Below are 283,941 nucleotides of genomic sequence, written 5' to 3'. Positions count from 1 at the left end.
ACAACAGTGGTGTGATGTCACAGAGGTTTCATGTTGAGTCAGAAAGAAATGATGAGTCGTGATTTCAGGCTACTCTGATGGAACCATGTTGTTTGTCTCTCTTTTGAAGGGTATGAATATCACGATATGAACATCACGATATGAACCTCACGATATCAACATCACGATATGAGCCTCACAATATGAACATCGCGATATGAACATCACGATACGAACCACATGATATGAACCTCATGATATGAACATCATGAACATCACAATATGAACATCATGAACATCATGATGTGAACATCATGAACATCACGATATGAACATCATGAACATCACGATATGAACATAATGAACATCACGATATGAACATCGCAATATGAACATCACGATATGAACATCACAGCCTTCAGACCGATCATACAACCCTCCTCCTCTTCCTCCTCCTCCTGCGGCATGCAGCTCTGTCCTCCACCACCAGCAGGGGTCCTCTCCCCTCTCCTGTCTTCTTCTGAATCCAGATCAGGATGCTTCTCATTACTGAGATCTGCGCTCTCTGCTCATGTTTCAGGCGAATCACAGATCAATCAGGTGCTGATGCTGATCAACAGACAGAACCTGGAGTATTGAAGGTTACAGCTTCTCAACAGGAGCAGTCTCCGAACTTTTGACCTCCTCAAATTCAATTCCTCGAGATGTGCTCGCGTCGTTACATCTGTTCTTACGGGTTCTTCTACTCCTACCGCTGGCATCTCACTGCATCCCGGGAAAGCGTGAGATAGCCACGTTTTGGGCTATCTAGGCGTGAAAGTTACACGTTTTGTAAGCGTGAAACTTACAAACACATAAATGTCAGTTGACTAAGGTACAGAGGTATTAAGGGACATTTTTCATGGCCCTCAGCATGCAGTAAGTTTAATTTTCATTCTCAAACAGGAAAACGTGTAACTTTCAGGCCTAGTCAGCCCAAAGCGTGGCTATCTCACGTTTTGCTGTAGTGGTCGTGCGTGTCTATTTCACACTTTATCATGACACCGGGTAGACTGACAATGCTGCTGGAAACATTTCGATACTCGACCTCAACGTCATCACATGTAGCCATGCCCACGTGTCTCTGATTGGTCTGCCTTCAGAGTGGTTGATTGAACCTTAATGTGAACACATTTTCCAGACAGTAATCCAGAGAAGACTGAAGCTGTGAGCGATGGTGGAGTCGCGACAGAGACACAGACTTGTGGTTAAGTTAAATATTTTTATACACTCTGTCTTCCTTTATTTGTCTTAAATCATCAGTTCAACATCAAGTCTGCTTAAATTTATCCCAGAAAATCCATCACACCTGAACATGTTTTCATCTCTCCTTTTTGTTTTGTTTTTTAAAAGTTAAAGTTAATATTCTGAAACTAAATATATTTTCTTTCTTGATACAGTATCTCAGTGAGAACGTCTCCAGTCTCTGTGGTCTCCACTGAGATGAAGCTCATGATGGTATCATGTTACGTTCCATCCAGTCGAGTTCAGCTGCTGCTCAGCAGGACATGTTGTGTGTGTTATGTGGAGGTTCTGGTTCTCCAGTTACTCACTGTGTGAAAGTGTTACGTCTCACCTCTGGACTCTGAGTGGGGTCCTCATCGTTTGTGTGTTGGAGGACAGATGACTGTCAGTGTGGGTGTAACTGTAAGATATGGTGGTCACCGGCCCACTTCCCATCTCCCTGATGAAGCCTGACCTGGATGACCTGTACATTCTGGGAACACACGCTACCTACACTGTTTATATTGTGTGTGTGTGTGTGTGTGTGTGTGTGTGTGTGTGTGTGTGTGTGTGTGTGTGTGTGTGTGTGTGTGTGTGTGTGTGTGTGTGTGTGTGTGTGTGTGTGTGTGTGTGTGTGTGTGTGTGTGTGTGTGTGTGTGTGTGCTTTTGTTCTCACTTCATACAGTATCTGTATCCAGCAAACTTTATGGAGAATTCAGTGAGTGAAGGCAGCAGATTAAATCACTCTTATTATCTTCATTTCAATTTCCAGTCTAATAATAGTTCTGTTTTCTTTTTTTATGTTTTCTGTATATTTTGTCAGAACATAAATATATATGCTTCGATTTTTAATACAGAAACAAACATGATTTGTATCTTATGCAGCAAGTAGTTTTGATCCAGAGATATAATTGGTCGACTGAACATTTGGAACAAATCATCATGACATCACGTCTGTCATGTCTATTAAATTCAACCCATTTGGTGAAGTCAGGTCTCTTTTGGTCCTTTTTGGTCGCTCCAAGCACCCGTCACACACTTACAATCCTAGCGGCGGCTAGCCGGACCGGTTTGGTTTGAACATGACACGGTGCTAAAATGTTGAAAACACATGAGTTCATGGATATCTTTGTTCATCCGATATCTTTTTTCCAACCAGACTGAGCTAGCTGAGCAGTTTAATGTTTCTATGTTATGTATTTATTCAGTTTGAGACTAGAAATCCTCTCTGTTGCTAGGTGGTTGCTAAGGGTCGGACTACAGCCCGGAGTAATAAACATTGCATACATTACATCAGAGTCTACTGTTTTCCAGTTGTTAGTCATATCCCCTGTGTTGCCATGGAAACGAGTTCACACTAATAAATAGTTTTATATTTTGAGATTGAATTGCTCCACAATATGAACACATTATGATTACATGTTTTATTTAGATCGTTACTTGTTGTATAATCTCAGTGTTACACTGGAGGGTGTTTTAACGTCATTATCGGTACGACAATGATGCTTACGGAGAAAGTGAGGCTTAAACATGTTCTCTGTGTGGAGTTTCTCCGGCTTCCTCTGACTTTACAAACACACAAGTCAGGGTCATTCTAAACGGATCGCCGGTGTGAATGTGAGGATGAGAAGTTACCTCTTTCTCTGTGTTGGACCTCTGATGGACCACCTTTGTCATTGGTCAGCTGGGACACACTCCAGTCCTGACCCGTCCATGTGGGACAGACTCCAGTCCTCACCCGGCCCCTCTGACGTGTTCAGAGTTGCAGCAGGACCGGTTCTCCATGTTAGTGTTAGTCTGACATCTTTCTCCCCTCTGCTGACAGCAGTTCTCTAAATGCCTGCTGTGATTATTCCACTGACACTCCTCCGTTACAGTCAAAGCTGAGCTCCAGTTACCTCACCCACATTTCACTTGATGTGTTTCTTCTTCTCGTTCACGATTATGTGAATCTTTAAGCATTTAAAACTTTTTCTTTTATAGGTTTACTGTTGTACTTTTTTCAAATCTAAAGAATTCCTTAAAGATGCTCTCTATGATTTCTCATTACACCAAATCACTCTTTCTTTAAAACAGCACACATCATGGTTTAGTTTGATGATAATGGGACGAAGTGAAGGTACTTTATACTGAGATCAGTTCATGATGAAGTTTGTCTTTTAAAGAACACACAGACTCTTATGGTTATCCAACCATCAACCATCAGTGACGTCATCTGTTGGTTTGTGAACGTTATGAAGCCTCCAGTTCAGATTCTGTCCGTCACCATCTGTCTAGTTTGACGATACTACGTCCCGCCCGCCGATAGCTGTAACCTGACTGCACCACAGGCCTGTCAATCAAACAGACACACCCCCAAAAACAGGTCTTTTTGAATCTTCTTTTCTAATGAATGAGGGATTATTTTCAGATGGACCTCCAGAAAACTAATAAGAAGGAGTGACTTTAGCTAACAACACCGAGATAACTGATGGAGAATGATAATTCTATGGTCTAATTGCAGTTTGAATTTGACTTCCTAAAAGATTCTTTCACATCCATCCGGGGGAAACACCAGTGGACTTTTCCTGAGTTTAACTGTCAGTGTTTCTTATGGATGGTGAGTTCAGTCCAGGGTTTTTGGAGGCAGCTCCCTGATGGATGAAGATGTTACACGGACTGGTGGAAAAGCCTCAGAGACTTCGATGTGTTTCCAGAGACTCTGTGTTAATAGTACAGGAGGGATCTACACACCGGCTCACAGCATGATGATGATCTCTCAGTAGAAATGTCATCTAATGAAGATACTTCTTTCACTGCAACATTTAGGTAAATCATGTAAATGTGAGGACAAATCAATGTAGAAAAAAACACTTAATATCTTCCATCAGCTGTCTGTCACCATCGGGGTCGCCACCCTTCACCTCCTCTCAGAGCTCAGTGTGATGAGTCAGCAGTCTCTGCAGTCTATTTGAATGAGGGTGGGGAATGTGAGTGGAAACACATCTGCACTCAGAGACCTCGGCCCGTCTCTGCTGGAGCGGATCCAGGGAACAACAGGAAGCACTTCCTCCAGTCGCTGGTGCTGCAGCAAGAGCTCCTCTCCACACCGGGGTCTGGAAAACACAGTCAATAAATATGTTAGCATACAGAGATTCTAGTTAAATGTATACATACTTAATGTATGATATCGGAAATAGAAGGAAACACAAAACATCACGGAAGTCTAAGTCTAAGTTTAAAGTCTTAAAAGGTTTATAGTTTTTCAGGTCTGTCTGAAGTGGAAGTGGTGAGGACCAAAATTCATAATTTGTTCGGTGTAAAAAATATATTTCTAAGATTTGGTGGCAATAAAATGAGGCTTTAACAGTCTGTTTGTTCAGTATAGTTCTTTCTCTCAGCCTTCACAGGACTTTTCTGACGTTTCCTCCTGTTCCCTCCTGTTTCCTCCTGTTCCCTCCTGTTTCCTCCTGTTTCATCGTGTTCCCACCGGTTTCCTCCTGTTCCCTCCTGTTTCCTCCTGTTTCATCATGTTTCCTCCTGTTTCCTCCTGTTCCCTCCTGTTTCATCGTGTTCCCACCGGTTTCCTCCTGTTCCCTCCTGTTTCATCATGTTCCCACCAGTTTCCTCCTGTTCCCTCCTGTTTCCTCCTGTTTCATCGTGTTCCCACCGGTTTCCTCCTGTTTCCTCCTGTTTCGTCCTGTTCACTCCTGTTTCCTCCAGTTCACTGACTTTTATGATGTTCCTACATCATGACAGACACCATCGGTACCAGAAGGTGAGCCATGAAAGAGGAGCGTCCTGTCATCTATAGTACAGACAGGAGAGCAGTGGAAACCTGTCTTATTATAAATCATGATAATCTACCAGTTATTCTCAACCCATCATGTTTTAGTACCCGTGAACACCACCTCTTCAGATGAACTCATACGTGTTTTAAAAGCGCCTATGCAAATCAAAATATTCCTCTCCTTTAATCAAATGAAGAAATGATATCAAAAGGCAGAGCAGAAATGGAACTGCGATAAACAACAATTTAATTTCCTGTTGTTTGATGTCCAATCACGGATCTGTTATTGTGTTCTCTGGGGAGGAGTCAGCAGCTCTAAACACACAGAGAGCCCAATGGAGACACCTGTTCATCTTCAAACTGACCTCTCTTCATCCTGGAACACAGAACCGCTCTCCGGACCGCTGATCGTGTTCAAGCCTGGCTCCACTGAGGCCTCACTATGTCATGCTTTACTAAAGATAACGACACCTTCTACCCTCCAGACTGAACTCTCCCACGGAGTCTGATTCATGTAATAATGATAATTCAATAAGGAGAGATGATGAGGAGGAACAACAGTGTGTTTGAGGACCACACTCTGTTGATAAGACTCGCAGTGAGAGGTCACTAATGGAGACGTCCCAGCTGGGTGTCGGTGACGGGACGGGACCCCCGGAGGCTCCACGCAGGAGGGGGCGGGGGTTACACATGTATATTCATGTCGTAACATATAACAACATGAGACATGTGAGGGAGCTGAGCACAGGAACCAAACATTCAACAGCAGGAGGGAAGAACTGGAACCAGTTGCTTTAGTACTGGGAGGAAGTCCTCTGATCATTTTGGTTAAATTAAAGGTCCCATATTGTATAAATTTAGATTGTTGTGTTGTTTGACAATGAAGCAGGTCTGCTGCTGCATAAAACTTTCAGTCCATGAAGAAATTAACACAGCCTGTCTTTAGCAGCTGTGCCGTTTTGGACTTCCTTAAGTGTGTGATGTCACAAACTCACTTAGATGTCATATATTTAACCTTTTAAATGGAAGAAAACAGCGAGAAGAAAAAAGGAAAACTCGATCGGTGTCGTGAAGCGAGCAAGCAACAAAGAAAAGATGTGCTCGTCACTCAAGAGGAGTCAACCAATCAGAAGAGAGGGTCGTTGATGTGATGCACATTAAAGACACAGACAGAAAACAGCCTGTTCTTGGTAGAGGCTTTTACTAAAAACAAAAAAATATCTGGTTATGGATATCAAGGCTGCAAATAAAACTAAAAAAAAAGTGTAAAATATGGGACCTTTAAGTTCATCATGGTTACCTGACGTACATTAATGATGTCAGGTGGTACCTGGAGGCGGAGCTTCCCCCATAGTACCAACTAAAACATGTCACACTACATCCTGTAATATGATTTGTAATAAAAAGTAACACACAGGAACAACATGGAGGTCACGCATACAGCCTACACACACACATCATACAGTCTACACACACACACACACACACACACACACACACACACACACACACACACACACACACACACACACACACACACACACACACACACACATCACACACATCACACACACAAACATCACACACACACACACACGCATACATCACACACACCCACACACACACACACACACACACACACACACACACACACACACACACACACACACACACACACACACAGCTTACACACACACACACACACACACACACACACACACCATACAGTCTCCACACACACACACACACACACACACATATCATACAGCCTACACACACACATCATACAGTCTACACACACACACATCATACAGCCTACACACACACACACACCATACAGTCTACACACACACACATCCCGCAGCCTACACACACACATCCCGCAGCCTACACACACACAAACATCACACACATCACACACACGCATACATCACACACATTATACAGTCCACACACACACACATACACACACACACACACACACACACACACACACACACACACACACACACACACACACACACACACACACACACACACACACACACACACACACACACACACAGCCTACACAGCACACACACAAACATACATCACACACATCATACAGTCCACACACACACACACAAACATCACACACATTATACAGCCTACACACACACACACACACACACACACACACACACATCACACACATCATACAGCCTACACACACACAAACATCACACATCACACAGCAGAGGATCCTGGCTGTGCTTTAGAGAAGCAGCAGGAACAAACACACGTCTGTTCTCTACTTTCAAAGACCATTTTAACATCAGAAACAGAGACAGAACCTCCTGAACCTGAAGCCCACTCTGTCAGAACAGACGATGGAAGGACTTCACGTCTCATCTGACAACACGTCTCTGGGTGTCTTTGAGGACAAAAACGTCCCTCTACTTATTCAACCAGCTCATCAGGTACGCTACAGCAGCAGTGGTCTATCATTCATCACCAACAGCATCCATGTGGTCAGTATCATTCATCACCGACAGCATCCATGTGGTCAGTCCACGAACGAGCTGACTCAGCGTTGTTAAAGAGTCACGGCAGGCCACGAACAGAGAGCTGGAAGATCCTCATGTAAAACCACTGGAGACTGAACAGGAGGGTGTGTGTGTGTGTGTGTGTGTGTGTGTGTGTGTGTGTGTGTGTGTGTGTGTGTGTGTGTGTGTGTGTGTGTGTGTGTGTGTGTGTGTGTGTGTGTGTGTGTGTGTGTGTGTGTGTGTGTGTGTTTTCTGTCGAGTCAGTGCTGTTGTCGAGCATGCAATTGATTGTGCTGCGGCTTTGCAGCCAAAAGCAGTTAAAAATACAGAGCCGACCAAATGAGGTGCAATTTGTTTGTTTCTCTTCAGGCCTGTAAAGTGGAACCATGTGAACAGAGACTTATATCTCCTGGAGCCGGTTCTTTCTTGTCTTCTTTGAAAATAATTGGAAATCTCGATATTCTAGTTACCACATTTCAAACATAATTACAAGCTGTGGGCATTGTTTTCTTGTCTGATGTGGTCCCATGGAGTTTTTTTCTCGGGTATAAAAAGGCTAAACAAGCATGAAGGTTCTTTTTTCTGTCTTTGTCCTAATTTGTTTCCAAACTGCCCTTTTATTAAAGTGGTGAAGGCCAGGAAACGCTGTAGAGAGCCACAGACTGCAGCATGTTTCACGGGCCTGATACCAGACTAAGACTCTTCTTCTGGGGTCCGTGTGCATCTGTCGGGGGGGCAACAAACACAGAAGCAGAGGTGATGAGAGTTGGTCTGAGGACGGATGGTGGATGCCGCCCCGCCCATCCCGGCGTGGTGAGGTGGAGCAGATGGAGCCCTGCAGGAACTATTGAAAACTATAATCATCAAAAACAGTAATCACAGGCTGAGGTTTGGAGCGAGGTGTCCTCTCTGCTCCACCAGTGGTCTCACCACAGGGACAAACAGGAGACAGACATGCTTAAATTTTTAGCTCCTGCACAGAGGTCACGGTATCAGGTCAAAGGTCACATGGATGTTATACGTAGAGTCTGTACAGCATTATTTTAAACAGCAGCAAAATAAAACTTATTGTGTTTCTTGGTGTGTACACAGTATTGACCTTTCACCTACTTGGAGTTTTACATTTCGATTGAGATGAATATATATCTCAAAACTGGACATAAAAACTGAGATATTTCGCAAAGGTCCCTTTAAATAATCTAAAGACGAGGTAATAACACAAACCTGCACGAACAGAAGAGGAAACATCATCTTTGGATATATTTTTAAGATCAAAACGACCACTGTTACCAGAGTCGTTTCATTTCTGTGGTTCGGATGAGAAGAAGATTCCCAGCTCTTCATAAAAGGTTTGCGGTTCGGTCCCTTTAGTTCTGTTCTCACGTCGATGGGTCCTCGGGGAAGACGCCAAACCTAATGTTGCGCCTTGCACGGCAGCTCTGCACGCTGGTGTGTGAAATTGTTCCCGAGGACGGGAACCTTAAATGTTTAGTCTCCCAAAATCATTCAGTGGTTTTGTTGATAAAAGAATGCTTCATTTTTGTGGTCTGAAACTTGGTATCCAATCCTGAGTATTCAGGAAAAAATGATACCAGAACGGTTACCACGGCGACCTGGAGATGATCTGGAAGAGAGAGCGGAGGAGATGATTAGATGATGGGATGCAGGTGCCCTGATGGGGAACCTGAAGCTGATGAGAGGCACTACAACACACACACACACACACACACACACACACACACACACACACACACACACACACACACACACACACACACACACACACACACACACACACACACACACACACAGAAACAGAAACAGAAACACAGACAGACGCACAAACACCCGAAACAGGTGAACAGCACAAACATGTAACAAATAATGGTGAAATATTCACATACCCAGTTTATATATATATATATATATATATAAAAGTGCGGTGATATTTAATAAATTTGTTTTCTGTTAGCTTCCTTCTGGATATCTGCAGACTGCATTCGTATTCACCGTGTACAGAGATGTCACAACTCTAAATGTTCTATCAGCCTCGAGTTCACAAGTTGTGACATGTTTGCTGACGTTTACAGAAAGGTCAGAGGTCGTGAAAGTTCATGTTTGGTTGGATGTTCAGATAATTTGTAATTTCAGTCACGTAGAGTTTGTCTTCATAACTTAGATAATATTCTACGTCTGAGGAAAATGTTGATCTTCCTAACGGCCTCATCTTTTACCTAAAACCTGTTAACCTCGGTGGCTTCTAGATGCCCTCCACCTTGCTGTTGCCTCGCAACGGTGTTTTTATTATTTAACCACTTGAAGACCAAGCATGCGGTTCACACTCCAGGGAGGAAGGTCGTTGGTGTTAACTGATTACTCTCTCTTCCTTAATATCAGCAGTAGCATGCTCAGACTCACTCAGACTCACCAACTCTGAAGACGCTGCCGAACGGACGGGAAGTGAGCAGACAGAGGTTTTGTACCGGCGCCCTGGACGTACCCAGCTGCTGAGCGCACAACGTTATAATTTTGGTTATTTTTGAGTGTGGAATCCAGAAAAGCACAAAGTGTTGGAGTTGTCCTGCAGTGTGTCGTCCTCTGTCTTCTTACAACAGCTACGGTCATGAAATGAACGTTGAATTTCACAGAGAACGACGTTCCTGCAGTTGGCCTGGCAGCTCTCTCTAGAATATTCGGTTTTCAGATGTCACAGGTTCAATACTACGTGCAATACTTCAGTTTGCTGTTTGTGTGCTCACCAACACAGAGTTTAACAAATGTGTGAACACAGTTTGAAACTTTTAAGTCAATAAAAGAAGACTCAAATCTTTTACTTTTAATTAATGAAAGATGGGAGTGAAGCAACAGTGTTGTTATATTTTAGTTGAGCATAGATTCAGAGAATATCTGAACACGTTGTTTCCCAGTCTGGGAGGCAGCTCACTGTAACTTCTTCCACCAGCTCGGTGACGGTAGCTGGAGTCCTTTTTAAAACTCAAAGCTCTTAAAGCATCAGCAGCTAGAATCAGTAGCAGTGGTATCAGGAGAAGTAGTAACAGTCCAAAACACACACACTTCACTAACGTAGATGTGTGTACTCTGAAGAGGTTAAAGGTCATCGGAGCGAGTCTGGGACCGTGTGCTCTGAAGAGGTTATTTATTTGGTCACATCGTTATCGTGTTCCGGGCTCTTTAATGCCGTGTGAAATTCTTCGGGGTTTCCAGGCAGTGCAGTCAGCATGAAGCAGAAACAATGAAATTATCCCTTTTAAAGGTAAGTGCTTTTGGCTGCTGACTGTGTCCCTCCCCACGGAACACACGCACACGCACACGCACACGCACACACACACACAGATCCTGTTTCCATCACTTCAAGTGGACACTCCGTTGACTTGCATTAATTTCCTCTCAGAGCTGACCACATTATAAATGTAATATTACCTCCATCTGATTGGACAGAGCCGACCGTCTTAGAGAGACAGAGGGAGGCAGCCATTGATCCGTGTTCTGTTTATTAGTGCACTTAAAAAGTGTCACATATAGATGACCAACAATAAGATGCAGCCACGTTCAGTTTGGAAACCTACCATCGAGGTTTTAGACACGTTTAGATCTAATTTGAATTTGACGATGTAATCTACATTTTTTTCAGAGTTGACCTTCCTCCTCCTCTCACGCTGCTCTAAGATGTGTTGAATGAGCTTCAGCAGCACTGCAACAACTCCTCCAATCCTATTAACAGACTGCAGCGTACACCATCGGCTGCTGCTTATGATTTATGTTCATAGGATTTAGGTTCAGAGGATTGTAGGAGAAATGGTTATTAATATGACACAATTATTATCACAAGTTTTCTTGTGAGTGAGTCATGAGAGGAGGATTGTTTGATTTTTGTGCTGCGTGTTTCTGAGGATGTTGAGTAGCAGGTGTCAGCTGATGGTCGACCGTGCTGGGCTGTAAGATGTGATCATTGCTGTATACTGTATGTTGCACATCAACCATCAGTGACATCATCGCTGGTTTGTGAACGTTATGAATCCTCCAGTTCAGATTCTGTCCGTCACCATCTTACTAGTTCAGAGCTGTTTGGAGCAGGAAGTGACCATATTTGGACGAGCTGGGGGAGGAGCCAGCGGTGGAGCTGACCGATCTCATTGGAAACCCAACAATACTACATTCCGCCCACCGATAGCTGTAACCTGACTGCACCGCAGGCCTGTCAATCAAACAGACACGCCCCCCAAAAAACCCTACCAGAAAACTAATAAGAAGGAGCGACTTTAGCTAACAACACTGAGATAACTGCTGGACACATTTTATTGACTTTGTATTTGATGAGAGAAGTTGAATGGGAGTCTATGGAGCTGGAGGCTTTTTGGAGCCGACCTCTGGTGGCACACGGTGGTATTGCAGTTTAAGACACTTCTGCATCGGCCTCATTTTTCAGACCTGGAACTACGAACACTTTTATATATAGACTGTGGTTGAGCCTTGACGAACAAAAAAAGAGCTTAAAGTAGCTTTTACTACTGACCAAATTTTTTTTTTGGTCTAAATAAGTGTTGCTGCCATATTAGATTAAACTTTATTGTCATTGCACAGAGAATAAAGTCTGAGACAGATGCAGACAAATGCAGTTTAGCATCTAACCAGAAGTGCAAAAGAAGCAGTAATGTGGAGTGTAACATACATATGTACAATATATAAACAGAATAAACAGTATGGGTAGGTTTTAATACAAAGATATAGACACAGTGTAAACAGTAACTGGATGTGAAAATTGTTTTAATTATTTATATAAATGGGATTAAATACAAAGAACATACACTAAACCTGTCTGAGGGTCTGTTCATGTGTGCTGTGCTCACAGCCCTCTACTATGTGTTCAGTTATGTTAATATATGATGATGATGATAACTGTCTGGGTTGAACTCTCCATCCAGCTGTGTGCACTCCATGTACATCTCATGTCTGCGTGCATTTCTTCTGCCTTGCCCGGAGCCAGCTGCAGCCCCCCCCACACCCTCTACTCCCTCGCCCTACCCCCAACCCCAAACCCGCAAAAAATAAATAGATGGAGTTTTTTGTTACTATATCATAATATTATATCATAGTCATACTGAACTACTAATTATATTTGAATGTTTGAAAGTTAAATTTGATGGTTGTAATGAATGTGTAAATGACTGTCAGCGCAGGGCATGACTCTGACAGGCAAACATCACACACACATGTGAAGCTAACAGCTCCAATAAATGGAAACGTCTGTGGTGCTCTCTGCCAGTGCTGCTGCATTAATTGCTTGCAGGGCTGTTGGTTGCATACAGAACTCTGAGGTCATGTCCTCATTCCTTCAGGGTGGAGCTGGAGGGGCAGGGGGAGGGGGAGAGGACTTTTAGTAGCCTGAGGTGCAGGTTACTGTTACTCATGTCAGACCGTGTTACACAGCGGCAGAACATGCAAAGTCAAACTTCTAATTCTTTATGTCCTAACCTTAAATTATTTGCTGGTATGTTGCTTTAGGAAGATAAAGGTTTAAACATTGTCTGTATATAAAAGTGTTTGTAGCTTCTAGGTCTGAAAAATGGTTCCGATACAGAGGTGCCTTAAACTGCAATACCACCGAGTGCCACCAGAGGTCGGCTCCAAAAAGCCTCCAGCTCCATAGACTCTCATTCAACTTCTCTCATCAAATACAAAGTCAATCAAATGTGTCCAGCAGTTATCTTGGTGTTGTTAGCTAAAGTCACTCCTTCTTATTCGTTTTCTGGAGGTCCATCTGAAAATAATCCCTCATTCATTAGATAAGAAGATTCAAAAAGACCTGTTTTTGGGGGGGTGTCTGTTTGATTAACAGCAATGATCACATCAGCTGACACCTGTAACTTAACATACTCAGAAACAAGCAGCACAAAAATCAAACAATCCCCCTCTCATGACTCAGTCACAAGAAATCCTGTTAATAGGATTGGAGGAGTTGTTGCAGTGCTGCTGAAGCTCACAGCTATCGGTGGGCGGGACGTAGTATCATCAGGTGTCTAATCAGATCAGTCAGATCCACCGCTTGCTCCTCCCACAGCTCGTCCAAATATGGTCACTTCCTGCTCCAAACTGCTCCGAACTAGCAAAGATGGTGGTGGACAGAATTTGAACTGAAAGCTTCATAATGTTCAAAAACAAACGGGTGACGTCACTGCTCGTTGCCACTTTGGTTTAAATAAATCATAGCATAGCATGAAATAGCTACGTGTGAAAGTTACACGTTTTGAAAGTGTTGAAACGTACACACATAAAAATGTCAACTGATGTGGGATCATGTGACAAGTCCCTAACAGAGCCAATAAAGGACATTTTAGTCACTATTATGAGCCAGGAGGGGCAGCTTAAATAGTCATGGACTGTCATGTAGGATGATGAGGTTTCGAATCCAGGAGGCGACAGCGTTTTTGTTGATTTGGCTTTTGTTTCCTAACCCCAACCATGTTTGTATTTTTTCCGTAACCTCAACAATGTTCTTTCTTCTAACCCCAACCACAAGTTTTAGCTTTACGTGTTATTTCCCTGTAAATCACGTGGCTCTACGCATGCAGTGGGTTTCATTTTTGTCCACTGCAGGAAAACGTGTAACTGTCACACCTGGACAGCACAAAGCATGGCTATCTCACTTGTTGCTGTCGTGGATCGGCGTGTCTATTTCATGTTTTTGCAACCGGGTTGTGGTATTACCAGACTGGACAAACACTGAGGAGGACGACAGCAGACAGTGTTGCAGTGGGCTTCAGTCTCATTCTGCTGACATCATGTCTTTTACGTTTTTCTTCCAAATATGATGTCCCACATCGTTCTTGTAGCTTTGACGATGTTGACGACACCTTTTTTACTTACTTCACTGTCTCAATCTGGAGTCTGAGTGGAATAGTTATCCGGTCTGGTTATATCCTGGTGCTGTTCCGGGTTTTAAATAATGACTGAGGGTCTTAATGCTGTGTGACACATGTGCAGCACGTTCTGCAAATCAGACTAGAATATCACTGTTTCTGCTGCTGTTTCCAGCTCCAGACCGTCTCCCGAAGAGGACGGACTCTATGAGCCTGCGTGGATGACATTCAGCTCACAAACGGGTTCCTGGGATTGTGTGCGGGTCAGTGTGTGCTGACGGCAGCTAAAAACCACACACACAATGTGTTGGACAGAGCAGAGAGAAGTCCAAGCACGACTCCACACCAAAATTATACTGTGCTGTCTGATCTGCATAAACACAACCTCAGGAACGGCACACCGCCCAGTCTGGCCCAAGTAGGCGTTTATTTGGAGCCAGGAAATAAAAAGTTAACCAGAAGAGAACGACACAAAGGATGTGTTGGTGATTCCATGGAAGTGTCGGGGACAGTAACTGAGGAGACAGTATGCATGGGGCCTCCGGGCCTCCTGCTGCCCTCCGCTCTGTGTGTGATGGATGTTGGAGCCTCTTGCTGAGTGGAACTCTGTATTTCATGAGTTGAAGGCAGGTTGGCTTTATTGAAGCAGCAGCACTTTCTAATTTAAACCCACATAAATATTTCAGCAGAGACTTAATAAAGTTCAAAACACAAGACATGGTGGAGGTCTCTGACATTTACATCTCTACTCTTAGACACACAAACACACACACACACTGCTCCTCACACCCATACATTGAAGTTTGGATTTAAAGTAATGTTGGAGGCTCCAGCTGCTGCTGAAAATGTTTTTCTCAGTTCAGTGACCTGAAGTCGATGTTCAGTCATTTCAGACCACAGACTGGATATAAAAGTGTTCGTAGTTTCCAGGTCTGAAAATTGAGGCTGATGCAGAAGTGTCCTAAGCTGCAATACCACCGAGTGCCACAGAGGTCGGCTCCAAAAAGCCTCCGGCTCCATAGACTCCTATTCAACTTCTCTCATCAAATACAAAGTCAATAAAATGTGTCCAGCAGTTATCTCAGTGTTTTTAGCTAAAGTCACTCCTTCTTATTAGTTTTCTGGTAGGGTTTTTTTGGGGGCGTGTCTGTTTGATTGACAGGCCTGTGGTGCAGTCAGGTTACAGCTATCGCTGGGCGGGACGTAGTATCGTCAGGTTTCCAATCAGATCAGTCAGATCCACCGCTGGCTCCTCCCCCAGCTGGTCCAAATATGGTCACTTCCTGCTCCAAACGGCTCCGAACTAGCAAGATGGTGATGGACAGAATCTGAACTGGAGGCTTCATAACGTTCACAAACCAACGATGACCTCACTGATGGTTAATGGATGCTTCAGACATCTACACTGAGAGATCCCAATGAAACTCACTCATCAAACAGAAAGTACTGATGGCTGTTTCGATCATCGGATCAGTTTTATGTACAGGACATGACATGAAGCTTCAACAGTGACATTTAAAGATTGTTGCCTGGTGTAAGAATCAATCTGCATAAGATCAAAAGATTTAAAAAAACAGCGAACATAACTGAAAGGTGTTTTGTGATGTAACAGAAGTCTGAAGAGCGGTCCTAAATAAGTTTAATTCAAACTTCCTTAATCTAGAATCCAGGACAGGAAACGTAGTTGTGCAGCAGAAGGACCATTTCTCAGAGAAAACAGAGCCTCCATCCTCGGCGAGAACACGTTCACTGAGAGCCAGGAAAATAAAAAGGCTCAGGAGCAAAGAAATAACCAGCCAGGTTTGGGCCTTGAAGCCATGTTGTTGGTTTTTCCATTATTCAGCTGACCTGTTCTTCCGTCAAGAGTCCATCAGCTCCTAGAAGTCGAAGCACCTTGTTTTCTTTTCTGCAGCTCAGCAACTTTTTCCACATGTACATCAATGAGATCTTCTGGCCTCGAAGATTAAAACCTGTCCTGGAAAACTAACTGTTGATTTACAGGAGCAGGGCTGAAGAACTAACCGGGGCATTTCCACCAGCAGAACCAGTTTGCTTCTCTGGTTTTAAAACCTAATTCAAAACCATTGTGAGCTTTTCCACCACATATGAATGAATATGGAAAATTTGGTTCTCGCTGGGAACCAGAAAATACAGGGACGTGAGATTGGAGCTTAAATGAGATTCTCTCATCAACCTCAACATCTCCTCATGTATGTAATCGACCCACTGTGACATTCAGATCACATACCTGGCTTTGGTTGTTGTGTTGTCATATTTCATGTGCTGTGGTTCTGCTTCTATAGGATCATAATAGGCTCATATAGGTACATTAATCACAGAGCGGTTCTCATCCATTCAAACCCTCCTACGCCAAAGGAAATGCTGCTCTGAACTAAACCTCTAACCAGCTGCTGCATCATGGTGACAATGCATTTATGCAATCAATATCGATGACTGTATGTGTAACAGATGTCTTTGCGTGTTTTTACCAACAAAAACCTTGAAAAATCAAATTGTGTTTAAGAGTCACCAGAAACAACTTTATTCGTTATTTTATTTTTATTTTATACACTTTATTAATCCCCGAGGGGAAATTTCTTCACTACAGCAGGGGGGCTCTCAGGGGGGAGATGCTGCAGCAGGCTGTCACTAGGCGGCGCCAGGTAACCTGACCTGAGGTGCATGTTTTTGGATGATGGGAGGAAGCCGGAGAACCCGGAGAGAACCCACGCAAGCACAGGGAGAACATGCAAACTCCGCACAGAAAGGCCCAGGACCAGATTCGAACCCGGAACCTTTTTTTGCTGTGAGGTGACAGTGCTAACCACTGCACCACCGTGCCCCCCTGATTGTTGTGAACTGACAGCAAACGATTAAATTCGTTGACTGTAACCAACCATCAACCATCAGTGATGTCATCAACCATCAGTGAGGTCATCGTTGGTTTATGAACGTTATGAAGCCTCCAGTTCAGATTCTGTCCGTCACCATCTTCTTAGTTCGGAGCGGTTTGGAGCAGGAAGTGACCATATTTGGACGAGCTGGGGGAGGAGCCAGCAGTGGATGTGATTGATCTAATTGAAAAGCTGACGATACTACGTCCTGCCCACCGATAGCTGTAACCTGACTGCACCACAGGCCTGTCAATCAAACAGACACGCCCCCAAAAACAGGTATTTTTGAATCTTCTTTTCTAATGAATGAGGGATTATTTTCAGATGGACCTCCAGAAAACTAATAAGAAGGAGTGACTTTAGCTAATAACACCGAGATAGCTGATGGACACATTTTATTCACTTTGTATTTGATGAGAGAAGTTGAATGGGAGTCTATGGAACCGGAGGCTTTTTGGAGCCGACCTCTAGTGGCACTTCTGTATCGGCATAATTTTTCAGACCTGGAAGCTACGAACACTTTTGTATAGTCAATTTAACAATGTTTGACACAATTAAAAGAATGTTAAATCCATGTCAAATGAATTTGTACACAACAGTATGTGATTTGACATGTTTAATTATACAGCGTGAAACGCTGAATCAACACTGTGTGTCTGGCTTTAGTCTTTGTCCCAGTGAGACATCACTGCCAACATGAAGAAAAGCAGGAAATTATAATACAGCTCTCTATAATTTTGATCCACCAGACTGTTGATTGTGTTGTAGGTAAATGTTATTTTAGTCAGGCAGTCAGATGTCCAGCAGCGGGGTCCTTGAGTGCAGACAGGGCATTTGGCAGAGTGCTGTGATTGTAGTTTGGAGTTTAGTTTAATGAATATTCTGGACTGTGAATCAATTTTTGAAGGCTTGACTTCATTACAGACTGTTTAATAAATGGCCGCTCCTATGTCAGACCGCTGACTCTGCTGTACAGGAGACTGTTAAAGACCATGTCTGAGGAGTACTAGGGAGGTGAGTACTTAAACTCATGAATCACAGAGGTTGTAATATGATTCTGTGTTTTAATCAGTCCTGGTGTCTCCGTTAACTGTGACGGCTCCAGTTTTACTCACAGAGAACTCCCACACTCATAAATCATAAAGTCCAGCCAGTAAAACGTTCATGATTGTCCATGTATATAATGAGTTGAACTGTCAGGTGGTTTGCAGTATTTTTTTTAAAGGTACACAGTCACCATGGAACAGTTGTGTTGTTTGTGTGACCCTGAAACCTGCTGCAGAACCTCCAACCGGTTTCCATCTGCCTGTTTCCATTTTCATCTCCTCTACAAGTGGTCTTGTGTTTGGACTTAAATGTTATAATCATGTGGTTTAGCCTCTTAATGCACTTTAAGCCATTTTCCTACACAGTATATCGACACACAGGCACACACACACAAGTATGCGTACTTACAACCAGCATGTTGTTCATAAAGGGCCAGTCGCTGCAGGTTGGACAGCCTAGAGGTGATGAGGACGGACCGATCACCTGACTCAGCAAATGGAAACTCAGCGAGAGGAAAATAACTCAGAATTAAAAGTATTTCAGGATTTAGGATTATTGCAGCGGAACATACGAAGAGTTGGGACGCTGTGTAAAATGAAAATAAAGACAGAAACAGAAATTAGTTCTGCAAAACCACGACAGGCTCTGACTGAATTATTCTTTCTAATTTTAAGGACATACACAATGTTCTCATATGAACCTCCACAAACAACCGTCTCATGCTGGACCTCTTTCCCTCCTCTGGCTACAGGATCAAAATATAATTTGACTTATTATATTATCCAACTCCTTTTTTATTTCCCATCAACATACTGTATTTAATGTATAAAATAGTGGGCAAAAACTATTACATCATAGTTTCATGAGAAATATTTGGATTTGTTCTTGTCAGGTGGAGTCCCATCTGTGGCCGGAGTTTATGTTTCAGAATAAAAATCATCTCTGATGATGAGAGACGTCACAAAGGCTCCACTGAGCTGCCGGTCTGTCTGTCGTTTGGTGTGCGTGTCCTGCAGGTCAGAAACTGGAACCGGGTTCAGTCCAGAACCTGACCGATGACCTGCCGTGTTGGTAAATTCAGTGCTGCTCTGTTTTCTTATTAGATCTGAATGGATGAACGGGACATGGTTACATGGTTTACACTCGTGGTGTGACTCCACATCAGCTGGATGGTGGCCGAGTCCGGGTGGTTGGTGAGGAGAGACCGACCGGAACAGCAAGTACGTCTGCAGAGGCGAAGAGAGATGAAACGCGAAGGACAGACAAGGACACATGAAGACACATGATAGGAGACCCGAGATGTCCTCTAGTGACAAAGTCAGCTACTGTGTACCTTCAAGTTTGTGAAACAGCAGTTTATTTGTTTTAGAGCGATTGTACCACTTTATTGGTCATGAGTCACTCTTTCCACAGTTTCTGCTCCCACTACAAACACTCTGTTATGGGACGCTCTAATTTAAGTCCCCTCGTTTACTGTTATTGCTGAGACACTCAGACCTGCACTGCTTTCACTTCATAGTTCCTTCTGTCTTTGCTTTAAATGACGTAAAATGTGCATGTTTTTTAGGTTGTTAAGCAGATATGAAGGTTCTCGGATACAAAATATAAAAAAACACAACATTTAAAATTATTTTCTGTCATAATTAGTGTTGAGTTACTTAGTTGTAACTTTGGTGTTGTTGTTTCCAGAATTACCAGTTTATTAGGAACACCTTTGGGTGTAATGTAGTCCGAAATATCACCACTTTTATACTGTAGTCAGTGTCATGGCGCAAAGCTGCCAATATTTATTTGTCAACCACAATAAAAGGCCGATGCCTGACAAGCTCCACCCACAGCATCACTCTCACTGACCAGGTGGGAGTGGTCTCCAGGAGTCGTCCGCTCTGCACTCAGATCAGCATTGGTTTCAGTTGATGTAAGTTAACGAACAGACTGAAACTAAATGAAACACGACAGGGATGAGAGTTATCATCCGTTGTCTCCTTAAAACACTCAGCAGCATGCCACCGTCAACGTTTGATTATTCTGATGCAGAAATAACAGCTGAAAGAGGAAGAAACCATTTTAAAAGGGACAGCAGCAAAATGATTGGCTCAGAGACACTGGGAGGCAACATCTGATTGGACGAACTGTGTAGTACTTGAATTTTAACAGAGTAGACAGGAAATGACCTAATCATATGTAACCACATCACCCTCCAACACATCTGCAGCTTTAATTATTCCCTGTGTTCATTCATTCACTCACTTACAAGTACATACTTTGTAAGGGAATCTGCAGTCCGTACTAAAAGTAAAAATAAATAGTATGTGATTCGGAACGCAGGCTTTGTGTTCAGGAACAGCTGCAGCTTCCTCAGACACCTTAATTTGAAAATCCGTTACGTCGGGGCGCCCCTTCCTCCACGGAGCCAAGACACCGGAAAGTGTCCCATTTCACACTTCTTTTTTGAGTGCATCATTCTGGTACTTGTTACTGCATGTTTCTGTGCTGACAGTGTGAACACACTGATGCACTCAGATAAGCAGTAAAAAGCAATAATGCAGTCGAAGTGGAGAATTACAATCATAATGGTTCTAAGAAATAATTAACCATTTTTACATATAAATCTTTGTAATGGTTTTACTAAAAAAAATTGTTGAAATCTTATTTATCTGATGCTGGTTTTGCTTTGTTTATATGTTTGTATTTTGTTTTAATTTTAAGGGTGAGAGTTAGTATACAAGTACAACATCTGGAACACAAGTATAACATCTGGAACACAAGTACAACATCTGGAACACAAGCATAACATCTGGAACACAAGTACAACATCTGGAACACAAGTACAACATCTGGAACACAAGTACAACATCTGGAACACAGCAACAGAGGCAGACAGACAGACAGTTCCGTCAGAGGTTTCTTCCTTCCAACTCTTCCTGAATTGAATTGAATTCAATTAAATTGAATTGAACTCATTTTAATTAAATCAAATTAAATTAGATTCAATAAAATTCAAATTAAATGATTTGACTGAAATAAATTTAAATAAATTAATTTTAAATGAAATGTAATGAATTAAATTAAATTAAATTAAATTAAATTAAATTAAATTAAATTAAATTAAATTAAATTAAATTAAATTAAATTAAAGTGAATTGGAGGGGGATTCACCTTCACTGGGGGAGATAAATTACTTCAGTGGTGACTGTGGTTAATGATTGATGCAGGTCTCTGAGGAGCGCTGCTATAAGATGTTGTTCCTTATGAACTCTTTCTCAACAACAGCACACACAGAGGTCTTTGTATGCTCAGTGTGTATCAAAGTGTACATGCAGTGACTATTGTAGCTGTGTGTTTGTCAGACATGCAGAAATGTAACCTATCACAGGGTGGAGGAGATAAAGAGCTGATCTGACTGCAAGTAAACATCAGCTTTCATTCTGAAGGACTGATACATGATGATATGTAGGATCTGGGAGAGAGACACACGCACACACACACACACACACACACACACACACACACACACACACACACACACACACACACACACACACACACACACAGACACACACAGACACACAGGTTCACTAGCAGATCATGTTTGACCTGTTTAGATTAGGATGTGATCCTGGTTAATTCCTGGTCAGAACCTCGGTGTACAGATGGACAGTCAGATAAATAGACGATGATGACGATGAAGATGAAGAGTAAGATGAAGATGATGACGAAGATGAGTGGGACCGAGGAGCTGCTGGGGACACAACATTTTCTAACAATGTTTGACTTAAATGTTTTAATTCATATTTTAGAGTTTAAGTTAAGAATATTTCAGAAGATGAGTGTCCTCGCTGACTGAGACTGGTGGACAGGGACAGGAGACGTCCCCCCGTCAGCTGCAGGCTGCTCACTATTCTGTGTTTATGGAAATCGTAGTGAAAAACTCATTAATGAAAGTTCAGTCCCCCTCTCCCCCCCAACACACACACACACACACACACACACACACACACACACACACACACACACACCCTCGCCCCCCCCCCCACACACACACACACCCTCACCACCCCCCAACTCCCACCCCACGAACCCCCCGCTCCTCTGCCGCTCTCCGTCGGAGCCACATGTGGTCGTCAGGCTGCAGCTCTCTGCACATGTGGTTTGATTTACTGCTGTGGAAAGATTAAATAGGAAACTTGGAGAAGCTAAAAAGGGCTGCGTACTTTCTTATTATGGAATTCACTGAGTCTCTCTCTTAATCAAAGGTACAATACTTCAGGACTGAATACCTCTCATGGATCTGGATCAGGACTGGTGTTACGTGGTGTTCACAGGATGCTGCCAGCTTCAAACCAGTTTTCCTGTTTTTTTTAGCACATGATGCAATCCTCCTCCGAAGTTACAACAGTCAGTCGGAAACACTCTACGTAAAATAAAAATATGTTAGTTTGTTGGATCTGTCCGTCCAGGTAGAGCTCTGCTCTGCTGTGTGTCCAGATCATCGGGACTCAACACTCAGACGTCACACATGTATGTTTTATGAATGTAAAATACACGGTGCTCCAGTTTAATGTTATAGAGACGAAGTGAAGCTCATGGTGACGGAGGAACCAGCTGACACGGTGACAGCATGTTGGTGCTGCAGACTGAAGCAGCGACCTGAGGAGATGAAATGTATTAGAGCAGGTTTAACTGAGCATAGGAGCTGCATCAGATCATACATGTGATCTGGCAGAGCTTTTCCTTTCTCACCTCAGTCAACAGGCTCTTATACAAAAAGCTGCCTGCTGAAACGTTAATGCTCAGTGTTTTATATATATACGGAGGCCTGGAGGGGCCATAGAGAGAGAAAAAAATTAAAACGTGCCCACGAGATGCTACATCGAGATAGCCTTTCATGCACAGGTGATAAGTTTATATATAGAGAGAATAAGACAGCACAACACAACAGGTTTTCTCCTCTCAGCATGAAGTCCAGTGCACCTGCTTCAAGTGTCAGTTAACCAATAATGTGGATAGCATCCTCAAAGTTAGCATATTGACTAGGATATAATCCACAAACTCTCAATATCATATAATCCTGTCACATAATCCTTTGCATCCTTTACATTTCAGCTGTCCTTAGTTAACACAGTGGTTCTAAGCCTTGATGTTAGCCATATGGTGTTAGCCTTGATGTTAGCCTTGTTGTTAGCCTAGCCACCACAGCCAGTCTGATTAATTGATGACATATTTAGAGTCACCAAAAAGGCTAAAAGCTATTTGTATTATTTTTGGCAGATTGGATTTATTAGTGAACACGATCACACATTACATCATATAAAAGTCCAGTTTGCAGAGCATTAGCCATCATATTTATCATTTACGATGAATACATTGAGTGAGTACAGGATGGCCATGGCGATTTAGTATCTCATTGCCATAATTTAGTATCTCGTTGCCACGGTTTATTTAGTATGTCGTTGCCACGATTTAGTATCTCGTTGCCATAATTTAGTATCTCGTTGCCACGGTTTAGTATGCCATTGCCACGATTTAGTATCTCGTTACCACGATTTAGTATGTCATTGCTGCAATTTACTATCTCGTTGCTACAATTTACTATCTCGTTGCCACAATTTATTATCTCGTTGCCACGGTTTAGTATCTCGTTGCCACAATTTTGTATCTCGTTGCCACGGTTTAGTATCTCGTTGCCACAATTTAGTATCTCATTACCACGATTTAGCGATTTTGTGTCTGTGTCTTATTGTGTTCAGCTGGAAGAATTAATGTTGTTTTATAGTCAGCTATCAATCACATCACTTTGACCTGACATGTTCACTCATGAAGAACATTACCACGATTTAGCGATTTTGTGTCTGTGTCTTATTGTGTTCAGCTGGAAGAATTAATGTTGTTTTATAGTCAGCTATCAATTACATCACTTTGACCTGACATGTTCACTCATGAAGAACACTGTGACCTTTGACCTGCTCATCTCTAACTAAACCAGGAAGTAGAGCTGGGTTTGTTACACACACTGCAGCTGTGTGTCTGAATTATTAGTCAGCTGTTTTTATCTAACCCGACAATAGACAGAATAATACCTGCAACCTGAACGATCAGAAGTAATAAACATTTATAAAGATAAAAAGGCCTAATGATGACCGACAAGGTAAAATAAGACTTCCTCTCTGACGCCAATGAAACACAGCAGTTAGTACTTAAGAAAGAAAAATATTTATTGGTTAAAATAGCTTTTCACATACAATGAAAGAGTCTTTCTTTTGCTATCATGCACTTACACTGTGCAGCAGTGGATCCTCATGGATGAGCACTGTGAGTGACTGCAACACATGACTGTCAGTGGAAGACATATCTCACAGAACCAGAACCACATGGTCCGATGTTATAAAATAAATTAGTAACATGTCTATCAGAAAACTCTTTCCACTTAGTGTGCATCATATTACATCTCTATTACCAAGATCTCAGTGCAAAGGCCGTTGTCACTGAAAGATCCAGGACAAATGTAAGTACCGACGAAATGATGAGCAACATTTACGTTAAAAATAAGAAGTCCAAATTGAGATTCTCCTAGTGTTTGGTAGGTGTGGAGCTACATTGGCATACATTTAATATAAGTGACTAAATATTAGTCCAGATCTATTAGCAGTCTTCTAAAAACTCACATTTCTATGACGACACAGTTAGCTTGATTTACAGTACTAATATCTATTGTCAAGCAGCAACGGTTACAAAGAGTCTGAAAAAACAAAACCTACAGAACCAAAAGATCATTCACTCAAAAAGTAAAACAGAAAATCACTCTACTGTCTGTGTATACCGCTCCCCGGAGGTTCTACTGTCTGTGTATACCGCTCCCCGGAGGTTCTGCTGTCTGTGCATACCGCTCACCAGAGATGGAACATAAAACACACTTCATTCGATGGAGGACAGGAATAAAGCCTTTCTTTATACGAGCAGTTCAGAGTTAGATCGGAACCATCAGAACCGAACCGTCGGATCAGAAATGTAGGATTTGAAATATCTGATCTGAACCGTTGGATCGGAACCGCTGGATCTGAACTGTCCGATCCTAAATGTCCGTCCGATCCGAACCGTCCGATCTGAACTGTCGCCACGCTCACAAAAACACAAAACATGAAAACACATAAATTCAAAGTTTCTCAGGAAGTAACAGTCCGTGCTGACTGACAAAGTTACAATACCAAAAAAGAAAAAGAGTTTTACTGTCAATAAATATACAGTTTGTGGGGAGCTGAAGATGTTTGGAGATGCTCATAGTAGTCAATTCTTCCTCTTAGTGGTACAGATGTCAGGTAATAAATATGAACCTACATGTGTTGGAAAACCTGCAGAGACCAGGAGCATATACTCGGTCTCTGTGGGGACTGAACTGGGACTGAGAGCTGAGAGCCGGATGAGAGGACAGGAAGGCAAAATAAAGGAAGAATAAAGTGTATCAATAATAATGATGGACACACAATTATAAAAAACAAACTGTAAGAATGACTGAATTCAGGTAGAACAGAGTCCGTCAGAACATTAGATCTCCTGCTGGTTCTGCTCATGTGTTAATCACCAGCTTCATATCAGAGAGCACAAAGTCCCCACGTGAGTCTGACACAGGTTTAAATTACAGCACGCGCCCACTGAACCGCTTTAATGACCCACAGTGTGTTCCCGTAACGAGCTCAGCTGGAGGTCCTGGTACCGAAACCTCTGATGGTGACTTCAAGACAAAACTGGAGATCTGTCTCTAACAGGGTTTTAGTGACGCTAATCTTCCATGGGCTGTTTATAGGACAGAGTAATAACGGGGTCCTGAACTGTGAGTGTTCAACATCAGATCCCTCTTTATATTTTAAATCTAGATGGTTTAGGTCGATTGGCTGAATTATTGAATTTGGACGAGCTGGTTAATTTAACAGGAACAAAGGTCACTGATCATTTGTTGATCAGTTAAACAGAAGAAGGCAGCATGCTGTAAATGTGTCGTCACGTGACGGAACAGCAGAAACTATAAAAACATGATGGCAGATTAAAACCCAGTCGGTCGGACTGAGCGCTGTGACCTCTGACCTCTGCTCTACTCTCTGAAAGCTGGGTGAACCCCGCTAAGACGTTATAGTAGGAGAATATCTATACCTTTGACAGTGTTACAAACAGGTTTAATGTCTCTAGGACTGACCGAGTCTCTAAGCTGAAGACAATGATGAGGTTAGTCCCGCCTCCTCCATCGACCCATGTGATCAAGTGTCTCCTGATTCTCTGGCTGCAGCTCGGCAGAGGTGGAGGGAGGAGAGGCCCAGGTTAAACGTCCAGGTCGTCGGGCCGGGCCCGGCTGCTGATGCGGCTGCTGGCCCGGCTGCAGGGCCGGGGATCCATCAGGGCCAGCGGCTGCAGCTCGTGTCCCGCGGACGAGGACAGTTTCTTGTGCTCGTGGGTGTCGTCGGGGAAGTCAAAGGCCTGCGCATGGGAGTTTGAAATAGTGCTGCCTCCAGCGTTCTGGCCCAGCCGGTTCTGCTCCGTGGAGTAGTTGGCCCAGTTCTGCTCGTTGGCCTGCTTATTATAGTTCCTGCAGGAGCCGGTGCCCCGCTCCCCCGTGGCCAGCTTGTAGCCCGGGGGGGACAAGGGTGAGAGAGGGGCAGTGGGCGAGGAGCAGCCGTTGTAGTAGGCATACTTGGTGGTGGACATGTCCTTGGGTGTGGGGCTCAGCGTGCCGCCGCTCGGGTACATAATAGCCGGCTGCTTGCCCTTCACCCGGTCCTTGATCCTCTTGAAGAAGACGTAGAAGAGCTCGATGACGTTGAGCAGCAGAGATACCAGCGACACCACCAGCATGAAGATGATGAAGACTGTCTTCTCCGTGGGACGCGACAGGAAGCAGTCCACCCGGTGGGGGCAGGGCGAGCGCTCACAGGTGTACACGGCAGACAGGCTGAAGCCGTATATGTACCACTGGATCACCAGGAAGCCCACCTCGAACATGGACTTGAAGAAGATGCTGACGATGTAGGTGCGGAGCAGGGCCCCCTTCATCTTCACCTTGCCGGTCTCCTCAAGGCCATACTTTAACTTTTTCATCGCGATCTTGTTCAGCGGGATGTCGACGTCTGCCCCGTCGCTCTGCACTGCCTTCAGCACCTCCTCCTTCCTGTTCAGCTTCTGCTCCTTCCTGTTCAGGTAGAAGACGTGCGCCAGGTAGAGCAGCGTGGGCGTGGACACAAAGATGATCTGCAGCACCCAGAAGCGGACGTGGGAAATGGGGAAGGACTTGTCGTAGCAGACGTTCTCACAGCCGGGCTGCTGGGTGTTGCACTTGAAGGCCGACTGCTCGTCTCCCCAGGCCGACTCCACGGCCGTACCCAGCACCAGGATCCTGAAGATGAACAGCACTGACAGCCACACCTTTCCGCCCGCCGTGGAGTAGGCCTGGACCTTGTCCAGCAGACGACCCAGAGCGCTCCAGTCCCCCATTCTCAGGGATGGTTAGCTGGAGGAGAGACGGAAGAGTTGAGGAATCAGCTACTGAACAGTTTCAAAGTTACACAGACAGTAAAACATGTTCCAGACGGTTCTGGTTCATGTTCAGAACATTTATGTTTCTCAGCTTTACGTGATGAAACAGCAGCGTTATTGGAGGAGACAAAACTCAATGTTTCATGACGCACAACAAGCTAATCCAATTACTGCGAGCACAAAACACAGTTCAGGCGTTTGTGCAGCGCGGCCGGTGAGTCTGGACGTACGGATCAAATCTGACACATCCAGAAAATGACCATTTAAAAAAATTTCAGTGTTTATCAGAATTAAAAAGTTCTTTAGTTGAAGTCTTATTAACTTTCTCGCATCAGCAGTACGATCAGATCCTGGACCTGTAACATGTCTGTGTTCAACCTCTGACAAACACGTACAAAATATGGCTGTGGAGATCAAATCATGATCTGTTAATACTCACATCCATGTGTGTAACACTGAACATCTTAGAATAACACAAACTGCTGCCACGCAGACAGTTTCATCAGCCAGCTCCATTAGAAAAACATCTTTCAGCCTCATGAGAGAATTTAATCTACACTCAGTTTATGACGCACCTCTGAACCTGTGAAAATACATTTTTACACCGACAACCTAAAAGAGTTGGGACGCTGTGTAAAATGTAAATAAGAACAGAATGCACTGATTTACAAATCCCATAAACCTATATTTAAATGAAAATAGACCAAAGTTGTGCAAAGATTAAAAAAAAAAAACACCTGGTGGAACATCTGACAACTAATTAAGTTACTATGGCAACAGATCATTAACATGATTGGATATAAAAAGATCATTTCAGAGAGGCAGAGTCTCAGCAGTGAAGATGGGGAGAGGTTCACCACTCTGTGAAAGACTGTGTGGGAAAATAGTGCAACAATCTAAGAATAATGTTCCTCAACATAAAACTACAAAGAATTTGTGGATTTCATCGGCTCCGCTTCATAAAATCATTAAAAGATTCAGAGAATCTGGAGAAATCTCTGAACACAAGGGACAAGGCTGAAAACCAATATTGGATGGTGGTGATCTTCGGGCCCTCAGGCAGCACTGTATTAAAAACAGACACTATTCTAGAGTGGAAATCACTGCATGGGCTCAGGAACACTTGTGAAAACCATCGTCTGTGAGCACAGTTCATCGCTGCGTCCACAAATGCAGGTTAAAACTCTACAAAGAAGAAACCAGATAAAAACATGATCCAGAAACACCGCCGCCTTCTCTGGACCGAGATCATTGACGATGGACTGAGGTGAAGTAGAAAACTGTCCTGAGGTCTGTTGAATCACAATCTGAGATTTTGTTTGGAAATCATGGACGCTACATCCTCCGGGTTAAAGAGGAGAGGGACCATCCAGCTTGTTATCAGGGCTCAGTTCAAAAGCCAGCATCTGTGATGGTACAGGGATGCAATAGTGCACATGGCATGGGTAGCTTGAACATCTAGAAGGAAGCATTAATGCTGGATGATATATTCAGGTTTTGGAGCAACATATGCTGCCATCCAGACAACGTCTCTTTCAGGGAAGGTCTTGTTTATTTCAGCAGAACAACGCCCAATCATATTCTGCATGTATTCCAACAGCATGGCTCCATAGTAGAAGAGTCCACTGATAAACTGGCCTCCTGCAGTCCAGACCTGTCAATCATTGAAAACATCTGGAGCATCATGACATAAAAAATACAACAAAGGAGACCCTGAACTGTTGAGCAGCTGAAATCCTTTATCAATGGGATCACATTTCACTTTCAAAACTCCAGAAACTGGTCTCCTCAGTTCCCAAACATTTACAGTGTTGTTAAAAGAAGAGGTGATGAACAGTGGTAAACATGATCCTGTCCCAACTTTATAGAGACGTGTTACTGCCATCTAATTAAAAATGAGCAGATATTTTTCATCAAACGATACAATTTCTCAGTTTCAAAATTTAATATGTTGTCTTTGGTCTATTTTTAATTAAATATGAGTGTATGTGATTTACAAATCATTGGATTCTGTTTTTATTTACATTTTACACAGCGTCCCAATTTTTGGGGAATTGGGGTTGTACTTCAATGCAGTTTGTTAACTTCTATAAACACACACATTTAGTGTTTTCTTCAATCTGCTTCTACACACTCTGCTTCGACACTCTTCTTCTACACACTCTGCTTCACACTGAAGAACACAATGAAGAACACACACTGAAAAAACACTGAAGAACACACTAAAAAACACACTGAAGAACACACACTAAAAAACACTGAAGAGCACACCCTCCTCGGTTCTCACAGAGGAACCCTGCTCGTTCTCTCGGTTCCTGCTCGTTCTCTCGGTTCGTTCGCTCACAGAGCTTCACAGATATGAGTCCAGCTTCCTGTCTCCTCCATCCCATATGAAGTATTATCAGAGATCAGGTGGACCCCCCACCCCCTCACACACACACACACACACACACACACACCACCACCACCACCCACCCCCTCGACCCCACACTCCCCACTCTGGGACAGACAGAAACTCTCCTCAAACGACACACGGACATTTTGAATCGGCGGTGAGGACAACGCTGCCGGCTGGGCCTTCACCGGCTCATTGAGATAAGTAGGAAGCTCCAGTCTGATGCTGCCAAACTAACTGCATGTGCTCTGAGTGTGTGCAGAGAGCAGCTCCATCCTCCATGAGGAGGGTCTCCAGGAGCCCCAGAGAGGAGAACAATGGGAGGACATGAGAGGAACATGCAGGGTTCTGTTGGACAGAGGAGAGCGCGCCACTTTCTACATGACTGAGTTTGTCTGGTGGAGATGACAAAGCAGAACAATAGATCACTGCACAATGAGCCAGTGAGCAGCCTCAGAGGGTCTCAGACAAAACTGGAAGAAGTATTTTAATTTTCAGTTTCCTGGTGTCACAGATCTTTAATATAAAACTCTCCTGAAGGTGAAGGTGCAGGTCAGTGGCCCCCACACTTATACATTACTACAACAGGAGGATTTAAAGGAGTCCAGAACAGGAGGAAAAGTCTTCACAGTGTCTCTCTCTCCTGTAGATTGGAGACGAGCTGCTTATGGCACGTCCAAGATTTTTGTCAGAAAAAAAAATAATGAAAGCAGACAAAACGAGTTGTTCCTCAAACCCCGCAGAGACTCTCCAGGTTTCTGAGCCTGAAGTTTGGAGAGTTTCTAACGGACTCTGAAAAACTTCTGTTCAAAAGAAAAAAAAACTCACCTGGAAAGTTGGAGACAAAAACGGCAGCAATGTCCTTTACAGGAGACTCTCTGGACAAGTGGAAATCCAAGTTCGGGACCAGGAGGGAAAATGAGTCCAACTTGTCAAACTTCCTTTATACGAGTCCCGTCAGAGAAGTTCCAGTCACCTGATCTCTACGTCAAGACCGAAGCCCCTGAGGGGGAGGACGGAGAGGAGGGACCAGGGCGGACCGGGACGGACCGGGACAAGGTGAGGAGTCCGCCTCCTACATGCAGCATTAACCCCGACCCGAACCCCGACCCGAACCCCAGAATGAACTCCGACCCGAATCCCAGCTGATGTTTAAAGTTACAAACTTTACACCCTCACTACGTGTCGACGTCACGCGAGTTAGTGGACGTAACTCAGTGCCGCTCCTCCACTGCATTCATCTAGATCACACAAAGTAATCAGATTACACAAAGTAATCAGGTTACACAAGACTCCATCACAGGGAAGAGGAGGACTTCTCCCTCTGACACTCAGGACACTGATGATACTTTAATTAATTTAATAATGGAGGACTTTACATGATCGTGTTGATAGTGTTACTTGAATAAAAGTTGTGGATGTTTTGTTTTTATGAGTCTTTAAAACAGATTCATCCTGGTTGGCTAAAGGGAAAATGTTTTCTCTTTGTTTATTCATCACAAATCCTGGAAGAAAACCCCAAAACAAGTCTGTAATGTGCAGGAAAATAAATCTCCATAGCTTCATGTTAAAGAAAACTTCTTATATAAATGTTAAATGTTCCATTAAATGAGCTGCTGTCGATATTAACAATGAATCCACAATGTGATAATAATATGATTATAATGTGTTACACTGCCACATCACTTCTCCTATAAAGGTTTAAACTCTTGTTTTACTGATGATGTCAGTCCACTGGGAGTTTTTAATTTTGGAGCTATTTTACTTTACGAAATAAATCTGTGTTTTTATAAACTCTGACAAATATTTGAACATCCGTGTGATGATATGATCATTATGAATCTCCTCTGACTCCTGACTCCTCTGAAGTCAAACTTAAAACCTGTTGATTGTGAATGTTGTAACTTTCCATTCACCTCCAGGAGTCCGTGCTGCACCGCACTGGTGCACAGCGCCACCCAGCGACGGAAATATTACGATGCAGGTACGTAATATCAGCAAATCCAGATTAGTTCATGTTCTCCTGTCTGATAGTCATGTATCTGCTCCTCCGGTAGGAGGACCAATAACTTCATTATAAAGCTGACATAAAGTTATAGGATACTTGGAACAGGAGGAGAACAGGAGGAGACCAGAGGACAACAGGAGGAGAACAGGAGGAGACCAGGAGAACAGGAGGACAACTGGAGAACAGGAGGAGACCAGCAGGAGACCAGAGGACAACAGGAAGATAACAGGAGGAGAACAGGAGGAGAACAGAGGAGAACAGGAAGATAACAGGAGGAGAACAGGAGGAGACCAGAGGAGAACAGGAGGAGAACAGGAGAACAGGAGGAGACCGGGAGGAGAATGGGAGGAGAACAGGAGGAGAACAGGAGGAGAACAGAAGAAAACAGGAGGAGAACAGGAGGAGAACAGAAGAGAACAGGAGGAGAACATGAGGAGAACAGAGGAGAACAGGAGGAGAACATGAGGAGACCGGGAGCAGGAGGAGAACAGGAGGAGACTAGGAGGAGACCAGAAGATGACATTTTGGAGGACATGAGGTTTTTCTTGCCGCTGCTCCGCTGATCTCCTTCTGGCAGGATTTCTACCTCGGTCCTGCACTTCATCTTGGTCAGTACGTTCTGTCAGCTCACCTGGTACCATGCTGCTGTAGCTCGCTGTAAGTTCCTCATTTGGTTCTGATCTGTGTCTGTTCTCCTCCTGACTCAGTCTATCCAGACCACCCTGCCGGTCCTCCAGACGCCTCCGCTCTCCGCGAACACACACACACACACACACACACACACACACACACACACACACACCATTCTCCCCGGACTGCAACAACTTCACTATTTCTATACTATGATATTTCATTGGACAACATGTATATAGTATGACATTTTTGACGACATACTCAATGTAGTTACCATGGTTACGCCCTTGCAGCTGCTGATTTATAAATGACCGTTTCCCATATTAATTTACTACTTATTGAGAAAGATTAATTATGTATAAACATTTATTCCAGCACAATGAAACTCATATTTCCAAAGAACATAGCATTCATTACAAATATGCTTCACTTCAATAACAGACCGAGTCATTCATCTCGTCTGACAGAGGGGCTGGTTTTAATGGTACCTGGAATCCTGATTATCAGGATGAACAGAACATTTTACAGTTCAGTTAAGACCCTCTCACAGAATCCGTCTACTGACCACATGAAGAAACAGTTGGTATTCCAGAGTGACTGAAGCAACAGAATCTTCAGATCAACCCTCCACAGGTGAGCTGAGTCCTTCAGGTGTCCTTCTGTTTACTGATGGAGTCCCCGTGTGGTCCATCAGGCGGAGCAGGCGGAGGCCACACTGGGAGCTCTCGGTGCTGGCTGCTTTCGACCCGCCACGCTGTGATGGATGGGGGGTGCAGTGCGGTGAGCTCCTGCTGCTGAGCTCCAACCTGCTTCCTGGCTTCTCTCCTCCGGTTACAGAGCAGGTATATCATCTCCACTATGTTCAGGAGCACCGAAATCCCCGAAACCACCAGCATGAAGATGACGAAGATGGTCTTCTCGGTGGGGCGGGAAACGTAGCACTGGGCCCCGCTGAAGTGGGCGCAGGGTGGAGACATGGTGCAGTGGAAGAAGGAGACCATGAAGACGGAGCCGAAGATGTAAAACTGTGCCACGCTGAAGCCCACCTCCAGGACCACCTTTAAGAGCAGCTGGGTCATGTAGGTGCAGAAGAGGAGGCCCTTGATCTTCACCTTCCCCCGCTCGTCTGTGTACCGGGGCCTCTTCAGGACCGCTGCGCCCTGCAGCCGCTCCATCATCCTCTTCTCTCTGTGGACGATGTGCACCGCGTGGCCCAGGTAGAGCAGCGTGGGCGTCGACACAAAGGTGATCTGCAGCACCCAATAGTGGACGTAGGAGATGGGGAACTTCCAGTTGTAGCAGGCGTGTTCACATCCGGGCTCCAGAGAGTCGCAGTAGAATTCGGACACCTCGTCCCCCCACACTTTGTCCGCGGCGGAGCCCAGGACAAAGATCCTGAAGAGGAAGAGGACGCTCATCCAGATCTTCCCCACCACGGTGGAGTGAGACTGGACCTTGTCCAGCAGAGAGGACAGGTAGGACCAGTCCCCCATGGCCGCAGACTGAGACACAGAAACATCCAACGTTAACGACACGTTGTGTTTATTAATGTGTTTATTAATGTTTCTGCAGTACAGACTCAGAGGGGATTAAATGTGTCTCAACAAGGAAAACATGTTTCATATTGGTGAGACTACAGCTGTTTACTCATTAAAAACATGTTCTCAGACCTTCTCTGGACAAACCTTTCATGTTTACAGACACAAAGAAAAGTCCAGGAGGAAGTCTGCTGGTAGTAAAGGAGGGATATATTTATATATAAAATCTAGCTACATAAAAAGAGATGGAAAGAGACTGAAAACAGAATTCACAGAAACATTCATGTTAATAATTGTCACAAAAAGGATGTTGACGGTTGAAGCTGCTCCGCGATGTGACTCCTCCAACCTCGTAGTCACACTGATTCACAGTGGACTACAGAAACCCCAAATATTTCTAAATAAAATTTCCACCTCAGTTTCTGGGACATGTCTATGGAAAAAAACACAATTATGTCAAATAAAGACAGGAAATAGACACTCTCTATTTCACCGTATCGTTCTCCCTCGTTATTTTCCCACAGATGAAATATAGTCCCCACCGTGCAGCTACGAGTCTGCAGAGGAACACTAGCTTCAGGGGCTGAACAGTAACTGAGGCCACAGATCTATATCCATTATACACATTTAATTTCTCTTCATATCACTGTTTACTATTTTTGTAATCGTGTTGGTGAAGCTTGAATGGAAAAGATAGTTATCAACTTGGTAAATAAAGTGCTAAAGTTGATCTTATTGACGTCAGGGTGACACATCACAGGTCGTTTGCTGCCCTCTTGTGGCCACCACTAAAATAGTAAAAGTAGACAGAATTGCACGTAACATGTCTACAAGCATGAAGAAGCAGTGACACCTGTGTGATACTGACAGTTCATAATGAGCAGTAATAGAAACCCACAGCAGGGGGCAGCAGAGCTACAGAGTACGTCCGGTTTGTAGGATTTAAGGGTCTGTTGGCAGAAAGGACATATTGTATTGTTTTAGTTTATAATCATATAACTATAATCATAATGTTTTCAGGATCTTTGAATGAGCCCTTCATGGATGCCAGATCCTCTTTCACAAAGTGCAACATGTTGCGCCGCCATGTTTCTACAGGAGCCCGGAGGAGACGAACGAAACGCGGACTCTACTCTTTCCTCAGCTTCACTGTAGATTATCGGACACAGTTGGAGTACAATAAGTACAAATAGTTTGTACTTAAATTCTAGCACAAACAAATTAAATGAAGTTTATAAATTAACTAAATTCATTTTTATTTATGTTGCTCCAAATCATAACATATTCAGGTTCAGATTTTACAGTATTACAGGAAGAAATCCCAACAGTTTCTACATAAACAAGCAGGTTGAGACTGTCAGCCTCCACCGGAGCAGAGATGAGATGATGGCTGAAATAAAGTGTTTTCACTGGCTTCATAAATACAGAATCATTTACAGGCGTAAAATCCCCACCTCGGCGTGTTACAGCTGATCTGTGACCTGCTGCGACACAACAACCTTTTCAAAGCTTTAACTTGGTAGAAGGTGAAATGTACTCGCCGGTCAGGCTTCAGATGTCGGGAAGATTTTTCCGTGAGTCCATCCCGGAGGAAGCGGAGGTCAGGCGCCAGCAGACGACGCTTAAATAGTGCCGAGGTCGAGGGTTTGGTCCGCCTGACTCCACTGCTTCTCCTTTCACTCACCCTTGTGACCACGAGTCTGTTGACAGGATTTCATCACCTCCAGGTTCTGTAAAGGGAGCCACGTATTCCTGTCATCAACTCACTATATTAATCATACTCCTCCCATATGTCCCCAGCGTTGATTCACTCGGTGTGCATTTATTTCAGAGACACACGCCCAGTTCATGTGAAATAATATTGGGAGATGTGTGTTAATCTAAAGGGGATGATATGAAATTACAACATGCTGCTGTGTAACTTGTGATAAAAGGACATCTGGTCTCCGTGTCCTCTTCTGTTGAGGTGAATAATATTGGACTTATAATTGATACGATTTTTATTCTCTTTTAGAAAAGCTCACATCAGAGTGTCTTCATGGAAAAGCTGTGATTGATGCAGCCACACGGCGACCAATCACAGCAATGCTCCCGTAGGATGAACGGAAACCGTGTTTCTTATTATTGAACAGAAATATTTGGTCATTTCTGAGCTCCTTTTCTCTCTTTGTAAAACACTCCTCTACAGGTCGTACGTGTCTCCTCTACAGGTCGTACGTGTCTCCTCTATAGGTCCTCTACAGGTCTTACGTGTCTCCTCTACAGGTCCTCTACAGGTCTTACGTGTCTCCTCTACAGGTCTTACGTGTCTCCTCTACAGGCCGTACGTGTCTCCTCTACAGGTCTTACGTGTCTCCTCTACAGGCCGTACGTGTCTCCTCTACAGGCCGTACGTGTCTCCTCTACAGGTCTTACGTGTCTCCTCTACAGGCCGTACGTGTCTCCTCTGGTTTTGTTTGCTGAGCTGACCGTTTCTGTATCTACATGAGAGTAAAAGTTCTCCGTCCTCACTTCCTGTGTTTTGATCCACAATCTGGGGCAAAGGTCGTCCAACTGTGCAAATGTGAAATGGTTTGTAGTCCGTGCCTGGAGGTCAGCGGTCACTTCATGGCTTAGTCTAATAAATGTTGTAAAATATTATTTTAATCAAACAGTTTACGTTAAAATGACACAGAGAGTCTGTCACTATGACAAGATGATGATAAATTATTGATTTGATGAGGAATTACTTATAACTGCATTACAGAAACAGAAAAAGACTGCACCAAGTACAGATGTTTTCTTATTATCACTATTGCAGTGTAAAACCATCTCACTGCATCTCATCCTGTCTGTCTGTGGTTATTTTATCAAACATTATTTTAGCAATATTACAGGAGAGGTTGTGTTTTAACGTCATTATTGGCTCCGTAAGCATCACTGTCGTACCGATAATGATGTTAAAACACCCTCCAGTGTAACACTGAGATTATACAAGTGACCAACTAAATAAAACATGAATTCATAATGTTTTCATACTGTGGAGCAATTCGCTCTCAAAATATACAACTATTTGTTGGTGTGATCTCCATTTCCATGGCAATACATGGGGTTTGCATAAAAACTGGCAAACAATCAGTAGACTCTGATATAACTTGTGCAATGTTTACTACTCCAGGAAGCAGTCCGACCCTTAGCAACGTACACATATGACATGAAATTCTATTCTAAGTCTATATTCCCATTGAGGAGGAGGAGTGATATTTCCAGTAATGAGCAGGGTGTGATGTCATGATGATTTGTCCCAAATGTTCAGTCGACCAACCAGATCTCTGGATCAGAACTACTGGTTGTATAATTCAGAATTAAAGCGCAGTTTTAACAGAGGAGCCTTTTCCTCCATCAGGCGATAAAGACGGATCCACACTAAGGTCACATCGTGTTTTACAGTTTTTCATGATCGCTACGTCACAACTGTGAGCACAAAACCCGATCTTCAGATTACATTCACCAAACCTCTGACAAACAAAAAAACAAACAATCTCCTCAAAACAGTCCCATCTGTCCTCAAAACCAAACTATGTCATTAGATCATATACGCCAATAAAAAAAAGATAAAACTACTGAACAGCCATCATACCGCATCAGAAAATAGAAAACACAACAATCAGGACAGGAAGCTCCAGATTTTTTGTTTGTTTACAATACAGTAATTTTGAATAAAAATAAATGAATAAACATTTCAGAACAGATTCAGCATTTTAAAAACTAAAGTTGTGGAAAAGGACAAAGACAAAATGGAAATGTTGGAAGTCAGTGATGGAAAGCTTTTCAACATGTCACTCTGCTGTTCTTCACTCAGTCTGATGGTGTTGTTTTGAAGGACCACAACATTGAACAGAACCATTAAATGAACTCGGCACAGCGTTTGAAGAGGTTCCCGGATCGGTGCCCGTTCGACCGAGCCGAGCCTCTCAGTGTGGATGACTAACCACCACTCCTATAAGAGGAGCCGTCATATCTGAGGCGTGTTGATTTCAACATAAGGACATCGGTTACGTTGTCAGGGAGTGTGAGTCGGTCAGCCAGAGTGGGAGGAATCTGATGATCTGGCAAAATCAGCCTCAAATATAAAGAGGAAGTGAAGGAACCTCACAACACAGGACTGACTGAACCGAGCAGAGTCATTACTGAGGTAGGAACACTTACTACTGTCAATACAAGTGCAATATGAACTATTAATCAGTCAAATGTGAATACAGGAATATGATTATGTCACAGTTATGAATTTTAATTCAACAAAAATCTATGGGGACAAACTGTATAAACTCAAAGTGTTTATGAAAGATATGCATGTTTAACTGAAGGTATTAAAGTCAACATGGGATTTATCATAGAAATTAATCTTTGGTTCAAAGATCCGACAGAAACAATCAGATAATATTAGTATAGAACTTGTAGAATTTAAAATACACTTGAAAGCAAATTCATATAATTAATAAAAATCATATTTATATTCAGATAAAATCTAGTGACAGATTTCTTCCAAAAAGTAAAAGTTAAACTGGATACTGAATGTTTGTTTGAGTCTGTGACTTGTGACCTGTCTGGAAAATTGGAGGTGTGTTATTAACACACTTCATTTATATTCACATTGTCTGTTTATGAGGTGACGTGACGTGAAGCGACGTGACGTGACGTGATGTGAAGCGACGTGAGTGACTTGAAATAATGTGAAGGGATTTTGATGTGAAGTGAAGTGAAGTTACGTGACATCAAGTGAAGTGAAGTGATGAGTGATGTGAAATAATGTGAAGTGATTTTGATGTGATGTGATTTAACGTGACGTGACATGACGTGGAGTGATGGAAGTGATGTGAGTGATGTGAAATAATGTGAAGTGATTTTAATGTAAAGCGATGCGAAGTGAAGTGAAGTGAAGTGACGTGGTGTGACGTGATGCGAAGTGAAGTGACGTCAAGTGAAGTGATGTGATGTGAAGTGAAGTGAGTGATGTGAAATAACGTGACGTGATTTTGATGTGATGTAAAGTGGAGCGATGTGAAATAACGTGAAGTGATTTTGATGTGAAGCGATGTGAAGTGATGTGAAGTGTGACGTGAAGTGTGACCTGACGTCAAGTGAAGTGATGTGATGTGAAGTGAGTGGTGTGAAATAATGTGAAGTGATTTTGATGTGAAGTGATGTGATGTGAAGTGAAGTGACATGACGTGTAGTAATGTGAAGGGATTTTGATGTGAAGCGATGCAAAGTGAAGTGAAGTGACGTGGCGTGACGTGTGACTTCACGTGTGACGTGACGTCAAGTGAAGTGATCTGAAGTGAGTTATGTGAAATAATGTGAAGGGATTTTGATGTGAAGCAACGTGACGTGAAGCGGCGTGACGTGATGTGAAATAATGTGAAGTGATTTTGATGTGAAGCGATGCAAAGTGACGTGGCGCGAAGTGAAGTGACGTGACGTCAAGTGAAGGGATGTGAAGTGAGTGATGTGAAATAATGTGATGTGATTTTGATGTGAAGTGACGTGAGTGATGTGAAATAATGTGAAGTGATTTTGATTTGAAGCGACGTGACGTGGTGTGACGTGATGTGACGCGACGTGAAGTGTTGTGATGTGATGTGAAGTGATGCCTCTTCCATGAAAAGTCCTTCAGTTGTAGATGTTTGAAGGTTCTGATTTATGTTCTGTGTGGTTCTGAATTCTCACCAGTGTTTTCTGGTGGCTCTGCTGGAAGTCGGAGTCATGGGGGACTGGTCCTTCCTGTCTGGTCTGCTGGACAAGGTCCAGTCTCACTCCACGGTGGTAGGGAAGGTCTGGATGAGCGTCCTCTTCCTCTTCAGGATCTTCATCCTGGCTGCTGGTGTGGATACAATCTGGGGAGATGAACAAGCCAACATGAACTGTAACACCAAAAGCCCCGGATGTAAGAACAGCTGCTACGATCTGTCCTTCCCTCTGTCCCACACACGCTTCTGGGTCCTTCAGATCCTCATCGTCTCCACTCCGACGCTCGTCTATCTGGGCCACGTCCTTCTGGTGATCCGCAGAGAGAACAAGTTGAGGAGACACCTGGAGCAGAAGCTCGGGAAGAACGGGCAGATTAAAGCTCCAAAGTATTCAGATGAACACGGTAAAGTGCAGCTGAAAGGCGTTCTGCTGGTCAGCTACATCATGCAGCTGGTGTTCAAGATAATGCTTGAAGCGGCCTTCGTCGTGGGCCAGTACTTCCTGTACGGATACATCATGATGCCCAGTAAGATCTCATGTCCCAAGTACCCCTGCACGACTCCGGTGGACTGCTTCATCAGTCGGCCCACGGAGAAAACCATCTTCATCGTCTTCATGTTGGCCATGGCCGTCCTCTCTGTGCTCCTCAACATCGTGGAGATTTTCCACCTGATGATCTCGAAAATGATGGAGAGGAAGAGGAGGAGGAGCGGCTTTCTTCCTCCAGAGGTGTACTGCCCCAACAGACCCGCCCACATGTCACCTGACAGAGTGACGTTCTGCTGATGGACTGATTCAGACTGGACTTAGTATGACTATGAGTGGATCTGTGTGAACTCTGACTTTTAGTTTTATCATCACATTGTTTCATCGTTGTTTGTTGTGGTGCAGTTCATTGAAATGTTTTTCCTTTCAAGTCTAAAATGGTCTAAAATTCTTGATCACGAATTAAATAAAAATCTGTGAATTGGTGTGAAAGGTGGATCGTGTTCTTTACCTTTGAAACAGAGGGCAGCGTGGACGCAGCAGGAGCTGATCCCCACATCCACTACTCACACGGCTGTCTGCAGGATGAGCATCACTGAATGATGACGAGTCAGACTGAAACACTGAATGATGAAGAGTCAGACTGAAACACTGAATGAAGAGTCAGACTGAAACACCGAATGAAGAGTCAGACTGAAACACCGAATGAAGAGTCAGACTGAAACACTGAATGATGAAGAGTCAGACTGAAACACTGAATGATGACTCAGACTGAAACACTGAATGTTGATCAATCTACTTTCAGGGTGACCAGACGCTTCCTGCTCTGAGAGCCGTTTATCCTCAATGACGGAGTGATGAAGTACTTAATAGTGTCTTGTTGAGTCATCACGTCTCATTTCTCCTCCTGCAGGTCGTCAGCATCACATTCACGTTTCCGTCAGCTTCTCTGTTAAAACCTTCAGGTGTCAGAGAATAAAAGTGTCTCGTGTAGAAGCCACCGCGGAGATTACAGCTCCATGTTACACACTGATTATGTCTGAGAGGACAGAAACTCAGCGAACAGATGAGATTAATAATATTTATCATCACGTCAGCTGAGTGTCTCCTGAACAGTCCAACTGTTTTCAACAGTCAGCAGCACAAATATACGTTTCTAAACACTGATTTAAATGAGAGTCTGTGGTTTTATAAAATAAAATAAATCAGTGTTTCTGTTGTCTGTCACGTCACTGCGGTGTCCTGATCCTAAAGTGTTTCAACAGTGTTGGACTGACTTCAGACTTCACTGTGCTCCGACTTCTAAAATCAGAGCAGCTACCCCCTTCTCATCGTGGTTCATAAAATGATGAGAATCAAACCATCGCAGTATGATAACCAGACTGTTGGTTTCATTTCCACCATTCAGTGGAAACATGACTTCCTGACAGATTAGCCTGGCGTGTCGAAAGCTCAAAAAAGATGAACCAGCAGAAAAAAAAGGAACTGTCTGTTTAGTTTAAACTTGAAACCAAACTTCTTAAAAAAAAAAATGCCAGTAAAAATATATTTCATTTTAATATTATCCTCAGAACCAAAGGAAGCGTTCATACAACAGATGAACTGTGCTGAAAACAACCAATCACAGGGGGTAATCAGTGTCACCTCGATGACATCAAAGCACTGAGGGTATGAGTTATGCGAGTTAGGGCCTTAAATAACAACACTGATGAAAATAGTAAAAAGTATATTTTAATGCTTTGAATGACCAAAATATCCAAAATAATTCAGTTGTTCACTGAGAGCACTTGTGTTTTCATGATGGGGGTCAGGTGACTCAGTGTCCCCAATCAGAGTGTCCCTGATCAGAGGGTCCCCGATCAGAGTGTCCCCAATCAGAGGGTCATCCTGCTGACGGTCGACGGGACACGCTGAATGTCTGACAGGAAGTTCAGAGTTACTGAGAGAATGACTGACAGATTTCACACAGTCGATCACATCTGAAATCACTGAGGTCATAAAGTCTCAGACAATAAACAAACACATGAATGTTTCTCTTCTCAAAGAAGCTGCTGTTAGACAGACAGACAGAGAGACAGAGAGAGAGACAGACAGACAGACAGACAGACAGGAGATGAAGAGTTCACAACAGAGAAACTCAGACAGGTGATTTTCTTATTGATCATCGCTCCACACGACCCATCCTCAGTGGAAGGGCAACAGTAAAGACAACACAGGGGGACAAAGACATGGTGGACGGATGCTGTCCCGTAGCCGGTGCATGAAAAAGGTCTCACTGGTTGCTAAGCGATGTGGAAGATGAGACAAAAACAAAACTGTGAGGAAATGAAAGTCTGCGTCCAGAGCTCAGGGAGACATCGTGGGACGAGACCTCGAGGTTTCAGTGTCCACGGTGTTCACACTCTGGGCCTCTTGGACACCTCTTGGTCCCAGTCGGTGTCCAGAACATCGTTACTGAGCTCAGTGGAGGCGAACAGAGACCGTCCTGAGGACAGAGCCGTGGAGATGCTGTCAGTCCCAGACAGAGGGCCCAGTTCAAAACACTTCCTCTTCCTCAGACCGACGGAACCGTGCTGGTGAATAAAACCAGCGTCCGTCTTCTCTGTGTCTGTCCCGCCTCTGGACACTGCTGGAGACTCTGTCCCTAGTTCAGGACGCTGTCCTACTGTGGGCTCGGAGGCTGGGGGGGGTTTGCTCCTCGTCCTCAGCGGGCTGTCTGCCATCCTGTCTCTCAGGTGTCTCCATTCTGGACTCGGTTCTGCCTTCGTGGACTCAGCTGTGCAGGTGAAGGAGAACCTGGAGAGTTTAGCCAGAGTGGAGGAGGCCACTGTGGACCTGAAGGCTGCTGGGCTCCTGATGGGTCCTGGTTCTGCAGGTGGTTCTGCAGGTGGTTCTGGAGTGTCATCAGTGTTGATGCTGGCTCTCTGCTGGTCTTCTGTAGAACCACCTCCAGTTTCTTTGTCCTCTCTGGAGGAGAACACCTCGTGGTCCGGTTCTGGTCCATCCCCTGCTGATGGACTGTGGAGCTGGTTCTGGTTTGGGATTGGTCGAACTGGGTCCTCCTGTGTGTTCAGTCTCATCCTCCTTGGCCTGAACATGAAGCCTGACAGATGTGCGTTCAGGTCTGTGTGTCTTCCAGCTGCCATCTTCTCTTTGAGGACAGAACTCATGATCCGAGAGACGGTCCCGTCCCTCCCGTCGTCCTCCTCACGTCTTCTCTCTGGGTCAGAGGACCGTCTGTCCTCATCTCGGACGTATGAGGGACAGTGTTTATCTGCAGACGCCACCCTGTCTCCATGTCCCCCTCCGTCCTGCTCACTTTGCTGACTCGGCTGTCTGAGTCTTCTGTGTCTCAGGTTCTTCTGAATCGGACCTCCTGATGACTCTGGACCGGTTCCACCTCTCCGTCTCTCAGACTGCAGGATCTCCTCCTGGTTTACATGTTTCCTGATAGTTTCTGGAGGATCTGGATCGACACAGCGTCTCAGCGTTGACCCGGTGGTGCTGAGGACGTCCTCCTCAGTTGGACAGCCGGACTGTTCGGACCCCGTCGACACATCTGACCAGCTGGAGGTTGGATTTCTGTTCAGGTTCTGTTGAGTGGATGTGATTATGGGCGGGGCCATCTCCTCTGGTGACAGTGATGGAAAGATGGAGCCACTCCCTACTGTGATATCACTCCTCAGGCTCCTTCTGATGTCCCGGCCCTGTGATTGGCTGATGTCCCGGCCCTGTGATTGGCTGACGTTCCGGCCCTGTGATTGGCTGATGGAGTGTGTGTCGCTGTGATCAGTCGGAGGGTTGAATATGGAGCTCCTGCTCTTCAGCCTGGTAAACAGAGGAAACACCTGAAGTAAACTCACCTGTGTTCACTTCTGTAGCACAAATCTCTCTGTGGGTGCTGATCAACATCACTGATCACAGTCCATTGGATCAATTATTGGATTACGTAACATCGGATTTTGGGACCGAACTTTCACTTCAGGGATTTTGTTTCTCATTTAAATGATCACCTACATCCAACATCATCAGATCATCCAACATCATCAGATCATCCAACATCATCAAATCATCCAACATCATCAGATCATCCAACATCATTAGATCGTCCAACATCCTCAGTATAACTGAGACTCACCTGTCCAGTCGGTCCATCTCCCTCTGCAGGAGGTGTGGCAGGTTCAGTCCCTGCAGCAGAGTCTGACACTGTGTCTGATACTGCTGATGCGGGTCATCGGGGAACGAGGTGAGTAACGCATTTACGTTTCCCAGCAGAGCTCCGCCCTGAAAGAGGAACTCCTTTTAAATGTTGGTCCATCGTGGATAAATACGTCACTGACACAGCTGCAAATTTTAAACTACCAAAGATCAACTTATACTGCCGAGCACTATTGAGGTTTGGTTGGTCCACACCTGCATGGAGCACTCCATGACAGAGACAGCGACAACAGCGTCCTCTGTGGTGACGGTCTCTCTGTACATGAGCCGGGCGTGAGCTGCAACGTAAAAACAACTCTGTGTCACCGCAACCGCTTAATGCCGTCAGCTATTCAGACACCTTTCAACTTATTTACATTTTCTGTGCAGGATCATGTTTTCTATCTACAACCCTGTTTCCAGAGAGGTTAGCACCCTGTGGGAAATAAATAATACCAGAATGTCATGATTTGTACATCATGTAAACTAATATATTCAATATAAAATAGACCAAAGACAACATATCAAATGTTGAATCTGTTGTTTTATAAAAAGATCTGCTCATTTTGAATTTGATGGCTGCAACACATCCCTATAAAGTTGGGACAGGATCATGTTCACCACTGTGTTGCATCACCTCTTCTTTTAACAACACTCTGTAAACGTTTGGGAACTGAGGAGGCCAGTTTCTGGAGTTTTGAAGGTGAAATGTGGTCCCATTCTTGCCTGATAAAGGATTTGAGCAGGGTCTCCTTTGTTGTATTTTTCATGTCCTGATGCTCCAGATGTTTTCAATGATTGACAGGTCTGGACTGCAGGAGGCCAGTTTATCAGCGGACTCTTCTACTACGGAGCCATGCTGCTGGAATACGTCCAGAATGTGGTTGGACGTTGTTCTGCTGAAATAAACAAGACCTTCCCTGAAAGAGACGTTGTCTGGATGGCAGCATATGTTGCTCCAAAACCTGAATATATCATTCAGCATTAATGCTTCCTTCCAGATGTTCAAGCTACCCATGCCATGTGCACTAATGCATCCCTGTACCATCACAGATGCTGGCTTTTGAACTGAGTGCTGATAACAAGCTGGATGGTCCCTCTCCTCTTTAACCTGGAGGATGCAGCGTCCATGATTTCCAAACAAAATCTCAGATTGTGATTCATCAGACCACAGGACAGTTTTCCACTTCACATCAGTCCATCTTCAATGATCTCGGGTCCAGAGAAGGCAGCGGTGTTTATGGATCATGTTTCTATCTGGTTTCTTCTTTGGAGAGTTTTAACCTGCATTTGTGGACGCATATTATGAACCGTAGATGATGAAACCCATTAATTCTTTGTAGTTTTACGTTGAGGAACATTATTCTTAGATTGTTGCACTATTTTCACACAGTCTTTCACAGAGTGGTGAACCTCTCCCCATCTTCACTGCTGAGACTCTGCCTCTCTGAAATGTTTTTTTTTTTTTTGTATTACACCACGTCTTTTGTTGAACCTGTCACAAGTTTTTTAGATGTGTTACAGCCAGAAGTGACCAAAACCCCTGAATCAGAGGTCAGATGGAGGTCAGCTGACTGTAGATCCATGCCTCTGTAAAGGACTGAACAGACCTGAGGTCCAGAGGTTTCTCACCTTCAGCCAGCCGGCTCAGACTCTCCAGCATGCGGATGGTGGTGCGGGCAGCGTTGCGGCCGTCGCTCTGCCTCTGCAGCTGGTAGTAACGTGTCAGGATGCAGTCGGCCTCCTCGGACAGCTGCGGCTGCAGCCGTCGGATCACGCTGAAGTACGCCTTCATTTTGTCCATCGGCCAGAGAGAGGACGACTCTGCAGGAAGGCCTGACTCAACAGACGGAGACTGCAGGTTTATCACCTCATTATTCATGTCACAATATTACAATAAATGTTTTAAAATCATATTTAACCAAAGATTACAATAATAATTAATAATGTTAGTGTTCGGATGAAACAATAGTTTGAAATGTATCAGTAACTTTATGTTCAGAGTATTCAAGACATATTTTACACTGTAGTTATTAATTATAACATCACAATACACTCGTGAAAATATTCAGACTTTATTCTTTTTTAGCAGCTCAGTTCCAAATTTAAAATCACTTCCTGTACCTCTGTCCTCCAGAATAAAAGAGGAGATGATGCGGTCCCACTCTGGGTTTCTGGTGTCCAGCAGAACCAGAACCAGATCGAAACGACTGAGCAGAGGACTGGCCAGAGCCACGTTCACTGACAGAGGCTCGTTGGGATCGTACTGGCCTTTAGGGTTGGTGGCTGCCAGGATGGTGGTCCGGGTGTTCAGCTTACACACTATCCTGGGGAGAGGAGGGGAGGAGAGGAGAAGAGAGGGGAGGAGAGGAGAAGAGAGGGGAGGAGAGAGGGGAGGAGAGGAGAGGAAAAGAGAGGAGAGGAGAGGGGAGGAGAGGAGAGGAGAGGAGAGGAGAGGAGAGGAGAGGAGAGGAGAGGAGAGGAGAGAGGAGAGGAGAGGAGAGGAGAGGAGAGGAGAGGAGAGGAGAGGAGAGGAGAGGAGAGGAGGGGAAAAACCTCAATACGTGCAAAAGGCAAATAAAGTGTGTGTGTGTGTGTGTGTGTGTGTGTGTGTGTGTGTGTGTGTGTGTGTGTGTGTGTGTGTGTGTGTGTGTGTGTGTGTGTGTGTGTGTGTGTGTGCGTGCGTGCGTGCGTGCGTGCGTGTGTCGTACCCTGCCTTGGCCACACTAATGGACTGCTGCTCCATGGCTTCGTGGATGCTGATGCGGTCGTGTTCCTTGATGCTGTTGAACTCATCGATGCAGCACAGACCTCCATCGGACAGAACCAGAGCCCCCGCCTCCAGGTGCCAGTCCCCCCCGTCCTTCACCGCGGCCACCGTCAGCCCTTCAGAGGACACGTTCACTCATGTCAACTGATTATGGTTATTTATGTACGGTCAGAATGAAGAAGCGCATCCAGCTGTGACTCCGGACACATGATGAACAGAGGAACAGCTGACGGCGAGGACCCACCTGCACTTGTTGATCCGATTCCAGCTGTGAGGACAGAGCGGGTCATGATCTTCGCTGCGTACTTCAGGAACTGAGACTTCCCCGTGCCGGGGTCTCCAACCAGCAGCATGTGACACTCACCTGGAGAGGAGGGAGGAGAGACACTGAGGACCAGACACAGAAACCAGGACACAGAGACCCGGTATGGGAGGTCCGGTACAGTCACCGGTCTGCAGGACACCGGAGAGATTCGAGGAGGACTGGAGGGGAACACACAGTGTTTAAACTTCAGCAATTAAAGCACTTCACTGTCTTCTGTCTCTCATTCACCTGTTTTCAGTGAAGGACGATGATCCCTGAAGTCTGTCTCGGTTCAACTGTTAAATTATAAACTGAAACTGACTCCGAGTTCACAGACGTACCTCTGATCTTGGTGCCAGAGGAGTCGGTCCTCTGCACCCCTCCGGCCAGCACCATGGCAACGGCCAGTTTGATGACATACATGCCAAACACCTGCGGACAGAGGCTGGACAGGATGTGGTTCCTCCCTGCAGACGGAGAGCCAAGCGTTTTAAATAACAGGAAATAAAAGATGAAGGTGAAGCAGAGTCCTGAGGACAGTTAATGTACCAGCGATGGGATCGTGTATGTAGCTCCTCCAGAACTCTTCAAACTCTTTCTGAGCATCCTTCACCAGCAGAGCGTCGGCCACCTGCTGGTTGTTCACCTCTATGTTGTTGGCTCGGAGGACCAGCTCCACGTCGCAGCGGGCGCCGTCGTACATCGGCTTCCAGCGCAGACACATCACGCCATAAACGGTGACGTCATCTCCTGGAAGCAGAGGTCAGAGTGACCAACAGCGGCAGCACGACACCATCGGAAAGCACAAACAGGTTTCTGAGGTCATACAGACAGTGAGAATGTTTCTACTTGAACTATGAAATACTGTAAACAGATAAATTTATCAGCTGTGATGTTTACTAAACCTGACAGTAGAAACAGGAGAAGTGATCGTGTGTATTTTAGTACGACTGAAGGTATTAATCAGATGAACATCAGGAGAGACGGCTGCTCTTATTGTGAAGGAGACGCAGGAAACCAAAGAATACGTAGAGAATGTTTTACACCTGTTAAACATTTCTGATGTCAGAGGCAGAAATTATTCAGACAGATCGTCTGTCCAGAGATGATATTTTAGAGTTATTGAATTAACTGAATGCTGATCGACAGCCAACAGCGTTCTGTAGGTATCACTGCTAGGATATCCCAGTCCAGTTCTTCTGGGGAGCTGTCCCAGATCCTGAATGTGTATCCGTCCCAGGTCCTGAATGTGTCTCCATCCCAGGTCCTGAATGTGTCCCCGTCCTATGTCCTGACTGATTTTCTGTCCCAGGTCCCGAATGTGTCGCCGTCCCAGGTCCCGAATGTGTCATCGTCCCAGGTCCCGAATGTGTCACCGTCCCGGGTCCCGAATGTGTCACCGTCCCAGGTACCGAATGTGTCCCGTCCCACGTCCTGAATGTGTCACCGTCCCGGGTCCTGAATGTGTCCCGTCCCGGGTCCTGAATGTGTCCCTCAGAGTTCACAGGTTGCGTCATAAGGTTCACTGAACGAAATCAAGTCAGCTGCTCATCACAGAACGATCTCACCATCTTCTCCTAATTTAATCTATTGATCTTTTTGTTTTTCCCACATTGACTTCCTCACTGATTTCTTTATTTCAATGGGATCAGATTTTCTTTTCCTTCTGCGGTCGTTGTTTTTTTCATGGCTGGAATCACTTTAACACACAAACACCTCCTTCAAATAGAGTGATTTTTACCTCATATTAATTATTCTAAAAACAAACCTCAGTATAAATCACAGCTTTGCTGTTCATGTGTTTGGCGGTTCCGTGTGACTTTGAACTTGAATTTCAGCCCCATTGGAGCGGTTTGATGAACTGTCTTCATCTCATCAAACCTTCGTATCTACAGTTCTCACCAGATTTACAGCCGTCCACCAGGTCATCCTCCAGAACCACCACCAGTGACCGCGGGACACTGCCCACGGACAGACGCTGCACCTGAGGACACCACAACAAATGAATGAAACCGTACAAGACTTGAAGGCCCTGGTGCTCCGGTAGCGTACCTGCTCCTGGATCTTGATCTCCTGATAGTCCCTGCAGGCAGCCGGCTCTCCTCCTGCAGACAGACAGCTGAACCTGAAGGAGTTACAGGCAGCAGGGTTCGGACAGGAAGGAGGAGGAACTAAGGAGGAGAACTGGTCAAAGTCCGCCTGAACTGAGAACACGTGACGACACTTTGTACACATGTAGTCACGCTCATACTCCAGAACCTGGAGGAGGAGCAGGAGGAGGAGGAGGAAGAGGAAGAAGAGGAGGAGATTGAGGAAGAAGAGGAAGAGGAGGAGGATGAGGAGGAGGGAGGAAGAAAGAGGAGGAAGAGGAGGAGGAGGGGGAGGAGGAGAAGATAAAAATGGAAGAAAGAGGATGAAGAGGAGGAGGAGGGAGGAAGAGGAGAAAGAAGAGGAGGAGGGGGAGGAGGAGATAAAAATGGTGTCACACGCAGCATTCATGTCCCGGTCAGCTATAAACTGTTCAGGTGAGATGCTGTTACCTTGGCAACGCTGGTCCTGATGACAGTACCCGTCACAGACAGGAAGTGTCCTACATCTCTGGAGCGGGGGATGGTGTCTCTGGTCAGCTCTGGACACACCGGCAGACCTGGACATGAAGATCAGAGTCACTTGAACAGGAGAATCAGCAGGAAACACTTTTCATATCTGGACGTGAATATTAATAAACAAACACCAGTCTGAACATCATCTGTGATCTCCGAGGCTGGAAGAGCTGAGAGCATCAGCGCAGGAGGACCAGCACCCCTGGATCAGGTAATACAACCCTGAACATCATCATCTACTGCTGCAGGTCCTTCATGGTGTTTCAGCTGGAGATTCAATACGCTGCTTCTATTTTATGTTGGAGTCCAGTCAAGGAAACGTTCAGACTCTGGAGCAGCTACAGTCCTGCCTGTGTGACATACAGCAGCAACAGCAGTAATAATAATAACAGTAATAATAATGATGATAATTACAGTAATAATAATAATAACTGGAATAATAATAATGATGATAATTATAATAGTAATAATAATAATAATAATAACCGGAATAATGATGATGATAATTACAGTTGTAATAATAATAATAACTGGAATAATAGTAATAATAACAGCAATAATAATATCTGTAAACATGTAACCAACAGCTGTATGTCTGATCATGTAAACATGTGACCAACAGCTGTATGCCTGACCATTGAAACATGTGACCAGCAGCTGTATGTCTGACCATGTAAACATGTGACCAACATCTGTATGTCTGACATGTAAACATGTGACCAACATCTGTATGTCTGACATGTAAACATGTGACCAACAGCTGGATGTATGACCATGGAAATATGTGATCAACAGCTGTATGTCTGACATGGAAACATGTGACCAACAGCTGGATGTCTGACCTTTGGAGCATGTGAACAACAGCTGGATGTCTGACATGTAAACATGTAGCCAACAGCTGTATGTCTGACATGTAAATGTGACCAACAGCTGGATGTCTGACCTCTGGAGCATGTGACAACAACTGGATGTCTGACCATGTAAACATGTGACCAACAGCTGGATGTCTGACCATGTAAACATGTGACCAACAGCTGGAAGTCTGACCTCTGGAGCATGTGAACAACAGCTGGATGTCTGACCTGTGACCTCCAGCCAGATGTCTGACCTTTGACCCCCAGCCAGATGTCTGACCTGTGATGCGGGCGTGGAGAGTGCGACTTCCTGTCCTCTCCGTCCATTTCTGTCCTCCGTCATCCTCTGAGAGCTCCGCTGCTTTTCTTCGGAGCACTTTGTCGAACACAGCCAGGACGTCACGCGGGAAGGCGTTGAAGAAGTCCCCGACCTGTGACATCATCAGCATGAGACCAGTGTTGGTGCAGAGGAAAGAATCACATCTGTGAAAAATAACACGAGAACTACATGTACACATGATATCACCTCCATGTTGGCTTCGAACAGAGTCATGGCGTTGACCACGACGGGGCGATGGGTCTCTCCGTCTCCATCGGTGTCTGCAGAGAGCTGGATGATGTCGCCGTGGTGATGCTCTGTCAGGTAGGTTTCGAACACGCGGCTGATCAGAGCCTCCTGCTCTGGACTCATCGACATGCCGCAGCCACGGGAACCTGTGAGGAGCAGAGAAGAGGAGGAGTCACACGAACGGAGGACAACAACAGCACCATGTTCAGAAATAAAACACCTTGTCCTGTTCACGGTGTCAGCTGTGAAGAAAAGACGCTGACATGTGACCCAGCAGCATGTGACACCAGGATCACATGTTCACACAACATGTGTTTATGATAAAGAGTGAAGAGCAGACAGCTGGGATTCACCAGGAGCCAATCAGATGGTCAGTAGATGTCAGAGTTCACGTATCAGTCAGTCTTTACACTAATATAAATAAAAATTTAATCATTATGTTAATGATGAACACAGTGCTGAGGTGTTACGTCTATTGTCGCATGTCATTCAGAAAGTTTATCCACAGGACGTCACGTGACGATAAATAAATAAAATAATAATCAGGTGATGACGTGCCGACCTGAGCTGTCAGCTGCTGCAGTGACTCCTCCTCCTCCTCCTCCAGGTGTTTGTTTGAATGAAGACTTCAGTCAACACGCTGCGACGTCATGACGTCATTAACATATTTATAGTGAGGAAACATGAAGGAAGCAGCAAACGTCCGGACTTGTGGTCCAAATACACCGGAGGACAGAGGACACCGTGCTTGACCGGGACAAACCTCTCTATCATGTAAACAAGTCGAGCTGCGCGGGCTGCTGTTTCTTCTTCTTCTTCCGGTTCCTCTTCCGGTCTGTGACGTGCACTGCTGCTCCCTGCTGGTGCGGAGTGAAGCGGAGCTGAATCTGTGTGATAAGGCTGCAGTCTTTCTCAATTCATTTCATCCTTCATCTGATGTCTTTCTGGATCATATTTAATATGATAAATGTGTGGACGTATGTTTTCTCCTCCTGGCAGCGCTCACATCGACCAGCTGGACAGTTTCCTGTTGAAGTCAGTGTGAAGTTGAGATCTTTCTTTCACCGTCCTGGAAACAACAGGTGGACTCAGGATTAACTTCTTTCTTTAAAGTGAGACAGTGATAGTGATGCCTTTTAATACCAATCAAATATATATATATATATTGTGGATCTAAAATAAACAGTTTTCAAAATGTGATTTTCCAAATAAAAGTGATCCCCAAGTTAAAGCCACAAACTGTGCTGCTGACTGTTGAAGTAAAACTAAACATTTGCAATAAAGCTGCTTCAAAGTAAAATAAATTCAGTCTGTTTACAGAAGATGGGTTTTAGTCTCAAATTTAAAAATGTCATCATTTTGGTGACACAAAGTAAGAATGAAGTGTAGAATTAATGCTTTAATAATAATAAACTGGCTCATCTTCCCCATGTGTCATCTAGCAGTTTACAGTTAGCATCATGCGAACAGGATAGCCTCTTATTACTGAGGCACGAACACACCAGATGTCTTTAAACTTGTCTGTTATTGTTCAGAAAACACAATCATGACTCTTTAAATATAAAAAAACAACACTTTGAAAAGTAAAAAACTGTTTTTAGGATTGAAATGTATCCATTTATGTTTCATTCAGAACTGTTCCTCTGATCTCTGGTTTAAAGGTTAAATATCTTCAGTCTGAACTTGGAGGATAAATCCTCAAAAACATCATAATTAGCAGATAATAAAATCCATTAAAATGAACTAAATTTACTAGAATATGAATTTACTGACACGTTCTTTATAAAAAAAATAGTTTTATTTTCCATCTGAACAGACCAGATCAAACACTGCTGTTTAGAAACATACGTCCGGTATTCATAGATTTAGGCGGTAAAAGTAGAAGAATGAGAAGAATAATGTTAATAATAAAGTTTCATCCAGAGAGAGGAGCCGTCCAGCAGCAGGAGGTCCGAACACAGACCGAACACCAGAGGAGACCTGAGGTTACGGAGCAGGTTGTCATGACGACAGAAGTTATTCATCTATGAAGTGGATGAGTGCGGTGAGAGCTCACATCTTCAAACATCGTCAGGGATGAATCGGTGTGAAGAACATTCCTATGACACCCGGAGAGAACCGAGCCGTAGCTGGTCCATCCTCAACTTTAAACTTTATGGATGAAACAGATGTAAACGTGTGATGTCACTCTCTCTTCACCACACAGCTGATCTGTTACTCGGTTACCTGGAGTTTAATACACAGGCCTGTGTCACCACCTCACCTCCAGGCGCGCACACACACACACACACACACACACACACACACACACACACACACACACACACACACACACACACACACACACACACACACACACAGCTTGAACATTTGGGGTTATAAAGGTGTAATCTGTTTGATAATCTGTTAATATTCATGTATTACTTAATGTGGTCATCTGTGAAGTGTTAAAACGGGGGTAAGATCACAGACTGAATAAAAAAAAGAATGCAGCGTTAAAGTGTAATACCACTGAGGACCACTAGGGGCTGTCTCCAACAGACTCCCATTGAAAAAACATCCAAGTTCTCTCCTGAAATAAAAGTCAGTAAATGTTTTCCACCATGGCATCTTTAGATAAATTCCCTCCTTCTGAAAATAACTTCTGACTCCTAAAACCAGAAATGGTGACTTCAGACCGGCAGCTTGCAAACCAACGGTAACACCATGGTGACATCACGGTGTGACCAGTGTGTCCAGGTGTGGAGGACGCCAGTGTCACTGGGAGACACAGCTGTCCCCCATGTACTGAGCGTAGCGGTCCGACATGCTCCTCCTCAGCTCGTCAATGTCCCTCCTTAGCTGGCCGACCTCCAGCAGCCTGAACTGGAGCTCCTCCTCCACCACCAGGCCGGAGTCGCTCTTCTCTGCTGAGACGCTCAGCGCTGGACACACAGGAAGGACAACAAGTTATCACCCAGCGAGGACATTCACAGAGACAACAGCGTACATGAAGCTGTCGGAAGATGCTCCATAATTAAAGGTCCTGTGTTATATCAATAAAGCAGGTTGATGTGAGTCCAAACCATCAGAGCCTGTGTTCAGTTTGTTTTCTCTGTATTACTATAAAAAGCTTTGCTTGTTTACATTAGTATGTAACATCTGTGTGAATATTTTCTTACAAAACATTAATAAATGTTCACAAACCAAACGTCACTCCCTGTAGGAGTCCAGTTAGTGTGATGAGCTAAATTTTGTTTGTTTTAAAAAAAAAAAAAAAAAAAAAAAAAAAACTTTTTGTGGAAAAATATACTTTTTTGTGAAAAAAAAAAAACCTACCTTTTTTGTGGCTAAATAAACGTTTTGTGCCTAAATAAACCTTTTTTTGTGCATAAAGTTGGAACGGAAGTTTTCACTCTGAACAAGGTTTGGATCCTACACTCCCTGTGCTGCTCTGATGAAGTTTAAAAGTGCAGGTGTGTGTTGTCCACCTACACTTCATGCCCAGCAGCAGAGACAGGTTGGGCTCCTTGCCCTGCGCTCTCTGAGCCAGGATGCTGCAGAGACCCTGGAGGTCCAGCAGACACAGGGACATCTCCTTCAGTAGCCGGCCCAGCTCCGGCATCTCCACGTGGGGTAAAGGATGCACCAATGACCCTTCGTCCTCCAGCCGCTGCTTCTGAAAAGGAAAACAGAGGCACATATTTCAGTTCAGGTAAATCCAGCAGAGAATCACTGGTGTCATCCTGCAGAAAACCCGACTCATCAGAGATCATCTCCTGTGATCCGTCTGATACCAGAGATCTGTTAGCTTCTCTCCTGGAGGGGGAACTGCTCTGTGTAGGTATGAAGGACTGTTCTAAGGTCAGTAAACACAACAACTGGACACTAATGAAAACATCTTTATATACATAAACATCATTATCATCATAAGCCTTTTTTTTATGTCTCCATGACAACGACAGCCATCAGGGCGCTTCATGTTCTCAGGTCGTCTGTCCATCAAGTTCTCATCCTGATGTAGTCTCAACTACGACTCGATGGAAGATGTTCAAACTCAGTTCACATGTTACTTTGGACTCAACAGTGAACTGATTAGAGGCTGGGGTCAAAGTTCACTGTGACCTCAGAAAACACTTCATACCTGAAGTATTCATATTGTAACTATGACATCACTGATACCTGTGGGGGGCCTGTGGGCGGGGGGCCCACGCTCTCCTCCTTCTCCGGTAGATGGGACGGCTGTCCATGAGGAAGGCCTCTCTTCTTCTGCAGTCGTGTACTGGTGGCCTGAGAGGAGGATGATGATGATGACAATGATGATGATGATGCAGAAGTGTTTAAATAACCTAAAAGAAATGCTTTCAACTGCTGGAAACCAAGAAAATGAACACAAGCTAAATGCTTACTTTTGGTTTCTAATATGAACATCTAGTATCTACCGGAGAACATCTAGTATCTACTGGAGAACATCTGTTATCTACCAGAGAACATTTGGTATCAACCATAGAACATCTGTTATCTACCATAGAACATCTAGTATCTACCATAGAACATCTGTTATCTACCATAGAACATGAAGGATGTTGATCAGTTTACCATCAGCTGGGAGGTCAGTCTCTCAATCTGTTCCTTCTGATACTCAAACAGCTGGTGGAGAACAGAGAACATGGTCAGGGCTTCTTCAGTTTGTCTAAATGTGTGTTGTATACGTGTGTGTTGTGTGTTGTGTGTGTGTGTGTGTGTGCGTGTGCGTGTGTGTGTGTGTGTGTGTGTGTGTGTGTTGTGTGTTGTGTGTTGTGTGTGTTACCCTGCTGCTGTGGTCCTGCTGCTCCAGAAGCTCCGTGTTCTCCACCACCAGTCGTTTCAGGTCCTGCATGGGCAGCCGGACTCCATCATCCAGACACTGCTGCACCTTCTGCTGCAGGCTGCATGCACACGCACACGCACATACACACACGTGTCAGGAAGACAGACACAGAGACACACACAGGCACACACAGGTGATGATCTACCTGTGTACAGATGCCATCAGCTCCTCCTCCCTCTCAGCCTGCAGCTCCAGCTTGAAGTCTTTCTCCTTCATCAGACAACCTCCTTCCTCCAGACTCCTCTGTAACCAACACACTCTCTTCTCCAGATCATCAGCCTTCTGCTGGACCTCCTCCTGCTGGACACACACACACACACACACACACACACACACACACACACACACACACACACACACACACACACACACACACACACACACACACACACACACACTGGTGTCATTAGCACAGAGCATGTATTATATTATATCTAGTTTCTTCTTTGGAGAGTTTTAACCTGCATTTGTGGACGCAGCGATGGTTTTCACAAGTGTTCCTGAGCCCATGCAGTGATTTCCACTCCAGAATAGTGTGTTTTTAATGCAGTGCTGCCCGAGGGCCCGAAGATCACCACCATTTCTCCAGATTCTCTGAATCTTTTAATGATATTATGAACCGTAGACGATGAAATCCACTAATTCTTTGTAGTTTTACATTGAGGAACATTATTCTTAGATTGTTGCACTATTTTCCCACAGTCTTTTACAGAGTGGTGAACCTCTCCCCATCGTCACTGCTGAGTGAGTCTGCCCCTCTGAAATCATCTTTTTATACCCAATCATGTTGCTGATCTGTTGCCATGGTAACCTAACTAGTTGTGAGATGTTCCACCAGCTGTTTTTATTTTGTTACACAACTTTTTCAGTCTTTTGTTGACTCTGTCACAACTTTTTAGAGCCATGTTGCTGCCATCAAATTCAAAATGAGCAGATATTCTTATAAAACAATAAAATGTATCAGTTTCAACATTTGATATGTTGTCTTTGGTCTATTTTTTTTTAATTAAATATGGTTTTACGTGATTTGTAAATCATTGCATTCTGTTATGTACCTTTTACACAGCGTCCCAACTTTTTTGGAAACTGAATTGTATATGTGTATATGTGTGTCTCTGTGTATTTACCTGTATACTGTATATACAGTAGCAGTCACAAGTTTGGACACATCTTCTCATTCAATGGCTTTTCTTTATTTTTATTTTTTTCTACATTGCAGATTAATATTGAAGACATCAAAACTATGAAGGAACACATATGGAAGCATTTCTGTGGGCTCTAATCTGAGGTTCTGTTAAGTTGCAGTTTCTGAGGCTGGTAACTCTAATGAATGTATCCTCTGCAGCAGAGGTAACTCTTGGTCTTCCTGTCCTGGGGCGGTCCTCATGAGAGCCAGTTTCATCAGAGCATTTGATGGTTTTCGCAACTGCACTTGAGGATACATTCAAAGTTCTTGAAATTTTCCAGATTGACTGACCTTCCTGTCTTAAAGTAATGATGGACTGTCATTTCTCTTTACTTAGTTGAGTGGTTCTTGCCATAACATGGATTAGAACTGTAGTCAAATAGGCCTATTCACTGTACAGAACAGTGCACCAATCCTGCCTCTGCACAACACAACTGATGCTCTCAAACACATTAAGAAGGCAAGAAATTCCATAAATTAACTCTTGACAAGGCTCACCTGTTAACTCAAAACCATTCCAGGTGACGACCTCATGAAGCTGATTGAAAGAATGCCAAGTGTGTGCAAAGCTGTCATCAAAGCAAAAGGTGGCTACTTTGAAGAATCTAAAATATAAAACATATTTTGGTTTGTTTAAAACTTTTTTTTGTTTACCACATAATTCCATGTGTCTTCCTTCATAGTTTTGATGTCTTCAATATTAATCTTCAATGTAGAAAAAAATGAAAATAAAGAAAAACCATTGAATAAGAAGGTGTGTCCAAACTTTTGACTGCTACTGCTACTGTACATGTGTATATGTGTGTCTCTGTGTATGTACACGTGTATATGTGTGTGTACCTGTTTGGCCTGTTCCTGCACCTCGTCCAGGGTGGGTAGGTCCGACAGATATCTCTCCAGAGTCTCGATGCGTTGCTGTTTCTCCTGGTTCTGGTCACTCTCTCTCTGAAACTTCTTCTTCAGACTGCTGATGTAACGATCCCTCGTCCTGATCTGTTAACACAGACATCCGTCATCATGTCAAGATACATGAAATCATTCTTCATCTCGGTGCCTCCTCTCTGCAGTACCTTCTCCTCCAGCCTCCGGATGTCCTCCGTGTATCTCTGTGTGACCTGCTTGAAGAGCTCGCTCTGATGGAGAACCTCCAGTTCGGCCACCGCTAACTTCCTGCCCAGTTCTTCGCCACAGCAGCGTCGGTTGGAGGGCTGTCTGCAGGGCGCTCTCAGGGCCGAGTCCTGGTGGACAGGAACAACTACAGCTTTTATTCTGAAAATATCTAACGTAGTTATCAGTTGATTTACTATGAATACTGATGACTGTGACTCGGACCTCCACACTGAGGAGGTGAGGCTCATCCAGCCAGCCTCTCTGACTGTGCAGCACCTGCTGCGCTCGCAGCTCGTTCTCTCTGATCCGGGCGTGCAGCTGCAGGATCTGCTGCTTCTGTCTGAAACACACATAAATCTCATATATATCCTGTGTGTAGACAGCATGTGCAGGTAACACAGACCTCCAGATGATCAGAGCTGGGTTGGTGGGATGTGAGTGTGAAGTTTGACCCTGTTTTTTTTTAATTGTTGTGATCAGAAATGTTTGATTTTGTGGTGGACTTTCTCCAAAATATTGATGTAATTTGAGTTTTAAGTGACTTTTTTGCATAAAATTGCAGGAATTAGAAAATAATTGCAAGTCGAGAAAGAAAAATTTGATTTTTTTTTTTTTTTTTTTAAGCACTACCTGATGAAGGAATAAATCTGTAATCTCTTCCTGTGATAATAATCATGCTGCATATCACAGAAATATTTTAGTTCTCATCTTTTTATATTTATTGAACTTAGAGAACTGTGAGGCTCAAAGTTCCTAAAAGGTCCTAAAAGCTGCGTATGTTTCCAGAACAGACCGTCTGTGACTGGAAAATAGAAACAAGGACTACATCAGCTGTCAAAATAAGAGCTTTAGATGCTGTTTAATTCATGTTCATTCAACACATAGACCTGCTGGATGAAACAAACAAAGAGACGTCTCTGACAACTGGACGTGTGTAGAAAACTCATTTAACATCCAGTAATATGGAATCACTTCCTTTGATCACAAACATTTAATCACATCATTTTAATGTGAAGAACACATTTCCCACAAACCCCATCACTTCCTGTTTCTCCTCTTCAGTTTTATTTGGTGATGAAAACATGAGCAGAGTCTTTCTAACTGTAAATGAGGAGTTATTTTCATTCATAAAGACAGTTTTGTTTGAAAAGACTTACTTTATGTTTTAATACTTTCAGCACAGATTCTGATGATGATGTTTTTTGAGGAAAAATCATGTAAATTTGAAAAAATAGCAAGCTCCAGCAAATATTGTGGAGTTTGCTTGAATTGGCGTAATGTGATTTCCTGGACGGACTGATTAGATTAGACACTGATGGAGGAAAGCAGGAGAGAACAGGAGCAGGTGAGTGTCACGCTCTGCCCCCTGGGTAATGTAGTTTATCCAGAGCCTCTATGAATGTCCCAGATAAGCTGATATTTAGGACGTAGAAAAGAGAAGCAGCAGAAGAAAAATCCTCAAAAATCTGAAACAGAAGGAACTTTTTAATGGAGGAGTGATGAAATGTTTCAGTCAGCTGATGTCAGAGATGGAGTTTAGTTATGTAGAGAAGGTATTTCTGTCCCAGCCTCTGATTGGGTGTAACGACCTCTTAAACAGAGGAAGACTTCTGGTGAAAGAAAAACTGAAAAATCTGACTGTCCTCGTGGTGTTGTTCAATTACATCACTTTTATCTGTGGGAGCTGGTCTGAATGAAGTGTGTGTGTGTGTGTGTGTGTGTGTGTGTGTGTGTGTGTGTGTGTGTGTGTGTGTGTGTGTGTGTGTGTGTGTGTGTGTGTGTGCGTGCGTGCGTGCGTGCGTGCGTGCGTGCGTGCGTGCGTGTGTGTGTACCTGTCTATCTCCAGCTCTCTCTGTCTTAGCAGCCCCTGTTTCACCTTCACCACAGTGTTGATGGGCAGAGACGTCCCCAGCAGCATCTGGTAACACACACACACACACACACACACACACACACACACACACACACACACACACACACACACACACACACACACACACACACAGAGAATCAACACACAAGAACAACATGACAACATGTGACGGCATCAGTAAAGATTGTGATGTGCAGCGGCAGGACAAAGAAAAGAACCGCTTCCTGCACTAACTGATAATAAAGTGATGTCTGATGACTGAAGTCACACTGAGCAACACAATGTTGTTCAACCACATCACTCTAACACGCTTCAGTCGGTGTTGTTTAAACCTATGATGCAGCAGTCGGTCCAGCACTATGAAGCCAACACCTGTCACTGACTGATGTTGGAATATTATATATAATAACAACGGTGGATGAAGTAGTTGGTACATTTAACAGCTCACTGACAAAAATCTTCATCACTCCTGAAAAGTAGTTTCACGTAAACCTGCAGCCTTTAATCTGTCAGAGAGGATCAAAGATCGATTATTGTTTCTTCTGCAGAGATTATTTTAAAATGTCTTTGACATATTTGTTGGAACCTCCAGAAAAATAAAATATTAATATTTCAGAGCAGAGAGAAAGTGATGTAAGAGCATCATCTCCACTAATTCCTTCTAATTCTGTTTCAGGTTCTGTTTTCTGCGTCTGACACAGGAAGCCTTCAATCTGTGCAGCTCAATGAAATCTGAAGACTATCCAGGAACTCTGCAGCCAAACGTGCTGCCCGGTGTCACAAAGCTCCGTCTCAGTCTCAGGTCCTCCAACGGGATCAGAACCAAACACACAGCTGAAAGCAGCCAGAACGGATCAGAACCAAAAACAGTCTGTATATAAAAGTGTTCGCAGCTTCCAGGTCTGAAAAATGGTTCCGCACTTCTGCATCTGCAAATGGTTCATTTTTTGAACCATTTTTCAGCTGCAATACCACCGAGTGCCACTAGAGGTCGGCTCCAAAAAGCCTCCGGCTCCATAGACTCCCATTCAACTTCTCTCATCAAATCCAAAGTGAATCAAATATGTCCATCAGTTATCTCGGTGTTGTTAGCTAAAGTCACTCCTTCTTATTAGTTTTCTGGAGGTCCATCTGAAAATAATCCCTCATTCATTAGAAAAGAAGATTCAAGAAGACCTGTTTTGGGGGGCGTGTCTGTTTGATTGACAGGCCTGTGGTGCAGCCAGGTTACAGCTATCAGTGGGCGGGATGTAGTATCATCGGGTTTCCAATCAGATCAGTTAGATCCACCGCTGGCTCCTCCCCCAGCTCATCCAAATATGGTCACTTCCTGCTCCAAACCGCTCCGAACGAGCAAAGATGGTGACGGACAGAATCTGAACTGGAGGCTTCATAACGTTCACAAACCAATGAGTGACCTCACTGAAGGTTAACGGTTGGTCAAAACACACCGCTGAAAGCAGCCAGAAAGGATCAGAACCAGACACACAGCTGAAGTCCACCTCCTGAGATGTCTGATTCTGGGATTTGGAGCTAAATAAACAAAAATGAATGAACTGATTTTATCTCACCTGGTTAAGTCCTGGTTCCAGCTGGTGTGCCTGTTGCCATGGCGACGGACTGTCTCCACCACCGCCCTCCGTCCCGCCGCTCGGGCCGGGTTCCCCTCCACGCTCCGCTCCGGGCCTGAACTCCATCTGCTCTGTCAGCCACATCTGCGTGCGGACCGCGGGCTGGATGGGGGAGTCTCTGTCGGCCTGGTGACCCAGCAGGGAGTCCACCTGTCGGGGTGGGCTGAGACTGTACACCTGTCCACCTCCCGGAGACACCTTCACCTCTGGCAGAGCGCTGTAGTGCATGTCCAGACCGGTCTGTTTGACCGGGGAGGACAGGGCGGAGCAGAGAGACAGGTCGACGGAGCGGCCGCTGCGGTTGTACCGGTGACCGGGCCGGGCCCCCGGGGAGCGCTGCAGCAGGCTGCTACAGGTGAAGGAGGAGGACAGAGGCAGGTAAAGATCCACCTTTGACCCCAGCGGCTCCTTCCGGTACCCGGACAGCAGACACCTGTCCAGGGAGCCCTGAGCATCGGGGTTGTACTGGTACCCCGACGTCCTGGTGGAGCTCCTGGCCGCCCCCGAGGACAGCTTGTTCAGGGAGGACCACCTGCGTAGTGGCTGCTGGTCCTTCACATCCAGACCGCTTGGCACACCCAGCGGAGACCTGGCGGGTGGAGGCAGCGGGGAGGAGCTGCTCCAGCGGACGGCACTGTGGGGGGAAGCAGGCGTTCTGAGACCGGTCCTGGGGGAGGAGGCTGGAGACGGATGGACGTGAAGGGTGGGGACACCGTCTTCATCCGGGACCAGGTGGTGCTGGGACAGAGGCAGGAAGGACAGAGGGGTGGTGCTGGAGCTGGAGTCGTCTGGAGAGGGACAGACAGGACGGACACGAGACAATCAGAGACATGGAAGATGGTGAGGCCACTGGCTGCACCCGCCCAACACCTCTCATTAATGTGAAAACAGAACCTGAAACAGAACCTCGGTCTTTGAATACCTTCCACGCTGTCGGAGCAGTACGTCCCGATGCCCGTGTCCCCGCTGTCAGACACCGTGCTGTGTCTGCGGCCCCCACTGGTACCGGTCCCGGGGCCCGGGAGGGTGCTATGCCAGGCTGTGTGTTCTGGACCCGGGACCCATCCTGGACTGCCACCACTGGAACCTGAAACCATTTTTACAACAAATCAGAGTTTGAATGTGTAAAGAGGAAGATGAAGACGGGCAAGTTAGTTTGGACTCTGGTTCTGTTGTGACCCAAAGAGGGGACATTAGAGGTGTCGGACGTTCCTCTCTAGTCTCCTCGGGGTCACACCGTCAGAGGTTACACCATCAGGAGTTACACCGTTAGAGGTTCCACCGTCAGGGGTTCCACCGTCAGAGGTTACACCATCAGGAGTTACACCGTCAGGGGTTCCACCATCAGGAGGTTCCACCATCAGGGGTTCCAGCATCAGGAGGTTCCACCATCAGGGGTTCCAGCATCAGGGGTTACACCGTCAGCAGTTACACCCCGTCAGTGGTTACACTGTCAGCAGTTACACCGTCAGGGGTCCCCGGAGAGCAGCTACAGTCCGGTCATCATAGCTCTTCACGGCAGCAGTGATGTCACAGCTCATTAAAAACATGATTTTGTCTGATTTGATATTTAACAGTTAGTTTCCGTTACAGCAGAGTCAGAGTGATTACTGTCTGATGTCCGGTACATGCTGTGTGTCCGGATGATCGAACGGACTGCTCCTCTGTCCCCGGTGTGTCTCCCGGGGACAGACGGAGTGTCTCCGGTCTCCGGTTCATCCCTCTCCGTTACCTCACCTGCCCTCTGTGGCTCGTATCCATCTTCTAAACCACCTCTGCTCCACATCCTGTCAGTCTCGGGGCTTCATAGGATAGCAGAGACCGCAGTCCGACCGGAGGACAAAGGGGGGAGAAGGACGCCGTGTCCGGACACCGGCGCCGCATCCTCCGTGAGCCGGACCACTGAGCACCGAGTCCGGAGGGTCCCTGCGGTAGAAACCGTCTCTGACTGATCACCGTGGCCTTCCGATAGATGAAGCCTGAAAGTCCTGCGGTGAGCAGACTGTGGAAGTGTCCCCGCCAGGCTCCTCCTCTCCTCCTCCTCCTCCGCAGACAGCACGGCACGGCACGGCGCGGCTACGCTCATGCGCAACACAACCCACGCTCTGTTAACGACACTGTTTCCGTCAAACGTTTGAAAATCACGTGTTTAAGAAAAATCAGTGACCTTCTGAAATGAAACAGAGCGACATGTATTTCGGCTCCAGTCGGTAAACATCGGAAACTGACGGACACTCTTTTTCAAGCATTACGGTACCGGCGGCTCCAGCAGGGGGCGCAGTGGAGTCTTCCCCACTCTGCCAGGCCACAGTGAGACTGGATATAAAGTCACAATCATAGACTGTATATAAAAGAAAACAATATGATAAAATAGATAAATATTTATTTATATAAATATATAAAAAGATGAGAAAACTACTGTTTTCCCAGCGTGAACCTCCACCTGTGTCAGCTCAGACCAGATGAAAGTTCACATTGTTTGATATTGTTTTTACTGTAACATATATTGTGATTTATACTTTTATTATGTTGTTTTGATCATCTGAACATGTAAAACGTCATTAGGTACCCTAAAAAACAAAGTGCTAGATAAATAAATTGTATTATTAATGTATTATTATAAGTGTAGTGCAGCCAGTGCAGGGCTGTCACATATTTAGTCCTATTTACATAAATAATAATTTAATTTTTTTTTTTTTTTTTTTTTTAAATGTCATTACAACCTTCTGATTCAGTTAAAGCTGACTCTTGTCTGCTGAACTGGATGTGAATCAGTCAGTTGGAACGCGTCATGACGCAGCAGCCAATCTGCTATAAAATATAAAACACTCAGGTTAACTGCAAATTAATTGTAATTAAATTACACATAAAGTGAAACCAATTGAAAAGTGTTTTCATCTCCTGATCTGGTTTAGTAATCCAGCAGCTGTATGTCAGGCTCCTGATGTTGGCATAGGTCTGACAACAGTTGCACCACAGAGGGTTTAAAGGGGAGGAGAGGAGCTGACCTGATTGGCTGGGATTGAAGTCAGCTGTGACACACCTTCTATTTATCTATTCCTCCTACATCACCACTGTTCTGCATCAGAGTTGTGCCTGTGTTCAACAAAATACCAAACAACATGTAACACCCACTTACGGTGAAAACAGAAAACAAGAAAACAGAAATCAGTAAACAGGCCCGTTGTCTTCCTTGCAGCATGACCACTATTTGTGGGATCTAAAGTCTGAGTGATGTCCAATCAGATCGAAGGTCACCACATCAAGTGTCCATAAATAAACTTTGGCAGAGATGAAAACTGGCAGATGGAGTCCATGTTTGTCATTTGATGATCCCAAACACTGCAACCATCACACAGGACTTTTTACAGGAAAACAAAGTGTTTCCTCCAAGCTGAACGCAGCAGAACATCTCTGCAGAGTTTAATGTGGAAACCAGAAGAATAAATCCTCTCCAGTGAATCATCTCTGAAGCAGAACATGTCTACAGATATTTAATATATATATTATAATTTATAAAAGTCTAGACTGTCACTGATGAAGGGTGTCCTCCCGTTGATGCTTTGGGCCTTTCTAACCTGGTTATTTTTAATTATACACAAGACCAAATAATCCAATAATTTCAAGATGATATCATTTTTAATCACTGAATATTTTAGTGATGTACTTCATGTGTATTTATGTTTTTTTTTTTTTATGTAGTATTTATTTGCTTTATTTCCATGATGAACTTGATAGTGTGCACCGAGGCCAGCTGATTGTGATTATTTGTGCAGACGTTTATATAACTGTGTTAAAGTTCTGTCCAGTGGTGCCGACCGGTTCTTAGATCCGGTTGGATCAGTCCTCCTTCGGGTCCAAACATGTTCTAATTTATGTCCCGAGACGTTTATTAAAGTACTTCAGCTGAGTTACAAACAAACCAAATCTGAACCAGACCTTTATTTAAAAGGCTAAAAAAGAAGCTGAATACATTAAATGCAAAGATGCACATCAACATGTCGAGAGCTGAGCGATACGAACCAAGCAGCAAAGAAAGAAGAACAAAACAGAGAGGAGAGGAGAAGGCTGCAGGGTCGGAGGCCGACCGTGTTCCTGGGAGAACAGGTGAGAAGAGGTGAGGGGGCGGGGCACAGTGAGGTCAGCAGTGCAGAGGTCTGAACCATCCTCCAGGGGGCAGCGGTTTGTTGTGTTGTATTGCGGTACACTGTGACGTGTTCCTGACCAAACACATGTTACAACAGAACTGAGAGAAGATCAACATGAGCAAAAACTAAACGCACAATACGGCAACACACACGTTAGCCTCCGCCCATAAAATGATTGTTTTCACAGGTCACTGTGCCCACACCTGTATACTCAACGTACTGTGACATGCCACATGCTAGTGAATGTTAAAAAGCTGTGGCAGAGCAATGATCCACCCTACTACCACCTTATAGTCGGGACAGGTCGGGATGGGACAGGACGGGTCTCCGAGGTCACTTTAATGTCCTATAGGACCTGGGACAGGAAGATGCGAGGGGTTACAGCAGGCTGTCTAAAAACATAGAAGAAAGAAGAAGAAGAAGAACAGAAGGATGCTGTGTGATGCACGGGGACATGAGAGGGACATGAGAGTCACCTGGGTGATCCGATCACACCTGGGTGATTCGATCACAAGAGGACAGTTTAAGTCCAGGTGTGAACACACCCAGGACTCACGGAGAACCGGTCTGCTCAGACCACATTGTTTTATCAGTGTGAATGTGTCCTGGACCAAACTGAAGGACCGCCCGCTCAGATGATGTCATCAGAATAATTAATTGAATGAATATCTGAAAAGCTGTCCTGGTTTGATTGACAGCTGTCCTGTGTGATTGACAGCTGACCTGTGCAAGAGGCAGAGAGATTTCCTGGTGTCTATAAATCAGCTGTTTCCTGTCTGTCTATTTTCTGACACAGAGCTGTGGAAGAGGCCCCGCCCCTCGCACAATTCACCGATTCAGCGCAGCGCAGAGCCCTGCCCTCTCAGACCAGCCGGAATAATTCAATAATCTGAGTGGTCGTGGTCGGGTCTGACGGTTCAAGTTAGGAATTACAAACGGGAGTGTTCAGACGTTTACAAAACAGTAAAATAAATTTCTAACAGACGTAGAATTAAAATGAGATCCAGAGAGGAAAGAGGTGTCTGGGTGTTAAATACCTGCTGCTGCCTCTAACTGTTCATGTGCGTTCACTGGAGGCACGTTAGTGCAGGTGAGCACCAGGTGTGAGCACCAACACCAGGTGTGAGCAGAGCCACAGTCTCCACAGGTTTCTATGATGGACAAACATTACTGATAGGATAGTTGGTTAAATATGAAAATGTTGTACATCAGGTAGAGAATAAGACTTTAGATCCAGAAGCAGTGAAATGTTCTCACAGCGAGACATAAAGAAAATAAAGCGTTAGCTCTGTTCCTGTTTCTGCTTTATGATATCTGGAGGCTTCTTATAGGTTTTAAATGCGTTTCAAGCTTGAAAAGGTGTTTAGTTGACGACGGGCAGAATTTTAACACATCTTCTCAGGTTGACATTCATGAACTGCGCTGATCACTTATATGCGAGAAACTGATAATAACCGTGTTGTCTGGGACCTTGTGAGATGAGACAGAATCACTAACAGTGACCCCTGAAAGATGTTTTCTATGAAGACTAAGATCCTCCTCTTCTCTGACATTGCCGTGCCTCCATCACTCCTCCATCTGCTGCTCTTGTTCTGTCTGCTCTGATTAGTATTGTGATAAAGCATCCCCACGCCATCCAGCATGGCTCCCTCCTCCACCCCCACAATGACCCCCCAGAGAAGGGAAACACACTGCTGCAGATCGTCCTCCTCGTCCCTGGGATTGTCTTTGATTTCTGTGTTTCAGTTTGTCCTGGTGTCTCCTGGTGTCTCCTGGTGTCCTCAGAGAGCCGGGCGGAGTGTCTAGGAGGAGCATTCAGTCTCCAGAGGCTTGGAGGGGGTTTCCACTGACGGAGTCTCGCTGGAGATCCCAGTGTCTCCGTTCTCCGGCCCGTTGCTCAGGGACATCTTCTCCAGAGCTGTGAGGAAAAAAGAAAAAAATACAACCTATTGTAATCTCTTCTAATAAAAACATAATTTGGTACTTTTGAGACAGGAGTCAGGATATTTGGGCAAACTGAGACACTGTCAATCATAGAGCCCCGGTTTTTTGGAGCCAACCATCAACCATCAGTGATGTCATCGTTTGTTTGTGAACGTTATGAAGCCTCCAGTTCAGATTCTGTCCGTCACCATCTTCTTAGTTCGTAGCGGTTTGGAGCAGGAAGTGACCATATTTGGACGAGCTGGGGGAGGAGCCAGCGGTGGATCTGACTGATCTGATTGGAAACCCGACGATGCTATGTCCCGCCCACAAATAACTGTAACCTGACTGCACCACAGGCCTGTCAATCAAACAGACACGCCCCCAAAAGCAGGTCTTTTTGAATCTTCTTTTCTAATGAATGAGGGATTATTTTCAGATGGACCTCCAGAAAACTAATAAGAAGGAGTGACTTTAGCTAACAACACCAAGATAACTGATGGACACATTTTATTCACTTTGTATTTGATGAGGGAAGTTGAATGGGAATATATGGAGCTGGAGGCTTTTTGGAGCCGACCTCTAGTGGCACTCGGTGGTATTGCAGTTTAAGGCACTTCTGTATCGGCCTCATTTTTCAGACCTGGAAGCTACGAACACTTTTATATACAGTCTCTTAAATTTGAAAATGAATTACTTATTAATTTAACTAAAATGAAGAGGTCCATTAATGTGCAAATATATCTTTCTATGCATTTTTGTAGAGAAACCTATAAAATATCATGTGAAATTATAATTCATAATTACAGAGTGAGTTCTGAATATTTACAAACTGCTCTGCATTTTTGTGGATGTGACTTTAGGCGACACGGATATAAATCCCTGGATTCTGCATTACATTCCTAGGTTTGTCCTTCTGTGGGTTTACATGCTAACTTCATACGTGTTGTGGATCTGTGAGCATCATGCCAGTGATTAGGTCCGGTTTGTGAACGTACCCTGCAGGGATGCGGAGCCGTCTCTGGGCGCAGCCGTGCTGCTGTCCTCCAGTTCGTCCAGGTAGAGTCGGTAGCGATGGCCGCTGTCGTCCTCGTACTCCACATTCTCGTCATCACTGTCCACCTCCGGAGCCACGTACACCACCTCGAACTCGATCTGCCCCCGCTGACACACACACACACACACACACACACACACACACACACACACACACACACACACACACAGTGTGAGCCCCAGAGACTCTGAGGGTGTGTGTGTGTGTGTGTGTGTGTGTGTGTGTGTGTGTGTGTGTGTGTGTGTGTGTGTGTGCGCGCTACCTGCTGGGAGAGGATGGTCACGGCCTCCTTGTGTTTGGCGTCTCGTAGATTGATACTGTTGACGGCGAGGACGGCGTCTCCGACGTGCAGACCTCCACACCGGTCCGCCGGCTGGCTGGGATGGATCTCCGAGATGAGGATGGGAACGCCGTGCTCCTTCCCACCCTGCAGAAAGCACACGCATGACATCACGGCCACACGGAGGGCGGAGCCTGAGCAGCACGTCTCGCTGTGAGTCAGTGATGAGCTGTTGAAAGGTCTCACTGCCCCATCGACCCATCTTTCCATGTTCTGCGTTTCTCTCTCTGCTCTTCTTTTCTCTCTCTCTGCTCCCCGTTTCTCTCTCTCTGCTCCTCTTTTCTCTCTCTCTGCTCCTCGTTTCTCTCTCTGTTCCTCTTTTCTCTCTCTGCTCTTTTTTCTCTCTGTTTCTCTCTCTCTCTCTCTGTTCCTCTTTTCTCTCTCTCTGCTCCCCGTTTCTCTTTCTGCTCCTCGTTTCTCTCTCTCTGCTCCTCGTTTCTCTGCTCTCCCGTCTCTATAAAATGAGTGCTTGAAACATAAAGAGTCTGTTTCTTACAGTGATGGAGATCCCCAGACCCTCGTGGTCCTCTTTGACCAGCACCACCTTCCTGATCGGCCCGACTCCCTGCGTTTTCTTCAACATGTCGGGGTCCTGCAGTCACACAGACAGACATTGAATAAACAGTGAAAGCCTCAGCGGTGCCCCCTGCTGTGCGGCTCCACACTCACATGTCCCATGGGAGTTGGTAGAGGTTTCTTGGGGTCACTGCGGCCTCGACAGGCTCGGATTACCGTCTTATGGCGGTGGAGGTGAATCTCCGCCTCCAGCTGGTTCCACAGCTTGTCGTGTGCCGGACCCTTCATGTCCCGGCCCAGTAACTGGATCTGCTGCACCCTGCAGGACAGACGGGAAGTCATGATGTCACGAGATGCCTTTTAATGAACAAACATGAGGTCTGAAAGATGAAGAGATGGATCCTGTATGAGGACAATAAATCACTGGGACTGTCTGACGGAGGATGCTCAACACTCAGCTGGTCAGATGGTTCTGTTGTGTTTGGGTCAGTGCAGCTATGACCTCCATCCTGCTGCAGATTGTAGAGCGAAGCATCAGACAGACAGATGTTTTAAATCAAGTCTAGTTTATGGATTAAATATTATAAATGACTGACAGTTTATCTGGACTATGTTCTCTACGTTGGTCCAAGCCAACCATCAACCATCAGTGATGTCATCGTTGGTTTGTGAACATTATGAAGCCTCCAGTTCAGATTCTGTCCGTCACCATCTTGCTAGTTCTGAGCGGTTTGGAGCAGGAAGTGACCATATTTGGACGAGCTGGCGGAGGAGCCAGCGGTGGACCTGACTGATCTGATTGGAAACCTGATGATGTGGTGTCGTTAAATCTTTGAGGAAATCATTCGTAGTATTCTTTTCTTCAAAGACATTTAGAAACCTTCAGCTGGATTTGGACGTGAGCACTGAGTTACTGAGTGATTAAAGGAGACAGCAAACTGAGGAGAACCAGAACAGTAAGTAAAATGCAGCAGAGGACTGAGAGGTTGCATCCCTGGTTATTATTTTGATAATTACCATCATCAGCTGCAATTCTCTGACATAATATCTTCTCATTGACCCTCGGTGTTAAGCTGGAGGTGCTGTGAGCTCTCCCTTCTCACCTTCCAGCCAGCTCCTTGTCCAGGTATTTGGCGGCCAGCCTGGCTCCGTACACCTCAGCCTGCAGTACCGCCATGTGCCTGCGGAGGGCCTCGTTCTCCTTCTTGTACAGTCGGACCTCTGCGTCCAGCCGGGCCTCTGAATGTTTCTCCTTCTTACTGGCCACCAGCTCCTGTTCCTGGAAGAAGAACCTCTGAGGTGAGCAGGAGGAGAAACACTGCAGAGGAGCTCTCATCACAGGAGGACCAATACAATATTAATACAGACATTTTAATCTGATCAAAATCTGTCCTCAGATCTTTTATTCCATGTTTAACAAGTTCTTATTGGTCCCAAGCAGACAGGATCAGACTCATGTTCAGAGTGTTTAACAGAGTTGAACGTGTTTCTGAACAGGAAGTAAAGAACGAAGTCTCGCAGTGATTTAATCTACAACTTCATTTCAACATGGCATCGTCCACACACTCACCAGGTGGTCCAGTGTCGGAGGAGGCTTTAAGGAGAAGCAGAGGAGGAACAGAGAGAAGATTAGAGGAGTCAGTGTCAGCCAGGACAGAGCACGTTATAATACAACTAGAAGTAAATATTAACGTGAAGAAATACAAAGGTTAGTGTTGAATACAGTAACTGAGAGAAGGAGGAGAAGGAGGAAGCAGTAGCAGCAGCTGATGATGATCAGGAGGCGTCAAAGAAGCTGATTCAGCTGTTTGGGTGGAGCTCAGCTATGTGAATAAATGTTACTGAACATGAGGATGGAGACCTGATAGAGGAACTACTGTCCCCCTGGTGGTCCTCCTCAGCACCTCTGCTGTTAAACAGACACGTGTGAAACATGACAACGTGGACGGTGCGTCCTCCTACCATCCTGTCCTTGATGGTGTCCGAGTCCTCCACCGAGCCCTGCTGCTTCACGTGGAGCTGCAGCTGGAGAGTGTGGAGCTGCAGCAGCAGGTCGTGGACCTCCCGCTCCACCACCACCCGCTCCGCTTTAGCCTCCGTCAGCTCAGAGCGCAGGTCCACCAGCTGGGCCTGGAGAAGGGAGGGGAGGAGGAGGGGGTCAGGGTGGTGCTGCATGACAGCCTACCTTCACAGACCTCAGGACACAGTGTGTGTAGATCTGATTATGTTCACTCCATCACAACATGCTCTGGAAGGCTGTGTGTGTGTGTGTGTGTGTGTGTGTGTGTGTGTGTGTGTGTGTGTGTGTGTGTGTGTGTGTGTGTGTGTGTGTGTGTGTGTGTGTGTGTGTGTGTACTGTTGATCGTTCCCAACAGGTTGATCCATAGATGCTGCTGGTGTTGTAAGAACTTGTGTTTCCATGGATACCAGGAGCCGGGTCCTTTTAAGAGTCCTTCTGTTCTCCTCTCTGGTTTTGACCGGATAAGGGAAACCTGTTCACCAGGATTTAATTATTCTAATAATATAAAGACAAAGGCTTCGATGTACCGGTCCATCTACGCTGATGGTTCTGATCTTCGGGTCGTCACTGAAAGAATGAGGTCACAGATACGAGTTTCAAGAGCTCCGACATCTGGAGGGAGCTCGGAGGAGAGCGGCGGTTCTGGTTTCAGACCTGGTTTAGAACTAGTTTAGGGCTGTTATTAGACTTGTTTCTGGCGTGGTTTTAGCCTGGTTCTGGGCCTCATTTTGGGTCTAGTTTAAAACTTTAACAGAAGCAGTTTTGGAGCATCTTCTGTCTGGTTTAAGCATTTCAATTCTGGTTTCAAAGCTGGTCTCAGACTTTGTTTCGGACCAGTTTGGGGTTCTGGTCTGGTTTTGGACAAAATCTAGACTTTATTTAGGACTGTTTTTGAGGACCTGGTTTCTGCCGCTGCTCCTTCAGTTGAGGAGGTTGAGGTTCCGGTTCTGATCAGGATCCTTGTAGACTCCTTCCATGGGAGGTTATCGGGACCGGTCCAGATGACCAGAATACACCAGAAACTGGACTAACCTGCTTCACCAAGACCGGACTGGATCAGAGAAGGAGGATGGAGACTAACTGAATGTTCTACTGGACAGAACCATCATCCAACAGAACTCTGGGCAGTTCTCAATCTATAAACTAATCAGCAAGAACCAGGAAGCAGAGAACGAGTCCACTGGTCTGTAATGTGGACCTCTGAAAAGCAGCGGGCGTCCGAGGTGGATCAATAAATTCAGAGACGGCTCCTGTTCCGAGGGAACGATGCGTGACGTGCTCGGAGCAGGAGGAAGGTACAACACCAATGAGTAAACGGTACATATTTCAGCACTGGATCATCATCAGTTCCTGAGTTACACACGTTTTTGTGAGCAGTGGACAGCAGAGGTAAACAACATGAAGTTTCACCTACAACACAATCGTAGCTCCGCCCCCTACTCACCTGATTTGTCCCCCTGCTGCTTTCTTTCTGTTCAACGATAATTTAACACAAACTTACATGTTTCAGGTGTGTAAAACATCTCAGACCACCGCTCACTAACACCTGTGTAACCCAGCTGCTGATTTTGATCACGAGACTAAACTTCCTCATCAGGCTCCGACCTTCTTCCTGCGCCATGATGATGTTTGGTCAGCTGGCTTGGGTGGGGTGTTTGTTTGTGTGTGTGTGTGTGTGTGTGTGTGTGTGTGTGTGGGGGGGGGGGGGGGGGTCTAGATGTTGCCTCTGGAGACAGACACTAACATCTGTGTGACTGTAACCATCGCTGTCTGTTCTCTACCAGACACATTACACCTGCAGGTGTTGAGTGACAGGTCAGGTGAGCCGCTGCAACAGCACCGGAGGACCGGGAGGAGGCTCACTGTGTCGGCGGCCCGGAGGACCAGAGGACCGGCGGCCCGGTGACACGAAGCACTCACCTCCAGTTTGTGGTTGAGTTGGAACACCGTCTGCGTCTTGTGGCAGAGTTGAGCGAAGCAGGAGCTCAGGCTGGTCATCTTCTGCCGACCCTCGTACGTGATGTCCACCTGGTCCGGGTCGATCTCCCCCAGCAGCAGGTCCACGTCCACGAAGGCCTTGTCGAACTCCTTCTCCAGAACCTCCAGCCACCGGAACATGGACATACCGGGGCCGAGGCCTGGGCTGTGGCCCTGCGGGGAGCATCCAGCCGAGGCGGACATGGCGAGAGCACGGCAGCTCTAATGGACACGGTCGAACGGAACCGAACTGGGACGGTGGATCCTCTCTGACGAGCACCGAGAAACGACGCAGCTCAGGCTCCGCTGAAAAGGGATGTTTACCGGAGAAACACCGGATAAACTGCGCTCCGTGTCTCTGCCGAGGAGCCCAGCCTGACCAGGAAATCCTTCATCACAGTCCGGCTCAGCCAGCAGCTACTTCTGTCTGCCGGGGAGCAGACAGGAGCAGTAGATAACGGAGGAGGAGGAGCAGCAGCAGCTGCTACTGCTGCTTCTTCTTCTACCGCAGACCGGACATACTTCCGGGCAGTGCTGCCTCCTGCTGGTCGAGTGGTTGGTCGAGCAGCTGAGGAAACTCCGACTTAAACCACTTTAAACCATAAACGACATCTATCCTTGTAATGAAAATAAGATTTAACATTGAAAAAAAATTGGATTCGTATTACAAGACCGAAAAAGGGAACTGCTGTAAAACAGCATAATTATGATGGCCAAACATTTCAGATGCAGGTTCATTCATGCTTTTATTAATCTGCAGGAAAGAGTTCATTCATTTTAAGAAAGCTTTAAAATGAGTAAAAACTAAACAGGAGTTGAGTCCACAGTCATGTACATAGATGACTTCCTGATTAGATCTCTGACCTCATTAGTATCTTTTATTTGTATTTATTTATTTAAATTATTGTTGCTGTTCTCGTTATTTATATATTTTCTGTTGTTGTTACCGATTTGAATTTCAAAAATGCTGAATCATGTTTTGTATCTGCCAACTTTGATTTAAATAACTTTTTCTCTTTTTTAAAAAGTTTCTAATGGCTAAAGCAGAAGAAACGGTGTTCTTTGCCTTTCAAATATTTGCTCACTAATAAAGTGAGAGAAGTTCAAATGTGTCCTCCAGAGAAATAAACAGGAAGTTCAGTCCGGCTGCTCATTTTCTAAAAACTCATGTGTTTTGAATTGTTCTCCTACAGCTGAATCCTTGTCAGACATCCTACAAATTCACCTCAATATATTTCATTTATCTTTTTGTTTTCAGGATGTTTTGTTTCTTCTTTCTGATTCTAAAAGGGAAAATGTAGAATATTTGTTTATTTTATCATGAATCTTGTATTTATACCACAAATTCAGTGCTTCTAAACCATTTAAGAAAGAAGTCAGCGACTAAGTCAGACACATAAACAAACACACCAACTACTGAAATGAATCTCTGAATGAAGTTGGTGATATCATTTGTACTTTTGAATGAGGACCTTGTTGGACTGCCTGCAGCCCTGGAACATGAATGTTTCAGTGCAGCAACAGCAGCAGATCAAAAAAATACACCCCGAGTTTACGTTCGTTTACACAGTAAACATCCTCCATCTCTGGATTCACAGGAAGAAGTCGAATAAATGTGTCACGCTTGGCAGATTATTTAATAATTCAAATATATTCTGGAGTATTTAATTAAACCTCTTAAATCCTGACCTGTTTCTAACTGCTTTTAAAAATAAAGTGCTGGTGTCAGACAGAAATCAAAATGACCTGGGAGCAGAATGATAAAACTAACATGGACTTGTATTTTGTTTAAATGTGTGTAGATCCGCATCATTCATCCACCGCCCGGGTCAGGTCAGTCTGGACCACCTGTGCGTCTCTCTGCCCCCTCACACCTGCCAGGTACACCTGAGGTTTGGGCACGTTGCTCACCCCGTCTCTCTTGGTCTGGCAGGCAGCATCCCGGGGCGGCCAGGTCTGGGAGACGTTGTCCCGTCTTAGGTGGCTCTCATCCGTCTGCACTGAGTGGGTCACCTTGGTCCGGAGGTCGGCCTGGGATTGTGAGAAATAAAAATACAGTTTGTTATACTGAAAGAGCAGTAAAGACAGAGCTGCTTCATATCAGAGGTGCACTCATGTGGGTGTAGAGAAAAGTGGGCGTGGCCATCTGCTGATGGTGAACTGGAGGATAGTGAATGCTTGACATACACTCATGTGTTAGAACGTGTAATAAACACGTGTTCTCCTTCTTGACTGTGGATTAGAAACTGAACATCCGTGAGTCTCACCAGTTTGAGAGCTTTCCGTCGGAGCTGCCACTCGTTCCACTCGTAGGACCTGACGATGTGGGTCGGGGTCGGGTGGAGGTCCGTCTGGGTGCCGATCTCACACTTAGTGACGGGCTTCGCCGGGAAACTCTCTCCTTGCTGCGTGCGATGAGACGTAAAAATACGTTTGAACTCCCCGTGGTGTCGCTGCTGCTCACTACAGGCGTACCACTGATACACAGACGGGCCGCTCACCTCCGAGTCCGGACTCACGCTGGACACCTGGTGCAGTCTGAGCAGCTGGATGAGTTCGGGGGAACATCTGGCTCGTTCTTCCACTGCTCTAATGAAGTCGTCTGGACTGGAGGAAAACTTCAGGGCTGCTTCTTTGGAGCTGAAAACGTAGAGCTTCTCTTTGTGCTTTAGGACTCCGATGTGAGGGTTACCTACAAGACACGCACAGATTCAAGATGCTCGTCGGGCTGCATCCTTCGTCAGATAAAACATTATGACCCACTGCTGCCTGAGTACGTAGGAAGTCCATCAGTGGGACTGACTTCATGGAAGCAGGAAGCCGGCAAGGTGAGCAGGTCTTTACGTGACTGCCACCATCATAACCTGACTGAGGCTGATTAATTCATCATCATCAATAATGAGTCTTTCTGTTTGCAGAGGCGGTTTCGGACATCTGATCCGTCTCTCATCGATGTCTCTCTCCAAGATGGACATCGATGAGACCCGTCCAACGGGGAGGAGACACCAGCGCAGAGCAAGAAGACAATAGGAGAAATAGAAATGGAGCTTTGGGTCCCGTTGGAGTCTTGGAGTTCTCCTGGATCAATGTGTGCTCTGACAGGACCACCGGAGCCGGTCGCTCATCAGCAGCATCCCAGCAGCAGCCTCACGAGTCCATCTGGACGAGCTGCAGCTGGTGGAGTCACATGTTCGTCGGGAAGGACCACGACCAGCTCCGGCGTTAGAGGCAGAGCGTGACGCAGCTCATCTCCAGTTTTAATGAAGCCGGTTGCCATAGCAACCTGGACCTACATATACGGCAAAGAAATGTGCTGGTGGATGGAGATCAGGGAGGCGGTGTCAGACTGATCTAAAGTCCGCTCAGACCTTCACCCCATCTGGCCGGATTCAGTAAGTGATGTCACAGCGGTGCATGATGGGAACGGTACCTGGAAGAAGAAGACCGTCCTTGTCCACCAGCGTGAACCCACAGACTCCGTTATACTGCAGAGGAAGCTCTTCAGAGGAGGCGGAGGTTTCCTGGAGGAGCCACTCATCAGCGTTCACCTGAGCCTGGTCGACCTGCTCACCTGGGAGGAGGAGGAGGAGCCAAGAACAGCCGCTTTAATGTCCGCTCTACTTCCGGTTCCAGCTTTATAAAACAGGAGGTCATCACTACAGAGGATGACATCATCCATACCTGAGGACCGGGCCATCCTCTGCTCGTCTGTCTTCACCTCCGACGTCTCCAGCAGCCCGTCCAGGTACGCAGCAGAGAAGATGTCGGCCTGCGACGCCAGGAAGGGCTGCAGGTTGAGAGTGATGCTGTGGAGGATGTTGAGCAGCTCAGCCTCATCCTGAAGTCCAGACCACAGCGTGGACAGAACCCTAAAGAGCGGCTGGAGGACACGAGGAGGGGCGACAAGAAGGAGGCTGTGGATACACCAAGAACTAAACAGCTGTTTCCTCCCGACTCAACCCTGAACTCAACACTCCCATCAGGATGACACTGATGGACAAATATGCTGAACTGGTCCTTTAGAGGTCACTTTAGAGGATAGATAGATGGATAGATGGATGGATGGATGGATGGATGGATAGATGGATAGATAGATAGATAGATAGATAGATAGATAGATAGATAGATAGATAGATAGATAGATAGATAGATAGATAGATAGATAGATAGATAGATAGATAGATAGATAGATAGATAGATAGATAGATGGATGGATGGATGGATGGATGGATGGATGGATATGGATAGTAGTAAAGTCAGTGATCAACACGTACGAACACGGTTGCCGTCGGCATCGCTGTCTTTGACTGGACCGTCTCCTTCAGCAGCTTCATCTGGGCTGAGAGTTCCTTCTGCAGGACCTCCACGTTCTTCACACAGGAACACGCATCAGCCTGGGGGAGGGATGGGGGGCACAAAGATTTAGATTTTATTACATATTTTACTCGGGAACATAAACATGAACTGAGTTCATAAACTGCAAACAGACAGACCTCTAATCTGTGTGTCGTATGACTTCTAATAACTATGATTCTTTATTCTGACACCATATTTTAGTACGGTGTGCCTCAAGGGTCAATTCAAGGTCCAGTTGAACTTTTTCTGCATATACGACCCCCTGGGACATCATCAGCTGTATGTCAGAGAAGGACCCCTGCAAGCTGAGCTGTCTGCAGGACTGCCTGGGTTCAAACCTTCTCCAACTCAACGTCAGTAACAGTGAGATCCTGCTCATCCACCATCAACCCTGCCATCCCCTGATCCTCTGCTAGATGAGGTCAAAGGTCAAACCCATTTCAACAAATCTTGGGTGTTTAATTCAACATTACTTTTAGCGTCGAGCAGCAGACTGTGATTCTGGTCTTGTTTTTAATGAACCTAGAAATATTACACACTCCAATGTTTGTTTTTAATCTTTGATTTCTCCAGCAGCCTTTTGATGGACCCTGACCTCAGTTTTGGACCAGAATCAGAACCTGTGGACTCGTCAGGGTGTTTCAGAGTTGATTTAAACATCTTATTGATGACCTCTGTTGTTCTGTAGGGTCACACTGATCCTCAGGTTCTCCCTTTTTACAACACACTTTTACTGGAGACGATCTGAACTCTCATCTGTTATGTCATTTATATTCATGTATGTCATTAACTTTTAGTCTTCTCTGTCCTGCAGGTTTCTGATCTGGTGGTTACTGACCCTCCAACCTGCCCACAACATGCTGTCACCTGTTTCTGAAAACTTCTATATAAATGAAGTCATTATTAAATTCCAGATCTTCGCAGCTCACCAGCAGTACTTTGAGGAAGACCTGGTGCTGCCTGACGTTGTACAGAGCCTGTCTGAGCAGGACGGCGGGGACGTCCCTCTGTCCATCCGGCGTGGCTGGGTCGCTCAGCGTCTCCAGCAGGGCGGTGTACTTCCACACCAGACTCTGAGTCCCACGCAGCTGGTCCTCAATGCTCCTGCTGGCGACTGGGAGAGCTTCTCCTAGAGCTGCAGGCACTGCAGGGAGGACAGAGACAGAAGCAGCTGATCCCCGATCAGGAGTGACGAGGACGTCTCAGACATCACTGGAATCTGCTACTTTGACGGTGAAATAAAAAGTGTACTGAGTTGGTGGACGGGGAGCCCCGCCTCCGTCCCCCTGCTGGCTCTGTTGAAGAGACAGATCCCCGTGACGATCATGCTGAGCTCACTGAGCTGCTGCTCCTTGTCTCTCTTCAGGAGGACCGTGAAGGCTCCGACCTCGGTCTGAGGGAAGACGCTCTGCAGGGCAGCTGCAACAGGAAGCAGACAGATCACCTGTCAGGTACACGTCGCTCACGGTCATCACGACGTCACCGTCACCCGTCAGTCACACGTCGCTCACGGTCATCACGACGTCACCGTCACCCGTCAGTCACCTGTGGCCTCCTGCACGGCGCTGCTGTCGGCAGGTGAGCCCATGGAGGAGCGCTGCAGGATGTAGGAGGTGATCCGACGGTACAGAGCGTCACAGTCCTCCCTGCTCTTCACCCTGCTGTCAGTGATCGGCCTGCTCACCGCGTTTAGCTCTGCCTCCAGAACCCGGTGGACCTCCTGCAGGAAGTCACCTGCACAAACACACTGAGTCATCAGGAACTCACTCCACTCATTCAGAACAGTGTTTTATTTACTTACGTCGAGACATGTAGTTCATCTCGAAGAACACCTGCATTTTAATGGTGTCGAGGGCGGGGCTACATTTCTCCATCAGTCTGTCCACACACAGCTGGAAGACAGAGGGACATTAGAGGACAATTTGAAGTTACAGAGGGACATTAGAGGACAGTCTGGAGTTACAGAGGGACATTAGAGGACAGTCTGAAGTTACAGAGGGACATTAGAGGACAATTTGAAGTTACAGAGGGACATTAGAGGACGGTCTGAAGTTACAGAGGGACATTAAAGGACGGTCTGAAGTTACAGAGGGACATTAGAGGACAGTCTGAAGTTACAGAGGGACATTAGAGGACGGTCTGGAGTTACAGAGGGACATTAGAGGACGGTCTGAAGTTACAGAGGGACATTAGAGGACGGTCTGAAGTTACAGAGGGACATTAGAGGACGGTCTGGAGTTACAGAGGGACATTAGAGGACGGTCTGAAGTTACAGAAGGACATTAGAGGACGGTCTGAGGTTACAGAGGGACATTAGAGGACGGTCTGAGGTTACAGAGGGACATTAGAGGACAGGCTTCACTAACAGAGACAACATTCAGGGGACACTGAATCAAACAAATTAAATGAATTCACCTCCTCCAGTTTGTGGACGTCCTGACTGGTCAGAGTTCGGTCCTCATTGAAACCATTTCTGGAGTCCAGCAGGACAGCTTTGACCTGAGGGGACATCAGAGAGACGGACAGTGGGACACCAGGGAGAATAATAAACACTTTTATTATTTTTACTTCTGTATTTTTAACACAGGACGGCAGGTTGTTCAAAGAATAACAGAGTTACTCTAACTTCCGGTACCGAGCAGCCTAACGCGCCGCGGGTCCGTTGGGTTTACTCACCATGAAAGCCACCAGGGTGTCGGACACCGCGTGCCCTCTCCCCGCACACTCCCGCGCGACTTCATCGATGATGTTTTTAATCACTGTTTCTCCGTGAGCGCGAGACATCTCTACACACGCAAACACACACTCTTCAGCACACGGAACCAGCGGCAGAAGCCTGTTGACAACCGGTTGGCATAGCAACAGTGTCAAATAGCCATGTATTCCACCACAATGGTCACCAGAGGGCGCTACAGTTTAAAAATAAATAATAATCCGGAAATTTTGGCTTTCAGAAACATCCCCGCCCTCTTTTTGGAGGGGGGGGGAAAAAACTAACACTCGCCGTAGATTTGAATGTAAAATAGCGTTACAGAGTTTATAAATGACCCCAAAACACCATGGCAGGTAAATACATGTCCACTCTGCCTGTCAGGGAACACGCTGGATAGATTAAAAAGTTTCATTTGATCCCTTTTTTACTTTTTGTTATTCTGCTGTCCTATTATTTCCACATTGCTACCTTTTCTGTACAAAATAATAAGTAATTGTCTACACTGTGTAAATTTACATCTTGTTCAATAAAGTTCTTATTGTTAAAAAAGGAAGCTGCATTACTCTTCATATCAAAAAAATTGGAGCAAAAAGAAAAAAAAAAAGAAAAATCCTGTCAACAGAGAAGTTTAGCAAAAGGGACTTCAGATACATCCTTCCAGTGATTTAACTTCAAATAAGACCAACACAAATGGAAGTATTTTAGTTATTGTCTAATCTGGTGTTTTCAGCCTCCCTCCTGTCATTTTCTTTTTGTAGTTTCTATCAGAGCTCCAGCTGTTAAATGAGACATGATACAGAGTGGACAACAGTTAATGTGGAGAGCTGCATTTGACTCCAAAAGGTTTAGGTTGTTCTTGATATTAAACACGAGAGAACTGGTAGAAATGTTCAAACAAAAAGGGTCGACCCACAGAAGGAGGATTAAAACATTTATTTAAAAAAAATAAATAAATAAAAGACGTGACAAATAGAAGTTGTGGTTCCGGAAACACTCAAGAGGAGCAAAACCAAACGATCCAGAGTCGGATCTGTTCAATCATCAGACGCACTGAGCGGCTCACTACCTCCCGACACACGGCTCACACTGCAGGCTCCATTCACGGCGATACACACCAGAGCTGAGCACCCGGTCACATGACAGCCCCCCACCCTACCCTTCAGAAAGTAAATAATAATTTTTTTTAAAAATTTAAAAAAAACACTGCAACACATGCAAACAGGTGAAATTAAATCCCATACAAATACATCAGTTCATGCAAAAGAGAAAACTGAAGGGTCTAAACACGGGGTCGTTCGGGGTTCATGCTGACGCAGCACTTCATTCAGGGTTCACGCTCACACGGCAGTTTGTTCGGGGTTCATAATGACGCGGCAGTTTGGCACCTGTCATTCAAAGTACCGGTGCATTGCAGGTCCGGTGTGAAACATCCACACAAACAAAGTTTACACTCAAAAATGTCAGAAAAAACAGAAAGAAGGGAAAAGAATTGAGACGGCGAACCTGCAGCAGCGGTTTCTAATGAAACACCAGCAGACCAACAGCTGCTCGCCATCATCAACCAGCGACATGCAAACATCAGTCAGCACCACTTCGTATCCTACAATCCTTCACTGCAGCAGACGTCAGGCACAGTGAGCTTCAGGAGTCATTTCATCAGCAGTGTTACAAAAGTGTTATATGACACTGAAAAAACATATATCTTAAAACTATCATTTCTATATCTTATAAAAAAAAATATCTTATAAAACTCATTAACAACAACAGTTGAACCAAATATAGTTTAACTGGTTATATAAAGACAGTCATCTGATATTAGATTAATATTAATTATATATTAGGAGTCTGACTTTTCTCTGCTGCTCATTCTAGAGACAGAAATCAATCAAAGGCCAGCTTCAATTCAAACACAGACTCGGTCCAGACGGAGACGTGCTAGGACGGAGATGCACTAGGACGGACGCTCTTGAAGGAGAACAAGAATAACGACAAACAGTTTCTGAGTCGTTACGTTGGAGAACGTCTCCAGAACAAAACAACAGAAGGTCCCTGATGAGCAGAGAACCGGACTCCAGACAAACACATGTTAAAGGACCCTGTAGAGGTCCAGACTAAAGGACTCTGGTTCTGTGTGGTGGTCCAGTCTCTGAGGTGGTTCTGGTTCTGTGTGGCGGTCCAGTCTCTGAGGTGGTTCTGGTTCTGTGTGGCGGTATTATTGCACATGCTGAGATCCCGGCAGATGTCCTGCAGCCTCTCAGAAACACTTCCTGAAGACGATCTGCGGCCCGTACTCCTCGTACTCCTCCTGGCTGATCCACGCCGAGCTGAAGGTGGGCAGCCGGGCCAGAACTGCTCCTCCGCTCCACACCGAGAAGTCTCGGTCTCCATGGCTGGAGACACGGACGCTGTCCCTCACGTCTGCAGGAACCAGACCCAAGATCTCAGCCTGAAGACGCTCTGGCAGGCCAGGCAGCAGCGTGTTCCCACCTTCAGGAGACAGAGGACAGAGACGTTTAGAGACAGAGGCATCCAAAGAGAGAGGACAGAGACATCCAGAGAGAAGCTAAAGACATTCAGGGTGAGGACAGAGACATTCAGCCTGTCCCGTGTCCCCGTGTTACCCGACAGCACGATGTTTCCCAGGAAGCAGCGCCGCAGGTCCATGTCTGAGCTCAGAATGGACTTGAAGATACTCTCGTGCATCCCGTAGTGGTCCCGTCCAATCAGCTCGGGTTTGAACAGAATCTCAGGGGCCCTGCAGGTCAGGGAGGGGACGGATTAAATGTCATTCATGAAGAGGACAGCTGGACGGACACAGAGACCAGCCAGGACCAACAGTCTGACAGTGGACACAGCGATGACATCATCTTTACAAACAACAATACATGAATGGAAAGTTGTAGATTTCCAGTGTTCGTATCGACCTCCTGTGTGACCGAGTCCACCTGTAGCACCGTTACCTGAACCTCTCGCTGCCGAGGGCAACCACCTGTCCGTCCGGCAGCGTGTACTGGACCTCCTGGCAGGACAACCCGGCCCGACTCAGCTCCGCCTCGTAGTGGAGCGCCACGCAGCAGCACTTCTCCTTCATCTCCCGCACGATCTCCTGCTCGGCTGTGGTGCGCATGACCACACCCTGCTCCTGCAGCAGCTGCAGACAGAACCAGAACCACCTCAGAGACCGGACCACCACACAGAACCAGGAACAACAGAAATGTTGCAAAAACATTTTCAGACACGACACCAACATGTAAAACTACCTGCGCATTATTTCAACAGCCTCTCCGATAATGAAAGACAGTTCTGAGCACCTGATTTCTGTCATCAGCAGAACCTCCCACCAACAACAGCAGAAGCAGCAGATACCTTTTTAAGATGCACGGTGACGTCTGCTCCAGCCAGAGGGAAGCGCTGCACCGCGTGAGGCAGACAGTATCCCCCGAACACCGGCACGCTGTGGCTCACGCCGTCTCCAGAGTCCAACACTACACCTGAACACACACACACAGACAGGAACCGCTACGTCACTAAAACACTGACTGTTCTATCCTGTTCATAAATCTGATCCACATCTGGGACTATTTACCCACAATACACAACTTCTTAAAAGGTAGAATGGAAATAAAAGTGTCCTTGGATTACTAGATGATTGAACAAGTGTCTTTTGGAGCACGTTAAATTTCTTCAAACAATATAATTTGGTGGAATAAGTGACAGTAATAACTTGTGAAATATATCATCAGAAACACAGAGACGAGACGGTGATCCCGGTACCGGTGTAGCGTCCCGCTGCGTAGAGAGCCAGAACTGCCTGCAGGGCCACGTATGTGTAGGGAACACAGAAACACTCGAACATGATCTCCACCGTCCGCTGCCGGTTCTCCAGAGGGTTCATCGCTGCTTCAGTCAGCAGAACCGGGTGGTCCGCTGGATCCACACACAGCTGCTGGAAGGTGTGGTGCCAGATCTGGAAGAAAAGCAGGCTCCTCACAGTCTCAGGCAGGCGTGTTCTGGTTCCGTAGAACGGGACCAACTGGTGCGTTCTGGTTCCGTAGAACGGGAGTTAAACCCTTCCTACCTTCTCCATGTCGTCCCAGTTACGGATGATGCCGTTCTTTATGGGATGTCTCAGAGACAGGACTCCTCTCATGTGCTGAGCGTCGTGTCCGATGTAGGCGTCCCTTTCTACGTCCCCATTCATGATCTCCTGCACAGAAAAACAGGGACACTTTATTAGTCCTTACTCGGCAATAAATAGACGTTTAATAAACGGTTAGTAACACAAATGTGGTGAATAATGAGTGTGATCGCGTTTGTATGAACAGCTGGAGACCAGGTAGGAAGCACAGGTGTGTCTCCATGTTCACTGACCTGATTTATGGTTACAGAAATCAGTGTAATAATAAAATGAATGTGCTGATTGGAGGTGTTTTTCCACCAGAAGTTCCAGGAACTATAATTTGTCCAGAACCAAGATCCAGGAACTGTTCCGGTACCGAGGGTTCTTCCAGAACCCAGACTAGATTCAACACATCCTGCAGAACCAGAGCTCTGTCCGCACCATGTAGTTTAGAGAGGTTCTGTTCTCTGGAGAAGTTCCTGCAGTGGAAACTAACCTGCACCTCGTGCATCATGCCAAATGTTCTGATATCTTCAGGTGTTATAAACCATATCACTTAGAAATGATGAGCAGAAGGAGCTGAAGTAAAACCGTCAACCATGAACATCCTCACCTCATATTTTGGCGTCCCGATTATTGTTGGAAAAATAATGTTGGGGAGGTCTTGATCTGCAAACCCTGCTTTCATCATACCGGACCCGGTATCCAGAACTATGGGGGTCTGGAAATCTGCCATCTGAAATCACAGCAGCACAAAGAAATCCATCAGAATTAAATAAGTACTAAAGTGGACGTCTTCACAGGGTTCATCCACAAGCTGTTGGTGATGCTCTTAAAGCTATGAGTGTTAAATAGAAGAGACCAACGGGAATATTTTCAGTGAAGCCATGTTTACTTCCTGATGGGCACTAGCTAGTATCTCAACATTTATTTATTATTATTTACTGATTTCAGTTACATCTTACAGAACCGATTAAAGAAATGAAGTCAGACTAAACATAATTATACAAGTCCAGCTTTAAGAGACTCTCTCTACTGGCATCATCATGTTCAATCAGCTGATCAGCACTATCGTTTAATTTTATTAGTATATACACTGTACATTTTATAATTTATTACCTTTTTATTCTGTTTTATTGTTTTTCTAGGATCAATAAAGCATATCTATCTAGAGACAGGTCTCGAGACTATTATTTAAATTAACTGTATGTAACTGTACAGTTAAGTCGTTTTTTCTAAAGAAAACAAAAATAGCAGCAGCAGAGAAAAGCATGATCAGTGATTGGTTATATTTACAGCTCATTCTGGCTGCTGATTGGTTGAAGGTGTCTCGTGTTACCAGGTGTGCAACACTAAGAAGAGATAATGTTACTGCAAAGTTTCCATCAGAGGGTCCATAATGAAATCTACCGTTTATCAGATACTCGGGTGTGACTCTTGAATAAATGGAGCCTCCCTCCTACCTCTCTGCTCGTCTGGACCACAGCTGACACACGGTGAGACGACATCACCGAGATCTGACCTCCACCAGGGGAGCCGCCACTCCGCTCGTCTCCACCCGGGTCGAACTCCAGAGGTCCGGGTGGCAGCTGGACCTCAGACTGTTGAAGGGAAGGCGGCGGAGTCTCCTCCGCTGGGAGAGAATCTGTGAGTGGACGACATATGGGTACCTCTGATCCGTCATCTTCCTCTTCGTCTTCCTCCAGGTGCTCCGATGAAACCTCACAGCTCTCGGGTAGCGTGTGGTTGTTGTTGTTGTTGTTCCTGTATTCGTTCACATTTGGATTCAGAACCGAGCCGTTACCGATGCGTGGAGTTGGACTCTCTGGCAGCACACAAACTGCTTCATCATGTGGGTCCAGCTGTGTGGAACCAGGATCTGGCCCACCAGAGGACAGCCCAGGATCCAGGTCTTCGGTGGAATGAAGAGGTTTGGGCTCAGGAGGGCCGTAGCAGGAAGTGTAGGAAGTGAGAGGAAGCGAAGCCTTTCTCGGCGCCGGTGCCAGACGGAGGGGGGATGTTCCACCCGGGTCAAACGCTCCGTGATCTGGTCTCATCTCAGGAGTTAAAGGAGCTTCAGGACTGCAGGGGACAGAGTTTCCTCCAGGTTCTTCACCACAGACACACAGCTCAGACGGTTCCTCCAGGTCCAAGGTTCTGTCACACAGAGACAGACGAGCTTCACCGCCATCAGGATCTGGACCCTGGGAAACTGGAAGCTCATCCACATCAGGACCTGGTTCTGGTGGAATACTTTCAGCCTCACATGAGGAGTGGTTCTGTACCGACTCAACTGAAGGCCTCTGTGATAAAAGCCCGTCACAGAGAACCCGGTCCTCCTCCGTCTCCGTTCTCTCCATTGCAGAACATCTTACAACCTTCCGGGCTCGGTTCTTCTTCACGTGGTGTTCTTGGTCCAGACTCTCCAGCGTCTCCACCTCCCGTCTCTCCTTCTCCAGCTGCACCCTGAACGCCTCCCTCTCTCTGCTCACGCTCCGCGGCCCGTCTGGTTCTGGAGGTTCTCTCACTGACAGCTCACCGTCTGGGTTTTCTCGGAGCCTGTGGATGTTCAGGTTCTCCTCCATGATGAGCCGATCCAGGATGTGGACTCTCCTGAGCTCCGTCAGCAGGTCTGGTCCAACTGATCCTTTATCTGCAGCTTCGGAGTAGAGAGCCTCATCCTCAGGCCCACCTGCTGACTCAGCAGATCGGAGCTCGCCGAGGCCGTCAGACTCAGCGGGATCCGGGGAGTCCTGAAGGCCAAGGACCCCGGCGTCAAACAGGTCTCTGGACGACATCTGAAAAAAGGAGCAGAAGCAGATGAAGAACAGCGAGTTTTCTAAACAATTCATTTAATCCGTCTTTCCTGGAGGTTCTGCTTTTACACGAGTGTAGATGTCACTTCACTCACCTTTGCTCACAAAAATCAACAACATGAATAAATAAAAAACATGTGTTTTTAGTCAGAGGCAAAAAGTTCTGTTTGGAGCTGCCGGAGGAGAAAAGTTCCAGATGGAGCAGGAAGGAGAACCATCTCTGAACCTTTTGATTGTACCGCTTGTGTTGAAAATTAAGCGTTTTTAAAAGGAGTGCATTCAAATTCAAGCATAATCACAACCTTGAAACATAACTGTTAAAATGTAACATTTCCTAGTTTCAAGATTTTGTAAACACCCTGTGAAGAGTCACCAATCAGGGTTAGTAGTAGCTTTATCAAACTCCAGGTATATTTAGTACTTTATTGATGTGATGTGTGCTCATCATACCAGACCCAGCTGGTCCTCCCTGTTCAGTGGCCACAGAGTCTCCCTGTCGTCCGACCTCAGGAGGGCCTCCAGCACCGCCTCCTGAGCCAGAACATTTTCCTCCTCCTGTTCAACAAGACATCATTTCACTGTAGTCAGATCAGGAGAGCAATTAAAGACCCATCATTGGGTTGACTGGTGGTGAGTGGAGTTCAGCTGATGGACGTTGTGATCCAATCAGCTCCAGGAGGGCAGTGTGGTTCAGGAGACAAGACTCAGATTATTGAATTATTCCAGCGGGTGTGAGAGGGTCGGGCTCTGCGCTGTGATGGATCAGTAAACTGTGAGGGGGTGGGGCTTCTTCCGTGCACTGACGGAGCACCTCTTACCTCCAGTATCTCATCAGCCCGGTCCAGGATCTGCTCCACCTCCCTGAGACCCTCCTGCTCCTTCACATCCCAGTCCTTCAAGGAGACATCCATCACACTAAGGAAAGAAATGGGACATCAGGTAAAGTCTTCTAACACAGTCCATACATCACTACAATAAATAAATATAAATATTATAATAATAAAAACCACACTCGTTATATTCACATTCAACCACTGACTCCGTCTAAAATGAAGCTGCTCCTCTGGAAACAAACCGCCCGGCGTGCAGCTCTTCCATGATAACAGCTCTTTGTTGTACCTTTCACTACTACATGATGATCGGCGCATGACCCGCCTCATGACTCAACATGAAACTAACACATTCATCCACTGGCAGAGGAAGATGTTAACAGAAGATAAAAACACATTGGACACACTCAGGCTTTATGCAGAGCAGAAGCTTAAAGAGGTTCATGTTAGCATCCTTTAAAAACAATGATAGAAGTCTGCTGACTGGGTTTTTCCTGATTATGTTCCTGTTCTTCTCCACTTCAGGATTCAGTTCCATCTCTGACCCGTCAGTGGTCCTTTAGAGAAAGTTGTTGAGCCAAAGTTATTTAAAGTTAATATTTAAGGTCAAAGCAGCGTTACCCGTCAGCAGCGTCCTGGTCGTGGAGGTCGTAGGAGTCCCAGAGCAGCGTGGGGAGCCCCTCCGTGGTGCACAGGGACCGGTCCCCCCCCTCAGTGATGGTGCTGGACAGGATGTTTGAGATGGGACTCAGATCAGGATCCTCCAACCTGCTCTGTCGATGCGGTGTCCAATCTGTGGTCCACGGCCCTCGGAGGTCTGAGCCGCTCAGAACCTCCGTCTGTGTGGGCTGGTCCCGGGACCTGCTGGCCCGGTGGGCGGTACCGTGGGGGTCTGAGGGGTTGGGCAGGTGGAGGTCTCCGTTCTGAGGTGTAACGGTGACGGTGTAGGAGTTCTCCAGGTCGTCCACTGGCAGGCTCAGCCATGGATTACTGGGCAGCACCGCCGAGCGCTTCACCTTGATCTCAAAGTTCAGGGAGTCCACCGAGACTCTGGGGACGATCCGGATGCTGGTTCTGGACGAGTTCCCAACAGAACCCAGGTCAAAGTCCTCCACGTGATCCTCACTGTCGGAAACACTGGAGATGTGCTCCTCGTGAATCTCAGGCGGGTTAAATGCTGGTCTCACAGAGTCCCTGGTACCACCTGATCCAGACGGGCCCTCCCCTCCCTCTCTGCCCCCTCCAGCCTCCGGCTGGTTGTTCCCAGCTCCATCAAACCCAGAGTCGAAGGAACTGAGGGAGGGAGGTTTGCCCTCAGCTGACACCGTCCCAGGACCTGCAGCTGAGGGAGGTGGTCCGACACCGGGAGCATCCATTCCACACCGAGCGACGTCAGACTGAGACTGGCTGAGAAGAACCTCTGCAGTGGTTGTGTTAGCAGAAGACGGACCTCCACAGCTGCTCCGCAACAGCTCATACTGCCACTGCAGGGCGAGCTGCAGCTGCTCCACCACCACCGGACCAGAGGACACCAGGAGTCTCCTCAGAGTCAGACACCTGATGGAGAGGACAGGAGCAGAAAATAAAGTTCGTCGGTCAGTCATCATGAAGCATCAACCATCAGTGATGTCATCAACCATCAGTGATGTTCTCAACCATCAGTGATGTCATCAACCAAAAGTGACATCATCGTTGGTTTGTGAACGTTATGAAGCCTCCAGTTCAGATTCTGTCCGTCACCATCTTTGCTCGTTCGGAGCAGGAAGTGACCATATTTGGACGAGCTGGGGGAGGAGCCAGCAGTGGATCTGATTGGAAACCTGACAATACTATGTCCCGCTCACCAATAGCTGTAACCTGACTGCACCACAGGCCTGTCAATCAAACAGACTTTGACAGGCAAACAGACAAAAACTTGTCTTTTTGAATCTTCTTTTCTAATGAATGAGGGATTATTTTCAGATGGACCTCCAGAAAACTAATAAGAAGGAGTGACTTTAGCTAACAACACCGAGATAACTGATGGACACATTTTATTCACTTTGGATTTGATGAGAGAAGTTGAATGGGAGTCTATGGAGCCGGAGGCTTTTTGGAGCCGACCTCTAGTGGCACTCGGTGGTATTGCAGCTTAAGGCACTTCTGCATCGGACTCATTTTTCAGACCTGGACGCTACGAACACTTGTATCCAGTCTGGTCATCACAGACACTAAACAGCCACACTGCCCTCTGTCTGCCTGCAGATGTAATGAACACATGAGGAGGCGATAATACAGGTATAACATGATGGTTCACAGTGATGTTCTCCAGTGACATCGTTGTGCTTAATGATGTAGTTCATGCGTTGGAAACTAAAACGAGCCGTTTCTCATGGACAGAAGGTGTGAAAGTGCTCTGGATGGACACAGCAGTGACAGAGCCATCTACCATGACGTGAAGTCTCTCACCTCCCAGACATCCGGCTGCCCGCCTGCTGCACCTCATCATCGGGGATGGCCTTGGACAGGTGAGCCAGGTGAAGCAGCTCCTCCGTATCCGGAGGAGGATTCTTCTTCAGGAAGGAGGACAGCTTCTGTCTCCACACAGGGATTGTCCCCCAGTTCCTCCTCCGTCTCTGAGAGGCCGGAGCGTCTCCGTGGACACCTGACAGCAGCTCCGACATGAAGTTCTCCAAGAGGACCCGTTGGTACCAGATGTTGGCCTAAAGAGGAGACGGACAGCTTCAGGTCTGCTGCTCTTCAGAGGGGAGGATTAAAGTAGTTTATTTCTACGTGGTTTCTATTTTAAGTGAAGAAGTTAAATGCATCTTTTTGTAGACGTAATTATTTAAAGATATAAACCCAGTCTGTAGCTGTGAACCTCTGAGCATGAAGGCGTCCTGGACAGGTGAGCTGACACCTTCAGGGTACAGACGATGGCTAGCAGCAAAGAGAGGACCTGCCTTGTTGTAGTGCTGCTGGTAGCTGGACACCGCCCGGAGGGTCTGGAGGATGAAGTGAACCGCAGAGTGCAGCTTCCTCTTCAGCCGCTCCAGATCCAAAACCCAGCTCTCCCGGGTCGGACCGTCCAGCGGCAGCACGTCGGCCAGCGTGTGGACCACATCTTCAGCACAGCAGACCAGAGCCTGGGGGCGTGGGGGTGTGGGGTTCATGTTACAACAACATCTGAGCGGACTACAGCAGAGTCACAGTGGACTACCTGTTACACAAGGTAAACTAAATAAAACTCATACCATAGCAGGAGTGTGAATGGATGATTCGAACTCAGACACCAGCAGCGCCGCCTTCACAGCGTCCGGGGCGATCTGGATTTTATACGGCTGGAGCTTCTTCTGCAGAAGAGCTTCTATCTCCTCTGTGATCTGAAAACAGGAGTTCAGTGAGGTGAGAGGATGTCAATGCCACGGCTGCTCCTTCTCTGATCAGAAGAGTACGACTCACACATCAGGTGTTCTTTCAGAGGAAGGAGAGGAGATCGGATGTGTGGTCGCAGTAGTAGTTTATTTGTTCCAGATGAAAAGAGGAGAAGACGACCTGTTGTCGTCTTTAGTCCTGGATGGATTCTGGTGGTCACCTCTGAGCCTCGCTGATCATTTTTCCCAGCACTCCCTTATTGTAGAGCAATTTTCAAACGCACCCCCTGGAGTCTTTCAACAATTTTCCACAGACCTCCATTATAAATTGTGTGTCTGTGAATGAGCTCCGTTATTAAAAAAAAAATGTTTGTATTAATGAATGTTTTGTGTTTCTACAACTTTCCCAGAGCTTCATCCCAGCTGGACGTCTGAGGGCCGAGTGGGAAGAACAGCTGGGAGCTAAAGGTCACAGCAGGTGAGCAGGTGTCAGTCAGGTCATCATGAGCTCCATCATCTGATCATACGGTTTATTTATAATAATCACACTGTTCAGAGATGACTCGTTCACTGGGCAGTTAAATCATCAGCACTACATGGAGTCTGTGAGGCGTCACTCTGAACACTTCACTGGAGCCAGGAAGTTATCCTCAAACAGAAGAGACTGATGTATCAGGGGACGGACACACAGAGAGGCTGAAGACACAGAGATGTCTTTTACTTTCATTTTTTTGGGCAGAGTTCCTGTGAGGTTTTATTTGTCTGATCCGAGCTGCTTTTGAACTAGAGAACTTCTTCAAAGCAGAATTCAGCTCAGTTTTTACTTTCAGACTTATATAACACACATGTTCTGTGTACACTGGTTATTTTCATAAATACAGACATGTCTAATAGAGACCACTGCCTTTGTAGTTCACACTCAGGAAATGGATTTATTAGCAATTCAACGTGTGAGTTCAGGTTAAAAATCTCCTGTCTGTCCTACAGTTCAAACCACAGACACCTGACCTCCTCTTCAGGGACTCAGACAAACCGTGTTCAGGAAGTGAAGCAGACGGGTGTGAGCGCAACATCAGACTCACCTGCAGCGCATCACTGCGCAGCTGAAACACCTGCAGCTGCAGACGGGCCTTGGAGAAGGTCTGCTGCCACAGCAGCTCTACTTTCTCCACCGCTGCAGTGATCCTGGAGACAGAGACAGACTGATGACCACCAGCTGGAACCATCAATCAATACATTTTAATATATAATTATCAGACATGAATAGATAAATGTCCCTGAACGCATCATTAAATTCACAGCTGTGTCCCAGAGTGTCCCTGTAGTTGAACAGATAACGTCTCCATCTTTAAATTGTCTGCTGTTAAAGTTTTTCTAGATTTTCCGTGTTGTACAAGTTTTTCAGTGTTAACGTTTTTTCTAGATTTTCAGTGTTGCAAAGTTTTCTAGATGGTTTTTCTATGGTCATTTTCAGTGGTAACGGTGTTTCTAGATTTTCAGTGTTATCGTTATTTCTAAATTTTCAGTGTTTACGTTGTTTCTAGATTTTCAGTGTTTGCGTTTTCTGGATTTTCCGTGTTTGCATTTTTTTCTAGATTTCAGTGTGGTTCAAGTTTTTACTAGACTCTGTATTGTTAAAGTTTTTCTCGACTCAGATGTTTTCAGACTGAACTGATGTCATCTGCAGCAGATTTAAATATCAGCTCTAGTCTCAGATTAGTACAAACAGTTAATCCTGGCTGTTGTGAACAACATTCCTGTCTGCGTGTGGAGGTTTTCTCAGAGGAGGATTAGGACGGAGGCCCGGTTCTGTGACTGAGAGGCCTGCGGTACCTGCAGCGGTTCTGCAGCATGTCGAAGGCGGTGTGGGTGAAGAGGGCGGTGCCGGCCATGGCCTGGTAACAGGGCTCCCTGTCGGGGTGCCGCAGCCTCTCCAGCACCGTCTCGCAGTGTGTCAGCAGCTGGTCCAGACCCAGCTCCCTGCACAGCACAACAGAGGAATGAAAGGAGTCAGTGTGGAGGAAGTGAGACATGTGAATGCACTGAAGCAACTGAACCCGCGTTTGAATGTTAAAACCACTTGTAGACTTGAATTTCCCGTCAGTGGTTAAACTCCTGAGATTAGTTGTTTTTTTTTGCCATCCTCCTGAGCTGCAGTCTCCACCCTTCACAGGCCATCATCACCATATTATCCATGTGAGCTCTCATCAACACAGTGAACAACCACTGGTCATCATTATAATATCTCAGATGTTAAAGCTCGGTGCTCTTCGTCTCCGTTTTAACCAAAATGTAGACAGACAGCTTCACTAACACCTGTGAGGCACAGATGGAAATGACAACTTGATCATTTGGTTTGATTTTCACAAGTCAAAGAAAAATGACAAGAATGATTTTAGCTTTTAAAAACAGGCTCATTTATGCGTTTCTAAAAGGGTTGAATTTGTACGTTATGAATTAACACCCTGTGAATTCATGCAAGAACAATAAACAAAAAACGGCATACTAAAGCAGCAGGAAATAACAATGGTCCTCAGATCATCAATTTCCTTTCATATTTCATTCACTCATTCATACATCTATAATAATTATGTCCCTGTAACTCGAAGGACAACGATGATCTTTGTAAGTGAATCCTCAGAGCAGCAGCTGAGAGCCTGACCTCCGGAGCTGCAGGAACTTGGTCTCGTTGGCGGAATAGAAGCGCTGGAGCTCGTTGAGGGTGGAGGGCAGCGGCAGCCTGGACAGAGCCTGCAGGGTGGAGATACACGAGGGCAGCCGCTGGACCACGGACAGGAAGTCCTGGACGAAGGCGTCGATCTCCTGCAGACGGACGGACACGTTAATACGACCTTCTGAACCTCTCAAACACATTTCAGCTTCAGGCATGGATCCTTAACTTATGATTTAAACGGAGTTGTAAAATATAAACCCCTGTAATAACTCGCGGTGCTGAACTCAGACCTGCTGACTCAGCAGGCCTCCTTATAGGCCGAAACATGGTGTGCTGATGAACACTGTCCCGACCCACTTCAACACCACTGAATGTATAATGGGACAGAAACAGGCCGCCTTTCACTTGCTAATAAGGGTCAGCTGATGACGGCAAGCATTTACACAAGCGTCACCACGGTAACGGACAAAAGACACGGCTGCCGGGACGATTCATGAATGAAGACCGAGAGACGAGCGTGCTCTTCATCACGACACTGCATCTTCAGTTGGAATTAATGTTCAGAGTGACGAGCAGCAGATGATCCGACTGGATTCATGAGCTACTGTAGATACAAACAGAAGACCTGTGTGTGTGTGTGTGTGTGTGTGTGTGTGTGTGTGTGTGTGTGTGTGTGTGTGTGTGTGTGTGTGCGCGTTGATGTCAGCAGCACAGTGTAACTGTGTTGAACTGATCATAAGACAGATTCATAAGTGTGGTTTTGAGTCTCTGCTCACAAACTCTCACTGGCGGAGCCAAACAAACACCTGATGGAGACTGGTGGGCAGAGCCAAACAAACACCTGGTGGAGACTCTTTTTTTTTTTTTTAAACAAGAGTCAAAGTGTAAAATTTGTATGGATCAACAGTATTAATGATGTTCAGCACTATCTGGTCATAAATGTAGTGATTTACAGCAGCTCAGATCTTCAGGATGAAACTAGTCCCCCTTAAGAATTCACTGGAGAGATGATGATAATAATAATAATAATAAAAGAGGCTACCTTGATGAAGGCCACCCAGCTGTGGTGACAGTAGACCAGGTATCCTCCCAGCGATGGAGGCAGCTGGCTGCGGTCGATGTAGTTCGACAGCTCGGGGAGTTCCTTCAGGAGGACTTTCTGCACAGACCAGGTGAATGTTGCAGAAGTCACAACCTCTGTGCAGTGTGCGTGTGCGTGTGCGTGTCAGACCTTGAAGGGTGCAGCGTGAGACTTGGACGGAGTCAGGCATTTCAGCAGCAGCTTCACAGCGTCCTTCTTTTTGGGCTGAATGACGTAGAGACTGTGGATGCTCCGCTGGAAGGTGAAGCAGAAAAGATGATGTCAGAGCTCCGATGGATTAAAGAGAAGTGGACGATTCAAATTCAAATCTGAAGTTTCTCCTTGAGAAATAAGTTAGATACGACTCCTCCACTAGGTTCAATAGAAGTCGTTTTGAGGGAGAGTTCGACGCTCAGAACAAACAAACGACTGTTTTGTAGTGATGTTTGTCAGAGAGTCATGTGACCTGATGAACCTGCTGCTGAAATAAATCCTTATGGCTGCAGGTTTTAAAAGAACGCTGAAAAAGTGAAAAGACAAAAACACGTGGCTCCGCCAAGTCAGTGGAAAACACTGCAGCCGTTGTTGAGTAGCTGAGATCTGCCTTCCTATGAATACATGGAGCAGAGAACAAACCCGACACCTCCGCTCTGATCAGTCACACGGCGACTGCTGTGGATCAGCCAGAGTTCATTTGTAATATAATATAATGAGTGTAATTTCAAAATAAAATGTTAAGGCTGTGCAGACTGATGTCAGACCACAAGTTAACTTTCTCCTCTCGATGAAAACATGCAACATAATGATGGTCATTAAAGTCAATTTCAGTGAGGCTTTTCTCTCTCCCTGGTCTTTACCGAATGTCTTCATTCTGAGTCGGAGGAATGTGAAGTATTGAGCGTGTAATTGTAACACCCCCTGCTGAGGTCTGTTATGTCCTTCTGTCTCTCAAACATGAAGACAGTTTGTTTTCAACTCCTGTAAAAAGGTCAAACAGCTGATAATCTCTGACATGTTGTCTGCAGACACGTTACCGAAGAGCTGGGAGGTCAACTAGAAAACATCCTGACAGAGGAGAGGAGAGGAGAGGAGAGGAGAGGAGAGGAGAGGAGAGGAGAGGAGAGGAGAGGAGAGGAGAGGAGAGGAGAGGAGAGGAGGACCTCTGGATGTTCACCGTTATCAGCAGGATAACAGACACACACCTGCAGCAGGAGCAGCGTTTCAGCGATGAACCTGATCGTCAGGAGAGACGAATGTTTCAGATCAACAACCACCGAGAGGACGGACGGAGTCTGAATCTTCTTACTGAGGAGACAAGACACACCATCAGGACACGGGGACATGCACACCATCAGGACAGACAGACACCATCCAGACAGACAGACAGACAGACACACACACACACACACACACCAACAAACAACATCAGGACACACACACACCTACCTGTGCAGCGCCTGACAGTAGTGGATGAAGTCCACCACGTGACCCTGGCTGAGGTCAGAACCGAGTCTGGACTGTTGCGCCGTAGGAAACACAATCAGAGGGCAGCCATGTTGATCAAACACACCTGTACAGGTAACACCAAGACACACACCTGTCAGTACACAGGACGCTGTGTGTGTGTCTGCACAGTGTGTAGCTCAGCGCGCGCGCGTGTGTGTGTGTGTGTGTGTGTGTGTGTGTGTGTGTGAGAATAATACCGGGGAACAGCACCGCTCCGGAGCTCAGCACGTGATCGTCGGGCAGCGGCGGGGAGGAGCCCCAGTCCGGTACCGGCTCCGGGACGTCTGGAAGGTTCGGGAGGAAATTAGATTATTTTTATTGGAAACACACCCGGCAGGAATTTGAGCAGCTCTGCAGTCTGAACGCCGAGGAGCCGGTCCAACATCCCTCTTCCTCCTCCTCCTCCTCCAAGAGGAGCAGTTAGGGCTGAGAGGAGGAAGAGGAGCTGAGGAAGACTCCAGCAGTGCGCGTGGGTCCACAGGGCTCAGGTCTCTGTGGACCCACGCGGCGTCACTCCGCCCGTCTCTCCCACCTGTTGCGGTTCGGCTCATTCTGCTGAACTTCTTCTCCTGCGGACCGGAACAAGAGTTCATCGGGACTCCGCGGAGGAAAGCACACCGAGCAGCTCTACTGCTCCGCGGCGGGACAGCGGCAGGTGGACCACCGCGACGCTCTGCCGCTCTCCGCCATGTTACATCCAGTCATCCGACTCCGAGGTCTCCCTGCTGACTGCAGCCTGCCCCGGTGTTTTATACTCGGGGTGGGGATGGGGGTGGGGGATGGATGAGACAGCAGACGATTGGATGGAAGTTTGTTTGACACAGACGTTTCCAAACGACTGAAGACGGACAAAACTAAACTAAAAGGTCCATTAAAGGTTCTGGTTCCGGTGTTTGTTAGTATTTGTTGAAGAGAAGGCATCCACCATTTACAAACAATACTGACAATATTCAAACAAGACACGACAAGAAGTAGCAATGAATGCCTATAAAAACCACAATAATAAATAAAATAATAAATAAAAAAACACCCACACAAACCCTGAACACCTCCAACAGACGGATCAAACTGAAGGAGCCTCATATTCCTCAAACATCCTTTAATTATTCACACAGGATCTGGATCTGTTGATATGAGATGACATCTAAAACTCACATTTTAACAACACAGACTGTGATCATAAGATAAACGATAATTTAATATTTAAATTAAAACCCTTTTTTTCACAGTAAATGTTTGTCAAGCAGGAAAGTCAAAGTGTGACTGAACAAAGGAAGAACAGTTGCTCTCAGATCTTCATCCTATTAATAATCACAGTTTCAATCTGATGACACATCAATAATAATAATAATAATAATAAAGATCAGAGCATCAAAGAAAGAAGCAGCAGTCAGATTAAAGGTTTGTTCTTCATATTGTTCAGGTTTCTGTTCCTTCTCCACTGTGACAAAGAACCATCACTACTGAGGCATTGTGGGAAATGTAGGATCCAGACTTTACAACAGTTTGAAATGCTTCTTCCTTGGAGTACACCTTTAAAAAGTCCAATGTCTGATAATTATAAAAACTTATTACAGCACATTTATCACCTGAGGGCTCTACGGAGAATGTGTGGGCGGTCAGGTGACTGACACCTGGTTTCTGTGAACACAGTGGACCTGTCAGACTGCATACCTCATGACTACATCATTGTCAGCCTTTGTTCCATCTAAGCAGGAGTCAATGAGTCGGTGAACATTGACCTCCCGTCAGTCACTGTGTGAACAGGTGGGTTGAGGGTTGTTTGTAGTCATAGTGATCTGAAGAAGAGTATGCCTTGGGTTCAATTAACCAATCAGAGCCGACTATATTTCATGTGCTGAAACTCCAACACCGCCATTGTTGGAACTACTTCCGCAACGTCATCACACATAGCCACGCCGACTGGTCGCTAATTGGTCTGTCCGATGTCAGAGTGGCTGAGTGAACCTTAATGTGAACAGGGTTTCCAGACTGAAGCTGTGGGTACCAGGTGGGCGGAGCCAGGATACACATTATTATTATAGGACTGTTAAAAAGTGGTGCAAAAACTGAACACATTACTTCATATTTATTCATTTATTTTATTTACATAGTGCCAAGTCACAACAGAAGTCACCTCAGGGAACATTATAAGAACACATGAGCGACAGCTGGAAGGAAAAACTTCCTTTTAGCAGAAAGTAACCTCCGAGAGAACCAGAACCAGAACCAGAGGTGGAGAACCTGTTGGGTCGATATTCATGGGTAACATGCTTTTTGTTGAGAGGTAAAAGATAAATGAATTTCAGCTTTTTTTTACCTGATGTTTACAATTAAAGTGGGGGAGAGTAAATATAATTTTAATGGTGCCATTCTTTTCCAAATGTTATGTCTTCTCTCTTTCCAAGATCATGTGGATTTCAGCGTATTTATCACTATGAATCTGAAACTAAAGAGAATGAATGTTACTGAGCAGATCACCCTGAGTTTACCTGATCAGACAGATCTACCAGTTGAAGTGTTTCAGAGCTCTTCATCACAGACAGTTGGACTCACTCTGAGCTGCAGGGATTTTTTTTCTCATCCTTTGTCTCTTTCTTTGCATGTATGTAGGTCAGTTTAACAAAGGAAATGTGGCTGAGCATGAATTCCCAGACACTCCCAAGCATCATGGGAGATGTAGTTATCCCAGCAAGTCCCACAGGTTTCCTCACCTCATTTAAATGTCTCATGATTAAAAGAACAGAAAATAGAATACATCACCAGAAGGAGGGGAACACATGCTGTGTATAGTTTGCTGTGCAGTCAGAAAAGGAAAGATTTAAGACTTAAAAACACATTTCTGAATAATAATCCTGACTTAATATCCCACACACTTAACAATTCTTATCTCAAAATGAAAAGTTTAATTAAATGATGTCTAATATCAATGACTATCTTGTAATTTAGATATTCATGTCTTTTTTTTTTTAAACTTTACTTTCTGGGTGAAAATGATGCTATTCTTACTTTATAGACGTTTGAGCATGAGATCAAAACACAGGTTCTCGTTCACAATACTTTGCAGATATAGAGCACAAGCAGTGTCGGAGGGAGACTAGTTTATTTACGTCAGTTATGTGATTGAATTACAAAATAAATCAAACTGTATTTAGTTACAGTTAATTTATAAAACGTTGGTTACAAAGGGTTAAAAGTTAAGTAGGAAAAACAATGGAATTTCTTGCATTTCGCACATGCGCAGTGCAGAATGTTTAGTCAACGCCACGAAGACCAGTTTCCGCTCATAAGATCACGTGACTTCCTGTTATCTGCGGAGGTCTGCAGCCAGGAATCGGAAGTGATGTAACCCACGCGCTGGCCTCGTTGATGAGTGGTGCCGATGAGGTGTAGCCTCCGCACGTTACGTCATTTAACAGCATTTTAGCTGCAGACTGACATCCTCCCATTTTAATATGATGTAAACACTGAATGTGGTTCTGAAACCTGAAGCCGAGGTACGAACCGGAAATGTGTCGTCTGAGGAGAGATTTTTACAAGCCATCAGTTATTAGCAACTGAAGCGGTGACAGCGGGCTAACGGGTTAGCTGGACGGGCTCCAACTGGTTCTGCTACGGAGATAATTTAATCTACGTCAGGTCATGTCGCAGTTCTGAAGCGGAACACCTGAACACAGCGCCCGCCGGTGTCATGTGAAGGAACCAACCGGAACCAGTGCTACACCTGCGGAGCAGACATGAACACACACCTCGGTAGGAACAGTTTGATCGGGCTGGCTGTCGGAGCCACAGCCGGACTCGGTCTGATAGCCCTCATGATCTACCGGGAGGTCAGCAGGAGGAGAACCCAGAGTCTGGTGCTGGAGGCCTGGCCACCAGCCCGCCTGTGTGACGGGGCGGATGGAGCCTCGCTGCTGCCGGAGACGCTGGACGCTGAGGGTGGGTCAGGTGTGTGTGCGTGGGCGCGCACGTGTGGTCCAAATGGCAACTTAACAAAATGTTGACGTATTTTTTTGCACGTGGGCCCAGTTAATCTTTCCTGATGTTTTGTTTGTATTCTTGATGTCAACAGAAAAATATTTTTGAGATTTTAAAGTAACACAAGCCATCTTGATTTAAGTTTTTAGCCTTGTTAATGTGTCCATCAGTAGTATTTCATGTGCTACATGAAACGAATATTTAACTATAACTATAACTATAAAAATAAACAACACCATGGCTGAACATTTCCACTGCAGTGAGTCTCAAACACAGATTCAGACAACCTGGGGTTCATGCATCACAAACCTCAGGAACCAATAATTTCAACCTGGGGGCGGAGTTATCCACATCACAAAGCTGCCAGTGGAGGGGTGGGCGGACATCCAGGCTGGGACTATTTTCACAGATTTGTGCATACTGAAGGGAGGCAGATGTGTCAAGCTACAGTTTGAACCTTCACCAACACAGTCTGGATCAGCAGGAGAACGGAAAATAATAACAATAATAATAATATATGATAACTGCAGACAAATTCAAACTCACGTTTTGTACCTCCTGTGCCCCCCTGCAGAGAGGGAGGCCCAGCAGCAGGCCCTGGCAGCAGTGGAGGCGGCGGTGGAGGGACTGTCCCCGGAGCAGCAGCTGGAGCTCCGGAACCAACTGGACCAGGTTCTGACCTGCGTGTCCTCGCTGCGGTCCGAGGTGGCCGAGCTGAGGGGCGGCCTGCAGGACATCGCGCTGCAGATCGTCCAGGATGTGAAGTGAGCAGCACAGAGTCTGATGTACTGCAGCAGCATGAAATAATAACAAATAATAAGAGTTGTACTTTAAACTGAGTCTTTACTTTACTGGTTACAATAGAAGTCTGAAACCTCCCAGTGGAGCAGACTCGTTCTCCTCATGTTGTTGCAGTGACCTTCCTCCTCCTCTCATGTTGTCACGGTGACCTTCCTCCTCTTCTCATGTTGTCACAATGACCTTCCTCATCCTCTCATGTTGTCACAGTGACCTTCCTCATCCTCTCATGTTGTCAGTGACCTTCCTCATCCTGTCATGTCACGGTGGCCTTCCTCATCCTCTCGCGTTGTCATAGTGACCTTCCTCCTCCTCTCATGTTGTTATAGTGACCTTCCTCCTCCTCCTCCTCCTCTTTCAGGAAGGGCATGGAGGACAGTCAGCGTGTTCGGCGGCGGCGTCACTTCGTCCACAGAGAGCGCACCGACTCCACCGGTTCCAGCTCCATCTACTTCACCGCCAGCCAGGGCGTGACCAGCACGTATGAGGAGACCAGTGAGGGAGGGTGAGTGCTGTCCACTCACCTGTTGCACCTGTTGTGTTCCTGATGTCACGTCTTCTATATTATTCTGGCTATTTTACGTCATGTTAATATTCAGGGACCGTTCTGCTTGGCTCTGTCGTCAGTTCATCCATGGCTGCTTCTAGAAGTCTAAAGATTTGGTTTGTTTGTTTGTTTGTGTCAGTGTCTCTGTGGTTTGTGTGGCTGACACCTGCGCAGGTGAACAGGTGCTCCAATCCGGCTCAGTTCCAACACTGGGAGCTTTTTAATTGGCGCTCTAATGAGCTACATGCTCTTATTGGTCCTAATATGTGATCCAATCACAGTGGGTTAAACAGAGCTGTGTACAGCTGATTATCATCACTGTGTTGAAACTCACTAAACAGTTCCTTGTAGTGTTATGAAGAGCTATGGACCGTTACCACGACGACCGCTATTTCATCCTTCTAGAAATAAATAGTTAAACTCAAAAAGAAGTGTGTTCATAGTAATAATGCCTGAAGAACAGCTGCTAAACTATTAACTATTTGTAATATAACAGAGTTTGTTAATAAAGAAATTTAAAGGGTTGTTTCACCAAATATAAATAACCACCAGATTTGTTCTTGTATTTTTTTTACTCACCTCTTGCACCAACAGTTCAAACTTTTTCTCGTTCAGGTTGTGATTGTTCAACTGAAACAGAGAATCAGACACTTGATTAGTTTCATAGAGACGTCTGTCTACCAAACATACGCAGCCCGTTCAGTTACATCAGTTCACCTCTGAAACCTCCAACTGTCTGCACAGACTTTGCTTTGGATTTTTAATTCAATCATTTTTAGCAGAATATTTTAAATGATAAAACAAATTAAAATGACAGAATTAATGGGACCTTTAAATTCATATTTAGTTTTACAAGCTTCAATCAGTGCAGAACAGGTGAGACTCGGTGAGACTTCTTCCTGTCAGCAGGTAGTTCGGTCCACTCCTCCAGAACAACCTGTCTCAGGTGAGCTTCACTCTGACAGGCTGCAGGCAGACGTCACAAAACTCAATTCAATTTCAACATTTGATCTTTCTCGTGTGTGTGTGTGTGTGTGTGTGTGTGTGTGTGTGTGTGTGTGTGTCAGGTACTCCACGGCGTACGCTGAGTCTGACTACACCGACCGCGACACAGACAGAGAGGAGGGAGAGAGGGAGCCGGAGCAGGAGTCTGAGGAGGAGGAGGAGGAGGAGGACAGGAGCTGTGCCACCGTCCTCACCCTCCGCCAGGAGGACTCTCAGGAGGAGGAGGAGGAGCAGCAGGAGGAGGAGGAGGAGGAGGAGATGATGATGATGCAGCTGGTGACGGAGGTTCCCAGTGGGGAGCTGGCTCTCCTGCTGGCTCAGAGCGACATCCTCCACACAGGAGACGCCAAGCTGAAGACCGAAGGCTTCAAACTGCTGCTGGACAACCGAGCAGAGGTGAGAGAACGCACGCACGTCTTCAAACACATGCACCAGTGCCTGATCAAAATATCATAACAAAGTCAAATATTCCAGATTCCAGATGGTTGATTGATTCTCGGGGATTCAAAATGAGTTCATGACGTCGCTGCTGATTCCTCTCTCACGTCTTCGGTCAGCAGAGGACAAACTGATGTCTCAGGGATTTGGGAACTTTTTGTTGATCATTAGTAGATAAAGTAATTTTAATAAGTAATTTTCAGTAATTCAGAGAAAAGAGACTTCCCAGACTGAGATGTTTCAATAAAACCACACAAATAAGGTTCAACTGTAGGTGTCAGTGAACACGTGTATGTACATCCTACAGACTGGATATAAAAGTGTTCGCAGCTTCAGGTCTGAAAAATGGTTCAGATGCAGAAGTGTCTTCAGCTGCAATACCAGAGAGTGCCACTAGAGGTCAGCTCCAAAAAGCCTCCAGCTCCATAGACTCCCATTCAACTTCTCTCATCAAATTCAAAGTCAATAAAATGTGTCCATCAGTTATCTCGGTGTTGTTAGCTGAAGTCACTCCTTCTTATTAGTTTTCTGGAGGTCCATCTGAAAATAATCCCTCATTCATTAGAAAAGAAGATTCAAAAATACCTATTTTTGGGGGCGTGTCTGTTTGATTGACAGGCCTGTGGTGCAGTCAGGTTAAAGCTGTCGGTGGGCGGGACATAGTATCGTCAGGTTTCCAATCAGATCGGTCAGATCCACCGCTGGCTCCTCCCCCAGCTCATCCAAATATGGTCACTTCCTGCTCCCATCCGCTCCGAACTAACAAGATGGTGACGGACAGAATCTGAACTGGAGGCTTCATAACGTTCACAAACCAACGATGACATCACTGCTGGTTGATGGTTGGTTCATCCCATAGAAGCAACGACAGCAGTTCTGATGGACACCAGTTTATCTTTACATTAATGTTCTACTTTAAAAGCTGCTTCAGTTAGAAGTCATGAACACTTTGGTGTGGAGAGAACCAGAGAACTCTTGATGGTTTCTATAGCAACAAAACAGTTTGTTCTCCAGACGACACATTCTGACTCCATCATGCTCAGCAGAGGTTAAAGCAGACAGGTCAATGACAGTTAAATTAATCTGACTACACTCACATGAGCATGAACACTTTACGCACCGTCTCCTTTCTGAACACTGTTTCCTGACTACGTCTGCAGTATGGCGACAGCAGGGAGTTTCTATGGCGACTGGCTCGGGCCTACAGCGACATTTACAAATCCACGGAGGACAAACAGGAGAGGAAGACCTACGCAGAACGAGGTAACACACACACACACAGACAGACAGAGAGAGAGACACAGAGACACACATACAGATAGAGTTTTAAAGATAATGAATCAGAATAAAGACAAAGAAGTTCATAAAATCCTCACAATATGGATCAGATCATGGACACCTGTGAGCTGGTGTTTCAGGTCAAGAGGAGGCGGAGCTTGCCCTGAAGAAGGGAGGCCTCAACGCAGACTGTCACAAATGGTAAACACTCACCTGCACGTTGTCCACCTGAACCTTGTCCTCCATCATGATGTCCACATGGGTCACTGGTTCTGTTTGTGGCTGCAGGTTTGCTGTTCTCACTGGACTGGACTCCAAACATGAGAGCATGCACGCTAAACTGAAGAGCAGCCACGTACTGAAGGTAACACACACGCACACGCACACAGAGGTGTATGTCAACTTTCTGTGTATTAAAACGTATTTTTATAAGCGGCTGAATGTGTTTTTTTCCCCCAGGAGCACCTGGACCGAGCGATCGCCCTCCGAGACGACGACCCCGTGTGCTTCTACCTGCTCGGCAGGTGGTGCTACGAGGTGAGATGAGGGGTGGAGTCTTCACAGGCAGGTCTGATCATGTGACTCTCAGCAGGTGTGTCAGAGGTGTGTGTGTGTGTCTGCAGGTAGCCTCTCTGGACTGGTTGGAGCAAAAGGCAGCGGCTGCCCTCTACCACACCCCCCCCTCCTCCACGCTCCAAGATGCCCTGGAGAACTTCCTCAAGGTAGGAGGAGTCACCTGGACAGGTCCCACTGGAACACTTGTACAATCAGCGTCTCACAACAGTACCCGTGTTCCGGTATCTGTACTAACATACTAGTTAGTGTGCCAGAAACAGATTTAGTATGTCCCACTACTAAGTATGTTAAATGTAGGAGTAAAGTACCAGGATGTTCTACTACATCTGGTCGTATTCCACAAAATACGTCACATCCAGAAGCAGAAGAAGAAAAATCATTAAAAGGAAGCGTACTCGTTCCAAACTACATCCTTTTTCTTTTTACTTCAAATGTTGCGCTACTGATCACAACGGATATGAAGAGGTCAAAGCGCAAGTAGCACGTCCCATTTGTACACATACTACATGTAACAGTACGTACTTTGTAAGGTTTGCTGCAGTAGTATGTGATTGGGAACGCAGGGAGGGTGTCTGTCTTCAAACACACCTGTAAGGGCGCTCCGTTACCCACAATGCCTTGCGATGAGTTGTGTTGTTGTGTGTCGGTCCTCTGAGCAGGTGTGTGGCTGCACATCTGGATGTAATAAGTCCGTTTGGCGTCTTGTTGCAGGCCGAGGAGATCAGTCCGGGTTTCTCCAGGACCGTGAGACTCTACATCGCGAAGGTAGGCCACGCCCACTCAGGGTGATCATCCTGTCACATGACAGGTGTGGAGTCTGATCCTCTCTGCTGTCTGTTGTAGTGTCACCAGGAGCTGGGGAACAGCTCCGAGGCCACCAACTGGACCGAGCTGGCCCTGAAGATGCCCAGAAACACCACCCAGGTAAGAATCACCACCTGTGTCCGAGTGGCACTATGAACTCTGGGAACTTGGCGAGAACAGCAGGTGGATGTACCTGTGTGATGGAGCTGAGAAGACGTAGTATTAGACTGATGTCCCCTCTTCATCATATTCCTCATCAGGATGAAGAGTCATGTGACCTGGAGGCTCAGCTGCGAGTCTTAACGGACAGAAAGATCTGAGTGGATCGTTTCCACCAGCACCGGGTGGGCGTAGCTCATCAGCCGAGGCCCTGATTGGTCAGATTTCCTTTCCCTTCCTTGGTGGGTGTTGGTCATACTGTCACTGTGAAATATGGAGTTTATTTATTTTCTGTAAACTTTTAACAGGACTTATTTATTGACGTCCCTAATATCTTTCATGTTTTTTACCCGTTTAACTGACGAGAAGTGATCCCAGCAGCGCCACCTGCTGGACCACCTCTGTAGTTCACGTTCATTTATTGATTCATTTATCACAAACTGGCTCCTGAGGGTCACGGTGAGGAGGACTACCTGGTTTTCCTCTGGTCAGTCAGAGCTGCAGGTGTATAGGTTCTGACAGGTGAGTCCAGTACCTGGTCCCGCTGCTCCTGGAGACCGCTGATCCAGGAACTGTTCCGTCATCACAGACCCACTGAGCAGTTTATCATATTATCTGGACGAGTCTGAGGAAACGGGAGGAGAAGTGATGCTCAGGAACATGAAGGGAGCCTACGAGTGCTTCAGAGATCTCCGGGTCCATAACCAAGACCTGCTGGTCCCGTCCGATCAGGCAGGTTCAAATGAAAGGATTCAAAGTTGTGTCTCAGCTGCTATGTGTGAGATGAAGCTTGTTTCTTTGACCTTTGACGGTGTGGAGGAGCCAGATGATGATGAAGAGCATGAACTCTTCCCTGAATATTTTTCTACGTGATTGTTTGAGTAGTTAGTAGTCGGTCTCATGTCGCTGCACCTGTTATTTATTCTGGTTGGAGCTGGTTTTGCAGTCTGCTGTGAGGTGACGGTGATGAAGATGATCCCACAGCAATGAAGATTAACACACTGAGTGACACAACATTTAATAAACTCTTTTGCTTCCCTTCTGTCTGTCTTGTGTCTGTTCGTCCTGATGGAACAAACAAGAAGTCGTTTTAATCGTAAGACAAATTTAATTTAGTTGAAGCGTATTTACAGAAGCTTCTAGACAAACAAAAAGAGGACGTGACACCGAAGTCCGTGTTTCGCCTCACACGGCCCAAAAAAACACAACAAAAACATGTGGAACTGAAAATATATTTCACTAAATGGTTCTGCTGAGGAACCAGCAGGTGAAGATCGAGGAGCACTTTGAACTCTCAGATTCACGTGGAACAATCAGAAGATAATGTCAGTTCATGTCGTGACATCGTAACTTTCTGCATCACGTCATCATGAAGGAAGTCGGAGTCTCCATCATGAACGTTGTCATGACGACATGTTGATGTTAGTTTCTCTCTTCTTGAGTTCAGTTCAGAGTGCTTCGATGTGTCATCACACCTGCTGCACCATACGCACGCGCGCATGCACATGCACACGCACCTCAGTCCTTGGCGTCTCCCACCCCGTCAGCGTTGATGGCGAACATGGCCTCAGCCTCAGGCAGGCAGGGGGAGTCGTAGATCTTACAGATCCTGGTCTCTCCTCGGCCCTTCCTCAGGTACAGACTGCAAACACAGAGACGGGTGGAAAAGTGGTGATGACATCCCGCTGTAACCCGGGATCATACAATCAGTAGCTCCGCCCCAGAGATCTGATTGCTCAACAGAACATCTGGAACAAATCATCATGACATTACACCCTGCTCATTACTAGAAATATCACTCCTCCTCCTCAACGGGAATATGTAATTAGAATAGAATTTCATATATGTAATATAATGTAGTTGTTACAGGTCTATTAAATGTGACACATTTGGTGAAATCAGGTCTCTTTTGGTCTATGGATATCTTTGTTCCAACCAGACTGAGCTAGCTGAGCAGTTTAGTGTTTCCATGTTCTGTATTTATTCAGTTGGAGACTAGAAATCCTCTCTGTTGCTAGGTGGTTGCTAAGGGTCAGACTACTTCCTGGAGTAGTAAACATTGCATACATTACATCAGAGTCTACTGATTGTTTTCCAGTTCTTAGTCCATGGAAACTGAGCTCACACCAACAAAGAGTTGTACATAGTTCATATAGTTAAGCGCCTCGGTCTCCGGTGTGAAGCTGCTGAATGAAAACACACCGCGTGGTGGAGGCGTGAGCCAGGATGTTGCCCCCGATGGGTTTCTTGGGATCTGCAGAAAACATGGCCGCCCCGTCCACCTGTGCTACCACCTGGTTGGATATCACCACGGCAACGCCAAACTGTCGGGGGTGAGGAACAACAGAGGTCAGACACAACGTTAGAGACACGTCACCCGCGTGTAGATTGGGTTCATCCCTCAGGCAGGCTCCATGACGCTGCGCCACCCACCTCGTCCGCCAACCGCAGGAGCATGCGGAGGAACCGGCCCAGGTGGCCCTGCCGGGCCGACAGCTCGCCTCTGCCGGAGTAGTCGGTTCTGTACAGAGCTGTGGCGCTGTCCACGATCAGCAGGGCGTACCTGACACACACGGAGGGCGGGGGGACACGGACAGACAGAGAGGGAACGTCAGCTGCGGAGTACAGTACTGGATCAGAGATCAGAATGTAGGTTTGTGAAGACCTTCACACGTAACACCACAAACACACTGATGTCACAGTGGAAAAGGACAAGTTCACTTTTAAAGTAGTATTAGGATTAGGATTATTATTATTATATCATCTTTGATAATACTTTTGTTTTGTCTCCTCAATTATTGTTTATGCATTTTTTCCTTTTATTGGAACATCAGTCCAAAGAAATCATCTGCAGTAGAATTTTCCCGTATTAGAGTTGAGCTTAAATAATTCAAGTAGATTAAAGACAAAGAGGTTAAATAAGTAAAAATATCTGCAGGTTAAGTAGCTGTTAAAAAGCCACTTTGAGTCTGGATAAGATTGATCAGGAACCTGAGAGTCTGTCTGGATAGAGACACACACAGACACATGTAAAGACATGTCCTCTGTCCAGACTACATCAGTCACTGAGAACCAGCAGTTTCCTGACCGTCCTCATAATCCTGATGACTGAAGCTCCAGTTTGCTGACAGTAACACAGCAGCCGTCCACGTATCTGACTCCAAACAGACAGACAGACTTTGTTTGTGTGTGTGTGTGTCAGTGACTGACCTGGACTCGGCCATCATGGCGGAGGCCTGGTACAGCAGCTGAGTCTGGTGGTCTGTGTTGAAGGCGCGGGCGTAAGCTACGTTGTCCAGAACATCGCTGCCCACCAGCCCGTACCTGCAGGAGGTAGAACACAGAGGTAGAACACACGGGTAGAAAACAGGTAGAACAGAGGTAGAACGTCATCAGTGTTCAGGAGACACTTTCATCCACCACTGTAGATATATATATATATATATATATATATATGTATATATATAGATATAATATATATATCCTCCTTTAATTGACTGACTGATATCTGCTGGAGCTCCTCATGCTGAAAACAAACGTCCTGAGTTAAAGTCACCTCTCAGCCACGGCGAGGAGTCTCTCCGGTCTAAAGGTTCCCTCTGTGTCGATGTACATGGCTTTACCTTCTCCTCCTCCCTGGTCGATGGGCAGCTGTGGACACAAGGACAGGAAGTCACTAAAGATCACATATTATACAGACTTTTATATCCACTAATAAACTGGATGATTAAAGTGTGTCTAGAGTTCTCTTTGCTGTGAGCCGCTGGTCCTCCAGGATCACTATTACATCATCAGACTCTACCTGACAGGTGACCACAGGATCAGACTATGACATCATCAGACTCTACCTGACAGGTGACCACAGGATCAGATTATGACATCATCAGACTCTACCTGACAGGTGACAGCGAGGGTGTGGCACAGCTGGGTCTTCCCCGTCCGGAACTCTCCAAACATCTCTGTGATGGAGCCCGTCTCGATGCCGCCTGCCGTCAGAGGGAACAGAGATGTTTGAGGCAGCAGCATCAGCTCTGGTGTATAAATTCTATATTTATATATATGGAATTATAAATGTCTGGAGGATGAACTAGATCTCTGAGACCGACCCTGCAGCAGTTTGTCCAGCTCCTTAGAGCCTGTAGAGATCTGGATGATCTCCGCTCTCCTCTGGTGGAACTCGGTCGCTGTGGTGAAGCCCATCGGAACCAGTTTGGCAGCTTCAGTCTGAGAAGGAGGGAAAATTACAGAAATAAAAACCACAGTTCAGATAAAATGCAGTAATGTTATGACAGAGACACCAGTTAAAGAGGAGCTCATAGAGGCAGACAAACCAACTGGTTGGGTCGGGAGGAATAAGAGCCCCAGTACCGTCAACATATTTTGGGTGGTTTGTAACAGTCTGGTCGGTTTTATCCAACATCAGAACATTATATACATGACAGAAAGTACAGGAAACCATCAGGTCCTCTTCAAGTTGAGAGAAGAAATACTAAAATCGAAAAAAAACCATCTCTCTACAGGACATGTTCACTGACAGCTAGTCATGGGCTCAGAGGAAACCTTTTAAGTGTGAATACCTGCTTATGTATCGGTGTGCCTGTGTCGTAGTGAGTTTGGTAGAACATTATGGTGCAGCAAGTGTGACGGTGACAAATTACACAGAGGCTTTCTAACATCATCCTCAAACCAAGCAGCCAATCATGAAGCAGGATTCTTCATCTGTTGGTCAGATTTGTTCAGAAAATGATTTCACGATGAAGAAAGGACAGATATTCACAAACTTGTGTGTAAAATCAGAATTATTCCATGTTGGTATTAATATTTCATCAAGAAATGTGTGCCTAAAATAAAACCTATCAAACGTCCTCAGTCCGGTCAGACGGTGGGACAGTGAGTAACAACGACTGCTTCTTACCAGCACTTTGTCAGCTTTGGCCTCACTGATGCCTTTGATGTTGAGCAGCTCCTTTTTGGGAGTGTAGGCCACCGCTTCGATGGTGTGAAACCCTGCTTCCTCCAGCTTCTTGATGTCACTGGCACTGATCCCACTTTGCTGCACAGGATGACATCACAACCAGAGATGAGCAGAAACCCACCGGGAGACACAAACACACAAACCAGACCGGGACATCTCAGTTAGAGCTGCTGGGTTCATCTCTGAACAACAGGGAGCTGGAAGAAAGGAATCAGTTTCTGTGTGGACGAAGGTAAAAGTCGTATTTTGAAGGAATGCAGATCTACCCCAGATCTATCTATTCTTTTAGCTGCTCCTCTGTTCACATTTAATGTTTTAATGTTTATTTTATGCATTATGTCTTATTCAGACAGTGTACATTAAAGTTATTTTACTTTATTTTTTTCCCCTTTTCTTTCTTGTTAATATGGAAACATTGTTTTACTAGATAATGTTTTCAGTTCTGTTCCTAATAAAAATAAAAATGTATCTCAGTGACGCATCTCCAGTCTGTTTAGAGGCGTCTCCATTCAGTGATTCAGTCTGTGGTTGGTTGTAACTCAGTGTTTGTATGAAGACTGATTCACACCTCCAGCCTGCACAGAGGCTGCGGCCCGAAGTTCTCCTCCTCCTCCTCCTCCACTCGGGCCTCGTTTCTCATCGCCATGGTCTGTCTGAACACCTGCACATCAGAGAGGGGAGGTTATCAACGCTGGGACAGGTCATTGACGTCATGTCCTCAGGGGCCTATTATGGGTGATGACTGCATGTCCGATCTGAGGGGAGTCTGAGACTGAGTCCGATTCGGTACTTAAGGGAAAAGCACTCCTTCAGATGAAGCCTGAACTCTGTCTGAAACACATTTTCTATTTTAGGAAACCTTTATTCTATTTTTTTTTTTTTTAATTCAAAAAGGGACATTTCACTGCTTTTTCTTTCACCTTTAGACATTAGACCCGGTCCAGGTCCAAAACTACACAACTCACACAGGTCAAACCTGATTTTAATTATCACAGAGACTAAAGATTCTAAAAAAATAAAAAAAAACATTTGTGAAAACTTTATTGTTTGTGAAAACGGACAAAAGATAATTTTACCGATTTTTTTTTTTTTTTTTTCACCTTTACCGGTTCTAATGTGGCCCAGAGGGGAAAAAACTGTGACATTGCCTTTTTAAAAATATATTTTTACAATTACAATAAAGGTTTCCTAAAATAGAAAATGTGTTTCAGACAGAGTTCAGGAGTCATCTCAAGTGTCTGAAACTCTTTAACAACATTAAGAGATAAACGGACAACGACCTTGAGTACCGAATCGGAAGCTAACTGGTTTAAGATAAGTGAGTAAAGTATTTTATAAACACATGTTAATGACTAGACCGAAGAAGAAGCCTTCCTGTTATCTTCACAACCTTTATAACTCATGTTCCGTTTCATTTTTACTGTCGTTTACTGAAGTAGTTAGCTTAGCATTAACCACGTCCACCCTCTTCAGCCGCGGAGCTCCAGCTGGTTCCACGCGAACAGCTGACAGCCACTCCGCTGAGGAGAGCCGGGGGACGGGTTCGGTACGAGGAGTATCACCCCTAAGTGTTCTGGTACCGAACGGTTCTGTTCGGAGTAGCTGGTAGAACTTACCTGCCCCGCCGCTGTTTGGTTTCTAACAAACAACCAACCAACCAAACCTCCCGCGCGCCAAGTAACCAGGAAACGTAATGACGCTTACGTAAAGACGTCGCCTCTCACAAGGCTTCTGATTGGCTAAATCACGAACGTAACCCAACTAAAACAGGAAAGTCAGCTGATCGTATTCTTCAATGTAAAAGCTTCAGAGTTTTTGTTTAGGTTTGAAAATCCTAACAGGAAGTATTTTTGTGTTGTTTTTTTTTTCTCCTGTTTGTAGGTTAAAATAACCCGCTGTGTTTGTATTCATGCCTCAAAACATCAGCTGCAGTTACAGTGAGATATTTAAAGTCACTGACAGTTTAAATCAACGCTGTCTGTTCATGGAGTCACAGAAAACAGATGTCCGAGTCAGCGACCTGAAGAAAGGTGCTCTACCTGTGTTTGACACACGGACAGGAGCATCCTTTACAAATACTCTTCTTCAACCCATGTAGAGTTTATACTCTGACAGAAACAACAACAGCATTCTTCATTAATAATTATGGGTTACATGAACATTTATTTGTGTGACATATTCTTAAACACCATATCCTGAAGTACTGATGTGGTACCTGAAGAGGAGCCATACATCTGGATTCAGTGGACTGAAAGATGAATGAAACCCATAACTCAATGATTGTAATAAACCTTTAATATATAAAATCAGGAAGAACAAAAGAAGAAACATATCAGATAGAAAAAAAAAGAAGCTAGAAACAAAAAACAAAATTTAAATATTGCACATGTGGAACATATCACTGTGATTTACACATTTCCTCTTCCTTTGGAGACTGAGGCCACGGCTGCTCCTTCCTGTCGACCCCCACTGCTCCATCTGCAACATACAAATGGAAACTCAAGTAACATGTTCATGTCGTAACATAGATTCAGCTTTAGAAACATGTCTACACACACACAGTTCGGTTCAACAGCTCCTCCAAGTTTCAGGAGAAAGTTCAAACCTTCATGGAGGCTGCTGGGTTCCTGCTTCAGATCTGTGTTGACTTATGATATGATAGAGGGGGAAGAAATGCTCATCTCCTAAATTTCACACTATCATGATACTCAAGTGTTGGTTGGAAATCTATTAGGATTTTTTAATATTTTATGAGTATTACAATGGAAAAATACAAAAGTTCATTCCTCTGGAGACTCTGTATATTGAGTCATATTTCCAGAAATAATGCACACAAAATACCACTTAAAAGGTCAGGAGGTCACAGGGAGACACACAAGTCTTCTACCTGTTAGTTACATTTATTACTGTTATAATAAAGTTAGTCAAGTGTGGTTATAAAGAAAAGAGTTAAAGAGGAGGCACTAGTGCTTTTATTCTGAAGGACCATACGTCTTCATGTTGATGCAGCTTCCTGTTAGTAAAAAGTTAAACCTTTAATAAATCAGTGTGACATTAAACACCAGGATATATTTATCACACCACTTTAGTGTAAATATTATTCAGGAATCAGTTTAAACATCATAAAGTCAAAATCCCCACACTTTAAATGACAGATTTTATCTCCCAGCTGCAGGTGAGTTTCCATTTTACTGTTTCTGTTGTTTCAAACACAAACAGACCAAAAGACAAGAAGAAGAACCGCTCGGGTGGATTAAAGACAGGTAGATTCAACAGGTGAGGAAGAAGCACATCACCCCATGCTAGTGTTAGGAAACCCTCAGGGGTTGAGCCCACCTCCACCCACCCCACCCCGCGCTGTTACCCTTCTCTGCTCCAGGTGAGTCAGGAACGTAGGAGACTTCTGGTAAAACAAACAGCTCATGTGTTTACGGTGTTCAGACGGTTTATGTAAGTACAGTGCAGGTGAGCTGCAGGTGCAGTTTACCTGGGATGGTTCCGAGGCTGGAGTTATCGAAGAACTGCTTGGGACAGGTTCTAGACAGCACCTCGGAGGCTCCGTCCCCATCAAAGAACCCGCTTTTGGGGGAGTTGAGCAGCGACAGCTTGGGGGAGTCTAGCAGCTTCCCGCAGGGCTCCAGCATCTTCTTGGGGGTGAGCAGACTCTTCTTGGGGGAGCTGAGCAGGTTGAAGGAGGTGGAGGCCATGGGGAGGCCCCTCTTGGTGGGGGTGCGAGGGGGCGACAGCTTCACCTCAGCTTTACTCTTCATGTTCAGCTTGATGGCTCTGTTCTTCCACTTGCTGATCTCTGCACGCTGACTGGACATCAGGCTGATGAGAGATGGGGTCAGAGGTCAGAGCAGGACAACAGGGAGCAGCATGTCAACTGTCCACGCTCTTTCAATTAGCATATGGCTACGCCCCCGTTTCTCCATATAAGGACACCTGTTTGTCTGGAACTGGTACCAAAAACGGCACCAAAAAAATGAAAAAGAAAAATTACATAAAAGCGGAAATTAAAACAATAATGTCTGAGGTGGAAGAAGAAGGACATTTTTAAAAAGTGTTTCCTCAGAAGTAACTATGGTTAAAAAAAAAAAAAAATTCATGTTAAAGTTGGTGAAAAAACCCGCATCATAGACCAGAAGAATAAGAAGGAAAAAAAATGATTGGACATCCACAGAAAAGTGGAACATGTCTGAGAAATGTGTTAATTTATTTCATAATTAATGTGGTATTTGCAATTATCTGTGAATATTTTAATTGTGACAATTATTAATGAGGCTTGAAGGGCGTAAACTTAATGGCGAGCCTATTTAATACATTTGGTCAATGCATTCATAAATTTACAGTGTTCAATATTGTCGTTAATTAAATCCCTTTTTAATTAATAGTTTTAATATGCTAAACGTTGTGTTTACATTCTCTGAGACAGCAGCCAGTCATCATCTGTTCGTACAAATGGTCTGATGTTGTTCTAAATCTGTTCACAGAGTACGAACTAATCCAGGAGAGAAAATATTGATGAATCCCAGATTTGTGCTTTAATTGTTGGTACGCACAGTTAGTGAATGAGACCCAGTGTGTGTGTGTGTATTTCGATGGAGGTCAGACTGCGGATGTTACCTCTCCAGCTCAGTGATCTTCAGTTGAAGCTGGGTGACCTCCTTCTCCAGCTTGGTCTTGTCCAGCATCACGCTGCTCTTCATCACCAGACCTCTGGGGTGGGTCAGTCTGGTGTGGAGGTCCTTCCCCTGCAGGACTGAAGGAGACACAACCTTATTAGTGCTGCTGTTCTCCGGGACATCTTCCTCTCCCAGTGGGGGACAAACACAAGTTAAAGCAGCAGGAAGTGATGAAGACCAACATCTGGATCTGACTGATTCAGTTTAAATGACGTTTACATACATTCGGCTGAACAAAGATATCTGATGAACTAAGATATCCATGGACTTGTGTGTTTTTAACATTTTAGCAGCGTGTCATGTGTTCAAACCAAACCGGTCTGGCTAGCCGCCGCTAGGATTGTGAGTGCGTGACTATCCGTGGTGTTACGGTACGGGTGCTCGGAGCGACCAAAAAGGACCAAAAGAGACCTGACTTCACCAAATGGGTCATTTAATAGAATTATTATATCTATATACATGTAAATAAATAAATACTATAATATTTCATATATGAAATTCTATTCTAATTAAATATTTTCCCATTGAGAAGGTGGGGTGATGTTTTCCAGTGATGAGCAGGGTGTGATGCCATGATGATTTGTTCCTAATGTTCAGTTGACCAATCAGGTCTCTGGGGTGGAGCTACCGTTGTATAAATGGAGACAGGTGTTTTCAGTTTCTATGAGTTACCACCTGACACAGATGCTTTCAAGAGATAAAGAAGACTTACACGACTCGTCTCCTTGCTGCTGAGATTTCCTCAGAGCCTCCTTCAGCTTTCTTAGAGAGGCCTCCTTCTCACTCAGCAGGGTGGTCATTGTTTGGACCCTGGAGGGACACAACTCTGGTCAGCGGATCAAATGCTCCCCCTATGGTTTTTATTTGTAGGAATACCAGGTTATAAAACCCAACTGAAGCGGCCTCGTCACCATCAGCTGCCTCCAACATGATCACACACGTTTGAAGAATGAATGTAAAGATGTCTTACTCCTGCTGGTGTTGGTCCAAAGCCGAGCTGAGCTTCACCTCCAGTTTGAAAAGTTTGCTCTGAAGCTTTTCCAGCTCGGCTGCACTCGGTGGCTCTCTTCTCTGAAGCATGGAGAGACATTTGATCATTAAAGCTGCTGGGTGGATGGAAACCTCTTAAAACAACCTCAGAGATATGAGACGGTGTGCGAGGAGACCCGCACTCACCTCCAACTCCCTCAGCCTGCTCCTCAGGGTCTGGATGGCATTCTCCTGGTCCTCCAGCAGAGCACGGCTGTCCTGCAGCTCAGTCTGCAGCAGCTGGGTGGCCTGTTTGTGGCTGGATATCCTGCTGCTGGCTTTGACCTGCGCCTCCTCCAGCTGCTCCTTCTGAATGTGCAGAGCCTGAAAACCACAGAAATATATCAGTCAGCATGTGATGCCAGGAGCAGCTGCTGTATCCTCCAGTCTGAACACCTCCTGACCTCCCTAACGCCTGTGTCGTGCATGTGTTGGAGAGCTTTTTGTGCGAGAGAGATGAACGTGAAACGTACCCTGGCTGTGTGTTGGGAGTGCTGCAGCTGCAGAGCGAGCTGCTGGTTGTCCTTCAGCAGGGAGAGCTCGGTCTGTAGAGGAGCTCCCTCCAGCGCCTGCAGCAGAGTCCAACTCTTGCTCTTCGCCTCCCTCAGCTGAGAATCCACCTGATCCTGCAGCTGCTTCAGCTCCTCAAACAAGCCGTCTTCTTCCTCCACGATGGCCTGCAGGAGGACGGTGGAGAGAAAAGCCTCAGTTTCTCCTTCAGATGGGGCTTTGCAGACGCACACGAAACAGAGAAGGGAGTTTAAAAGCTACCTGCAGAGGCCTCATCTTGCCTCGTGCCGTGGCCAACCTGCGGTTCACTTCCTGTCTCAGGAGGCTGTCCAGCTGGCTGCAGCCGATTGGCTGGTTGCCGACGAGCGTCTGCATCTGCTCCTTCAGCTTCTCTCTGTCTTTGACCTCTGCCCTCAGCTCGAGGATGAAGGAACCCTGGTGGGTCCGTAGCCTCTTGGAGATGACGTCCATTTTCTACAAATGAATCAGTCAGCTGGTTATTATTCAGTCATAGTTGTGGAGCTGCTCTTCGTGAAGGTCCGTGAGGACAGGATGTCTGTCTGTAGGACAGGTGGTGTTATTTTAACCCTGACTGAGGTGCGTGTGTGAGTAATGCTGACATTAGTCCAGCCTGGCTGTTGGGTCAGGATCAGCGGTTAACGTTAGCGGGTCTCATTGTTTTTCTTGGAAACATACTTTTTTTTTTTTTAAATGGAAGAAGTTAAAAATCTTTCTGACAATATGAGACGTGCTCAAACACACGCAGATCTGAGGCCTCATTCATCAAACAGTGTGTAGGATCCATATTTAAAGCGTACGTGTGCACAAAAACTGAAAATGGCGAGAGAAAAAAAAAAAAAGCGTTGTACGCTTCCTTCAGGGCCTGTTTTCTACATTACGCCTGAGGGCGTATGTAAGACCTAATATTATCAATAATAATAAAACACTTTTAGGAGAGCTTGTAAAAAGCTCATTAAACGGGCCGTTGTGATGCTGGTAGGTTCTTTTCCCGTCTTTGTGTTTACAGTGGGACACCTGCGTACCTGCAGGTAGAGCAGCCTCCGGTCCAGCAGCTCCGTCAGCCGCTGCTCCCACACCGAGTGGAGGTCGTGGTCGGTGACGGAGTGGCTGGCGGCCGGCGCTCGGCTCAGCAGTAAGTCCTGCAGCCGCCTCTCCTCGAACACATCCAGGTCCTTCTGCACCAGCTGCTCAAACAGGCTGCTGATGCCCTGAGCTCGCACGTGCAGCTGCTCCTGTGGAGGCAGCAGGGTTACTGTCAATCAGAGGCAAAGTATTAACCAAAGTTCAAATGAAAGAAACTGATATGTTACCTCGATCTGTGTGAAACTCTGAAGGGTGGCCTGCTCCAGCTGACAGACAGCGTCATAGGCAGCCTTGGTGGGTTTAGTCAGGGAGGAGAGCTGAGTGTCCTTCAGGCGATACTCCTGTGTGAGCCCCTCGTCCAGCGCTGTGAAGTTGTACTTGGCGCACGTGTCGATGATGTGCTGGAACACCCCCAACAACTCCTACCATCACATTCACCGGCTTTAGACTCAGAATGAGATCTACTGCTTCTCTTTCAGTCACTGATGAATATAAACAACTCCTCGGTGATGTTACCTGAAGCTGCCGAGCGGACTCCTGCAGCCGCGACGACGTCGTCTCTCCGACTCCGGCGTTCTGCTCGGAGCTGCTCAGCTGCTCTCGGAGGGCTGAGATGGTTGTGTTCGCGTCACGGAGAGACTGAAAGGAAAAACAAAAGTACAACCAGATGATTCAGTCCTGTAGGCCTCTGACTCCACATATAAACCAATGTCTGTCTGTCTGGTTGCAGAAGCTCCACCTGTGTTTTATCCTCAATAATATTTCGACAGTTTATCTTCCTGCCATCCATTTGTGACAGCATGGTAATTAAATTAAAGTCATTTAATCTAACAAATGTTTGTGAATGTATTTTGAGCCTCGAGAACATGTTAAAGCAGCTCATCCCATGTCTCAAAATCGTGTCCGTGGTAACCATCAACCATCAGTGACGTCACCTGTTGGTTTGTGAACGTTATGAAGCCTCCAGTTCAGATTCTGTCCGTCACCATTTTGCTAGTCCGGAGCGGTTTGGAGCAGGAAGTGACCATATTTGGACGAGCTGGGGGAGGAGCCAGTGGTGGATCTGAATGATCTAATTGAAAAGCTGACAATACTACATCCTGCCCACCAATAGCTGTAACCTGACTGCACCACAGGCCTGTCAATCAAACAGACACACCCCCAAAAACAGGTCTTTTTGAATCTTCTTTTCTAATGAATGAGGGATTATTTTCAGATGGACCTCCAGAAAACTAATAAGAAGGAGTGACTTTAGCTAACAACACCGAGATAACTGATGGACACATTTTATTCACTTTGGATTTGATGAGCGAAGTTGAATGGGAGTCTATGGAGCCGGAGGCTTTTTGGAACCGACCTCTAGTGGCACTCGGTGGTATTGCAGCTTAAGGCACTTCTGTATCGGAACCATTTTTCCAGACCTGAAGCTGCGAACGCTTTTATATACAGTCTGTGGTTGTGACGCTCCTTCCACCTTAAAGCAGCTGCGATCACATTTCTGACCAGACTGAGAGCAGATCAGCGGACCAACTCACTCCTGGTACTGAACCTGGAACGACTCTCTTCAACACCATGAAGACAAAACACATTAAAAAGGACTTGTAAAAGACTGACTGTAATTTTCCTCTTTTTGTCTTTCGTTCTGCTCTGTTTTGGTTTCTATTTGGGTTTTTTGTTGTTTTACATTTGCATTGTTGTGATTAATTCTTCTGTAACTGTGAATATTTAAGTTGGAGAGAAATTTTGTTTTCTGTTTTCCTGACTTTTATTTAGTTGAATTGTTGAAAACCTTTGGAAAAATGTGAATTTGACTGCGTAAGTTGCCAAAACTTAAAGAAAAACTGAGGGACTTAAAATTTGAACTGCTCCACACAGTGGATTTAAAGTTTACTCAGGTCCTGATGATTAAATAGAGTTTCTAAAGGAGCAGGAACAAACAGAGAACTCGTAAAAGGAGGACTGTGGACAAATCCTCTGAGCTGCCTCTGCTTCGGCTGCAGCCTGAGCTCGTCCCTCTCTGTGACTCTTCAGCTGCTCCTGCAGCAGCTGAACGCAAACACATAGACAACCGGTCAGTGTCGGCAGTCAGCAGATAACAGGGAAGTTAATGGGGACATTTTGAAGAGCTGGACTGAGAAAAGTCTACAGGCTGCCAGATGGAGCTTTATATTTAAAAACAGAAGTCCAAAGCAGCAGCTAAGATGAACTATTTAAATGTGCAGTAAATGAGCAGGATGTACTTCTTCCTGCAGCTCGGCCTCTCGTTCTCCCCCCTCAGACCGCTGCTGCAGGTTCAGCTCTTCCTGACAGCTCAACTTGTCCTGGACGGCTGAGATCTGTAGTTGGAGGAGAGCAGAAGTTATCACGGCAGTGTGCTTTCAGTTACTCTACTCATCACTCCACAATATTTACCGCCTCCATCCTGTCCTCCAGCTCCGTTCTGAGCTGCTGCTTTTCCTGTCTCAGTCCCTCCACCGTCTCCTGCAGCTGATCTCTCTCCTCACTGAGAGACATCAGTCTGCTCTGCAGCTTCTCCGTCTCCTCTGAGGACGTCTGACGGCTGGACTCCTGATCAGACAGCAGATTGTGTCTCTCTGCTTCAACAGCCTCCAGTTTCTCAGCCAGATCCCTCACCTGCAGAGAAAGGAGTGATTTAAAAGATCTTCCTGCTCTGGAAAAACAGTCTGTCACAAAAGGAGATTCAGTGTTTCCCACATGTTCACTTCATGTCCTCCAAATTCCTGGAAACAAAGTATTTTTCATGGTACATCATTTGAAGTAGAAAAGCATTTGGAAAGTGCAGACCTCCAACAACATATCAAATGGTGAAACTGAGAAATTTGATTGTTTAATGAAAAATATCTGCTCATTTTGAAATCAGATGGCAGCAACACGTCTCTATAAAGTTGGGACAGAGTCATGTTTACCACTGTGTTCATCACCTCTTCTTTTAACAACACTCTGTAAATGTTTGGGAACTGAGGAGACCAGTTTCTGGAGTTTTGAAAGTGAAATGTGGTCCCATTCTTGCCTGATAAAGGATTTGAGCTGCTCAACAGTTCAGGGTCTCCTTTGTTGTATTTTTCATGTCCTGATGTTTTCAATGATTGACAGGTCTGGACTGCAGGAGGCCAGTTTATCAGCGGACTCTTCTACTACGGAGCCATGCTGCTGGAATACGTGCAGAATATGATTGGACGTTGTTCTGCTGAAATAAACAAGACCTTCCCTGAAAGGGACGTTGTCTGGATGGCAGCATATGTTGCACCAAAACCTGAATATATCATTCAGCATTAATGCTTCCTTCCAGATGTTCAAGCTACCCATGCCATGTGCACTAATGCATCCCTGTACCATCACAGATGCTGGCTTTAGAACTGAGCGCTGATAGCAAGCTGGATGGTCCCTCTCCTCTTTAACCTGGAGGATGCAGCGTCCATGATTTCCAAAAAGAATCTCAGATTGTAATCCATCAGACCGCAGGACAGTTTTCCACTTCACCTCAGTCCATCTTCAATGATCTCGGGTCCAGAGAAGGCGGCGGTGTTTCTGGATCATGTTTTTATCTGGTTTCTTCTTTGACTCTCTGAAATGATCTTTTTATATCCAATAATGTTATAATATCCAATCTGTTGCGAGGTAACCTAATTAATTGTCAGATGTTCCACTGAGTGATTTTTTTTTTCAGCTTTACACAACTTTTCCAGTCTTTTGTTGACCGTGTCCCAACTTTTTAGCGACGTATTGCTGCCATCAAATTCAAAATGAGCAGATATTTTTTACAAAACAACAAAATTTCTCCATTTCAACATTTGATATGTTGTCTTTGGTATATTTTCAAATAAATATAAGTTTATGTGATTTGCAAATCATTGCATTCTGTTTTTATTTACATTTTAAACAGCGTCCCAACTTTTTGGGAAACGGGGTTGTACAAAGACATTAAAAAATTGCCTGGACAGATTTGTCCCCAGAAAAGATTACAAATGAGCATCTTTGCAGTGGATGTTATTTTACAGAATGGAAGCTGTGGAACAAACCTGAGTCTGTAATGTCTCCATCCTGTCCTCCAGCTCCGCTCTGAGCTGCTGCTTCTCCTGTCTCAGTCCCTCCACCGTCTCCTGCAGCTGATCTCTCTCCTCACTGAGAGACATCAGTCTGCTCTGCAGCGTCTCCGTCTCCTCTGAGGACATCTGACGGCTGGACTCCTGATCAGACAGCAGATTGTGTCTCTCTGCTTCAACAGCCTCCAGTTTCTCAGCCAGATCCCTCACCTGCAGAGAAAGGAGTGATTTAAAAGATCTTCCTGCTCTGGAAAAACAGTCTGTCACAAAAGGAGATTCAGTGTTTCCCACATGTTCACTTCATGTCCTCCAAATTCCTGGAAACAAAGTATTTTTCATGGTACATCATTTGAAGTAGAAAAGCATTTGGAAAGTGCAGACCTCCAACAACATATCAAATGGTGAAACTGAGAAATTTGATTGTTTAATGAAAAATATCTGCTCATTTTGAAATTAGATGGCAGCAACACGTCTCTATAAAGTTGGGACAGAGTCATGTTTACCACTGTGTTCATCACCTCTTCTTTTAACAACACTCTGTAAATGTTTGGGAACTGAGGAGACCAGTTTCTGGAGTTTTGAAAGTGAAATGTGATCCCATTCTTGCCTGATAAAGGATTTCAGCTGCTCAACAGTTCAGGGTCTCCTTTGTTGTATTTTTCATGTCCTGATGCTCCAGATGTTTTCAATGATTGACAGGTCTGGACTGCAGGAGGCCAGTTTATCAGCGGACTCTTCTACTACGGAGCCATGCTGCTGGAATACGTGCAGAATATGATTGGACGTTGTTCTGCTGAAATAAACAAGACCTTCCTTGAAAGGGACGTTGTCTGGATGGCAGCATATGTTGCACCAAAACCTGAATATATCATTCAGCATTAATGCTTCCTTCCAGATGTTCAAGCTACCCATGCCATGCGCACTAATGCATCCCTGTACCATCACAGATGCTGGCTTTAGAACTGAGCGCTGATAGCAAGCTGGATGGTCCCTCTCCTCTTTAACCTGGAGGATGCAGCGTCCATGATTTCCAAAAAGAATCTCAGATTGTAATCCATCAGACCGCAGGACAGTTTTCCACTTCACCTCAGTCCATCTTCAATGATCTCGGGTCCAGAGAAGGCGGCGGTGTTTCTGGATCATGTTTTTATCTGGTTTCTTCTTTGACTCTCTGAAATGATCTTTTTATATCCAATAATGTTATAATATCCAATCTGTTGCGAGGTAACCTAATTAATTGTCAGATGTTCCACTGTGTGATTTTTTTTTTCAGCTTTACACAACTTTTCCAGTCTTTTGTTGACCCTGTCCCAACTTTTTAGCGACGTATTGCTGCCATCAAATTCAAAATGAGCAGATATTTTTTACAAAACAACAAAATTTGTCCATTTCAACATTTGATATGTTGTCTTTGGTATATTTTCAAATAAATATAAGTTTATGTGATTTGCAAATCATTGCATTCTGTTTTTATTTACATTTTAAACAGCGTCCCAACTTTTTGGGAAACGGGGTTGTACAAAGACATTAAAAAATTGCCTGGACAGATTTGTCCCCAGAAAAGATTACAAATGAGCATCTTTGCAGTGGATGTTATTTTACAGAATGGAAGCTGTGGAACAAACCTGAGTCTGTAATGTCTCCATCCTGTCCTCCAGCTCCGCTCTGAGCTGCTGCTTCTCCTGTCTCAGTCCCTCCACCGTCTCCTGCAGCTGATCTCTCTCGTCACTGAGAGACATCAGTCTGCTCTGCAGCGTCTCCGTCTCCTCTGAGGACGTCTGACGGCTGGACTCCTGATCAGACAGCAGGTCGTCTCTCTCGGCTCTAGCTCTCTCCAGCTCCTCGGTCAGAGCCTGAATCTGTTTAACAGGAAAGATCCCCAGATGGCAGTCAGAACACTGAAAATGAAGCACCGGGTTTTAAAAAGCGTCTCGGAAACATTTCAGTCACCTGAAGCTGTGAGTCAGAAATCTGCTCGTAAAGTTTCTCTAGCTGCGACGTCTTTTCCTTCTGCTCGTGCAGCTCCTCTTGAAGAGACTGTAGAAGGCTTTGAGTCTCAGTGGCCTAAAAATAATGATAATAAAAAGGTTCACCTTCAGTATTCAAGATAAAATAAGATCCAGAAAAGTGAAACAAGACCTTTGACATCAGGTCCGTCCCCCCTCACCTTCTCCTCACTGCGCTGCAGCTCCTCCTCCAGCTGCTGCTTCTGCTCCCTGACGGCCTGTGCATGTCCCTGCAGCTGCTCTATCTGAAGAAGAAAACACACATTCAATCATTCAGGGAGGTTTTTCTTTTTAAAACAAGCAGTTCTGAAGGTCACGGCTGCTCCATATTTTTCTCAACATCAACAAATCAGTGTTATCAGTCTCTAAATACATTGTCTGTCTCCGGCTCCGAGCTCTGTGGTTCCAAATAAAAATTAAAAAAGAAAAGGTCCTTCAAGGGGCAGATTCACTCCACTATACTTCGCTGACCCTTCATGTGACTGTAGATACCAGCTGCTATACTTCACCAGCAGTGACTGGGAAGGGAGGGTTTGCTGTTGCTACGTTTTCTCTTTGCCATGTTTAAGTTGCAATAAAAAAAGATTTTGACAAAGAAAAAAGAACAAATCAATGAAGTATCCCGACTATTTTCCAGCCGTCGAAACAAAAGCAGACGAGTGAAAAGTGTTAAAGCTGAACAACGCTGTGTTCACTGCTCTGAAACACTTCTGCATCCTGAGCAGATATTCTTCACTCATCACAATAAAGACCATGTGATTCATATTCAACCAGCTGTGTTGCAGGACATTTGTAAATCTGACAGCTTCAGAGGTCAGAGGAAGGACTCCTGTTCTCAGTGTGTTGTAACATTCAGGCTCATAGTTTCACCACGATATTCCATCTTACTTCAAATACAAAAAGTAACTGCCTTCTAGTTGAATTTATGCTGCATGATAAATGGTTACTTTACACATATCGTTATTTAACTTCTTGAAACACAGCATGAAGATTCTTATTGTTTTCTGACATATGAACCAAACAATCCCACACTCTGATCACCTCATATTTATGCCTTATTGATCCACAAGCCCCGCCCACATCACCACAGTAGGAGCACAAAGAAGCTGCAACTGTGCTGTTTTTACTGTCTTTGTATCCCCACATCACATAATTGAATACAGCTGACACGCACGCATCATCAAGATCTTTACATCTGCTCTGAATCTGACAGCATTTTAATTTCAGCTTTACTGTAGAAGTATTTTATAGAAGTATAACATTTTCACAAACCTGAGTCTGTAATGTCTCCATCCTGTCCTCCAGCTCCGCTCTGAGCTGCTGCTTCTCCTGTCTCAGTCCCTCCACCGTCTCCTGCAGCTTATCTCTCTCCTCACTGAGAGACGTCCCTCTGCTCTGCAGCGTCTCCGTCTCCTCTGAGGACGTCTGCGTGTCCACCGTCCTCTCAGACAGCAGGTCGTCTCTCTCGGCTCTCGCTCTCTCCAGCTCCGCGGTCAGAGTCCGAATCTGTGAGTAAATATCAGGTTTTATTTACACAACCCCAATACATACGAGGGTAAATCAATAAGATCACAGACTGCTGCTCATTTGTGCACGTCATGGTGTTGTGCTCCATGCACATAGCAGCAGGAGGATAAAACCCTGATGAGTAACTGGTACCAATTTCATTACTCGACCGTCATCAGTTCCCGAGTTCCATGTGTTTTTGTGAGCAGTGGATCGTCTCGCTCAGCAGAGCTCTGAGTCCTACAACACCAGATGTTTCCTAACACAGCTGCTCACATTTTGTTCTGCAGATTTCAAACAGGAGAGTTTCCTGTCCAAGACTTCCAGTCCTCTAACTGTCACTCACTAATATTGATTTTGGAAACAATGAACAGGACTTAAACTCGTAAGTGATGTCGGGTGTTAACTCCTTTCACTCCATAATTATAGAGAAACCCACCGAATGTCGAAAGCTGGCAGAGAAGGACACACAAAGAGAGACACTTTTCCCAACTCAGACAACTCTTACCTGTGTCTGTAGCTGCTCCAGCTGTGCACTGGCATCACCGGGCAGTCCGTCCAGTTTGGACGTTTGTGCCGTCTCCAGATCTTTGATCTGCTCCTTGTGCTCACGGTTCTGATCCAGCGCCGTCCTCAGCTCCGCCTGGTTCTCAATCATCTGTTTGAGAAGAAAGTGAGGCGCTGTCAGGCGACGACCGGACGTGCAGCAGACGTCCGTCACGGATGACCGATCTGGGCTCACTCACTATCTCCACGTTCTCCTGCAGGTCCAGTTGGAGTTGGTCTCTCTCTGCGGTGAGAGCCGCCACGGTGGAGAGCAGCTCCTCTGTGGAGCTCTGAGCACCGCGCCGCAGAACCTCCTCATCCTGACCACACTGCAGCTGCAGGGACTCCCTCTGCATCTGTTCACACATCCAACAGTCAGGGTACTGATGATGAAGGAGTCATTTAGAAGCAACAACGAGCACAGTTATCATGGCCCTCACATGTCCTGGTGGATCGCTCTCCTTCACCAGGTCACAGTTCTGCTGCTTCTGTTCTTGCAGCTCTTGTTGAAGAGAGTGAAGAAGAACTTGTGTCTCTGCCAACTGAAACACAAGGGAGCAGTTCGTATCCATAGAAACAATGTAACAGAGACACTACGCAGCTGGTTGGAGTTCAAACACACAGAGAGAGAGGAGGGAAAATGTTTGGTTTTGCTGCAGATTTTGTCAAAAATTATGATGTAATTTGTGTAGTTTTAGGTTTTTTGTGGTAAAATTGCAGGAATTAGAAAAAAATTGCAAGTCCAGAAAGAAAACTTTGATTTGTTTAAGCCTTACCTGATAAAAGGAATAAATCTGTAATCTCTTCCTGTGATAATAATCATGCAGCACATCACAGAAATATTTTAGTTCATCTTTTTATATTTATTGAACTTAGAGAACTGTGAGGCTCCAAGTTCCTAAAAGGTCCTAAAAGCTGCATATGTTTCCAGAACAGACCGTCTGTGACTGGAATATAGAAACAAGGACTACATCAGCTGTCAAAATAAGAGCTGTAGATGCTGTTTAATTCATGTTCATTCAACACATAGACCTGCTGGATAAAACAAACAAAGGAGACGTCTCTGACAACTGGACGTGTGGATAAAACTCATTTAACACCCAGTAATATTTAATCACATCCTTTGATAATAAGCATTAAGTTAGATTAATTTAACTTCCCGTTTTTTCTCTAGTTTTATTTGGTGATAAAAACAGGAGCAGAGCCTTTCTGATTGTAGATGAGGAGTTATTAAAAAGAGGTTGTTTTTTTTTTATAAAGAGTTTTGTTTAAAAATATTTACTTTATGTTAATACTTTCAGCACAGATTCTGATGACGATAGTTTTTTGTGGAAAAATCACAGTAATTAAAAAAAATGGCAAGCTCCCACAAATATTACAGGGTTTGCTTGAATTCACGTTCATTATTGTGATGGCCAGATCGTGATTTCCTGGAGGGACCCACACATGGGACAAGAGCTGACGAATATTGAGAAAACAACTCAAAATAAACTCCCGTGTATCAAGTTGTGTTGCGAGAAGATGAAACCATCATCACGGAGAGTTTCATTGTGGTTTTAACAGCAGAGTCGTGTCTCACCATGTTCACATGTTCCTGCAGGTTCCTCCTGAGCTGGTCTCTGTCTGCAGTCAGAGCCGTCACTGAGGACAGCAGCTCCTCCGTCGGCTCTGCAGGGATCTGATGTCCAGCTCTCTCAGCCTGCAGCTCCTCAGTCAGCTGCTTCAGCTGCAATAAAAACACCGTCAGGTCAGAGTGGTTTTAGCAGAAATAACTATTAGTTTTAAAGGAAACTTTTTTTTCCCCAGTATCAGAGTAAACATGACAACCAGACTCTCTGACTTCAGGAATGTTTGAGGTTGCTAAAAGCTGTCATTATCAAATTTAGCAAGAAATGATGATTCATTCTTTTATTGATCGATCTGGCAATGATTTCCTCCAACAACAACAAAAATCATCATATTGCCTCTAAAGTGTCAGAACCCCATCAGTAGGAGTTTCCTGAACAAACGCAGGAGCATCGAATGGACTGTTTTAAATTTACCAAAAGTTGAAATGTAAATAAAACAATGTAAAAACTGCCCATTTTCTCTTTCTGTCAGCGGACTAACGGTCTGATCTGATGTAACAGCAGTATGGTCCTACCTGTTCCTGAAGCTCTCTGCTGATCTCCTCCTCTGTGCGTCTGGAGGCTTCACTGTCAGACAGCTTCTCCTCCACATCCTTCATCAGCTGCTGCAGCTCGCTCACTCGTCCCTCCAGTGACGCTCTGTGCTCGTCGCTCTCCTCCAGCTGAAGTGAAAACGTCATGCAGTCAGTAATGCCTGAGTTGACAGCAGTACTGAACAGTAACGCTTCCATCTGGAGACATGTTTGACGTTTACCTCCGGGCCTCTCTCCTCTCCAGGAGCCGTGAGCCGACTCCTCTCGGCATCTAGTCGCTGCAGGTCTGAGCGCAGTGACTCCAGCTGCTGCGTGACATCAGCACAGTGCTGACTCAGCTCCGTCTCCCTCAGAGCGGCAGCGCTCAGCTCCTGCTGAGACGTCTGCAGGGAGTCTCTGAGCTGCTGAGCCTCATCCTCATGGACGCACAGCAGATTGTCCCTCTGAGTCTGGACAGCACCCAGCTCCTCATTCAGCTCACACACCTGAGACAGCACAGAGTGACATCACATGACCGGTGAAATATTTAGTGCTTCCTGCTCAGAGGGAGTCTGGAGGACTCACCTGCTTGGTCAAGCTGTCCACCGTATTTGGGAGCGTCTGAAATGAAGCCAGCTGAGCTCTCAGGACTTTCGCTGCTTCACGAGACGCCGTCAGCTCTTTATTCAGGACGGCGACCTTCCTCTCCAGCTCCACGCTGTCCATCACATCTGGAGACACACGACATCTTACAACTCCCATCTGGTGTTAAAGGCTCAATGTATGCTCTTAAAACACGACTTACATTCAGAGCTTTCATTGTAAATTAGCAGTTATAATTATGATATGAACATGCAGAGTCGGGGATCAACTGACCACCCAGTAGGGCTGCAGCAGGATCACATGAAGGTCTGAAAAATGATGGTTATCACTCCACGTATCAGTGCTTATTATCGGTATTGAAAAGAAAAAAAAATAACCAGCAGAGATTCTCCTCTCATCTCAGACAGCAGGAGCATCACACACACATTTAGATATTATAAATATGAATACGAGGTGGTCCTTGATGACGGATATCCAGTCTGCACTGGTTAAAGTCTGAGTCTGTTTATAACTTTAATCTCTAACTGAAAAAAACGAGTGTTCAAACATTGATCGTGAATGCACACAAATGCATCGTCTGTCCGTTCAGTAACCGCTGACTGAAACATAAATATATAACATATATATCTTGCATATAAACTTCCTGAAACACTGAAAACCTGCAGCACCCATTTCATTCACTCATTTATCTGCTTTCCAGTATTGTTTGGTTCCCCACAGCAGATGAGTAACATACAGACACACGTCTATCAGCTCCGAGCCGCGTGTGTGTGTGTGTGTGTGTGTGTGTGTGTTAAGGTTCGGACAGGATCAGTCTGGCTGAGCTTCAGCAGACCTCCAGGAAACTGTCAAAGTCAGAATCAAAAGGTCAGAGGTCGCACACGCGGTCTGAGAGCTGAAGGTTGCCCTGACGACGCTGAGCTGAAGGGAAAAACGCTTCGCTTCATTTCAGCGCTCCCGTCTGTCCATCATGATTCTGTCCACTCTGCGTCTCATGAGAGATGACTAACAAATGTGATGACTGGATCGTTTAATGTCACATATTAAAAGGCTGATAAACCTTAAAAGGTTTTTGATTTCCATGAGTGGCTGTGTGGGTTCAACACTTGGAAATGAAGCATTTTCCACACCTTAAAGACTGTACATGAACCCGGTATGTATTCTATAAACACCCGAGTCTGAGCTTACCTTTGGGGACTTTGCCGTCCAGCAGAGAGGTGAGCTTGGTGTTCTCGTCAAAAGCAACGTTCAGCTCTTTCTGGAGGTCGCTCTGCATCTGTCTGTAGCGTGACTTCTCCGCGTCCAGCATAAATCGCAGGCTGGTCACCTCCGTCTCCATCTGCTGGTGGTCTGCGGTCAGGCTCCCCTGGAGGACAGCGTCACAATGGGTAACATAAGATACAGTTACGGATGCAACAAAGATATTAAAACACATCCGGACAATCAGCACAGAGACGGTTACCAACAGGAGACCTCCCAGTGAACCAGCCTCGCTGTCAGGTGACCCTGAACCATCACTCAGTCATGCTGCTATAAGTGTAGCCAGCTGGGGGAGCTCCCATCATACTGAGCTCCTCTCTTCGAGCAAAATATTATTCAATACTTGCTGAGGACTAACTATTGTTCCTCTTCACTTGTATATTGAATGGCACTTGGTAAACAGCTTTCCGGTGTACCACCAGATGGTGGCGATGTTGTTTGTCCGTGCTTTTAATACTTGTATGTAGCTAACAACTGCTGCTTCATACATATTGGATCTGTCCATTTTTATTTTGTAACTTGGTGCAGTTGTAAAGTATTTGGGGCGGAGCTGTGATGTCCACGTAGAGGCAGATTCATGGAGACTTACATTGACCTCCTCCAGAGCCATGTTCTGGCTGCGGAGGACCGCCCACTCCTTCTTGGTGTCTCTACTGAGACCCTCTGCATCATACAGAGAGCGCCTGAGCGTCGCCACCTCCTGCACCAGGTCCTTCCCGCTCTGCAGGGAGGGAACAGGACACGGTTACTGAATGAGCTGCGGTCAGTGACCAGTCTGTGTCAATCGCTCCAGAAACTGCAGCCTCGCTGCTGTCAATCATCTGGTACTTCAGGTTATTACTACACACAACCTAACTGTACTAACATCTGTCTAGACGTCTGCTTCATGCTCCACCTTTATGATCAAAACAAGAGACAAACATACCATACTCTGAAGCTCCTCTGCAAACTCAGTTTTCGTCTTCAGCTGTTCAGATACACTTTCTAGTTTGTTCTTAAAAAAAAAAAAAAAAAAAAAAAAAAGGGAACAAAATACAAAAGTTAATCAAAACTACGACATTTATGAGGTCTTAGTTTAAACACAAACATGTGAGAGTCATACACCGAGTAGTAATAGTTTGGTAACTAAAGTTAAACTCCTCTCCAGATTAATAATCTCAGGTGTGACTCCTCCTCAGTGCATCATCTCACCTTCAGCTCCAGACACTGGAGTTCAGAGGATTCAACGGCCGCCTTCAGGGAACTAACTTCATGTTGCATCTCGTTCTGAAAAGATTACACGAACAAAATTAACACTACGTACATAAATAAATAAATAAGAGAATTTGTTTTAAAACACTGGAGAAGACAATATTTATTAATGGAAAACTATTCCCACTGAAAGAAAAAAAAAAAAAAACAATGAACTAAGAAAAGACAGACAACCCCACTGCATGTAACAGTAGAGCAGTGAGAGTGGGTGGAAATCAGGAGGTTCACCTCGTGCTCCTTCCTGAACTCCTCCTCCAGAGTCTCAAACTCCTCCATCTCCCTCTTCTCCTCCAGGTCCTGAGACAGAGCAGCTTTCTCTTTTTCGAGACTGTTCATCTGTTCGATGAACATCCCCAGCTCCTGCTTCAGGTAGTCGCGCTCTGCCACCACCGAGTCCTACACACTCTCAGAGAGAGAGAGATCTATCAGGTGAAACAGTCCCATTGGAAATGAATGGTGAAAATGTTCTTTTCTCATCTCTAGCAGACTGAATGAATGGTTTTCCTTCTGATGCTGCAGAACAACCAGAAACTGCCTCGACTGTTTTAGATTAGATTTTATTAATCCCAAAGTGGGGAAATTCGGTCATCACATCGGCAAAGAAAATCAAAAAGTGCGCACAATATGAAAAAAGTTACAAATACGTACAAGACATAAGTAGTAAGATAGATAAAAAAAAATTAATTATTTTAGAATACACACACACACACACACATACACCAAAAAAACTAATAAAAATAAATAAATAAATACAGTTTGGGATAAATAGAAAAAAGTGTCGGGTGCTATGAAATGAAAAGTGCAATGATATTATAACATATTAATAATCTGAACATTAGCGTCTATGCTGTGTGTTGTGCAACATGTATATGAAATGGTTGGCTTTGCCTTTTTGTCCTTTAATCCCAGATTAAATAAAACAGACTTTTACAGATGTAGTTTTTAAACTGCCCCACATTTAATGAACTGATCTGACGGCATTCAGATGAACAATGTTCTGCGGTGGATTCACACCTTGTCTGGTAAACAGGAGGATTATACTCAGCCTCACCTTCTCTGAAGTCAAAGATTCACACAGCTGGATGGTCTCTGCAAAATCTTGTTTCATCTGGAAGACACGTTATTGTGATCAGTCTTGAAAGCAGCTGATGCAGCACAGAAGAATAAACAAAGAGCAGGTTGAGAGTGTGGTATGAAACCCAGCGTACCTGCTGATCGCTCTCAGTCTGGGTGATGCGGTGGTCCTCCAGCTGTCTCTCCAGGTCTGTCAGCCTGAACTCCAACATCTCTACCTTCTCCACGGCCTCCAGCCTCTGCTGGGTTTCAGTCTGCAGCTGAAGCTGCAGCTCTGCAGCCCTCTGTTCTGTAGTCTGCATCATCTCCTCGGCCTCCTGTTTCTGCTGCTCCTCCGTCTCCAGCTGCAGATGCAGCTCGGCCACCTGGCCGTCTAACGCTTCTATCTTGGTCATGGCCTCCTCCTTCTGTTGACTCTCCATCTCCAGCTGCACCTCCAGGTTGGACACCTTCCCTGAAATCTCTCGCAGCTGGTTGGGAGACACAAAGTCTTTGGGGCTGGAAAAAATAAATAAAATAGAGGAAACGTACAGGTGACGTACCGTTCACGTCCAGCAGCTTCAGGGTTCAAGATGGACTATACAGTATAAATATACAGTAGAGATTATACACACCATCACACATGGCAATGACATGAAATAATGCCGCATTTAGCAGTTCAGGAAAAGGGGGGGGGGCTTCACGAGGAGGTGAGGGGGCACAGTTTAGGAGCAGGTTTGCAACCAATGTGTCCAAAATCTTACTTCACTTCAATTCTTCCTCTTTTAGTCCCTCTGGTAGCATTTATTTTATACATCCACCCCTTGTTATTAAATTCATAACATATTTGGGTCTAATTTTTTTCATTACTTTGCAGATATAAAATAAATATAACCAAAACCTTGAAGAAAAATACAAATATTTTATAATTAGAGATGTTCCTCTCACTTTCAGCATGTGCAGACTGCAGGAAGAAGTTGGATCCTACTCAGTGAAAGAAGGAGAGCTGGTGCAGGTGTTTAAATGACATGAACACACTCTGAATAGTAAGATAACTGTCACACATCCTCTCCTGTTTATTAATTCAGTGCCAGCGACCAGAACTCTTCACTGACCTGTCTCCAGAGCTCTGACTCATCTCCATGTCCACAGACGGCTCATCGGGGATTCCCCAGTGAGAGTCAAAGTCCTCGTCCTCTGTTCAACCACAACACGCATTAATGACCACATCTCACACAGTGCTGCTGTGCAGTTTACACGTGTGTGAACGTGTTCACCTTCTCCCAGCTCCGTCAGATAGTCTGCCTTCCTCTTCCGACTGAAAGGTTCTGCAAAGCTGACGTCCGATGACCCGTCGTCACAGGCAGAGGGATGGGCCAGTCGCAGCATCTTCCCTCCCCATGTGACCCGCCGTTTAGGCATCTGATAACACAACCGGGCTTTCATTATTACTGAGAAAACACAGAGCTGTACTGTACCTCCATCTTCCCTCCCAGTCACGGTTACCTTCTGGACCAGGACCAGGTTGGAGCTGGTGACCAGCAGCTTGGTCAGGTTCCTGATCCGGTCCTGCTGCTCTCTCTGGAGCTGGTCCTTCTCCTGGAGGAGCAGGGACAGAAAGTCCTTCTCTGTGGCCGTGGCATGAGTGACTCCAGACACCTGAAGGACACGGCAGACGGGTCAGAGTGTAGGAAGGTGTCCCGTGGTGAACCTCTCAGAGACGGGTCCAATGGGGGGGTGTGGGTACCTCTTGAAGTCGGCGCTTCAGGTCCACGATCTCATTGCGATATCTTTTGAGCAGAGCGCCGTCATCTGACACCTCCGTCACATGGGGGTCATTCTTCATTTTCTTTGCAGTGCTGGCAAACTGAGAAAACAAATATGTTGTAAATCATCATCATCTTGGTCAAAATACAAGGAAAAAAAAGCACTGAATTTAAAAAGATCAGAAAAATATTATTAAAATCATGTGTTGATTTTACTTGACAAGAAATGTTAAAATAAGGTGGTTCCAGTCTGGAAATAAGTCAACTTTGATAAGTGTTCCAAGGTTGGAAAGTAGTAGAAAATGAAGGTTTTTAGGTTATAGTTGAGGTCAGACTTACAGGATAGTAAAAAATTAATCACGCTGAATATCAGTAAATAATAATAATGAAATTAAAATGTTCTGCCTGAGAAAGAAGTAGAACATTTCTACTAAAACTAAAAGCAGCTTGGTTTTAAATGTAAATATAAGATGATTGTACTGCGTTAGATATCAGGGTAGTTATGATTATGATTTTAATAATAATAATAATAATAATAATAATGATAATAAGAGTACAGTATACGGCACCGACCTGCAGAGTGCTGAGGGTCTCTTCCAGCGTGATGGGCGTGATGGTGCAGATGATCACCGTCTTAGCGTTCCCACCCAGAGAGTTCTGCAGGATGCGGGTCAGCTTGCTGTCTCTGTAGTTGGTGTAACCTCTGAGGACAAAGAAACATCAGCGAATGGAAGCGTGAGGAGTTTAGAAATCAACACGCACTGAATCCATCTAATCTTCTTTGAATAATTTTAATGTATGACAAATCTCTAACAGTAAGTTGATAGCTGGAGTTCAGAATAAAGCCGTCTGAGATTCAAGGCAGGTCAAATCTCTGGTCGTCCCAATCAGCATGTCACTGATTTGTGACACATGCTGACCTTAAAAACCTAAAAGAGGCAATATAAAATAAGTGACATGGTAGAGAAGACAATATAAAAATAGTATAAAATATATACTATACTCCAGCTATATATAAAATATATATAATAGATTACGAAAATGCCAAGTTAAAAAGGTATGTATTAAGACTTCTTTTAAAGGTGTTCAAAGGTGGTGAAGCCCTCAGCTCAGGCTGGCTGTTCCAGAGGACTGTACACACTAAATGCTGCCTCCCCATATGTCTCCGTCCTCACCCTGGGAATCTCTAAAAGGCCGGTGTCAGAGGATCCGAGTGATCGAGAGGCATAAAATAAAAGCATGTCTGACAGGTGATCTGGTGCAAGACCAGAGATTTAAACACGAATAAAAGCATCTTAAAAATCGATCCTAAAACTAACAGGCAGCCAGTGGAGAGACTTAAGGACCGGCGAGATGTGAGCTCTCTACCAGGTCTTAGTTAGTACTCGAGCTGCTGCCTTTCTGTAGCTTGTTTATTTGCTTTCTCAGGTCGGCCAGAAAAGAGAGCGTCACAGTAATCCAGCCTGCTGGAGATGAAAGCATGTACGAGTGTCTGGCTGTGAGAGGAACGGCTGGACTTTAACAATATTTCTGAGGTGATAAAAAGCCTTTTTTGTGATGTTGCACAAATGACAAAGTCTGAGCGACTTTTTTTTTTTAACATGCAAATAGTCACCTCCTCCATCTCACCCTCAGAGGTCTGAACAGTTTGAGAATAGTCTTAAAGTGTCTTTTTTAGATGCTGCACTTCTGCAGGTTCAGGCTCGAGAACTCGTTAAATTAATGGGATATGAAAAGTATAATTCAGAGAAGAAGTGTTAAGTCATGTCAACACAGTGAATCACCACTGGATGTCCTTTATTTACTCACTTTTGGCTCTCATCAGTCAGTTTCTTCATCACCTGGCCGAGTATTAACAGGCTGCGGTTGATATGACAACCTTCTTTGAATCGTGCGCCTGCGACATTAAGAAGAAAGAAAAAAGATGGATTATTGTAAACCCAGTGGACCAACATGTTATCAGGTCTATAATGAATGTCATGAGGCTTCAATCAATAAGCTCCAGCAGTGTTTGGATTGAACTCCACCGTACCTTCAGCTCCGGTTTGACTCGCTCTCTCAGATCCAGCAAGATCAACCAAATTCTACGAGACGTTAAAAATGACCAAATAATGATTACAACAAAGTTAAAACGAAGACGAACCATACATTAAAAAAAAGGAGCTTTTCTCACCAGATGAGACACAATAACAGCTCCATCAGCATTTTCACCCGATGCCGGGTCGCTCCTCTCTCGGCTCTCCAGGATCTAAAGAGAACTTAAACCATTAAAAAACATCCACATTTCACCCGACTCCCAGGTGTTAGTGAGCGCACACTGCGGCGCTGCTTACCATGCGGAAGATGGTGTGTGAGCGGCTGCTGCGCTGGTTCATCTTCGTCTTGCCGTAATGCCGGTTCTCTGTGGAGGCACACGGTGTTTGTTACATGGAGTCTGCAGCGCATACAGTGTCAGAATCAGATCTCAACCTCAGATCTTACTCTCTCCTTTACGAATCCAGGCCAGGGCTTGTGCAGAGGAAGTAATCAGCTCTTCGGTCAGCTCAGCCACGTAGATGTTTTTCTGCAGAGTAATTATCAGCATATAATCACAATCATCATGTCAGACTTTGAAATATGTTGCAACGGAGCAAAGACTTCTTTTCATTTTCAGGGTGTTAACTTTAATCAGGTTGCTAGTAAAAATAAACATTACTAATAATTTCATGTCAGTGTTTGAGTTTTAGTTAGCTGCACGTGTTGCACACTGAACCTGAAAAGGGATTCGACAGGATCTTGATTTGAGAAAACACCGTGAAGGACCCGCTTACGTTGATGGTCTCGCGGACCTCCAGAGGTTTTCTCTTCCAGCTGTCAACCAGCAGGTCGGTCACAGTCTCATTGTAGATTTCCATGTAAGACACCCTGAGAAGGAACTCCTTCTTTGGAAACTTGGGGTAGAAGAGAAGCAGTGCTTTAGAAATAAACAGTGAGGGACAACTGATAAAAGTCTGACAACATCTGGAGATAAACATATGTTAATTGTTGTTCATGTTAATTGAAAACTATTACTAGAACATGTCTAAAGATAGAGGCTCCTACGGTGGAGGAGTGATGTCACACAAAACATGTGTAATGGAAAAGCTGACTTTCTCTGATAGACTGGAAACGGGACAAATTCAATGGATTTGGGGAAAAAGATGTATTGAATACAGTGGTGTGAAAAAGTGTTTGCCCCCTTCCTGATTTCTTATTTTTTTGCATGTTTGTCACACTTAAATGTTTCAGATCATCAAACAAATGTAAATATTAGTCAAAGATAACAAGTAAACACAAAATGTTTTTATTAAGGGAGAGAAAAAAAATCCAAACCCACATGGCCCTGTGTGAAAAAGTGTTTGCTCCCTAAACCTAATAACTGGTTGGGCCACCCTTATAGCAAACACTTGATTGCAGTTGTTGCTGCGAACTTCCAATGAGTCTTTTACAGCGCTGTGGAGGAATTTTGGCCCACTCATCTTTGCAGAGTTGTTGTAATTCAGCCACATTGGAGGGTTTTCCAGCACCAACCGCCTTTTTAAGGTCATGCCGCAGCATCTCAATAGGATTCAGGTCAGGACTTTGACTAGGCCACTCCAAAGTCTTCATTTTGGTTTTTTTCAGCCATTCAGAGGTGGACTTGCTGGTGTGTTTTGGATCATTGTCCTGCTGCAGAACCCAAGTTGGCTTCAGCTTGAGGTCACGAACAGATGGCCGGACATTCTCCTTCAGGATTTTTTGGTAGACAGTAGAATTCATGGTTCCATTTATCACAGCAAGTCTTCCAGGTCCTGAAGCAGCAAAACAGCCCCAGACCATCACACTACCACCACCATATTTTACTGTTGGTATGATGTTCTTTTTCTGAAATGCGGTGTTACTTTTACGCCAGATGTAACGGGACACACACCTTCCAAAAAGTTCAACTTTTGTCTCATCAGTCCACAGAGTATTTTCCCAAAAATCTTGGGGATCATCAAGATGTGTTCTGGCAAAAATGAGATGAGCCTTAATGTTCTTTTTGTTCAGCGGTGGTTTTCGTCTTGGAACTCTGCCATGTGGGCCATTTTTGCCCAGTCTCTTTCTTATGGTGGAGTCATGACCACTGACCTTAACTGAGGCAAGTGAGGCCTGCAGTTCTTTGGATGTTGTCATGGGGTCTTTTGTGACCTCTCGGATGAGTCGTCGCTGCGCTCTTGGGGTAATTTTGGTCGGCCGGCCACTCCTGGGAAGGTTCACCACTGTTCCGTGTTTCCTCCATTTGTGGATAATGGCTCTCACTGTGGTTCTCTGGAGTCCCAAAGCTTTAGAAATGGCTTTATAACCTTTTCCAGACTGATAGATCTCAATTACTTTCTTTCTCATTTGTTCCTGAATTTCTTTGGATCTCGGCATGATGTCTAGCTTTTGAGGCTCTTTTGGTCTACTTCACTTTGTCAGGCAGGTCCTCTTTAAGAGATTTCTTGATTGAGAACAGGTGTGGCAGTAATCAGGCCTGGGTGTGGCTGGAGAAATTGAACTCAGGTGTGATAAACCACAGTTAAGTTATATTTTAACAGGAGGGGGCAAACACTTTTTCACACAGGGCCATGTGGGTTTGGATTTTTTTTTCTCCCTTAATAATAAAAACCTTCATTTAAAAACTGCATTTTATGTTTACTTGTGTTATCTTTGACTAATATTTAAATTTGTTTGATGATCTGAAACATTTAAGTGTGACAGACATGCAAAAAACTTGGAAATCAGGAAGGGGGAAAACACTTTTTCACACCACTGTATATGTTTTCAACAAGACCGGACTTTGTAAGATAGAGGATGGAGAACCCGTTTGGTTCATCACTGCAGGTGTTAACAGGTTTTAATAATCACTTTCTGTTCGTGTTCCATCCTCTGTTTTATTTCACACTTTTACCTGAAGCAAGATAATTGATTGTTTAAAAAGTGCTTAGAAGGAGAATAATGTATAAGTGTTTACCCAAATTTAAATTGTTAACCGAGTTGTCTAACTGTTTGTAAATAATAATTTACAAAAAAATTGTATGAGATGGAAATTGTTTGCTGAATGTTTAAAAAAAAAAAATCACAATAAAGGGAGAATTACAAAAACTAAAAGAGGACTAAACATTGAAACATGCTAGAATGTACTGTGTTTAAAGACGTGATGCCGTTCTTACATTTTTAATGCTTTGGAAGACGTCTTCTACAGCCAGAGGAATGACTCCGGGGATGCGTCCACCCCCCATCATGGTGAAGGTCTTTCCAGAGGACGTCTGCCCGTAAGCGAATATGGTTCCTGTGACCCAAACACACAACCGAAACAAAATAAAAACCCGTGCAGCTGCAGTGATAAAACAATAAAACAACACAGCATGCTTTTTATATTACGTACCATTGTATCCCTCAACAGTGGAGACGACCAGAGGCTTCGCAATGTCCTGATACAGCTGACTGGTCGTTTCATCAGCGGTGAACACTCGATCTGTGAACCACAGAGCAGGAAAACTGAATGCACATCACATTTCTATTAGATTTAATATCGAAAAACACAAGAACGCTGCAGAGCATACCAAAACTGAAACTCTTTGAGGAGTTTCCAGCATCAATCTGATGAATTGCTTTCTCATCAGCTTTCCAAAACAGCTGGGCAGGCTCTGCAATTTCTTCCCTGTGAAGAGAGACGCGCTCAAGATGAGTGGAAACATCAAGACATCATCATTAAAAGTTATTAACTTTTCAAATAACAAAAGACAACTAACGTGATTTTAGTTACGTTAACTATTCGGTAGCATTAGGTGTCGCAGCTCCTCATTTGAAACTTAACGGCTGCAGGATTAAAAACTCACCTCTCAAGAAGCGGACGGACCCGAATACATACTTTGACAGCCGATTCGTCCGTCATTCTTCCCACAGTAAGTCCACCGTGAATATGAATAAAACAAAAACAAAGCCCTAAATACTACCGATAAACTAAAAGCTACCGTGTGCAGCAGCTCGTTTCGCCTTTCTCTCGTTTTACTGGCGGCTCGCGACTTACTGCAGATGCTGTGTTTGAAATTCTAGTACTTATCTGATTGGTCAACGTCATCGAGTGGACGGATCTATACGTGGTGGTGGTGGAGGGGGTGAATAGGTTTAGTTTAGGTTGCGATTGCACGTTTGAAAATAAATATGAATTAAAATGTTTGATATCACAAATATCAATGTGAGTGTCTCAAAGCGGGATTTAGTTAGTTTTTTTAAAACAGATTTTTCGCGCTTAAATAAAATAAAGGTGATGTGGCCGCACCCGACCGGTGACACGCACATGCAATTTTTGCCCGAGTGTCGTCATCAAGCCGCGTCAAGCGCGATTAACACACAAAAAAAAAAACTACTAGAAAGTTGTGATGTTGGTAGTTCAGTAAAAGTTGACTGGTTACAGTAATTTAACGAAACGGAGCTGGTTACGAAGATTTTGGCAAAGATTTTCTGACATTCATATCTAACAGCTCGAGACGATACGATTGTTCCTCGAGCCGTTGGGTGTTGCTGCGGACATGTCTCTGTTTCTAATGAACAGGTAGGTTCATAAACTCAGCTAGCACGTGGCTAAGTTAGCATCAGATCAGTGGAACCTTCAGGTCCGAGCCAGATAACCTGAATTTATATCAGACATAAACATGAATAACTATAACTTTTATAAATAAAGATGTTGGAAAAATTACTCATGAGGTTTGTTTCAAAATCAAACACATCGGACATTTTATTCTTGCAAGAAGGAGCAACGATATGCACCGTCAAAGAGAGGTGTCCAGCATGGCTCCCCCCCAGCAGTCCTCTCCTCCGCCGTCCTCCTTTGCACTTTCTTCTTTTCTCTCAGGGCAGCATACAGTTGACAGTCACCCCCATTCACTTTGTATCTGCTTTCGTATGGTAATACAGAGTTGGTTGTAGGTCACAAGATAAGGCCACAGGGGAGTCGTCAATTAAATGCGGAAAGAATCACTTGCAAATAAGACAGAAAATAAAGGAAACTTTTCGGAGCCTGCTTGACAAAGAGACTTTCCGGAGCCACAATGCAAACAAGAGGAAGAGACAAATCCTTTTTTTTTTTTTTTCCCATCAAAAGACTTCCTGATTTTGTCACGTGTGTCATGTCTTATCCATGTTGTCCCAGGTACCTCGGGGAGGAGGAGGAGGAGGACGGGAGCGTCTCCAAGGAGTCCCGGTCTCAGGCGTTGCTGGCCAAACTGCAGCAGAAGGCCAAAGAGAAGCAGAAGAAGAGTGAAGACCTGCCTGGAGATCATCTGGAGCAGAAGAGACGAGAGGAGCGCCGCAGGAAGAGGACGTCACCACCTGCAGCCGACGACATCAACGAGCTGAAGAGGACGAAGAAGAGCGTAAAGGAGAGACCACGGAAGAAGAGTCCATCCGGTGGGTTGTTGTCGCTTTACCTCATGACATGTATGAAACTGAGCTCCTCAAAGGGTTTTGCCGCCTTTCAGTTCCTTGTTTTGGTTTTTCAGCCTGAACCTGGTGAAGCTGACACAGATGTGATGTGACGTCTCTGAGGATCCAGTCTGTGTGTTTGGATTTCAGGCGATCCGGTTGAAACTGTGTCAGAACCTCCTGGGGGAGGAGGAGCAGAGGACACGGGAGGACACAAAGAGGAGGAGGACTCACTAAAACAAAGCTCAGAGACCTCACACTCGGCGCCGGCCGGGTTCACAGTTCTGGGAGGCTTCGAGAGCCGACCGGTCCAGAAGGTGCACTGATCTCTTAGAGAAGAACCAGCAGGCCCGTGTTTCCCTCCACTCACGCTCGTCTGTCCACAGGTGAACCGAGTCCTCCCTCAGTGGCTCGCTGAGCCTGATGTCATTCACAGAGACATCAGACGGCACCTTGTCCCCGTCGCTGATGTCTCACCGCTGTCTCCTCACATCCTGAAAACATTACACACCCAAGGAATCATGGAGCTCTTCCCAGGTGAAGACACACAAACACACACACATATATGCATACACACACACACACACATGTATACACACACATGTACACATACATACATACACACACACACACTTCATTGGAATCATTTGAAACCGACACAAATAATCAGTTTGTTTCGTATTTAATACAAATCAGACTTTTCTTTTGATTTTTGATTCAACAGAATATTTAAAATAATAAAACCCAAACTGACCTTTGACCTCTTCTCTTCAGTGCAAGCGGAGGTGATCCCCGCCATCTTGGAGAGTGCAACGCAGGGCCTGCTGATTGGACGAGGTGGCTACAAGCCCAGAGACATCTGTGTGTCGGCGCCGACGGGCAGCGGCAAGACGCTTTCATTTGTCATACCTGTTGTCCAGGTGAGCTGCCACCATGTCTGGTAAATATGTAACATATCCATAAGGTAACTCAGACTCTCCACAGGATGTACAAACAGCAGTGATGATGATGATGATGATGATGATGATGATGATGATGTGTTACAAACATCTATGTGTTAGTCCCGACCCGTCTTGTAATGCCACTTTGTACCAGCAGAGGTGACAATGAGTCACTGTAGCGTTCAGTCTGCTCTCAGTACAACATCAGAAGAAGTTGTATTTGGATCACAGACTGAATATAAGTCGTTGCTTCCAGGTCTGAAAAATGGTTCCGATGCAGAAGTGTCTTAAGCTGCAATACCACAGAGTGCCACTAGAGGTCGGCTCCAAAAAGCCTCCAGCTCCAAAGACTCCCATTCAACTTCTCTCATCAAATACAAAGTGAATAAAATGTGTCCATCAGTTATCTCGGTGTTGTTAGCTAAAGTCACTCCTTCTTATTAGTTTTCTGGAGGTCCATCTGAAAATAATCCCTCATTCATTAGAAAAGAAGATTCAAAAAGACCTGTTTTGGGGGACGTGTCTGTTTGATTGACAGGCCTGTGCTGCAGTCAGGTTACAGCTATCGGTGGGCGGGACGTAGTATCCTCAGGTTTTCAGTCAGATCCACCGCTGGCTCCTCCCCCAGCTCGTCCAAATATGGTCACTTCCTGCTCCAAACCGCTCCGAACTAGCAAGATGGTGACAGACAGAATCTGAACTGGAGGCTTCATAATGTTCACAAACCAACGGGTGAAGTCACTGATGGTTGACGGTTGGTCAAAACAAATTAATGACACGCACCAGTTAAATAAAAAAATCAAACTAATAACTACCAGCAGGACCAGAACACAACATTAGACACCCCAGTGACTCTCTGTCGCCCCCTCCTGTACAGAGCGGTATTACAGGACATACTACACCTTTTAAGCGGTGCTGGTGGAGGCCCTGCTGCATGTGTGAGGTGATGTTGTTCTCCGTCAGGTGCTGATGGAGCGAGTGGTGTGTGAGGTGCGGGCGCTGGCCGTGTTGCCGACCAAAGAGCTGGCCCAACAGGTTAGAGCCTTTCGACCAATCAGCACGTAGGCTTTGAACTGCACATGCCGCTCGCTCACACAGACGTTCTCCTGCGCAGGTGTACAAAGTGTTCTCCTGCTACACCGAGGGAACCGGCCTGAAGGTGGTGATGCTGGCCGGGCAGAAGTCCTTCGCTGCAGAGCAAGCCTCGTTGTCAGAGCTCAGGTGAGACCCGAAACACCTGGAACAGTCAGCCATGTTGAAGTCCTTCTCACAGGTGTTTTTTTTACCTGCTGGAGAGAGAACAGAACCAGAACATCATTCAGACCTGAAGAACCGGGTTTAACCAGGACAGACAGACGTCCTCTACAGGTGTCCCCTCAGCACACGTCTCCCTGGACAAACACAAGCTCACTTTTATCTGATTGGTTGTCTTCCAGAGGGGGCGTGGCTCGCAGCCTCGCTGACATCATCGTGGCCACTCCGGGCCGACTGGTCGACCACATCAACAAGAACTCGGGCTTCTGTCTGGAACACCTCCGGTTCCTGGTGAGTCCTCTCACCTGTCTGTCCTCTCACCCATCTGCTGTCCTCTCACCCGTCTGCTGTTCTCTAACCTGTCTCCTGCGTCAGATCATCGACGAGGCCGACAGGATGATTGACAGCATGCACCAGTCCTGGCTCAGTCAGGTGGTGAAGGCCGTGTACAGACCAGGAAGTGGACCAGAACCTGGGTCCATGTTCAGGAGGACGGTGCCAGCACACATCACAGCAGCCAGGTGAGTCTGAGGGAGTCCTGCAGGACAGGTTTGACTGTAGACTGATGATGATGATGATGATGATGATGACGATGACGAAGACCTCGGTACCTCTTCCTCCTGTCCGTCTCCTCAGTCTGTCCCCTCCTCAGGTCCCGCTCCAGAAGCTGCTGTTTTCCGCCACACTCACTCAGAACCCGGAGAAGCTTCAGCAGCTCGGCCTCCACCAGCCCAGACTGTTCAGCTCCGCCCACTCCAGCACCACACCGGAGGCCGCCGCCCAGAAACCAGACCGCTTCGACTTCCCTGAGGGTCTGACGGTAAGACGTGACCTTTGACCCCTCTGGCAGTGCAGGCTAACGTGGTGAGTGTGTCTAACTCTCTGTGTCTGTAGGAGTATTATGTTCCCTGCACACTGAGCAAGAAGCCCCTCCTCCTCCTGCACTTCATCCTGAGGATGAAGCTCCGCCCCGTCCTCTGTTTCACCAACTCCAGAGAGACAGCACACAGGTGGGCGGAGCTCTTCACACACTCATCACATCTGTATACTTCCAACTGTCAGACTGCATAGACTTCACCTGTCTCCACCTGTCTCCTTTCAGGCTCCACCTGCTGCTGCAGCTGTTCGGTGGTGTTCAGGCTGCAGAGTTTTCCTCCCGTCTGTCTCCTGCAGAGAGGAAGAGGACCCTGAGGGATTTTGAACAGGGCAAGCTCCAACTGTGAGTCTGTGTGTGTGTGTGTGTGTGTGTGTGTGTGTGTGTGTGTGTGTGTGTGTGTGTGTGTGTGTGTGTGTGTGTGTGTGTGTGTGTGTGTGTGTGTGTGTGTGTGTGTGTGTGTGTGTGTGTGTTTTTGTGTCCCTTCCCTGCTGTGTGTGTTAGATATAATCTGCGTTGTCCTCCTGAAGGTTGATCAGCACCGATGCAGCTGCCCGAGGCATCGACATCAGCGGGGTCAAATATGTGGTGAACTACGACGCACCGCAGTACGTCAGGACGTACGTCCACAGGTGAGCTGTCCATCATGTCTTCAGGTGGAGTCTGTCTCCATCAGCAACATCTGGACTGACACTGTGTCCCCGCTCCTCTGTCTCTGCTCAGGGTTGGAAGGACGGCGAGAGCAGGGAAAGCTGGCCTGGCCTTCACCTTCCTGCTGAGCGTACAGGTAGGATCCATTACAGGTGAAAGGTCTGTGAGAAGTGTCAGGTGTCTACAAACTGTCCACTGTCTGTCCCCGCTCAGGAGAAGAACTTCCTGCAGATGGTGGTGGACGCAGGAAGTCCCGGGATTCAGAAGCAGATGGTGAAACCGCAGAACCTCAAGAGTCTGGAGGTCCAGTATGAAAGAACCCTGCAGGAGCTCGCTGATGTCATCAAGGTACCACCTGACACACCTGAGAGCACGATGATGGACAGGGAACCAGCTGTTATTAAACCTGAATTAAACCAGCTGTTAATAAATCATCTGTTATTAAACCTGTTTCTCTCTACAGGGTGAGAAAACCAAACAATGAAGCAGCACTGGAGTTCTCTGAGCTGACATCAGCGGGATGGGACACGTGTGTGTGTGTGTGTGTGTGTGTGTGTGTGTGTGTGTGTGTGTGTGTGTGTGTGTGTGTGTGTCCTGTTGGAGAAATATTCTGAAAAGACACTGATGATGTCAGAATAAATAAATATTAAACATCTCATGAGTTTGACTCGTCTCATAAACACTGATTATCAGTCTTCACTGTATTATTAGAAGGGGGGGGGCCTCCTGCAATGAAATTAAAAAGTGTTAACACATGGTGAAGTTAATCGTATTTTTGAAAAGGCTGGCACTAGATTGGATCAGAGGGAGGGACACACTGCCTGATTGGTTATGTTGAGGTTAAGCTTAAGAACCAGTTGAAGTGAAACAACCAATCAGAGGCTGGTCCCTCCGACTGATCCAATGTCACTGTTCAGCTGCTCTGCTCAGTCTGATGTCAGAGTTCTGTTGGGAGGTCCAAAATAAATCAGAGCTGCAGACGGTGGTCATTTTTATTCTCCATCAATGATGGTGAAAAAAAAACTGTCCCAAGAGGACATCCCCTCAGGGACCGTCTTCGATGGACAACGGTACAAGACAGAAGAGCTTCGCGTCCATCCAGTGGACATCCGGAGTGTGTCCAACCTGTGCACTGGTCACACGCACGCACACTGTGTCTCTGTCTCAGTGAGACATCAGTCCCACTTGGACGTCCTCCTCCTCATGTGTCTCTCCCCCTGGCTGTCGACTGTCTCGTACAGCTGCTGGTCGTTCTCCTTCATGGCGTGCAGGTAACCAAGGTAACCGACACACAGGGTGATGGTCACCAGGCCGAACACCATCACAGGCTTGTTCTGAGGACAGTCATCAGATTCATGTTTATGTATGTTACAGCTGTCAATTATCAAACAGCTGTGATGATGATGATGAAGAGTCTTACCGGTTTGACGAAGAGTTCCGGGTTGAAAGCTCTGAACAGGGTGCTGGTCTGAGCCCCCCGCAGCCCCTGCGTCCTGAAGCCTTTCTCCCCGGGACTCGGGTTCCCTTTTGCAGCCTCTTTATCCGCCATGTCGGCTCGAGCCACCGCACACGGAGCTGCTGGGAGAAGAAGTCTTGATGAAGGTGAGGAAGATGATCGCAGCGCGGACACTAAACTGTCAGTCGGAGCGCGGCCATGTTGACAGACAAGTGTGAAGAAGAGAGTGACGGAGAGGGTTTGTCGGGTCACAGCGCCCCCTCCCGCGGTGAGGAGGGTGTTGACATGAACAACAGCGGAGGAAGAGGAGGATTTTATTAAACTGAGAAATACTTTTTACTGTGGAAAGGAAAAAACATAAAAACAAAAAAAAAGATTAATAACAGTTACTCAAACCCAAAGTAGTTTATCTTTAATCTGCTGCTCGTGTATCTTGATGAAGTGCAGAAACACTGAAGCACATCAGACACATTTCAATGGGGAATCTTCACTGTGATTAATGATAACTGTTCTGTCCACCAGAAGACGTGTCTGCTTCAGATGGAGGTCACAGCAGTTCACTTCGAGGGTTTAGGTCTCTGCACAATGTGGGCGGGGCCACTCAGGCTAAGGGCGGGGCCACAGTGTGTGTAATGTTTGTAGGGGATGCTCTCTCTGTGACACTTTTCTGTCAACACCACAGACTGTATGTAAAAGAGTTCGTATCTTCCAGGTCCGAAAAATGAGATCGATGCAGAAGTGCCTTAAACTGCAATACCACCGAATGCCACTAGAGGTCGGCTCCAAAAAGCCTCCGGCTCCAAAAAGCCTCCGACGCCATAGACTTAATGGAGCACATCACAAGATGCTACCAGTGAATTTATATTTCCGGTTGTTCCTTCCTGACTGATGATTTTAGCTTCAGAGCTGCTGGTTGGTTTCTAGGGGATGTGATGACATGGGCCCATCAGTACATTTGTGTCCCCGGGCCAGGAGAGGCTCATATGTTTTATTCATCCAGTAACATGATCCCTCCTCTCATCAAAGATACATGGACCGGTCCAGGAGAAGCTGACCCACACCTGCTGCTTTGTGTATGTGTCGTCGTCGTCCCGACACACAGGAAGCACACAGTATTTGCATTATCCAGGTGCCGTGTGTGTCCACGCCCACTGCCTGTCCACCAGGTGATCTGGAGGACGTTCACACTACATCGCAGAGGACTGGAAACAGGCAGGTGAGAACACACTGCTGCTTCTGGTTCTGAGATACCGAGCGGTACCGAGCAGGCAGCACCGGCTGTCACCAAGGAGAGACACCACCACAGATAAGTCATCTGTCACCTCTGATTCATGAGACATAGGAGTCTGATCTCCGAGGCAACCACCATCAGATCAGATCAGATAAGAATACAGGTAGGAAAATAAATACAAATAAACATGCACTGAAAAATAATTTAAGAAAAAGAAAAACTGTTAAGAAAAAGCTATATACACAAAATAAATAAATACTACATTGTAGGTGATACAAAAATGTATTGTTAAATGTAAATTCAGACTGAGTCGGTGCATCCTGATACTCATCAGATTCTCTCACCTGGTAACCGGGTATATAGTGTAATCACCTGGTAACCAGGTACATACTGTAAACACACTTGTTACTGTGTTGTAACAGTGAAGGAAGACGTGAATCCCTGATGTTCAGATATGATACCAAACATCTGTGTTCAACGTGCAGGACAACAAACATCCATCCATCCAGGCACAGAACAACGAGTCCGTTGAAACCTGAAGTCATTTTAAGATGTGGAAATGAGCTCCAGTGCAGCTCTGCTTCACAGAACCTGTCGACCCAGGTCCTGTCCAGTCAGCTGACCCGGGTCGGACGTGGTGGATGTTTCTAATTCATGTAGTTTATGATCCATTTTTTTTACATGGTTCATACCTGACAACATTTATGTTTCAAAGCACACAACAAACATAATTTTCCATTAATAGTTATTATCTGTGAACATAATATTAATAGTGTTTGTGTTCTGAGTAGCAGATAGGAGCAGAAACACTTCGGTCAAACTCTGATTACATCTACAGACAGATTCGTTTTTTTTAGGTGCTGACACTGCAGTTTGACTTCAGTTTATTCAGCAGTGAACCGGTCTGACAGCACAGAGCAGCTGCACACACACACACACACACACACTGAACACAATGTCATCCTGTGTGACTGCAGCCTGAATCAACAAGTGTGTGTGTGTGTGTGTTTTAAAGACAGCCAAGATGACAAACACACACAAGTTGATCCATGAATGATGATTATTCATGATGAAGTTTGAAGGTCATTTTATTTCCTGAGAGAAACAACACAGTGTTGACAAAGTGTTGACAGGTGGGACTGTTGGAAATAAATATCTACAACTCCACGAGGTCGTCACCTGGAACAGTGTAGAGTTCAGAGAGTCTAACTGTTGATGTTGCTCTCTGACTGTTGATGTTGTTCTGACTGTTGACGTTGTTCTCTAACTGTTGATGTTGCTCTCTGACTGTTGATGTTGTTCTCTGACTGTTGATGTTGTTCTCTCAGACTGATGTTATTCTCTGACTGTTGATGTTGTTCTCTAACTGTTGATGTTGTTCTCTGACTGTTGATGTTGTTCTCTCAGACTGATGTTGTTCTCTGACTGTTGATGTTATTCTCTAACTGTTGATGTTGTTCTCAAACTGTTGATGTTGTTCTCTGACTGTTGATGTTATTCTCTAACTGTTGATGTTGTTCTCTGACTGTTGATGTTGTTCTCCGACTGATGTTGTTGTTCCCTCCCATTACTGCTGCTCTGCTGTGACAGATCGGAGGAAGATGAACTGGGGTTTCCTGGAGAGCGTCCTGAGTGGAGTGAACAAGTACTCCACTGCGATCGGACGCGTCTGGCTGTCGGTGGTGTTCCTCTTCAGGATCCTGGTGTACGTGGCGGCGGCCGAGCAGGTGTGGAAAGACGAGCAGAAGGACTTTGTGTGCAACACGCAGCAGCCGGGCTGCGAGAACACCTGCTTCGACCACTTCTTCCCCATCTCGCAGGTTCGCCTGTGGGCCCTGCAGCTCATCATGGTGTCCACCCCATCCCTGCTGGTGGCGTTGCACGTGGCCTACAGGGAGCACCGCGAGGCCAAGCACAAGAGGAAACTGTACCTGGACAAGGGCAGCATCGACGGAGGCCTCTTCTGCACCTACACCGTCAGCCTGGTCTTCAAGACGGCCTTTGAGTTGGGCTCGCTGCTCGCTTTCTACTTCCTGTACAATGGCTTTGAGGTGCCCATCCTGCTGAGGTGCAGCCAGAGTCCCTGCCCCAACACGGTGGACTGCTTCATCGCCAAAGCCACAGAGAAGAAGGTCTTCCTGTATATCATGGGCTGCACCTCCATCCTGTGCATCGCCCTGAACCTGGTGGAGCTCCTGTACATCGTGTGGAAGCAGTGGTGGAAGTGTTTCAGCAAGCGCTACGCCCCCGTGAAGACGGCGACTGTCAGCCGCAGCCCGCCACCCGTTTCCATCGTCAACGAGTTCACCTCAGCTGAACCCGCAGCACACACACAGGTCTGCAGCTCAGAGCCCGAACCCGCAGCTGCAAACCTGCCTGACCAGTCCTGACGGGCTGGGACTGGCCCACACACGGAAACCATAGGGACAGAATAGTTCAACATAAAAAAATATTCTTTATGGGACACTTCAGCCTGTCAGTATGAAGTGAAGCAATTTGGTGAGTGAACTTAAAATTAAGTCTTACGTTTTGTAATACCACTTTGGAAGTTAGGAGGCGATAGTGAGTTTCGTATGTTTGCATTTCAAAGTTGACATTTTTATGAACCAGAGTTTATCTACAAATAAAGTGACCTGGATATATCAGTCTATGTTTATGTTGTAGTTTGGTAATCTCCATTTTATAAAGGCCTTCATAAAAAAAAAAAAAAAAAAAAAAACAACAACAGGCAGTTAAACCATCATGTTTTTGTGTCAACAGTTTGTGATGTCATCAGCTCCATTTTAAATTGTCCAAACATTTGACCTCTGACCTTCCACACCACGCTGTCATACACAACCTTGGACTAACAATCTGACACGTTGGACCTTTAAAAACACAGCAGGGAACATTGAACAACGTAATTACAAAATACTGATGCGCTTTTAATTTGAGTTCATTTGTTTTTAACAGTTTAAATAAATGTCAGAAAATCATTTCCATCTCCGTGTTCATGCAGCGGCTCCAGAACAAAGTGGTACCTTCACCTCAGTGGTTGTAAAAATAACAGTTTAATAGTAAGACTGCTGGTGGCAGTGGGTGATTTCAAACTATTTACACCACACACAATGATCAACAGCTGCAAATCACAAACACAACAGAACAATCAGTTTCGTAGTCCGTTAGTGTCCAAGTCCCACGGGGATAATTAAGACACCAGAAGCTGATGTCGGATTTTATCTCAAAGCAAAATGTTTTTGAATTTATAGTCCGTAAATAAAAACGTGCTTTACATTGTTCTATAAAAAAAGACAAAACGTGTACACATATCACCCAATAACTCAGAACCACTTCCTTTTAATAACCAGGTGTATAAAAAAACTTCATGTGGGGAACCAGTCTGGAGCAGATTCAACTCATTCAAGTCCTGAGATTCTGCTTTTAAAAAAACACCAGTTACTCATATTTATCCAACAGCACTGCAGGCTGCATGTCCTGCAGCTGTTTCAACATAAGGTTGGTGACCCCTGAAAAGGCCGCGTCGAGGTTTATTCGAACCTTACTAAGTGACCTGACATTCTGAGGGTTGCTGAACCTGACGCAGGTGTGTTTGGTGTTCAGGCCGGACGAGCTCCTCCATGTTTCTGCCACAGTGACCTTCCTCATCAAGGAGTGCTCAGATTTATTCGATTGTTCCAGGAACTTTAAGAAGGACATTTCGAATCCCATTGGTTTAAAGGAGGCCAGTGGGGCGCTCTGCTCGGTCCTGTCCTCCAGCACCACGGCGGGGCCTGACGAGTCCGACTCGTCGTCCCTGCTGTCGACCACGTCAGTCTTGGTCGTGCGTGGAATTTTCTTGCGTGTTACTATTTTTCCGACAAGTTTTCGTGGACGTCCTCGTTTGCGTTTCAGCACCACGGAGCCGTCGGAGCTTTCATCATTTGATAGTTTGCTGTCGAACAGTGTGGCGGGGATCCCTGCTGAGGTCCTCCTGCGCAGGACGGGCCTGGAGTAGCCGTACTCCCCTCCATCCTGGCCGGGGTCGGCCGTCATCTCGCTGTCAGACAGGTCCGACGTGTTGTCGGACTTGGAGTCGTCGCTCCTGATGGAACGACTCTTCTGCTTGGGGAACTTTTTGCAGAATATGAAGCGGCTCCTTTGCTGTTCCAGGTACTTCTCCGACAGTCCGTGTCCCACGTAATGTTTCAGTAAGCTCCGCTCTGACTTCATGACCGACTCGCAGCCCTTGATCATGCAGGGGTATTGTAGTGGGAACTTCTTGGTGCACATTGCAGATGCCTCAACTTTAGATTTCAAGGACGGGTTTCCAAATTTAGCCCAGTGGCTTTTCTTGGATTTGCTGACCTTCTTTGTGTCACTCATCCTCAACAGGAACTTTTTATTGCTCTCGATGTTTTCTTTGCCATTACTCGTTTTAGTAATCTGGTAATGCAGAGCCTTTGAGTTCTGTTTCGCCCCGTCTTCTTTTATCTGTTGGGTTTTTAGTTTAGACTCGTACAGGTCCTGATGCTTCTTCATGAAATGTCTGAGCATGTTTGACTTTGTGGCGTAAGTTCGGTCACAACCTTCAATTTCACACTTGAAAGAACCATTTAACTGTTCGGGTTTGGACAGCTTTATATCTTTATGCTGCTGCTTGACGTGCCCGACGTACTTCCAGAAGGCAGAGAAAGATTCAGTACATCCCTGGTGGCCACAAGCAAACTTGCCGACTTTGATGCCGGACAGAAGGTTTCCGACCTTCTCCATACTGAGTTCATGTAACTGAAGGTAATGCAGAAAAAGGTTGGGCACTTCTTGAAAAACACAGCAGCAGTCTTTGACTTGGCACCTGAATTCAGACAGCTGAGGGAAGTCGGCCTCGGGCTCCTCCTCGTTGTGCTCCGTGACTTCGTCTCCTGCCTCACTCTGGTCCTGCTCCTTGTTCACCTCCAGCGCCGACAGAGCCGACTGGTGAACGGCCCGGTAGTGGAGGATCAGATTGTGCTGGATGGTGAAGGCGGCCACGCAGCCTTGATGAACGCAGCGATACGGCCGGTACGGACTCATGCAGTCACCCGAGTTGGACTTCTTCTCTGGGGTCTTCTTGGAAACGTCGATACTCGGCTGAAGTACCACCTGCCTGTTCCCAGCAGGATGTTTGTTCAGAGATGGAGAAGTGGCAGACAGAGGCTGGGAGAGAGGAGCCGACACTAAATGCTGTCCCAGTGCATGCTGAGCAGGAACACCGGGCAGGTTCCTGTGCTGCTCTGCTGCCATCCCTGCTGGTCCAGACTGAAAACCCGCTGTGGAGGTCTGGACCTGCACAGGAGGAGTCACCGCTTTGTTGTGCATGGGAGGGGCTGCTAAGTTGTGAACGGACTGGTAGTGGGTGCGAAGGTTGGAGTTACGGGTGTACGACTTACTACATTTCTGACACTTGAAAGGAGCATACTGGCCGAACCTTTTTTTGACCGCATTGACCATCTCCACATTGTAGTTGTGAGTTTTGGAGAGGTGTCTCCAAAGTGCGTCGCTGGACTTGGAGCTGAATGTGCAGTTCTCTTTCTCGCAGGCAAACGGCTTGATCAAGATTGAAGTCAGAGAGCTGAGAGACTCGATGTTTGGAGATCCCGTGTGGCTGTTGGTCAGAGTGCTGTTTGACCTCATGGAAGCTGACATCTGATCAGATATTTCTCTGAGCAAGTCGAGACGTTCAAAAGCACTTTGAATTTCTGTCATACACTGCTGCTGGCTGGCTGATAACTGAGCGGGTTCAGGATCTGGATCACTGAACACAGTAACCGGGCTCAGCACCTCCTGCTCTGGCGTTGCGCTCTCCCTGAAACAAGTGAAGCTCTGTCTGTTTAGGAGTCCTTCAATTTCAAAAGACGGTTCTGGGACAATTACTGAATTTTCTTGAAGGACTTTTCCTTGACTAGCTGACTCACTCTTCGCATCACAAGACAATTGAAAAGCGAAATTACTGGCAGGACTACAGGTTGGGCCGAAGGACATGGGACTGGGAACCTGGTCGGTGTTAGCAGAATGACAAATGCTGTTCCTGCGTTGAAAGTCGCCGGCTAAAATCTGCTCACGCAATCTCTTTTTAACGTCTTGCTCGGTGGTGTTTCTTTGCATCTCGGCCCACTGGCCACTTGTTGCCGGACTGAGCTGACAATCAGGTGACAGCCTTTGTGTCACTGGGTTTGAATCTGTATCTGGTGTCTGAATGGTGGCCTCGGAGTGATACCCTTCGCTGAGGATGTCCCCTGGAGGTAGGTGGTTTGACACAGCGCTGCCTGGAACGACGGACGAAGGAGTTTCCGTGAGGATTTGGGAAAGAAGCGGGTTGGGGAATTCACCTGCAGCAAATGTATTAATGCCCGGCCGAGGATAGTGAGATGTACTATACGAGTTCCCTTCTCGCTTCGGCTGGACGTTTTCTGTGTGCTGTATTACCGAGCTGCCCGGGAAACGCTCAGCAGCTCCGTAGGGAACACAAGGGTTCTGAAACAACGACTGGTGGGCGGCTGTGTGCACGAAGAGATCAGACAAGTTGGACTCGGTCATAATTTGTTTGAGAATATCATCATTAGACTTACTGGTCCCGTATGGTAGCAGGTTATCTTGTGGATAATGAGGGGCGCAGTAACCTTTAGCAGCTGCAGAAGCGCTCGACACCGAATGAGGAGGCTTCTCCTGATACACGGCGGCCGAGTGATACGACAGCTCTGGCTCAGAGGTGTTCACCGTCTGCTCTGAATTGAGAAGATCAAGAAATGAACTCGGCAAGTCCGTGTTCAGCTCGGACTCTTCGTACGGTTTGCAGATTGTACGCTTGGACAAGTGGCCTCCGAGGGATTTAGGACTGTTAAACTCTCTGAAACATCTGCGACAAACAAATTTGCCATCCTTGATGATCGCTGGCCATTTAGTCCTTCTTTTTCTGGCTTGTTTTTGCATCTCCAGGTTGTCCTCGGAGATGACGGAGCCGTCGTGAGGGTGGACGTTACTGCTTTTGGGGTTCACACTGTCTGCAGAGGGAAGATTACACTGCACATGATTCTGCATTGTCTGTGTCTTTTCTGGCATCTTGGAAGTGGAGACTAAACTGTTTTGCATCTGTGATATATACGGTGGAAGAGCTTCTACTTGATGTGGCGCTTCCTTCGCACCACTAGTATATGAGGGAAGAACTGGCTGAGGCCTACTGTCCATATGTGACGGCTGCAGTGACTCTGCTGGTCTGTTCATCACCGAGCTCATCATAGAGCACGATGGGACGCCGAGTGGCAGAGCAGCACCGGCAGAGTCCACTTGTGGCATCACCGGCAAGTTAGAAGGATAAACTTGGGAAGAACCACAGTTATGAATTTGTTCACCTCCAGCGACCGAGTGCCAGTTTTGATTGGTTGAAACCTGGGACTGTGCTGGTACTGGACTTCTATCACTTCCTAACTGAGAAAGAACGATGGGATTCAGAACGTTTTCCATCAGTAGAGAACCGTTGTGGTGGTGGGCAGATGAGGAAAGCGAATGTAGGGCAGCGTAGTTGGTGCTCGTACCCGTGTTAGTGTAAGGAGGGGACTGGATGACATTCTGCCTGTGAACTCCGTGAACCGGTCCTCTGTTGGCCTGCTGGTTCTGAAGCAAGGACATGGGGCCGAGATGCCCGACAGACGGGCTCGGCGCCGGAGCGTACGTTATCTTGATTTTAGTCCGAGCGACTTTCCATTGCTCGTAGAACTCTGCATGAACTGCTTTCATGTGCTTGGTCACACTTCTGTAGGAGCTGTAGTGCCTTGTGCACGTTTCCAGTGCACAGTGAAAGCGCTCCCTCAGTGGGGGAGGGGGGCCGGTGCTGAGGGGGGACGTTACGGAGTTCTCGGGCCGGTTCCCAGTTAGCTGCTGAGGGTTTACTAGCGGTGACAGTGACTGGGACATTGCTGGCTCTATAGAGTTCTGTGGCAGCGGTGCAGCTAACAGGTTACTACCACACATTGGCTCTTGCTTTACTGGCAGAGATAAGTTGTAACCAATGGTTTCAGTACTGAGATTACTGGGGAACATTTGCGGCTGGCTGTGTAAGACGTTACCTAAACCTGCTTCAAATGGAGGTACCAGTTGATTCTGATGAGGCGGTCTCATGTAATTAAAAGAATGAGCACCTGAATCCTCTCTGTCCCTGTTAGGTTCAGAAAAGTGGGAATGCACCGACTGGATGACTGAATTATTTAAACTCTGCGCCTGATGAGAGGAAAAAGTCGTTTGCGGTTCGTGTTTGACTCCGTATTGCCCGAAGGCCTCCACGGGTTCTTGAGAAGATCTCAGCGAACTGTCGACAAACACCGGCGGCCGGTCATCCTCCGGATTAACAGCACTTTCAGTGTTCCAGTTCTCCTGGGAATCCTCCTGTTTAGGGGTCAACTGACCGGAAAGCATTTGTTCGATGAGTGAGGGGCCGGGTTGCATATTTTGTGAAGTGTGTTCAGACGATGAACTTTCCTCCTCTTGAGCTTCATGCTTCTTCTGGTGCAAATCCAGCTGCTGCTGTGAATGGAAAACATTCCCACAGTCCACTGCTCTACACGTGAAGGTTTTATAATGCTGTGCCTCGTGTTCGTACAGTTTGAAGGCCTCGCTGAAAATTTTCCCACAATTTGCAAACATGCACCGGGCCTTAAAAAACGAATGTGATCTCCTGTGCATGAGGAGCTCAGTGTTGGACAGGAAGCTTGCCTTGCAGTTGAGCTGGATGCAGATGTACGGCTTCACACCACAGTGGACCTGCAAGTGATCATTGAGGTGAGTGACGCTAACAAAGTGGCGGCGGCAGTACTGACAAACAACCTTTTTGCTCTGCATTTCCAGGAAAGTCTTTGCCTCCTCGTTGTCTCCGTGAGCTCTCACATGTGCAATGAGATTCTTGAAAAATTTGAAACTCCTCTTGCACTTTCCAACAGGACACACATTGTCGTCACTGCTCTCACTGTTGCACCTCGCCACTCTGGCCTGAATGTTGGGAGTCAACGCCCTGTTCTGCTCGGAGAAATCACCGTTTTCATGAGGTTCATTTTGTGTTTTGGCCTTTAATGCTTCAAAAACAGGAGCGGCTGTTTTCGGGTTGGACAGTTTCTTGTTTGTTTTCATCGCAGTCAGTCTTTCCTTGCACGACTGTTTCACATGTGACGTGACGTGGGGAATGAAGGAGTCTTTTGAGGTAAAGGTTTGAGCACATATTGGGCAGGTGTACACTCCGTTGCTTAGATGAGTCTGTGCATGGCGTACAATCCTGTGACCGAGGAACTCCTTGTCACATAGCACGCAGTACTGCATGTAGGCCTGCCAGTTTCTGAATCTGGCAGATATGAAACCCTTTTCCCTCAGTTTTTTCATCTCTCGGTTCTTCTGCTTCCTGTCGGTGACATCTTTAAGTTCATAAGTGCCGCTGACTAAGTGGTCCGGGGGATTATTAAAGTCCATCACACTCAGGAGGTCTTCCTCTTCCTCAGGACTCTCAGTATCATTAAGCAGGTCAATGGAGGACACTATCGACGCTTCCTCGCCCATTAATGCCAGGCACTGACGCTTGAGTGCCTTCCAGTCCCAGAACTCGGGGTCAAAGGGCCACAAGGTTTTGAACACCAGCAGGAGCTCGCAGCGCAGCGAGTTGGGAACGGGCATGTTCTGCTCCTCTAGTTTTTGGTCTGGTTCATTGTAAAGAGTTTCCACAGCGTAGTAGGAGTCCACCGTGGGCTCCAGGAGGAACTCCGTCAGCTGACAGGCCCGCTTCACTTCCAGGTCCGTGGGAAGCAAACAAGAAATAGTTTTACACACAGTGGCTTTTGTGTTTCCGTCGTCGGATTCCATTCGGAGAGCCCTTATGCACATCTCGACGCACACTGGAAGGCCAACGTGGTCGATCTAAAAAACAAAAACAAACAACCTGAATCATTTAAGACTATTCATTTTTAGACAACAGTTTAAACAATGCAGGGTTATCCACTGTGTGACAAAGTGATCAACATAAGACTGCTAACTTCACATTAATGCCACCATATATACGAAACCACGTTTGAAATTAAAAAGATTCTAAATAGTGGGAAACTATGTTGGAGATTATAGGAGCACGTGCTAGTTGACGCCAGCTCGGTGTCTACTGACCTCTGACTGGATGACCTTGATGAGGAACAGAATGTGGTACACAGTTTTGGAAAGTAAAGACATCTGGCGGCATCTGTCGAGGAAGGCGTGCTCCAACGGCTCCAACCGCTTCAGCAGCTTGCTCCAAAACAGAGTGAGCTCCCTGGTTACGAGAAAGAGACAATTCATCGTCCAGACACTTCATGAACTGATGAAACCATCAGTTAATTGTACACCCAGTAGGTGTGAAGCAGCCCCACACGCCTTTTTATGAGGGGTTTCTTTTTTATAAAACGCTGTAGGGATTTTAGTTTGATAGTTTAGTTCACAGGTCCTGTTGGTGGTGCAAATGAAAACAGCAAAAGGCCTCAGAACCTATTAAGTTCTGGAGGAAACTCTCTGTGGGGGGGATGTTCCTCTCAAGGAAGTCTTTAGAACGGTTCGGTCCAAAAAAAACGCCTATAAATATGCTTTTCACGCTGAACTTAGCCGCGGGCTAAGAAAGCTTTCACAGTCCTGAAACATACATATGCATAAATATTTGATGCGTGATAAAAAAGCCTTCAGGTGGAGACTGTGAGACCACGTTCGTTGTTTTCCCGTTTTCTTACCAAGCACAGTACATGTCTCCCTGGAGAAGCTGGCGGGTCAGGAAGGCTGAGCACAAGCCGAAAGCTGCCCCGTCGTCTCCGTCTGACTCTAGGTTGCAGATCATCTCTAAAGCATCGCGGCAGTCCTCCTTTGAAAGCTGGACAGACGGACAGAGTAGTTAGTTTCACTGGAAACACCGACAAGCTCAAATCCACCTTCTCATGTTTTCAAGGAACAACATAAATGCCTCTGATCCTGACAGTCTCAGGTGTTTACAGGTGCGCTCTGCCATCTTGTGGATGAGGAAGTTATTACAGGAAAAAGTCAACAAAGTAATAAGAGGACAGGATCAGGAACACATCGGAGGTCTGCAGGAGAAAGCGCTACGCAGCTTTAGTACCCTGTTAGAGGAAAATTCACAAATCCAACAACGTAGGCACAAGACAGACAGACACAGACACACACAAACGTTTGTGTGGGTATCTATGTGAGGACATTCGCTGATAAAACTCTTTCTAACCTCAAAACAAAAACCAAATCTTAATCCTCAAACAGCCCTTTGAAGGAGAAATCTAAATATTCACATCTCAGCGGTCCTCACAAGGGTAGGTGAACATCAGTTCACTCCCAACAACTGCAAAGAAGTTTTTTTTTGTGACCTAAACACCACATGCTATCGTTTAGTATCGGCCGAGTGTTTCTTCAGAGCAAATGACAAATCAACCTTTAACTTGAAGGACCGAGGCAGATAAATCAGCTAAAATGTCAGTGGGGAGTTAATATGTAATACTGTCCGCTCAGAAGTCTCATGAAACAGATAACTAGATTACAATATGTATTATAATATAATCACGACATGATTCCGCCAAAATAATGCAAAGCTGTTAGATGTGATCACATCCATTATGCAAAAGTGGCACAACGCCCAGTTCATCTTTGTGCATTTTTATCACATGCAAATGCAGGTTTATATATACAGTGAACCCTCGCTATAACGCGGTTCACCTTTCACGGTCTCGCTGCTTCACGGATTTGCATCGTGCATTGAAATCACATTACGACTATACGTAACGTAGATATATTTAATGTCCAGTTCTATCTATTTCAATTGTAAAATAAAGGTTACTACTTCACGGATTTCGCCTATCACGGTTTCTATTTGGAACGTAACCCCCGCGAAAAACGAGGGTTCACTGTATTCAGTCCCTCCAGGACTTCAGAGGTTTTTTGTGTGATTGTTGCAATCAAAAAAAATGTTTTCACTAAAATGTTGATGTAATTTGTGGAGATTTAAGTCAGTTTTTTTGCTTAAAATTGTAGGAATTAGAATAAAAAATGCAAGTTGAGAAATTATTTTTTAATTTTTTTAAAGCACCGCCTGATAAAGGAATAAATCTGTAATCACTTCCTGTGATAATAATCATGCTGCACATCACAGAAATATTTTAGTTCTAATCTTTTTTATTTATTTATTGAACTTAAGAGAAACATGAGGCTCAAAGCTCCTAAAAGCTCCTAAAAGCTGCATATGTTTCCAGAACAGACCGTCTGTGACTGGAATATAGAAACAAGGACTACATCAGCTGTCAAAATAAGAGCTTTAGATGCTGTTTAATTCATGTTCATTCAACACATAGACCTGCTGGATGAAACGAACAAAGACACGTCTGTAGACGTGTGGATAAAACTAATTTAACATACAGTAATATGGAATCACTTCCTTTGATAAGAAAAATTTAATTTGGAAAGCTATATTGTGAAAGCCAACTTTTTCTGCAAACCCCACAACTTCCGTTTTTTCCCGTTGTTCCAAGTCCCCTCTGATGCTCAGAGTTTGTTTTGGTAATGAGATGAGAGGAAGCAGAGTCGCGCTGATTGTAGATGAGGAGTTATAAATGTTAATAAAGCGAGTTTTGTTTGTAAAGATCTACTTTATGTTGTTAATATTTTCAGCACAGATTGTGATTACGAATTTCTTTTTGGAAAAATCGCAGCAATTAAAAAAAATAAAAATAAATTGCAAGCTCATCAAAAAATAAATAAATATACACACACACACACACACACACACACACACACACACACACACACACACACACACACACACACACTAATATCGTGAACCATGCAGCTCTACTGACCTCCTCCATGAGCTGCTCTTGTTCTGAGGTAGTGCAGAGACACACGAGGTACATCTGCTTGAACGTTCCCTTCCCGTGGAAGGCGGGACACTCGGAGCAGGTCTTGGCCAGCAGAGCAGCCTTCCCCAGCTGCTTCACCTTCATCAGCTGCTTCACCCTCATCTCCAGCAGGACCGGCCCCTCCCGCACCAGGAATTCCTCCACTAGAACCAGAGGCAGCATGTTTTAGCACCCGTGTTATAGTGCTTCTTACATTCTTTGCAACACGAGCACAAGCGTCACTTCAGGAAACGTAAACAATGGAAACAGCAGACATTTTGGCAGATCTTTAAGGTTTAGACTGATACTCCATACTAGTGTAGGAACCCTCACCCTGTTCTGTCTGTAGATCCTCACTGGACAGAAGGCCTTGCAGGATGCTGTTGGTCCAAACACCATCATACTGGCCCAAAGCAGCCAGCCCAGACAGCTGGGCGATCCCATTCTCCCGAAGCTCGCTGTGAGCAAACTGAACATGACAGGAAAACTCCATCAGTTCAAGTCACAACGCAGATGTGTGTGATGATCAGAAGTTTGAGTCTATTTAGTAAGAACTTTGGTGGGATTGAAGTGCATGTGAAAAGCAAGATTATGGAGATTTACTTAGTCAAACTGAGGGCCATGATTCATGCGTGTGATGGAGGAAAGCCAGTTTCCAGTCATAGCTCCTCACTTACAAACTGTTTCAGCTACCACTTCGAAAGCTCAGATATTTTTACTCTAATATTTAAAAGGAAATCAATGTAATGTCTCAATATAATCATCTTTACCTGCACGGATGACGTAAACTCTTTCCATAAACCCTCGGGAACGTTCTCCTTCAGAGACAGCAAAAGTTCCAGAAAGCTCCTGCAGAATAAGCAGCAAACCACCGACATCAGCAGACTTACTGACCTTCACCCCCCCCCCCCCCCCCCCCCCCCCCCCCCCCCCCCCCCCCCCCCCCCCCCCCCCCCCCCCCCCCCCCCCCCCCCCCCCCCCCCCCCCCCCCCCCCCAACAAACACCCCTGCTGCTGAGTGAAAACACTCTACAGGAACACCGTCACTTCACTTTGGAGCAGAGCATTCAGCAGGATACTTATGTGTTATGTAGGTAAACGATGTAGATTATGTACGGTTAATCATGTCTGATTGTACTTACAGTGAGAGCTTCTCCACGACCAAAGGGACGTTTTCACACTGCAGGGAGAGGGATGGAGAAGCCTGAGCATAACTCAGCAGGGCGACGATGTACACTTGCACCAGCGGCAACGGCTCCTCCTCTACCCTCCAACGGCCTGCATACTCCAACAGTGTCTGCAGGGGGAAGAAACTCATTCATTTACTTATCAATAATCTAAACATACACACACACACACACACACACACACATATATATATATATACACACACACACACACACATATATATATATATATATCTTAGTTGGTACCTTTAACAGCTCACTGAAATAAGGTACATTCGTCCTCAAAAGTGATGAAATTCAAATCAGTGGTTTTATGTAAACCTGCAGCCTTTAATCTGTCAGAGAACAAAGATCGATTATTGTTTCTTCTACAGAGATTATTTTAAAATGTCTTTGTTTGTTGGAACCTCCAGAAAAAGAAAATTCAAACTAAGTGTTTTCTTGAATTCTTCTCTAACATGTGTTGTAAGTGTTGTTAAAGTTCTGTTTTCTGCGTCTGACACAGGAAGCCTTCAATCTGTGCAGCTCAATGAAATCTGAAGACTATCCAGGAACTCTGCAGCCAAACGTGCTGCCCCGTGTCACAAAGCTCCGTCTCAGTCTCAGGTCCTCCAACGGGATCAGAACCAAACACACAGCTGAAAGCAGCCAGAACAGATCAGAACCAAACACACAGCTGAAAGCAGCCAGAATGGATCAGAACCAAACAATGGACTGTTCTGAAGTGTCCTTCTGTGAATCCTGATCTGAAGTGTCCTCGGGCAGTTTGTTCTGGATGAATGAACCCAATTACCTGCTGACAAGAAGTTTCACAGAGACAGGAAGTCTAACTGAGAGACACGCGTCATGTTTGCACTGATTGAAGGTTGTAAAACTAAATATTGAAAAAAACCTAAAAGATTTCAAGTCAAAAATAAAAACATCTGCAACCTACTCAACCTGTACAACATGTTAAACAAGAATCAGACATTTGTGTGGCTGGCATCTGATCAATTTTCTGCGGTATTTCTACAATAAGGTGCTTTTCATCCATCCCTGTATGTCACTGGTGTGTCTGAAGCCCTCCACATGACCCCACTGCTTCCTTTAAGTTTTCTGAATACATAGTTTGTTGCCTCGTTGCCTCCCTCTGTGCATTGCAGACAGATGGGCATATTTCTTTTTTACACCCCCAAAAAGGGCATGACACTTAGAAATGAGCAATATTCATCCACTTCGGACACACCAAGGATCCGTCGCGGGGAAAATCTCGCGAGGTTTCTGCTCTCCCGTGCAAGTATGATCCATTTCGCTGCATTCTAACACCTATATTGATCAGTGAACTCACTCCAACCACAAGAACAACACAAGGCCTGATCAATTCGTTTTCTTGCGCGCGACACTAACCCTACAGATTTCAGGGAAATCATCCTCCCGTGCACGCGCATGCAGCCAAACATAAAGCAGCTAACGCTGGGCTAACTGGCAGGCTGATACTACTACCACGAAATAAAGAGGTTGTTGTTGTTGTGACGGGACTGGTCTCCTACAGACAATCAGCTACATGTCTGGAAGACTTTTCACGATAATAACATGACGGTTGATTACCTCCCTCAGCTAGCTGCTTCTACTAAAGGCAGGTTATTCATGCGTCCTGCTTCACTTTTTACCTTTGTATTTCTATACATCTTTACTGGGTACAACGCAACAACACCACCACCTGAATCCATTGAAGCACAGCTCGGCAGTGAAAGCAGACCTTCCTCTGAATTATCGAGGACGGAGCGCTTTCTTCAATGCTAGCTGGTTAGCCTGTTTGCTACATATATTAAGGCATATAACTCACCCTACAGAAGTCCTGGCAGTAGTCGGAGGATGATTGGACCGGCGAGCCGCCGCTCTCTCTCACCACCACTTCATGCAGTCCTCGCAGCCGCTGTCTGAGTTCTTCAATCGTTTCACTGATACCGTCCGCAGGACTACGGTCCTGCTCGGCCTCCTCGTCCGCCATCTTCACACACAGCTCCAGCGCGTACCACGCTACGTAATTACGTACGCGTAGTGACGCGAGTTTACGTTATAGTGCAAATGTTGACGTGATTTTTTTTTTTTTAAGAAAGACAAAATAAAAAGAGAGAAAAAAACAGAACAAGAGAAATAAATAAACAAAACAAATGATTGAATTCAATCAGCGGTAGTGGAAATTCTTTTGAGTCGATCATTAATAACCAGAACAGTTATCATTGTGTTGAAAATCAAGAGACAGGATTTTTTTTTTTTTAAGAAATCAAACAGCAACAAAGTCATTAAGTAAACATACATCGTTCACATAAGAGATAAAGATTAATTCCTTTTTTTTTTTAGTTTTTATATTAATTTTTTTCCATATTTTTCAGCAACTTAAAATAGTTGGCAAAAAACTTTAAGTTTGTAGATATGCAGATAATATTCAACAACAATAATCACATGATTAACAGTATATAAAACGTTTGCATTATATTGTCATTGTGTGCAAATAAAGGTATGTTATCCATTTTTATGGACAGCCAATATTGAACCAAAACAAATTTGTGAATGAATATTTAATAGATGATCAATGGTTTCACCACCTGAAGAACAAAACTTTTAAAGGATCCACCCGAAATTAAATAATCTGTGTAGGAAAGCACTGACACGGTATGCTGCTGATGGGTTTCTTTGATTTACGGAACAATGTGATATGATAGATTAAAAAAAACAAATCAATTGTCTTAATTTTACTTGAGTTGAAGTCATTGAGTTGTTTTCTTGTTTGTTTAAAAAACAACTAATTGTTCATGAACATGATATCTCAGCAATGCATGGAAGGAATTTCTTTAAATGCAACATAATCGTTCACTTGGCATCAAGAATGAACGATTTATAGTTGAAAGGTCAAAGGTCAAAATCCTTCGGGTATTCTCAGGAGGCAAAGATTGACGTTTAAAGGAATTTTGGTATTGAACATCAATGACAATTTTATTTAATGACATTCTTCCAAAACATTTAAATCTTTGGACTTACTGAATTAAGATGGAAATATATGGTTGATGGGCACTAAATGTGGTGTTGAAGACTTGGGCTCCCCCTAAAACCTAAAAGAAAATAATCCCCTCAATCTTTTATCACCTAAGGAGATGGGGAAATGCTTAGGGTGAAATAACTGTCCATCATGTGTGTGTGTGTGGGCGGGTGAACTTGGAACAATTCCATTTATGTTTGATTGGGGATTTTGTTGTGCAACTTCATAACTAGGTATAATGAAAAGTAAATTATTTGTGGAGAAAATAAAAACTGAAAAATGGTTTTAATATAAAAATCACAACCTGAAATGTCTGTGGAATGAGAGAATGGACCAAACTGAAACAAGTGTTGAATAAGATAAAATATATTAAATACAAATTTTTATTTCTACAGGAATCCTATTTGACTGTGTTAGACAAATTAATCATGAGGCTTGGTTCAAAATCAAACACATCGGACATTTTATTCTTGCAAGAAGGAGCAACTACATGCACCCTCAAAGAGAGGTGTCCAGCATTGCTCCCCCCAGCAGTTCTCTAGCATGGCTCTTTAGCAGTCCTCCAGCATGGCTTTCCAGCAGTCCTTCTTCAGCAGTCCTTCCAGCAGGGCTCGCCCCAGCCGGGCTCCTCATCTTCCGGTCTCCCCCTCTTCAGCAGGGTTCGCCCCAGCCGGGCTCTCCCCAGCCTGGCTTCCCCAGCAGTCCTTGTCTCCCCTCCAAGAGAGGTGTCCAGGAAAGAAAAGAGCCTTCCCTCCTCTGTAGGTCAGCTTTTATACAGTGGGACAAAACAGTAGACCATCACCCCCATTCCCTTTGTACCTGCTTTTAGGTTAGGTTAGGTTAGGTAGTTACTTTATTAATCCCCGAGGGGAATTTTTTTTCGCTACAGCAGCATACAGAAGCAATAAGATAATAATAGAACAATAGAAAAGCAATAAAATAACAGTAAAATAGCAGTAAAAATATAAAATATAAATATAAAATATAAAATGCACAGTATATACAGTACAGTATATATCTATATATATTATATACAAGCAACCAAGAAACACAGACAACAGTGTTATTGTTATGTGATGGATTTTTGCCAGAGGTGAGTTATTGTACAGTCTAATTGCGGTCGGCAGGAATGATCTCCTGTATCTGTCCTTGTGACAGCAGAGCTGGAGGAATCTTTTGGAGAAAGTGCTCCACTGTCCCTGCAGCAGGTGGTGGAGAGGGTGGTCAGGATTATCCAATATGGATAATAGTTTGTTCAGCGTCCTCCTCTCCACCACCTTTCCCAGACTATCCAGATTGTAGCCGATGATGGAGCCGGTCTTCTTAACCAGTTTGTTAAGTCTGTTGATATCACCGGCTCCAATGCTGCTCCCCCAGCAGACCACAGCGAAGTACAATGCACTGGCCACAACAGACTGGTAGAACATCTCCATCAAAGTTTCCTCAAGAAAAAGAGTCGACTCATCCCCTTCTTGTAGACAGCGTTGATGTTGGTCTTCCAGTTCAGTCTGTTGTCGATGGACACACCCAGATACTTGTACTCCTCAACCATGTCCACATCCTCTCCCAGAACTCTCAGCGGTTGTGGAGCCATCGTCTTCCTCCTGAAGTCGACCACCATCTCTCTGGTCTTGGCCACGTTCAGGAGCAGGTGATTTCTACCCGCCCACTCCACAAAGTCCTCCACTACTGCCCTGTACTCATCCTCCCGTCCATCTTTTATACATCCTACCACTGCAGAGTCATCAGAGAACTTCTGCAGATGGCAGGACTCTGAGTTGTACTGGAAGTCAGTTGTGTATAAGGTGAACAGGAAGGGGGACATAACAGTTCCCTGAGGAGCTCCAATACCACTGACCACCGTATCAGACAGCACACTGCCCAGACGGACAAACTGTGGTCTGCCTGTCAGGTAGTCAGTGATCCAGGAGACAGTGGACGCGTCCACCCCCACCACCTGCAGCTTCTCACTCAGTAGCAGTGGTTGGATGGTGTTGAATGCACTGGAGAAATCAAAGAAAGTGATTCTCACAGAGTCACCGGTTCCATCCAGGTGAGACTGAGCTCGTTGCAGCAGGTAGATGATGGCATCGTCCACTCCCACATGTATGGTAATACAGAGTTGGTTGTAGGTCACAAGATAGTCATCAATTAGATGCGGAAAGAATCACTTGCAAATAAGACAGACAACAAAGGAAACTTTTCGGACAAGAGACTTTCCGGACCCACAATGCAAACAAGAGGAAGAGACAAATCCTTTTTTTCCCATCAACTGTTTCAGAGACATTTTTTTGAGTAAAAGAAGGCCAGGCTAAGCTTTTCATGCTTCCTCAAACACTCATGTTAGTAGCATCACAGTTATCCTCACACATAAATCAGTACCATTTCAGATCATAAAGACTATTCAAGAACCATCTGGAAGATTTATAATCACTGAAGGAATTCTGTCCCAAAAAATAAATCGTATAAATATTTATGGGCCCAATGAAGACAACCCATAATTTTTCCAAAGACTATTTTTAAAAGTGTCTTCCTTGAAGGGACTTTATATTATCTTAGAGGATCATAACTGTTCCCCTGACCCAACGTTGGATAGATCCACACAACTCATGACAGACGCCATGTTATAAGGTTAGGTGTAACAGGACCCAAACACAGGCACACAGTATAAGTTCAAAACACAGTCTTTATTGATCAACAAAGGCCGGTACCTAAAGTCAATGTCTGATTCCTGAGTCAGGAGGGAAACTCCACCAACTCTCACTGGGGGCCAGGCTGTGCTGGGGGAATCCTGAGGTCCTCCACAGCGAGCGGCAACAGACTCTGGTACTGGAGTGACCAGGTGGCTCTGACTGATGGCTCTGCAGCACCTGGCACTCCCAGGTGGTCTCTCATCCAAGCAGTAACCAGGCCCAAACCTGCTTAGCTTCAGCAATCAGCTGAGATTGGGAGCACTGACAGATCGCACAGAGTCGAAGCAGAAACACGGTACCGGGAGCGGGAGCCGGAGTGGGAGCCGGAGCGGACAGCCGGTGACTGGCAGTGACTGGCAGTATCTAGCAGTATGGACCGACACCAGATGACTGCAGGGGTAGGGTACATATAGTCCGGGGAGGTGATTAGGGAAATGAGTCACCTGCAGGTGGTGATTTGGGGAGAGTGGTGGCAGCTGCTGAGACCGGTGAGGGGTGTGGCCATGGGAGGTGACAGAAGGCGGGGAGAGGAGGACTCAAAACACATGGGAAAACAATAACAAACAGACAGGGGAATGACAGAAAACATGAGGAGAGGTGATTGGGGACAAAACAGAGGAGCAAACAGTAGGAGCAGACAGGAATCCTAACAGTACCCCCCCCCTCAAAGAGAGCCTCTCGGCGACCAGACTGGACCGGACCGGGTGGGTGGAGGGGGACCGGCGGAGGGACGGAGGACCACAACAACACAAGACACGAGTAGGGAAACCTCGGTGGACAGAGGACGGGCATGGGGAAGGACAGACTGGGGTGACTGCTCCGGAGGACAGCCACGGGGCAGGATGGACTTGGGGGACCTCTCCGGAGGACGATGACGAGGCAGGGCTGGCTTGGGGAAGCTCTCCGGACGACGCATTGCCGGAGACTGGCGGCGAAATCCCTCCAGACCCCGAGCTGGAGGCGTGGTGTCGATCCAGCCAGAGGCAGGAGCTGGAGGCGGGGTGTCAACCCAGCCCCAGGCTGGAGATGGAGGCGGGGTGTTGACCCAGCCGGAGGCGGGGCATCGGCGACCCATCCAGCGACAGGAAACGGAGGAACGGTGTCATTGATCTGGCCGGAAGGTAGTGGCCCGATGACCTGTTGCCCGGCTGCGCTGGGGGAAGCCCGAGGTCCTCCACAGCAAGCAGCAACAAACTCTGGTACTGGAGTGACCGGGCAGCTCTGACTGGTGGCTCTGCAGCACCTGGTACTCCCAGGTGGTCTCCCATCCAAGTACTAACCAGGCCCAACCCTGCTTAACTTCAGCAGGGAGGAGGAACAGGAACAGGCAGACAGGTGACTGGCAGTGACTGGCAGTATCTAGCAGTATGGACTGACACTAGATGACTGCAGGGGCAGGGTACATATAGTCCGGGGAGGTGATCAGGGAAATGAGCCACCTGCAGGTGGTGATTTGGGGAGAGTGGTGGCAGTTGCTGAGACCGGTGAGGGGTGTGGCAATGGGAGGTGACAGGAGGCGGGGAGAGGAGGACACAGAACACATGGGGACACAATAACAAACAGAAAACATGAGGAGAGGTGATTGGGGACAAAACAGAGGAGCAAACATTAGGAGCAGACAGGAATCCTGACACGCCAGGCCAATAAAAACACTATTTCCCTGAAGAATGGGAAACTGAAATGGAACGTCACAATAAGACAGATGAACATTTAAATGACTCCATCAGTCCAGCGTCCTCCTCTCTGTTGCAGTGCAGACATCTCAGTACTGTAACTGTAGGAGAGATGGAGGAAATAACATGCACATGAAGCACAGATGGAGGAAATGTGAAGGGAAGTGATGTCACATGGTGACGTGTGGACAGACGGAAAATAAAGACAAGTCATAAACCTTATGTTCTTCTCTATGAAAGACATCATTAAATGCATACAGAAAAAAAATCATGCACGTGCTGTTGGATTTAAGCTGGAGTGTTCAGTTCACATAAAAGATGTGTGTTCATAGTACTTCCACATACAGGTAATAGGGAACGAGTGAGTGGTTTCAGATACAGCCAACGATGTTCATTACACAGCACAATGTCCTAGTGAACGTACGGAGGAGGAAAACTGACTTAAGAGTGTCAAAGTAAGAAATTAATGAAGTGAATAAATGATGATTTGGTTCCAATCGGCCAATAGCAATGATATTGTTGAGCATCTCTATTTTCTACATTTGTGTATTTCTGTCTGTACGTGAATAAGGAGGTCCTAACATACTCAAAGCCAGTGATTTCAGTTGAAGGAGGGTTAGCATAGCTAGCTGGTGTCATGTAGATTTCATAGAAATAGTTTGACGTTAAGACCACCCACCCCAATAACACAGACATACAGATATGAATATATACAGAATAACTTCAATAAAAGGTGATTCATAGAAATGTGTAATATAAATTTAACAATACAGTAGTTATGTCCTTTATCATGACCAACATGAATTTGTTATTTAGCTATGTACTTAATTATTTACGTACTCATTTATTCATTCTTAAGTCACCTTTTGTCCTCCATATAAAACTATTACAAAAAAAAACAAATTCACATCACGATTCACAACTGTTGACAGTTCAGCTACTCAGTGCAGACCAACCGTCAACCATCAGTGACGTCCTCGTTGGTTTGTGAACGTTATGAAGCCTCCAGTTCAGATTCTGTCCGTCACCATCTTACTAGTTCGGAGCGGTTTGGAGCAGGAAGTGACCATATTTGGATGAGCTGGAGGAGGAGCCAGCGGTGGATCTGACTGATCTGATTGGAAACCTGACGATACTACGTCCCGCCCACCGATAAGTGTAACCTGACTGCACCACAGGCCTGTCAATCAAACAGACATGCCCCCAAAAACAGGTCTTTTTGAATCTTATTTTCGAATGAAAGAGGGATTATTTTCAGATGGACCTCCAGAAAACTAATAAGAAGGAGTGACTTTAGCTAACAACACCGAGATAACTGATGGACACATTTTATTCACTTTGTATTTGATGAGAGAAGTTGAATGGGAGTCTATGGAGCCAGAGGCTTTTTGGAGCCGACCTCCAGTGGCACTTCTGCTTTGGCCTCATTTTTCAGACCTGATTCTACGAACACTTATACATACAGTCTGTGGTGCAGACACAATCCAAATACACAGTTCCTCATGAAAGGGATCTGTTTATGAAACACATATCTTGGACTGCAGGTGATGGTACAGAAAATAGAAACTGATCAAAAGCCAAAGAAGTCTTTCACTTTGATTTGAGTTCATTTCAGTTGGTCCAGAGAACGATATCCTACATTGCTGCCTGTTAACTTGGGTTCATCCATTATGTTTAAGAGAACCAGGAGATGAAAGCATGACCTCCTGCTGACTGGTCAGTTCAGTTGATGCATTGTAGATCCACAGACAGATTAGAGTTCCTGTGTTGCACCTGTTTTCATAGCTCTGCTACTTTAGTCATCGTTAAGTGCATCTGTTGAGTCTTCACACTTCTGCTGAAGCATTTAGAGCTCCGTTAGCCTCTGGATCTGTCTGAGACTCACAAGGAGTAGATGGACCAGTAGATGATGTTGAAGAGGATATAAGATCCAGGAAAGAGGACTCGGGAGTACTTGTCTATAACATGTGTGTCAATCCAGACGTTGTTGTAGGGGCCTGTGCCGACATGACCAGTGATCTGGTCGCTCTCCATCGCCAGCTGCACCAACATCCTCTCCTGTTTCACCCCGTTCTCCTCCGGCATGCCGTAGTTCCCCGTCGTCATGGCGTCCATCTCGCTGTAGCTGGCGGACATCATCCCGGGATGGGCGATGCCGCAGGTACATGGCAGCTGTGAGGAGACACAGAGGGCTGTTAGCTTTCCTTCCAAAACACTACAAGTCCACAAAAAACTGCTTCTCAATGGAAATGAATGAATCACTCAGATGATAAATGCTGCTGTCCTATCTGGGGAAAAATCTGGTTTTCATATAGTGAGTCAAATATGAGAATCTTCAAAACCCAGTTTGTCTTCCACCGCTGGTTTCAATGAAGATATTATCTTCTCTGCAGTATCTCAGTGGTCTTATTTTTGACACACCGCCTATTTCATACTCATAAGACAGTAAATTACTTGAGTAAATGCCATTTTTGCAGCATTGCATGATCAACATATAACATTGTAGTTTTAGCACAGAAAACCTCAAAAAGCGCATTAATAAGTAATATCGCTGATGTCCGTAAGCTAACAGGCTCAGTGATAATTCTAACATTTTCTTATTTTATTTATTATAATATTTTCCCTGACGTAGTTCCTCACATGCCAACATTTGCAGAAGAGCACTAAATCAAATTTTGTTTTTTTTAAGTTCAATACAATTCAGAGTGTTTTACATGTGAAAAAATAAAATTTAATAAACAACAACCAAGCAATAAAAGACACAAATAAAAAAGTAAAGCTGCTAGCAGGATGCTGGAAGATGCTTTGTATTTCTGTACATTTTAGTTTAGTTAGTTGTTATATCCTGCGTGGTGAATGACATGATGTTTTGCACATTTCCTGTCACTTCTATCATGTGTTAGAGTAATTCTGACCCAGTTTGAGGCGGCTCTGGTCACATGAAAGCATAAAGCACACCATTTCCAGGCCCTAATAAAAAATATAAAAGACCACACAAATTAAATAAACAACAAAGAAAGAAGGTGTTAATTTAATAAAAGTGAATTTATAACAACAAAAGTATTAAGAACCCTAAAACCATTTAATGATGGAAACTACTAAACACTAAGCACAGCTGAGGCTGATCGGAATATAGGTTATAATATATAATATAGTAAATATCAGAGAAATTGATAAGTTGGTTAGATAATAAACAAATCAGATCATCACCATTACTTGGATTCATCCTCTGGGGACCTTGAATATCTCACAAGTTTAATGTCAATCCCGGTGAAAGTTGTTGAGATATTTCAGTTTGGAGCAACAAACCAACCGGTGACTCCTTCCACCGTTTCTCGAACCATGTTGGATATAAATCAGCAGTGCTTTTCACCCGTAACGTACAGAAACCCCAGAGATGGCAGTACGAACCCTCTCTCTCAGCTTCCTCTCTTTGCGCTCCTGCAGAGTGGACAGGTAGTTGACGGCAGCGTACTCTATCACCGACAGGAAGACGAAGACAAAGCTGATCCACAAGTAGATGTCCACCGCTTTGATATAGGAGACCCTCGGCATGGAGGCGTTCACCCCGGTGATGATGGTGGACATGGTGAGCACCGTAGTTATACCTGCAACACGATCAATTCACCATTATCTCCTCTCTTCAAGAAGCCACAGCTTCTTCTCCTGTGGAAAAAAACATCTGAAAAAATTGTTTGCTAAAAGCTGTAAATGACATTGAAAGTTTCAATATCTCGCTGTGATTTAAAGCTGATGGAAGTTGTCGGCTGCCAAAGTTGAAATCAGATCATGTGAAGGAATTTTATTTATACTTTTGATTTTTTTATATAGGTGTCCAACAACAGTTAAATAAAATAGTAAAAATAATTGTTTTTATTTTAAAAACGACACCCAGACATTTTACTATCATTTAAAATACAGCTGATTAAGAATTTATTTTTAAACTATATTTTTTTGAACATTTTCTTTAGTAGACGTACATACATACATGTACAAAACAGGCAAAATTTACAAAACAAACCCCAAAATACATAAATACAAATAAATTAATATAAAACACTTATCAGACTCAAGGCCATGTTTTTACATGACTCCTAATTACATGCTAAGTTTAAGTATTCCATTACTTCAGGTTTACATCAGGGAGGACTCGTTCCTCCTTTTCATCATCTGGTAAATTAATGTTTCAGAAAGCAGTAAATGGTCCCAGATCTTTTCAAACATTTCTCTTTTTCCTTTCTGTCTCCAGTTCCTCTTCTAGAGGGAAGGTTATTAACATCTGTCGAACCCAATACTTAATACCTGGTTAGCTAATAGGTGAAGGTGCAGCGCTCTCACCCAGTGGCACTCTGGCAGGGACGGCCCGGCGGTCGATCCAGAAGGACACCCAGGACAACATGACCATCAGCGTGGCAGGGAAGTAGGTCTGCAGCAGGAAGAAGAAGATGTGGCGCCGCAGAGTGAAGTTGATGTACAGACGGTTGTACCAGCCTGGAGGAAGAGGAGATGAAGATGAAGATGAAGCTGCAGAGTCCCGACAGACGGATGGCCGGTGTGGTGTCGTACCTGTGCTGCTGTAGAAGGCCAGCTTGGTGGTTGTGTGGAACTCCTGGATGAGGAACTGGGAGAGAGAAATTCTCTCGTCTGTGTTTAACGACCGGTTCCCCTTCTTCCAGTATAGCATCAGGTCGTCGTCTGTGTACGCATCTGGAGGCACAGGAAGTAGAATAAAGCCTGGTGTGATGAATATGAATATGAGAAGACTCCACACTATGGTCTGATTAATTGGTCCGTTACTGTTCTCACTTTACATGAACCAAATGATGATGCAGCTGTGTGTTTTTAGCAATAAATAAATGGATGAGCAATAATTTACTAAAATTAAACGAGGATAAAACAGAAATCCTGCTCGTCGGCCCCAAAACAAAAAGAGAAATCATAGAAAAAGATCTGGGGCAACTAACTCCGTGGGGACGATCAGGCCGACATTAACAAGGTGACCAAAACTTATTTTTTCCACCTTAGAAACATCGCCAAAGTGCAGCCGTTTATAAATCAGACAGATGCTGAAAAGTTGATTGATGCCTTCATTTCTAGCCGACTGGACTACTGTAATGCACTTTTTACTGGCCGACCAATGAAAACAACAGAGAGACTTCAGCTCATCCAAAACTCTGCAGCTTGAGTATTAACCAGAACCAAGAGGAGAGAACACATCAGCCCAGTTCTGGCTGCTCTGCACGGTTTACCTGTGAGACTCTGGTCTGACTTTAAGCTCCGCCTCCTCACATACAAAGCTCTTAATGGGCTTGGACAGAGTTACATCTCTAACTCTCTGGTGAACTATGAGCCTTCAAGAACACTGAGATGATCTGCTGCTGGTTTATTGGAGGTTCCCAGCAACAGCCGAAAGAAAATTGGGGACGCAGCTTTTGTCAGCTACGCTCCAAAGCTGTGGCACAAACTACCTGTTAGATATCAGGGAAGCTAGCTCAGTTAATACTTTCAAAAGACAGCTCAAAACATATCTCTTTACTTTAGCCTTTAACTAGCTACTCTTGAAGCTCTCTTGCACCTGCAATGCTCTTAAACTACCGAGCCTTTGAAATGCATATTGCTCATTTTATATTTTAACTATTTTAACTTAAAAAGACTGATATGTAAGTGAAAAGGGAATTTTAGTGGTGTAGGAACGGGTTGGACCCGTGTGAGTTTTTAACTGAGGTTTAGCAGAAACCTGGAGGTACACTGACGAGTCTACCTTAAAGATTTAATCTCGAGTCTGTTACTGGGTAATATTATAGACTGTGTGAAGTAAAGTTCTAGAAAAGTGCACAAGACGTACAACTGCTACAACTGCTTTGTCCACTACTTCATATCATAAATTGAATCTTAGAGAACAACCCAAATCAAGTCTACTTGTAGTAAATTTTATGCATTTGATCTGTTTCTTATGCTTTTTATCTGTTTCTTATGCATTTTATGTTTTATCTCATTTATTTTCTATATTTTTAAATGTTCCTTTATATCTGTTTTTATGTGAAACACATGTAATTATCTTGCTGTGAAGCACTTTGAGCTGCATTTCTTGTATGAAAGGTGCTTTACAAATAAAGTTTATTATGATTATGATGATGATGATGATGATGATTATTATTAATCTATACCATGACCAGGTATGACAGGCTCATGAACCAGACCAGCCTAACTGATAATGTCCAGTGATTGGGCCGGACCAATGTCAGTGAAGAAAACAGCCCAGTCACGTCTTTAAACCCATTTGGACTGCCATTAAACAGGCGTATCAGCAAAAAAAAAAAACTGACACGTTTCGTGCAGGACATTAAAACCTCTGGCTGATGATTCAATTTAGTTCAATTCAATTTTATTTATATAGCACCAAATCACAACACAGGTTATTTCATGGCACTTAACACAGTAAAGTCCTTACAGTAGAACTTTACAACATTATACAGAGAAACCCAATAATTGAACAATTCCTCCTCCAACAGAGAGAAGGAAAAACTCCCTCTTAACAGGAAGATACCTCTGACAGAACACAGGCTCAGAGGTGGGCGGAGCATCTGTTAACAGAACCAGACTCAGAGGTGGGCGAAGCATCTGCCAGTTGGGGTGAAAGGAGAGCAGAGACAATGTGGTGTGATGATGTGAAGTGGAGGAAGGCATAGTGGAGAGGATGAGGACGGAGAGAGAACAGCTGACAGAAAACAGATTTACAGCAGCAGTGGGCAAAGAGCAGTTGGCTACCAGACTTTACACCTTCAGAGGTTTTAGAGGCACTTACAGCTCTCGATCTCCAAAGAGCATGTCTGCGTGTCGAGTGGAAAACGACTCAGGTCCATGCTGCACATGGCCGTGACGGTCACTCTGAAACCACACGACAGTTAGTCAGTAATTTACTATCTGATGTGTTTAAATCCAAGTTGGTGAGGTGAAAAGTTTATTGTCAGACAACAATTTGTAATCAGGATATCTTTCTGTGCAATTGTGCACAAAAAAGTTAACAAGGGGACGTAATTAGCAAAAATATTAACATTACATTAGTATCACTGACTCATCGTTATTAAGCTGTTATTCACTCTAAGAAGTATGAATTTCAAAGTGTGTATGTTGCTCCAAAACCTGAATATATCATTCAGCATTAATGCTTCCTTCCATATGTACAAGCTACCCATGCCATGTGCACTAATGCATCCCTGTACCATCACAGATGCTGGTTTTTGAACTGAGCGCTGATAACAAGCTGGATGGTCCCTCTCCTCTTTAACCTGGAGGATGCAGCGTCCATGATTTCCAAAAAGAATTTCAGATTGTGATTCATCAGACCTCAGGACAGTTTTCCACTTCACCTCAGTCCATCTTCAATGATCTCGGTCCAGAGAAAGTGGCGGTGTTTCTGGATATGTTTATATCTGGTTTCTTCTTTGTAGAGTTTTAACCTGCATTTGTGGACGCAGCGATGAACTGTGTTCACAGACGATGGTTTTCACAAGTGTTCCTGAGCCCATGCAATGATTTCCACTCCAGAATAGTGTCTGTTTTTAATGCAGTGCTGCCTGAGGGCCCGAAGCTCACCACCATCCAATATTGGTTTTCAGTCTTGTCCCTTGTATTCAGAGATTTCTCCAGATTCTCTGTTTTTCAGCCTCTAAGTATACATTTCAATGTGTAGGAATTCCTCCGGCTTCTGACTCTGGCTGGTAGTGGAGTTACAGCAACTGACTGTACCTCAAAATTAAAATGTTACAAAGAGCGAAGAAAGTTGTTCAATTCAACCTTCCAGCTGTTTTTTGACTAAAATTATCTTTTGAGGCAATTTTTTTTAAAGGTTACAGAACAGTCCAACACACCAACTTTGTGTCTCTTCGTCACTTCACCTCCTCCTTTGCTTCCATTATCGTAACTGAAGCCACTAGATGGTGCTGTCAGAGTGAAATGTAACTGTAATAAGCTGCTTGCTTCTATTTATGGAGGACAGCATTGTGTCAAAGAGTCAAACAGAGTCACAGGCTGCGAGTCCATATCATCCACCTAAATAGCTTTACTTTTTGACTCATTCATAAATGTTGACCTTTTATTATTATAAGTTTATAATGCATCCCTGTCGCTCCACAGAGTTACAGAGTTTTATTCTCTACATATTCCCACATGGTTTGAAGCAGAGGTTTCAGCACAGATTTGGTTTCTGGCACAGAGATGATAAATGAAAAGACATAATCCAGCTCAGGATGAGAGGGGACGACAAGGTCGGCAGGCGAGGTCATCCTTAAAGGCAGTCTGTCTGAAAAACCTCCCACCAGGGCCCTGCAGATTAACACAAGCCATGTGGTGATTTTATGTATACAATTTATCATCATACGTTAAGTATACGTTCAGGTGGAAAAGGAAAAGCAACCACTGCTGCTAAGCATATAAATAACCCTCACCTTCAATAATATTCATTGCATGTATTTCCAGGGTCTCCAGTAGGTATGTCTGGGTTTAAGTGTTATCGCCGCTCTTTTAAATAATTTTCACTTTTTCTCTACAGCATTTAATGTGTATTCTGTATTTTTCTTTTACTCTTTGTTTACTCCTGAGAGTAGCTACTCACACTACGGACAAAGTGTCACATCTGCACAATGCACCTGACTCCAGAGGAACCGAGGCACAGGTGGAGCAGCTGCAGAGCTGCTGCTACGCTAAAGGCTGAGGGAACAGAGAAATGCAGGAGACATAAAAACATCTATTTATACAGTTTGAGGACCACCAGGAGTTCAGTCTGCTGTCTGACAGAAACGTGGCTGACAGATGTGGACGTCCTGAGACTCACCATCATGAGAGCCGACAGAGGAGATAAGCTATGAACCAGTGGTGACAACATGGCCTGGATGACCAACACTGTCAATGGCCTGACAGTTGCAGGCGGGTTTGAAATTGGTATGAAGACCAGTCACATGCTGCAGGCAGTGAATTGTCAGGGAAATGTTATTGTAGAGGCCTGATACTCTGAGACTCCTCTGATTGGGCGAAAGGTCCCAGATGGACAACGCGATCTCATGAACCACCTGTCCATGATGAGTGTTAATGAAACTTACAGTTTTCCTCTGTTTTCCACATGTGATCACATGTAGAACACGTGTTTACCACATGTTGCAACATATAATAACATGGGAAAAATATGTGAAAAAGTTTCCCACATGTTGTAATATGTGGTAACACGTGGACAACATGTGGAAAACATGTTATCATATGAAATGTGTCACAAATACTGCAGATTTTCACCAAGACATTTTAACAGGTGAAGTAATGTTAGAAACATACAAACACAAAGGTTCAACAGAACCAGAATTATTTACCCACATCATTACATTTTTGGGGCATTTTGATCATTTTTAATGTCAGTTTTTTCAATAAACCTGCAAAGCATGTTTGAAAGTATAAACAGATTTGTATGACATATTTGTTTTATCTTCTTTTTTTACAGCTTGATGTTTTTTTTTACATGTAATCCCAGTGATTTTACTCAGGTAAATATATGGATTTATATGCGAATATACATGAGTTTCCTTTATAATCCTGTGCGTTTGTTACATCATCACCTGGAACATCATGTGACCTGCAGTAACCTCAGGTTACCCCTTCCTCATATTCCTCACCTGCTGTCCTTCATCAGCCCCTGGCCCTCACTGTTGGATCCCTGCTCTCTCAGTTCAGCTGCTTCCCTCTCTGGACTGCAGTTTAAAGCTCCTCTGATCATCCAGTCAGTCTGCTGAGTGCTGTAAAAACACTTTGAACTGTTCCCTACCTCCATGCAGTGAGTCTGCATCCGGGTTCACAAGCTTAAAACTTAACTGGGTGCCACATGTAACACCATGAAAATGTTCTGAAACCATATGTTTCCATGGCCAAAACATGTGCAGCACATGTGCACGACATACTTCACATGGGATTTGAACATGCTGTTATATTTTAAGTTTCCCCTGTGATCACATGAGAAACTGGTGTTTATTCTGTAAGGGCTGGTAACCTCAATAAGAACTGTTTCTGTGCAGTGTGTGGTTGCAACACTGATTGATATTCCTCAAGAATATTACAGATATTGCCACATGTTATTAATTGAGAGGTGACAGACATTTCTGAAAGTTTACATAAAAAAGATAAAGTTTGAAATTGGTCTAAAATGGCTTTAAACGAGAGGTTGACATGTAGGCTTCTTAAGGAGAGGACAAACTATAGCCTGTTTAAAACTGTGTGTGAGGGAGCCAGTGGACAAGTAGCAGGTAATGATAGGGAGGAACTGTGATGCAACAGTCTGGAAAATCAGAAATCTGGTGGGGATGATGTCAAAATGACAGGTGGAGGAATGTGAGGAAAAGACTACGATCTCCTCTAATTCTCACATTAAAATCTTCCTCCTCTAATTCTAACATTAAAATCTTCTTCCTTTAATTTTCACGTTAAAATCTTCTACCTTTAATTCTCATTAAAATCTTCCTCCTCTAATTCTCACGTTAAAATCTTCCTCCTCTAATTCTAACATTAAAATCTTCTTCCTTTAATTCTCACGTTAAAATCTTCTACCTTTAGTTCTCATTAAAATCTTCCTCCTCTAATTCTCACATTAAAATCTTCCTTTAATTCTCATTGAAATCTTCCTCCTCTAATTCTCACATTAAAATATTCTTCCTTTAATTCTCATTAAAATCTTCCTCCTCTAATTTTAACATTAAAATCTTCCTCTAATTCTCACATTAAAATCTTCCTCCTCTAATTCTCACGTTAAAATCTTCTTCCTCTAATTCTCACATTAAAATCTTCTTCCTTTAGTTCTCACATTAAAATCTTCTTCCTTTAATTCTCACGTTAAAATCTTCTACCTTTAGTTCTCATTCTCACATTAAAATATTCTTCCTTTAATTCTCATTAAAATCTTCCTCCTCTAATTTTAACATTAAAATCTTCCTCTAATTCTCACATTAAAATCTTCCTCCTCTAATTCTCACGTTAAAATCTTCTTCCTCTAATTCTCACATTAAAATCTTCTTCCTTTAGTTCTCACATTAAAATCTTCTTCCTCTAATTCTCACATTAAAATCTTCCTCCTCTAATTCTCACATTAAAATCTTCCTCCTCATCAGGTTTTTGATGGGGACAATGGTCTGACAGGTTTTATAAAACTGATCTAAGAACACACTGACAGAGAGGTTGTTCTGATCGGGGATATTACTGACCAAAGCAGCTCAAAACTTTTACCAGAAACGTTAGTTAGGTTAAGAGAAGAAGACATCGTCCAGGTGGACGGCTGATGAGGAGGACAGAGCGGGAAAATAAAGTTTGAAAGATCCCGTGAGACAGTATTGGATCGAGAGTGTCCCTCATTAAGTGATGGCTTTTTAACACACTGGTCAAGGTTAAAGTACTCAAAGAGATTAATACGATCAGCAGTAGAAGTGGACCAGGAGGGGCAGCGGATGTGTTCATTAAAGTTATCTGACATATTTGACCACAGTAAGTTAAAGAAGCTGGAACTGGATGCTGGACGTTTAAAACAGACTCAAAGGTAGAAAACATATTAAGAGATTAAGGGGAACATTTGTTGTAGGTATTAAAATGATAGCTGACAGACTTGGTTGATTAAAACAGGAGTAATTAGAGAGATATGCCTTCGGTAGTGGGGCAGAGCGTCCAGGGATTAACCAGGACCCTGTGGATCGGAGATGAGGACCGGGCTGTCCTGAGGTCACCTGGCTGCTCCGACTGTCGCTCACAGCTTCAGTTCTCTTCTCTGTGAATAACAGTCAGGGAACTCGGCTCGTACAGCCACGCGTTCGTCCCGCCCCTCCTTCACTGTGATTGGACGGTTGTTGACAGACGAGGGTAACTCTTGGTGACCAGACAAAAAACGCTGAACGCTCAGCACAGAATTAACCCGAAGTCTTGCCCAGCAGGAAGGAACGTCTGCAAACGGTCCTCTATGGAGCATCGTCAGACCTGTAGATTCACGGAGTAAAATTGGGTTCTGGTTGGCACCAGGCTGGTCCTGAGGTACCTACAGTCAGAACTCTATACAATATGCTGGACCAAGTTTTTAACGAGTTCTTTAACACCCAGTTTGTTGGGGTGCTGAACATCTGACTTCTAAAAGTCACACCTGGTCTAGAATCGATCGAAGTGGCCGATGGAGGTCAGATAAGGAAGTGAAGGTGTAGACGAAGACGGATGAACCTTTCAGGGGTTTTTGAAAGAGGTGGGATGAGGACAGGAAAAAGGCTGGTGCTGAATTGAGATGGAAAGAGACTCGTTGATTACAAAATTTAATTACTTCTTTATCCGTGACGTCATTGGTGTTCTGATGGACGATTACTGTGTGAACTGAGGGGACAGTTCCTATGAGACACCGAGGTTGTTGAGGAGAGTCGGTACTTCTTTGTCAGGCTGCAGCTGGCTGGCCAATGATACATGGATTTGTAGGTTTGCAGATGTTGATATGACCTTTTCAGTTTTAATTTTATGTTATGAAGTCAGTAGGATGCAGGAGACAGATGGCCTGCTGGTTGGTCTGTGGATTACAGAATCATTTGTTTTGGCTTTTGGCCTCCTATTGCTCACCAAAATGACGAGGTCGTGCTCTGCAGCATTAACGGTCATAATTGGCACAATGTTATCCCCTTAAATACACATCTTGTACCGAGGCATCTGCTGCCACTCAGTCTTGGCAGGACTTCCTGTTGCCATTACATCCAGAGGACCTACTAACATCATTACTTGCCCCACTCAGAGAGCATCACATCCACACTTCATGTCCAGTTAAATAGGAACTAGTTTGAACTGATTTGATGTTTTTATAACAGCACAGTTAAGAGTATTTAACATGGACTATCACAGCAGGTGTTATTCAGACACTGATGACGGCTCTGCTCGGTTTGTGTCCCAGTAAGACGCTAACAATATGAGCTAACAGCACCAGAACCTGAAACTGATGCAGCTGTGTACGACACGGCCATCGTTAAGGTAATTCATTACATCTGTTCCTTTCCTGCAGACACATGTCAATAACATAATGCTATAAATAAAGATCAAAGTAAACACTGAGTTATAATTAATCAAACATCAGTAAGTACATGAACAACTGGGAATCCAGGACTGAAGAGTCATTATGACCACCTGGTTAAGATGCTGTTGGAACTTTATTTGGCATTAAATCAGCTGTTAGATATGTGGGGAACATTTGTTGTTGGTATTAAAATGATAGCTGACAGACTTGGTTGATTAAAACAGGAGTAATTAGGGAGATATGCCTTTGGTAGTGGGGCAGAGTGTCCAGGGATTAACCAGGACTCCATGGTTTGGAGATGAGGACTGGGGTGTCCTGAGGTACCTACAGTCAGAACTGGACCAATATGCTTGACCAAGTTTTTAACGAGTTCTTTAACACCCTGTTTGCTGGGGTGCTGAACATCTGACTTCTAAAAGTCACACCTGGTCTAGAATCGGTCAGAGTGGCCGATGGAGCTACTCTGACGAACGATGGATGTGATGTGATGTGAAGATGTCACAGAAGAGAATCTGATGATGTCACAGGAGAGGATCTGATGATGTCACAGGAGAGGATCTGATGATGTCACAGAAGAGAATCTGATTTTCTCACAGAAGAGAATCTGATGATGTCACAGAAGAGAATCTGATGATGTCACAGAAGAGAATCTGATGATATCACAGCAGAACAGTAGAAGTTGGGCTTCAGAAGCGTCAGGAAACATTTCCAAATGGTCTGAACAACATCTCCCAACAGCAGGTTCATGGTGAAGACAGCATGAAGAGCAACGCAACCGAACACGCAGCAGAAAGCTGCATCTAAGAAAAGAGAGCTGCAGTTTGTGGACACTGAACAAACTGCAGGTACGACGTGCTGCCTTCTACCGCAGGATCTCCAGTTCAATGCTGCTGAAGATGATGGAGCCACAGCACAAGACAACAGTGGGACGTCTCAACATACTGGAGCAGCTGGAATAAATGCAACGGGCCCAGGTGAGACAAAATGTCCTCTGATTAACAGCAACAGTGATGACTCAGCAGATGGACACCTTCTAGGTCTGTTATTAGTGTCCATAATAAGGATCCAGATGCAGTCAAGTGTTTTTTAACCATCAGTTCTTTGTGACTTTCACATCTTTTACTGGTTTTAGAGTTTGTTAACGACAGAGTAACTCACCTCTTTCTGTCCCTCTGTCTGTCTCAGTCCCTCCCTCTTCCTCTATAAACACAGTTATTTGCTTGGATAATAAATTAAAAATAGTAAAAACTAGACACCTCAGTATTTAATTTTTTTTTTTAATTGTCATTTAAATGTCAAAAAGCAATTAAATACCCGGTGTAATACCCAGAGACGTCACTAGATGGGGTACAGCTCTGAGGACATCCGCTGGAGGTGCTGCAGAATAAACCTGCAGTCAAGCTGTATGAACGCTAAAGTTTTCAGCCTTTTTGTTTCTACATTCAGGTACGTTAATATTCATTAAAATGACGCGTGAACCTCAGAGTGAATGATAAGAGTGCAGTAAACCGTAATGGATCACTTGCTGTGTTTTGAGTTGCTAATGAGACATCGAAGCAGTCTTGTAAATGATGAATTGTGTAGATAGTTGCAGTGTAGAAGAATATTTATGGACATTTATGTGATTCGTTTCACAGTATTTTAGTTGCTGATGTGTTTATGCTGACCAAGGTTCACTTATGTTTTCTTCTACTTAGAAATACTGTAAATCATGATGATTATTAGTTGGTTTCCTCTGGAAGTGGAAGTGCTTCCTATATTTGATGAAGCAGAATAAATTCTGCAGTCAAGCGTGATTTACAACCACCCCCCTTCCCCATCCTTGACACCTACCAGGTGGGGCGGCGTGCTGATGCCAATGAGCACAGGTATCCATAGTTTACATGGTACAGGGATAATGATAAGAATCTATCCACAGGTGTTTGGAATTATAAAGGAATAATTCACAGTATCTCAGACACAGAGAGAAATACCTGAGGCTATAGAGGACTTTGCCGTCAGGGAAAACACGCAGCATGACGTTGTCCGTGGTGGTGTCATGTGTGAAGGACCTCTTGGAGTGGACGAAGAACATGTCCGGTACCCAGATCTTCTTCACCAGGCGGCCGTCGAAGGTCATGCTCTGGTTGTTGTTGCTTCTGAAGGACAGACGCTCGTCTTTCCAGTAGTGCCTCAGATATAGCGTCATTGTAAAGTCCTTAAAAATTAAGAAAAATGAATTAAAAAAAAAGCTCCTCTGATCATCCAGTCAGTCTGCTGAGTGCTGTAAAAACACCTTGACCTGTTCCCTACCTCCATCCAGTCAGTCTGCTGAGTGCTGTAAAAACACCTTGACCTGTTCCCTACCTCCCTGCCGTGAGTCTGCATTTGGGTTCACTCGCCTAAAACTGATTTTAACATGTTTTCACATTTTAAGTTTCCCCTGTGAACACATTGGTGTTTATTCTGTAAGGGTTGGTAACCTTAATAAGAGCTGTTCTGTGCAGTGTGTGGTTGCAACACTGATTGATATTCCTCAAGAATATTACAGATATTCCTGCGTGTTATTAATTGAGAGGTGACAGACATTTCTGAAAGTTTTACATAAAAAAGGTCAAGTTTGAAATTGGTCTAAAATGGCTTAAAACGTCCAGTGTTTCTTTATCCATCATCCATCAAATAAATACATGTGAAGGGTTAATAGCACCGCGACATGCAGGAAGCAGAGAAGCTGTAACCTTGTGAGTAAGTTTCATCCTTTAATCAGCACATAGGAGTGGTGGGAAGCAACAGCATGTCCAGGTCATTCACACCAGATGTTTTCTCCTCAGAGTCCTCAGAAGGTCTCAGTAGAGCTCAGTGTTGATGGTCTGACCACGGGAGGAAAACTCGTGATGCCCAAATCCATGAATGTCAGATAAAACCCAGCTGGTTGCTCCTGAATTCATGTGCCTTTTTCTTTTTTGGACAGGGACGCTCCACCTCTCGGAAGCCCGAATGTCACTCAAAACACGTCTTCATACAGAGTGCGCACAAGATAAGTTTATATTCAAAGAGACAGCTCAGCACAACGCAACAGGCTTCCTCCCCACAGCATGAAGTCCACTGCCCCTGCTTCAACTGTCAGTTAACCAACTATAACGTGGTTTGCATCCTCAAAGTTAGCATATTACCATATTGCCTTTTACTAACAATAATCCTTTGCATTCCTTGTATTACAGCTGACCTTAGTTAGCCTTGTTGTTAGCCTTGCCACCACAGCCAGTCTGACTAATCGATGACATTAGAGTCACCAAAAAGGCTTTATAGTTGGTCAGCTGACATTTGAAGCAGGTGCATTGTATTTCATGCTGAGAGGAGAAAGCCTGTTGTGCTGTGCTGTCTCTCTCTATATAAACTTATCTCATTGCCACGATTTAGTATGATGAGCCTCAATTTAGCATGTTGGGCCACAATTTATTATCTCGAAGCCACAATTTAGCACGATTTATTATCTCGTGACCAGAATTTCGTATGTTGAGCCTCGACTTAGTGCGCATGATTGAACAGTTTTTTCTCATTATGGCCTTTCCAGGCTTTGCATCTCCAGGCTCATTTCTTCATCGCTGTCAGCTTTCTGAAGCATCTCTAGGGCCTCGCTTACTAATTTGACACTAAATTTGGTCCATGAAGCAGTCGCAGCCCACTGCTCACGAAACCGGGTGTAACTCAGGGGCTGATTCTGATGAATCAACAAAAGTTAAAATACTTAATCACAAAGGTTACAGCGTCTGCATGCTCTGTGCATCATTCACACACGAGGGAGCAGTCTTTGATGTAGCCTCATATACAGTTTAAATGTTTTACCGTTTTTAATACGTACCATATCAACCTCCGAAATGGCATCCAGGCTTTCAACCTGAACATCCACTCCGACGGGGACAGCCGGACCTGAAAAACACATCACAGTTCACAAAGATGTCATCTGCAGCGGTGCAGCCATGACTGTTATTTCAATGTACAGCAGCAGACAGTAATAATACAAACGCAGTCCAGGACTGTGTGGATTATCTCTGTGTGTGGAGGTCGTGACTCCTCTTTATTCCCACTGTTTCACTTCAAACAAAGACTTCTGCTCTCTTTCACCCAAATCCACATAAAAGCAATTGTTTGCAGACTTTCCTAAAAACAAAGTCAGTGAGGTTGAGTGCACTGATACAAAATCACATTATAGTGCTGCATGGTTTTTATTCTTTATACCTTTATTTTGTCATGGATAAAGATTTTCTACTTTTGAAAAAAATGAAAAAACAACAACACGTAGCATTTTGGGAATTTTCAAAACAATATTACATAGAACTAATCCATGATCAGATGAATACCCGGATGGTGTACTCCGAACAGTCTACAAACGGACACTTTTCACCGTTAACGGTTGCCGTCAGGGCTCCGGAGCTGAAACTGAGGGACCGCTGGACTTGAGTATTTTCAAACTGCAGTGTCTGAAGAAGCTGCATCTGTTGCAGAATATGTTTAATTAGCAGCTTGTTGATGTGGGGAAGTTCAAAACTACCAGTATCTTTCCAACTTTACCAAAGTAGTTTTTCCTCTTATCAAATTTGCTGTATCGTTACCGTGCGACACTCACGTGATGCTATATATATATATGTATATATATATATATATATATATATATATTCCTAAGGCGTGTACTATGAAGCAGGTTCAACATGCCCAGGATATGTTTCCATTATCTGGCTCAACGAACGAGGTCGCACTAAACAGTCTCAAGAAGCTGGTTAACAACTCGATATTTCAACTCAGGGTTTCTTGATCCAGCAACAAGAGCGTTCACATAAAACAGGTGTTTTCAGCATCTGACCAATCACACACATGGACAAGTGTTCTGACAGCAGAGAAACATATTTCATAGACAAGGAATAAACTATCTTTTTAGAAAAATATGAAAAAGTTAAACACATATTTCCAGCTGCAGCTGCTGAATGATGGAAGGATGTGTTGGTAAAAAAAAAAAAAATCAAATAAATCACTGGCTGTTACCATAAAGTGCCCAGAAAGATCTAACTCTTAACTACTTGCGTGTTTCATTTAGTTATTCTTTGATGTGTTTTTATTCAGCTTCAGTCTTATTATTTCAGAAGTGACTGAGAAAATAAGAAATAAATATTAAAAACATAACGATGACATGGCTTGATGACATATACGCACTATTATATGTTTTTATCTGAAATCTTGAACATAACCTTCTCCGGAGCAGGTTAGCGCTGCAGCATCAGTTACCATGGTGATGTATCCCTGTAAGAAGTAAACAAGCTTCATAGTCCTATAAAGTTTAACCTGAAGTGACCTCGATGACGTAGTGCAGACCTCTGGTGTCTGTCTGGAATCTAGTTTTGCCTCAGAGGAAACTGCAGCTGTGTTTATATTTTTACAAAGTACCACATTACTGCTGGACAGAAGAACCAGAGTGTTTATTGAGTGTGTTGAACAGAGGGTATGAAAACACGTTGATTTCTCTGTAAAATAATCAAAGCTGCAGACGTGCAGGGTGATGGACTCAAATGGTATAATTATTTCCGGTGAATGTAAAATTGCCATTTTGCCAATTGCCAATTGGCATCCCAGTTGCCATTTTACATTCACCGGAAATAATTATACCATTTGAGTCCATCACCCTGCACGTCTGCAGCTTTGATTATTTTACAGAGAAATCAACGTGTTTTCATACCCTCTGTTCAACACTCTGGTTCTTCTGTCCAGCAGTAATGTGGTATGTGATTTGAGACCACACTACTAGAAGTTTCTGTAGTACACGAGTCCCAGTAGCATCTCTACTGAACATGTGTGTGTGCTGAGGGAGCCATATCATTTGGAAAATAGCCACAGATTCAGACTCATAAAAACATAAACCTACAGACTGGCAGCGTGGTAAATAACCACGGACGCATGGCTCAGACATAATCCTGTGAGTTATGTCATCTTTCCAAGCCAGCGCTAGACACTCCTCCCCCCTCTAAATTTAGATGAGGGTATAGATGTGTGCTGTGGGTTGGTGTCTGAACATCGTGCACCCTCCCATCCTTAAATAGAGACAGCTGCCTGCAGGATGGATGATTCAGAAGAGGAACGTCCTTACCGCCGAATCCTGGTCGCATTGTGAAGTCGTGGTCGTCGATTCTGAGCAGCTGCTCCGACTTGGTCACCCAGGATTTAGTGATATCTGGGCTCCTCTTGAACATGCTGATGGGAAACGACAAAGCCAGAGTTCACTTCTGAACTGGTACATAGAAAATTAAGACGATGGCAGCCACCACTAAACATGATCCTCCGATGGAAAAGACAAGCGAATGAAACGAGTCTTACAAATTTGACATGAGTGCAAAGCAACCTTCACCTTCATGCTTGTAACTTGTCAACATTTTTAAAAATTTTATCTCAGATTCTTGGTGCAAAAGTAGATCAATAAGTTCCCAGTATCTCCCCCTACATCTAGTAAAATCTAAATCTATCAATCAATTTTAAATGAGACTTCTGTAAAAGTTTTGTCAAAATTCGGCAGATGTGTTCAAAAGATTCTAGCTAGTAGGATGTACAGATAATTTCTTTTGGTTTGTTTTTTGAAGTTTGTTATGTGAAATGTAAATTTCTTGTCAAAAGCCATGCACACTTTAATTTATCATCGCTACATTTTATGCATTGACTGAGTTCTGATGGTGCAAACCAAGTTTTGTGGCAAATGGTGAAGTCGATAACAAGATGCACTGATTGACCTCCTTCCAAACACAGTCTGAACATATCTACCAAGATTGATGATGACTGGACTAAACCATTAACGAGTTAGAGCCACATTTGCGCGAAGCCCCCCCCCTTCCAAATCTTATTGGTCAATATCTCAAAACCCCATAAGATATCAACATACTTTAAAATTTGGTACAAAACGATGGGATGAGATGTCAAAAATGTGTTTCAAATGGTAAAAATTCCATCATGGTGGACTTCTTTGGTCTGAGAGGTTGTTTTGTGGAGCACAGTGATCTGAAACTGGGAGTCAAACGTCACATTAATCTGACTTGAAGACGAAGAAACGTGGCTTTTCAAAAATGTCATTTTTAGGCCCAAATCATAGCACAAAAATCTAGCTTTCTGTGGAAGGTAGTGAACATAATTTCCAGTAATTACGCCAAGTTTCATGTTTCCAGCTCATTTCGTCTCACAGCAGTTTGAGCTGCATCAGAGGACAACAGGACCAGAGAGATTACAGCGACTCGAGCAACGTTGCTTGAATGAGGACAAAAACACGAAGCCCTCTTCTCGTGACACGAGCAACACTGCTCGAACTCCTAATCACCGAATGAGGAATGAAACAGCGTTGCCCAGGCAACGTGACAGGCCCGTGCTGATGGAAACAACAGTGAATGAGTAATTCACTGTTCATCCGACAACACTTTTATTAAAAGAGCATCCGTGACATCACGAGTAGTATTCAGTAATAAGATCAGTTTATCAATTATTTTAATTAAATTCATAATCAATATCACAAAAATATCTGTAATGTAATTCTTTCAGCAACAATAACCGTGTTGTGAAAATCTGATATTGTGACACAGCTGAAGTCACCCCCATCCTGCAGGCTGCCACATGTTCAATCAGCACTGATGAACAGGAGTGCACGAGTGCATCGTGCACATAGCTCGACACCTTCCAGTTCTCGCACAGCAGATTATACAGTTATACATGGGCCTGGGTTCACTGTGTGTTTGTTGACTTGTGGTACCGACCGATGCTTATTGCTGATCATGAATTAAAGCAGGGTGAAATGATAAACTAAGACAAAGTAAATGGTAAACATCAGCACGGCAGCTTTGTCAGTGTGAGCACCACAGAGCTGATTAGACTCTTCTGGTTTCCCAAAAACTGTCTTTATTCATTTCAGAATTTCAGCAGAACTAAAGCTCAGGTTCAGTCGCTGCAGGTTCATATTGCCAAGTCACTTGTTCTGTTCTGCACCTATTGAGTGGTTAACCAATAAAACCTTAAACCACGTGTTGTACACCTGGTGGTGTTTCAGTAGTTTAATTTGGATCATTGAAGCTTGTTGTCATCTTATTGAGTTTATGCAACGCCGGCAAATAATCTTATGAATTTCCTAATTCTAAAGGATAAGAATGGATTATATTGAGCTTAGTAAAATACACTGACACGGCCTGTCCTTGTCTCCGGATACTGACGACTATCATGTGATTAAAATGTTTTAATCTCCACTATTAGATTCTTCTGTCTCGCCTGTGTTATCGCTCTAATTGGAGGACATCATACCTTCCAATCCGGCGATTGGATCCTTCAGCTGGAGATATTTCTTGTTTCCATCTGAAAGGGAAGAAATATTTTGTGATTTTAAATGAGCATCATGCAATGTTGGATGTCAGCACCGAAGCCACCGGATCAACTGGGTAAATGTTGGAAGAATTGTTCAAGTGAGAGAAAAAAAACTATATTTTTAAAGATTTTGTGTCTGTGGCATGATGGTATTATTCACTTTTTAAATTTTTTTTGTAACATAAACAGCTAAAAAACAACCATGTATTCCCAATACGAAAACAAATATTAAATACAGTTTTTATTCATAAATCTAACATTGTCGTGAGTACTCGAATAAGGCAGGACAGGAGTGTCTGCTTTAAATTCAGCCGGCCTCACCATTACAATTTAAATTTTTATAACCAAAAACAAGAAGTCTCATTAAAATGGCTGCTAATCTCTCCCTCCAGTGATCAACCTCGAGCAGCTAACTGCATGACAGTGGAGTGCAGGGTGAAGCGTCCTTTCAAGACGTTGGACGTCAGCACTATTAGCCAGGCTGCAATGAAACGTGCATATTCATGGTCCCCAGAGGATGAAGTCTGGTGTTCTGCTTTCACTCCTGATGGATAAGTTTGTATTTAATAGCAACCTATAGTGACAACATCACACAAAATATCAGATGTGCACATAAGATAATAATATTCAAACGGCTGACTGTACTGTAGGAGGAAGAGGATGGATAGGAGACACTTAAGGGAAAAATAAAATGTCTTTTTATCTTTATCACATGGCCAAAGTGTGATTCCAGCAAAAATTTACATTTTTACTTCCGCCTAATAAAAACAGTAAAAAAGAGAGTAAAGTAAAAAGGAGTTCTTAAAATATCGTGATCACACGGACGGACGTGATGCCTCCGACTGCAGCTGTTAGGAATAACACTGATGTTATTGAATCGATTCTTAAATGTCCATTTCAGTGTTGGCAGCACTAGTTTTAACCCTTTGAAACTGGCACCAGCTGTGTTTTCCTAACAGATCCAGTCTGGTTCTGGTCCGAGGTCCTCCAGGGTTGCAGGGGTCGATGGTCCCGTGACCGGCCCTCAGCAGATCCCTCTCAGGAGGCAGGTTAAAGTATTAATAATAATCCAGGGTCTAACATTATATTTAGATTTACCCTTGTCCTGCCATGGCAGATGTTGGAGAACAGAATATTACTGGAGACGACTCTTTACAAGCAGATGGCTCGACCACTAACAGCGCTTTTACCTTATTTAACTCATCCGCGGAGATTACGCTAAAACTGAGAAATCATTAAAAGCTTGTAAACGAGGATTGAAGAGGTGAAAGAGCAAATGAGCTGTCAGAGCAACATCGGGTTGGATTCAGGGCGTTTGAAACTGAAATCAACGTAAAAATACTGAATTGATTTCACTGCCGCGTGCCAGGATACAGTATGTTGAACTGGACAGGACAGAACATACAACATACACTGGGTGTCAGTCAAACGCTGGCCAGCCCAAACAAAATGAACTAAACCTGTCTGTTGCTTCTCGTAAACATCTGAAGTTGTAGAAAATAATGTGTATTTCAGATGTTTTTTTTTTTTTTATCAGTTCTCTCAAACCAGGATTTAAAACATCTCGATATTCATGTATTGATGTGATGTGCACGGAGCAGAAAAACGTAGAACTCTAATGAGTAATCAGTTCCTGATTTTTGTTTGGAGCAGTGGACCGGGTGCATCTGCCATCTTTTTACGCACCTGAAAGTTGAGCATTTCCAGAGTTTGACACCAAAATTCAATGTTTCTCTGCTCACGGCCACTGCTCACTAAAATGGGTGTAACTCAGGAACTGATGATGATCAAGTGACAAAACTTTAACCAGTTACTCATCAGGGTTATAACTTCGTCCTGCTCCGTGCACGCCACGCTGCTGTGCTCCGTTTACGTGCACGAGCAGCAGTCCAGGAACTTATTGATCTACCTTCTCGTACTTTGTCCTTATTTAAAAAAAATCTAATCAAAGCCAGACTGATGATAATGTCTTGAAGGTGTAGTGTTCTTTTCCATTTTACTTTTCTGACAAAAACACTCAAATATTTATCAGCGAGAGAAATTTTGTTTCCAGTGTCACTGATCACATGAACCTGCATGACAACATGTTGAAAATAATCATCGTCTGTCAGTGAAGCATGAACCATTCAGGTCAACTAATCTGTGTCTAATCTTCTGAGTGTCTGTCAGAAGACTTCGAACTGAACGTTAAAACAATGCAAAGATGTTTTACATTACGGGTCGACTGAAACTGGTATTTAATTTCTGCTAAATGTTTACAAAGCCACAACAATACAAATACTCTGGAAGCCCATTAACACACTCAGATTACAGGTTATGTAATTAGAGTAAGTGATTGTCGACCAGGCACATGTTATATTTTGTTGCTGTCAGCTAAAAAGAGAGCTTTGATTACAAAGCAGGTAGCTCTGTTCAGAAAACACACAGGAAGCAAGTGTGCAGGGGTCGGAGCATTATTAAAGGAATAAAATGTCTGTTGATCATATCTATTTTTACATTATATTACATTTCATTTAGCTGACGCTTTTATCCAAAGCGACTTACAATAAGTGCATTTCAACCATAAGGGTACAAACCCAGAACAACAGGAATCAAGAAAATACAATTTCTTCAGTAAGTGCCATTTTAAGTGCTACTAAAGTTCTACTGTTCAAGGTAAAGTCTGAAGAGGTGTGTTTTTAGTTTGCTGCGGAAGATGTACAGAGTTTCCGCTGTCCTGATGTTGGTGGGGAGCTCATTCTACCATTTAGGAGCCAGGACAGCAAACAGTCGTAATTTTGTAGAGTATTTAGCTTGCAGCGAGGGAGCAACAAGCTGATTGGTAGAAGCAGAGCGGAGGGAGCGGGCTGGGATGTAGGGTTTGACCATGTCCTGGATGTAGACTGGACCCGATCTGTTCGCAGCACGGTATGCAAGTACCAATGTTTTGAAACGGATGTGGGCAGCTACTGGTAACCAGTGAAGGGAGCGGAGGAGCGGAGTAGTGTGAGTGAATTTTGGGAGGTTAAAGACCAGTTGAGCTGCTGCATTCTGGATGAGCTGCAGAGGTCGGATGGTACTAACAGGTAGACCTGCCAGGAGGTAGCTACAGTAGTCCAGACGTGAGATGACCAGAGCCTGGACCAGAACCTGCACCTCCTTCTGAGTGAGAAGAGGGCCTATTCTCCTGATGTTGTGCAGCATGTATCTACAGGAACGTGTTGTTGCAGTGATGTTGGCAGTAAGAGAGAGTTGACTGTCAAGTGTCTCCGAGGTTCTTAGCAGTCAGGGTCGGGGATAACAGAGTTGGTGAAGGTAGTCGTCAGGTCGAGGGTGGGAGAGTCTTTCCCTGGAAGGAAGAGCAGTTCGGTCTTGTCGAGGTTGATTTTCAGGTGGTGTGAGGACATCCACTGAGAGATGTCAGTCAGACAGGTAGAGATTCATGCTGCTACCTGTGTTTCAGATCGGGGAAAAGAGAGGATTAGTTGGGTGTCATCAGCATAGCTGTGGTAGGAAAAGCCATGCGAGTGAATGACAGAGCCGAGAGAGTTGGTGTACAGAGAGAAGAGGAGGGGACCCAGGACGGAGCCTTGAGGGACACCAGTAGTGAGAGGACAAGGTTCAGACACAGATCCTCTCCAAGTTACCCGGTAGGTGCGGTCGTTGAGGTAAGATGAGAACAGGGAGAGAGCAGAGCCTGAGACACCGAGGTCCTGAAGGGAAGAAATAAGGATCTGGTGGTTCACTGTGTCAAATGCAGCAGAAAGGTCAAGAAGGATCAGGACAGAGGAGAGAGAGGCTGCTCTAGCAGTGTGAAGTTGCTCAGAGACAGCAAGGAGGGCAGTCTCTGTTGAGTGGCCTGCCTTGAAACCAGACTGGTGAGGGTCAAGAAGGTTATTATGGTGGAGATAGGAGGAGAGTTGATTGAAGATAGCTCGTTTGAGAGTTTTGGAAAGAAAGGGAAGAAGAGAGACGGGTCTGTAGTTTACTTCAGCCGGGTTAGGGGGGGGGGGTTCAGGAGAGGGTTCATTCTTGCCTCCTTCAGAGAGTTCGGGAAACAGCCAGTTGACAGAGAAGTGTTGATGAGATGGGAGAGAAAAGGAAGAAGGTCAGGAGCAATAGACTGGAGAATGTGAGATGGGATGGCGTCAAGGGGGCAGGTGGTTGGGCGGGCGGAGGTTACCAAAGTAAGAACTTGATTGGGAGACAGGGGAGTGAAAGAGGAAAGCGAAGGGGATGAAGATGAAGATGGTAGACATGTAGTTATAGAAGCTGGGTTTGAAAATGAGGAGCTTATGTCATCTATATTTTCAGTAAAGTAGTTGACAAAGTGGCTTGGTAGAAGGATGGAGGGAGGAGGGGGGAGGGGAAACGAAGATGGAGAATAGCTTTTTGGGGTTGGAAAAAGAGGATTGAATTCTGGTTAGGTAAAAGGAGCTTTTGGCTGCAGAGATAGAGGCAAAGAAAGAGGAGAGGAGAGATTGATAAGTGAGCAGGTCGTCAGGGTGGTTAGATTTTCTCCATTTCCTTTCTGCCGCTCTCATAGTGGCTCTCGGCACACACCGAGTCAGACAACCACGGAGCTGGGGAAGACTTGCGGGCCTGTCGTAATGTAAGAGGACAGAGAATCAAGAGAGGAAGACAGAGTAGAAAGGAGAGTGTCTGTGGCAGAGTTAGGATGCATGAGTGAGAAAGAGTCAGTTGAAGGGAGGGCAGATAAAACAGAGCAGGCCAGAGAGGAGGGAGAGAGGGAGCGAATGTTGCGACTGACAGATACAGAGTCTGTTGATGTGGGAGGGTTGTCAGTTTGAGAGAGTGGGAGAGTGTAAGAGATAAAGAAGTGGAGTTACAGTGAGGTTAGATGTGGAGCAGTTTCTGGTGAAAATATAGTCCAGGTGGTTACCAGCTTTGTGAGTAGGAGGGGAAGGACTGAGTGAGAGAGCAAAGGAAGACAGTAAGAGCAAAAGGTCGGATGACTTCTCAGTCTGGATGTTAAAGTCACCCAGAAGGCCATTTTCTGGGAAGTTTGACAGGAGGACGTCTAATTCGTTTAAGAAATCTCCCAAAGGACCTGGAGGACGGTAGAGAACAACAATGTTTAATTGTACCGGATGAGTAACTGTCACAGCATGAAACTCAAAAGACAGTGAGGTAGGAAGTGGAAGTGAGTAAAGAGAAAACCGCCATTTGGGGGAGATGAGTAAACCTGTACCACCACCCCTACCAGTGGGTCTGGGGGTGTGGCTGAAGGAGAAGGCAGAGGAGAGAGCAGCAGGGGAGGATGTGCTGTCCGGTGTGATACAGGTCTCAGTGAGAGCAAGGAAGTCAAGCAATTGCTGGATAGCAAAGCCGGAGATGAAGTCTGTCTTGCGGGCAGCTGACTGGCAGTTCCAGAGTCCTCCTGTGACGAGGTGTTGGGTATGAGTGGAACGGGTGGGATAGATAACAGAGGAAAGGTGACGGTATTGGTGTGAACGAGTGTGAGGCCTATAGTATCTACGAGTAGATATACGCACAGGTATGGAAAGTACACACATTCTCAGATGGCAGTAGTACTACTCAGCTATACTCAGCCTCCCCCCTGTGACTCCAACGAAAGACTCCTCAGTCTTTATCCTCCGAGTCTTCATACGACGAGTCCTCGCTGATGCTGAAGCTGACGCTTCAAACACTTCCTGGTTTTATAACAGGGTTGACTACAGCTGGTCAGACCACACCCCTTGACCACACCGGGTGTTACAAATGGGCGGCAATCGAAACTCACCACTGATTACTAAAAAAAGAAAACTTTCACAACAGTCCCGAGATGTTGTCCCTACTTCTTTTGGAGAGAGTCTTTTTACCTCAAACTGGTGGAAAGTCAAATACAACTTAGGCCTTTGTAGAATTGGAAATAAAAAGACCAACAGTTTAACTCTAAATTTGTTCTCAAAGACTCACAGTTACTTGAGTGAAAACAAGAACCCAATCACAAACAATTCCAGCTACCAAAAAACAGGCAAGCTTTAGCAGTCAAGATAGAGTAAAACAGCAGATGCAATAGTAAACTTTAGCAGAGAAGCGTATTTAAAGATTCTACTTTGCCTTAGTTCAAGTGATCCGGCTGTATGCAGTCCTCCAAAAGTCAAAAATGCATAAACAATTTCACAATATATGAGAACAGGAATATGTGTTATTTCATTAGAATTTCAGCAATCTTCCACTCAAGTTTATCAATTAATCCAAGACCTAAACTTAGTTATAATTAATTTGAGAGTCTGACTCTTTGTCTCTCACACCCAAACTGGAAAGCACAGAAACCGATTCTATTTGTTGTTGTTTATCGCCCACCTGGTCCTTATTCAGAGTTTCTAACTGAATTCTCTGACTTTTTATCAGATTTAGTGCTGAGTTCAAATAAAGTGATGATAGTGGGAGACTTTAACATTCATGTTGACGTGGACAACGACAGCCTCAGTTCTACTTTTAGCTTATTATTAGATTTTATAGGCTTTTCTCAGAATGTAAATAAACCCCGTCACTGTGGTAACCACACCCTCCATCTGGTTCTGTCATATAGCATGGAAACTGAAAATGTAATTGTATTTCCTCAAAACCCTGTTTTGTCGGACCACTTCTTATTAACATTTGAAGTTACAATAATGGACTACACAGCATGTGGGAATAAATCCCACTACAGTAGATGTCTGTCAGATAATGCCATGGCCAAGTTTAAGGAAGCTGTTACATGCTTATCCTCTTCGATGCTGTGTATTAAAGCAGTGGAAAGCATCTACTTTGATCTTAGTCCCACATAAGTGGATCATCTGGTAGAAAACACTGCAGTATCTCTGCACAACTCTAGATGATGTCGCCCCTCTGAAGAAGAGAGTAATGAACCAGAGGAAGTTGTCTCCGTGGTACAACTCAGAACTACGCTCTGCTAGGCAGCGACTAGAAAGCTGGAAAGGAAATGGAGTTCCACTAATTTAGAAGAATTTCACCTGGCCTGGAAGGATAGCCTAATATTATATAAGAAAGCTCTTCGTAAGGCCAGGACTTTATATTATTCATCATTAATAGAGGACAACAAGAACAACCCCAGGTTTTTTTTCAGCACTGTAGCAGGCTGACAAAGAGTCACAGTTCTGTTGAGCCCTCTATTCCTTCAGCTCTCAGCAGTAATGACTTCATCAACTTCTTTACCAATAAAATTCTCACTGTTAGGGAGAGAATCGGGCCGACCCTTCCTGCCACCATCACTGATGTGATGTTAAGCACAGCAGCCCTGAAAGCAACTGTAGGACCAGATGTAAACTTGGAAAATTTCTCTCCTGTTGAGCTCTCTGAGTTAACTAGAATTATTTCTTCATCTGGATCCTCTAGCTGTCTGTTAGATCCCATCCCAACTAAACTTTTTAAGGAAGTCTTCCCTTTAATTAATACTTCCATATTAGATAAGATCAACCTATCTATTGTAGCCGGCTATGTACCGCAGGCTTTTAAAGTGGCTGTAATTAAACCTTTACTTAAAAAGCCGACTCTTGATCAGCTGTTTTAGAAAACTACAGACCAATTTACAACCTGACGTTTATTTCTAAAATCCTTGAAAAGGTTATTGCAAATCAACTTTTTGATCATTTACAAAAGAATGATCTGTTTGAGGATTTTCAGTCAGGCTTTAGAGTTCATCATAGCACAGAAACAGCTCTGGTGAAAGTTACTAATGACCTTTTGTTAGCCTCAGATAATGGACTCGTCTCTGTACTTGTTCTTCTGGACCTCAGCGCTGCTTTTGATACGATTGATCATACGATCATATTACAGAGATTAGAAGACGTTACGAGGATTAAAGGAACTGCATTAGACTGGTTCAAATCCTACTTATCAGATAGATTCCAGTTTGTCCATGTCAACAATGAGTCTTCCAGACAAACAAGAGTTAGTTATGGAGTTCCACAAGGCTCAGTGTTAGGCCCAATACTTTTTACTTTGTACATGCTTCCATTAGGAGATGTCATCAGGAAGCACTGCATCAACTTCCATTGTTATGCAGATGACACGCAGCTATATCTTTCTATAAAACCAGATGAAACTAATCAGTTAGTAAAACTAACTTCTGCAGCAAGAGTACTGACGGGATTTAGCAAGAGAGATCATATTTCTCCAGTTTTAGCTTCTCTTCACTGGCTTCCTGTGAAATCAAGAATATAATTTAAAATTCTCTTGATGACTTACAAAGTTCTACGTGTGTCAGGAGTTCAGTTTTGTCCTCCATTTTGCCCCCGATCACCTCTCCTCCTGTGTCCCCTGTCTTTGCCTGTGGCCACGCCCCTCACCAGTCCCAGCAGATGCAGCCACTCATCCCTGATCGCCACCTGCAGGTGTGCTGCATCTCCCTGATCACCTCCCCAGACTATATATAACCTGCCCCTGCACAACTCTGGTTGTCGGTTCATTGTGTTTTTGTTAGCCACCCGTCCGTCTTCCGTCTGCTCCCCGTCAGCTCTCTGTCAGTCCCTGTCAGTCCTGTTCCTGTTCCTCCGGCCTCTGTGTCTCCTGCGGATATCCCGGTCAAAATCACTAGTCGGTGGAGTTGCCCTCCTGGCTAGGAGGATTGTTGACGCCGTCCCTTCTGCTGGTCTGCCAGCTGCCCTGTTACCCGTGTCCCCCTGGAGCTGTCGGTGGTTGAGTTGCCCTCCCGACTGGACGTAAAGTGGACACGCTCGGTGCCACCCTTTTGGTTTGTAGTTTTTGTTTGTTTATTTTTTGGACAATGAAGACAGTATTTTTGGAACTGATACCTCGAGTCTGTGTGCTTGCATTTGGGTCCTGGAAAAATACACCCACCTCATAACAACGTGACCAGGCTCCATCATATCTTAGAGATCTTATAGAACCATATAATCCTAGCAGAGCACTTCGCTCTCAGTATGCTGGTCTACTTGTGGTTCCGAGAGTTTCCAGAAGTAGAATGGGAGGCGGGGCTTCAGTTTTCAGGCTCCTCCCCTGTGGAACCAGCTCCCAGCTTGTGTTCAAGGGGCAGAAACCCTCTCTAGCTTTAAGATTAGACTCAAAACGTTCCTTTTTGATAAAGCTTATAGTTAGGGCTGGCTCAGGTAGACCTGAACCATCCTTTAGTTATGCTGTTATAGGCCGAGGTTGCTGGGGGACCTTGTTACATACTGAGCTTCTTTTCTTTCCTCCTACTCTTTAACTGACTCATACCTCACCATCTTTTTCTCTCCCATAGTTTTTGCTTATTATCTGTTGTCTCCATTCAGTTCCCGCGCTCGCGTAGTTTCTCTTCTTTTGCAGATGTCCCGTCATGGACCTGCATGTCTCTGCTTTGCGCTTGTCGTCTCCACCAACAGTTCTTCTCTTGTATCTCTATGCTGTCCTTTTCTCTCTATGCTCTCCTCTCACACCAACCGGTCGAGGCAGATGCTCCGCCCACCTCTGATCCTGGTTCTGTTGGAAGTATCTTCCTGTTAAGAGGGAGTTTTTTTCCCCTCTGTTGGAGGTTTTTCTCCCTTAAAGAGGAGGTTTTTCCCTCCTGGCTTATGTGGGAATTGTTGAATTGTTGGGTTTCTCTGTATAACATTGTAAAGTCTTGCTGTAAGGAATTTAATGTGTTCAGTGCCATGAAATAACCTATGTTGTGATTTGGCGCGAAATAAATTAAATTAAATTGAATTGATTTGATTTGAATTTAATTTATTAATTTAAATGAAAAGGACCTCGAAATGTAGTTGAAGCACCTTTTCTATTATCAGACCTCCTCCATATATCCTTTACAACATTTTCAGTTTTAAGTAAGTAATAAATTGTCTGATGTTTTGTTTTTTTCACCTGAAAACTAACTTAAGATTTGAATATTCTAAAACTGACATCCACAAAAATTCATTTAAAAACGTGAACTGAAGGACTCCCTTTTTCCATCTGGTATGAACATGCGATAAATACGGGGATAAGTCATCTCTGGAATGATGTCTGATCGATAACTCTGCATTTACACCTGTTAATAAGTAAGTTCTTATTATGTTGATGTCAGTGTGCAGATGGTTTCAGGGGGCTCACTGGTCCACAAACATCCATTGCCTTCCCTCCATGGAGGACCTTGTCCCAGATGAAGGACGATCCTGCTGTATGAGATTTATTTTTTCCAGCGCCAAGCTAACGTGACTGCTGCTGCTAATCAATTCTGTCTGGATTACTAGCGTGAGATGAAGTTGTCATGTTTTTCCTGCAGATTGTGGCCACACTGTTCTGACCATGTCACCACCTGATGTATTGACTGATGGAATCGAGTGGACATCTCCATCTGAAATAATTCCCCTTATCCAGATATGTAATCCAGATACAGATCACATATTAATGAATTCAAGATTTATTCCAAATCCTTTCTCAGTTTTTCACACTTTCACACCCCCCTTGTGTATTAAAACCAACCATCAACCAACATCGTCGTCACCCATTGGCTTGTGAACATTATGAAGCCTCCAGTTCAGATTCTGTCCGTCACCATCTTGCTAGTTCGGAGCAGTTTGGAGCAGGAAGTGACCATATTTGGATGAGCTGGGGGAGGAGCCAGCGGTGGATCTGACCGATCTGATTGGAAACCTGACGATACTACGTCCCGCCCACCGATAGCTGTAACCTGACTGCACCAAAGATCTGTCAATCAAACAGACACGCCCCCAAAAACAGGTCTTTTTTAAACTTATTTTCTAATGAATGAGGGATTATTTTCAGATGGACCTCCAGAAAACTAATAAGAAGGAGTGACTTTAGCTAACAACACCGAGATAACTGATGGACACATTTTATTCACTTTGTATTTGATGAGAGAAGTTGAATGGAAGTCTATGGAGCTGGAAGCTTTTTGGAGCCGATCTCTAGTGGCACTCGGTGGTATTGCAGTTTAAGGCACTTCTGCATCGGCCTAATTTTTCAGACCCGGAAACGATGAACACTTTTGTATTCAGTCTGTGACCACACCACAATAGTCTCTTTTCCCCCTTCAACTCTGCACATACATCAATCTGCATAGTGAAGTTTAACCAATCCACGAACAATGCCAAAATTACTTTACTCAAATGGAGAAGGATTATAATAATTAGAATGAGCATATGCATAATTTTAACAACATATATTAAAAAGTTGAATATATGGCTACATTTAAAACCTAACAAAACTGGAGCCACAGTTAAATTTGCCCTCAGAGCCTTCTCTTCTGCATGTCTAAAACTCCTGTTGAAAATATCTGTATATCTGTCTTTCATAACAAATATCAATATTTCAGCTGTTATTATTTGTAAAAAGTCGCTTTACGAGGCCACTATCAAACTGATGCAATCCCGAAATCTGAATAAATAAGATTACATCATCACAACAGAAGCCTGAGTAATAAAACATGGAAAATCCCTTTGCTTTCAAATTCCAACCAAATGCAAGTGACAAGTGCTAATTTCATAAATGAGCTCTGAAGACTGATCAGAAGTCAGATTTAATATGAGAAAATCCCACAAAGGCAGTAAAGAGGGAGAACTATTGGAAAAATGACAAAAAGACCTTTATACTGCATCTGGTGATTTCCAACAGCAAATAAATTGTTTGGATTAAGATGATTTTGTCAAACCACCATTTTTAAAATCAAGAACAATATTTCAAACTTAAGTGAAAACATGCTTGAAGTTCAGGATGTAAAAAGGACATTTATAGAGACTCTTAAATGATCAATGAAAAGACAAATGAGAACTGAATGAAAGTGTTGTTGCAGTGAAGGCAGGCTGCAGAATGAACCATGTACATCTTATTATAGACCTGCAACACCATCCTTCACTGTGATGGAGCAGCAATAACAGGCATGTTGTAGATACATCAGAATCAAGCAGAACTACAGCAGGACATCTGAACCAACAACAAAACAAAATGGAATAACCACGTGAATCCTCATGAAAAGTTTAAACATTTATACAAATATATATATTTGAATTTATGACTACTGGAGAAACACAACCTGCTAGTAATGAGTTCATTATTGATGAAGCCTTATTAAAAGTGGATCTTGAGTTGAGATTGTTTTGTGAAGTGCAGTTTCCAAAGTCAAAAATACAAAGTGAAGATCAGATTTGATCTTTTTCTGACTCTTGTTTAAGAACATTGGAGTGAAAATTCTCGCATACATTAAATTATATAGCTCAAACCCAATCAAAGTGGGAATTTTTGACACGATTTATCATTCGTGCCGGTTGGAGGTGCGCCCAGCCTCTTTGTGGTTCCGGACTGACCTGTGTCTGTAGGGCTGCAGAGTTTGTCCCTCCGGACGCTTTTGTCCGGACACACCGACCGTCCACAGCAGCAGACTGAGCAGCATCACGTCCGTGTGCATAGTGTCCACGGTACCTCTCCACGAGCATCAGACCTGCCAGCCGCTCCAGATGCTCTCTGCGTGCAGGACGTACATTCCGCTGCTGCCTCGCGCTGTAAACATAGTGAGAATCTATACATGGATGCCACCGTATTTAATCTCACAGAGGAGGGGGAAGCAATTCCGCGTAAACCTACAAATCCTGCGTGTCAGATGGCTAGGATTTTCTCTACGGGAGCTCGGTGGAGTCTGAGCCTGGTTGGATGAGTCCCCCTCCTCCACAAGGCCAGGTGAGAGCTGAGCAGGTGTCCGGGACACAGGACCTGATCTCCATGCTCCATTTCTAATGTCTGAAATAGTGAATATTCACAAGTGGATGAAGAAAAACAACAACTGGTTTTTGTTTTAGTTCCTTCCAGGTGTACGTATATGATGGGTACCAATATGTATTGGATATTACGTAACAGAGTGTTAATCCAGTACAGTATGAACTGAGTGATGGACTAAAAACAGGCGTGTCACTGAGGTTAGATTCCATCAGCTTCATATACCACCAGTCTGTCTTCTGTCTTTGTTCAGCAGTGAGGTGGAACTCACTCTGAGGATGATGCTGTGTTAATAAACTGTGAAACTGTCTTTATTACTTGATGTTAACTCTGGATGTTCCCCCACAACATACCTCAGTTACATTTTTGTCTTAATAACAGTAAAGCCTGCAGTCAATGGTGTTTTATTATCACCTTCTATGTAATCATTTAAAGTATGATACAATAGTAACAGAAGCCATGACGTGTTTGTTAATAAAATATCAACCCTGCTGCATGTGTCACTGACAGTTCTGTGGAAACAAATCTGACTGGAAAAATTGAAGAAAAAAGCTGGTAAAAAATTATAGAAAAGAAAATTATAAAAATACTTATAATAAATCAGAATTATTAGATACTAAGCCAATTAAATTATTTAAAATTTTAAGTAACAATTGAGATAAGTTCCTTTTTTGTAATTTTTTCACCATCTCTTTCGTCATGTCTAACATTTAATCTATTGGTTTGTTTTTTTTAGATAGAAACACATTATCGTCTGACAACAGTTTAACAGGCCTGTAAACATCGAGTCATAACTTTCAGTTTATAACTGTTATTCATGGCTGGTCTCAATCACAGTCTGGACATAAAAGAGTTCATAGCTTCCAGGTCTGAAAAATGGTTCCGACGCAGAAGTGCCTTAAACTGCAATACCACCGATTGCCACTAGAGGTCGCCTCCAAAAAGCCTCCGGCTCCATAGACTCCCATTCAACTTCTCTCATCAAATCCAAAGTGAATAAAATATGTCCATCAGTTATCTCGGTGTTGTTAGCTAAAGTCACTCCTTCTTATTAGTTTCCTGGAGGTCCATCTGAAAATAATCCCTCATTCATTAGAGAAGAAGATTCAAAAAGAGCTGTTTTTGGGGGTTTGTCTCTTTGATTGACAGGCCTGTGGTGCAGTCAGGTTACAGCTATCGGTGGGCGGGACGTAGTATCGTCAGGTTTTCAATCAGATCAGTCAGATCCACCGCTGGCTCCTCCCCCAGCTCATCCAAATATGGTCACTTCCTGCTCCAAACCGCTCCAAACTAACAAGATGGTGATGGACAGAATCTGAACTGGAGGCTTCATAACATTCACAAACCAACGATGACGTCACTGATGGTTGATGAGATCACTGATGGTTGATGACATCACTGCTGGTCGATGGTTGGTCTCAAGCAAATGTCACACCATTTATTTCATCAGTATAAAGCTGCTTCAGTGACACAGACTATATTCCAAGCAGAGTAATAAGTTTAGATCTTATTGTGTCAGATCGGTGAACTACTCCTTTAAGAGTCCTCATCAGTATGTCGTAGCTGCTCCTCCACGTTTCACTGTTGTACTGGAAGCTATCACATCCTGCTGGTCCTTTTCTGGCTGGTTCACAGGATGAACAGGAGCACGGCTCTGTTCAGGATCAGCTGTAACGTTGAGGGAAGATTATAGTTTCGGGACGAGTTGATTGACAGTGGGAAAAAAAATAACAGAAGCGTAAAATTTACAGCGACCTTCCCTCTGGCTGATGCAATCTATCAGTAACCGTGTCATGCACATTAACCATAAGCCTGCCTTTGAAGGAGGAAAACACAAGAACGGTCAGAGGACACAGCAGAGATGGGAAAGTAAAATCCAACCAGTTTGAGATGCAGGCCGGGAGCAGCATGCTCACATTCAAATAGACCTCCTGAGCTCGTGATCACAACATCGGAAGTCGTGTGAACCGTATGCTCGGCGTTCAAGTGATTCTGTCGCCATCAAATATTAATTTATAGAATTCAAACTAAATATCTGCTGGTTTTTTACAAACTCTTCTGCAGTATAATTGGAAAATGGCAAAAGTCATGTTTTATCAGCTAAACGCCTGAGCATCCTTTATCCTTTTCAAATCAAAAGCCCAACAGTTCACACATGGTTCGACCAGATATCAGATTTTGAAATGTTCCCTTCGATGGTGAACATCACCAATTCTTTCTTGTATATTTTAATTGATAAAAAAATTCATAATGTAATAGTTAAGGATTTGCTGATTCTGGTTAATGAACACGCCAACGTGTGAAAAAGGAGATCACTGGTATTTATGGTTTTTCCACGCGAGTTGTGCCTTCAGATGAGCTCTGCTTTATTGTTAAATCTACCGTCAATAGGATTATCCAAAGGAAAGCTTTGGCTTTAGAAGACCACTTCGACCCACAGCCTTCAGACTTTATGATCATAATGATCTGATGTCGCTCGGCCGTCTCCTCTCCTGTTTCTGTTCTCTCTCCATGTTCTGTTGGATTGTGCTTTAATGGTGTCAGGACTTCCAGGACTTTAAGCAATAATAATCAGCATTTTTTTCTAATTGTCACGTTTTATTTCAATCATCTATTTATTCATTGATGGGTTGATTTTCACTAATATCTTTCCGTTGTTACCCTTTTTAAAAAAATTTTTTTAAACCTACTATTAAGACAGACTTTGGCTTTTATTGGTAATTTATTTGATTCGAATGTCTTTTAAACCTCGATGCATATGTGTGAGCTATTGATTACATGAATTTCCCCCAAAGGATGAATAAAGTACCAACTTAGTCTGTTCATGTATGTTTTCATTTGTAAAATGTTTCACCTCGTTTTCTGGGAGATAGTTCACTTGTTTTATTGACATTGAAATCAGAGGTGAAATGTCTCCTGGTTCTGGACTGTTCTGGTCTCTTTCTCTTCCTGTGTCCTCAGTTTTGTGCCTCTCCATCGTCTGTCTCCTGCTGCCTCAAATGCATCCAGTTTTTCTACGTTCATGTTGTTAGATTCTCACACTTTATTCTGTTGTTTGGACTACACCTGTTCTTTCTGACACTTCCTGTTTTTAGCGCCTCGTGTTTGATTTATTTCGGTTCCGTAGTAAAGTTTGTCTGTCTTCGACCTCCTGTCTCTGTTTTTGTGCATCTGGGTCTTAAACCTAAAGTACAACACAGTGTTTCAGATCCTTGTCATATATGAGGGTTCAATGCTCACCATCCCTCCCTTAGCTGTGCCATCAGATTTTGTTCATGAAAATCGACCCTGGCTTCCTCTGTAGGCGCTGACCCACATCGCTACTCACACGGTTGGGAATGAATTCTCAGAGTCTGCAGAACATCTGTTGACTGGATGAAAAATCTCCATCCTGTCCAGAACTGGTCCGGTGGTCCACGACCAGGATCATCTTTTTAAAATAAGATGTAACAGAGCTCATATCATTAATCCATTTGTGTGATTCTATAAATGAGCATTTTATAAAAGCGCTCACTGACAACATAAAAGGACCAAACAATATCTTTGCCCTCATCAGCTGCATACTGACTCTGCAGAGACTCAGTGCTGCATGGTAATACACTCTGGTAGACTTTAGGAAGTCTAAAGCACGTTTCACAAGAAGTGTTTGAGGACAATACTTTTTAATACTTTAAAAAACAAAACTGAAATTTGCTGCATCCACTTAACAGTTGTCTGTCCGGACCTGTATATATATATATATATATATATATATATATATATATATTTTGTAAGTTTTTGAGGGTTCATCAAAAATGTTGTAGTTTGTTTTCTATTGAAGTTCTGTGACTGTTTTAAATCAGTTTTCATATTTTTCCTGTTTCTTTTTGTGCATTGCATTGTGGGATAATGTGTTCACCAACAGCACACATTAAAAACACTATTTGATGTGTGTGTGTTTGTTTTGCCATTGTTTTGTTCTTACATATTTATATTGACCAAACAGAATAAACCAGGTGTGATAAACAGAAGGACTACAGGCAGATAATTCAGTAGTTTGTTTGTAAAATATATACTGTATACGTATATATACTGTATAATTGTTTTATAAAAAACTGCAGATTGAACATTCTGTCTCCTATTAATCTCCTTGATGAGTGTTATTCGTTTAGTATTTTCATGAACACTATTTTGTTACAGTCTCAACTGCATAAACTTAAAACTGTGTTTTACTTTTAACGACCCATCTGAGTAACTGAGACGCTGTGGGACGGGAGTATACCGCCACCTGCTGTTCACTGCTGAGAATCATCATCACAGCTGGAGACCAGTGAACAATAAAATATACTGTATGACTCAGCTGTACTGTGTCGCTTCACGACGTGAATTTGAGACAAAAAAATTCAGAAGCCTCTGAGAACGTCGTCCTACCGTCTCCACCCAGTTATACAGTGTCCCAGCCGCTGCATTTCCTCTTCTTTCTGCTAGTTTCCTTCATATTCTGCAGCTCAGCTTGTGAGCTTTATTCCAGCTGCTCCAGTATGTTGAGACGTCCCACTGTTGTCTTGTGCTGTGGCTCCATCATCTTCAGCAGCATTGAACTGGAGATCCTGCGGTTGTACCTGCAGTTTGTTCAGTGTCCACAAACTGCAGCTCTCTTTTCTTAGATGCAGCTTTTCAGTAGACATCGTTTTCATACTTGGGACGAGGCATAAATATGCTGTGCGGTCCACATAAAGTGGGACACCTGGTTCGGCCACGGTGAAATTGTAAATGCAGATGTTCCTGTCGTCCTGTAATGTTAGGATCAGAACCACCTGGGTCTAATGTTAGGATCAGAACCATCGAGGTCTAATGTTAGGATCAGAACCACCTTGGTTTAATGTTAGGATCAGATCCACCTGGGTCTCATGTTAGGATCAGAACCACCTGAGTCTAATGTTAGGATCAGAACCACCTGGGTTTAATGTTAGGATCAGAACCACCTGGGTCTAATGTTAGGATCAGATCCTCCTGGGTCTAATGTTAGGATCAGAACCATCTGGGTTTAATGTTAGGATCAGAACCAGGTGGATCTACCTGGCACTAATTCCAGAGAACCTACCTGATTGGCTGCAGACAGGAAGTGTCATGATATGAAAGGTCTTGGTTTTTTTGGGCTTATTTTTGGTTCTCTAGGAAAATGGAGGAGTACATCATCTTGTGTGCTCCTTTTTTTTTTGCCTGTTCTAAATAAATTTATATTATTTGTTTCGTGAAAATCACTGCCTGCATGCTGCTCAGTTGTTTCCAATCACATTATCGATGTATTTATTTATTTTATTTTAATTTAATATTGTTCTATCTTTATTTGTATATAAGTTGTATATAATGTGCATTTTTTTTAATATTTAATATTTTTTAAACAATTAAAAGCATTAAAAAGATCAAAGCTGTAGTAATAAAAAGTAAACAATAGGAGCTGGGATAAAAGAATAGATAGGAGCAATAGAAGTATGTCAAAGAAATTAAAAGGACTATAGAATGTATGAAAGTTGGAATAGAATAAAATAAAAATCATTTAAAAATAATTTAAAAAATATAATAAAAGTAAAATATGTCTAAAAGACCTTTTAATTAAAAGCAAGGCTGAGGAGGTCGGTTTTAAATTTAGTTTAAAAATGTGATCTGATCCTACAGAATAAGTTCTGTACTAAATTGCTGAAGACCTTGATGCTGTCTGTGATAGAAAAGAGTCTGAACACACTGTTCATGGACAAACTACTTTAAATTATTTATGTTCTAATGTGATATTTCAGATATTTCTTACCGTCTTTAAAATAGTAAACTTGTTTAAAAAAAAAAATAGATCTTCCCATTGTGGGCGGAAAAAAAGTAGTTTTCTCTTTGCACTTTAATTATTCAACCAGTAGGGGACAGCAGAGGCTAAACCTTGATTAGATTCAGTCTTGGAGGTTTTATAGTGAGTGGCAATCTGTTATAGTGGAGAGAAAAGAGAAAAATGTGTTTAAATGACCAAATCATTAGATCCATTTCAAATACAATCAATGACTTCTTATCTCTAACATTAATGTGACAGGAGTGTGTTGAGTTCACGTCAGGAGTTCTGGACTGTAAATCCCAGAGCTGCCGAATAATTATCATCAACTGTCTGCCAGATCCTCTGAGCAACTGACAGATTAACCCATGTAACACACACACACACACACACACACACACACACACACACACACACACACACACACACACACACACACACACACACACACACACACACACACACACACACACACACACACACACACACACACACACACACACAAGCAGAATTAATCTGGATTTGGAGGCTGGAAGATTGCTGCTCTTGATGGAGAGCCAAAATCACAACGTTACATAAAGCTTTTTTTTATGGTCTCTCTTCATTAGAGATAAAAACACAAACAGAATGTTTTTTGTGTGAAGTAAATGTTAATAAAAGATGCTTTAACCAATTTGTGGCCAAAAAAAAATGACAAAGTATTGTTTCAGTACAAAAAGAGGGATTGCAGGAATTCCTGGTAACTTGGTGTCGAGGTTCATAAAGAAAGAGATCTCTCCCAGGTCAGGAAGGCTGTATTCATACCTCATTAATTCACTAACTCTCTGTCTTATTTTAATCACCCTACTTTTGGTGTTTTTGTAAACCGATCAGATTTCCATCATTGTCTCAGTCTGCCAATCAAATCATCGCTGTTAAATGAGTCCGATCTGCTGCCGTTCTTCTCCCCTGTGTTGTATTTCATATCATGTAAGCTGATGTCTGACTCCAACCAGAACTGCCTCCCAGAGGTTTTGTCCATAATCCATCATCTAACTCTGCAGAGTAATTTCTGCTTGGATAGAACTCACCGACATCATCTGATGTGATGAGGACAGCAGGCTCGTCTGAAGCTCCCTGACTGATGAAGAGGAACTGCTCCTCTTCCTCGCACTCTTCAATTCTTACTTCTTCCACTGCTACAGGTCTTATTATCACCACAGACTCAGTTCACCACCTGAATGCACGCCACCGACCCCGGAGAAGGCTTCAGCCTCAGCATCACCTGCAGCGGCCATCAGGCCTCTCAGTCTATAACCTGCAAACCTCTCACATCATCACACCTGCTGTATGGAAACCAGTCAGCAGTCTCTGACCTCACATGTTAGCTCATGTAGGTCATACATTCACAAGCAAGCAACACATCTCCATCACTGAGGTCTAAAACCACTGAGTAAAATTAAAATGTCACCACCAGGTAAAATATCAGCACCGTGTAGAAGTCTGCAGATCACCAGCTCAGCAAAGACTCATCTGTCTGTTTATTTGTTTAGTTATCGGTTGTTTTCTTTGGCGTTCATCGCTGTGTAATCTGCTCCTGAAAGATGGCAAGAACTGAATTCTTATTTGGTGCTGATTTCAAACCTAAATCTAAAATATGGGAGAAATATTTTCCACCATTACCATGAATCAATCATTTGCATGAACAGTTCTGTTTTGGACACCAACTGGTGTTGATTGTTGGTTGCTCCCAAATCATTTCCTCAAACTCTGTTAAAAAAAATAAGGTGTTGTTACAGTTTTAGTCATTATTTTGGTATATTTCCAACTCACTCAATCATGTAGGCGATATTTAGAAATGTAATTATTATAATTATTTACAAGGCCACTGGATTATTTCAGTGTACAGGTCAGGTTGCCTCACTCCGCCCTGCGTGTCATTTCTATCAACCTCCAACCCCCTGCCACGTGTATCTTCTGAATAATAAACCAATATGCATTTCAATAATTACCCTCCCTAGCTGCTGGTCTCTTTGTGTCTACAGCAGCTGCAAAGATGTTCAACCTGAGTCATCCTGTCAGCGCAGCATCATAGACTGCCCCACGATGAGAACCAATGTGGTTCAAAGACATTCTGATCATCTCCAGGTCTTCTGAGGCTTCGCTGCTCCCACAGTTTCATACAGGAAAAATAAAACACCTCCAGTGTGCATTTAGGAGCCACATTATAGTTTTCTAGTTCTTACAGAAAGAGGTTAGGGGGTTTATCATCAGCTCATTACAATCTTTTCTATTTTCTAAATTTGGCATAGACGTAGTTACAAGGTAATACCAGCGAGTGCCACTAGAGGTCGGCTCCAAAAAGCCTCCGGCTCCATAGACTCCCATTCAACTTCTCTCATCAAATACAAAGTCAATAAAATGTGTCCATCAGTTATTGTGTTGTTAGCTAAAGTCACTCCTTCTTATTAGTTTTCTGGAGGTCCATCTGAAAATAATCCCTCATTCATTAGAAAAGAAGATTCAAAAAGACCTGTTTTTGGGGGCATGTCTGTTTGATTGACAGGCCTGTGGTGCAGTCAGGTTACAGCTACTGGTGGGCGGGACGTAATATCATCAGGTTTCCAATCAGATCAGTCAGATCCACCGCTGGCTCCTCCCCCAACTCGTCCAAATATGGTCACTTCCTGCTCCAAACCGCTCCGAACTAGCAAGATGGTGACGGACAGAATCTGAACTGGAGGCTTCATAACGTTCATAAACCAACGATGACGTCACTGATGGATGATGGTTGGTCCGACCACGTCTCAAGTACACCTCAGTCAACCTTAATTATTCCACTATTAAATTAATAAAGTAGCTTGTCTTTCCGTTCCGAGTTCTATTCCGGGCCTTTTTGTGTGGAGTTTGCATGTTCTCTCTGCCTGTGTGGGTTCTCTCCGGGTACTCCGGCTTCCTCCCACCATCCAAAACCATGCAACTCAGTTTAATTGGTGATCCTACAAATTGCCCTTAGGTGTGAAAGAGAGCGTGAATGGTCTTTGTTTCTGTCTGTCTCTACATGTTGGCCCTGTGATAGGCTGGCGACCTGTCCAGGTGAACCCTGCCTTTGCCCAATGTGAGCTGGGATGGGCTCCAGCCCCCCTGTGACCATGTTCAGGATAAAGCGGGTATAGATAATGGAAAGCTTGTCTTTCCAAAGCCTATATCATCATCTAACTGCATGAAACCTTAATGCATAAGGTGGGATTTGCATTTCATTTAGCTGATGCTTTTATCCAAAGAGACTTACAGCACATCGGGAGCAATTTTTAGGGTTCAGTGTCTTGCTCAAGGACACTTAGGTATGTGGACAGGAGGAGCTGGGATTGAACCACCAACCTTCCGATTAGCATGCAAACCACTCTACCAACTGAGCTACAGCCTCCCTGATTTAAAACGTATTCTTGTTCGTGGTGTGCCTTTCAGGTGCAGCATTATTTCCTGTATCTCTAATCTGAATGTTCAAAGTGCTCATTGCATTCTGTAAAACATAGTTGGGACCGCCAGCTGTTTTTCATCTGCATGGATGATTTCCTCCTGACAGATCCGCTCCAAGGCAGCTTGCTATCATCTCGGTCCAAAGTGAAAGTTTACAGGCAGTGAGATGAAAATGCCTGAAGTTGCTGGTCTGCAGTGAAATGAAAGCATAGATGATAAATATCAGGGCATGCTGCCAAACTCATCTCAGAACGACGACTCTCTTGCTCCTCCGATATCTGAACTTGGATTTGCATCGTCCTCTGGGCGTGCCATCATCTCTAGTTCATCAGACATCAGAAGTCCTGCCAGATCTGCATGATATCATCTCTGTTTGCTGCCTGTCGGATCTGTGCACCGGTCTCGTCTGCTCAAGAACTGGAATACAGACCCACCTTGTTTATGAAGAGCTCATTTATATCTGCTTCATTGGAAGAGGTCTTCTACTTTGAACTGTCTCAGGACTCCCGCATCCCTCACATCTGGACTCCTGTTAGTGAACAGGTCAATAAAATCCTCATATTCGATCACTCAGATTCAAGTCACCCCTGACTGAAATGCAACACTTTAATGTACTTTGCAATTTTGAGCTAACAGGAAATGCATTACATCGATAAAACTGTGCTTTTTAAGAGCAAAATACTCTCAACTCAAAGTCCACTTAATATTTTTCTGTGGCTTTCAGCGGACCTCATGTTTCTTTTTAACCATTGCAGCAGACATAAGAGTCATCATATGATCACATGATAACAGGCGATGTTGTCATGGTGACGGGTTTGTGGCCAGTTCTGACTCTTGTGACCCGGAGACGACGGTTTGGATTGATGAAGGACGGTTTCCTCCAGTTTGTGATGGAGCTTTGCTTTTTGTTGACTTCTTTTCACAACATTACAGTTTTCAGTGCAGAAAATTAAAGTTTTACTTTAAAAATATTCAAACTTAATTGGTAATATTGTGACTTTGTTTACAGAATGGTGGACACATACTTTTTTTTTCTCCTGTTATACTGTCAGAAGTGTTTGCTAGATAATTAAATATCTGGATATCCAGCCTTTCCAGTGTAGTTACTGTAGCAGCTCAGTTCTCCACTGGAGGTCATAAAAGTAATGAATTGATCAATTATTTTATTACGAGTTATGTTCGAGGACAAAGAACCACTTCGAGTTTATACAGCTGCTTAATTAACACGATGCTCCTTTGTGCGTGTGTGTGTGTTTATGTGTGTGTCTGTGCTCCCTTGCTGAGGGCAGTGGTCTGTATGGAAGCCTGTGACTCCTTTGTGTGTGCTTGTGTGTGTGTGTGTTTGTGTGTGTGTGACTCCTGTGTGTGTGAGAGTGTTTGTGTGTGTGTGCGGGAGACTCCTGTGTGACTCCTGTGTGTGTGTGTGTGTGTGTGTGTGTTCTGACATTGCTGCAGCTCTGTACAGATACTGCAGCAGGGTTGAACTTCGTGGTCACATGCAGAACAACTGGACTGCAGTTGATGAGTCAGCGGTGAATCTTCTCTTCGTTGCGTTTTAATGTGATGAGGAGGTTCGAAATTCATTTTGCACAGCGGGTGGTCCGAATGATGATGTGGAACGTTGACTGAAAGAGTCTGTGTTGTATGACATGGATGTGCTGCTCTACTGCTTCAACAATATTGAACACAATAAAATGGGTGAATGTCCCATTATATGAACCAAAGGAATACTCACATCTTCTATATCATCTCAATACACAAGTATAAAATCAATGCTGGATAAAGATGTTACTTGTCTACAGCTCATCATAAAGAGGATGTGAGAGGTTTCTGACAGTGTGAACACAGTCAGAAACATGCAGTATGCTACAAGTACCAGGATAATGCACTCAACTTGGCTAAGTAGACAAAGGGGCGGGTCCACCGACAAATTTTTTTTTCAAATTCAGGTGTCTGAGGAAGCTGCAGCGGTTGCAGACATGTAGATGTTGAAGTGTCTTAAGCTGCAATACCACCGAGTGCCACTAGAGGTCGGCTCCAAAAAGCCTCCGGCTCCATAGACTCCCATTCAACTTCTTTCATCAAATTCAAAGTCAATAAAATGTGTCCGTCAGTTATCTCGGTGTTGTTAGCTAAAGTCACTCCTTCTTATTAGTTTTCTGGAGGTCCATCTGAAAATAATCCCTCATTCATTAGAAAAGAAGATTCAAAAAGACCTGTTTTTGGGGGCGTGTCTGTTTGATTGACAGGCCTGTGGTGCAGTCAGGTTACAGCTATCGGTGGGCGGGACATAGTATGGTCAGGTTTCCAATCAGATCGGTCAGATCCACTGCTGGCTCCTCCCCTAGCTTGTCCAAATATGGTCACTTCCTGCTCCAAACCGCTCCGAACTAGCAAGATGGTGATGGACAGAATCTGAACAGGAGGCTTCATAACGTTCACAAACCACTGACTGTGGCTGTCTCACTGTTTTTCATTAAGTACCACCATACTGCTTTGAGACAGAATAATCAGTATTTATTTAGTGTGTCAAACAGAGGGCAAAAAAACACGTTGATTTTGGGGTAAAATAATTAAAGCTGCAGACATGTTGGAGGGTGATGTGTTTACATGATGAGGTAATTTTCTGTCAGTGCAGAACAGCAGTCTGAGACAAAACTACTCTGTTAAAATTCAAGTACTAACATGTAAGAGCACTACTTGTTAGCCTGGAATCACTTCTTTTTTTTCTTCTCTTTTTTAATCTATTTTCTGTTGTTGTTACTGATTTGTTTTTGTTTTTTAAAATACTATAGCTCAGTTCATAATTTCCAACTGAATATTTTTTGGGGATATGTCAAATTTGGTTTAAATAAAATAATAATAAAAAAAAATTGTCTGGTACTCAGGGAACTATGTCTCTTCCTGCGCGCCGCAAACTCAAAAAGCTCAGCCAAAATTGCAGTCACTTCCTGTTTACGTTCCGCAAATGACGTCACAGTGATAACATTTTGACAAACACTTTCAGAACCGAAACAGCGGAACTCTTGAGAAACAGCTCCTTGCGGCGACCGGGTTAGAATTCCCTCCGACACAAACCGAACACGGGTGAACCGGGGAGGAAGGACGACCGACGGCTTGGAGCTGTCCGACGAACGTTTGAGGACCGAAAGCGAGCTCGCCCGGCTGTTAAGCTAAGCTAATGTTCGTTGGGTAGCGGTTAGCTGGGAGCGAGCTAAGCTAAGCGAGTTTGGAAACGGAAAGTTCCTTCTTCAGCGGAGCGTCTGTCGGCCGTGTGTTAGCATGGAGAACAAGTACAACCTGAAGAGTCCAGGTAACGTCCCTCTCACACGGTGTTACCTCACTGCCGACAGTTAGCATGCAGCCTCCGTTCAAATTAAACTACTGAACCGAGACGTGTATAAACGCCTTTTTCTTTATGTTTGTGGTCGCCGGCTTCTTCCGGTTGTCAGTTACATATGGAGATGGCTTGTTTTTTTTGGTTTATTTTCTGTTTAATATTTAGAATAAAAACATCTGTGTTTTTTGTAGCCTTCTGTAACCGGTTTCTCTTCCTGGTTTCTAAGAAGACGTGTAATGGACACGTCTGTTCTTCCTGCCCGCACGCGCACACATTTCTGATTAATGGACACCTGTTTGTAGTCGGAAGAGCAATCAGACAGAAAAGATGACGTGGTGGGGTTTGTAAAGGTCCTTACTGAGTGATACTAAGGATGGTAATTTCCTTAGCAACAAGTGAGTCACAGGCAGTCGTATGAAAACTCCATATGTTTCAACAACAACAACAACAACAAAGCCGTTGATTCTGTGTAACGTCATAGAAGTGTCAATCTTTATTTTTATGAGCACTTTGATGTCAGTAAGACATTTACATTGTGATTTTGTTTGCGACCAGGTAGAGAGTGGAAGATAACAGAGAGTCCTTTTGTTTTTAATCTTTGTCCTATTTTCATTCAAATACATGATTCACTCTATTTTTATTTACATTTTACTCAGCATCCCAACTTTTTTTGAAAATAGACTAGTAGACATTCTCAACAATATCGTGCTGGAGTTTGACAGGCGCTTTCAAGTTTCTGAGTTTCTAAGAGATCATGCAACAGTTTTCTCGACAGATATCCTTTACTATCCATGAGCTGTGGATAATCGTAGAGCTGTCTGTTCTGGCCTTTTGCTGTTAATGTGGACACAGTCAGTGACCAGCTTCAAATAGAGCGAATTCAAAAGGTGGGTGATACAGCTGTTCAACTTAATTGTGTAAAACACCTTCAGTTACATGCTCTTGTCTGTCAGAAAGGTGTCTCGTCCCCAAAAGTACTGGGATTTTCTATGTTTTTGACAATGTTTTGCAATTATGCAAAACGTTATGAATTAGTAGATTAAAGAGTAGTAAAATGTCATTTTAAACTTAGATTTTTATTTAGATTCATTTTAGATGTAATTTTCATTAAAATCGACTACTTTTTAATGAAATGTATTTCACATTACATCAAGATCTACTTTTGGCTTGCCTCCCTCCATCCTTCATAGAAAAGAGTTTGAGCTGTTAACAGTGAGAGAACAGACATACACATAAAGAAGGTTAAAACTGTAGCGTTTGACTGTTGTTATTTGTTGTTGCTGCTCAAAGTGTTTTTCTTTAAAGGTTTTACAATATAAACAATATGTAAAAGGATAATAGTGCCACCAGCTGTTCTTTCTAATGTATTGGTCTCACATATGATCTACTTACTGGCCAAAGGCATCTCGTTTTAATAAAGAAACTGTTGTTGAATGAGTTGATGTGGAGAGAAAATAATTGATTGAAATCATGAGATGTCCATAAGACATACAACCTGTAAAGAAACCTTGGGACACTGTATAAAATGTAAATAAAAACAGAATGAGATGATGTGCAAATTATTCAAAACCATATTTAATTGAAAATCAAGCAAAGACAACATATCAAATGTTGACTGAGAATTTATATTGTTTTATGAAAAATGTATGCTCATTTTAAATTTGACGGCTGCAACACGTATCAAAAAAGTTGTGACAGGGTCAACAAAAGACCAAAAGACAAATAAACACCTGGTGGAACATCTGACAACTAAGTAGGTTACCATGGCAACAGATCAGTAACATGATTGTGTATAAAAATATAATTTCAGAGAGGCAGAGTCTCTCAGCAGTGAAAATGGGGAGAGGTTCACCACTCTGAAAGACTGTGGGAAAATAGTTCAACAGTCTAAGAATAATGTTCCTCAACGTAAAACTACGAAGAATTAGTGGATTTCATCATCTACGGTTCATAATATCATTAAAAGACTCCGAGAATCTGGAGAAATCTCTGAACACAAGGGACAAGGCTGAAAACCAATATTGGATACAGCATCATATGCTGTCATCCAGACAACGTCTCTTTCAGGGAAGGTCTTGTTTATTTCAGCAGAACAACGTCCAACCACATTCTGCACGTATTCCAACAGCATGGCTCCGTAGTAGAAGAGTCCGCTGATAAACTGGCCTCCTTCAGTCCAGACCTGTCAATCATTGAAAACATCTGGAGCATCAGGACATAAAAAATACAACAAAGGAGACCCTGAACTGTTGAGCAGCTGAAATCCTTTATCAGGCAAGAATGGGACCACATTTCACTTTCAAAACTCCAGAAACTGGTCTTCTCAGTTCCCAAACATTTACAGAGTGTTGTTAAAAGAGGTGACGAACACAGTGGTGAACATGACCCTCTCCCAACTTTATAGAGATGTATCGCTGCCATCAGATTCAGAATGAGCACATATTTCTCATTAAACAATTACATTTCTCCGTTTCAACATTTAATATGTTGTATTTGGTGTATTTTCAATTAAAAATGGGTTTATGTAATTTACAAATCATCGCATTCTGTTTTTATTTACATTTTACACAGCGTCCCAACTTTTTGGGGAAACGGGGCTTAAATCAATCAGGATTTAATTATTTTCCAGACCTACATTGTGGTGCTGATTTGGAAATTTAATCGGATTTGAATGTAGAGTAAATAGCATGGGGCCTTATATTGATCCTCTGGTTACATATTTTAAACATTAGGCGATTGATTTGAAACCGCTGAAAACAAGTCAGAGCTCCACAAACCAGATCTACTTTAAACCGGCTGGAGGCAGAATCAACAAAACCAATGGAAAACGTTGTATTCATAAAAATAGAGACATCAGAAGCTGACAGATTTTCAGAGAATGGTAACAGGCTGGAGTAGGAAAATGAATATTTTTAGATAAATAAACAATATTTTGAAAATATATTAATAAACTGACAATGTCCTCACCAGAAAACCTTGAGTTTGTTTCCATATTGACTCTTGACTGGCTTTTATCACAATATTTTACTTTCATCATTGCCATATAAATATGTATAGCTTTTTTTTATTTGATACAGAAGACAACTAAAAATATGATGGTGTTCATTGTTTCTGTGTACGACAACTATTTCTACTATTTCTATACTATTACTACTTTTCAACTATTCAGTTTTGAAGCTGACTTCTGCATTGTGTCCAACATAGGACTTGCATTACATCCCGCTTTGTATTTAAAATAAATGTGTTTTACAGTCCTAACCACAGCACATTGGCACATATATGTATGCTCTGAAAGTGAGTCCCTGCTGTGGGTCCTGGCCCGCCTCTCTTCCTCCTCATATCCCGTCAGTCTCAAATGTATCTGTCAAATACAGCTATAAAATGCCCCCAAAAATACGTTTTAAAAAGATAAATAATTTATGTGCTTTTCATTGCAATGGTACAAAAGTTGTGACATTTATTTCCGTCAGATTGCTGACTCATACAGTTTCCCACAAACCTGGTTCAGATATTAACAGATTCTAGACAATCTCCTCTCCACAATGATGAAAATACATCTCTACTGCCTGCATTATATGTTGCGATACGTGTAAAATCATGATAATTTCATGAGACGAATGTTTTTCCCTAGATATAAAGAGGAATAATAATAATAAAAAAGAAATGCAAGTATCATGAAATGAAATGATGAAATTTTGACAGCCTAGGCTGTCCTAAAACAATGAAAACATTGCATCAATGGATATGAGCTTAAAAAAAAAGAAAAAAAAAAGAGAGAGACCGGATGGAGGCATGATTTGAGGTGGATTTTCTTTTAGGATTAATTGTGTAGCCCTATTTGATGGTCATGTTCACCATGCAGGATGTTTTGGATCTATTGTGGCTGTTGGTGAACTGTCTGGTGTGTAAAATCGACTTCTTTTCTTTATCGTACGCCGCAGTTTTCACGATATTCCGTCACTGACCACTCCGTGGAACCGTCTATGTTTCACCGCCCAGCTGAATGTTGTGGAAGCAGCGGCAGCAGCAGGATGTCATTTAAAAGCCCTCTGAATTTATTTCCCTGCCTCCTCGGTGCCGGTCCTGTCTTTGGTGTCCTTTTGTTATTACGCAAGAGTGTCTCTTCTTCCCCTTCTGGACCTGCTGTGAATTCCCGCTGGCAAACACTCAACATTTGTTACGTAACCTAGATGATTTCGGCGTACGATGATTATCGTCCCATCGCCTCGGGCCAGTGACCGGACCTCTGCGAACCCGGCCAGAGGCACTGTGTGTGTGTGTGGGGTGGGGGTCGGGGGGTGTGGGGGGGGGGGGGGATTTTCCTTATCAACTCTGCTCACTGGTAGCGGAAACGAGACAAAAATGGGCACGGACGGAGATACTCAGCAGGGGATGAGGAGCACTGGAGCTGCTGTCAGAGTACATCCAAACACTGCAGAGATGGTGGTGTGAAGAGGAATAGACACCCCACCCCCTCCAGCTCAGCGTCCCTTGGTATTACAGTTTATTTACAGTGCTGCAGTACAGTGTCTCTTTCATGTTAGTGCAGAAAGTCGTGTGCTGTTTAGTGAAGCAGGAAGGCTGTTTTATTTATAGAAACTACATAATGCTCCCAATCTAACCATTTCACCTGTGGATGAATATGTCTTTCTCCTGTTTTTCCATAATATTGATGAGTATCTTAATTTAGCTGAAGATTATAATGACTATTCAAGATTCGTGCCCCTTCCCTAATACGGATACATATTTCTAAGAGGTTATGACACGACAGTTTCCTACGATGTTACATGCTTTGCTGTGAGCTTCACATCATGTAGGAAGAGATATGAGATAAGTAAACAGAGAAAAAGGTTTAAACAGATAAAATGATGCAGTGAAAGAAATGGATGAAAAATAAGTGCGCTCATGTCTTCCCTGGCTTTCTATAAAGTCTGAATCCTCTGTTTGGCAATCAACTATTCGGCAACTAAACCATCTTGCAACTTTACATAACTTAACCACAATTCTATTTTGCATAAACATCAGCTCTTTCACTTACATCAGCCATTTGTGCAACAGTTGTTTTGGTCCTTTGCCCCAGCTGTGCTCCTCTCTTCAGGAACAGCCCTATCAGAGCGCTGGTCCAGCTGAGACTCACTCACAGTGGAGATTCTCTTCAATTTAGCATTTATCTAAAAAAAGCAACAAAACAAAAAAAAGAAGCACAAAGCAATCCAGTTACAACAGTAAATATCAGAACTTATTTTCTGTATCTACACATGTTCCCTAAATGCCTTCTGCAGTGCACACAACTCCTGCGTGGCCAAACTGGTTTAAAAAGTGGCAAATAAATCGTTTTAATATAAGATTTAACTAATAAAATCTAGTGTTTCCCTTCGATTGGGACCCCCTGAAAGAAACCACAGACTGTATATAAAAGTGTTCGTAGCTTCCGCTCTCAAACATGAGGACGATGCAGAAGTGTCTTCAGCTGCAATACCACCGAGTACCACTAGAGGTCGGCTCCAAAAATCCTCCGGCTCCATAGACTCCCATTCAACTTCTCTCATCAAATCCAAAGTGAATGAAATGTGTCCATCAGTTATCTTGGTGTTGTTAGCTAAAGTCACTCCTTCTTATTAGTTTTCTGGAGGTCCATCTGAAAATAATCCCTCATTCATTAGAAAAGAAGATTCAAAAAGACCTGTTTTTGGGGGCGTGTCTGTTTGATTGACAGGCCTGTGGTGCAGTCAGGTTGCAGTTATCGGTGGGCAGGACTTAGTATCAGGTTTCCAATCAGATCGGTCAGATCCACCGCTGGCTCCTCCCCCAGCTCGTCCAAATATGGTCACTCCATCCAAACCGCTCCGAACCAGCAAGATGGTGACGGACAGAATCTGAACTGGAGGATTCATAATGTTCACAAACCAACGATGATGTCAGTGATGGTCGATGGTTGGTTGCCTCCAACTTATGCACAGATAATATTCTAGTAGTCAGAACCTCCATGTCTAATATGTTGGAGGACGTAGTTCTGTCCATGGAAAGCGAAAACTACGTCCACCTGTGTTTGTTGCAATATAAATAAAGAGAACAGTGTTTACTTTGGTGTTTGAATGGCATCTGAAGCTCAGACAGTTAAATGATCCCGTTCCTCCGAGCTCCATCTCCATCACTCACCAGCGGCCAGCACGGCATGCTGCTGACAGGACAGCTGATTTTACAGCTGCTTCTCAAAGAAACAGATAATTTATTGAGGAATATTTTTGCTTCAGTTGACGACATTTACCATCAACACTGACTGGACATCCAAATAATAAATGGAGAATTTCATCATATTACTTTGTGGGCTTTATGAAACAAAATAGTTTATGTGTGTTTAAATGTGTTCTAACGGAGTAAAATTAAAGATTATCAAGTCATATCAATTCTTTGACCGTCCTCGGGCAAAGTTTGTTTTATTTTTTATATTATTATTAGCAAAAGGAACACAGCAAGAACAAAGTTACCAGCGGAAAATAAGGCAAAGTTAGACCACGTCATAAAACGTCAGATACTTTTGTTTTGAAAGTTTCTGATCTCCTAAAAGTCTCCCTTTGTGCTGCTGGGCTTTTTGTTTGCAGGTCTGATTAAAATCAATTTACTGCTTTTTTTTTTTTTATATTGCATTAATCGCAATTTTTTTTTTTTTAACTCAAGCAAGTCCAGTTTCCTTTGGATAACGTAGATCTAACATGGCAGGTGGCGGACAGACGGGTTTATTGTGTAATAATGTAGAAACACTGCTGTACTGGAAATATGAGGACAGCAGAGACAGACAACACAAAAGTAGCTGCAGCCGGGACCGACGCACTTATAACAGACAGGAACTGATTATCTCCACACAGCTGGCAGCATTTTAACATGTTGTTGGTGATGTGCGACAAAATAAATTTGTTCTCACAAATTATAAATCCCCATCCACAACGAACTGATGGAACAGCATAAATTAATTCATCCCTTCTTCCTCTTTTGGACGACAAACTACCAAACTGTTCAGACAGTCCTCGGCTGGTTAAACCTCTTCTAGCTCTATGCTAATCTCCCTTTCACAACTTTCTACAGCTTAACGAGCAGCTGTCACCGCACACAATGAACACAATTGAACACTGAGACTTCTGGTTTGGACAGTGTTACACTGTAACGGCTCCCCGTGGTTCAGTGGAACGCAGATATCTAACGGTGGAACTTAATGAGCGAGCGCTAACACTGAACGCTGCTTTCTGACTGTTGTGCAACACAAGGTTTACAGAAACTGACAGCGTTTGTTATTTTAACACCGTCGGACTGTTTCAGATTAGACAGTTTACCATTAAATGTGCTGCAAGCTAACTTTAAAAAACAACCACGAGCTTCCACCAGAAGTTTCCTCCCAATGGAGGTCTGGACCAGATCTGTAAGTGTTGACGTCGTGGTGTGATGTGCAGTCGGGGGTGTTGAGAAGATTCTCTGAGCTGTTGCTGTTGGACTTCATCTCTGGATGATCTGTTCAATGCAGCTCAACGCCACTTCTGTCCAGCTTCCATCTGGCTTCGGTAAAAATATATTAGATGTTTATTTTTAGCAGAGCGGAGCAAAGAGCCCCTCTTGGATGCTGATGACACTCACCGTGGTGATTCTAGCGGATTCACAAACATTATCTGGAACGGCAGCTCCAGTTCAGATTCTGTCCGTCACCATCTTGTTAGTTCGGAGCGGTTTGGATCAGGAAGTGACCATATTTGGACAAGTTGGGGGGAGGAGCCAGCGGTGGATCTGACTGATCTGATTGGAAACCTGACGATACTACGTCCCGCCCACCGATAGCTGTAACCTGACTGCACCACAGGCCTGTCAATCAAACAGACACGCCCCCCAAAACAGGTCTTTTTGAATCTTCTTTTCTAATGAATGAGGGATTATTTTCAGATGGACCTCCAGGAAACTAATAAGAAGGAGTGACTCCAGTTCACTCTCGTATGAACAGGAGGAGGCGGGGAAACTTTGAAAACACACACAGACTCTTTCTTGATTCCTTTTGTTTGTCCGAAGCCGAATTTCTGTGGTTGCTTCATGTCTTCTGTGAAGAGTCTGTCCTCGGGCAGATTGAATGGACCCGTGTTCTGAGAGCGGCGTGGTGTCCGGCCGTCTCTCTGCTGCGCTGCTTCACTTCCCCTGCAGTGTTTCAGCTCTCCTCGCCTTCATCACTCTTCTCCCTCCCATCCGTCCCCTCGTCTTCTTATCCTGTGTTCATTTCACGGTCTCCACTTTCAGCTCGACACCAGAGGAGTCTGCGCTCGCTTCAGACTCCCAACCGGTTTTCCCTCGATGAATACATCTTAGTTCTGCTTTCTTTTCACAATTACTGTCCAGTTTTCAGCCGTGTCCTGTTGCAGCCGGCTGGATGGAGTGTAAACACAATCTCAGGAAGGCCTGGAGGCAACGTCTTCAAACTCTGCACAAATATGCAGTTGGACTGGAGGATGAACTGATTCGATTTTGGTGGTTCAAAGGTCAAGATTTCACAAAACATGCGGCCATAACTCAAGAATTACAAATCTTGTCTGCTGACGTGGGTGGGCGGGACGTAGTATCGTCAGGTTTCCAATCAGATCAGTCGGATCCAGCGCTCGGTCCTCCCCCGACTTGTCCAAATATGGTCACTTCCTGCTCCATATTTGTTGCAATATAAACAAAGAGAACAGTGTTTAGTTTGGTTTTTGAATGGCATCTGAAGCTCAGACAGTTAAATGATCTTGCTCCTCCGAGCTCGAGAGTTGAAGTCTACCATCATGGCTACAACATTGTGGTTTATCAGAATCATCGTTTGAACATAAACACTCAACAGAAATATAAACGCTTTTATTTTAGCTTTCATTTTTGACAAGTTGAAGTCAAAGACTTCTATTATGCAGACTTCTATTATGCAGACAAAGGTTTATTTCTCTCACGTTGTGTTTGTGAGCACTTCAGCTTTCACAGGATATCCATCCACCTGACAGGTGTGGTGTATTTTAGTTGAACATTACTTATATGAGTGAAGAAAGATGTGGATTTAAACTGCAGCTTGTCCGGTTGGGGATGCACACGAGCCCGAGGCGGCGATTGTAGTTTGAATGTGTGATTAGCACTTTGTTAACATGAGGCTGAGACTGTGACATCAATCGTGACCTCGTGTTGGAGGATGACGACATGTTGAACCTCAGGCGTTTACTGAAAGGACTGACCTGTTGTACTCTGACTGGAGCGGCTGCTGCTTGCTCGTCAGCATCACATCAAGCTGTGACCCTTTGACCCCCCACCCGCTCTCACCCAACAATCATCACCATCACCATCAGCTGGTGATGATGATGGTGTCTGTATTCAGAGTATTGCAGCAATGTGTTACAGGCGGGGTCATGACACAAGCGTTAATGCTGCCAGATGTTGTTTTGCCATGTTGCATCATAAACTTACAAAATAAAAGCATTAGTAGTGATTGACCTCTGAAACACAACCTAGAAAATGGGTACTTTTTCTCTGCCGCGAGAAAAGTTCTATGAAGCCTGCAAGAATGAAAATGAACACCTTTGACAGGAAATTTAAAGAAAGTTACGGCAGGTCAAATCACTCGTGGAATAAAGATCTGAGATTCACCGAAAGATGGACAAGAAAAGAGCCAGAAAGGAAACCTCACTGTTGGAGAGCTCCGGACTGCAGAATGGCTGGAGGCCAATAACGCTGAGCTTCTGTGAATGAGACCTGATACCAGAAGCTGTGCCAGCAGCAGAAGTCTCTCAGAGAGACGGTGAAACCCTGTAAATAAAGGAGGAGAAGGAGAGTCACCGAAAACATTCAGAGTGGCCAAGAAAGGAGGAGCAGAGGCAGCTGGAGGAGAAGAAAGAGCTGATGATGGAGAATAAGGAAGTTCACCACTGAAAGTAGATTGGGAAGAGAAATTTCAGGAAGGGATATATATATATATAGTCCTAACATAATATCACGCCATATCTGGGTATTTTTGCCATCATGATATTTTTGCCAAAATACTTAAAAATATTTTATTAATAATTTTTAAACAAAATAAGTGTTATGGATTTATATTTCAGAATAAACGTAACATTATTCCTTCAAAATTTCAGTAAATGTATGTTCTGCAGTTCTGCAACGCAACGGTATGACTTCATTCTATAAATGAGTCAATAATTTGCCTCGATCACAATATTCATTTATTCTATCATCTGAAAAATTCTAGCGGTATTTTGGTGAAAGATCTGATGTGGCACACTCCTACCTCGGACTTCAATACACTCGAAAATGCTGCTCTTCGACATCAACTCGCATTCATGGATGTTGGTGAAATTAACCCGTCAAAATTCTCCAACCAATAGATGTAATAAGATGTTGACTATTAAAATCGTCACCGCCTCTCCAAGGCCTCAGGAGATGAACTCCGCTTGTATTTTTCTTGGAGGACTTTTGGAGTTGATAGATGTACCAGCGTCTCATTTTTTTATAATATCTACATAATCGTTGCAAAAGGAAAAAATGATTTCCCATGTTCGATTTCATATGATAGAATAATAATAATAATAATAATAATAATAATAATAATAATAGAGGACTACTGTAACTCCCTCCTGGCAGATCTACCTGTTAGTGCCATTCGTCCTCTGTAGCTCATCCAGAATGCAGCAGCTTGACTGGTCTTTAACCTCCTAAATTCACTCCCACTACTCCGCTCCTTCTCTCCTCCTCCTCTCCTCCGCTCCTCATCCGCTCCCTTCACTGGTTACCAGTAGCTGCCCGCATCCGTTTGAAAACATTGGTACTTGTGTACCGTGCTGTGAACAGATCGGGTCCAGTCTACATCCAGGACATGGTCCAACCCTACATCCCAGCCCGCTCACTCCACTCCTCCTCCTCCTCCTCCTCCTCCTCCTCTACATCCAGGACATGGTCCAACCCTACATCCCAGCCCGCTCCCTCCGCTCTGCATCGGCCAATCAGCTTGTTGCTCCTCACTGAGCTAAACACTCTACAAAATCACGACTGTTTGCTGTCCTGGCTCCTAAATGGTAGAATGAGCTCCCCAATGACATCAGAACAGCAGAAACTCTGTACATCTTCCGCCGCAAACTAAAAACACACCTCTTCAGACTTTACCTTGAATAGGAAGCACTTTAGTAGCTTAAAATGGAACTTACTTATAGAACTTTATAGTTTGGCTTTCTTGAAGAAAATTGTACTTTCTTGATTCTTGTTGTTCTGAATTTGTACCCTCATGGTTGAAATGCACTTATTGTAAGTCGCTTTGGATGAAAGCATCAGCTAAATGAAATGTAATGTAATGAATGTAGATTTTACCATTGCTAGCTGGAATATTTTTTTCAGTATCGCGAACAATTCCATTCAACAATATTAAAATACAATACTGATGATGTGACTGCAACTCTGCATCAAGTTGAGACTATGAGGTCAATGTGAACTCATTTTCTTCTTTAGCAATTCAATGGGATCAAGTTAAGGAAGAAAATAGTAATTCATACAGAGTATTTATTCAAGTGTGCAATACATGAGGACATTAAAATGTTGTTATATTCTATGTACAGTAGAAAAATCCACTATAAATATAGTGGCTTATGAAAAGATCCAGTCAAGCAAAAAATACCGTGAAACTGACCAAACCTTAAAAAGCCCTGTGATGAATGTGTCTGATTGAACGTTCCCAGGTTGGGTTCAACCATTGTAAAAAGCTGGTCTAGAGCCAGCATTGTTTTTGCGGCCTTTTACTCCTCCAGCTGTCTGAATAAGTGTGACAGTCGTGGAGCTTTGTCTCTCTGCTCTTCCCATCTGTCCATCCGTGTTAACGTCCCGTTACTGTTTTCACCCTTCTGGAGAATCAGGAATATCTGCCTGTCCAACCGCTGCAGTTGAAACGGGTTAAGTCATATGAGTGATAAGTCAACACGTGCTGTGTTGGTTGTCTTGCTGTGAAGGATGCAAGAGGTCATCATGAAGTGATCTGTTTTACCTGCTCACGCTAACCAGATTTATTGTGTGTGTCTTTGTTTGATTGAAACGAGCAGCGGTGAAGAGGCTGATGAAGGAGGCAGCTGAGCTGAGGGATCCCACCGAGCACTACCACGCCCAGCCGCTGGAGGTGAGTTCACCACAGGACACAACGCTGCTGCAGCAGGGAAACTCTGGTTTCATCCAAATTCAGTCACCGTGGTCAGTAATAACACCGGGCCATCAAAAAGTAAAACTCAGGTGGGACAAAAATCACAATCAGAAGATCAAATACAGTATGTTCAACGAGCCTTTAAGTGAGTCAAACTGATCTGGATCATTTAACAAAAGAAAAGAGTACCATTATTTATTATTTCCCAACCAACCCTTTGAAAACATCCGTCACAGCTTACAAACCACTGCTGTTACTTTAATTTAGCCGTCTGCCATTTTATATTGTTCACTGTAATACTGTAATAATTTGTTATATGGTAAAATAAAATATTGTAATAAAGGCATTTTTCTTAAATTTGTTCTTAAGAAATGTCCTCAGGAAAAGTCTCTTCTCATGATGAGTCCTGGAGACTGTAATGATTAATTCTCTCTGCTCTGAGCAGCGACTCGGTTGAACAATTACTCTCATTTAATTACAGAACAGGAGCAGAGAGGAGCTCAGCGTTTTGGGTCTTGTAGGTTTTGTGCTTCTTAAAGTCGTGCAATTTAAAATTTTCCAGCGTGTTGACCAGGTATGAAGTTTAGAGTTGCCTGCGCTGGACATGCAAGGTGTTCCTGATCAGCGGCAACACAAACCAACCTAAACCATGGCAGCTTCAACTCAAAACCTGGAGGCCTTAAAGTCGAAATGAGACAAGTACTCGGCTGAAAGGAGTTTCCAGTACGGATAATGTACTGAAGTCTGTATGTGCAGCTGACCGTTTGAAGTAGTTTAGCTTCTAACTAAGACATTGCTGTGACGTCTCAGACCAGCGGAGCAACGTTACCAGCTCCTTCTGAAACGTACTTAAATTTAGGATTCAAACGGGTCATTACACTTCAAACGTTAATTAAAGTTCGAATATCGTATTGAAAAAGAGAGCCTTAAAGCACACACTGGAAAAGAAACATTACAATTAATAAGAGTTTGTGACAAAAGCATGTTAACAAAGAAAGAGACATTTGAGTTAAAATATAGATATTCATAATTTTAAATGCGTAAAAGAAGTTTTCATGTTAATAGAATTTAGTTTTCTTTATTAACCCTTTAAAAACACACCTATTTTTTAGACTTCTGCTCAAAAATTGCAAAAAGAGTATATCTCTGCAACCACAATAAAATAATAATAATAATTTAAAAACAAATATTTTTAATAATTAAGGGAACGCTTGTGAGATTTGTTCAGATGTGTAAATATCAGTATATATGTCCATATTTTAATAATAGTTTAGTCCCTGGCCCCCAACTGAGGGTCTCTAGGGCTTAAAGGGTTAATTAAAGTAACTGCTCAGCATGACCACAGGACGCATGCTGACATGTTTCCTCCTGCAGGATAACCTCTTTGAATGGCACTTCTCCGTACGTGGACCCCCCGACTCAGACTTTGACGGTGGGGTTTACCACGGCAGGATCGTTCTCCCCCCAGAGTACCCCATGAAGCCCCCCAGCATCATCCTGCTCACGGTAAGACGCAGACCTGTCGCTGTCGCTGAAACACAACGGGAAGGTGTCAGATCAGATGATCACAGAGCGGGGGACGGACGGCGTGGCATTTAACCGGCATTTCTGGTTGCATCACATTTAGTGACAGCTGACGGGGGAAAACCTGAGCTGTCAGCACCACGTCCGGGGGGTGAGGGGAGGTGCGGGGGTACTGTGGATGAATAAGGGATTGTTTTATTATATTCCCGTTTGCTCACCTGCACTAATGACCGACAGATGAAAGACAGAATACGTTGTTGTCGTCTTTTACAGTGTTTGCAGACACATTTAATGTGTCTTTATTATTTAATTGCATTTTGTTACAACTTTTCAGAATGTATTTTTAATTTATTTGACTCCCATCATCCCCTCAAAGCCAAATGGAAGATTCGAAGTTGGGAAGAAGATTTGTCTGAGTATCTCTGGCCACCATCCTGAGACCTGGCAGCCTTCATGGAGCAGTAAGTGTTCTCCACTCGTCTCCACATGCAGCTCCACACTTCATATTCTTAGTTTTCCTCCAAATTTAAGTCAATGTTTTAGAAAAATCTTCACTGAGACCTGTCACACAAATTTCAAGGAAAAATAAACCAGCAGTAATTTACTCATAATGAATTATTGGGTTAATAATAAGTACAGCAGCAAAATCATGTCCAACTCGTCTCTTTTTAACAAATAATTTGTAATAATTTTGATTTCTTCCACTTTGCTGAGTTCAGACAGATTCTGCTCTGCTGCTGCCAGTAAAACTGAACACAACCAAAAACCTCTCCTCCAGTAAAGATCTTCTTCGTCTATAACTAAGAATAAAATTATTTGCATTCGAAACCAAAAGTTCAGTTTCATAAGTACAATTCTGAATTCTATGATCAAAATGAACAAACCTGTAAGAGCACATCTGTTTATAATGTAAATAATCTTAATTCATTTATTTTTACTTACAAACTTGATTTTTGATTGCAGTGCAAGAAATTTGCTCTCACAACTTTTTTTTTTCTTTTGCTTGCATGATTAAAGACACAAAAAACCTGAAAAAGCTTAATTTATCCAAACAGCAGGTAAATATGGAGGATGGTTCCAGTTTATATCGACAAAGTGTTTGCTGAAATCTTAAATATATTTACTTTTTTTTTTAATAATGGTATGCCGATTTTAGCGTTCACTCTCACATTACTGTCCAATTAAAATCTTCAAATTTACAAGAGTCTTTAAGAAGGAAATGTGTAAAAACATCTAAATTCAGCCAAAAAAACAAAATCAATGAGTTCTTAGATGAACCATGCGTCTTTAATTTTGGTCACTGAAATTAATGAATACTTATTGAGCTACTGGTGCTGAATCTTTAGTTCCAGACGTGCATATTTATACCTCCGGAGCCCAAACTAATTATTTCTACAAAGAACTCGTTTTAGTTCTCTACTTTGGCTGAGTTCTACTTTCATGTAACTGCTCAGTGACTTCCATCAGTGGGAACACAGTGGGAGACGCTGCATCTTCCTCAAAGCGTTTGTTCCTGCTGGTTCCCTGTTTCAAATACATCCGAGGTAAAGGTTTCTCTGGACCTTTTTTTAACCCACACACTGCAGGTTGAATGGCTGAACATGCCTCAGAGGTTTGACTTCCCCTGCTGGGTTCAGAGAGTGTTGCGTTCGAGATGTGTCTGATCGTGTTGGATGATCACAGGAGGCCTGACTCGATAATTACGCTCTACTACGTCTACTACGAGTGTACGACTCCTGGATTACACTCACTACTGTCAGCTTCTGCATCAGTTCATGTGCTACACCTACTTAATAAAGCATTTTTAACTATTACAAACCTTCACTCTGAAGGGTTCCTCTGATTCACATATTCCTATTTATTTAGATCTGGATACTTTATTTATTTATGAATATGTTGACACATTTTGTCAAGCTGTTTTCTGGTCTGTTTTTATTTCATACAATTTGCATTTGAATATAATACCTGCAGTATTCTAATGTTCAGCCAGGACAGAATCTGAACTGGAGGCTTCGTAACGTTCACAAACCAACGATGATGTCACTGATGGTTGATGACATCACTGATGGTTGATGGTTGGCCTGATCTCATCAGACTTACTGCTGTTAAAACTGTTATCAAAGTAAAATGTGCTTCTGCTTCTACTTTAATATACTATAATTAATAACTCCCACAATCAGACTTCACACGTAACTTCACTTGTGGAAACGACTAACTTTCTGCTCCTACTTTGTTTTCTCTGGTTACTGAATTAACAGACAACTGATTTCCTGTTATTCCCACCGCTCGGTTTGAAATGGGGCAAATGTTGAAAAGGTTCTTGACGTATGGGTTGGTGGATGTTGAGGTCTGGATCATCCTCCTGTTGTAGAAACTAGCCTCTTCTCATCTTCATTTTCTTATATTTCCACCTCCATACTGAACAGTTTCAAGGTGCTCTTTTTACCGAAAGCGAATCCTTTTTTTTTTTTTAAACACACTTTAAATTTTTGTGGCCACTCTATTAGACCTAAACCACTGTGGCTATCCAGATGTTGCTCTACATATGTCACAGGTTAACTGTAATGATGAGGTTACAGTCTTTAATGTTGATCAGGCCTGTACGGTGAAGAGAGTTCCACCTTCCTGTAGCTCCCTGGAGGTTTGTGTGTCTCCGTGTCCAGCAGACCTGATGTTTTATCTGCACGTTGTCTTTCACATAGTACAAACTGACAACTGGAAGTGCTTTGATGTCTTTTTATAGACTTTTGTGATGTGCAGGCGTCAGTCGGCTGAGTTTCAGATCCTCTTTCAGCTACTTAGACGTTGTCAGGTGTTACAGCAAGGTTTCAGTTTGACTCGGAGAAATAGAAGACCTAATAATGAAATGAAATCCCAACAACTTCACAATGTACTGATTGTTTGTATTATTTAACTTTTGCACATGCCACAATCACCGTTTATTTTTTCTCCGTTTTCATTTTAAGTAATAATTTTTCTGGTGGTTTCAACACAGGAAGCCGTGTGCACCGTATGGTCGGCGTTCAAAGGGTTAAGTCGTAAAAACACTGTTGCTAGGCAACGGCACCACAGACAGTGTCTAGAAGCCACCGAGGCTAACAGTTTATCAAGCTAACAGGAAGTACAAAGAGGGAAGAGATGAGGTCGTCAGGAACATCTTCCTCAGACGTAGAATATTATTAGTAAAGTAAAGTTATAAAGACAAACTCTACATGAATAAAATTATGATATATTATCTTAATATCCAACCAAACATGAACTTCCACGACCTCTGACCTTTCTGTAAACGTCAGCAAACACGTCACAACTGGTGAACTGGAGGCTGACAGAACATTTAGAGTTGTGACATGGTGAACACCACCAGAGGGTGCCGTTCATACAGACTCTTCTCTACATGGTGAATACGAACACATCTGAACACAGCAAAAGGGAACCAACGAACATTACTTTACATTATTACTTTTTTTTTTTTTTTTAATTTTTTTTACTTCAAAATCAACTAAATGTGCAGTTTGCCCTGGAGGTGGGGGCAAACTGTTGCACACCACTGTAATTAATAAAATAATCTACAAGTTGCAGTATTCGACATCTCTGATGTTATTGCAGACAACGACAGGAGAAAATCAACAACAGAGCACATTAAATTATAAAGTCTTCAATCATATGCTCAGACATGCAACCTGGTCAACCAACATTCACATCTAAAATATTAGTTTGCAGTTAATGTTGTCCGTGTCACTATTTTTGTTGTTTTAATCAAATCCAATGTAAATAACCTTTAAAGTAAGCTTTTTAAATGGCTTCTCCATTCTTTATCCAGTGTGTTGGACTGATCGCAGCACAGCCAGTCACAGCACAGACACAACACACCTGACCCGGACCTTATTGTCGAACACGGCCGTGCCAGCTGGAGGATGTGTGAGTCCAGCTGGATGTCCTCATGGAGGCTCAGAAAACAAAGCATCGCTCCACTTACGTAACACGACCACATGTGCAGCCTGTTGGGTCGTTTAACCTTCTGTTTTACCGTGTGACGTTTTTAATTTCTCTCCTCTTCTTGTTTGTCCTCTCTTCCAGTCCGAACCGCCCTAATAGCTATCATCGGATTCATGCCAACCAAAGGAGAGGGTGCGATCGGATCTCTTGATTACACCCCCGAGGAGAGGAGGGCGCTCGCCAAAAAGTAAGATTTGGTAGATGAAAGTGCTGCCAGTGCTCTGCACAGTGTGTTGTGTTAATGCAGTGCTGTGGGTTGGGAATCCTAATGAGATAAGTGTGTGGGACAGCGTGTGTCATGGCCGATGTGATCTTCAAAACGGGATTAGCGGAACACACACGAGGACAAGATCGCTGGTCAGAACGCATTTAAACAGCAAAGTCTTCACAAGTAGGCAATGAAATCAGCACCTGAGCCTCGGTGGATGCGACTCCAGATCATCACCTGCTCATCAGTCCCTCCAGGATTGTTTTGTGATTGAAAATGTTTGATTTTGGGGCAGATTTTTCTCAAAAATTGCGATAAAACAAGTTTTAAGTGTTGTTGTTTTTTGGGGGGTAAAATTGCAAAACAGCTGCTTAAAGATTAATACATTATCACTTCCTTTGATAATCAGCATGCTGCACATCACAGAAATATTTTAGTTATCATTTTTGGAATTTTTTAATCTCTTTTACTTTTAAATTTTTTTTTTTTATCTTCTCTCATTTTAACTTGGAGAATCAGGAGGCTGAAAGTTACTGAAGCTTTACCAAAGTCTTTAAATGCTGTTTGACTAATATTAATTCGTCAGATAAGACTGCTGCATGCACAAAAACAAAGTGCATTCCCTGACGGTTACTCCGTTAGCTGTTAAAATAGATGCCGTCCACGTTGGCGTTGCCTAGCAACGGTGTTTTTACGAATTAACCACGAGCTCACGAGGTCAAACCTGAACGCAGCGAATGCCGGCTGGATGACGGCAGCTGGGAGCAGGTGAGGAGGCTGTAGAGACTTTGGGGGGCAGACGGGGTGACAACGGGAAACTAACTAAACCACGACAGAACCAACTGGTATTTTAAAGTAGTGTGTCGGAGCCGGTCCCGGTAGTGCACGATGACAAAAATTCATTATCAACACAACACCAGTCTCCAGAGGGAGCATGAGCCTGCACGCCGCTTTCCATTTCACACCACATTTCCCCCCCAGAGGAAACAATACCAGCGGAGAGGATCCTGCTCAGGTCGCCCCTCCATTCGCAGATGTGAGGGGGGCTCGTGATCAGCCAGCTGTTTAATTAGCACATGGAGGATGAAACCCGCTGATCTATAAATACTGATAATGATGGAAAAACTTTCTCTCATCTTGGGGTGAAGCCTGAGCTAGAGCTTGTTTTTAGGAGGAACTACACTGAATGAGACTGAAGTTATTTAATACTCGTCTCACAGCCGGCTTCACGTAGAGGCCGACGTTCTGTGTGCACATCAGTTTCTTATAAATATTTAGTTGTTGCTTGTTTGTCAAGCTTTTTCTCAGTTAATACGTTATTCATTTGGCAGTTTACATAACTATGAACCCGATTCTAACAACTCATTGGAAATGTAGTGTTACCCTGTGCCTCAACAATGATGACTGATCTGATTTGACACCTGACGATACTACGTCCCACCCACCGATAGCTGTAACCTGACTGCACCACAGGCCTGTCAATCAAACAGACACGCCCCCAAAAACAGGTCTTTTTGAATCTTCTTTTCTAATGAATGAGGGATTATTTTCAGATGGACCTCCAGAAAACTAATAAGAAGCAGTGACTTTAGCTAACAACACCGAGATAACTGATGGACACATTTTATTCACTTTGGATTTGATGAGAGAAGTTGAATGGGAGTCTACGGAGCCGGAGGCTTTTTGGAGCCGAACTCTAGTGGCACTCGCTGGTATTGCAGCTTAAGGCATTTCTACATTGGAATCATTTTTTCAGATCTGGAAGCGACGAACACTTTAACATACAGTCTGTAGTTGAGAGCCAACTTGCGCCAACAGAGTGGTCTTCAAAAGGGGAGTACTTTATCTCATGTATGCTTAATATTTACTTGGTAATACAGTGATGTTTTTAAGGGTATACGTGTTCCCCACCGCCTCCCTCCCACTTCCTGACAGTTTAAAGCATCAATAGAAAATGACTGAAGTAGAGAAGAATAGAATAAAAAGAAAACCTGCCTGCGTATTTGGCTCTACTGAAGCATGTCTTCCTTTGATATCCTCTCCATGCAGTATTGAGCCCTGCTGTCACAACGACGGCACACTACAGTCGGGATCCTTTGCAAGGACCTGATATGTGAATGTGCCACAGGTGGTGAAGGCAGAAACCAACCTGGCAGCGGGATCCACAGTGATACACACACACACACACACACACACACACACACACACACACACACACACACACACACACACACACACACACACACACACACACACACACACACACACACACACACACACACTCAGCGTTTGAAGCTGGAGACTCTGCCAGTTTGTTTACAGGATTCATTCATGCCCTGAGAAATATGATCGGCTCCAACTAAACACCTTCAAAGCTTCATAATCAAAGTGGTAAACTGGACCAGCGCCACACGGTGGTATAGGCTTGTTTGGCAGATACATCAACGGGCCAATCTCTGCATGGGCTCTGGGTACTGATCCTCCGTCTGCTCTGTCTTTCTTTGTTAACGTTGACTCTGACCATCAGCTGGTCTAAACTGTGGCTCGGTACCGAACGCTCTGCTGGTGAACGGCTCCGCGATCGTTTATTTACGTGTTTATTTTCAGTCATTCTGAGAACATTTGTCGCAGCAGCTTTAAGGGTAAGGATTGAAGTTATAACTGAGTTTAGATTAAACAACACTGTCAGATTATTATGTCTCTAGGTTTATTTTTTTTTATAACTTTAACCGTTTTATGTTGATACCAGCTGGGTGAGATGCGAGCCTGAATCAATGACCACACATCTGATTGGTCCTCACTCACCTCTTGATTGAGATGAAGTAATTGTTAGTGAGCTCGGAGAGATCCACCAGAGAGAAGAGGTCTAAATCATGATGTCTCCATGGTCCCTGGACACGGGACACATCTGCAGAAAGGATGGTCCATAATAGTAACAGTTCTATTAGGAAATAAGTCAAAGGAATAAGAGGCCCATATTTCATTAAAAATAGGACGAAGACAACATATGAATTGTTGAAACAGAGAAACTTTGTGCTAATAAAATGTATATTTGGCGAATGTATGCTCTTCGACAAAAAATATTCACAAATCATTACATTCTGGTTTTATTTCCATTTTAAATGGTGTCACTACTTTTTGGGGAAACCGGTTGTACAAAATAAATACAAAATACTGGATAGAAATATTTTTGAGATGTATTACAAAATGTGCATATTTAGTCCAGCAATACATCCATGAGTACGAGTACTTTATTATAGTTTATGTACTCCTGACAGTAAAATAAACTTATAAATCTGTAAAAACAAAAAAAACAAACAGCCATCATGGGCTGTTTTTAATGTGATTCATGTTGTTTTTAATCCTATGACCTACTTTTATTAATGCTGTTAGTGACTAATGTTGTGTGATTTTTACTTTTATTATGTTGTTTTTGATCCTCTTAGCCATTAAAGGGTCTTCCAGTATCCTTAAAAGTGCTATATTAATAAAATGAAATGTATTATTGTTATGTAAGAAAAAAAGGTGACATACAATTAAACTGACAGAATCTTTAAAAAAAAAAAAGCACCATTTATTGGTCGTACTGCTGTGGCGATTGAACCGCTGACATGTTACGCAGTGATATTTCCTTTTTTTTTTCAGTCATAACATGGAGAGAAATTTTTTGAAAGTTATTTAATATGTAGAAATAAAAGGATGACCTCACCGTGTCCCGCTGGTCCTCCGGCAGGTCCCAGGACTTCTGCTGTGAGACGTGCGGCTGCTCCATGCGCGCCGCCCTCCTGGCTCTGACCCCCAACAGCAACCCCAGCGCCGAGGACCACCAGGCCAAAGAGCTGGCTCAGCAGATCAACTTCAAGGTACGACCCGGGGGGGAGGGGGGGGTACCGGAGGCAGGTTGGACCCACCGGTCAGAGAGCTGGCTGAATAAACCATATGTATTCACTCAATTCACAGTCTTCAATATATCATCCACATCCTTCTTAATTAATCTGCAGACTGTGACCCTTTAAAATGTATTCAGGGATTTTTTTGTTATATCTGCAGGAAGAATCAGGCCAGAAGTTCTGTTCCACTAAAACTGAAAGTTTGAGTGGAGACAAAAACCTTTAAAGAAGCTGCTCTAGAACGCTATCAACAATACATCATTTAACAAATGCCTCCAAGAGGTTTCACGTTACATTTTTACATTACATTTCATTTAGCTGACGCTTTTATCCAAAGCAACTTACAATAAGTGCATTTCAACCATGAGGGTACATAACCCAGAACAACAAGAATCAAGAAAATACAATTTCTTCAAGAAAGCCAAACTACAAAGTGCTATCACTAAGTGCCATTTTAAGCTACTAAAGTTCTACTATTCAAGGTAAAGTCGGAAGAGGTGTGTTTTTAGTTTGCGGTGGAAGATGTACAGTTTCTGCTGTCCTGATGTCGGTGGGGAGCTCATTCCACCATTTAGGAGCCAGGACAGCAAACAGTCATGATTTTGTAGAGTGTTTAGCTCAGTGAGGAGCAACAAGCTGATTGGTAGAAGCAGAGTGGAGGGAGCGGGCTGGGATGTAAGATTAGACCATGTCCTGGATGTAGACTGGACCCGATCTGTTCACAGCACAGTACGCAAGTACCAATGTTTTGAAACGGATGCGGGCAGCTACTGGTAACCAGTGAAGGGAGCGGAGAGGAGAAAGAGGAGGAGGAGGAAGAGGAGCGGAGTAGTGTGAGTGAATTTCGGGAGGTTAAAGACCAGTCGAGTTGCTGCATCCTGGATGAGCTGCAGAGGTCGGATGGTACTAACAGGTAGACCTGCCGGGAGGGAGTTACAGTAGTCCAGACGTGAGATGACCAGAGCCTGGACCAGAACCTGGACCAGAACCTGCGCCACCTTCTGAGTGAGAAGAGGACCTATTCTCCTGATGTTGTGCAGCATGTATCTACAGGAATGTGTTGTTGCAGTGATGTTGGCAGTAAGAAAGAGTTAACTGTCAAGTGTCTCCGAGGTTCTTAGCAGTCAGGGTCGGGGATAACAGAGTTGGTGAAGGTAGTCGTCAGGTCGAGGGTGGGAGAGTCTTTCCCTGGAAGGAAGAGCAGTTCGGTCTTGTGGAGGTTGATTTTCAGGTGGTGTGAGGACATCCACTGAGAGATGTCAGTTAGACAGGCAGAGATTCGTGCGGCTACCTGTGTTTCAGATCGGGGAAAAGAGAGGATCAGTTGGGTGTCATCAGCATAGCTGTGGTAGGAAAAGCCATGCGAGTGAATGACAGAGCCGAGAGAGTTGGTGTACAGAGAGAAGAGGAGGGGACCCAGGACGGAGCCTTGAGGGACACCAGTAGTGAGAGGACAAGGTTCAGACACAGATCCTCTCCAAGTTACCCGGTAGGTGAGGTCGTTGAGGTAGGATGAGAACAGGGAGAGAGCAGAGCCTGAGACACCGAGGTCCTCGGTACGTTAAAGCTCTCCAGCTGCTCAGAGGGAAAAAATGCCTCTTTTCATCTTAACTTACAATTTGAGCAAATGAGATTTCACATTTGATAAACTTAAAATAACTTTTAACTTAAAAAAAAAGTTTCACTCCCAGGCTTAAAAATAATAGCCGACACAATAATCTCACTACAAGGTACAATAAGTAAAAACACCATTGAATATTTTTTTAGTCTTTGTTCTAGATAACGAAATTCCTTAGTACACTCAGATATAGTAGTTACACATTAGTACAGTCAGATATAGTACTCTTACATGGTAGTACACTCAGATATAGTACTCTTACATGTTAGTACACTCAGATATAGTAGTTACATGTTAGTAGTCAGATATAGTACTCTTACATGGTAGTACACTCAGATATAGTACTCTTACATGTTAGTACACTCAGATATAGTAGTTACATGTTAGTAGTCAGATATAGTACTCTTACATGGTAGTACACTCAGATATAGTACTCTTACATGTTAGTACACTCAGATATAGTATTCTTACATGTTAGTACACTCAGATATAGTAGTTACATGTTAGTACACTCAGATATAGTATTCTTACGTTAGTACACTCAGATATAGTACTCTTACATGTTAGTACACTCAGATATAGTATTCTTACATGTTAGTACACTCAGATATAGTACTCTTATATAGTAGTACACTCAGATATAGTACTGTTACATGGTAGTACACTGACTTCTGTAGTACTTTAATGTGTTGTCTCAATTGCATAATGCAACATCTCTGCAGCTTTAATTATTTTATTAATTATTATTATTATTAATTAATTATTTTTGTGTCCTCTGTTTAACACAATAAACACACTGATGTTCTGTTTCTTCTGCGTCGTCCTCAGACTCAGCAGTTTAACAGGATCGAGACTGTTGAGTGTTTAACACTCAGTTTATGGGCCATTTTAAATGCATCATCCTGGTACTTGTAGCTCACTGCGTGTTTCTCAGTGTGAACACACGGATGCACTCAGAATAGTGAGAGTTAGTACGTAAGTGTGCCATTTCGAAAACAACATTTGTTTCACTTCTTTTAAAGGAACTTCCTGCAGAGATATTTCACATTAAAAGAATTTCAACTGAGTTTCATTGACTGCATTAAACAGACTGGAGAAATAATAAGAAATTGTGTGTCCCTGTGTGTGTCTCCCTCTGCGTGTGTCCCTCTGTGTGTATGTCTCTGTGTGTGTGTGTGTGTGTCTCCGTGTGTGTGTGTCTCCCTCTGTGTGTGTGTCCCTTTCTGTGTGTGTCCCTGCAGGCAGAGTCCAGTCTATCCAGACAGCCCAGTGAGAGTGGAGGTGCAGAGAGTGAACCTTCAGCTGAAGGAGAAGCGTCCACATCTGGAGACACTGAAGCTGCTGATAGGTCTCAGTCTGAAGAGGTAGGTGTTACTGTAACTCTGTGGACACACGGAGACGGAGACAGAGACGGACCAGGCTATATATTGTCAAAACAACTAAACTGTTATTAGAAATAGACATGCAGAAAAACAGACCCTTTAAAATATTTCCTCCACAGACGGAGGCGTCTCCAGCTGCAGGATCCGAGGAGCCCCGTACCCCCACCCCCTCCAGCGGCTCCGGCCGTCCCCTCAGCCCCCGGCAGCGTCGGGCCCAGCAGCACTGCCAGCCGGCAGCCAGCCGGCCCGCCTTCGTCCCCGTTCCTCATCAGCCGCAGGACGAGAGCCACGCGGGCACGGCGGCCCTCATCGTGGTCCTCACGCTGGTTCTGGCCGCGCTCGTCTTCAGGAGGATCTACCTGGCGCACGAGTACAAGTTCGACTATGACTTGTGACCTCGCTGTGAACGGATCCCTCCTGATTCCACCCCAACACAAACCGGAGCGGAGCGCTGGTTCACTTCCTGCCCTCGGAGGGTCCGGACTCCACGGAGGAGAACTTTTAGTCCCCCGGAGGAGCCGCTCCTCTCACCGCACCTCCCGGTGGCTTTTAGTCCGTCTCAGTTTTACTCTGCAGAGCGTCGAGCTTTTTAAAGAACGGGAAGCTTCATCGTTTTTGATCGGCAGCCGCACACATCCCATCATCTCACGTCCCTTCCCGTGTCGCCGGTGTCCAACTGTGGCTGCTGCTTCTCCCCTTAATTAATTAAAACTGTAATATGATACGTCAGAAAGGTGGAATTGTGGGGGATTTTTGTCAGGTGGGCTCTGTTTTAATGGTTTAATCAGATCAGACATACTTTATTAATTACTATAATCATGATTATTATGAAGTCAGCAACAGTCAGTTGTAGTTCACATGTTGTTAAAGCACTTCGGTCTTAATTCTTCAATGATCCTGTTGTGTTTCACTTTAAAGGATTAATTATTAATCTGACCACAGACACACAGCTGGTTACCTGAGATGTTATGAGGGACACATCACAGAAAATAATAAGAGGATGAAGATATTTGTTTATTTTATTTCACGTTTTCTCCTCGTGAACAGACGATGATCTCTTGGAAGTCCTGATTCTGTGTTTATGAACTAAAAGAGACATGAAACCAGTCTCACTCATTGATTTGCACGAAAGATCTTTTATCACATGAACAAGTTGTTTGAATTATTCTCTTAAATTGTACATTAAGATTAAAATGTAATTCTATTATGGAAATATAATTTCACTTTATAATTTTGACACCTCGCAATATGAAGAGGAACAACTGTCGGCTGTCACAAGACAAGTCTGACTTTATCTCAAAATTTCAACTTTATTCTCAGAATTTTTTATATATTCTTGAAATTTAGATTTCATTGTCAAAACTTTTCATTTATTCTTGAAATTTCAACTTTACTCTCACAATTGTGACTTTATTCTTGAAATTTCGACGTTTTGCTTGAAAGCGAATTTAAAATTTTTTTTCTTCCTCCTCTTATTTTATTATCTGATACTCAGATCTGCAGATCTGTGTGAGGTGGAAGCTGTTAAATTTGATTCTGGTGTCCTGTGTTCTTGTGTATTTAATGAACTGAAACAGAAGCTTTCCATCTAAAGAATCACATTCATTTATAGACACGTGCAGTGTTTGACCAACATTATTATTATAAAGTGAGTGTACACTGATGGAACCGAGCAGTGTACAGCTCTCAGTCCTTTTACAGACTTCATGATAATATTTCTTAATAATAATAATAATAATAATAATAGAAGTGTGACCGTGTCCTCACAGCACCTCATACAATCGCACATTAAAGGAGAATTACACCAGTTTGACACGTCAGTGTTTCCAGGTTTTAGTGCTGCAGAAGAGTAGCAGGGAGATTTTAGATCTGCTGAACTTTAAAAAAAACAACCCAGTAAAGACACAATATATGTTTGTTACAATAATCTCCTTTATTCACATGATTTACCTTCAACTGTGTGGGTGTGTGTGCGTGCATGAGTGAGAGAGTTTGTGTGTGTGTGTGTGTGTGTGTGTGTGTGTGTGTGTGTGTGTGTGTGTGTGTGTGTGTGTGTGTGTGTGTGTGTGTGTGTGTGTGTGTGTGTGTGTGTGTGTGAGCGAGAGAGTGAGAGAGACTGACTCCTCTGACTGTCCATGAGTCTTGACAGAGAGCTGTTAACACAGTCACATAATACGCAGTAAAACCTCACATTCACCTCTTCTATTTTCAGCTGGTTTAAATCTACGGAGTCCCTGAAGGGTCACAGCGAGAACTTTTTGTGTTACCGCTCAATACTTTTATTATCCTGATCGCTCTGAGCCACGTGTCTGTCAGCACTCAGCTGCTCCTATGAACAGTGTTGATCCAGTTCAGCTGTAACACTCTTCCAGTGAAAGGAACCACTCTGCAGACAGGAAGTAGAGAATATGTGATCCGCTTAAACAGTCTGATCTCTGGCACTATTCAGCTTGTTGTTATGAGCAGAGCTGCAGCTGCTGTCCGCTGTGACGGTGAAGTCGGGTTTATATTGGTTATTTTTCAGACTCTCTCTGCTGCTGTGGTGTTATCGATGTGTTTGGAGGTTATTATTTTAACCTGTGATGCTTCTATGACAGTTTGTGTTGCAAGCATTTAAAACTAAGTTGTCCCGGCCGTAATCGCAACAAACAAAGTGTGAAGTCAGCTTCTGCTTGGTAACTTCTGATTCAGTGTTTAAGGGGAAAATGAAGGGGTTTTAGATCAGGACCAGGACCAATGGGAATGCGAGGAAACGCAGAAGTAGTCCTCAGAAAGTTCTCTGTGTGACCCTCGCGGGCCTCCATACTCACATCCATGTGTTGGAATGTTTAATTCCATATTTAATTTTAGTGTGAAGCATGTGTTGATTGGAAGACGTGTTGCTGCAGGACCGCCACATTAATACCACACGGACATGCAGACACCATGTGGTGCCGAGACATCTGGGGGTGAAGGAAGGGGAGGTGGGGTATGTGTGTGTGTGTGTGTGTGTGGGGGGGGGGGGGGAATATAGACCGACACTGTAATAATTCCCATCATTCCTGTAGCTTGAATGAGTCGACTGATTCGGGATCAGCTGTGTCGTTGACGTGCAGCATCGGGGCAGAGAGCTTTGAACTGTCGTCACCATGGCAACGCGTACTGCTGAGCTGATGTGATGGGAGGGATTGTTTGCACCAGTAGACTGAGTGTTTACTTCCAACACAACAAAGACTGTTTGTCTCCTTTTCCTGCAGGAAGTCGTTGTTGTGTGGACGCTGTAATCCTCCCCCCATACCCCTGTAAACCCCCCCCCCCCCCGCGCTTCACACCATCCATTCCATGTCTCTGTGCATTAATCTCTTGTTTGCTTTGCGTTGTGTGAAGCTGTAAACAACCTTTTTCCCCTCAGCGTGTTCACAGAGAGCCGAACGTTTTCCCCTCCCTGATGCACTCGGAGGTTTATCGGTCTGATGAGACGCGGCGAGAACAGGGGAGAAATTATAATTCATCATCTTTGACTGTTCGACGTGCACGGCAGCTCGGCGGAAGACGGAGAGCTGGAGCAGCAGTCGACCTGCTCACGGGAACAAATCTGTAGTCACGATATGCCGAATGTGTTCAGGTGTGACGGAGAGACAGACGACTGAGAATCTGTCTTCATCTGTCTCTGCAGAAACAGGAAATAAATCACTTCAATAAAAGGTTTTTAGAATGTCTGATTGGAGCTGCACATCAGTACAATATGGATGAATAATACTGATGATGGATCAGGGCCTGATGTGTTTAACAAACTGCATGTAGCAGGGATCAAGGTGGACACAGGACATGTGACTGTCTTTGATACCATGAAGCTTTTAGGGCAGATATTAAAAAAATGAATCCAAACAGAGGGCTGTGGGCCAAAAATACATGTTTATGTTATGAGAAATTATATTTCATAAAAATGATATATTTTAACAAAAATGTGCCTTCTAAATCTTAAAACTCAGGGCAATTTTAAAAGGTGCTCCTTAATCTATATTTCCATTGTTTTGCAGAAGTTATTGTTAAAATCAGGACGTGTGCATAGTATGTCACTGCCTCCATCTCTCATCTTGACAGAGACACACTAACAACACACATGAGCATCAGCAGGAGAGACACAATAACTTCTGATTTATTTCTTCTGAGATAAGATGAAGACCAATGTCATTTAAGTGCCGTAAAAATCATATAATCACATTTTAGCTTCACAAAAATCACCATTCATCGTCATTGAGGTTAGGATTTTACAGCGTTTATGAATAAACACACAGATGATGACATCATTCTTGAAATTTCAACTTTGTTCTAAAAGTTTTGACTTAATTTTTGAAATTTTAAATGTATTCTTGAAATTTCACTTTATATTTGAAATTTCACTTTATATTAGAAATTTCGACTTCATTCTCAAAATTTTGACTTTATTCTGTAGATTTGGATTTGATTCTCTAGATTTGGATTTGATTCTGTAAGTGGTGACCGTGTCCTCGCAACACCTCATATACTCACACATTAAAAGGGAGTTCCACTAATTGTTTCCAGGTTTTGGGGAATAGTGCTGCAGAACAGCAGCAGGAAGCTTCTAGTGCTCTGAGAGCTAGTTGATGGTCAGAGGTCAACACACAACAGACCTCAGTCTTTCGCTCAATAAGATAATAAGCCCGACTTATTAAGACAATGTCCAACAATGCAGGACAGACACTTCTCTAAACTATTTTTCTCTCTAAAGGCTGTGAAGACATCACAGAGATGTTATCATGTGATTGATGTCAATCAAACTGCATTTGTGAATCCAGTGCAGGTTAATCTGTCACCATCTTCACTGCCTATGTTTCCACTTCCAGCACAATATGATGTAAGCTAGCACAAAGAACATGAAATGCAGCTACAACAAAGGCTGAAACTCTCAGAGACGTTTTTAGGTCCCCCCCCCCCCCCCCCCCCCCCCCCCCCCCCCCCCCCCCCCCCCCCCCCCCCCCCCCCCCCCCCCCCCCCCCCCCCCCCCCCCCCCCCCCCCCCCCCCCAGAGATTCACTCGGGGGAGAAAAGAAGTGACTCGGAGAGTCTTCTCAGAAATGTGTCAGTTTCTCTGTGCTGACCAACCATCAACCATCAGTGATGTCATCAATCATCAGTGATGTCATCGTTGGTTTGTGAACGTTATGAAGCCTCCAGTTCAGATTCTGTCTGTCACCATCTTTGTTAGTTCGGAGCGGTTTGGAACAGGAAGTGACCATATTTGGACGAGCTGGGGGAAGAGCCAGCGGTGGATCTGACCCATCTGATTGGAAACCTGACGATACTACGTCCCGCCCACCGATAGCTGTAACCTGACTGCACCACAGGCCTGTCAATCAAACAGACACGCCCCCCAAAAACAGGTCTTTTTGAATCTTCTTTTCTAATGAATGAGGGAATATTTTCAGATGGACCTCCAGAAAACTAATAAGAAGGAGTGACTTTAGCTAACAACACCGAGATAACTGATGGACACATCTTATTCACTTTGGATTTGATGAGAGAAGTTGAATGGGAATCTATGGAGCCAGAGGCTTTTTGACACTTGGTGGTATTGCAGCTTTTACATACAGTTTTGACTGATGTGAGCATTGAATTCAACTTTCTGGAAGATTTTAGACCCGCCTGAAGGAGTCTTTGATTAAATATAGACTTGATTTAATTGACTCAAGACTTCATCCTATTTCACATATTTAACTGCATTCGTTTACACATTTTCTTTAGTTTAAACAGAAAATAAAAGCTAGAAGCACATTTCTTTTGTGCAGAATTCTGCCTGCGTATTTTATTTAACAGGATTTGGGAATGTTTACGTTGTCTTTAAGTCCTGAGACAATAATCAGGCTGACGGGGCTTCTGTCTCTGTCCTCTGTTGGTCTGGTGAGACACACAGTGAGGACACATGATTATGACACAATAACACTTTTTAATCTGTTGAGATAAAGATGCTTTGTCAAGAGGGGGAACAGAATCTTCCTCAGCAGACGACAGTAAATCTGACAGCACAGACACTCTAACTGTTAACTGTATGACAGAGGTCAAAGGTCCAAAAACAGACAGACTGTGACCTCACACATGCTGTAAAGAAACTGTTGGTGGGAAGATTGAAATGTTGAACAATCTGTTGAGATGCTCTGGTTTTTATTATGTAATTTTAATATCTTCCAAGATATTTTCTGAACAGACTGCCGGCTCAAGAGTGAGACAGATGAGGACATCTGTGTAAAAAAATGATCTTTATAAGCTGTAGAAGAAATCAAAATTCTGCAGTTCTGTTTATTTTTCAGATGATAATTTTCTATCAGATTATGTTTTATTATGAAGCAGAACTGCAGCAGAAATATGTGACATTTTCTAATTTCCTCTCTTTTTTCTGCATCCTCTCACTGGTGTCTCTATGTGTCTCTGTATGTGTCTCTGTATTTGTCTCTGTCTCTGTATTTGTCTCTGTACGTGTCTCTGTATTTATGCCGCGCGCCTCCTGTGGTGCTGATGCTGTGCGCTACTGAGCCAGGAAACCCCCTCCGGAGTCTGAGAACCAATCAGAGCGCTTATCAGACTCCAGCATCCCGTCTCTCTCCGCACAGCAGCCGGAGCCCCCGTCCACCACAGACCCTCCACTCTCACTCTCTCTCACTCTCTCTCACTCCTCCTGCTGCTGCCTCTGGCCGGAAGATGTTCCCGCGCACAGAGCGTCCTGCACGGTGACCGAAGCCGCCGCTGACTGACTCTGCTGGACGTCTGAACTCATCATGTCGTACTTCCCCCGGCTGCTGCTGCTACTCTTCTGCCTCATCCTGGTTGGAGAGTGCCGGAAACACAAAAGTAGGAAAAAGCGGTGGTCTGCTCCGGTGGAAGCTGCAAAGCCCGGGAAGTAAGTCCTCTTTCATTTTATTTAAATGAAACCGTCTGACCTTCAGAGAAGAAGAACATCCAGCAGCGGGTCAAAGAACATCCCGTTTTTTTTTAATCCATCAAACCTACAAGAACTCTCTTTTACGCAGCCGCAGTGAATAGCAGACCAATTAACACGAATAGTCTGTCAGTGTGACATCAAACAGAGGAACAGTTCAGATTTATGTCAGTTTAAATAATGGTAAAACAGCCTCTCTCCATATTTCAGCTCCACTTCTTCTTCTACATCACAGAGTATCAACATGTGTACGCGGTCTGCGCATGACTGCACGCACTCCTTCCGATTTCAGCCCAAATCAGCCCTCCGTCGTAACTAACCGGACCCGTCACTCCGCGGTGACTCTCATTTACGGGCTGAAGCGGCTCATCGGGACCAAACCGCGCGTAAAGAGCAGCGTGAGCGCAGCGACCCGTTTCCTTTTGCCGCTGCTGACATGCTGTGTAGAAGAGGAAGCTCGTTCCTCGAGGTGCAGCGGGTCAGATGGCTTTCTGTTATCAGAAGATCGTCCAGAGATTTTATATGTTCGAAACATCAGGAATGATCTTCAAGCCTTGTGCGGCTGGTTTTTCCCTGATTGTCTTTTCCAAACAGCAGCAACTTTTAAAACTTTAATCTAATTATCTAACAGAGTATCAGTAACAGAAAATATCCTTAATTTTTTTTTTTAATTGTTAATAGTAGGATTTAATTTAATCTGCTTTTTGTTTTCTTTGTCATTTTGTCTCTAAATTGTCTCAAAATTTTGGTTTGTCAATTTCCCAGATCTTAAAACGTTTTATGATATTTAATTTACTTTAACAGAAGACTATGAAGAACAGCATATGTTCAGGTTTGAAAATCTGAAACAGTTTTGGGGCTTATTTTTGATTTGTTTGATCATTTATTTTTTTAAACTAATTGTTTCAGCAGTTCAAAAGTTGAGAAAGTTGAGTTTTATTTTTACCGTAAATTTATGAGTTTGTAAATGTGCAGAACATCAATCACCCAAAAAGATAATCATAGGAAGAAAGAAAATGTTTAGGATGAACAAAAAAGTACAAAAACATAAGACGCCCTTTTTTCTTTAATTCTTTTTAAAATGTAAAATATAAATCTGGTGACATCACATATTTTCTTATTGTCAACAAATCACACGTGTAAACCTTCAGTGGAGCATTTAACGAGAAGTGTGTCTGTGTGAAATCCATCAGTGAGACACAATCCTGTTTCATTACCACACACTTCCTGCCAAATGTATATTACAGTAATTCACCACTGAAATTACTCCTTGACAAATATACTGCTTCCTGTTTGTTGAAATAAAAGCAGAGTGAACAGCTGTTTTATCTTTGAAATTAAACTATTGTGAGTTTTTTTGTGAGCTTTTACATTTAAATTTGTATCTTCACTAGAAATCAGATTGAACCACAGAGACATCACTGGATGAAGGTTCATGTTGGATCTCTTTATGATTTGAGTTCAATGCCAATTAACGGTCTGTAAATGTAGGAAGTGGAACCTTTGTTGTGAAGAGGCAAAAAACAAAAAAGGAAATCCCCTTGTCCAGCACGTATCGTAGTGATTTTCTGTCAGGAGTCCATCACACACAGAACGTGTCCTCCAGTTAACGAAGAGGAAGATGTGATCAAATCACTGCTTTATTCACAGTTGATGTGTGTGAAGACCGACACAGGAAACAACCGGAGTCACATGATGCTCAGAAGGGTGAGGTCACAGAAAGTCTCCAAAATGACCATAAAATGATTATATGTATAATGATACCTCTCACACGTGTAGTTTCACTACATATCAAATATTATATAGATTTACTTTAAACATCTAAATTAAAATCTGGTTAATATTTCACCATCACACTCCTCATCATCACACTCCTCACCATCACCCACCATCACACTCTTCACCATCACCCACCATCACACTCCTCACCATCACCCACCATCATACTCTTCATTATCACACTCCTCAACATCACCCACCATCACACTCCTCACCATCACCCACCATCACGCTCCTCATTATCACACTCCTCAACATCACACTCCTCATCATCACACTCCTCACCATCACCCACCATCACTCCTCAACATCACACTCCTCACCATCACCCACCATCACACCCCTCATCATCACACTCCTCACCATCACCCACCATCACACTCCTCAACATCACACTCCTCACCATCACCCACCATCACTCCTCAACATCACACTCCTCACCATCACACTCCTCACCATCACCCACCAACACACTCCTCACCATCACCCACCATCACAATCCTCATCATCACACTCCTCACATCACAGTGCTCACCATCACACTCCTCATCATCACACTCCTCACCATCACTCACCATCACACTCCTCACCATCACACTGCTCACCATCACTCACCATCACATTCCTCACTATCACACTCCTCACCTCGGAGCACGGGGGGCTGAAGTGACTTATGCTTGGTTGTTGGTTCACTGCAGCTGTCTACATGCAGGATGCTGCTGTGGCAGATTTAACCCTCGTGTTGTCCTTGGGTCAGTTGTGTTCAACCAAGTTCTATTTTATTTCTATATTTTTTTATTTTTTGGGATCATTGGTCATCATTCTTTAAAGAAACCTTCACAGCCTCCTTGTCACCAATGATCCCCCAAAAAAATGAAAATAAAATAGAACTTGGTTGAACACAGCTGCGAGTCATTTTGACCCAAGGACAACACGAGGGTTAAGAAAGTCTGGCGTCTTTTCTCTGATATCAACCTTGAATACACAGCAGTGGCATATCAGGTGTGTTCTTGCTTTTTTTTTGCACCGACCTTTGAATCTGACCACTGTTCTTTAATTTAAGGAACTATCCTATTAAAGGATCTAAAATGTATTTTCCAGAAACTAGAGCAGCATGGTTGATTTTACATATAGAAACATTCATATATATATATATGACCTTTATTTAACCAGGTAAAATCAATTGAGAACCAATTCTCATTTACAATGGTGACCTGTCCTTGGGTCAGTTGTGTTCATAAGTATCTTTGCAGTGACCATTAATTGCTGAATGTGTGTGTGTCACAATCTTTATTTTCTTCCTGTTCATTTCCTGTTTTATTTTAGTAACTCACTACTTGTCTCCACTTCCTGTCATCATGTCTTCCCCCTTTGTGACCGTCTTCACCGCCCTGATTGTCTCCACCTGTCTGTAATTACCTCCCTACTGTGTCAAATTGTTGTTGTGTCAGATTTTTCTTGTGTCAGATCATTGTTGTGTCAGATTGTTGTGTCAGGTTATTGTTGTGTCAGATCATTGTTGTGTTAGGTTGTTGTGTCGGATTGTTGTTGTGTGAGGTTGTTGTGTCAGGTCATTGTTGTGTCAGATTGTTGTGTCCATCTCTGGTTCCTGTGTTCCTCTGTGTTTGTAAGTTATTTTTAAATGTCAGGTTATTGTTGTCAGATTGTTTTTGTCTCAGATCATTGTTGTGTCTGATTGTTGTCAGGATATTGTTGTGTCAGATTGTTGTTTTGTCAGATTGTTGTTGTGTCAGAATGTTGTTGTGTCAGATCATTGTTGTGGCGGATCGTTGTTGTGGCAGATCATTGTTGTGGCAGATTGTTGCCAGGTTATTGTTGTGTCAGATCGTTGTGTCAGGTCATTGTTGTGTCTGATTGTTGTGTCAGATCGTTGTTGTGTCCGATTGCTGTTGTGTCGGATCGTTGTTGTGTCAGATTGTTGTGTCAGGTTGTTGTTGTGTCAGATCGTTGTTGTGTCAGATTGTTGTTGTGTCAAGTTGTTGTTGTGTCCGATCGTTGTTGTGTCAGATTGTTGTTGTGTCAGACTGTTTTGTCAGATCGTTGTTGTGTCGTATCATTGTTGTGTCAGGTTATTGTTGTGTCCGATTGTTCTGTCAGGTCATTGTTGTGTCCGATTGTTGTGTCCATCTCTGGTTCCTGTGTTCCTCTGTGTTTATAAGTTATTTTTAAATCTCAGTATTACTTTCTGGACATTTTTGCCTCCATTGTTTGTTCCTCAGCATGTTTCCTGTTTTTACCTTTCTTTGGTTCCTACAGGTTTTTTTTATTTATTTATTTATTTTTTTTACTTTTCTTGAGGACTTTATGATTGTGTCTTTGTTTTTGCATCTTTTTGCACCTGTGCTTCATGTCGTACATTTGAGTCCCGTTCTGACTTTCTAACAGTACAATCATTTCCAGGAGGGCTGTGATTCATAACGGGAACATTGTGTGCACAGTTTTTAAATCTGAGTGGGTTTTTTCATGTGTATGTACACTGTTAGAGTAGATCTTATTAACGGATTTATAAATGAAACCTCTGGACTCCACCAAACCTGAACCCTGTGGTATCTAGATGTCAGCAGAACCTTTAAGTTCTGTATGGTGTCTGTTGGAGCTGCCGTAGATCAAACTTGTTCAGCTCCTCCTCCTACAGTTCATGGTCAACCTGTTAAATACTAATATTTTATCAAAGCTTTTCACATGCTGTACCCACACACACGGTACCTTTTATTATGAAGGTCACCCTTGATGCCTCCTATAGACGCAAAAGCACAAAAAACCTGGTGGTTAGAGTTCAGAAAAGATCATGGTTGGGTCAAAATCAGTAAATTTTACTTCAGTCACTTAAAAGACATCTATATTTATTATATACGACCTGGAAATGAGAACAGACTCCAGGTTACTGTAATAACCACTGACCTCCGAGTGGGAGCACAACACGTCTTATTGTCTCGGAGGTTGTTTGGTCATAATGATTCACTCCTTGTCAAAGTCCCTCTGATCTTTACACCTGAAAATGAATCCTTTATGAGAACCAGCTGTTAACTCACCATCTGATATGTCCAGGACTTTAACATGAATTATTGTCACCAGATAATCAGCATTAGATCATCAATGAATGAGCTTTAAAAGGTGTTTTCGAACAGAATGAGGATTTTGTATTTTCCTCCATCATCAACAGCAGAAATCTATCACGAAGATATTTTATAATGACCAATATGAACAGGAGGAATAAAACCTGTTTGACTGTTGTTTTAGGACTTGAACTAATCTCTGAAACTCCTCTCTGTTGTGTCCACTGCCTGCTGTCAGTCCTCTATCGAAGAAGGCCTCAGATGGAACCAAATCCAGGAAGCTGAAGACGAGCCACCTGCTCCGCATCGACGAGCACGACTTCACCATGAGGCCGGCGTTTGCAGGTGAGCGTCCTGTTCAGGACTGTGGGTTAATTAAATGTGTTTCTGAATGATATTACATGCCACCGGGCTCCGTGAGATGTTGATATTGACTTTGGCTCCGCCTCTCCGCTGTTACGGTTCCCCTCTGTTTTTCAAACCTGAGCGTGAAGTGAATGTTGAGTAGAAAAGCTGAGGTTTATTTTTCCCTCCTGTCAGTTTCTCTGCTTCACTGCTGAACTCAGGACAGAAAAGATGCGGAGCTCCCCGATGTTTTAGACAGCAGGTTGTTTTATTCTGTAAACACACGGTGACACTGAGCCAAGTTCATCCTGCAGAAAAATACCTGGCTGACATTGTCTCTGCTGCTGGAGACTCAGTTCAGGTTGAGTTTACTTCTCTGCCCGACCTCTCTGAAGCCCTCCCTGACTGTCGGTATCTGCTGTGTGTGTGTGCGTGTGTGCGTGTGTGTGTGTGTGTGTGTGTGTGTGTGTGCGTGCGTGCGTGTGTGTGTGTGTGTGTGTGTGTGTGTGTGTGTGTGTGTGTGTGTGTGTGTGTGCGTGCGTGTGTGTGTGTCTGCTCTACACCTTGAACATCAGCACAGAGTCATTGCTGGGAAAGCAATTAAAACTAAGAAGCTTATTTGTAGACCTCCAGATTTGAGTGGTGTAGTTTTCATCCTGAACAGAGAATGTGACAGCAGGAGGAGGTGTTGAGCCAAACGGAGGCTCCACACAGAATTTCATGCTCCTGCAGCCACAGATGGATCCTACTGAGGAGCTGTGTTTTTCTTGCATTTGTCAGCTTTTCTTTGTCCAGGATTCTGCAGAAGAATGATGATTTTATTCAGACATGATAAAAGCTGACTTGTGTGAGTTCCCTGCTGCTGCCTGTGAGGCTGCTCTGCAGAAGGAGAAGAATTGTGAGTGTGCAGCAGCTACTGTGGTTCCTCGTGGCTGCAGAAGCAGTGACTGCAGTGTTACTAATGAAAGCTTCTTACAGACACTTATTGTGTGTGTTGAGGGGGGGGTTGTGTGATAGTTAAAGGAACATCCTCTTGTAAGTATGGAGAACCAGACCGGCTCTGACTGGTGACTTTTATTGTCTGCTGTGTTGTGAAGAGATTTCCCAAAAGAAAAGGGATCATTTGTTTGGTTAAGATCCCAGAAAGCAGCAATGAACGAGGTTTGTCATCAGTAGTGTGAAGGAGGAGCTGAGACTGACCCGGTTTCTGGTATTCAGACTGTTCCCAACCATCAACCATCAGTGACGTCACCCGTTGGTTTGAGAGCATTATGAAGCCTCTAGTTCAGATTCTGTCCATCACCATCTTGCTAGTTCGGAGCGGTTTGGAGCAGAAATTGACCATATTTGGTCAAGGTGGGGGAGGAGCCAGCAGTGGATCTGACTGCACATCTAGTTGTGATTTCCAGGTTAAATCCGTTTGTGGAACTCCTCCCTCCCTGTCTGCCCCAGGTTTAAAAACATCTGAGTGGGCAGATAGACCTGTCATGCATGAGTCACATCTGCATTAAAGAGATGGCATGTTTTCCTCTTATTTCATCCATGCAATCCTCAAAAAACCTTCATTGGGGTTTGTTTCTGGGTTTAGCTTCTGGAATGTAACGCCGAGCGTAAAGGAGCCAGTGATGGATTTACAGAGGAGCCGTCCATCAGGGCTGATTTCTGCCTCTGTTCTCGAAGAAACTACAGTACAATTTAGTCTGTGAGAGCTAAGGCTGACTGAGGAAAGGAACAAATGAAGCTGTAATCTGACATGTTTGGCTGTCTATGAAAGAACTTGTGTAGCGAGATCAGCTGTGTCGAAGAAGGATGATGGTAGTTTTATGTGTCCTCTAGGCTTTAAAGCTGTGGTAGGCAATATTTCATTGTAATTTTGGGTAAAATACAACCCTGCGTCCAAAAGAGTTGGGATGCTGTGTAAAATGTAAATAAAAACAGAATGTGATGATTTGTAAGCTGCTCAACAGTTCAGGGTCTCCTTTGTTGTATTTTTCATGTCATGATGCTCCAGATGTGTTCAATGATTGACAGGTCTGGACTGCAGGAGGCCAGTTTATCAGCGGACTCTTGTACTATGGAGCCATGCTGTTGGAATACGTTCAGAATGTGGTTGGACGTTGTTCTGATGAAATAATCATTCAGCATTAATGCTTCCTTCCAGATGTTCAAGCTACCCATGCCATGTGCACTAATGCATCCCTGTACCATCACAGATGCTATTTTTTTTTAACTGAGCGCTGATAACAAGCTGGATGGTCCCTCTCCTCTTTAACCTGGAGGATGCAGCGTCCATGATTTCCAAACAGAATCTCAGATTGTGATCCATCAGACCTCAGGACAGTTTTCCACTTCACCTTATCGACCGTTCATTTCTTTGTCAGTGGGCAAACTTACAAAATCGACAAAGGATCAAATAATTATTTCCTTCACTGTATCTGGTTTCTTCTTTGTAGAAGAAAGAGTTTTAACAGCATTTGTGGATGCAGCGATGAACTATGTTCACAGACGATGGTTTTCAGAAGCGTTCCTGAGCCCATGCAGTGATTTCCACTCCAGGATAGTGTGTTTTTAATGCAGTGTTGCCTGAGGGCCCGAAGATCACCACCATCCAATATTGGTTTTCAGTCTTGTACCTTGTGTTCAGAGATTTCTCCAGATTCTCTGAATCTTTTGATAATATTAAAGAGTAACATTTGCTGTTAAATGAGGTGTAGTGGAGTTTTAAAGAAAGCACAACCATTGAACTATCAATTTGTCTGCAGCTGTTCTCAAACAGGCCGTTGTGCATCTGAACTTCTTGTGTTTGCTTGCTGTGATGTTAAAGCTCATGTTTGTGGGACAGAAAGGACAGAAAGAGAAAACACTGGCTGATGCACTCTCGCTTCATGCCCCATTTGAGCGCAGCCCACACAGCAGTACTGAGGGCTGCAAGGGCCAACAGGAATCATAAAGTGGTATGACGCATTTATTGGTCTCATCTGATAATCAGTGAAGTATAATAATTCACTGATGCTGTCAGCTCAAAATAGAAAAAAGGAAATCTTCTGGCAAAAAAACACATGCAGGACATTTCCTGTTCTGAGCTAACCTCACTCTTTCAGCAGAGATACCAGGCTTTTCATAGCATGTCATTAGGGGAGCTATATCCCCTCTTCTTTTTTTATACCACTGCTGTGTTCCTTTAGTGCTGCTTAAAAGTCTTGCTGCACTTTCTGCTGCAGAGAGCTGAGATATGACCAGAGTCTCAGATGATTCCTCTACAGAGGCTGTTGAGGCTTTTTCCTCAGCAGGTGTTTGATGTCATGTCCACTGAGGATGTAAATGGTCTTATATTGTATTCAGACTCCAACATTACCAGAACTGCCTTGCATTGTGCTCACCTGCACCTCGGGGTTCAGCGTCTTGTCCCTTCTATGGACAGGGGGACCCGGAGATTGAGCCGCTGACTTCCCAGTGAGCTCCTCCATCTGAGCATCAGCTGCTGTCAACAGCTCCTGTCGGCGGGAGCTCTGGCATGTGAGATCTGACATATGGAGTGAGACGGAGCAGGGAGGACACTCTGCTAACAACTGGAACCGGGCACAAGTTCATATTTCCTCTTCCAGGTAGCAGTTTTGTCTGTGCCACCGGTTACGTAAGGCTGGCACATTCACTGCTGCAAGGATTAACAATACCACAGCAGCCGATTGGGACTTATTACACAGACAGACGGGTGTGTGAGTTTGTTTCACTGTGGATGATAAGGCCACTAACACACTCCATCAGATCCCCACAAATCCCAAACTGGTCTCATATTTAATCCTCTCAATCAGCTAAACAGCACACATTAACAAATAGGAGAATTCTGTGTTTTATGCAACTGGTCATGTGAAGTCATCGGCTCAGCAGGGTAGCCCTCCTGTTAGTGTGTGTGTGTGTGTGTGTGTGTGTGTGTGTGTGTGTGTGTGTGTGTGTGTGTGTGTGTGTGTGTGTGTGTGTGTGTGTGTGTGTGTGTGTGTGTGTGTGAGAGAGGATGAGCTGGTGACAGGGACACAGATTGTAACATTGCATCACACATGATGTGATATTTCTGTTAAAATTAGATAACATCTTTGTATATTTATTCATTATCGGTTGTATATTTTTTACCACCGACAAATGACCAATGAGTCATTTTAGGTGAAAAGCAGCTATAATCAATGTTTTATTGTAATCAACGTGTCACTTTCAGCTGCAGCTTCCTGCTGTTTTCACAGAAAAAGCTCCGGAGACCAACTGTGCTCTACCTGATTAGCAAACAGCAGACAGACCCAGTTCAGACAAGCTGGTGAACATAGTGGAGCACTTAGCAGCAAAGAGACAGTTAGTTTTGTCAGGAGGTGGTGACCAAAAACAGGATAAAACCTTTCATAGTCAGGTCTTTACCTTGTTATGTAAAGTGCGCCAAGATTGCTTCTATTAGGATTTGGTATATTAACCACAGTCTGTATGTAAAAGTGTTCGTAGTTTCCAGGTCTGAAAAATGAGGCCGATGCAGAAGTGTCCTCAGCTGCAATACCACCGAGTGCCACTAGAGGTCGGCTCCAAAAAGCCTCCGGCTCCGTAGACTCCCATTCAACTTCTCTCATCAAATACAAAGTGAATAAAATGTGTCCATCAGTTATCTCGGTGTTGTTAGCTAAAGTCACTCCTTCTTATTAGTTTTCTGGAGGTCCATCTGAAAATAATCCCTCATTCGTTAGAAAAGAAGATTCAAAAATACCTGTTTTTGGGGGCGTGTCTGTTTGATTGACAGGTCTGTGGTGCAGTCAGATTACAGCTATCGGTGGGTGGGACATAGTATCGTCAGTTTTCAAATCAGATCAGTTAGATCCACCGCTGGCTCCTCCCCCAGCTCGTCCAAATATGGTCACTTCCTGCTCAAAACCGTTCCGAACTAGCAAGATGGTGACGGACAGAATCTGAACTGGAGGCTTCATAACGGACATTCACAATTACAATGTGTTAATTTCACCACTGTCTTAGATCTTTAACTAAATAAGAAATTGTATTAAATCAGTTCAACAGTGAGAAATTAGAAGGAAGTGTTGATCAGAAGCATCTTCACATCATAGTTCCAGATAAAGTTGGCTGGAGCAGGTGGAGTAAACAGCTAATGGATGATTTGGATCGATGGTTTTGTGTGTGAAAGGCAGAATGACAGAATTACAATCATATTTATAGAAGAGGAAGTGACTCTCCTGAGGGAACGCAGGGCAGAACGACTCTTAGACAAGATTGATGTGTCTAAATGAGGATGAAGAGATGAAGAAAATAGAACTGAAGGAGTCAAAGTTATTCATCCACAGAAAAATAAACGTGAGAGGAACCGACTGCTGACACTTTAGTATCTGTGTACGGACATTATGTAGTAAATGGTTTTAAAGTAAAGCTTATTTTGAACAGATTTTGCTTTAATATGAGTGAACCTGGTCCACTGCTCATAAAAACATGTGTAACTCAGGTGCTGGTTTTGATCAAACTAAACTCGGTTACAGCGTTTCTGCGCTCTGTACTCCTCACAATGCTTCACACCGTTTACGTGCAACAGAGGAAGTCCCGATCCAACATCGTATAAACTCACACCTGTTTGATGTTTGTCTGCAGGTCCGGCGGTTCCTGTCGGAGTGGACGTTCAGGTGGAGAGTTTGGACAGCATCTCGGAGGTGGACATGGTAAGTGGCTCGAATGCATTAAATCCCACCAGGTACTCACAACAGGTAAATGGATGAAACGCAATCCAAAAAAAAAACATTATGCAAAAATAACCGAAATCTGCTGCAGATACTGAAAATAATTGTCGTTCAAATAGATTTAGTTGGGATGAAGAAACATGGAGGATTTCTTGAATTTTTCTTTTTGTGAAACCTTATTCAACCAACACCAACTGAAATTAATGAGATTATGGAAACAAATTAAACTCATTAAAGTCATTATTAATGGTTCCATTCCAATCAGTGACTCAGGAAACAAGTGAACTTCCGCTGCGTCGGCACGTCGTGAATCCCTCCTCAGACAGAAGCAGTCGATGCAGGAACATCCGAAGGATAAAACCACGACTAACACAGTGGGACAGTTCTGGGCACAATATATCTTTAAATATAGTTTTATATAGAGATCCCCGGTCCTTTATCAGACATATCTGTTGTTCTGCTGTCATCAGTGGGACTCTGAAACGTCATTAATGTATTCTCTCAGTCATGTATCTATTACTTTCAGTTGGACAATCACAATGATATTACGACAGCTCTGTGGTAGGAACTGTTGACTTAGTCCAAATGTGATGTTGACTAATGTAATTAAATTAACCTTCTGCTCCTGAACCATCAGTTGGATCTAAAAGTGATGTTGTGTAAGCTGCTGTTTGCAAGGACGACCGAGGATTACGTTTAATTTAGACTTCAGGGTTTCGTATCTAATCGTTTGGGAACAGAAGGAGGAAAAATGAACGGTTCCAGAAGTTATGTCACATCACAGAGCTGCAGGAGGCTCAGCAGTCATACTGCACACCATCTTCTGGTTCATTTAAAGGTCAGCGGGTTTATTTAACATGAGATTTAAATTTATTCTCATCAACAAATAGACCTGAAGAGACCCAACCAGTGCGTGACAGAGTGTGTTCTCCTCCCTGTTCTGTCTGTCGCTCTCAGCTCAGAGTTCATTGTTTTTAAAAAAAATTAAAAACAGAAACTTTTTCAAGTTTCACGAGTATAAAATTAGATTATTTTAAAGGCTAATTATTTTTAGCACCAATAAACAGCTGATTACAACTCAGACAGGAAGAGAAACAGAGGTGTTGTTATAGTGGGAATAGTCCAGGATACTAAAGCTTCCGTCTAAAATCACATGTTAGCAGGTAAAGTGTGTCTCAAGTTATTAATAACTGAAACAATCTAAAACTGGAACCTTTTGTTCATCTGATTTGAGAATAAAGTTAATTTGTGCAATCATCTTCAAAAGTGTAATTGAAGTCCAACTGCTCTTGTCTGCCTGATGTTTAACAGGTATGATGTAATGTTCCTCATTGTACAGTTTGTTATGAATAAAGTGCTGAACAGTGCAGAGATTTCAGAATGTAGAGACATCAGTGTCTGCAGATGAAGGGAGAGTCGGTGCTGATGCTGCGTGTGATGTGTCTCAGTGACGTCTTCTAGTAGCTGTTGGAACTCGATGGCACAGAGGAACAGGATAAATATCAGTCTCTGGTCACACACACACACACACACACACACACACACACACACACACACACACACACACACACACACACACACACACACACACACACACACACACACACACACACACACACACACACACACTAGATACACACTTGTTAGAGGGATCAGTGTGTTTGCTCAGATCGGAGCAGCGGTCTGGACCACGAAGCAGTGTTTGCGGTTGGTGAGGTAACCGTGGTAACTGATGCTGCAGATCACCAATCATTTCTCTTGGATCTCGGAGATCGCGTGGAGAATCGGCGTGGAGAATCGGTGTGCAGACGGTGAGAGGGTCTCTGTGGAGACACCAGTGAACTCCTTCGGCTTTATTGTACGAGAGAAATAGATTTGACTTCATTGTGTCCAAAGACAACAGAGACTGAATGAAGCTGAAGCCTTGTACGTGTTGTAGCCACTTAGTCCTTCAAGATATGAACGTAATCCTATTGCATACATAGGTTTTTTTATTTCTTATTTGCTCCCCAGCTCATGTCACGTTGCTGAGCGTCTGATTACATCTGTTAGGTTTAGTTAAGCCAGATAACAGAAAGATATCCTGGATTGTTTAAACCTGATTTATAGCACAGGCATCTAAGGACAAAAAGATCAGTACAGAATATCACTATTATTGTCATTTAAAGCAACTATGTTGAACTGAAATGTAACATAACATAAAGTTAAGTGAAGAAGAGTCATACAGTCACTGAGGACGGAGGTGAATGACTTTAAACTTCACATGATGGCTGCCTCGTGTGTCCTGCGTCTGTTCGGAGCGTTGGCGCCTGCAAGATTAAATATACACATGACATGTTAGGCTGGTTTAGGGGCAGTAATATTAAAAATGGGCGTGACTTAGGGGCCTTGACAGGGAAGTTACTGTGTTGCAATACCAGTGAGGGCCACTAGGGGCCGGCCCCAAAAACCTCTGGTTCTAGTAGACTCCCATTCAGCTTCCTTCGCTAAATTCACCGGTTTTAATCGTCTTCTGTTGGTCCATCTGAAAATTATCCATCATTTGTTAGAAAAGAGGCTTAAAAAAAAAGACTTGTTTTTGAGAGCATGTCTGTTTGATTGACAGGCCTGTGGCGCAGTCAGGTTACAGCTATCGGTGGGCGGGATGTAGTATCGTCAGGTTTCCAATCAGATCGGTCAGATCCACCGCTGGCTCCTCCCCCAGCTCATCCAAATATGGTCACTTCCTGCTCCAAACCGCTCCGAACTAGCAAGATGGTGACGGACAGAATCTGAACTGGAGGATTCATAACGTTCACAAACAAACGGGTGACCTCACTGATGGTTGACAGTTGATTAAATTCTTTTTTGATCCTGGTTTTATTGTAACCTGTCAACCACAGGCTCCTACAATGTAATGTAATGTAATGTTATGTAATGCACCACGTGGATCTTGTGGTCGGGGTAATGTGACTGCAGCCTGTCGTGCAAACTAAAAGAGATTTCAAAGGTTGTGATACCAGCTTTTTCAGCAAGACAATGCTCAAGACGAGACAGGAAACAGTATGGACAGAAATATAAAAGAAGGTGGGTGGGAGGGACAGAGAAGGGTAGAACCTCAGAGAGAAGAAATGAGGACATGAGAGAAGCAGAAGATAAGAAGAAATGATAAAGTGAGAGGACAGCGGCAGAGTGTGATGATGAGCCAGATGAAAATGGGATGTAGACCCTCCTGCTGCTAGACCTCATGTCAGGTCTCTTTTTTCTGTTCATATAAATTCCAGTGCAGTAACATTTCATTAAAAGTATTATTAATTAATATCTGTGAAGCAAAACATTTAGAATATGTAAAGAGTTAATGATATAATACAAACAGTCTTGTTTTATCAGTGATTGTGAGCAAACTGAAGGTAAGATGAAACGAAATGAAATGATTGTAAAATTAATAATTTTAATTAATAATGAGGAGTCAGTTAAATATAAATATAGATAATCCTATTACTGTCCTGTTTTATTTTTGAAGATATATAAAAATTCGAAGGTGATGCAACATTGCAACCTCATTCAAAGATTCCACTGCAGAACATAAATAAAAAAAGATGCCTCAGTGTGAGACGAAGGTTTGAATATTCCCATCGACCGTCGGAGGAATATTTCTGCTCTCAACATGCAAAGCGTTTGATTTCTACATTTCTCTGAAATGTTTTGCTGCACAGCACAACAACAGTGGCTCCAAGCTATATGCTCAGATGTGACCTAATTTGTGCTGTAGAGCCAATAAGAGCTGCTCAGTTTGAAGAATAAACACTCGTCCTTTGATCCTGTTCACAATCACAATTTCTTTTATTGTCATTGAAGGACAAAATAAAACAAAAAACAATCCAAATGGGTGCCACCCAGAATAATATAATTATTATGTTCAATCCATTTGCCTGTTGAAATATAATTTATTTGGGATCCACACGTCTCCTTCCCATCTGCTCCACAGACCTTTTACCACCTTTGTGCCTGTAAATGTATAATCTTGTAGATTTCTCCTCCAAATCACATCTGGTAATGAACTCAACTAAATAAGCAACTTTACTCCCAGTGACCAACACGATAACAGACGTGCCTTCATTATTGAGACGAGCCTCATATACATAAACATATTTTTCTAACTTTTGAACCTTCTAACCTTTGTTTGGATAAAAATAGTGTAGAAACCACAGTCAGAGGTCTCAGTATTGTGTTAGCGTAAACTCCATCAGACGCAGCAGCAGTCAGGAAGCTGTAAAACAGTTCAGTTCAGGAGTTTTGTTTTTGTAAAAGTTATAGTTAATTTAATTTTATCATTTAAATTTATTTTCTGTTCCCCCTCTGGGCCATTTGGTGGCCGTAATTTATTTGACTTTTTTTCTGATTGTGCTGTCGAATGCATCGCTCTTAATGAAACAGACACATTAGAAATGTTATCTCTGTAAAGATGTTGCTTCAGCAGGTGTTCCACACGTGACTTCAAATCAAACATTACTTTGATTTAATCTGATGTGTCAAAAGACTAATGTGACCTAAAAATATTTTAGAAAAACATTTTTGAGGAGGTAAACCCTCAATGTTCTGGAGGTAAACTAAATCTAAATTAAAGACTGTTCAATAGTACTTTTAGCTGAAAACTCCTTTCACTGTTTTATTGTTGCTACTGGCTGCTAGTTTTCCTTTATCGATTACGCTTCTCATTTTATCTACGGTGCCTGATTTGGGCAATTTTGCCTGTTTTTATTGATTGCGTTTGCTTTTATTGATTATGCCTTTTCCTGCATTTTCTAAATCACTTTGTGTTGCCAGGTGGTATGAAAGGTGCTATATAAATACATTTTGTCTTGCCTTTGCAAATTCTGTCACAATAATGTCAGAGATGTGAAAATACATTTTGCGTCAGTTTATAGGTTTAATTTGGTAGCTATGATACACATAATACCATAATAATATTCAAGGATGCAGACTTTAAGGTCTTTTCAGTTGAAATCATCTCTCAGCAGTAAACACATTACCGTTATTGCTCATCTGAGGGATCCCAGCATGCCCTGAACTCGTCTTACGCAACGTCAGAAGGACTTCCATGGTGGGTGCCAAGAGTACGATATGTTGTTTGAGCCATTATTCCGAACTGATCTGCTCTTATGTAATGCAGTAAGGTGAATAGGATGAGGTATGATCCGCTGCAGCCTGTATAGCAACAGGAAGACACGGGTAATTTGGCACCGATGGAAGCCGTTCTTAGTTAACATATGTTCATTACTCGTGTTGACTGTGTACGTTCGTTCATAAACAGTCCCAATAATCCAGCAGCCCCGAGCCGCAGCACTATAATCCTAGAGGAGTTTAATAAACCGGAGGCAGCAACCAAGTAGAGTCCTCACAGAGAGACTTAATCCAGAGGATCTCTCCTCTGTCCCTCCCCCAGGACTTCACCATGACCCTGTATCTGAGGCACTACTGGAAGGATGAGCGCCTGGCCTTCCCCAGTGTCACCAACAAGAGCATGACCTTCGACGGGCGTCTGGTGAAGAAGATCTGGGTGCCGGACGTGTTCTTCGTCCACTCCAAGAGGTCCTTCATCCACGACACTACCACCGACAACATCATGCTGAGGGTCTTCCCAGATGGCCACGTCCTCTACAGCCTGAGGTGAGGGACGCCGACCAAATGAGATGTGGCAGTTGTTGGCGCCTCGTGTGTGGAAGCTGGTGTGGTTGACGCTGTGCTGTTCACTCTGCAGGGTCACAGTTACTGCTGCCTGCAACATGGACTTCAGCCGCTTCCCTCTGGACTCGCAGACGTGCACGCTGGAGCTGGAGAGCTGTGAGTGTTCATTCACACTGACATGCCACTTCTCTGCCAAGAATACAGTGGAAGTAATGTGCTGCTGTTTGTTGAAGGCTCAAAGCACTTTGGCAGCATGATGCCTACAACAAACTTCACTGTGATTCATCAGAAGTAGGTTGTTGCAGAGCAGCAGTGGATGTAAGTCCGTCATGTTATCACGTCCACACAGTACGTTACTACAGGTACGGATGTTTTTCTTGGTGGAAATTAAGATCTTTTATTTACTAAGTTGCAGAGACAAACAGGCTTTGAAACTGGGCTTTAAAAAAACAACAACAAATAAAAACAGGTCTTTTGAATTTCCATAATTCATAAGTGCATCTTATGGTATTTTAAGAGTCTTGCTTTTATTTGTATTTAATTCAAACTCATAAATTTCTGTCTGTTTACCTGTTGTCTTGCAAATGTTTTATAATGTACATTTCCAAAGACTAACATCATACAGTACCAGACATGCCACTTCCTAAATGAAGGCAGTTATCATTTGATAATTATTTCCAGTTACAGCTTTAATCTTTTGGTTTTTCTTTTGGTTAACCTACCGTCAGTGAATTAACACTTTCTGCACAGATGTTTGTTATTTAAATTAAAAAAAAACTCCTGCATGCCCCTGTCACTCAAACCTCTAGACATTACTCTTTTTTTTTTTTTTTAAAGGGCTAAGGCTTTTAATTTGAAACATCTGCAGGAAGCACTAACTTTCATTGACTGACATAATAACTCTAAAAACACGAATGAGTAGATGAGAGAAACAGTATTTGGTTGCTTCATTCTGAAGGAAGAAGGCATGCTGGGAATTTTGAACTTGGTTGTCCAAAGACCTTATTCCTTTTTATTTGCTATATGTCATGTGTGTTAGTTGTTTGGGGTGAGGAAAATATTCACACATAGGCCAATCATTATTCTATTAAAATGCAGCAACGACCCATAAGGCATGTTTGTATACATTATATGTTCACTTGTATTATGCGGCGTTTATTTAAGGAGTATTTTTTTACTCCACATCCAGCTGCTACTGCTCACACTGAAATCAATACACCTGTATTCTTTCTTTCCTTCAGATGCTTACACGGACGAGGACCTGATGTTGTATTGGAAGAGCGGTGACGAGTCTCTGAGCACCGATGACCGGATTTCTCTGTCTCAGTTCCTCATTCAGAAGTTTCACACGACGTCCAGACTGGCTTTCTACAGCAGCACAGGTTGAGACGCACCGCAATCTCTGACTGCACTTTCACATCGATGTTTGGTGTGAGGCCAAACGGCTCACTGGGCAAAAGTTTAAACCGCTCTTAAGGGCCAAAGAGGTCCCAGGTTTACTGGGTGGAGATTAACATGGAGTAATTGATTAATTTGAATAATATGCTGCTCTCAGATGTGTTCGTATTCACCATGTAGAGAAGAGTCCGTATGGACGACGCCCTCTGGTGGTGTTCACCACATCACAACTCAATGTTCTGTCAGCCTCCAGTTCATGAGTTGTGACGTGTTTGCTGATGTTTACAGAAAGGTCAGAGGTCATGGAAGTTCATGTTTGGTTGGATTTTGAGATAATTTGTTGTAATTTCAGTCCCGTAGAGTTTGTCTTCATAACTTAGATAATATTCTACGTCTGAAGAAAATGTTGATCTTCCCGACGGCCTCATCTTTTCCCTCTTTGTCTTTGTATTTCCTGTTAGCTTGATAAACTGTTAGCCTCGGTGGCTTCTAGAAGGTGTCCATGTTGCAGTTGCCAAGCAAGGGGGGTTTCATGACTCAACCACTTGAACACCGAGCATACGGTGTGCACGACTTAAAGTGTTGTAACCACGAGCTCACAAGGTCCATTTAAATGCAGCAATAAACTCAAAATAGAAGAATCATAATGCAATTCCTGTATGTTACCTCCAGTAAAATAAGGCCCTGTATTGTTGAGCGTCCAAGTGTCAAAATATACATTTATTACCATTAATATTTCAATTGACATTATCATTACATGGTATATTTTCTCTAACCCTAACCCTTAAATCTAATCCTAACCCTGACTCTAAACCTGACCCCTAATCCTCTAACCCTGACCCTTAACTCTAATCCTAACCCTGACTCTAACCCTGACCCCTAAACCTTTAAACTTGACCCCTAATCATCTAACCCTGACCCTTAACCCTAATCCTAACCCTGACTCTAAACCTGACCCCTAAACCTTTAACCCTGACCCCTAATCCTCTAACCCTAACCCTTAACCCTAACCCTAATCCTGACTCAAACCCTGACCCTGTAACCCTAACCCTGAACCCTAAACCTCTAAGCCTAACCCATGCTGGATCTCTGGGTAGATCATGATAGTCTTTACAGTTAAAATCAGAAAGTTTGATATAAACCCTAACCTATAGGGTGATAGATGTCTTATATTTACCACCGTCCCAGAGTCTCCACTCATGTTTTAAGTTATAGCCCATGTTATTTATCGTTATTGAATTTCCCAAAACTGCATGTTTTATTACAAATCATTTATATTGCATCTTTTAGTCTGTTTTAATTTGGAGGCTTTATTCTCAAAAGTTATGCAGATTAGGAAGAGGGCATGCTGGGAATCGCTCATTTTGGTTGTTATTCATCATGTGCGTTGGTTGGTTATTTGAGACATGAGGCCCAAGAAAAATATTTGCACACTGACCAATCACAATCACACTATGCTAATGTTGTCTTCAGACCAAACATGAAACAAATTGTCGCCTTGCGCTACAACAGCCTCTCAAGTATAAATATTTTCAACTCGCACAGACGCAAATTTGCGGAAATAATTTGCTTCGCTTCTGGTCTGAACACGGCTGAAGGAATGTTAATTTATATTCATGTTCCATTACATTACATTTCATTTAGCTGACGCCTTTATCCAAAGCGACTTACAATAAGTGCATTTCAACCATGAGGGTACAAAACCCAGAACAACAAGAATCAAGAAAATACAATTTCTTCAAGAAAGCCAAACTACAAAGTTCTATCAGTAAGTCTGAAAAGGTGTGTTTTTAGTTTGCGGCAGAAGATGTACAGAGTTTCTGCTGTCCTGATGTCGTTGGGGAGCTCATTCCACCATTTAGGAGCCAGGACAGCAAACAGTCATGATTTTGTAGAATGTTTAGCTCAGTGAGGAGCAACAAGCTGATTGGTAGAAGCAGAGTGGAGGGAGAGGGCTGGGATGTAAGGTTGGACCATGTCCTGGATGTAGACTGGACCCGATCTGTTCACAGCACAGTACGCAAGTACCAATGTTTTGAAACGGATGCGGGCAGCTACTGATAACCAGTGAAGGGAGCGGAGGAGGAGTGGAGGAGGAGAGAAGGAGGAGCGGAGTAGTGTGAGTGAATTTCGGGAGGTTAAAGACCAGTCGAGCTGCTGCATTCTGGATGAGCTGGAGAGGACGAATGGCACTAACAGGTAGACCTGCCATGAGGGAGGTACAGTAGTCTAGGCGTGAGATGACCAGAGGACCAGAACCTGGACCAGAACCTGGACCAGAACCTGGACCAGAACCTGCACCGCCTTCTGGTGCAAACTTTAAATCATGTTATCTAGACTTTGACCCCCATTTATTTTAACATGGACATATTTGTCTCAGACTGAAGTGGTCTTGACTACCACCATAATGCAGAGACCTGAGAAATGCTCTTATGTCTTTGGTTTTCTTCCTTTGTCACCATTAATAATAACTTCAAATAACAGATAAAATAATTTGCAGATAACCACTGTATTTGACTGCTTCTTTTCCTCCAGGCTGGTACAACCGTCTGTACATCAACTTCACTCTGCGGCGCCACATCTTCTTCTTCCTGCTGCAGACCTACTTCCCTGCCACACTGATGGTCATGTTGTCCTGGGTGTCTTTCTGGATCGACCGCCGGGCCGTCCCGGCCAGAGTCTCGTTAGGTAAAAGAATTTAAAGCACAGTGACTGTTATGGTGGTTTAAATTTAACATGTTTCCAAAGCACATCCCAGTGACCTGGGAGTACAAACCAGTTTTTAGTGGAGAATCCAGGAAGGAACCAAACTGTTAAGAAATAGTTCAGCACTTTGATGTTCTCCGTGTCCTATTATTTTCATGGTCTTCCTCGAGTGTTAATTGTTGGTTAATTACTGTTTCCCATTTCAGTCATTAGCAAACTTAATGCACAGTAGCATTGATAAGCTGGCAAAACCCAATTAAATGTCTCCTTACAGTTCACCACTCATAGCAGCCTGAACCAAATTACCAATTGCTTTAAATTTAAATTGCTGGATTTCTCAAAATGTCCTCAAATGTAATGATGACAAATTTGAAATTCTCTGGTCTTCATTTTGAAGACCAAGAAAAGAGCCTTGTTTATTCTTCAAAGCTTCATCGCCCAGTTATATGGCTGTCCGTTTTTCCTAAAATTGGGATTGGGTTGGGTTGGTTCATAAAGTAGCAAATGTATTTTTTCCCCTAAACCATTCAGTGATTTATAAACCAACAGTAGGATTCTAAGGTCAATTCTTTGTTGGACAGGAAGCCGGTGTAAAGACCTCAGAACTGGAGTTATGTGATCCACTTTCTTAGTCTTAGTGAGGACTCAAGCTGCAGCATTCTGAATCAGCTGCAGCTGTCTAACTGACTTTTTAGAGAGACCTGTGAACACACCGTTACAGTAGTCGAGTCTACTGAAGATGAATGTATGGACAAGTTTTTCCAAATCCTGTTGTGACATACAGTAAATCCTCTAATCCTTGATATATTCGTCAGGTGATAGTAGGCTGATTTTGTAATTGTCTTAATGTGGCTGTTCAGATTGAGGTCTGAATCCATAACTACACCTAGATTTCTGGCTTGGTTTGTGTTTTTTAGCATCAGCGATTAAAGCTGAGCGCTCACTTTCAATCGTTCTTCCTTGGCACCAAAAACATTTACTTCTGTTTTATCCTTGTTTAATTGAAGAGAATTCTGGCACATCCAGTTGTTAATTTGTTCAATTTAGCAAATTAGCTAGCAGTACATCTTTAAATACAGTCTTTGGATTTTGCAACAACGACAAAGGGAGGGAATTAGAAACTGCTAAAACAGGATTGTACACAGAGATGAAATGATGTGACCCTCTGTCATATTTCCTAAACAGCATTCATTCACAGCTTTGCCAACACACGGTTGTATGTTGTCTGTGTTGCAGGTATAACTACGGTACTCACCATGTCCACCATCATCACCGGAGTCAACGCCTCCATGCCGAGGGTCTCCTACATCAAAGCTGTGGATATTTACCTCTGGGTCAGTTTCGTCTTTGTCTTTCTGTCCGTGCTTGAATACGCTGCCGTCAACTACCTGACAACGGTGAGGGACGGTAAAGACCGCAAGCTCCGAGAAAAAGCCAGGGAACAGGTACGGAAAGCTTTTCTAAAATTAAAATACAGGATCACATGTTTTTAAAAAGTTTTTACATAACTTTGGTTCCTTCCCGGTTTTCAACCCAGAACCAGACACTGCCCTGCACCTGCGGCATGTCTCACACCAAGACCATGATGATGGATGGGACGTACAGCGAAGCGGATACCAACAGCCTGGCGGGGTACACCAGAGCCTCCATGGCACCCGAGGACGCATCAGAAAAGCAGGAGCGGATGGTGGTGCATCTCTCCCTGGACAACGAGTCCACAGGGAACAAGAAGAAGGGCATCCGCAGCTTCCGGATCATCCAGAACACCCACGCCATCGACACGTACTCTCGCATGATCTTCCCCGGCGCCTACATCTTGTTTAACCTGATCTACTGGTGTGCGTACTGTTGAGTGTGTGTTTTAGCGTAAAGTGTTGCACTGAAGTAAAAAAAAAAAACTGCAAAAAAAACAACTGAGCTTTGGAGAGACGTACAGTTGTTTCCAGTCTGCGTGTGCCAGATGGCTGAGGAGTATCACAGACTTCCTGGTGTGAATAACTCACGTCCCTGCTGGACTGGATCAGTTGTAGAACTTCTCCTGCGTCACCATCTGATATGTACGCAATCATGTTCCAACAACCTCACGTGGCTGGATGCACAGAACTGTACTGTCAGACGTACACAAATTTAAAACAGACTCTCTTGAAGCCTGAAAGTTTGCCACCACAATCCTTGGTAACCGTGGTAACACTTTGGACTTTAGAAATCCGCCTAATGTCAACAGAGGCGACTGCGTAACAGACGCTGGATCAAAGATCGCTGACTGGGCTCAAAGGCCAATTAATAACAACAAATAACTCTTAATATTAATCAATATATTACGACATGGAATAAATAATCACATACATCCCTTTTACAGAATAAATACATATCAGATTTCTGTCATTTTGAGCTTGCTTGAGTCAGTGAGAGAATGACACTCCTGTGATTTTGCTGTTTCAACATAGTTTGGTTCATAAGTACTGAAGGCAAACCTGAGACTCATGCAACGTCTCATTGCCATGGAACAAAGCGCTGTTGTTTTTATGGCATTCACTTGTGTAAGCAGACCCAACATTGTCAGTATTACTATGGAATAATGTTGGGTACTGATATTGGCTACCATGTTGGTAAAGACATGTTTGTGCGGTGCATTTTTGGTGTCATGCGGTCGTGCAGCGAAGCCAACAAAGGAAAACTTTTGTGGCTTCAGTGTGCAGAGCCAGGTGTGGTGGATGTCCTATTTAATCCCTCTTATATAAATGATTAAAACCAGATTTTTTTTTAATGCAACCTTTCGATTCAGTTAATTATTTAAATAAATGAAGTTGAGTTATGTCTCTTGAAGTAGATGTGAACCAGGCAGTTGGCATGCGACATGACGCTGTAGTTAATCTTAGTATTTAATATAAAAGGCACTCGATTTACTAAAAATTAATTGAAATTAAATTACACATAAAGAGGAAACAATGCAAAAGTATTTTCATCTACTCATCTGGTTTATTAATTTATGCAGGAAAGATTAAGGCAGTTAATGCATGACAGCTGAGCTCATTTAATTAATGACTGGAATGTAAATTATGCACACTTGAAAAATCCCAATGCAATTCATTTATTAATAGTGTTTGTTGTTCAGGTTGACATTTAATTAATGATTAAATGGCACAAAAAAAGTTCACATTTCCAATGTTTTACCTGAGATGCCGATTTTGACGCCTCCGAACCAGAATACTCTCAGCTGAGGCTGTTGAGGCGAGCACATCTGCTGGGATCAGTATCCCCCAGGTCACACATGTTTGGTGTCTATAAGATGTGAGTTTTTGTTTTTATGTCATTGATCTGATTCCTACACTGGCAGTGGTTCTTATATCACTAGGGGAAGAGGCTTTTATAATATTACATACCTTTTACAAGCCAATTTAAGATGATCAGCCTGTTGAGGCCAACTCATAGCATCGCTAACTTGGTGATTACGAGCCTGAACCTCCCAGAAATAGATCTAAAAGCACAAGTTCAACCAGCAAGACCATTTTTATGTTTCATTCTTCCTCTGTTTTTTTCTTTCTGCTTCTTCTAATCACCTGACCACGTTCAAGTCAACCTATCAAACTTCTCCACGATCTCAATCAGCCAATCGTTCTATTGCTAAATTGTTCTCCACTCTTCTGCATCAGCTGTCAGGTCTGGGTGATCCTCCTCCACCCCTTCCACCTCCAGTCTTCATTGTCCGGGTCGAGCTCATCAGAATCCACTTCTTATATCATCCAGATTTGCAGTAACGGCCACCAACAACCCACCCAGTGTTCATCGTTGTGTCTCTGTACTGTTCTTTTCTCTCTCTGCTCTCCTCTCACCCCAACCGGTCGATGCAGATGGCCGCCCACCTCTGAGCCTGGTTCTGATGGAGGTTTCTTCCTGTTCAAGATTTTTTTCTTGTGGGAATTGATGAATTGTTGGGTTTTGTCCTCTGATGACATCATGATGGGGTCTAATCATCAAAGACTCTCACATGACTTTGCGCTTCTATGTGTTCATTATCTCATCACAACACTTTATTTCATCTATTCACTATAATGGAGTCTCTCCGGATTGGACAGTTTGTTACAGCTTGGCCGGTGGTGTCGGTCCGCTCCTTCGTCAATCATTAGAAACTGACAGTCGGCTACACCACACCAACCAAACCTGAGCTCTGAAAAATAATACAAAAAAAGTTGGTTAATTTATAAAAGCAAACTGCAGCAAAGTGCAATGGAAGCTGACTTAGTGCGTAATTGATGAAACATCAGATTTGTGTGGAGCTGTATCCTTCCTCACATTAACACTAAACGAGGCGGCCTCTTTCCTTCATGTTTTTTACGTTGTGTTTCACCATCAGCGTCGCCAGCCGCTCCCTCAGCTGCATTATGTTGTTGTTGTATCCTCTTCCTCTGCACTGATTCAATGGCACCAACTGGAGAATCAGCACTCCAGATGTTTATCTTGGCAAACCAGACCCCAACATTCACACATCGGTAGTTGGAGACCAGCTTTGATTTGTATTTTTGTGATGATTTTCTGGAATTTGCTCTGTAATTTTGATGAGTCTGGCTCGTGTTTGTCATCAAGAGGAAGACATTTCTGTACAGCTGAAGAACTTTTCTGTCTAATCTGAAGTTGGACTCTGAGATCTGTTCCACCAGGCTCCCCTCAATAACACATTTTACTGTGAAGCTCTCTATAACACAATGAGAGCAGCTCATTTGGCTCTGCAGCTCTGGAAGTGACGGAGTCACATTATAAATGTGTTTGGAGCAGATGTCTAATGAGGCAGTAAGTGAGCTAAATACCAGCCTCTCTTTCCTCAACAGCACTCCGACTACAGTGACAACATTTCCATTAAAGTGACAGTGAATGCTTGGCTGAAGCAGTCCATTGAACTGGGACTTAACAGGATGTTGCTACTGGATGAGGATTTAATGCTCCACACATCACTGTCAACGAAGTCTTTATTCGTTTTGTATCTTTTCAAACTTCCTAATTTCTTTAATTTAATACCTTTTTATTTACATTAAATATAGTATTAGATCCATGTGCCATTATACATTAATTTGGCAGAGCAGGGCTCATACCAAAAACAGTTTGATGCATGCTAAGATTTGAAGGTATCTTTCTTTTTTTAATTTTTCTTTGTAAAGATGTTAAAACATGAAAAGTTTTACGGGTGATGTCACCAACCTGCACTGCCTTCAGTGAACATTATTTACACACCAACATGGTTTAATGGCTGTTTTTTTGCTTTGAGTGTTATTTCAGTACCGTCTCTGACTGCACCTTCAGGCTGTTTAACATGTAATCATGGGGATAAGTGGTGAGCCACAACACTTCCTCTACTGGTTGTGTTGAGATGTGTGAATTCATCCATCCATCCACCCATCACAACTTTATCCCACCAGTTAGTATTTTAACAGATGGTTCTATCTCAAAAATTACCCACTTTTTAAAGGAAAAGTTTGATCATTTTGGATACAAACTTTTCTTTGTATGTGTTTTCATAAGCTGTTGACCAGATTCATACACTGCACCCCAAAAAAAACCGTACTATAACGTCTTCAATATGTTATTATTATTAATATTATTATTATTGTTATATGCTACCTTTATAGACCTTCATCGCATTGTCAACACTAGCATTAACAACGGTTTGCTAACCCGTCCAAAAGAAACGCTGCCGATTCAACACCCTGTTGTGTTCACTAGTTTCGAATCGCATACTATTTATTTTACTTTCAGTACGTGCAGCAGCAAGCCTTACAAAGTATGTACTGTTACATGCAGTATGTGTACAACTGGGACATACTACTTCATCATAAAAATGCGCCTTGACCTTTGACCTTCTTGGTCAGATCCGTCACGATCCGTAGCGCGACGTTTGTAGTAAAAACAAAAAGGATGTGATTTGGAACGAGTATGCTTCCTATTAATGTCTCTTCTTCTTCTTCTTCTTCTTCTCCTTCTTCTTCCTTTTGTGGGCGGAGCTTTAGCGCCAACAACTGTCCCGGTGGCTCAGTCGATGTGACGTATCTTCCGCTGCAGAGGATTGTGGGTCAGAACATCCAGAGTATCATGCTGACCTGCACACTGCAGAATAGGACCGGATGTAGTAGAACATCCTGGTACTTTTAGCATCCTATATTTAACATACTATGTACTGGGACATACTAAATCTTTTTCTGCCATACTAAATAGTATGTTAGTACGGATACTGAAAGACGGGTGGAGCTGGACTTAAAGTTAGGGTTGGGAATAGGTAAGGGATCAGTGAACTGACAGTAAAACAACCAATCACAGCACTGGGCCGTGCGTGAAAGTGGAGCTCGACTTCTTGTATCGCTGATTGCAGGAAAGGGAAATCTGCAAAATGACAACCTGCTTTTTTAAAATCCATTATTTAACTAATTTATAATCTTTCCAGTAACCAATAGTGCACATTGGCTTCATAACAATCAAGACTAAATGTGTTTATTTTGTTTTCAATAATATATATTGATATAAAATCAAAACATTTATAACAGAAAATCAGACAGTTTCCCTCTTTGAAAACAACAAAACAAGAAAGTTAATCACGCCTACAGATCCATCAGCTTCCAGAATGACCTCATCCTCAGAAAATATTCTGAATGTGAATCTTTCAGAGCACATTTCATAAATCAGCTCTTTTTATTTTTATTTCAGTGAGTTGTGATTTGAACATCTGAACGTGAACTCTGTGGACCGCCACACTGCTGTTGGGCTCCAGAGCTTCACTGGCGTAAACTTCCAAGAATGATGTATCAGACACAATCTTCCTGCGTGACGCACATCCATCTTTAATCCAGATTTCACAGAGCACTCAGGGCACTTCTAATCCCCAAATAAACAAATCACGTCCGATTTGCTACCACTACTTAAAAACACAGCGCGGCAACAAAGCAGCGGATTCCCTCCTTAATTTGTGTTGTTTACAGATGCAGCTACTGCTTTAAGGTGACTCAGTCCGACTGCGTTCATCCCCGCTGGCTGCAGGACTTATTGTAACAGGATGTCTGTGCTCTGTCTGCAATACATGAACAAACATTCACACACATTTCTTTGAAAAGCCCAAAAAGGAAACATGATATAAATAGTCAAACAAATCCCTGTCTGTGCTAAGCCGAGGACTCTGAGTAGTTTGGTTGGATTGTAAGAGGAAGGAAAAGACTGGGATCTGAACTGAGACTGACCTGGGGGATGGGGATGGGGTTGTGGGAGGGAGGGGGGGGAGATTTGTTGCCCCGGTTGAAGCCCTCATCAACAGGGAACCTCTGGCGGACGGATAATATATGCCTGTGAAAGAGGACGTGTGATGTAATAACATGACATGCTACTGTACCAAAAATATCTGCATGGCTCCATACCACCAGGAATAAGTTGGAAAACATGCTTTCATTGTATTGTTTATTTGTGTTTGTGATTGTATTTTAACTGGAAAGTAATTAGGGATTAAAAAATGCTGTTTGGGTGCATTTCCTACTAATGTCATGCTAATTCATGTTTTTATTGTTTCAATTGTCCTTAAACATCCGTACACGCACAGAATATCACCATTTTTTTTATCTTGAATAATTCTATTTGATATTTTATAATATTTAGTATGAGTGAAACATGTGAACAAGAAGAGTCCCTCTTGTGATATTCACAACGCCAGAACCAAAAAAATGTATAAGCCGATATACCAATTTGTGACATGTTTGCTGACGTTTGCAGAAAGGTCAGAGGTCGTGGAAGTTCATGTTTGGTTGGATGTTAAACTAATATATTGTAATTTTAGTCATATAGAGTTTGTCTTCATAACTTAGATAATATTTTTCAACAACAGCCTCATCTTTTCCCTCTGTGGCTTCTAGACGGCGTCCACATTGCCGTTTCCGAGCAGTGAGGTTTTTACGACTTGAACGTCAAACATACGGTGAACACGACTTCCCGTGTTGTAACCACGAGCTCACGAGGTCCATCTGAACATTGCTCTAAATTGCCTGGATATAGACCTGTCAGCCACAACATTAGAAACACTCACAAGTGATCCGAATACCATTAATTGATAATAATTAATTATCTTATTAGCATCTCTCAGGCGGTGGGATGTATGAAACGGTCCTTGAAGTTAATGTTGGAAGCAAGAAAAATGGGAAAGTAGAAGGATCTGAACAACGTTGATGGTCAGGTGTCTCCAAAACGTACTTATGGGATGTATGCACTGGCTAATATCTACACAAAATGGTCTGGAGAAGATTTGGTTATTAGCATATTATCAGTATTTATCAGATATAATTATGAGTATTCATTTAATTATTCAAATTGATTAAGAATCCCAGGCACCACCATGGTGACAGAAACCAATAACCAAACTGTAGTTTCACCATTAAATGTTAATATCTAAGAGCCATTCAAATTTATAGAGTGAAAGAGTGAATCCAAGCACAATAAATGTGCACAAATAATCTCCTTAAAGTTACAGAATTTATGGACAAACTCATTGATAACAGCAACATTAAATCCAGGATCATAATGAGTCTCCTTTTTCTTAAAGTAAATATGTCCGAGAGCGGCTTAGTCAGACGACGCCTCCATCCTTCCTCATCTTCATGTCATCATTCATACACATCATACAACTCTTCTCATTCCTCCCCTAGTTAAACTAGTGGTGGTCCTTACTAATGAACTCCACCACCCCTCCTCCCTCCGCTGCCTCTAACAGCGGAGGGAGGCAGCGGAACAACACTCTGCTGACACCTGCTGGTTCTGCTGAGGTACTTCAATCCTACTATGTTGTAGCTCAAATCCACCCTGAAACATAAATGTGATTTTTATTAATAATGCAGAGGGGTGAAATCTTTGTAATGATATTATTCAAAGGTCCAATGTGTCGGGTTTATTGACAGAACTGTAATTTAACATTCATAATTTTGTGTTAATTTGTGTATAATCACCTTTAATGAAGGCCCAGTTCACGTCCATCCCGGTGATCCGATCACAAGTGGGCAGCTTAAAGTTCAGGTATTAACACACCCAAGATGCATTGAGCTCCTGATCTGCTCAGACCACATTTAGAGGTGTTCTGGGACACATATGGTCATATTCTCTAAGCAGTGGGAACACAACTGCATCCTAGCATTTTGAAGGACTACCTACTAAACTGACATCCTCTGTGTGATCAATATAAATAAAATCCAATAGAGAAAATATCCTCATTCTGTCAAGTGCAGCTGAATTGTGCAGAAAGTAGAAGAGATTTACTTGCAAACTGAACTACGTTGTTATAAATCAGCTGCTTGCTTCAGCAAAGTTGTATTAATTTGTTATTTAATCTGTAAAGATCATCATCTGTTATTTCTGACACACATCAGACCTAAACTGTGGAAGAGCCCTGCCCCCTCACAGATCATTTCTCCACCGCAGCGCAGTAACAGCAGGGACACTGGTAAAAGCCATTGTGCAGACAGGCTCTGGTGAACAGGCATCGAAACACAAAAGCATGGTGAGAAACAAGCTGTCAGTCTGCATCAAGCATCCAATCATGTACTGCTGACTGTGCAGAGAGAGAACAGAGGGGTAGGATGGAGAGTGATGCAATAACAATCAGTGAAAACACTTCTGGAGGCCTTTTAAAATGATCCAGAAGGCCAGATTTAGTTATTGGGAGGAAGTCGATCCCAAAGTTTCTGAACAGGAAACAGTAATTCAGTCACTTTCTGACCTCCCTCCTTCCGCACCTGTTAACTGCTAAAAATCACACGGCACATACAAATTTTTTATTTTTTTTATTTTTTTATTTTTTTAAATGAATCTGTTGTCAGATTTGTAGTTGTTATTGGCATCATGATTCATAGTGTTAAAATGCATTTACGAAGGTTTTCACAACCTCAGCGATATTTCAGCATTTTTCTCAACATACTGTAATTATACTGAAAACATTATTTCTGTCACAGTTTTTTTTAGGTTTACATTAAACTCATTGGAATCATGTTTTATTTGCAAAATTAACAAAAATTATTTTCTAACCGTCACCTGTTGGTTTGTGAACGTTATGAAGCCTCCAGTTCAGATTCTGTCCGTCACCATCTTGCTAGTTTGGAGCGGAAGTGACCATATTTGGACGAGCTGGGGGAGGAGCCAGCGGTGGATATGACCGATCTGATCGGAAACCTGACGATACTACGTCCTGCCCACCGACAGCTGTAACCTGACTGCACCACAGGCCTGTCAATCAAACAGACACGCCCCCAAAAACAGGTCTTTTTGAATCTTCTTTTCTAATGAATGAGGGATTATTTTCAGATGGACCTCCAGAAAACTAATAAGAAGGAGTGACTTTAGCTAACAACACCGAGATAACTGATGGACACATTTTATTCACTTTGGATTTGATGAGAGAAGTTGAATGGGAGTCTATGGAGCCGGAGGCTTTTTGGAGCCGACTTCTAGTGGCACTCGCTGGTATTGCAGCTTAAGGCACTTCTGTATCGGCCTCATTTTTCAGACCCTGAAGCTACGAACACTTTTCTATCCAGTCTGTGGTTCGTACATGTGCAGCTCAAACTGTTGCATCATAAAAATACTAAACAGATGATACTTTAGCATGAAGTCATCATTTCTGTCGCTGCTCACTTTGAAAGCCATGAGTGTAAAAATATTGTGTATGTAGTGGTGTTAAATGCTTCTCCTCATTCAGGTGAGCAGTCAGGTGCAGCTTAAGGCCTGACTCCTCCCTCCACCTGCCAATCACAGCCACAGAGTATAAAAACACCTGCTGTCATTCACTGAGTCCTGAGTGTGACAGCTTTACCTCAACTCTCGTGTTGGGAAACCCCAGTGAGTTGGCCATCTTGATTTCCCTGTTTGTTCAGCTCCATACCAGAGATGGAGAGATGGGATCTTACTATGTATTTTAGTTGGCAGCATGGAGGGCAGAGTCCAATTACCTTTGTCTTTTTATTTTATAGGTGCACTTGCTGCTGTTTGGTTCTGTTCTGGTTTTGTGTTACTATTTTGTTCCCCTGTTTTTGTTCTGACTGTTTAGTTTAAGTTAGTGATTCTTTCAGTTGTCTTCAGTTTTTCCATTTGATTGGTTGAACCAGCTTTGTTGTGCATTTGTTGAATTAGAAATCATTTGTGTGTCGTTCTTTTGTTTAAGTGAAGCTATTTGTTATATTGTGTGTGTGTGTGTGTGTGTGTGTGTGTGTGTGTGTGTGTGTGTGTGTGTGTGTGTGTGTGTGTGTGTGTGTGTGTGTGTGTGTGTGTGTGTGTGTTCTTTGCTAACAATATACCAAAAGATTACAGATAAAAGGATTATTTTAAATTCTAGGGATTTTTGGGGGGGAGAGGGACTCCCAGGTAGGAAGTCTTGCAACAAATGCAGTTTTACTACTTGAAGGTTACTTTCAAGTTTTATTGTTTATTACTTTTTTTTTTCTTTTTTTTTTTTTAACCACAGTTTTGTCAAAGTCCACTGGTGTCCTTAAGGTGCCTTTTGGTTCTGGGACCACCCAATGTGAAAGAGGAAATCAAGTGACGACGTTCAACATGGCTTTGTTTTAAGTACTGTACTTATGTAAAATAATCAAACTTGTGTAATGTACATGCTTATTGTAACCCAAACTAGGATCTTTTCCTAAACCTAACTGAATAATTTTGGACAGCACTTTTGTCCTTTTATCTGGTCATTTAAGCGCTATGTGGTCAGTCTGTATATGTTCACTAAAATTAATAAAGCCAACTACTGCCCTCTACAGGCAACTGTGGTCACCACCATTAACATGTCACTTTACCCTGTCACTGCTGTAATTTACCATAGCAGATTATTATTGTAAAAATGTTCTGCAATAAAAGTAGGATTATAATGTAACCATGTGGAATTACATTAGTGTTAAGACACCAAGTAATCTTTCAGTGCAATATAACCAGAGGATATGTTGGGGTTCAGTTGCTAAAATGTCTGCCATCTTGGTTATTTGCATCAATTTCTGCTGTTTTGTACCAAAGGTGATATGAAATGAAATTGGGACAAATGGGATTTATTCAGTTCAGTTAGTCAGTTGTTCACCGACTTCAGATGTTCTTACGAGAATAATGTACAATGTTGACCTGTGGCTACGTCCTCCTCAGGTTTCAAACTACATCCAAACTTCTTCTTACCTTCAATTAAAAAAAAAACACACACAGTAAATGTTTCCTCTGGCAAAACTCAGGATTTGAAGAATAAAGTCATGCTGTAATGCAGAATCAGATTTCTGCTCTGGAATTTGAAACCAGCGTGAAAGTCTTTCCTTAGCCTTTGTTGAAGAATTTTCTCCTGAACGTCACAGGTCGGCGTCTGAGTGGGCAAAGAAGGCCCATTATCCTCGGGGAGGTTACGATGACTGACCTAAAGCCGCTGAAATTAGATGACAAATCACTAGGGGCTTCATGTCACAGCTCCAAGTTTAAAAATTACACTGATCAGGTTTCAGTGGACTTTGCTCTAAAATCAGAGGGAGTGAATGACACACTCAGCTCCTCAATACACAACCCTGTTTTTAAAAAAAAGTTGGGACGCTGAGCAAGATGTAAATAAAAACAGAATGCAAGGATTTGGAAATAACAAACACATATTGAATTCAAAATAGACCAAAGCGAACATATCAGATATTGAAATTGAGAAATTTGATTGTTTTTCAGAAATATCTGCTCATTTTGAATTTAATGGCAGCAACACATCTCTAAAAAGTTGGGACAGGGTCAAAAAAAGACTGAAAAAAACCCACCTGGTGGAACATCTGACAACTAATTATGTTATCATGGTAATAGATCAGTAACATGATTGAGTATAAAAAGATGATTTCAGAGAGGCAGAGTCTTAGCAGTGAAGACGGGGAGAGGTTCACCACTCTGTGAAAGACTGTGTGGGAAAATAGTGCAACAATCTAAGAATAATATTCCTCAACGTAAAACTACAAAGAATTTGTGGATTTCATTGTCTACGGTTCATAATTTCATTAAAAGATTCAGAGAATCTGGAGAAATCTCTGAACACAAGGGACAAGGCTGGAAACCAATATTGGATGGTGGTGATCTTCGGACCCTCAGGCAGCACTGTATTAAAAACAGACACTATTCTGGAGTGGAAATCACTGCATGGGCTCAGGAACACTTCTGAAAACCATCGTCTGTGAACACAGTTCATCTCTGCGTCCACAAATGCTGTTAAAACTTTACAAAGAAGAAACCAGATAGAAACATGATCCAGAAACACCGCCGACTTCTCTTTGATACATCTCTGTGTTCAGGGTACGGACATAAAATGAATAAACCAACCAGAGCAGCAGCAACATGTACTTTAGTATAAGTTGAATCATGCACCACTAAAATGGACATTGAATCCACAGATTTTTTTTTGAAACATGCATCAGCTCATTATTTGATTGAAT

At 43.9% G+C, this 283,941-nt stretch overlaps 17 protein-coding genes and 1 long non-coding RNA gene across 31 annotated transcripts; 6 read left to right on the top strand and 12 right to left on the bottom strand.

Annotated features, from left to right (window-relative positions):
* Positions 1-24,548: 24,548 nt before the first annotated feature.
* gja1b (gap junction protein alpha 1b) lies at positions 24,549-34,421 on the bottom strand. The gene is made up of 2 exons (XM_069705900.1): positions 33,565-34,421; positions 24,549-27,836 (listed from the first exon to the last, which is right to left on the bottom strand). Exons 1-2 carry the CDS (start codon positions 34,404-34,406, stop codon positions 26,669-26,671), a joined length of 2,010 nt encoding a protein of 669 aa, XP_069562001.1. The 5' UTR covers positions 34,407-34,421; the 3' UTR covers positions 24,549-26,668.
* Positions 34,422-38,603: 4,182 nt separating this feature from the next.
* LOC138625153 (gap junction Cx32.2 protein-like) lies at positions 38,604-41,163 on the top strand. 2 transcript variants are annotated; one of them, XM_069705891.1, is made up of 2 exons: positions 38,604-38,625; positions 40,164-41,163. In XM_069705891.1, exon 2 carries the CDS (start codon positions 40,197-40,199, stop codon positions 40,965-40,967), a length of 771 nt encoding a protein of 256 aa, XP_069561992.1. In that variant the 5' UTR covers positions 38,604-38,625; positions 40,164-40,196; the 3' UTR covers positions 40,968-41,163. The 2 variants fall into 2 exon arrangements, with proteins under 2 accessions (XP_069561992.1, XP_069561993.1); XM_069705892.1 differs by lacking the exon at positions 38,604-38,625 and adding an exon at positions 39,109-39,144.
* Positions 41,164-42,380: 1,217 nt separating this feature from the next.
* On the bottom strand, positions 42,381-52,742 carry mcm9 (minichromosome maintenance 9 homologous recombination repair factor). Its single transcript, XM_069705868.1, has 15 exons — positions 52,526-52,742; positions 51,922-52,109; positions 51,676-51,826; positions 50,479-50,585; positions 49,991-50,197; positions 49,841-49,922; positions 48,488-48,688; positions 48,280-48,405; positions 47,879-47,998; positions 47,576-47,750; positions 46,989-47,191; positions 46,497-46,700; positions 45,081-45,163; positions 44,806-44,951; positions 42,381-44,495 (listed from the first exon to the last, which is right to left on the bottom strand). Exons 2-15 carry the CDS (start codon positions 52,090-52,092, stop codon positions 43,064-43,066), a joined length of 3,408 nt encoding a protein of 1,135 aa, XP_069561969.1. The 5' UTR covers positions 52,093-52,109; positions 52,526-52,742; the 3' UTR covers positions 42,381-43,063.
* A 1,005-nt stretch (positions 52,743-53,747) lies between these two features.
* Positions 53,748-64,785, bottom strand: cep85l (centrosomal protein 85, like). 3 transcript variants are annotated; one of them, XM_069705872.1, is made up of 13 exons: positions 64,350-64,785; positions 63,535-63,699; positions 62,553-63,400; positions 60,941-61,026; positions 59,331-59,448; positions 59,069-59,236; positions 58,839-58,991; positions 56,958-57,109; positions 56,753-56,870; positions 56,542-56,592; positions 56,125-56,232; positions 55,438-55,621; positions 53,748-54,887 (listed from the first exon to the last, which is right to left on the bottom strand). In XM_069705872.1, exons 1-13 carry the CDS (start codon positions 64,396-64,398, stop codon positions 54,721-54,723), a joined length of 2,367 nt encoding a protein of 788 aa, XP_069561973.1. In that variant the 5' UTR covers positions 64,399-64,785; the 3' UTR covers positions 53,748-54,720. The 3 variants fall into 3 exon arrangements, with proteins under 3 accessions (XP_069561973.1, XP_069561974.1, XP_069561972.1); XM_069705873.1 differs by having other exon boundaries at positions 56,958-57,112; positions 59,385-59,448; XM_069705871.1 differs by having other exon boundaries at positions 56,958-57,112; positions 64,350-64,784.
* Positions 64,786-66,539: 1,754 nt separating this feature from the next.
* On the bottom strand, positions 66,540-75,036 carry gopc (golgi-associated PDZ and coiled-coil motif containing). 2 transcript variants are annotated; one of them, XM_069705857.1, is made up of 9 exons: positions 74,537-75,036; positions 72,559-72,726; positions 72,167-72,190; positions 71,700-71,875; positions 70,750-70,915; positions 70,577-70,672; positions 70,003-70,167; positions 69,682-69,847; positions 66,540-68,678 (listed from the first exon to the last, which is right to left on the bottom strand). In XM_069705857.1, exons 1-9 carry the CDS (start codon positions 74,795-74,797, stop codon positions 68,563-68,565), a joined length of 1,338 nt encoding a protein of 445 aa, XP_069561958.1. In that variant the 5' UTR covers positions 74,798-75,036; the 3' UTR covers positions 66,540-68,562. The 2 variants fall into 2 exon arrangements, with proteins under 2 accessions (XP_069561958.1, XP_069561959.1); XM_069705858.1 differs by lacking the exon at positions 72,167-72,190.
* Positions 75,037-75,248: 212 nt separating this feature from the next.
* cfap206 (cilia and flagella associated protein 206) lies at positions 75,249-81,785 on the bottom strand. Its single transcript, XM_069705856.1, has 12 exons — positions 81,626-81,785; positions 81,365-81,448; positions 80,751-80,841; positions 80,495-80,683; positions 80,201-80,368; positions 79,879-80,093; positions 78,868-78,987; positions 78,275-78,473; positions 78,024-78,164; positions 77,095-77,285; positions 76,861-76,998; positions 75,249-76,624 (listed from the first exon to the last, which is right to left on the bottom strand). The coding sequence occupies exons 1-12, from the start codon at positions 81,731-81,733 to the stop codon at positions 76,403-76,405; spliced, it is 1,866 nt and encodes a 621-aa protein (XP_069561957.1). The 5' UTR covers positions 81,734-81,785; the 3' UTR covers positions 75,249-76,402.
* Positions 81,786-83,916: 2,131 nt separating this feature from the next.
* Positions 83,917-98,923, bottom strand: LOC138625132 (uncharacterized). 2 transcript variants are annotated; one of them, XM_069705853.1, is made up of 23 exons: positions 98,575-98,923; positions 98,240-98,326; positions 97,983-98,106; positions 97,739-97,841; positions 96,687-96,791; positions 96,498-96,614; positions 95,444-95,604; positions 94,615-94,761; positions 93,864-93,966; positions 92,662-92,790; positions 92,371-92,553; positions 91,877-92,130; positions 90,050-90,985; positions 89,417-89,513; positions 89,049-89,153; positions 87,246-88,580; positions 86,396-86,518; positions 85,741-85,869; positions 85,437-85,629; positions 85,029-85,153; positions 84,623-84,813; positions 84,284-84,417; positions 83,917-84,149 (listed from the first exon to the last, which is right to left on the bottom strand). In XM_069705853.1, exons 1-23 carry the CDS (start codon positions 98,633-98,635, stop codon positions 83,917-83,919), a joined length of 5,175 nt encoding a protein of 1,724 aa, XP_069561954.1. In that variant the 5' UTR covers positions 98,636-98,923. The 2 variants fall into 2 exon arrangements, with proteins under 2 accessions (XP_069561954.1, XP_069561956.1); XM_069705855.1 differs by lacking the exons at positions 97,739-97,841; positions 97,983-98,106; positions 98,240-98,326; positions 98,575-98,923 and adding an exon at positions 97,003-97,180.
* A 2,455-nt stretch (positions 98,924-101,378) lies between these two features.
* On the top strand, positions 101,379-113,081 carry rmdn3 (regulator of microtubule dynamics 3). 4 transcript variants are annotated; one of them, XM_069705874.1, is made up of 12 exons: positions 101,380-101,990; positions 102,595-102,784; positions 103,180-103,323; positions 104,433-104,766; positions 105,969-106,071; positions 106,227-106,287; positions 106,375-106,450; positions 106,546-106,623; positions 106,710-106,808; positions 107,374-107,427; positions 107,506-107,586; positions 107,727-108,667. In XM_069705874.1, the coding sequence occupies exons 1-12, from the start codon at positions 101,780-101,782 to the stop codon at positions 107,784-107,786; spliced, it is 1,491 nt and encodes a 496-aa protein (XP_069561975.1). In that variant the 5' UTR covers positions 101,380-101,779; the 3' UTR covers positions 107,787-108,667. The 4 variants fall into 4 exon arrangements, with proteins under 4 accessions (XP_069561978.1, XP_069561979.1, XP_069561975.1 ...); XM_069705875.1 differs by having other exon boundaries at positions 101,381-101,981; XM_069705877.1 differs by lacking the exons at positions 107,374-107,427; positions 107,506-107,586; positions 107,727-108,667 and adding an exon at positions 112,687-113,081 and having other exon boundaries at positions 101,379-101,990.
* Positions 108,714-114,297, bottom strand: rad51 (RAD51 recombinase). The gene is made up of 10 exons (XM_069705886.1): positions 114,217-114,297; positions 113,169-113,261; positions 112,541-112,678; positions 111,732-111,849; positions 111,520-111,611; positions 111,182-111,276; positions 110,836-110,949; positions 110,059-110,188; positions 109,828-109,949; positions 108,714-109,267 (listed from the first exon to the last, which is right to left on the bottom strand). The coding sequence occupies exons 2-10, from the start codon at positions 113,244-113,246 to the stop codon at positions 109,144-109,146; spliced, it is 1,011 nt and encodes a 336-aa protein (XP_069561987.1). The 5' UTR covers positions 113,247-113,261; positions 114,217-114,297; the 3' UTR covers positions 108,714-109,143.
* Positions 114,298-114,879: 582 nt separating this feature from the next.
* cenpe (centromere protein E) lies at positions 114,880-142,157 on the bottom strand. 5 transcript variants are annotated; one of them, XM_069705866.1, is made up of 49 exons: positions 141,985-142,157; positions 141,709-141,806; positions 141,531-141,620; positions 141,316-141,434; positions 138,934-139,053; positions 138,605-138,686; positions 138,457-138,524; positions 138,297-138,371; positions 138,156-138,207; positions 137,933-138,020; positions 136,697-136,826; positions 136,105-136,224; positions 135,864-136,016; positions 135,635-135,779; positions 135,473-135,554; positions 134,513-134,876; positions 134,356-134,412; positions 133,533-133,700; positions 133,245-133,319; positions 132,979-133,047; positions 132,643-132,774; positions 131,982-132,159; positions 130,776-130,921; positions 130,433-130,696; positions 130,194-130,340; positions 129,630-129,776; positions 128,491-128,592; positions 128,251-128,406; positions 128,013-128,162; positions 127,271-127,504; positions 126,160-126,243; positions 125,943-126,056; positions 125,618-125,851; positions 123,969-124,202; positions 122,341-122,562; positions 122,172-122,264; positions 121,901-121,974; positions 120,445-120,568; positions 120,156-120,350; positions 119,868-120,077; positions 119,086-119,298; positions 118,788-118,991; positions 118,462-118,638; positions 118,256-118,356; positions 117,998-118,095; positions 117,227-117,362; positions 116,088-116,431; positions 115,965-116,003; positions 114,880-115,078 (listed from the first exon to the last, which is right to left on the bottom strand). In XM_069705866.1, exons 1-49 carry the CDS (start codon positions 142,038-142,040, stop codon positions 114,999-115,001), a joined length of 6,843 nt encoding a protein of 2,280 aa, XP_069561967.1. In that variant the 5' UTR covers positions 142,041-142,157; the 3' UTR covers positions 114,880-114,998. The 5 variants fall into 5 exon arrangements, with proteins under 5 accessions (XP_069561967.1, XP_069561963.1, XP_069561964.1 ...); XM_069705862.1 differs by lacking the exons at positions 128,013-128,162; positions 128,251-128,406; positions 128,491-128,592; positions 129,630-129,776; positions 130,194-130,340 and having other exon boundaries at positions 135,473-135,552; positions 135,627-135,779; XM_069705863.1 differs by lacking the exons at positions 115,965-116,003; positions 128,013-128,162; positions 128,251-128,406; ... (1 more) ...; positions 129,630-129,776; positions 130,194-130,340 and having other exon boundaries at positions 135,473-135,552; positions 135,627-135,779.
* Positions 142,158-142,485: 328 nt separating this feature from the next.
* Positions 142,486-147,837, top strand: ddx51 (DEAD (Asp-Glu-Ala-Asp) box polypeptide 51). 2 transcript variants are annotated; one of them, XM_069705851.1, is made up of 16 exons: positions 142,486-142,700; positions 143,298-143,554; positions 143,720-143,886; positions 143,956-144,106; positions 144,344-144,489; positions 145,474-145,545; positions 145,625-145,731; positions 145,947-146,055; positions 146,140-146,285; positions 146,401-146,584; positions 146,659-146,774; positions 146,867-146,983; positions 147,169-147,270; positions 147,362-147,425; positions 147,503-147,637; positions 147,753-147,837. In XM_069705851.1, the coding sequence occupies exons 1-16, from the start codon at positions 142,678-142,680 to the stop codon at positions 147,771-147,773; spliced, it is 1,917 nt and encodes a 638-aa protein (XP_069561952.1). In that variant the 5' UTR covers positions 142,486-142,677; the 3' UTR covers positions 147,774-147,837. The 2 variants fall into 2 exon arrangements, with proteins under 2 accessions (XP_069561952.1, XP_069561951.1); XM_069705850.1 differs by having other exon boundaries at positions 145,947-146,285.
* LOC138625131 (uncharacterized) lies at positions 143,975-146,039 on the bottom strand. The gene is made up of 4 exons (XR_011311210.1): positions 145,922-146,039; positions 145,605-145,799; positions 144,324-144,506; positions 143,975-144,063 (listed from the first exon to the last, which is right to left on the bottom strand). It is a non-coding gene; the product is annotated as an uncharacterized lncRNA (long non-coding RNA).
* A 430-nt stretch (positions 147,838-148,267) lies between the features above and the next one.
* Positions 148,268-148,969, bottom strand: smim8 (small integral membrane protein 8). The gene is made up of 2 exons (XM_069705852.1): positions 148,710-148,969; positions 148,268-148,623 (listed from the first exon to the last, which is right to left on the bottom strand). Exons 1-2 carry the CDS (start codon positions 148,836-148,838, stop codon positions 148,465-148,467), a joined length of 288 nt encoding a protein of 95 aa, XP_069561953.1. The 5' UTR covers positions 148,839-148,969; the 3' UTR covers positions 148,268-148,464.
* An 874-nt stretch (positions 148,970-149,843) lies between these two features.
* Positions 149,844-152,616, top strand: gjb7 (gap junction protein beta 7). The gene is made up of 2 exons (XM_069705849.1): positions 149,844-149,961; positions 151,567-152,616. The coding sequence occupies exon 2, from the start codon at positions 151,578-151,580 to the stop codon at positions 152,364-152,366; it is 789 nt and encodes a 262-aa protein (XP_069561950.1). The 5' UTR covers positions 149,844-149,961; positions 151,567-151,577; the 3' UTR covers positions 152,367-152,616.
* Positions 152,617-153,007: 391 nt separating this feature from the next.
* On the bottom strand, positions 153,008-166,048 carry znf292b (zinc finger protein 292b). The gene is made up of 8 exons (XM_069705848.1): positions 165,884-166,048; positions 164,014-164,168; positions 163,643-163,721; positions 163,206-163,341; positions 162,834-163,036; positions 160,713-160,849; positions 160,123-160,264; positions 153,008-159,882 (listed from the first exon to the last, which is right to left on the bottom strand). Exons 1-8 carry the CDS (start codon positions 166,046-166,048, stop codon positions 153,412-153,414), a joined length of 7,488 nt encoding a protein of 2,495 aa, XP_069561949.1. The 3' UTR covers positions 153,008-153,411.
* A 7,276-nt stretch (positions 166,049-173,324) lies between these two features.
* LOC138625160 (gamma-aminobutyric acid receptor subunit rho-1-like) lies at positions 173,325-205,207 on the bottom strand. Its single transcript, XM_069705899.1, has 11 exons — positions 205,107-205,207; positions 200,545-200,589; positions 196,462-196,470; positions 190,616-190,719; positions 188,342-188,409; positions 186,474-186,697; positions 178,249-178,331; positions 176,010-176,150; positions 175,782-175,934; positions 174,855-175,051; positions 173,325-173,615 (listed from the first exon to the last, which is right to left on the bottom strand). The coding sequence occupies exons 1-11, from the start codon at positions 205,205-205,207 to the stop codon at positions 173,325-173,327; spliced, it is 1,416 nt and encodes a 471-aa protein (XP_069562000.1).
* Positions 205,208-217,734: 12,527 nt separating this feature from the next.
* On the top strand, positions 217,735-244,340 carry ube2j1 (ubiquitin-conjugating enzyme E2, J1). Its single transcript, XM_069705888.1, has 8 exons — positions 217,735-218,081; positions 230,174-230,247; positions 231,643-231,774; positions 232,169-232,253; positions 235,870-235,975; positions 239,730-239,859; positions 242,746-242,868; positions 243,006-244,340. The coding sequence occupies exons 1-8, from the start codon at positions 218,051-218,053 to the stop codon at positions 243,279-243,281; spliced, it is 957 nt and encodes a 318-aa protein (XP_069561989.1). The 5' UTR covers positions 217,735-218,050; the 3' UTR covers positions 243,282-244,340.
* A 5,167-nt stretch (positions 244,341-249,507) lies between these two features.
* On the top strand, positions 249,508-277,718 carry LOC138625126 (gamma-aminobutyric acid receptor subunit rho-2-like). The gene is made up of 9 exons (XM_069705846.1): positions 249,508-249,780; positions 254,914-255,020; positions 260,646-260,713; positions 266,157-266,380; positions 266,472-266,554; positions 267,640-267,780; positions 270,332-270,484; positions 271,739-271,947; positions 272,040-277,718. The coding sequence occupies exons 1-9, from the start codon at positions 249,659-249,661 to the stop codon at positions 272,352-272,354; spliced, it is 1,422 nt and encodes a 473-aa protein (XP_069561947.1). The 5' UTR covers positions 249,508-249,658; the 3' UTR covers positions 272,355-277,718.
* Positions 277,719-283,941: the final 6,223 nt, after the last annotated feature.

Source organism: Brachyistius frenatus, unplaced genomic scaffold, assembly GCF_029030835.1.
Source record: "Brachyistius frenatus isolate BFR_SWC_R1_liver_20210118 unplaced genomic scaffold, ASM2903083v1 Contig_59, whole genome shotgun sequence".
NCBI classification, from domain to species: domain Eukaryota; kingdom Metazoa; phylum Chordata; class Actinopteri; family Embiotocidae; genus Brachyistius; species Brachyistius frenatus.
Note: the sequence above shows the minus strand (reverse complement) of the source record. Positions and strands in the feature narration are given on the sequence as shown.

Coding starts and splice junctions, on each gene's coding strand:
- gja1b (XM_069705900.1), bottom strand. CDS start 34,406: ATGGGGGACTGGTCCTACCTGTCCTCTCTGCTGGACAAGGTCCAGTCT. Junction 27,837..33,564: donor ATCAGTAAACAGAAGGACAC/CTGAAGGACTCA, acceptor ACCATCCCTGAG/AATGGGGGACTGGAGCGCTC.
- LOC138625153 (XM_069705891.1), top strand. CDS start 40,197: ATGGGGGACTGGTCCTTCCTGTCTGGTCTGCTGGACAAGGTCCAGTCT.
- mcm9 (XM_069705868.1), bottom strand. CDS start 52,092: ATGTCGATGAGTCCAGAGCAGGAGGCTCTGATCAGCCGCGTGTTCGAA. Junction 47,751..47,878: donor AATCGGATCAACAAGTGCAG/GTGGGTCCTCGC, acceptor TGTCCTCTGAAG/GGCTGACGGTGGCCGCGGTG. Junction 46,701..46,988: donor TTTTATTCTGGAGGACAGAG/GTACAGGAAGTG, acceptor CTGTTGAGTCAG/GCCTTCCTGCAGAGTCGTCC.
- cep85l (XM_069705871.1), bottom strand. CDS start 64,398: ATGTGGAGCAGAGGTGGTTTAGAAGATGGATACGAGCCACAGAGGGCA. Junction 59,449..60,940: donor AGAGAGCTGGAGATAGACAG/GTACACACACAC, acceptor TGTGTGTTTCAG/ACAGAAGCAGCAGATCCTGC. Junction 56,233..56,541: donor GACTGACCTCCCAGCTGATG/GTAAACTGATCA, acceptor TCCTCCTCTCAG/GCCACCAGTACACGACTGCA.
- gopc (XM_069705857.1), bottom strand. CDS start 74,797: ATGTCCGCCTCGGCTGGATGCTCCCCGCAGGGCCACAGCCCAGGCCTC. Junction 72,191..72,558: donor ACACCATCAAGGACAGGATG/GTAGGAGGACGC, acceptor TTCTCCTTAAAG/CCTCCTCCGACACTGGACCA. Junction 70,673..70,749: donor TACCAACTCCCATGGGACAT/GTGAGTGTGGAG, acceptor GTGTGACTGCAG/GACCCCGACATGTTGAAGAA.
- cfap206 (XM_069705856.1), bottom strand. CDS start 81,733: ATGTCTCGCGCTCACGGAGAAACAGTGATTAAAAACATCATCGATGAA. Junction 78,474..78,867: donor TGCCGACGGCAACCGTGTTC/GTACGTGTTGAT, acceptor CGTGTCCTCCAG/CCGCTCTTTAGGGTTCTGTC. Junction 76,999..77,094: donor GCGTGAGTCCGGACTCGGAG/GTGAGCGGCCCG, acceptor CATCGCACGCAG/CAAGGAGAGAGTTTCCCGGC.
- LOC138625132 (XM_069705853.1), bottom strand. CDS start 98,635: ATGAACTCTTGTTCCGGTCCGCAGGAGAAGAAGTTCAGCAGAATGAGC. Junction 98,107..98,239: donor CGGAGCGGTGCTGTTCCCCG/GTATTATTCTCA, acceptor TTACCTGTACAG/GTGTGTTTGATCAACATGGC. Junction 89,154..89,416: donor GGGCTGATGAGATACTGGAG/GTAAGAGGTGCT, acceptor CTTGTTGAACAG/GAGGAGGAAAATGTTCTGGC.
- rmdn3 (XM_069705874.1), top strand. CDS start 101,780: ATGAACACACACCTCGGTAGGAACAGTTTGATCGGGCTGGCTGTCGGA. Junction 106,451..106,545: donor AGAGCAGCCACGTACTGAAG/GTAACACACACG, acceptor TTTTTCCCCCAG/GAGCACCTGGACCGAGCGAT. Junction 107,428..107,505: donor TGAGACTCTACATCGCGAAG/GTAGGCCACGCC, acceptor TGTCTGTTGTAG/TGTCACCAGGAGCTGGGGAA.
- rad51 (XM_069705886.1), bottom strand. CDS start 113,246: ATGGCGATGAGAAACGAGGCCCGAGTGGAGGAGGAGGAGGAGGAGAAC. Junction 112,679..113,168: donor AGCCTCTGTGCAGGCTGGAG/GTGTGAATCAGT, acceptor CATCCTGTGCAG/CAAAGTGGGATCAGTGCCAG. Junction 111,277..111,519: donor CCCTCGCTGTCACCTGTCAG/GTAGAGTCTGAT, acceptor TTGTGTCCACAG/CTGCCCATCGACCAGGGAGG.
- cenpe (XM_069705866.1), bottom strand. CDS start 142,040: ATGACGGACGAATCGGCTGTCAAAGTATGTATTCGGGTCCGTCCGCTT. Junction 136,225..136,696: donor AGACCCTCAGCACTCTGCAG/GTCGGTGCCGTA, acceptor TTGTTTTCTCAG/TTTGCCAGCACTGCAAAGAA. Junction 133,320..133,532: donor AGTTCAGGAAGGAGCACGAG/GTGAACCTCCTG, acceptor TAATCTTTTCAG/AACGAGATGCAACATGAAGT.
- ddx51 (XM_069705850.1), top strand. CDS start 142,678: ATGTCTCTGTTTCTAATGAACAG. Junction 143,887..143,955: donor AGAGCCGACCGGTCCAGAAG/GTGCACTGATCT, acceptor GTCTGTCCACAG/GTGAACCGAGTCCTCCCTCA. Junction 146,585..146,658: donor ACTTCCCTGAGGGTCTGACG/GTAAGACGTGAC, acceptor CTGTGTCTGTAG/GAGTATTATGTTCCCTGCAC.
- smim8 (XM_069705852.1), bottom strand. CDS start 148,838: ATGGCGGATAAAGAGGCTGCAAAAGGGAACCCGAGTCCCGGGGAGAAA. Junction 148,624..148,709: donor CGGAACTCTTCGTCAAACCG/GTAAGACTCTTC, acceptor GACTGTCCTCAG/AACAAGCCTGTGATGGTGTT.
- gjb7 (XM_069705849.1), top strand. CDS start 151,578: ATGAACTGGGGTTTCCTGGAGAGCGTCCTGAGTGGAGTGAACAAGTAC.
- znf292b (XM_069705848.1), bottom strand. CDS start 166,048: ATGGCGGACGAGGAGGCCGAGCAGGACCGTAGTCCTGCGGACGGTATC. Junction 163,037..163,205: donor GGATCTACAGACAGAACAGG/GTGAGGGTTCCT, acceptor CTCTGGTTCTAG/TGGAGGAATTCCTGGTGCGG. Junction 160,850..162,833: donor AAGAGCAGCTCATGGAGGAG/GTCAGTAGAGCT, acceptor CCGTCTGTCCAG/CTTTCAAAGGAGGACTGCCG.
- LOC138625160 (XM_069705899.1), bottom strand. CDS start 205,207: ATGCACACGGACGTGATGCTGCTCAGTCTGCTGCTGTGGACGGTCGGT. Junction 176,151..178,248: donor CTCTTTGGAGATCGAGAGCT/GTAAGTGCCTCT, acceptor CTGTGCCTCCAG/ATGCGTACACAGACGACGAC. Junction 175,052..175,781: donor CCCTGCCAGAGTGCCACTGG/GTGAGAGCGCTG, acceptor ATCGTGTTGCAG/GTATAACTACGGTGCTCACC.
- ube2j1 (XM_069705888.1), top strand. CDS start 218,051: ATGGAGAACAAGTACAACCTGAAGAGTCCAG. Junction 235,976..239,729: donor AGGAGGGCGCTCGCCAAAAA/GTAAGATTTGGT, acceptor GTCCTCCGGCAG/GTCCCAGGACTTCTGCTGTG. Junction 242,869..243,005: donor ATAGGTCTCAGTCTGAAGAG/GTAGGTGTTACT, acceptor TTTCCTCCACAG/ACGGAGGCGTCTCCAGCTGC.
- LOC138625126 (XM_069705846.1), top strand. CDS start 249,659: ATGTCGTACTTCCCCCGGCTGCTGCTGCTACTCTTCTGCCTCATCCTG. Junction 266,381..266,471: donor CACGTCCTCTACAGCCTGAG/GTGAGGGACGCC, acceptor TTCACTCTGCAG/GGTCACAGTTACTGCTGCCT. Junction 267,781..270,331: donor GGCTTTCTACAGCAGCACAG/GTTGAGACGCAC, acceptor CTTTTCCTCCAG/GCTGGTACAACCGTCTGTAC.